Here is a 264,238-nt window from a genome sequence, read left to right as displayed (position 1 = left end):
ACTTATTCTGGCCAGTTGCTTGGCCAGCCCATTGGAATGAGGTTCCCAGTCCTTGTCTTAGCCTTCTTGCCCTCCCTCCCTCCCTTCCTCCTTCCCTCCCTCCCTCCCTCCCTCCCTCCCTTCTTCCTTCCTTCCATTCCTTCTTTCTTTCCTTCTTTCCTTTCTTCCTTTCTCTTTTTTTCCCTCCTGCCCTCTCTCCCTTCTGTCTAAGGCCAGAGCTTTCTCTGAGCTTCTTTAGTACTCTGAAGAAATAGTCTTTTCCTCAAATCCTAAGTCAGCCCTACGGCACAAGGTCAGACCTCCTGACGAGTGAGTTAGCTCCAGGAAAGTTGCCCCTCCTGAGGGCAGTTCCAGGATCATTCACCCAGGAAATCCCTTCTGTTTCTCCTTCCCTCACAGTCTCCAGCCCATGCTTCCCCCTCTGCCTCCCTAAATGCTCCCAGAGACTTAGGTCACCGGCATCTCTTCCTTGTCCCTTGAGTTCCCAGGCAGAGGCGGAAGGAGGACCTTGTGCAGGAATGTTAAGCGTTAGGAGGTTGAGGCAGGACTTAAGCAAGCATCTGATGCTGCTTCCATCTGTCTTTGGCTACAGACTCTCAGGCAGAAGGAGGCAGGAGGGATCCCAAGCCCATGGGAAGCAGTGTCCTCAGGACAGGCAGGCTCCCTGAGCTGGCAGCAACAGCCAGTTGCTCTTGCTTAGAGTCCCACTGTAGTGCCCATTGCTCTTGCTTAGAGTCTGAGCTTTTTTGGCCATAAAGCATGGCTGGCAGAGTTCACTGAAGCCACAGTGATCCTGTGTCTGCTATGTATTTTTTCCCATTTAATAGATGAGGAGACCAAGGCCTTAGGTTAAGAAAAGCTAAGGGAAGCAACCAGTCTCACAGCGGAGAGTACTAGTGCAGGCTCCAAACCTACATCTCTGGATTTTAGGTTCAGTCTCTCTCTGTGAGCTCATGGCAATAGAAAGCATTTTACAGGTGGCACAGAGAAAGGGGTCTCCAAATTTTAGGCAGTCAGGCCTGGGTTTCTATCCCATCCCCTGCTAGTACTGACTGTAAATTGGAGCAAGTTTTTGAACCACAGTTTTCTCTTAAATAAAGTGGATTTGGTCAGTTATGCACTAGCGCTGGCTCACTCTGGCTCCTGAAAGCCAGTGTGCATTTCTTTTCTTTTTTTTTTTTTAAGATTTTTTATTTATTCATTATAGAGGAGAGAGACAGAGAGAGAGAAGGGGGGAGGAGCAGGAAGCATCAACTCCCATATGTGCCTTGACCAGGCAAGCCCAGGGTTTTGAACCGGCAACCTCAGCGTTTCCAGGTTGACGCTTTATCCACTGCGCCACCACAGGCCAGGCCAGTGTGTATTTCTTTTCAACACCACATGCAGTGACTGAGTTTGCTAGCTTGCTATGGGCTGTGGTGGAAGAATTTACACCACAGAAATGAGCGAACCTGACAAGTGTTTTCTTTATTCCATTCAACGAACATGCACAGGTTGCTAGCCTCTGTCAAGCTCCAGCTTGGTGCTAGGGAAGCAAAAATAAACGAGGTAAAGTTTTATCCTAAAGGACTTCACAGAAGGGAAACAGGATATAAACATAAACAAAAGCCACAAAGAATCTGTCCAGGGACAGAGGGGTTCACAGGGCACTGTGAAGGTCAATTGGGGATGAAATGAGGATTAAGAAGGATATTTCTTTGCAAAAGAAGCAACTTATGAAGCACTTTGAGGAGGTTGAAATAGCCTGGAATGTTCTGGAAATTGCAAACATGGGCTTGGGTTTAAAGCCTAAGCTTTGGTTTGGAGTCACAGGCAGAGTTTGGAATGCTGGTTGTCCTGTGCTCTATCTGTATCTGCCTAGATGAATTACTAAACTTTTATAAAGTTGTTTCCTTTGTTTTTACTTATCAAGTGAGAAGCAGGGAGGTAGAGAGACAGACTCTGTTATGTACTCCCACTGGGATCTATTCATCAACCCCTATCTGGGGCTGATGCTTTGCCCATCTAGGGCCACTGCTCCATTGCTTGACAAATGAGCTATTTTTAGTGCCAGAGGTGAAGTCATGGAGCCATCCTTAGTACCTGGGGCCAACTTGCTCATTCAAGCCATGGCTGCAGGAGGAGGAAAGAGAGAGAGAGAGAGAGAGAGAGAGAGAGAGAGAGAGAAAGGTGATGGGGAGGGGTGGAGAAGCAGATGGTCACATCTCCTCTGTGCCCTGACCGGGAATTGAACCTGGGACTTCCACACGCCAGGCCAACGCTCTACTGCTGAGCCAACCAGCTAGGGAAAAATTGTTTTCTTATTTGTAAAATGAGATGATAACATTTATCACACAGTGTCATTAACTGAGATCACTTACTCAGCAAAATATCTTTTGGGCACTTACTATGTGCCAGGCACTGTTCCAGGCATGAGAAGGCACAGTGAATGGAATGGGTCAGGTCCCCATCCTCCTGGAGCTTATATTCTCATGGTAGGGGGCAGACAGTGAACAAATAAAAACATAGTGTGGTGTCAAGTAGCTGTAAGTGGTTGAAAGTAATAAAGCGGGTATTTGGGGTGGGCTGACCAGGAGCAGTTCCTGAGGTGAGGATTTGTTAAATGCTTCCAGGGAGCACTAAAAGAGGAGGAGCAGGCAGGACAGGGAAGAGACCAACCTGAGAAATGGACAAGTCACACAGGGGGCAGCCTCAGCCTCATCCTGAGGGGGTCTGGGGTGTACATTATGCTCAGCAGGGTCCTAGCCTAGACCAGGGAAGAGTCCATGAGTTTGTACGTGGTTAGGATAGAGCCTGGCATATATGTCAACCATAAAATGAATATCCCTCCAGCCTCATCTGTCTCTGTCTCTGCACCACCGCCCCCACCCCTCGTCACCGTGTGACTCAGTGATCCAGAACAACTTGTAGTTTCCCTGAACACTCCATATCCACTCATGCTGGGTATCTGTGCTCCTGTTTCTTCCTGGAATACATTCTTCCCTTTGTTCTCCCTGGAAATTCTTAGTCATTCTTCAAGTCTCAGCTCAAATCTGCTCCACCACCATCTGGGGACTTTCTCCTGCGTAACCACTGAATAGGTATGGGCCATCACCAGGGGAATACATTGCTTTGGAGCTGCTTGTTCACGAACCTGCCTGCCCATTAGCCTGGGAGCACCAGGATGACCACGGACAGATTCTCCTTCAACTTTGGGTCTCCTGAATGTTGGGCTAAAAAATCAGCTCCTAGGAAACATTTACTGAATGAATAAATGGCTTTGAGACTTAGTAGCTTTGTAACTTTGGTGAGTCAATCCCTCAGTTTCCCCATCAGTAATTATAGCTACATGCAAATCATAGCATTTTTAGGATGTCAAATAAGATACTGAACATATACTCTAAAGTGTTAGCCATATATTTAAAAATAAAATAAAAAGGAAGAAGAGAAAAGATACAGTCTGGAGCTCAACAGTGGCTGCAAGGACCCAAATTGCTCCTGAAGAACTTGGGTCAGTCCAGACAACCTCTGGAGAGCATGCTGATAGGAGAGCTCTGAGCAGGTGTCGGGATAGGTCCCTGCCTTCTCTGACACTTCCTCTGCTACCAGTCAGGGCTTGAAACTCTGGTCCTGGGAAGAAGATATAACCCTCATGGATCCTCACTCTCTACTTGAAATAAGTCAGCAGTAACAATACACATCCAGGTCAGTGGTGTTGAGGGGAACTGAGGGAGAAAACTGATGAAGGAAACCTTGCTAACTGGACACAGAACTAATCTGTGTTTCCTGTTACCGGTAAACCTTGCATAGCAATGCCTTGACTCTGTAGACTGTGTTCCAGTCCATATCCAGTCTCTTCCAAGGCTGGTCCTTCTTTTCCTAACTCTCCAAGGAGCCTGTCCTCCATTCCTCGTCCCACCTCATTCTCCAGCAGCATCTGTCAAGCTCTTCCTCAGCTACCCTTGTCTCTAAGGAACCAGAAACTGGATCTTTTCCTCCATTCTCCCCTGATTCCAAGTTCTTTGGAAGCCTCAGTGTTGTTTTGTCTTCAGTTTCATCTGATGTCACTCAGAATTTGGGGGCTTTTTTGGTTACACCAGCACATAGAGATAGCCACCTCATGGGAGAGTTTGTTAGTACAGAGTCCCTTCCTCACCTATATAGTATATAACCTAAAGTGCTTCTTTTTTACATTTAAGATGGTTATTTATCCTTCAATTTATCTTCATCAAACCCTTTCTTAACTCTAGGTGGTCTGGCTTGCATTTCAACTGTTTTGCAAAACTTTCTCACTCTCTCTAAGACCTATGACACCAATAAGCTACTCTTTGCCAAGTTCATTGGCCTCGTATAGCCCTGTGCTTGCAAGCTTTAGGCCCAGTCCCATGCCATTTATCCAGTCTCAAATGCAAATAGGTCCTGGTGAAAGTCCAATATTGTAGAGACATAAATTTTTCCCAAATTAATCTATAAACTTGGTGAAATTCCAATAAAAACTTAATAAGAGTTTAAAAAATGAAACTTTACAAGCTCATTCTAAAAGTCATCTAGGAGAAAAAAATGCACAAGAATAGCCAGAAGAATTTTTATACAGTAAGAACGATGTAGAAGAAACAGCTCTTCCACATATAAGCATTTAGTATAAAGTAGTCAACACAGAGCGATATTGGTATAAGAACAGATAATACAAACAAAGGAATAAGGAAACATATCCATGGAAATCTAGTGTATGCTAAAAGGGCATTTAAAATCACTAGGAAAGGAATGGCGATTCAAGAATGGTTTGGGGAGAATAGATTACCCACTTTGCAAAAAATTAAATTCAATATAATACATTGGTGACGATCTTACTTTCTGAAAAGGGAATTTATTCTAGCTATTTTAATCAGAAGGAAATTTAGGGGAGGATGTATAGCTGTCAGAATTATAGGGAATGTTGGAGAAAGACTTTAAGTTGAGCTTACTAGAACAGTTTATAAAGCCACAGTGCAGAACTGAGCCACCGAAGATGTCATTGCTACAATCTAGAAGCTTCTAGATAGCAAGATGTTTTTGCCATGGATACTGTTCCAAAACCATACCAACTACCAACTTTGCCAGGATCTGTGCTGGTGAAATGAAGGCTCTGCTGCCTTTTTCTCCATATAACTCAAAGCTTCATGTATGTTGTATCTGTTTAGGTCTTCTAGGAAGCAGACACCAACATGGAGTATAAAGGGCAGGGGATTTGTTGGGATAATGCCTATCAAAGATAAAAAAGGAGAAGGAGCAAGAGCAGCAGGGGAAACCTGTGATAAAAGTCTGACACTTATGAAAGTAAAGAGAGAAGGAAGATTAGGTAGAAAAAGCCTCAGACTGTGATATAACTTGAGAAAGTTTTGGCCACTACAAAGATTGCTCATAGAGGAGTCCCTCTATGTGAGAAAAAAAATGGCCACACTTCTTTCCATGCTTAGTCATGGGTTTGGAGCTGTGGCTGATCCTGAAGGCATCCAATCTTTATTACATCTCAAATCCTAGCTTCAAGGAAGTTTCTGAAATATAGGAAGACACACTGGAAGGGCACTGATGTGAATTTTGATTCAGCCGATTTATATTAAATATCTATTTATCACAGATCCCTACCTCACACCATGTATAAAATAAATTTCAGGTTAATTAAATAGGTGCAAGTAAAAAGCAAATATATTGTATATACTTATTTTTTAAAAATAAAGGATATATTTCCATAACCTTGGAATAAGGAAAGCTTTTTTTAAAAAAAATTTAACTAATAGGAAGGCCTTTTTAAGAAAAACATAAAATCTAGAAAACAAAAGGACATATTTAAATTAGTTATTATTTATTTTCATGTTTAAAAGTAATGAACACACCTGACCTGTGGTGGCGCAGTGGGATAAAGCGTTGACCTGGAACACTGAGGTCGCTGATTCGAAACCCTAGGCTTGCCTGGTCAAGGCACATATGGGAGTTGATGCTTCCTGCTCCTCCCTCTTCTCTCTCTCTCTCTTTCTCTCTCTCCTTCCTTCTTTGCCTCTCTTTCTCTCTCTCTCTCTCTCTCACACACACACACACTCTCTCCTCTCTGAAAATTGAATAAATAAAGTCTTTTTAAAAAAAGTAATGAACACTAACATAACTAATGGTGAAAAACTAGATGCTTTTCCTCTAAGATGGAGAACAAGTCCACTCTCACCAGTTCTATTTAACATGGTGTCGAAAGACCTAGCTAATACAATAAGACAAAAAAATAAAAGATATACAGAATGGAAGGAAAAAATAAAACTATCATTATTTTCAGATAACATCATTGTCTATATAGAATATTATAAGAATCAATAAAATCTCCTGGAACTCATAAGTGATTATAGCAAGGTTGCAAGATACAAGGTTAATATACAAAATTAATTACTTTCCTATATACCAGCAATGAATCATTAGAATTTGACATTTAAAAACACAATATTATTTACTTTAGCAAGAAAAAAAAAGAAAGAGAAAGAAAGAAAGAAAGAAAGAAAGAAAGAAAGGAAGGAAGGAAGGAAGAAAGAAAGAAAGAAAGAAAGAAAGAAAGAAAGAAAGAAAGAAAGAAAGAAAGAAAGAGAGAAAGAAGAAAAAAGCCGACAGGTATAAAGAGAAAATATGTGCAGACATATATGAAGTTTACAAAACTTGATGAAAGAAATAAAAGAATATCTAAATAAATAGATAAATATTCCATGTTCATGGATAGGAAAACTCAAAAGTTTTAAGATGTTGGTTCTTTCTAACTTGATATATAGATTCAATGCAACTCCAACCAGAATCCCAGCAGGTTATTTTGTGGATATCAACAAACTGATTCAAAAATTCATATTGAAAGGGAAAAGACCCAGAACAGCCAACACACTCCTGAAGAACAGATTGGAGGACTGATATGACATGACTTAAAGACTTACTTTAAAGCTAAGTGATCAAGATATGGTATTGATAAAAGAATAAATAGATCAGCGGGACAGAATAAAGATATTACAAACAGACCCATACAAATACAGTCAAACAGACCTTGACAAAGGAGCAAAGGCAATACAATGGAGAAAGAATAGTCTTTTCAACAAATGGTGCTGGAACGATCAGATATACACATACAAAAATAATAAATCTGGACAGAGATCTTACACTCTTCACAAAAATTAACTCAAAATGGATCATAGATCTAAGTGAAAAATACAAAATTATAAATTTTCTAGATGATAACATATGAAAAAAATCTAGGTGATCTTGGATTTGGAAATGATTTTTGAAATAAAAGACCAATTAATGAAAAAAAATTGCTAAGTTGGACTTCATTAAAATGAAAAACTTCTGCTCTGTGAATGATACTGTTAAGAGAATGAAAAAACAAGACACAGGCTAGAAGAAAAATCTTTGCAAAAGACATATCTTATAAGTGCCCTGTATCCAAATATACAAAGAACTCTTAAAAATATTTTTTTAAAAAGACTTTATTTATTTATTTATTTTAGAGAAGAGAGAGAAAGAGAGAGAGGGAGAAGAGGGGAGGAGCAGGAAGCACCAACTCCCATATGTGCCTTGACCAGGCAAGCCCAGGGTTTCAAACAGGCAACTTTAGTGTTCCAGGTCGATGCCTTATCCACTGTGCCACCACTGGTTGGGCACAAAGAACTCTTAAAACTCAACAAGAGAACAACCAACCCAGTCAAAAATTGCAAAATAATCTGAACAGATACCTCAACAAAAAATACATACAGATGGCAAATAAGCATATGAGATGATTAAACATCATACATTATCAAGGAATTTTAAATTAAAACAACAAAAAGATAAAACTACACATCTAGTAGAATGACTAAAATTCCAAACACTGACATCAAATGCTGACAAGGATGTGGGGTACAGGAACTCTTCATTGCTGGTAGGAATGCAAATGGTATAGCCACTTTGAAAGACAGTTTGGCAGTTTCTTTAAAAACTATACATAGGCTTACTATACAATCCAGCAATTCTGCTCCTAAGTATTTACCTATGTTGTTTCAGAGCTTGATAGCTCTTTTTTTATCATTGAAAAATATCTGATTGTATGGAGATATCATAATTTCTTTATCCTTCACCTATTGAAAGATATCATAGTTTCTTCCAATTATATATTAACAGTTATGAGAAAAGCTGGAGGAATCTTAAATACATATTGGTAAGTGAAAGAAGTCAGTCTGAAAAGGCTATGTACTATATGATTCCAATTATATAATATTCTGGAATGGGAAATTTAGGAACATTACAAAAAATCATTGGTTGCCATAGATTTTTTGGGGGAAGAGAGGGATAAATGGATGGAACATAGGACACTTTTAGGTCAGTGAAACCCCTCTGTATGATAATATAATTAATGGTGGGTTCATGACATTATGCATTTGTTAAAACTCATAGACCTGTACAGCAGAGAGCCAATGCTAATGTAAGCTATAGATTTTAGTTAATTATAATGTACCAATATTGGTTCATCAATTGTACCAAGTTATCACACTAATGCAGGACGTTAATAATAGGGGAACTTTCTGCTCTGTTTTCCTATAAACATAAAGCTGCTCTAAAAACAAAGTCTATACTTGGTGAAAATTTTGGCAACAGATATAACCAACAATAATATGGTGGACGTCCATATATTCCAGTTTTCTCAGGGCAGTTTTGGTTTATATCTATTATCCTGGTGTGCCATCTGGTTTAGTATTTGTCATTCTCAAAAATGTTTTTGGTATGAATGATAAAGTATATGGTCACCTTATACAAAAGGTTATTATTGATACTATATATCGAACTCTTATAAAACAATAAGAAAAAAGATTTAGGAGAATAATGGGCAATATATATGAATACGAGTATTAATTTGCTAGGGCTGCCATAAGAAAATACCATAGACTGGCTGACTTACACAACAGAAACTTATTTTCTCACAGTTACAGAGGCTAGAATTTCAGGATCAAGGTGTTGACAGGTTTCATTTCTTCTAAGATTTCTTTACTTGTCTTGCAGATGGCTGCCTTCTCACTGTGTCCTCACATGATCCTTCTTCTGTACACACAATTCTGTGTGCTAATCTCCTCTTCTTATAAGGACAAAAGTCACATTGGATTAGAGCCCACTACCTGACCTTATTTTACCTTAATTATTGCTTTAAAGGCCCTATCTCCAAATATAGTCACATCTGAGATCCTAGGGGTTAGGACTTCAACTTATGAATTTGGGGAGGTATAATTCATCCAAAAACAATAGATAATTCACAGAAGTACAAATGGCCAATGAATTTATGTCATAATGTTTAATATTATCAAAAACCAGAGACATGAAAATTAAGAACAATAACTGACAACCTCCCCAATAGAATGACAAAACATAATAAAAGAAGATTGATTTTATGTAAGGTTGGCAAGGATTAAGGAACTGCCATATTTTGGTGGAAAAAACTGATACAGCTTTTTTGGAGGGCAACTTGGCAGACTCCATCAAAGTGAAAAAGTGTTTATCCTTTAACCCAGAAGTTTCACTTCTGAGACTTGATGCTCCAGATATACAGAGTTACAAAGAGGCATGCATAAAGATGTTAACTGCAACATTTTTTGGTAACATTCAAAAATTGAAAAAAATTAAAATTTCTATTGATAATAAGCTATGCTATATCCATACTATGGAATGCTATATTGGGGTTAAAAAGAATGAAGTAGACCTATGATTAAAATAAATACCATATGATATCGTATGAATAAAGTAGACCTATGATAAAATGAAATCATAGAACACATTAGATAACTCAAGAGAAGAGGAAAATGAGAACAAAGAATAGATGATACTTATAAAACACAAATGGCAAAGTGGAAGATTTAAACTTAACCATATCAAAAGTGGCAGATTTAAACTTAATCATATCAATAATCACATTAAATATAAATGATTTAAACACCTCAATTAAAAGGCATAGATTACAAAATTGGATATTTTTAAAAGCAAGATCCAACTATATATTCCTTATAAGAAACTCACTTTAAATATAGTCTTAAACAGGTTAAAAGTGAAAGGTTGGGCAAAGATATACCATACTAATACTAATCAAAAGAAAGCTGGAGCGGCTGTATTTACATTATTCAAAGCAGATTTCAGAGCAAAGACTATTTCCAAAGAAAGCTATTTCATAGTGACAAAGGAATCATTTCATCTAGAGATGAATTCTAATGTATATGCACCTAATAAGAGTGGTAAGAGTCGGGATATGGGTATGGGTTAAAATACATGAAGTGAGACAGAACTGCAAAGAGAAATGGACAAACCCACAATTAGAGTTAGAGATTACAAATCCCCTTGTCCTTATTTCATAATTTCCTACTCTTGTTAAATAGACCTTCCTTTATCTCTTTAAACCTTTAATCAAACTTAAGTTTCTTTTCAGATAATTTTTTAGTCTCCAGTTTCTCTGGTGTGAATGATCCTATTTGTTAGGCCAGTGAGTGTCTGTCTTGGCACTGGACTTCCCGGTATATTTTATCATTTTGGTCTGCGAGTTCATCCTCAGAAGGGTTATTTTTTTCCAACAGTCTCGTAATGGTTCTGAATTATTAAGGACTATTTTGGGGTGATTCACTACTGACTTTTGAAGTTTACTCCTTGACTCTCTATGGGCATAGGTTTCTGTTTCATTTATGGTGCCTAGAATATTTTTGTTCTTGTTTTTGAGCTTAGCTATGCTTTAAAATAAAATTTTAAAGAATTTGCAAAATTTCAGTGTTCAGAGCAGGTTTGGAAAATTTCCATATTCAATTAGTCTTTGGTTTTGATTGGATGTGTCAATAGGTCCCACATGACAAAACTTTGAAATTAGCCTTAACGACCTGTGGTGGCGCAGTGGATAAAGCCTCGACCTGAAAATGCTGAGGTTGCCGGTTCGAAACCCTGGGCTTGCCTGGTCAAGGCACATATGGGAGTTGATGCTTCCAGCTCCTCCTCCCCTTCTTTCTCTCTGTCTCTCATTTCTCTCTCTCTCTCTTGGTCTCTCCCTCTCCTCTCTAAAAAATGAATAAATAAAAAATTTAAAAATATTGTTAAAAAAAAAATGAACCTTTATCCAATTGCTCTCCTTGTTGTCTTTTGTCCTGGAATTAAAAAATTACTCTGTAATGAGTTTATAATAAGTTAGTTTTTCTAAAATGGAAAATAATTCCATTTAGGATTAAAAGCTGTCTGCTTTTTAGGAGGGAGACTAAAACTTGCTTTATGGATGATGTTCCTTTGTTTTGGAATGTTTCACTTGAATTGGCTTTTTCAGCTATGCTAATATAAAACAAAAACTTGCTTATCATTCTTGGTGAGTATGGGAAAGCAGTGCTGGGGCCCTAAACGGGATTTCTTAGTCTGAAATGTTAATACTCTTTAGTAATATACATTGAATGAATTTGTGGAATTCTGCCTCTGAGCATTGTGTTTTTTAGACTGGCCAGGAGGTCAGGTACAGAATTCTGCTTCTGAGCATCTCCTAATTTGTAATGAGACTACCTTACACTTAGAATTGGTGTGTTCTTGCAAAGTGGTGTGAATGTGAGGGCTGGAATGGAGAAGAATGTGGGAGAAAAGCACTCTTTCAGCTTACAATGAAGAAAACAACTGCGCAGATGAACCAGACTGGGCCCGGCTCCGCCCAACCTGGACTTGGGAGTTGGTGTTCCACAGGAGGCTGTCTATGCTTTAGCTCGACCATCTAAACTTTTGAAAGATGTCATATAGGTATTTTTTTTTTATATCCCTCTTGCCAATAATGCATTGTACAGAAAAGGCAAATTCTAGGGCAGGAAAGAGGGGCTTGGGAGGCAGATCTTAGATGTGAACAGGAAAGGAAAACTACTTCCAGGAACTGGGGCTGGGCTCCAAGGAAGGGGAACAGTTGCCAGATGCCAGTGGTGGCAGGAGATTCGTCCCTGACCACATGGAGGCAGCTGGCCAGTGAGCTGGGCAGTGGGCTTGTGAAGAACTTTGAAGTTAGTGTGAATTCTTAGCAGAGCCACTTCTAAACACAATCTAGGGGTGCTTTCTAATATGTACTTCTTATTTTTTTTGCCTTAGGCAATGTTATGAACTAATCATTGGCTGTGGTCTAGAGGATTAGGAGAAAGCCTGGCCCATGATTTGGGTGGAGGGACAGAGGTCTGTCTGGATGCAGCGGTGCTGCGGGTGGAGGAGAGAACTGGGCAGAGCAGTAGGAGGCGAAGCTGACTGGGGAGCTAGGGCCAGTGCGTGGAGGGCTTTGCAAGCCATTCGAAAGAACTGTACTTTATTTGCTAGGCCCTGGGGAGCCGCTGAAGCATATTAAGCAAGGTGGTGATGTAATCAAACTCGCACTATATAGAAATAAAAATAACCCAGACTGTTTAATGAAGCTGTAGGCAGCTGTAGTGGGCATCTGCTATCTTTCTTTGGGTAGCACCTTTTCTATTCTCCTGTGGTAATAGAACTGCTCTATCCTGTGGGCACCTATTCCATGTGATTTGGGTAGAGTTTATTGTAGTCTTCTCAAACCAGGGAGTATGCCTCTGACCCAGGCCTGCCCAACAGGCATACCTGACCTCCTGGCCACAGATATTGTTCAGAGAGGGGTCTGTGCTTCTAATTTGGGCCAGTCAATAGAACCCAGGACTTTCCTGACAGCTGTTAGGAAAGACCATCTCTTTTTGGTGGGGATATCTAAACTGATAAATATGAATATAGAGCTCCTGGAGGCCAAAAAGGCTTCCTGCTATGTGCTGAGAAAATATTTGAGAGATGGCATGAGACAGAGCCCTCAGGCTATAGTTTGAGGCATGGGATCCAGCCATGGGTAATGCTGAGTAGAAAGGTAGCTGGAGGAGAGAGAGAGAGAGAGAAAGAGAGAGAGAGAGAGAGAAGCACAAGGACATTGTTGAGCTACTGGATTCATCCATTCCTGAAGCCTACATAATCAAGCTTCCCTTTTACATTTGCCAATAATCTAATTTGTTGCATTTATCTTACTTACAAGTCAGAATTCTCATTAACAGTTGTGTGTTCTCCCTGGTTTGCTCTTCCCTAGATTCAATATTCTCAATTTATTTGATATGTGAGACAGCTCCTAGGTTTCTCCCACCATGGTCATCCTCTTCTGATATACAGATCCACATTAGAATCCCTAGGAACCCTCTCGCTAAGAGTTGTGTTACAGTAAAGCACATGATGGATTGACTTCTCTCTGAAGAAACCAAGATATAAGGTTGGTACCTGTGGGCCTGGTGCTGGGGAGGCCTTTCGGAGGGACCCCAGTCATGGTAGAATATGATTTGAGGTGTCTATTTCTATAAAAAGTGAAGCGACTTAGCTCTACCACATGAAGTTCTCAGAGGTCAGCACCTTGAACAATTTCAGGTTGTAAGAAGGAAAATAGGAAGAATGAAGTTCTCAGAGATCAGCACCTTGAACAATTTCAGGTTGTGAGAAAGAAAATAGGAAGAACGGTGTCATTTCTGGCCAAAAGGATCCCAGGGCTGCCCTGAAATATAGATGAAATCACTCAGTCATCTTAACTGGTTAGTAATGAGCCGATCCATAATTTAAAGCTGGCTTTAAGAAATAGCAAGAGGAAGTGAGCAGGGAGACACTTGAGCCAGGCCTGTCCTTATCACAATCTGAAGGGGTGTGTATTTACAGAAGGAAACAATGAGCCAACTTCCTTTTATTTATTTATTTATTATTTTATTTTTTGTGAGAGAGACAGAGAAAGGGACAGACAGGGACAGATAGACAGGAAGGGAAAGCAATGAGAAGCATCAATTCTTCACTGCAGCACCTTAGTTGTTCATTGATTGCTTTTTCATATGTGCCTTGACTGGGGGGCTACAGCAGAGCCAGTGATCCCTTGTTCAAGCCAGAGACTTCAGGTTTTGAATCTGGGTCCTCTGCGTCCCAGGCCAACACTCTATCCACTGTGCCACTGTCTGGTCAGGCTTATTTATTTTTAAAGATTTTTTAAAAATTGATTTACAGAGGGGGTGGGAGGAACAAGAAGTATCGACTCATAGTTGCTTTACTTTAGTTGTTTATTGTGTGCTTGTCATACGTGCCCTGACTGGGCAAGGCCAGGGTTTCAAACCGGCAACTTCAGCATTCTAGGTTGACCCTATATCCACTGTGCTACAACAGGCCAGGTGAATTTAAAAAAATTGGGTTTTTTTTTTTATTTTTATTGATTGATTTTTAAAGAGAGAGGAAGGAGAAAAGAGAGAGGTCAATTTGTTGTTCCACTTATTTATGCATTCTTTGGTTGATTCTTGTATATGCCCTGACTGGGGATCTAACCTGCAGCCTTGGCGTGTCAGGACAACGCTCTAACCCACTGAGCTACCCGGCCCAGGACAAGACCACTTCCTTTTAGATCCTATAAGGGGTCTAATATCCATCCCTTTTGTTAAGGTGAGCTGAGGACTTGCCTTCAACAGAACACACCTGGATTTATACTCTTAGATAATGAATCCCCTCAAGTGCCCTTACAGAATGCTCTGAACCTCACATGTCTCCTCTTTCTTCTTCCTGATCACTTAGTAGGTTACAAGATTAAAATCCATACATCTATCATTTTGGGTGTCCTATGGTTTATAGAGTCATTTGACTATTTTTTTCTTTTTTTTTTCTTTTATAGAGACAGAGAGAGAGTCAGAGACAGGGACAGATAGGGACAGACAGGAACAGAGAGAGGTGAGAAGTATCAATCATTAGTTTTTTGTTGCAACACCTTAGTTGTTCATTGATTACTTTCTCATATGTGCCTTGACCATGGGCCTTCAGCAGACTGAGTAACCCCTTGTTCAAGCCAGCAACCTTGGGTCCAAGCTGATGAGCTTTGCTCAAACCAGATGTGCCCGCGCTCAAGTTGGCGACCTCAGGATCTCAAACCTGGGTCTTCCACATCCCAGTCCAACGCTCTATCCACTGCACCACTGCCCAGTCCGGCTAGAGTCATTTGACTTTTAATATCCAAGAGAAAATGGACCAAACACTCAACCCACAAGAGAGGGAAACCCAGGCTTTCCTGTAACTCTTCTTACTCTGTTCCTATTGAATTTATTTCCTTCCTTCCTTCCTTCCTTCCTTCCTTCCTTCCTTCCTTCCTTCCTTCCTCCCTCCCTCCCTCCCTCCCTCCCTCCCTCTCTCCCTCCTTTCTTCCCTCCCTCCATTTCTCCCTCCTTACCTCCTATTCTTCCTTTCCTTCCTTTCTTTTCCTTTTTTCTTTTTGTCCCAAGGCTCTTTCCTTCTCTCTGCCTTGTATCAAGACTAATGTAAAACTCAGATCCTTTTTCTTGATTTCCCCAAAGTAGTCCTAGCATAGGGCACAAGTAACACATTTTTCCAACATATAATTGAGAGAGCTGTATTGAGTTTTAGCACAGAAAGCACCTTAAAGTTGGATATCACAGGTTTCCAGCTGCCTCCCCTCTCCCTACCCCCACCCCAGCCAGCCTCCATAGCATCGATTTCTCCTGTGGAGCTGCTCATCCCCACCCCCTGCCTAAGACTGCCTCTGGGCCAACCTCTGGCTGCTCAGAAAATATTAAGGATTAGCGTTGAAATTATTTTTTTCTTTAACACAATCAAATTATTTGTCTTAACTCGTTCCCTCCCAGTTGTCCCTACAAAGGGCACATAAAGATCCCTCAGCCCTTTGATATAAATTTTGCCCCCTTGGAAGGCAGGGTGCAAAATTAATTATGTTGGTTGTTTATAATGCAGCTTTTTCTTTCCTGCTGCTCAAGTCTAACTACAGTCCAGAGATATTTCCATCACCTTACCTGCCTAATCTGATACATCCTTCCCACTCTGGTCCTATCCCTCCCTTGTCAGTACCTCCTTAACTCTACCCTCTCTCCCAAAGCAAGAACCTTCTGGAAACAGCCTAAGCCTTTATTTCCCAGTTCTTGCTGCCCCCAACCTGGAGCACCAGCCACAAAGTGCCTTGACCTGTAGGCAGGCCTCTTCTTCCTCCTTCAGCAGGGCCTTTAGAGCCCTGCTGCTTGCCTGGGGTCACTGTTTCGGTGTGGCTGAAAGTCTCACAGTGTGTGATTCAAACCCAGGCTTTTTAAACCCTCCATGGTTCCAGAGTGGTGAGCTCTGGCTAGTCCCCGGCACACACAGCTGGTGGGAAGCATCGAGAAATGTTCATCTGTCTAAATCAGAGCCCTACTGCACCCTAGGACCTGCAGGGCAGCAGTCAGACTGGGGGCTAGTCTCCCAAATGCTGCACACACTGCAGACCTGGCCCCTCTCTGCTCCTTGGGTGGCCCCTGGTGGTCCTTCACCAGGTATCCTGGGCAGGAGAAAGGAACACTGGCCTGAGAGTCAAGACACAGGCTTCGGGGCCAGTTCTGCCATAAACTCATTTCAACTGTTGGACAGCCCCTGCTCCTGTGTGGGCATCTTTGTCTCATTGTTTGAAATATGAGGGGGTGGGCTAGATGAGGTTGAGACACATGGAGCCCAGTCCTAGGAAGGGACCATCTTACCTTTAGGTCCCTGGAGCCAGGCCCACCTGCAGGCGCAGAGGCTGTGCAGCTCCGGGCTGGAGGGGAAGAGGCTGAGCCAGCTCCTGGCCTGGGAGGTCCAGGATGCTGCAGTGAGGAGGAACTGAAGGGAGTCCAGTGTGGCTGGGGCACAGTGGCGGAGGGAGGGAGGGTCACTCAGAGTGAGCCTGAGAGACAGGCAGGGCCTTGAGGGTGTAGAGTCAGTATTTTACTCTAAGTCCAGTGAAAATCCACGGAGGAGGTTTTCAGTGGGGCCTTGGCCAGATCACTCTGCCTCTGCAGGGAAAATGGACCAAAGGGAGGGCTGAGGGGAACCAGGGGGACATGCTGGGTCCCGGCAATGGAGGAGCGGGCCTGAGACCAGGGTGCAGCAGGGGAGGTGAACAGGGGAGCATGGGTGCAGGGTATGTTGAGGGCAGAAATGGTCAGTTGTTGTGATAACTATGGTGGTGAGGATGCTGGACAGCCTGGGCCCCTCAGCACCTAGTTTGGGGCTGCTCTCACTAGCACGCAGGTACTTCTTTCTGGCCATTTACACATCGGTGGGCTCAGCCAGCCTCCGGAGGAAGGATGGGCAGGGGGATGGTGGGCTTACCAAACTGCTGCCAGCTTAGAAGGAGACTGAGGTAGGGGCCCCTTGCCTCCCTCGGAATGACACCAGGAAGAGTAAGAACTGGTAGAAACAGAAAGTGAAGGAGCCCGTGGCAAGGGGGTGTGGCTTGGTTTTCTCACAGGATCATCTTAGAGTCAGGACACCCCAAATGTCAGCAGTCTCCAGTCCTTGAACGAGCTTCATTAGCTGCCCATTCTCTGCAACAGTGAGGAACAGCTCCCAGCTGGCCGGCCCATCTGACGTGAGGAACCCTCTCTTCTGAGAGGTGGTCATACACATACTCATGCTCCAACTCCCAGAGGCCTTTGGGTTGGTTTCTGGCAGGTGGGGCAGCCCAATCAAGAGGGTTTGCCTGGCAGGAGATTGGGGGCTCTCTGAGGAACAGAGCTGGAAATGGGGTCACGTGGGACAGGGGAAGAGAGAAAACAGCATCTGAGGGCTCATGGTGAGAGGAGTGGGCTATTTGCTAAATAAAATTTAGGTCCTTGCCATGGTTTCTGCCAAGAAGAGAGACGCGGCTGATAGAAACCATATGTCTCTAAGTAAGTGGAAGGAGGAGCTGTGTGTGTGAGTGTTAGCATGGTCTCCCATGCAATGGAAAAATCTCCATTTTAAAGAATACAATGTTAAGAGGCACTCTGAGATGAACCATGTTTCGCAATTAAGCAGTTTACAAGGTTAGCAGAGGAAGGACAAAATAAACCAGCCGAGAAAGGTCTTGCTCAATAGCAAAATTTGTTTAAAAGTTCAATATTACAATCTGAAACTAATATAGTCTTGTTATACAGTTTTACAAAAATAGCCCAAAAGATGAAACTCTGCAGGGATAGAAAAGCAATTAAAAATGCTTTAAGTACCGGTGTAGATTTTATATTTCCTGATGTTTGAGAAAAGACTAATTTTTAAAAAATGCAAACTGTTGTTTTTTTTCTAAGCTGACCCCGAGGCAAGCTAAACCCAAACAGAGACATAGACACACATAACTACTGTTCACTCTTCGTAGAACAGAACTCCAATTTCTTCTTCCAACATTCAAATTCCAGCATAATGTGCTTCCAACCAGCTTTCCATGAATTTCCTCCGCTGAATGCTGCCATCACTAGCCAGCCCCACCCCCACCCTCATCACTAGCCAGCCCCACGTCCCACCCTCTGTCCTGCTTGCCAGCTGCCACCTGTGGAGGCTGCCACTGGTGGGGCTTCCTGCCTCTGGGTCACCCTTCCACTTGGCTGTTGGAAAAACGCTAACTGTTCTTCAACGATATTAATTTTCAAATTCTATCCATCCCACTATAATTTTCATTTGGTTCTTTTTGCATAGAGATTCTAGTTTCTCTGGTAAAATTCTCATCTTGTCATCTAATTTTTTGGACCATATTAATCATGGTTATTTGAAAGTATCAGATAACGTCAATATCTGCTATTACAGGGATTCTCTTTGGGCTCTGACTGATGCATTTCTCATCCAAGAGGATTTACTCTGGCTTTTTGGAGGGTTGTTCTGGTATCGGAAGGTCATCCGGATCCAGTCTGGAATGGAGGTGCCTTGGTTCTGGCTGTCAGACTTTGTGAGGGCGGTTGTTTCTGGCTCATCCTTCCTTCTCTCCTGGAGTTCTCACTGGATCTGGGTTGTTTTCCAGGGACTGTGCTCTTTGGTGGGTCTTTGATTTCAAGCTTGTTCCCCCCCCCCCCCCATCTGACTTCCAAACCTCTGCTCAGCATCTGGATCTCTCAGCTCTGCTTCCTGCTCAGCCCTTCACTAGTCTGGCGAGTGCTGCTTATGAACCAGCAGATGCCTCAGGGAAAGAGTCTTGGAATTTTCAACGAACCCAATGTGCTTCTTTTCTGCCAGACATCTTGGCCCTCAGGTCTGGCTTGCCTGGGAATTCTGCACTCCAATTTTGTCTCCCACCCCATGAGATTGCCAAAAGCTTCAGCTCAAGTTTTTGGCTTCTAATCCACCACCTTGGCTTGATTCTTAGTCTTTTTGCCCTACGCCACTCACAAATCCATGATGCCATAAGAGGAAGAGTAATACCAACTGTTACCTCCCTGTGCTCTCCATCTTTCTAGGGTCCTGACCTCTCAAATCCTGGCTGCCTGCAAACAGATGGCTTCAGAACTTTGTCGAGCACATTGTGAGTGAGAGGACTGGTCTCCATTGAGCTACTCTGACATGACTGGAGGTGGCATCCTCTATTCGCTCTGTATGTGAGCTCCCTGAAGGCAGGGACCCTGTCTCCATCACCACTGTGATCCCTGGCTGATCTCCTTCACAGCTTTGAATGTCACCTGTGCCTGGGCATTTCCAGGCCAGAGCATTGTTCAGAGCTCTTAGTCTCACATATTCAACCGCCACTTGTCATATCCATGTGACTGTTGCACAAAAACTCAACACATCCAAAATCTTGTTCCTCCGCCCAAATCTGTCCCTCCATCCGGCTGCCAGCTCAGGAAGAGGCATCTCCTCCATCCACCCTGCTGCTTATGTCAGAAACCCAAGCGTCACCAGTGACAGTTTCCTCTCCTCTCTTCCCACATTTGGGGGTGTTGCTGATTTCACCTTAAAATGTCATATGAACTCATCCAGTTCTTTCCTCACCGCCTGGCCCACCAACTGCTCCCCTTCCCTGGGTTGTTCGGTAGTCTCCTCACATTCCTCCCCAAAGCTGGGCTGGCCCCTTTCCAACATGTTCGCTAGCCACCCTATGAGCAGAATGACCCCTGGAAAACAAAACTCTGATTATGTCATTGCTCTGCATAACACCTTCAATGATGTTCCATTGCTATTAAGAAAGCTTTGAAGACAAACCCCCAAGGAGCCCAAGCCCTTCCTACTCTCAGCTTGCCTGACACTTGTCTGTAACACAGAAGCCATTCTTAGGATCTTTTTGGTTTTGCCAACATTTTGAGTTCCTTTTGGCCCCCGGGGCCTCATGAGTGCTCTTCTCCTGCCAGGATTACCCTTCTCCTCTCAAGTGTGCCTCTTTCCTGTTAATTCTTCAGGTCTCAACTAAATGTCCCCTCCTCAGAGGAGCTTCCCTGACCCTCAAACTTGTTTAGGTATCCTGTGGACTCGTCACTGCATCCTGCCCTCTGTTCATAACACTCAGTATGTTGAAATTATATAGCTGATCAAGTGATTATTGAATACATTTCTTCCCTACTAGGCTCTAATCTCCTTGAGGCTAGAAACTGGGTTTGTCTTGGTCACCACTATATCCCCAGAACTAGCAAAGTGCCTGGGACATCTTAGGAGATTTGAATAAGTGAGTGAAAGATCAACAAGGAGCCCAACCAGGCAGTGGTGCAGTGAATAGAATGTCATCCTGTGATGCAGAGGACCCAGGTGTGAAACCCCGAGGTCTCTGGCGTAAGCACAGGCTCACCAGCTTGAGAGCGGGGTTGCTAGCTTGAGTGTGGGATCATAGACGTGACCCCGTGATCGCTGAGTTGAAGCCCAAGGTTGCTTGAGCTTCAAGCTTCACTGGCTCGGCTGGAGGCCCTGGTCAAGGAACATATGAGAAAGCAATCAATGAACTAAGGTGCTACAACTAGAAGTGATGCTTCTCATTTCTCTCCCTTCTTGTCTGTCTGTCCCTATCTGTCGCTTTCTCTGTCTCTATCTCACAAAGAAAGAAAGAAAGAAAGAAAGAAAGAAAGAAAGAAAGAAAGAAAGAAAGAAAGATCAATAAGGATAGCAGCCACCCCTCCCCCCAGCCACCCAGCAGAAAGCAACACAAGGAGTGTGCAGGGAGGTGGCCCCTGGGATAGGTTTTTAGTAAGCAAGTGTCTGAGAGTGTAACTATAAAAACAAGGAATCCTAACTTGCTGTCTAATGTCGTCTTCTTATTGCCGAGTTTAATGCACTGGCCAGGGAGCCAGCAGATCTGGGTTCCAGTCCTAGGTCTGGCACAAATCATGACAAATGACATTTTTATAATGCTTCACAGTTTACAAGGCATTTCCCCAGATAGAAGCTCATTAAACCAGCTCTGTAACCTCCAGCGAGCAGCTTTTAGAGGCCTGTTGGGAGGGAGGAGGCCAGGGAACGGGTGGGGTTCCAGACCCAGCTCTGCCAGTCACCTCCCCACGTGATCTCAGGCAAGCTTCCTCTTGGGCTCACTGCAAAATGTGGGGGTCCAGCGAGATGATCTCTAAGGTTCGTCTGTGGAAATTTAGAACTAAAAACCCAGGACTGCTCCATTCAGAAAATCAAGTCGCCGGGCAGCACCCCAGAGGCTCCTAGCAGAACCACAGGTGCTCCAGCCAGGTGTCACATGAAAGCGGGACAGACACCAGGACTTTTGTGTAGGTGACTTATTTGAGAGCTAGTTGTTCCCAGGGAGCAGGAGTGAGGGGCTGGGGAGAGAGGTGGTGGAAGAGGGGAAGCCCAGGTGGGTGACAGTGTTCAATCATTTCTGTCTGGAGGAACCATGACCTCACCAAGTTCTGCTGAGAAGCCACAGAACCACCCCTAGAGCTGTTGCCCAGAAGTGGGGCTGTGGGAGCCCTTCTCCACCAGCCCGCCCCCACCACCACCCCAGGAGTGCCACCCTGACCTTCTGGGCTATGCTCACTCACAGACTGGGGTGGCTTCTTGGTAGAGAAGTCCTAGGGCAGAAAATGCAGCGAGAATCCTTGAGGCGACACTCTGAGCTGGACCAAGCTCATTTAGACCTGTCCTCACGGCAGCACCTGAAGTCAATGATGGGACCTGGGGCACCAGGGCCTCTGATACAAGTCACAAAGAGGCAGGGGCACCACAATCCAGCACCAAGCAACACGGGTACTGGAGCTTTCCTCCTGCACCCCACCAGTTCTCTGCCCTCTGAGTTTTGAGGCCCTCTACCCACTTTTTATGGAGCTTTTGGGTTTTCCAGGTCATTAGAAATGGCGTGGGGTATCTGTTGACCTGGGCAATTCAGAGGAAGCTTAGCAGTACCATGAGAAACAGACTGTCATTCTGCCGGGCCATCCTTGAGGGAGGATTGGGCTGGATCTGTGATGGAGTGGCCGCCCCACAGTGAGGATGCTGGTTGTACATGTGGCTCCTCCTCCCGGGCACCAGGGCTGCTCCCCCAGAGCTGAACCAGTCTGACTGCAGGCCCAGGCCCCCAGGCCTGGCCGTGGTGGTGCCCCTGCCGGGACACCTTCTCCCCGTCTCTCCGGCAGCAGGGTGCTTCTTTACTGCCTTTTTACAAACTCTGGCTCCTGCTTTCCTCAGCTCTCCCTTTGGATACTCAAAAGTTTAATTTATTTTTTTTTTTAATGAAAAAAGGAACATTGGCAGCTTCTAGCTCTTTTTCTTCTGCTGCAACAATTCTACTCTTCCCCCAAGCAATGTGAATAGGAGACTAAAGAGAGAGAGAGAGAAAATATGAGAAGGTGGAAAAGAACACAAAAGATTTAAATTTTAAGATATTACCTGTCCATGTTTTTCCTCTGGGTGAATATTTTAATCCCCAAATAAATTTCACCCTCGTCTGGAGAGGAAAGAGTCACTTTCTTCTGAAAAGGTTGGATCTAGGTCCGTTCCTCTAACTGTACCCCACTCCACCCCAGATTTCCTAGTGCTGAATAATAAAGAATTTGAGTGGCTTATGTCCCTGGCTCAAGGGAGGTAACCTCTAAATCCTTGGGATTCCCCAAGTGATAGGAGTATCTTTGTTATTCATAGTGGGATGCTCAGACCACGTCTGAGTTCATGCTAATGAGATGACTCAGGATGCAGGCCAACCATATGATTAGAGGGTGGGGGTTTTGAGCCAGATGACATCAACTCAACCTTGGGGGAGGGAAGAGGGCTGGAGATCACATTCAATCACAGGAGCAAGGATTCAGTCAATAATGTTGATATAATGAGACCTCAATAAAAATCCTAGACACCAATACTTGGGTCTAGTGTTATTACACTGATTGGTGGTCTAGGAGGGTGACACATCCTGAGGACAGGGAAGCTTCACATTTGAGACCCTCTGACACCTTGTGCTAGGTGTCTCTTCATTTTGCTGGTCCTGATTTGAATGCTTTATAATAGAACTGTTGTCCTACATGTAGTGCTTTCCTGAGTTCTGTGAGTTGTTCTAGTGAACCTGAGGGGACAGTGGCCACTTGGTCAGAAGTGCAGGTAGCCTGACAACCCCAGAATTTGTGGCTAGTGTCTGAAGTGAGGAGGACTCTGTCCTTAACCTGTGAAGTCTGCACTAACTCTAGATAGTTAGCGTCAGACTTGCTTTTTACCTAGGTGTATCTACCCACTTTCCACCAGTGCCTGGGGAGCCTTGCTCATCTGTCAGGAGACTCAGTCTCTTCCAGACAGAGGCCCATTGCTGTCCTCATGCCAGAAGCCAGGTACAGAGGCAGGAAAGCTACCCTTGTGTTGAGCCTGGGTGGGTCTGGCACATTTGGTAGAAGGTGATGTGTGGCAGGCTGAGCAGCCATCTTGCTTGAAGGCAGTGGTTGGTGTGGGAAGAGCCTGGACAGATTTCCCCCTGTCTGTGTCCGGGCTCAGCCTGCTTGCCTGGCTGGTGAGGTCGCCGGGCCTGCTGGATCAGCCCTCTCTGGCTTCCCTGGCCCCTCTACATACTCTTAGCTCAGCAAGTTTCCCCTGGCCTGGCCATGGAGTCTTTCATTGGTGTGTGCAAAAAAAGAGAGCTTATTCTCTAAAACTTCCTCAGATCTTTCTCTCGAGCTTCCACTCCCTAGACTATATTAAGAAATAATTGATATACCGTGTAATTCAATCTTAAATTGTGTACAACAGAGTTGTACAACCAGCACCACCATCTAATTTTAGAATATTTTCATCACCCCCAAAAGAAGCTCCATATCCATTAGCAGTAACCTCCTAATCTCCCCTCCCCCTGCTCTTGGCCACCACCAGTCTACTTTCTGTCTCTATGAAATTGTCTTCTCTGTACATTTTATATAAATGGAATGATATAAAATGTGATCTTTTTTGACTAACTTTCTTAATTTAGCGTACTGTTTTTAAGCCTCATTCATGTTGTACCATGTCTTAATACTTGTTTATTTTTATAGCAGAAGAATCTTCCATTATATTGGAAATGCCACATGTTATTTATATATTCATTAGTTGATGATCATTTGGGCTGTCTCTGCTTTTCTGGTTAGGAATAATCCAGCTATGAACATTTATGTACAAGTTTTTGTGTGGACAAATATTTTCATTTCTCTTCGATTTATATCCAGGAGTGGAATGCAGGGTCATATGTTTTTTTTTTAAATAAATTCATCTGAATAAATTTTAAGGATCATACTAGCTTTATTCAACAATTCATAAATTGAAAGCATCTAATCTAGCAAATAGAAAGAAATCCCAAGGAGCTGTACAAAATGAAAAGACTTTTATAGGCAGAAGGGAATAGGAACTAGGGAGTTATATTAGCAAAAAATAGCTTGGTTGTGGCAAGGTCACCTTCTTTTAGGGGATGGCAGGGATCTATCAGGCGGATGACATCATAGTGCTAATTAGGTGATTCCTGATTGGCTGGTTAAGATTCCATTTCTGGGAGAGCCAAAACTGTAATTAAGTCTTGGTTTGAAAAAAAAAAGTTTGAAAAAAAAAAAAGTCTTGTTTTGGTGATGTGGGACTTAGCATAAGAGACTCCATTAGGCCTGTTGTCTTATTTTTAACACATCATAACTCTGCTTAACATTTTGAGAAACTGCCAAACTCTTTTCTTTTTCTTTTTTTTTTTTTTTTTCATTTTTCTGAAGCTGGAAACAGAGAGAGACAGTCAGACAGACTCCCGCACGCGCCCGACCGGGATCCACCCGGCACGCCCACCAGGGGGCGACGCTCTGCCCACCAGGGGTGATGCTCTGCCCATCCTGGGCGTCGCCATGTTGCGACTAGAGCCACTCTAGCGCCTGAGGCAGAGGCCACAGAGCCATCCCCAGCGCCCGGGCCATCTTTGCTCCAATGGAGCCTTGGCTGCGGGAGGGGAAGAGAGAGACAGAGAGGAAAGCGCGGCGGAGGGGTGGAGAAGCAAATGGGCGCTTCTCCCGTGTGCCCTGGCCGGGAATCGAACCCGGGTCCTCCGCACGCTAGGCCGACGCTCTACCGCTGAGCCAACCGGCCAGGGCTTGCCAAACTCTCTTCTAAAGTATTTGACACGTCAGACATTCCCACCCGCAGTATGTGAGGGTTCCAATTTGTCTGCACCTTCACCAACACTTAGTGTATTTTTTACTTGGGCCATCCTCGTGGGTGTGCAGGTATCTCACTGTGGTTTTGATCTGCACCTCCTTGATTGCTAATGATGGACGAGCATCTTTTCACGGGCTCATTGGCCATTTGTATATCTTCTTTGGAGAAATGTCTATTCAAATCCTTTGCTCATTTTTCAGTTGGGCTATTTGTCTTTTTAGTGTTGAATTATCGGAGTTCTTTAGATACTCTAGATACAAGGTTTTTCTCCCCACCCTTTTTTTTGTTTGTTTGTTTTTGTTTTTTTGTTTTTTTGCATTTTTCTGAAGCTGGAAACGGGGAGAGACAGTCAGACAGACTCCTGCATGCGCCCGACCGGGATCCACCCGGCAAGCCCACCAGGGGGCGATGCTCTGCCCCTCCGGGGCATCGCTCTGTCGCGACCAGAGCCACTCTAGCGCCTGGGGCAGAGACCAAGGAGCCATCCCCAGCGCCCGGGCCATCTTTGCTCCAATGGAGCCTTGGCTGCGGGAGGGGAAGAGAGAGACAGAGAGGAAGGAGGAGGGGGGTGGAGAAGCAAATGGGCGCTTTTCCTATGTGCCCTGGCCAGGAATCGAACCCGGGTCCCCCGCACGCCAGGCCGACGCTCCACCGCTGAGCCAACCGGCCAGGGCTCCCCACCCCTTTTTGAGAGACATCTAAATCAAGTCTGGAGTAGGGGTTGCCATTGAACAGTTGGTAGAGAACTCTTTCATATGCAAGGTGAAAAAACCTTGCAGAGAGCACATTCCACCCCACGCAAGGGCGCTTTGACGGGGTAGACCCTGAGGAGTAAGGATGAAAATGTTGGGGCAGGCCTGGGCCAGCTGCTTTTCAGTAACATCCCTTCAAAATCCCTGCTGAAGAGGCGTTTGGATGGAGGAGGGAGGGATGTTGGTTGATTAGCATATTGAAGAAAGAACCATGGGGGAGGGGTTTTTTCTTTGTTTTTTTTCTTTTAAGGAGCATAAGCTTTTGTTTCTTGGATAAAGAGATGATACAAAGAAAAGTACTTTGGGATTACAAAGATATATGCAAATGTAAGGTGATATTCTTATTGCTACTACTGTTATTTGTAAGAACCAATGAAAACCCTCTCTAGGATGGAATCACAGAGCCTGTGGGGGGGGGGTTGAGGGGGAGCTGGCAGGAGTTGAGGAGGATGTGGGGGAATGAAACTGAAGGAGAGAGGTAGGGAGCAGAGTTTGCAAACCTTGGTTACCTGCATGCGGTGAGAGAGAGAGAGAGACAGACAGACAGACACGTTTGTGAATTCTGGCATATTCCTTCACCACCTGTACAATTATTTACTTAATATTTTTCTTTATACGGGGTCCTATTTCTTTTCATTAAACAAAAATATTTATAAAGGGAAATTTTATATCACAGTTATAAGTGGCAAAACTGCTGCCTCATTATCAAAATGGAAAAAAGAATATAAACAAATATAGTGAAAACCAAACAATGTTAATAAATTCTACCGGGATGCTGTTACCTTCCGGGCCTGAAAAACTCTTCCGATTTGGCCTGGTTCAGCTCTCCTTGTCCCTCAGTCTCCACTCAGACGGCGCCTCCTCAGGAAGACTCGCCCCTCCCACTCCCCCGCCCCCAGCCTCCTCACCACTTTAGTGCTTCCCTGGCACTGGGGTCTGCTTTCCTCTGTGTGCTGGTCCGTGAGGGCGGGCCTTGACTGTCTCATTCACTCTGTCTCCTCTGCCTACCTCATTAAATAGTTGTTAAATGAAGAGCTAAAAGCTCTGAGCTGCAAGGATGTTCCTCTAGTTTGTATCCATTTAGCGAGTGTCACCCAGGTGATAAAGGCACCTGCCACCTGGGCCACGCTGCCACTTGCACCTCAATGTAACAGCAGGACTGAGCGAGACTTGAGAAGGAAGCAGCCTCTGGGGTGTCATCTGCAGCTCACCTGGCTCCCACCCCACGCTGTGGGAATCCCCAGGCCTGTACCTGCACTCCAGGCCTGGATCCTCCCTTGCCCACTTGCCAGAGGGACCCCACGGCATCATTGAATCTCACCAACTTCCGTCTTCCCCCCAATAGAGAAGCAGCCCCCTGCCGACCTCACAGAGCTCTGTGCACATGACAGAAATCAGCTTATATGGACACAGCTGGCAGAGAAAAGCTGCTCAATAAATGACGGTAAAAGCTCGAAGGACTTAGTGGAAGACGGGATTTGATTGCTGACTTTGCCTGCTAAAATCCTACCCTTTCTTCCAGGTCCCAGTGCAAAGAGTAATAATACATGACATCTTATTTTATCTTTGCATTAATCTTACAAAGTAGAGATGAGGGAACTGAGACTGAGAGTAGTTTTACGACTTGCACAAGGTGATGCAACCAGCCCATATCCTTAACCACATTAAAACAACCACTTAAACGTTACCACCTATACGGCGACTTCCTGCCCAGTGGTCTCACCTCTTCTAAATACTCATAACTGTACTATTATGCCTCTGGTGACATCTGTTCAATCTCATGTGTATGTGTGTGCATTTGTGTGGCAAGTATCCATTTCTTGAGGGCTGAGAACACATTCACTCACCTCTCCCAGGGTCAAGCCGGGACCCTGGCATACTGTAGGTGGCTCACCTGTGTCTGCAAAGTAAATAAGGGATTGAGGGCTCCTGGGTTTCTTCGGCCAGGCTTCCGTTTCTGGGGAGGACAGATGAAGGAAAACAAGCAGTTGATTTACAGAGATATAAATGAGCTCCAACAGAAAGCCTTTGAGGTGTTTACCTAGGAGAACGTGTGGGAGAACCCAGGTAGAACCAGGAAACCCAGACCAGCACAGTGAGGGTGGGTGTGCAAACCACCGTGCAGGCAGGAGCAGGGAGGTGGCTTTGGGAGGCTCCTCCGTCCTGGTACACTAAGGCTGTGCTGGACTTCTCTGTCTTTCCAGATTCACTCCCCACCCTACTCTTTGTCCCTGCCGAAGATAAGAAGAGGCGTGACTGATGCTGGGGTATTGGTTTCATGTGTGTAGGGCCAGGACTGGTAGTGCCTCTGTGGTGATTAACCCCAGGATTCTGCACCATCCTGGGTGGTTTCTCTATACAATGACTTTGCCTTTGTGGAGAGTTCCATAAAGTTCCTTTTTTAGACCCTCTTCATATTATCCTAATTTGAATGTACCCTCTGCTCCTGCAGGGATCCCGGGTGATAGCATGGAATGCCCCTTTTGGTGCTCCATGGGCCATGTCTTGAGGTCAGGGTCTTTGCACACCCATTTTTGTGTCCCCACACCTGGCATAGTGCTTGGGACATGGTTCTAATTGCTAACGTTTATTGAGCACCTATTATGTGCCAGGCATTGTTATCTGTAAAATAATCCACACAATCCCATGATTATCATCCCCATTCAGTAGTTGAGGAAACCAAGACACAGAGAGGTTGAGTAACTCGCCCAAGGTTACATGTCTTGTCAGCATGGGCAGATATGGGATCGGAACCCAGGCAATGTGGCTCCTGAGCCAGCAGGATGGCACCCAGCCCTGCTATTGGGCTGCCTTTCTGTTTGTTATCTAGGAGGTGGTGTCTTTTAGCCTTGGGAGCCAAAAGAACCCATTTTTTTGCCCACTCAGAAGCTCAGGTAGAATGGGCAGAAGGTGGAATGTAGGTCACCATGGCAACCAGATCACCTGGTCACACAAACTGATGAGCCCTTGGGGCAAAGGTTCTACTGGCAGTAGAGAAAAAAGTGCGACTGGCATGGGACAATGCTTGAGGTACCAGATACACTGGGAGGACCTGGAAGAATACCAGGTGGGTAGATCAGGCCAGAGATTCGGGGCAGAGTGGGGACCTTCCTGACGCAGGTGGGGTGAGTGGGAAAACTCTTACCCAAAGCTCTAGCATTTATCTGGCAAAGTAGTGGTGGCCCTTGCTTTGCGAAGGTCCAGCCCAGCCCTACAAGGCTTCCTCCCTTCAGTCTCCTGTTCCAGAGCCTAGTTTTATTTTTTAACTGTAGGGGTCAGTTATTTTTTAAAATTTTATTATAAGAAGGAACAGGAAGCATCATCTCCCATATGTGCCTTGACCAGGCAAGCCCAGGGTTTTGAACTTGCGACCTCAGCATTCCAGGTCGATGCTTTATCCACTGCGCCACCACAGGTCAGGCCAGAGCCCCATTTTAGTCTTGTCTCTGGTTCTGTCTCCAGGTCTGTGCCAACACATTCCTTCCCTGACCATCAGAGACTAGGGAGGCAGTAAGGGCATGGTGTCCTCCTCTGTCACCCCCTCAGCCATCCACTGCTGAGGGCTGGGGTGCCTCCATTTCCCTGGCTGTGGGATTTTAGCATGCGCTGTTCCACCCCAATCCTTGAAGCTCCTTACTCCGCAGGAGGCCAGGGCAGGACTGGACAGCGTGGGCAGGTCACCTCTCTGTGGTTTGTTGTAGGCCCTGACCTTCCTGACCAAAAATGAAATCCTGTGGTGAGTAGAGGAGTCCCCTTTCCCTCCCCCTGAGCTGGAATCTTGTCCTGAGCCCTGAGCTGGGTCCCTCCCTGCTCAGAGCCACAAACCCTGGAGATGAGGCTGCACCGGGCAAGCAGAGAAGGGCCCAGCCCCAGGGGTTTGAGGTCATGATTCCCAGGCCTAACTGCAGTTGAATGAAATGTCAGGCTTTAGGCTGCTATGCGATCCCAGACAGGGTTTCTTCATAGAGTCACAGAGGTGGACAAGGCCTCCTGGGGGATAATGAGGAAAAGGAGGAAGGACTCAGGAAACAGGTCTGAAGCCCATTTGGATCATTCACTGGCTGTGTAATCTTGGTGTGCTAACTGAATCTCTCTTCGCCTTCCTTCCCTCCCCAAGCCTCTCTTCAGTGCCTGGTAGGTGGCAGACACTGTGACGGCCCTGGGGATATAATGGTGAGCAGTGCAGTCCCTGTCACGCAGGTTCAGTGGGGAAGGCTCCAGGCCAAAGACACCCATCACATAACCCCTCATGGAATTGCCGAGGCAGTGGAAGGCATGAGAGATGTGTGCATGCTCACCCCAAGGCAGGTGCCCAACAAAACTTGTTAGGTGATTAATTGAGCTCAGTAAGACATGGGCAGGGTAAGGTTGGAGTGCAGAGACCACTATTAGACCCTCAGGACTGGGACCACTCTCCTCATTATCTCTATGTAGCCTCACTCTCCCTAGCCACGATGTCGAGCCTGAGCACCACGCTTCCCACTCAGAATCCCATACAAGGGCGATGACTTTGCCACAAGCATGAGACTCCCCAGGCACAAATGAGGACTGAGGCATGGCCAGAACACAGGGAGGTACGGAGACCAGGGACCGTCACAAGGCTACATTATTTTCCTTTTAAAATTGAAATTCACTCTTCTTTTTTAATACAGAAAATATGACAAAACTCCAAATGACTCATATCCTACTGCCCTATTGAGATTTTCTAAAAAATAACTCAAGTAAAAATAAAATAGAATTTTAAAACGTAATATGTGAGCATGACTAGAAAATTCAATTAGCATAGCAAGTTCTAAATAAAAAAGTAAATGCTTCCCTCCCATTTTCCCAGACCTTCTCCCCCAAAGTAGCCACTGCCTGGTCAGTTTCTCATTTAGATTTCCAAAAGACTCTTTCATAGACAGAACTACATACCTAGCCTTCAAAAATTGTATCCCGTTGTTACTCTAGCCTCTAGTTTATAGTGTAGCATTCATACTGTTCTGGACCTTTTTTTTAATTTTTTTTTTTTTTTAAGTTTTCATCTTGGCTAGTTTTACTGAAAGCACACGAGATCTGCCTCATTCTTTTTTAAATAGCTTTGGAGCATTCCTTCCTATGGAAGAATCATAATTCATTTTACCAACCTCCTATCATGGGGTTGTTTATGGATGTTGTTTTATGTTTAAGTTGTTTATGATTTTCATTTTTACAACTAGTGTTATATTAAACATTTATGTACAAAGAGCTTATCCAACAAGTGAGAATAAATCCCCAAGAGAAAATTCTAGCCATTGAAATAGAGACCAATTTGAGTCCAATGGCCAGGCCCTGTCCTGGCCATTGACTGCTGGTCTTCCTGGAACACTGGAAGGTCACCAGGTAGAGTGGTGACAGGCTTGCATCCTGGACATCACAGGTCTGGGTTTGAGGCTCAGCTCTGTCACTTTCTAGCTGTGTGACTGTGGGTGAGTTTCTTACCTTCCTTGAGCCTCAGTTTCTATACTTATTAAAAAAAAAGTGCCATATGAGGGTACTGGACCCTATCCTCACATGGCTATTAGGACAATGAGATGATCAAATCTGTGTCACAAAAGTCAGTGCTGAGTATGAGATCATTGTTATTTTCACAGTATTACACTGCTCACAAAAATTAGGGGATCAGGAAATATGCAGATACTCCAGTACTTTCAGCCTTTTGTCTAGTGCATTTTCACCAATGAAATAAAAGTTGGTTTGCATCTCATTTGCATAATCAAACAACTTTCTTTGACTTGTTTGATTTTCTAACGTTCTAGTTTAATAAAAAATTAAATCCTTTTTTTAAATTTTATTTATTTATTTATTTATTTTTTACAGAGACAGAGAGTGAGTCAGAGAGAGGGATAGACAGGGACAGACAGACAGGAACAGAGAGAGATGAGAAGCATCAATCATTAGTTTTTCATTGCACGGTGCAACACCTTAGTTGTTCATTGATTGCTTTCTCATATGTGCCTTGACCGCGGGCCTTCAGCAGACTGAGTAACCCCTTGCTCGAGCCAGCGACCTTGGGTTCAAGCTGGTGGGTTTTTACTCAAACCAGATGAGCCCGCGCTCAAGCTGGTGACCTCGGGGTCTCGAACCTGGGTCTTCCGCATTCCAGTCCGACGCTCTATCCACTGCGCCTCCGCCTAGTCAGGCTAAATCCTTTTTTTTTTAATCACTTCATATTTATTTTGAAATATGTCCTAATTTTTGTGAGCAGAATATTATCCCTTTTTGCAAATGAGGAAGTGGCTGAAGGAAATGATTTGCCCAAGTCACACAGCTTAGAAGTAGCCAATTATGGGACTAAAACACGTTTTCAGGCTAAAGGTAGGGCTATTTATAGAATACCTGCAGGCTGTACCATGGCCAGAGGACTATTGACCCCATGGCCCTGGTCACTGAGCCAAGGATGGGACTAGACCAGTGGAAATCCGCCTGCTCCGGACCTATGTGCTCAGCCCTGCCTGTACCATAGAAACACAGGAGCTTAGAGAGTCTGTCGCTGTCTGGGCCCCCTGCCAGCACTGAACAAAAATCTCCTGGGGTGGACACACATCCTTTCACAAGCTCTCTCACGAGTCTAATGAGGGACCCCGTTGAAAACCACTAAATTAGAGGGCCTCAGAGGGAAGGAACAATGGGATGCCAGAGAGAGGTACAAAAAGAGCCACAGAATGCCTGAACTGGAGGAGGCGGAGGGCGTGTGGCCAGGGGATCACCCAGACTCATCTTACACAGGGGAAGCTGAGGCCAGAGAGGGGATGTGGCAGGTTCAATGTCTCACAGAGCACGAGCAGTGGAGCTGGTTGCCTCCTCTCCGGGCTTCAGACAGCCCCTCCCCACGTCTGGGCTAGGTGTGCAAGGAGCCACAGCCTGGCGGCATGATTTCTGGCAAGCTGAGTGTGTGAGTTTTTTAAATGACTTTGACTTTGAGTCCATTAGTGATTGATTCAGAGCTCCACTTAGAGATGCTGGCTGATCCACACTTGGAGGAGGAGAACATTGTGTGGCAGCTGAGACACGGCCACCTACCCACTCAGCAGCCTCGGAAGGCATGAGTTCTGGGCAGGACCCTCCCCTCCTCACTTCCTCCCCAGATGGCTCTCCAGCGGGCTGGGGCAGTGAGTTCGTCACCTGGGTGAGGACAAACACTTTAGGGGTGGGCGGCACAGCCCAGAGAACCTGGCTTAGGGTTCAGATCCTACTCCATCTCTTCCAAGCTGTCTGATCTTGGGCACACCCCTTAAACTCTCTGCGCCTTGGTTTACCCACGGGTAGAAATGACCACTCCTGTGCCTCTCCCAGGGGTTGCTGGGAAGCTTCAATGAGACAGTAGGCTTGAGTGCACCCAGCACATGGAGCTTGATGAACGAGAAGAGGGTTTCGGGCCAGGAGAGGTTCCCTGTGAGCCGCAGCCATCCCCAAACTGCCCTCCTACAGCTCTGGTTTTCACTCTCTCCACTGGGTGGCCTTAGGCAAGTTATTTTACCTCCGTGAGCCTCAGTTTTCTCATCTGTAAACTAGAGATAATGGCCTGTCTTTGCAAGGCTGTCATGCAGGTGTCACAAAACATGTCCTTGAGAGTTGGCAGCATGCAGCAGGCACTCCCAATGGTGACCCTTGATAGGGGACAGTGGGAGCTCTCTGTCCTGGGCACCAGCCAAATGGGTACATGGCCTCAGAGAATTCTTAAAAATTAAAATGTACTGCAAGTCAGTTTGCTTTTTATTATCACCTCCCACCTGCAACTCTAACAATAACAGAGAAAAAATAGTCCTTCGGGCTGGGACAGATGACTCCCACCGGCTCTCCCCTTGCAGGATGGCTTTCCTCTCCCCCTTGTGGTCCTTCACTTTCCCCCCAGTACTTTCTTGGAGAATGTTTCCCTGTACCCATCCCATATCCTGCTTTTTGTCTCTCTCCCAGACTTGTCAGAGTAACATCTCTGGTGACGGTTCAGGGCCCCTGACGAGACTGATGCAGTCTGTTGTCCATGAACATAAGTGGGAGACCAGAGGATGTGGGTACATCCTCTCTTGACTGGGGCACAGTTCCCTCCTGCCCTTTCTCTCGGCAGTCACACGGCGTCTCACCCCCTGCCTGTCCCTTGTAAGCAAAGTCCCCTGGACCAACGTGGAGGCGCACAGACAGAGACCCGGATTACAGGATCGGTTAGGAGACTTCCCAGTTCCACAGTGTGTGGAACCAGTTTGCTGGGCCGTGTTGTTTGCTGACTGCAGGCAGCTGAGTTCTAATCCTGACTCATCCACACCCACTGAGGGACCTCTTTTCTCTGGACTGGAGATGGGCCTGGGCAGATGCTGGCTTCCCTGAGCAAGGCTGTCAGTGGTTTCGTCATCTGTAAAGGAGGGACTGGACTGAGTGACAACATAGGTCCCTTTTAGCGCTGACTTCCTACGATCGACACTTGCAGAGTGTGTTCCAGCTACAGAGCACGTTCATGCACCTTTCCCCACGCCTGGCTCATCTTTACATCCCCTGGGGTGTGCTGGGCACACGGCAGCCTCAAGGATGTTTCTGGAAGGGTGAAATGATTTATAACTGCCTTTTCTGTGTCAATCAATCCTGAGTCCCTTTCCTCCAAAGAGAGCAGCTAAAGGGCACATAGGGGGCTAGCTGGTCTTTACTCCCCAGCCCATCATGGGGGTCTCTCTTCTCAGCATCCACAACACCTTCCTGAAGCTCTGCCCCCCGGGGAAGTACTACAAGGAGGCGACCCTGACCATGGACCAGGTCAGCTCCCTGCCTGCCCTGAGGGTGAGTCCAGGATGGGGGGGTGGGTTGGGGTAGTGTCTCTGGGACCTGCGGAGCAGCTGAAAGGGCTGGTCTCCGTTTCCTCCCGAATGAAGTGGGTGGAGTGTTTGGGAGGCTGGGAGTTTCCGTGGGCTCCTTCCGGTCCCTGTATTCCACTGGGCTGGGCTGGCCCCTGACCAGTCCGCGCCCCCTGCAATCTTTTAGGGACTCTCTTTCTACCTTTATCCCAGTTGTTAAAGGCCTTGCCCTTCCCCCAGGGCGCCTGGAAGAGCGCAGAGGTGCACAATAAAAGGGCTCTGTAATCACTCCTAAGATTTTAATTAAAATTTGTTCAATGCATAGAGAGGCGATGTCAGGTTAACAAATCATGGTGGTGTCAGGCTTCCTGACTTTTCATTTGGATCTCAGCAGAAAAATGCTTTGACGTTATCATTGTGCAATAGAACCCATCTTCATTTCTGTTTGGAACAAGATGCACTCTGAGAGCTGGGGCACCTCCTGGAACAGGGCTAGCGACCTGGGGGGCGGAGTCCACCTGGGTGGAGGGGACACACATTTGACAAGTGCTACAAAGTGACAGATCTTGTTCTAGGTCAGAGACAGAGAAAGAACCCAGAGCTGGGGCTGACATAGAGGAAGGAAGAGAGAAGACAGAGGAATGAAAAGGGGTGTGGGGATGGTAGAATGGCTGAGGTTTTGGAGAGGAAAGGGGCAGAGTCCTCAAAAAAGTGAAATAATTGGAGAGTGTGCCCGTCCAAAACAGGGTACCTGTCCCTCTAATGCCTCCTACTCACATACACAGCCCTCCATGTCCCCACACCGGCACACGCACACACACACATGTGCTCGCACACACATACACGTGGTGGCTGGGACTTTTCTCAGACCAAGACTCTCCACTCGGGGATCCGAGAGGCAGCCCAGAGAGGCAAGGCCAAACGGGTGGGGGTGATGTCACTGGTCAGGCCCAGAATATCTGAATGTTAAGCCTGGAAAGAAACTTAGAGACCACCCAGTCTACTCATTGTCAAATGATTAGACCCTCCACCCTGGTTTTAACCACTAGATAACTGAGGCCCTAAGAGGGAAACGACTTGCCCAGGGCCACCTGAAGGCAGAGCCTGGACTGTCAGTCAGCTAAGGCTGACCTCCAGGCCGGGCTTTTTCTTCTCCTCTTCCTCTTCCTCCTTTTAAAGATTTTATTTATTGAGTTTAGAGAGAGGAAAATGAGAGAGAGAAGGGGTGGGGAGGGGTGGGAAGCATTAACTCGTAGTGACTTCTCATGTGTACCTTGACAGGGCAATCCGGGAGTCCTGAACCAGTGACCTCAGCATCCCAGGTTGATGCTCTATCCATTGTACCACGACAGGTCAGGCAGGCTCTCCACTGCTAATCAGGGCAGATGGGCAGGAACACGCTGGCAATGACCCCGGGTGGTCTGGGGTCTGCTTGGCTGTGGGCTCACCATTTGGCAGCCAGGTTAGGGTATGATGCAGCAGGAATGTCAGTCAGGCTGCAGTAACGCCCACAAGCTGCTGTGGGGGGGAGGGTCTGTGGGCTGACCACGCCCACAGGGTGGGGCTGGGATCTGGTCCACCTCCTGAGCACCAGACCCCAAGAGCCTATTTGTTAGAAAGTGGCTGAAAACAGACAAGTTCTTGGGGTGAGATAACTTTAATTTTTCTCTTCTTATTTCACCTCTCTAAATGTCGTTACTTTATTTTATCATGCAAACCAAAACCAGCTCATTGTAAATAAACTAGAAAACAGAGAAGAGAAAAAATACAATAAAGTTATCAGGTAGCCCACCTCTAAGGGTGGCTGTCATGACCATTTTACCTTATTTCCTTCTGTAGTTCTTTCTATGCAGGTATGTTTATTGGGATCACATTGACTTTTATTATTATTATTTTTTTTTTTTTGTATTTAAAACGTGTTTTGGTTTCTTTGTTGCTTTTCCAGTTGGTTCTGAACAACCAGAACCCTCTCATGAACTGAGGACACTGAGCCACTGCCACATCTAGAGCAGTAGCGGAGAGGGCCCTGGGCCAGGAGCGGAAGAGCTGAGTTTGAACTCACTTGCTAGCCATGTGACCTTAGGCAGGTCACTTCACAACAGGAATGATTGGTGGTTGGGGAAGCAAAGAGACCCCAACCAAAGAACACTGGGTAGGAGGGGGCAACATGGAGCCTGTTCTGTGGGAGAAAGGCTGTCCCTGAAAGGGGACAGGCTTGGCTCCAGGTCTTCCCAGGCAACACAGGGAAGCACTTCTCAATCAGCAGAACTGTGTGCCGAAGGAATGAGCTCCCTGTCACTGAGGGGAACCAAGTAGGGCCAACCAAGCATTTAGCTGAGGTGTTCTAGCACACACTTAGGTATCAAAAGGGGATTGGTGGCCCTGGCCAGTTGGCTCAGCGGTAGAGCATCGGCCTGGTGTGCGGGGAACCTGGGTTCGATTCCTGGCCAGGGCACATAAGAGAAGCGCCCGTTTGCTTCTCCACCCCCAACCCCTCCTTCCTCTCTGTCTCTCTCTTCCCCTCCCGCAGCCAAGGCTCCATTGGAGCAAAGATGGCCCGGGCGCTGGGGATGGCTCCTTGGCCTCTGCCCCAGGCGGTAGAGTGGCTCTGGTCTCGGCAGAGCGACGCCCCGGAGGGGCAGAGCATCGCCCCTGGTGGGCGTGCCGGGTGGATCCCGGTCGGGCGCATGCGGGAGTCTGTCTGACTGTCTCTCCCTGTTTCCAGCTTCAGAAAAAAAAGGGGGGGGGATTGGATCATGTGCACCGGTGCCCTCCTTACCCTCCTAGTCTGTGGTTCTGAAGCTGGGGCTTGGTCTTACTTTCCTGTTGTGTCATTTACCCCACTGTGTCCCAGACTTTGGACTTTCATGGCCACTGAAATTTCCTCCCCTGTCCCCAATTCTTTTTTTTGGGAGAGGAAAGACTAGCTTGACATATCAACTTTCTAATTTTGCTAAGTAGGAACATTAAAAAAAATGTTAACCACAATCACCATCATTTTATTTTTGAAAAGTGTTCATTTTAGAACAAAAATGTTAAGAAGGATCTAATCCCAGAAGAAAGAACAATTCTTTCCATACACGTCCCTTTTTGTCCTTATTTTCCTCCCTTTGTTACTGGTTGTCAAGAACTTTTTGTCACTGACCATCAGGGATCCTCAGATTAACTTTTGGGGGTTTAGATCTAGGACTAACATTTCCCTCTGTGTCTTTCCAATCTTGGACAAAGTAGAAAACTTGCTTCCCAAAATGAGCAACAAGATGCTGGCTGGGAGGTGGGGGCTCAAGTGTCCTTGTGTCCTCTGAGGCCCCAAGGACAAGAGCTGCGTGACTCACACTGCCCAGAACACATCTCTGGAAAAGGCTTTGAGAATGGGGCCCCAGGGAGCTCCAGGCACTGCTGCAATTGGCTCAGGGTCTTGAGTGGTCTGGGAAGAAAGTTCTGTTTTTCTTAACTTGGTTTCACTCGTGAAAAAAGTGGGTTGGTTAACATAGGGAAGCAGAGAGCCAGGGAGAGAGCGGCAGGGGCAGCAGAGGGTAGTGGGACAAGCCTGCCTACAGTGCCCTGCCTGTTCCACCCAGAAGGTTCTGTTTTCTTTTTGTCTGCTGCTCTGTTTGGTGTATTTAAAAGCGAATTAGCTCAGTGTTTCTGTTCTTGTAAATAACGAAATTGCTTTCTATAAACATGAATGAGTAGTGGTGTGACTGGGGTTTCTGATTTCTGGGGTCAGGACTGTGGGTGGCAGGACCTGCGGGAAGATCTCAGGGTCTCAGCTTGGGTCTGCTGGAAGCTGGCACACTGAAGGGGTCACCACACTCCCCTGGCCTCTTCCCATCTTTCTCTCTGGGGTTCCTACAGGCAAGTGTCTGTGCATGGTCCCACCCTGCTCCATTCTGTCACAGTTTCTTCTGGGAGCCTGCAGGCTCGCTGGGATCAGGGCCTGGTTGCCCGCTGAGCCTGGTGCATGTTGTCATTCTGGGGTCTCCTTTTGTAATCATCCAGCTTCTTTTCACCTCTCCCTCGGATCTTCCATCTCCTGTCTTCCTCTCTCTCTCTCTGTTTACTCCCTTGTTGTGGTGGAGGGCCTGCTCCAGTAGCTTTGAGATAAAGGGTGCATGAGGTAAATGCTTTGACACTTTACATATCTGAAAATGTCTTCTTCCCTCTTAACTGAGGGTTTAAAGGGTATTGAATTACAGGCTGGTGATCAATTTTCTTCAGAATTTGGAAAGCATCACTTTATTGCATTGCAGCTTTTGCTGTTGTTACTGAGAAGTTTTCTAATCTTTTTTGTGTCCTGTTTGGTTTTTTTTCCTGGAAACTTGCAGCCTCTTCGCTTTGACCCCCTACTATTCTGAAATTACCAGCAATGTGTTAGTGTGGGTTCTTTTCTCCATGTACTGGGCACACAGAGGACCCATTTGGTGCAAACTGTCCTTCAGTTCAAGGACATTGCTATGAATTACTTCTTTGATCATTTCTCCCCTCTGTTGTCTTTGTTCTCTCCTTCTGGGACTCTAGTGTCCTGATATTGTACGTCCTGGGCTGGCCCTTTATTTTTCATCATGCTTTTGATTTCCAAAATCTCAATTTTATTCTCTGTTTATTCTTTTTTTTTTTAATAGCGCCCTCTCCTTTTTCCCCAAGGTGGTGTTTTCTCCTATCTTTTCTCCAACGTGCTTTTCCCCACTAGCCGTCTTCCCTGTCCAGCCCTTCCTTGGATATCTGTAACTGTCTGCTCATCATTAGCGTGGTGGTTGCTAAGGAGCTGGTTCAAAGCTCAAGTCCCTTGGAGGGGTTTATCAATTCAAACTGTCCACGAGGGTGAGCTGAAGGGGCCATTTCTTGAGGACACTCTAGACAAGAGTCAAGTCCTGACTGCCAGCATTCTAGAACTGAGTCGGGAAAGAGGGCTGGTGGGACCTCAGACTTCGGTGTGCATATATTTATTTAACCTCCAGTTCTCAGCTGCCCACAGAGCAGAAAGCCTCTGTTATACTCGCCCGGAGAACAGCCCTCCAATCTTCTGCAGGGGGTAGGGAGGGGCGGTCTCCCCACAATGTCCAGTAGTGGAGAGGTCTAGAACTTCAGCTGCTTTTCAAGATTTTCAACCCATCCTCCCTTTTAAGTGACCTTTATTTGCCATGAGACCTGGTGCTTTCCGTTCCTGAGCCTTTAGAGAATTCTGGGAAGCAGAACAGATTGACCCTCCCTTTTCCCCACTGCGGGCTCAGAGGCCGACTCTCCCGTGTCCGCCGGGCCGGTGGCTCTCCCATGTCCGCCGGGTCGGTGGCTCTCCTGTATCTGCTGGGTCAGTGGCTCTCCTGTATCTGCTGGGTCAGTCACCACTTATTCATCTGCTTCTCTAGTGTAACTGCTGCTGTTCTCTTATGTTCTGTTTTCATAGGTCAGGCCTCTGAAAACCCCCTTTACTTCAGTTGTCCTGGTGTCAGAAGGGAACAAAAACAGGCACATGTTCAATCGGTCATCTTTACTGAAGAGTAACAACTGCATTCCTGAGGTTCAGTAAAACGTCTCAGAAACACCCTCCTCATTGCCGCCGTCTCAGAATCTTCCACACAGACAGAGCTGCCCCCGACCATCTCTTGTGCCCCCCCCCAACTTCCCAAACACTCCACTTAGCTGGTGTCCTCAGAGCCTCGCTCCCATGATGACCCATCTCCACACCACACTCCAGCCCATCCAGGCTGATCTGGGGGCCCCTCCGTCCCCAAGGACCCCTAGGAAGTGGCACACTTGTCTGTTGATTATCAGAGGAAAATTCCCATGAATAAGTTTTTTGGAATCTGATGAATAGGGGATCTCACACCTGGTCCTCATTCATTCACCCCATAAGTAGTTACTATGCACTTCCTGTGCCTGTGCACTGATTGAGGCTTTGGGGTTACACAGCCTTTTCTCAGGAAATTCAGGGTTAGGAACAAAAGAGAGAATCACAAACCCTGGGGCTTTACAGAACTGATTCTTGACCCTAGTGCCAAACGCTGGGGCCCAGAGAGGCTCACCCAGGCTACCTGGTGGGCACAGTCCCTCTTAGAGAGACGCAGCCCTAGACACATTGGTCGTGTTCTGTTAGCATCTCCTCCCCACTTTTTAGAATGCTGAGTGGCTTCTGGGTCAGCCAGGCAGGTCTGGGAACAGCACCCTGCCCGAAGGCCCCAGAAGCACCTCCCTCATGTTGTCCTGCAGCTGGGCCAGGCCAGTGCTTGACCATCAGCCACCTATACTAACTCTCCCAGCAGCCCTTGGCTGGCTGAGTTATTACCCGCGTTGACAGCTGGGGAAGCAGAGGGTCAAAAAGGGTAAGCAATCCGTCCAGTAAAAACTCTGTTATTACAAATGACCATCCTGCTTCTGCTTGCAGAGTCCTGGGTTGGAAGGAGTCCCAGAAGCCTTTGGGTTCCTGAGCCTCTTTCCCACAGGTGATGGCATAGGTGGACAGTCTCTGAATCTGCCTGTTCATCTGAGAAGAGGTCATAGCGGGAAGGGAGGCAGTAGCTGGACCCCAGGCATCCTTCTATGCAGTTGTTTGATCAACTTTGTCAGAGCCACCCCCTCATTGCACCTCCCCAAAGTGGACAGGCTTTTACGGATGAAGAAACTGAGACCCAAAGATGGGATGTGACCATACAGAGTCACAGGGCCAATCAGAGGCTGACCCGAGGATGGAACCCAGGCTTCCCTCTGCAGCCCAGGCTGTTTCCACTTCCACCGCACCCTGAACAAACTCTGAGGTTTAATCCCTGGTGAGGAGCTAGTCTGCCCACTCCTAACATTCACCTCGTACTCCCCTAAGCTCAGTGTGGTCGTCTGAGCATGTCGTGTTCAGCCAGTGGGCAAAGAATTGAACATACAGGGAAGGCAGCATGCTAAAAGTGGGTATCTTTGATCACCTATAGCTTGGACTAGGACAGCTGGGCCCAGTAATAATCCTCATGCTGTATTCAGGTCACTGTCTGGGCCCCTCCCTCACTGTCAGATACTTTCCCTGGCTTGCTAAAAATAGAAGCAGATTTCATGGTTATAGCAATTCTACTTTCCAGCCCCAAATGTTCACCACTGCCATCAGTCACATAGTTCTTGGTTATAGGCCCTGTTCCTGCTCCACCTCCCCTGAACTTCACAGCAGCTCTGTAAAGCATGGTGGCATCTCCCCACAACAGATGAGGAAACTGAATCTGGGAAAAGTCAACAGCTCTATGAGAAACCACAGAATTGCAAAATTACATTTCACCCGAGACCTGTTCATGCTTCTCCATACTTCTCCATCTTCTGGGGAAAATGAAATGTCATGAAGCAGGCAACATGTGTGTGCATACCTGCATCCAGAGGTGTACATGTATGCAGCAGAGGCTGGAAGGAGAATAGGGTATGGCCTGGCCAGCTGGTGATTGAGGGGGATGGCTTTTCCCATCTTTAGCTAAGACACCCACTCGAGCCCACCCTCGGCGGCCGATCACATATGTGTGTCTCATGTTCTGGGGATGCCTGCCTGTCCTTACGTCCAGCTCATTTTGGGAAAGTCCCTCTCAGAGCCCAGCCTCTCAAGTTTCTGTGGCAGGCCTGGGAATTGTTCAATTCCCAAGTCCTCAAGCCAGGCCCCACCCTGAGCACCCAGACTCCTGAGTGAGACACATGTTCCACTGAGAAGGAAGAGAGAACGAGGGGAGAGGCCTGCCAGCCCCCCGGCTCCCACGCCAACGCCCCATCTCACAGGACCTGAGGTCACGCTGAGCCTTCCCTTACATCTGGTGACATCCTCCAGGGCTGATGGCCCGGCTACCTCAGTCCATTCAGCGGAGTTTGGTCAGCTGGCCTGGTCCCACCCTGCCAGCCTGCCCTCTCCCTGTGCCATGCCGGGTACTGTGCTGAAATGTCACCTGTACATCATCTCCCTTAATCCTCAAAGTAACCCAGGGAGGAGGGACTTACTAGCCTCATTTACAGCTGGGAAAGCAGAGGATCAAAGGGGTTAAGCGACTCATCCACATCACACAGCTGATGAAATGCAGCAGGGTTGACCTCCAGCCCTCCCCCCCCCCCAGTGGGAGGGTCCCCAAGTCCCTGATGCGGAGTCAGAGCTGGGAGGGCAATTTGGCAGCTGGCTCACTCCCTGCATTTTCAAGCATCATTAGATCTTTTTCTGACAACTTCATCAGTTAGCAGGGCTCAGAATTGGCAAAAATCCTTATTTAGACATTCAGCCAAAGAATTAAGAAGTGGTTGGTTTCAGAAAAAGCTCAGTGATGTAGGACGCGGTCTCCGCTCTGGGCTGAGCAGCCAGCGGCAGAGACGGGGGGCCTGGCCTCCAGCCTGGCTGCGCCACTGGCACCGGCAGCCTCAGGCACAGCCCTGCTCTTCTCGGGGCTCGGTTTCCTCCTCCGCCAGGGCTCTCATGCCTCCCACTACAGGTGGGGAAGAGCTCTGGGTTCTAGTTTTAGCTGGGTGGTCTTGGGCCAATTCCTCCCTTTTTCTTGGCCCCAACTTCCTATCTGGACCCCAGAGCAAGACACAGATGCCCTGTGGCTCTAAGCTGGGGCGATGGGGGCAGGGGGAGTCTGCAGGGATGAGCAGCAGCAGCCCCCTCCTCCAGTGCCCCCTGGGTGGGAGAGTCTGCCCCCTGCCGGCTGCCCGTGTGTGTGTGTGTGTGTGTGTGTGTGTGTGTGTGTGTGTGTGTGTGTTGCCTCTAGAAGTGGGTGATGCATAAGGACTCCCCACCACCTGCCCAGTGCAGTCTGCTCAGCCCATCCCTCGCGTTGTGGTCTGGGGGCAGGACCTGGAGAGGACCCGTTTTCATTTGCACAAAGCTTGAGCGTTCCCTTGCAACCTCACATGTCACGTCTTAATCAGACCCTCTCATCAACTTTGGGAAGTAACTCTGCTATTGACTTCGGTTCACAGAGGGGAACATTCAGACCCAGAGTAACTAAGTGACCTGCCCTCAGTCACCCAGCTGGTACCCATCAAGGGCCAGAATCAAACCAGGACCATCAGCCACAAGTCCAGCTCTCCTTGCTTCGTACCACGTTTCTCGCCTCCTGGGAGGTATTTCTCATCCAGCCAAATCCACGCAGCCCTTGAATTTATTCTGCCAGCGATTCAGGACATCTCTGAAAGCTCCCGAGAGCACGGTGCCTTGCCCTTGCCCGGAGCACCTGAGAGGCGGTTTGGTGTTGTGGAAGGAGAGTGGGCTCTGGAACCAGGTGGGCTCGAGTCCGGATGCTTCTGGGCAGGTCACTCAACTCCTCCGGGCCTCGCCTTCCTTACCCTTAAGATGGGAATGACAAGTCCCCTTTCTGGGGCTGCGCCAGGATTCAGTGAGATGGGTCTTCCCAGCCCTCGAGATGCCCATGTCATCCATTGTTCCTCCTGGGGAGAGAGACCTGATGCAGATGAGAAAATCGGGGCTCTGGCGGATAGATGGACAGTCTGGTGGCAGAGCCCGCAGTGACGGGGCTCAGTCCCCTCAGAGCCCCGGCTCCCCTGGGCTCTGCCCGCCAGGAAACGTCCACATGGCTGAGGTGAGAAGTGAACCCGGGCTTCCTTCCAGAAGTGGAACCTCGCTCCATTGGCTTCAGATGACACTGATGGAATCATTTAAAAGTATTGCTTGCACCCGAATTCCCCAGCGGCTCTGAGGGAACAGGCTGCAGAGGGCTTGGGGACATGCTTGTCCAGCACCCTGGTCCCAGCCCTGTGTTCTCAGAGCACAACACAAACAAACCCCATCTGGGCTTTTCAAGGTCCTGGTCCCAAGGGCTCTTCTCAGAATGATGGCCGGAGGCTTTATTCTACTCACATCTTTCTTGATAACTTCATTTGTGCCCCGCAGAGATTTCAGACTTGTTTAAAAATAGAAAAATAAACAACATTGTTCCTGAAGTGTCCCCTCCCGCCTTTGGGCCTCCTAACGAGGTGCTGGCGGGCTGGTGGGGCTGGCTGGGGCTTGTGTTCCCAGGATTTTCGACCCTCTGCAGGCCTCAGGCATGCCACCACCTCCACAGGGACAGGGACAAGGCATCCTGCAGCCCTGCAGGGATTCCCAGTGGCAGGAACTGCCGGCCGGCCTGGGGGCTGTCAGCCACTGGGGCTCCACACAGCTGGGGTGCAGGGACACATTCACCCAGGCCCAGCACAGGCCCAACCACAGAGTGGCCTGCCAGGGACCCTCCCCTCCCCTTAGCTCTGGCCACAGGCCCCTTCTGTGTGCTGGGCTGGAGGAGGCCTCCAGGATTCAACCGCCTAGGTCTCCCAGGCTCATCAAGCTTGTTGACGGTCCAGGGCTGCAGGCTGCAGTCTGTGTATGACCTGTTTGCCCCACCTGAAAAAAATGAATCTAATGATAGCAGCCCTGCCTGCCTCAGAGGGTTTTTCTGAAGATGGATGGGAATGGATGTGAAAAAGCTAAAATGCTCCAAGCAGGTGGATGGGATTTCGGGCAGCATTCATAGAGGAGTAATCGCCTGTGGCTGTGAACTTAAAAATGGATTTGGAGAGGTCCAGACAGACCATGAGATGAGCTGCGGTCTTCTCCCACTGAACTTCCAGCAGTTCCTGCCAGGCGTGCAGGAGAAGCACAGCCCTCAGCCCCTCACTGAGCCTGGGCTCTAGTCTGGCTCTGCCTGGGGCCCAGGCCTTGGTGTGCAGATTACAAAGCAGAAACTCCGGCTTCCCACCCCCAGGAAAGAAAGCTTGTTTGCTTGCTTGGCAAATTGTTTCTGGAGCGTACTTTCTCCTTTAACTTGCTTTTTATTTATTGTTAAGATAGCGCCTCAGCATTAAAATACATTTTCTAAGAGTAATTCCTTAGCCCCTAAGCACCCTAACTGAAGTTGTCATTTTCTGTTTTCTTTTGCTGCATTTTCCCCCGAGGCATACTTTATTTTACATCACTGAAGACAGAAATATAATTTTATTTTGTGCTTTTTTCCCCCCATTAGGCATAATTGTTTTTTCATGTTGCTACAGTCTGTGTAATTATTATTTTAATGGTTGCATAATTGCATTGAGCTCTGATTTACTAAACCATTCTCTCATTACTGGACATTAACATTGTTTCCAGTTTGGGATTATTATTTTATTGCTACTATGAATAAGTTTGCAATAAACATTCTTATGTATTATTTTCTTCATTAAAAAAAAATTTCCCCCCTAGTTTAGATATCTAGGTTCTCCTTGGAGGCATTTGAAAGATAGGCAGTCCATTCTGGGAATCTGAACTATGTAACCATTAAAATGATAATAATACTGATTATGTAGCAACATGGAAAAACATGTCTCAAGGAGGATAAAAAGCACAAAATTTAAAGCCTGGGCTCTTAAATATCCTTAATCTAAGTCAATGATAAAAGCTAGAGCCCTGGCCGGTTGGCTCAGCGTCGGCCTAGCGTGCGGAGGACCCGGGTTCGATTCCCGGCCAGGGCACACAGGAGAAGTGCCCATTTGCTTCTCCACTCCTCCGCCGCGCTTTCCTGTCTCTCTCTTCACCTCCCGCAGCCAAGGCTCCATTGGAGCAAAGATGGCCCGGGCGCTAGGCATGGCTCTGTGGCCTCTGCCTTAGGCGCTAGAGTGGCTCTGGTTGCAACATGGCGACGCCCAGGATGGGCAGAGCATCGCCCCCTGGTGGGCAGAGCGTCGCCCCTGGTGGACGTGCCGGTGGATCCCGGTCGGGCGCATGCGGGAGTCTGTCTGACTGTCTCTCCCTGTTTCCAGCTTCAGAAAAATGAAAAAAAAAAAAAAAAAAGCTAGAGCTGTGTGACACATTATTAGAGACCTCTCTTCAAGTTGCCTTAGTTGCATAAAAAGTCACTTTGCATGTGGTTTAGCAGTAGACACTTGTGCCTGGGTTGTGGTCCAGTCTATTTTCTCCAGCCCCCATGAGGGTGTTGCTCAAGCATTTCCCCAGATATGCTGTGCGGTGGGGGCAGTCTCTCGGCATCTCCTGCTGACCCTGTGGCCAGCCCCAGCCCCAACCCCAGCCCCAGGTCTCCTCCCGCACTGCTGTCTAGCTGGTGCCACCCTGGACGGAGCTTCTGTGGACCTGGGCGCAGAACTCCGCATCACTCCTGTGATCCAGCATGGGCTCATCCTGCCACCCTCCCTCCCAGATGTCAGGATTTGCAGGACGTTTTTCACTCTGGCTCTGGTCCTCCTCTAGCTAGCATGTGTATCAGTCATCGCATGTTCCTTGGCGTATAGCCTGGACCTGCCTACTGACCCAGGAGCTTGACTCCTCCGTGTGCATTTAAAAATTTTTGTATTTTTTTTTATATGCAGCATCTTCCTGGAGCACACTCCATGCAAAGAGCTCAGGGTTGAAGGTCAGACAGACCTGGGGTCAAGTTCCTGGTCTTTCTCTTACTTGGTTATTCAACCTCACTGCTCATGGCTTTTCTTCATCTATACAGTGAACTCACCAATACCTACCGTTTGGGTTGATGCAAAGAACAAGTAGGCTGACAGGCGTGACCATAGCTGGCGCAGCACTGCATATATAGGAAGTGCTTAAGAAGCGCCCACTTCTCTCCTTCTGCCTGTCCTCATGGGCCCAAGGGAAATTATGAATCAAGTGTGATGCCTGGGGGACAGGGCTGCCAGTCAGTGCTGACAGAATGCCTAGGATGAATCACGGCTGGCCGGTGGGGCCCTTAGCGGTCGAGGGCAGCCCGCGGCAGTTGTGGCAATGTTCCTAGGATACAGGGGGGAAAGAATAGGAGGTTGGGGGTTTTGAAAGTTTAATAGTCTAAAACGTTTGGGACTGAAACACAAAAGGAATTTTGAATTGCTTCATTCAGTGTATAGGGTTTAAAGAGTCACTGGGCATGAGAGAGAGGGCGAGAGAGCGTATTGGTGATGGAGTGGTGGTGTGAGCCCGTTTCAGTTTATATCAGTTGATTCAAAGTGGAGGGTGAGATAGATCAACTGTTGTTGCTGAGATGTGTTGATAAAAGGGAAATTGTTGTTCTCTTGAGGCAAAGATATACATCCTACAGAGTTCACAGGGGAACATGTTCCCAGGGTGCCCTAGAGTGGGTGTCCCCAGACAGCTGCAAAGCAGCCCGGACACCATCTGAGAACCCCTCCTGCTTACAGACAGGAAGGCGGCTTATAAACAGCAGGCCGGAACCAGGAGGGCCCGGCCACCCCGGGAGAAGCAGAGGGGCTCTGTTCGGGGCAGTTCGCTAAGCTGTCCTGTGCCTGGGCTGCCCTGGGTGACCTCGTCACATTAGTCACAGTTTCCTGCTTGGCACAAACTGCCTTTAAAGTACAGGGACAGATTGTGTTTTAACAGGTTTTTATATGGGCTGTTCAGTACGTTGTTTGCATTTTCCACAGAAAAACGTGTCAACTGTTGTTAGGTCCCCAGACTGGGCCAGGAGTAGATGCTGGTCATGGCGCAGCTGCATTAAAATAGGGAAAACAATGCTCACCAGCCCAAGCACCTTCCTGCCCCGGAGACACGGGGCTGGGGGGGGGGGGCGATAATAGCCGTGAACTACCTTCCCTCTGATTCTATGCCCTGTGAGCAAACAAGCCCTCTGCTGTTCACCTGCTCTTTTTTTTTGGGGGGGGGGGCTTACAAGGGACAAGGAAGAGGGGCTCTTATGTCTCCCTTATGTCCCTTATCCTGCACATCTGCTTCACTTCCTATTAAGCCAGACAAAACCCTTGGCCTTTTCACTGATTTCCACAGAAACTTCGTTCATGCCAAGCACTGTGCGAATTTTGGTCAGCACTGCTAAAGGCTGGGGAGGGTTACGTGGGTCTCAGGGAGGGTCCTATCTAGGAGCATTTGCACCCACTGCCTCCTCTCCTCTCCCTCTGCCATCTCTCCTCCAACCCTACCTCCTTGAGGGCCTCCTGGCCCCTACTTCTCCTTGCTCTACTGAGGAGGAAGCTCTTCTCTCTGTCTTGGCAGAGGGGTCTTCCCACATACAGGACTTCCCACTCACGGGACCCACTTCCCCACATGCAATGTTTTTTCTCATTCTCCTAGTCATTCAGTAAAACAACAACGCCATAGGACTGAACCAGAGAGTCGTTCATTCAACAACAGCGCTTTATTTGGTGCTCTGGGAGAAGTGGCTTTCCTCAGAATGGCGATGGTGGTAAATGGGAACTTTTCCTAGACAAATTTGGCAGATATTGGAGGAGGAAAGGGTAAGAGGGGAAACAGTTGGAGGACATGTTCGTAGGAGAGACAGTTTGTCACAGGTGGAAATCTGAGTGTGAGCAAGGAGAGAGAGCATGTGGGTTGGGGGTGATGTGACTTGCCTCTGCAGGGCCTGGCCTCAGCCTGTGGGATTGGGGGGGGGGGCTGGGTGGGGAGGGGAACTAGAAGGAGCTTTGTCAGGTGTCTGTGAGAAACCAACTTTTTCAGGTTGGGCTTTAGCCCTGGGCTGAGGTTAAAGGGTGGTCTGTGCTTGCTGTACACCACTGCGTGCACTGTCCCCGTCCCCACTCATGTCCTTGCTGAGTGGCAGGTTGTGTCCTAGAGAGGTGTGTGTGCATAGCATCTGATGTCATGTTTCTGCCATTTGTTAGCACTGTGACTTAGTGTCATCTAAGAATTGGCTATGTATAAAACACCTGGGCCGCTTGCTAAGGTACAGATTCGTGGGCACCACCCCATAAGGTGCTGCTCAGAAAGTCCAGGCTGGGTTAAGGGATGCGAATTTTGATTACAGCTCCCTATGGGACTCAGACACACAGCAAGTGTGTTAGCTTCTCTGTGATTGGCTCTCCTCAGCTGCAAAATGAGGTTATGTTCTCGCAATGTCAGCCCCTTCTCACCCTCTCCTTGGAGTTTCATGGGAGGTGATGGCCTCTGGCCACAGTCTGCTGCCGACTCTGAGGAAATGCTGGGCCACAGGCATCCAGTGAAGCTAGAACTAATATTTCTGCTGCCCAACGGCAGGCAGGGTGAGCTCCTGGCAACATGTTGGCCCAGGTAACAACTTTACTTTTGGGAGCTCCAAATTTATCGCTCTGCCAGGACCTGGGAGTGCTGGTGATGCTGATGGGAGGACAGTAATTTAGGGTGTGGGACTGCTAACTGCAGCTGTGATTACTGGGGGCCTGCTGTACCAAGTGTTTTGCAAGTAAGATCTCATCTGATCCCCATAACCCCCATGAGCAGTTATGACTGCACGTTTTACAGATGGGAAAAAGGAAAGGCTCAACTATCTGCCCCAGGTCACAGCTTGCTTGGCTGTTACTCCTGTTACTCAGGAACCTGAACACTGTTTAATGTGTTGTCAGACACTAAAGAGTTAGTCTATCTCAAGCTGTTACACGTGGTAAGGTACAAATGTGAATAGACACTTACCTATAGTGTAACTTTAGTTTTTTCTGTAATAGATTTGGTAAACAAGTGAGGAGACAATTGGTCTTTCTGGTTCCTTTTTTCCTTTTTCGTTTTTGCCTGGGCAAGTTGCACTACTGAAAAATTAAGATTGTCTAAACATCAAAAGCTGTAAGATGTCCAAATCTTCTAGCTGTCAAATAAAAACGTATTACACTAACTTTTTAGTGTCAGTCTGACTCCAGAGCCTCTGCTCCTTCCACCCCCACCTCTAGCCTCTGAAGAACAATGCTGGGCCCCTGGGCCGCCCCCAAATCTCAGGCCCGCAGTCCCCGGAGCTCCTCTGGGCTGGCAGGTAGCTCTTCTGGAAGGTTCCTCAGGACAGTGGCAAGTACCTATGGGCCTAGAATTTGGGAAGAGACTGTGCTGCTGGCTCTGAGCCAGGTTCAGGACACGTGCTCCTGTGGCTGTTTAATAATATTTAACATTTTTACTGCCTTTCTCCCCTACTTGTTCCATTAGCTCTCTGCTTCCAGCTGCCGGCAAGACACATCCTCAGCCTGTCCCTGCCAACCCATCTGTCACTAGGAGACAGCTTGCATACGAGCCTCTCTGTTTTTAGGCTTCAGGAAGGCTGACCATCTAAAACACAAGACACTGTTTCTTTTTTATAAACAACTGGCGGGAAGGACTCCTCTGGGGCTCGGACAATAGAGGGAGTGCATCCACCTAAGTGAATTTCTCGTCCTCCACCCGCCCTGTTCCCAATGCCCTGATAGGAAAATGTCAGGCTTCTCTCCACCCGTGACACTCACACAGACCAATCGGGGCCTTTGAGGAGTTTCAGGGTCCAGCTTGAGCCCCACTGTGGCCCTTCCCTACTTCATAATTGTATCTGCCCAGGTGAAACCTGGCCAGCCCAGGAGGGGAGGCGAAAGCTGGCGGGCACGTGAGAAGGGAGGGCACTCGGCTGCCTCAGCTTGTCTCTTAGGCCTGGCCCAGATCGTCTCCCCGGGTCCCACTCCATCTTGCCGCCTGCCTGAACCTGCCCTTGGCTTGACCTTGTCTCTGTCCCCTAGTTGGTTTCTCTTTCCAGGCCCTTAGTCAGTCTTAGCTTCCAGCGATGTTACCCTGACATTTCGCTTTGCTTGTACTTAATTCAGATGCTTCTACCCCGCCTGTTTCTGAAGACACTTCTGTCAGTCAATGCCGGGCCTGAGTCCCATGGAGGACAGAAGTGGTATCTCCATCATTTGGGGCCCCCAGGACTCATTCCGTGTCTGGCACATGGTAACTCACCTTACACATTTGCTACAAGGACTTAAAGTTCAAGTCATGAGCTTTGTGCCTTTCATCGCTAATGGAAGAAGCCACATCCTTCGGCTCTGCTGGTTTGTTCTCTGAACCCCTGGCAGGGGCATGGGTATTGCCTTGAACCCTGACTGCTCTGGGTGTGCAGGGATGTGATTTTGAGACATTTTCTTGGAAAAAAATTAAATACCCAGGGGAGTCAAGCACAGCAATGTAGATACAGCCCTGCGTTAGAAGTCTGAGTCCTTCTCTGGGCTTCAGCTTCCTCTCTTTGTCAAATGGAGCCATACTATCTATCCTGCCACCTGCTGGTGAGATAGTCACAGCCTAACCCAGTGTCTTGCACACAGTAGGTTTTCTCACAGGTTGGGTTGGCCAACTGACTGAACGATTCCAACTCAACACTGCCACCTTCTGGTAGAGTTTCTCTAGTGCTGAAGGGTGACGAGGACCCACAACTAGGAATTCCTCCCTGGCAGTGGGGTTGAAGAGGCATCCTGCTCATCTGCTCTCAGTTTAGCCTAGGAGCTTCCTTCATCCTGGCTTCCAAGCCACTGGCCCTGGTAACAAGTTTTTTCATGTGGCCAGGAGCAGCCCTTTTTAGGAATAAGTAGCTCAAGAGCAAAGGTTAGAAGGGACTCCACCTGCCAGATCTGGAATTCCTGTTCCTCTCTCTTTTCCTTCAGTGACAAACTCCCACCAAAGGGTGAAGGACCTTTTTTTTAAAAAAAAACATTTACCGTAATCCTTTCTTCTCTGATAAAAGCACTTAATGCTGTTCGTTTTCCTGTGTATAGATACACTGCTTTCACTGAACACCACAGATTTTGATATGCTGTGCTTTCATTTTCATTTAGTTCAAATTATTTTCTAATTTCCTTGTGATTGCTTTGACTTTGAGGGTTTTCAAGATATCTTTCTGTAATTGATTTCTTATTTATGAGGTCAGAAAAATTACTTTGTATGATTTAAATCCTCTTAAGTTTATTGAGACCCAGCCGATGGTCTGTCTTGGTACATGTCCCAAGAGTAGCATTTTTTTTGAAAAAAAAAATGTGTATACTACTATGTTGGGTGGAGTGTTCAATAAAATGTCAAGTAGCTCAAGTTGGCTGATAGTCTTTTCAAGCCTTTTACGTCCCTAATAATTTTATGTTCTATGACAGAGGGATGTTGAAATCTCCAGCTATATACGTGGATTTGTCTCTTTGAATTTAAAATGAGAAAAAAGGCCCTGGCCAGTTGGCTCAGTGGTAGAGCGTCGGCCTGGCGTGCAGAGGTCCCAGGTTCGATTCCCGGCCAGGGTACACAGGAGAAGCGCCCATCTGCTTCTTCACTCCTCCCCCTCTCCTTCCTCTCTGTCTCTCTCTTCCCCTCCCACAGCCGAGGCTCCATTGGAGCAAAGATGGCCCGGGCGCTGGGGATGGCTCCTTGGCCTCTGCCCCAGGCGCTGGAGTGGCTCTGGTCGCAACAGAGTGACGCCCCGGAGGGGCAGAGCGTCGCCCCCTGGTGGGCGTGCGGGGTGGATCCCGGTCGGGCGCATGCGGGAGTCTGTCTGTCTTTCCCGGTTTCCAGCTTCAGAAAAATACAAAAAATAAAAATAAAAAATAAAATGAGAAAAAAGTTCTTTCTTTACTCAAATATTTATCATTTTTGGTGTTCTTTACTCCTCGTGCAGATCCAAGTTTCCTTCTCCCTGAAGAAATGCTTTTGATATATTTTTAGCTCCGGTTTGCTGCTTATGAATTCATTCAGCTTTTGTTTGCCAGAAGGAAATAAAAGATCTTTTGCTGTTGGTTTAAAATATATTTTTACTGGGTATAGAACAATGGGATGAGAGCTCTTTTTTTTTGGTTTGGTTTGGTTTCATGGAATGCTTCATTGTCTTTTGACTTGCTTAACTTCTGAAAAAAATAACTAGTGTGATTTTATCCCCCTCCCCTTACTCCTGCAAAATATTTTTCTCCTAAATTTGATCATGCTGTGTGATATTATGGTTTTCTTCAAACTCTTCTACTTGGGTTTTGTTGAGCTTCTTGAATCTATGAGTTTATAGTTTTCTTCATCTTGTTTTTCTCTACTTTCTTAAACATATGTAGCATTTCAATGGTGCCTGCTTATTCTATCATTTGTGTCCTTTTGGGAGTCTGTCTCTATTAATTGATTTTTCTACTGATTGTGGGTCTTGTTTTTGTTTTTTGTTTTTTTTTTGCATGACTGGCAATTTTTTATTGGTTGCTGAACATTGTAAGCTTTATATTATTAGGTACTGGTTTTCGTTGTATTCATTTCAATGTTATTGAGTTTTGTTCTTGGATGTGGTTTTGTTTTTTTTTTGTTTGTTTGTTTTTTTCTTTTTAAAGCTGGAAATGGGGAGAGACAGTCAGACAGACTCCCGCATGCACCCGACCGGGATCCACTCGGCACGCCCACCAGGGGCGACGCTCTGCCCACCAGGGGGCGATGCTCTGCCCCTCCGGGGTGTCGCTCTGCCGCGACCAGAGCCACTCTAGCGCCTGGGGCACAGGCCAAGGAGCCATCCCCAGCGCCCGGGCCATCTTTGCTCCAATGGAGCCCTGGCTGCGGGAGGGGAAGAGAGAGACAGAGAGGAAGGAGGGGGGTGGGTGGAGAAGAAAATGGGCGCTTCTCCTATGTGCCCTGGCCGGGAATCGAACCCAGGTCCCCCGCACGCCAGGCCGACACTCTACCGCTGAGCCAACCGGCCAGGGCCTTGGATGTGGTTTTGTTACTCAAAATGAATTTAATCCTTTTAAGGTGGGCTTTTAAGATTAAGGCAAGTACTGTATATCTATGTAGTTTCAGAATTGCTAATAGACCCCTGTGAGAAATAAAACTGCCAGATAGAGTACATTCTTGGTTTATGGGTCTTTCCGTCTTTAGACTTACAGTACCCAGTTGAAACACTGTTTTCCAAAGTTACTTGGTCAGTTCCTCTTTCCCAATTCCTTACAGTGACATTTGCCATACATTTGTAATATAGTTACTATTATTTGTCATGGTCTGCATCTCATCTTAGGTTTTTTCATTTTTATTTATTTTTGTATTCTGTAAATTCCACCCATGGTGGTGTATAGTTCTGTGGGCTTAAACAAATGTCCTGAGGCATGGGTCTACCACAGCGCACCACCGTACAGAACAGTTCCAGGACCCTAAAAATTTCCTTTCCCTCTCCCAACCACTGGTTACCACCCATCTGTTTTTTATCCTTGTAGTTTTGCATTTTCCAGAATGTCATAGAACTGGGCTCAGACAGTATGTAGTCTTTTGGATCTGACTTCTTTTACTTGGTAAAATACATTAAAGAATCATCCACATTGTTGCATGAATCAATAGTTTATTCCTTTTTATTGCTGAGAAGTATTCTATTGTATGGCTGTTTGTTTATCCATTCACTGGTAGAAATAATTTTATGGATTGTTGTGGCTTGCTTTTTTACTCTCTTATGTCTTTGAACAACATAAATTCTCAATTTTAATATACTCTAATTTGTGATTTACCCCCTCTCTAGTTGGTGCTTTGTATATATTGTTAAAGAATCTTTGCTTCAAGGTCAGAAATACGTTCTATGCTTTCTTCTAAAAACTTTTATTATTGGTTTTCTACATTGAAGCTGTGATCAGTCTGGAACTGATTTTTGTGTATGGTGTGAGGTAGGAATAAAAATCCATTTCCCCCCATATGGATATCTACGAAACATACTACCACCTATTGAAAAGACCCTCCTTTCCCTCACTCTGTGGCCATGTGATCTTTGTCATACATTAAGTAGTGATATATGTGTGGATCTATTTCTGGAATTACTGTCAAAATGGCCATTGATCTATTTGTCTGGCCTTGTACCAATACCACACTGTATTGATTACTAAAGCTTTAACATAGATCTTGATATCTAGTAGTATAAGTATTTCAGCCTATTCCTTTTATCTAGGATTGCCTTGGCTGTTCCTGGCCTCTTATATTTTCATATAAAGTTTAGAATCAGTTTGTCAATTTCCACAAAAATATCAGCTGGAAGACTTTTTTTTTTTTTTTTTTTTTTTTTTTTATTTTTCTGAAGCTGGAAACCGGGAGAGACAGTCAGACAGACTCTCGCATGCACCCGACCGGGATCCACCCAGCACGCCCACTAGGGGGCGATGCTCTGCCCACCAGGGGGCGATGCTCTGCCCCTCCGGGGCGTCGCTCTGTCGAGACCAGAGCCACTCCAGCACCTGGGGCAGAGGCCAAGGAGCCATCCCCAGCGCCCGGGCCATCTTTGCTCCAATGGAGCCTTGGCTGCGGGAGGGGAAGAGAGAGACAGAGAGGAAGGAGAGGGGGAGGGGTGGAGAAGCAGATGGGCGCTTCTCCTGTGTGCCCTGGCCGGGAATCGAACCCGGGACCTCTGCATGCCAGGCCGACGCTCTACCACTGAGCCAACCGGCCAGGGCTAGAAGACTTGAACTAGAATCATATTAACTCTGCAGATCGATTTTGGAAGAATTGACATCTTAATAGTATTGAGCCTTCCAATCCATAAATAGGTATATGTAAGGAAAGTTTTTTTTTAAGCACTAAAACACAAAAGACACGCATCCCCCAGGATACAGGGTCTGCTTATCCAATCTTATACAAAACTGTGAGGGTCTTTCAGACAACCCTCTCCTCAAGTAACCTGAAATCTCTATTCAAGACCAAGGAAGGGCCGGCCTCCTCTGTATGCCCTCCAGCACACACCCCCATCCACTCCTTCTCTTGGCAGGTGCTCTACATCTGTTTTAAGAATTAAACATATAAACATTAATCATATCATTTAAAAAAGTGTTGGTAGCAGATAAAATGAACAAAAATGAAGCATTATTCAAAAATAACACTAAAAATTAAGAAAGCTTCATTAGCGATGAGAAATTTAAAATAATATCATTTGACCTCTTTTTTAAAAAAAACCCCACAAGATCTTAAAAATCTAAGTGCGTCAATGATGTCATTATTGAACCACTAGCGTATTTCTGTGTGAATTTTTTTTTATTTTTATTTATTTATTTTTTACAGAGACAGAGAGTGAGTCAGAGAGAGGGATAGACAGGGACAGACAGACAGGAATGGAGAGAAATGAGAAGCATCAATCATTAGTTTTTCATTGCGCGTTGCAACACCTAGTTGTTCATTGATTGCTTTCTCATATGTGCCTTGACCATGGGCCTTCAGCAGACCGAGTAACCCCTTGCTGGAGCCAGCGACCTTGGGTTCAAGCTGGTGGGCTTTTCCTCAAACCAGATGAACCCGCACTCAAGCTGGCGACCTCGGAGTCTCGAACCTGGGTCCTCTGCATCCCAGTCCGACGCTCCATCCACTGCGCCTGGTCAGGCTCTGTGTGAATTTTTTTCCAGCAACTGTCAAAAGCTCTTTTTGAGTATGCGCTAGTTGGAGAAATGGAAAGGAGATATTTTTAAGCTAAGTCCAAATATTTTCCCTCTGACTTTCATCTTCAAATCAAATCTCTTGTTCAATAACTTGGATAAGATCTTTAAGAAACACTTTCAGTGTTTTGGCAGGTATTGCAATCTGTAGTTTTATTGTCAACAAACTGTAGTTTCTGTTTCCAAAAAGATCCCCAGCATTTGGGGTTTATTTTCACCGTCTTTAGTTTTGTCACGCATGGATGGAAACTGCACTACTGAGTTACCTGTATAAATTTCAATACTGACATGTTTATATTCTCTTGTTCAGAGCACCTTCACATTAGGGTACATGTTATTCTTCAAAGGGAATTGTTGCTTTGTCAATTGTCATCTTCCTTCTCCTCTGGAGGATTGCAGACTTCTCAATGAGTGTGAAATTTAATGCAGACTATCACTTTCTGGCTAAATCCCAAGTTTTATTGGTTCAGATTTCAGATTGTTAAAAGTAATGGCCACAAAAAAGAATCTGGAATACAGTAACCTGGAACTGTGATCACTAATGAGCCTCGCTCGCTCCCTGCCTCTTTCCAGCTGTTCTTCTGTCTGCTGGTGGCTGGGCTGGAGCCCAGGACACGGCTAAGCTGGCACTGGCTCAGGATAGCAGGGCGAGGCATGGAGGTAGCGTCTCTTGGGCCCTTAGAAACTCTCCCTGCAGCACCGCTGGTATCCCTTTGCATGAAGCTGTGTCTGTGCTAAAGACACCTCATCACAGTGGAAGTCTGTGCCCTGGGGTCTCCCTCCCAGAAGTGGGGAAGCACAGAGCCTGGGAGAGAGGGCAGCTGCCATTGTTGAAGAGACGGCCCTGTTCCACCATGGCACAGAGACTGCACCAACCATCCCTTGGCCCCCAGGGCTCAGGGATAGCTCTGGTAACCTGGCCCTACCCCTCTCGGGAACAGGGTCCTCTGCTCCTCACCCTGGTTCCTCCATCATTCCCCAGCCTGTGGCTCCTTGTGGCCTTCTCCTTGTCCTCTTGGCTTCTCCCTCCCATCGCATTTGCTCCTACTCTCCCAGAGCTGCTCACCTTTGTAGGGACAGTCACCACCCACAGACAGAGCTCTCATAGGTGCGGGCCACTCCCTTAACCCCAGTTAAGGCTCTGTTTTTTGTGCTTTGTGTCAAAAATCATTGTTTTTATTAAAGTAAAACTTTGAAGATGGTTCTACCTCTACTTCCTGGTTTTCTACTTTTTAATGGTCACATGATTTGCCTCCATCACCATCTTTTTCTTTGATCTGTATTTGTCAAAAGGCTCCATGGGGCCCTGGCCGGTTGGCTCAGCAGTAGAGCGTCGGCCTAGCGTGCAGAGGACCCGGGTTCGATTCCCGGCCAGGGCACACAGGAGAAGCACCCATTCGCTTCTCCAAACCTCCGCTGCGCCTTCCTCTCTGTCTCTCTCTTCCCCTCCCGCAGCCAAGGCTCCACTGGAGCAAAGATGGCCCGGGCGCTGGGGATGGCTCTGTGGCCTCTGCCTCAGGCGCTAGAGTGGCTCTGGTCGCAACATGGCGACGCCCAGGATGGGCAGAGCATCGCCCCCTGGTGGGCGTGCCGGGTGGATCCCGGTCGGGCGCATGCGGGAGTCTGTCTGTCTCTCCCTGTTTCCAGCTTCAGAAAAATGCAAAAAAAAAAAAAAAAAAAAAAAAAAAAAGGCTCCATGGTGGAAACAATGCCGAGCAGACTCAGGAGCCCAGGGTCTTAGGCTGAGTGACCTTGGGCAAGTCACTCTCCTCCCCCAGGCTGCATTTACAGTCTGTGATGTGAGGGGTTAATCTAGATCAGAGATCTCCAGACATTTTGATCATGCATCCCCAGCAATAAAAAAATGTGAAACATGCACCCATAATATACTATATTCATTTATAAATTATATACCTTTACTATAATACCAATATGTTAACTTAGAAATGCTAAAGATTACATAAAATATTTTAAGATACTTTACATAAATATAATACTACCTAATATACTATAGTTTAAAAATAAATTCTCCTTTATTTTATATAGCAAAATTTCCTCCACCTACAATTTAATTGCTGGCTTATAATTAGTAACAATAGTGTAAGGAAAAGCAATGTGATTGGATGTACTTCATTATACTTTGAAATCTTGCTTTAATACTTTGACACAGAGCCATTCAGAAGTCTGGTTCTAGTTGAGTTTATTTTTAACAGCTGTCATAGCTAATCTAAAAAGAAGAGATGTCTCATTGGCTGTATTAAATTATGGTACTCGTTATCAGTCCTATCCACCAATTAATGGCTTTTTATTGAAATTAAGCTAGCAGATGTCCATTTTCTCTTATGTCAGTCAATGGCTCTTTACAAGCTAAATGGAAAACATTGCATTTCCATATTTTCAACAAATGAACTCAAAATCCACTGACACTCTTCATTTGAGTGGTTTTTAAACAGACTTTAAAAATCTGTTTCTAAAATATATTTTCGGGTATGCAGCTACAAGCGTTTTTGTTGTTGTTGTTTTGTTTTGTTTTTTAGGTTACACCATATGTGTTCACCAATAAAAATCTCATTTTCAAAATATTTTCTTACTCATTGTTAAAACGAGTCACTTTTACCTTAACGACTCGGAAGAATTTGAGTTCATTTTTTAGTGGCTACTGGCTAGGTAGCAAACTGCCTGCCACCACTTGTGATCATAAAATGTTCAGCAAATTTGTAGCAGTTGTCCTTTTGTATAAGAAATGTGGATCACATGATGGCTCTTTGAAGTGTTCTGCCAAGAAATAACCAGGCAGACCTCAGGTGGTTCAAAAGATTTTCAAAGTTGCTTTCCTCTGATTACAAATCGTTGTATACATTTTACTATATTTTAAACTCTTAAAAAAAAACTAACCAGATCAGTGCAGCCTGTAGCACTTTGTGTACCCCCAGGTTTAACTACTGGCTGCGGTATTCTACAGAGAACTAGTTTCATAGTCTCACATCCCTGTGCCCTACCCAGAATCCTTTTCACCATGGAGCAGCCACTCCATCGGTGATTACACTCAGACATCTTCCCCATAAATGGTGTTTTTATTAAAGCAGTCATGTACTGTTCTGCCCATATCACCTCTTTCCTTCAGTGGCTCACAGAGATGTGGTTCTTCATGTATTTCATTATTGAAACAGAATCTAGGGAAACCATGTTAGAAACATCTGTACTTTTTCTTCTACTATTTAGCAAACCTTCCACAGGGGGAAATTTGTTCTGATCCTTATTTCTCAGCATCTTCAGCGATGTTTTCTCTACATCTTCCGACAGCATCTGTGGTCACCATGGTGTGTTCTACCTACTGTTCTTGCTACTGGCAGCCACCACACCAACTGCCCCCTTCCCTATCTGTGTAAGACAAGGGGTGTCTGTGTGTGTGTGTGTGTGTGTGTGTGTGTGTAGATGAGTCACATGACATGGCTCTAAGAGGGAATGGATTGGCTTCCTGGCACTCTTCCCCCCTCCCCTCACTACCAGCAAAGCCTAGCAATGGGGTGGCCCCAGGGAAGGGAAGATTGGTACCGCACTCCCGGATGGCTGTATGCTCAGTGGCTGAGCTTGCTGCTCTGCCTTGCCCCTGTCTGAGAGCAGGACAAGAGAATTGATGCTGTACTTCTGGTTACGTTTGTTTGGATTCCCAGTCATTTCTACCTTGTAGAAAAGAACTTCTATTTTAAGTCCGTGAGGTATCTGCCCTGACATTTTCTTGTTGTTCACTTGCATTTGCATTTCAAGCATTAGCTTCAATTTGCGGGTTCCTTGCAGGAATCTCGTTAAGCCATCTATCCATTTGTGAGAGTTAATTTAGTTAAAATTTGACAAAGTAATCTGTAAAGCCACTTAGCTAGGTACATGTGACCTGGAACACATCGGTGGATGTCTTATTAGCATTCATTTGCGGCAGTCAAACCCAGAGTCCCTGGGGAAGGGGGGGAGGTAGCAGGGGAGGGGGGCCGATTCGGAGGTCCCAGCACGGTCACCAGGGTTCTTCTGGACACTGGCCATTCCTGGAACATATGTACGTACATGTACAGAGGAGATCAACCCTGTCCCCTGGGGAATTAGATTCCTGGGTGCATTAGTTTGCTAAGGCTTTGTAACAAAGTGCCACAACTACGTGACTTAAACAACAGAACTTTATTACCTCACAGTTCTGCAGTCTAGAAGCCTGAGAGCCTAGCATCAGCAGGACTGGTTCTTTCTGAGGCTGTGAGGGAGACTGTCCCTTGCCTCTCTCTTAGCTTCCCATGCTTTGCCGGCCATCTTTGGCATTCCTCGGCAGGTAGAAGCTTCACTCCGTCTCTGCCTCCATCTTCACGCTGTCCTTCCTCCCTGTGTGTCCTGTGTCCAGATTTTACTGTAGGCCTTCTAAAACAGAGCCTCTGAGGCTAGGAGCTTGCAGCTCATGTTTTTTTTTTTGGGGGGGGGGGAGTTGTGACAGAGACAGGGACAGATAGGGACAGACAGACAGAAAGGGAGACTGATGAAAAGCATCAATTCTTCGTTGCAGCTTCCTTAGTTGTTCACGGACTGTTTTCTCATATGTGAAAGCTTGCCTGGGGGGGCTACAGCAGAGCGAGTGACCCCTTGTTCAAGCCAGTGACCTTTGGGCTCAAACCAGCGACCATGGGGTCATGTCTATGATCCCATGCTCATGCCAACAACCCCATCCTCAAGCCGGCAACCTCAGGGTTTCAAACCTTGGTCCTCTGTGTCCCAGTCTGATGCTTTATCCACTGCGCCACTGCCTGGTCAGGCTGCAATTCATGTTTTTAACAGGGGCCTTAGGTTACGTGTATGCTCACTAAATCAGTTTGAGAACTCCATGGCCACCTGAGGTAACACAGAATGTCCTTTCTTCTACCTCAGATATATAGGAATATCAAATAAAATTAAACCATAGATTTTAATATGTAGCTGAGTTCAAGAGAAATGAAAGAGAAATTTTCATGTGCCCAAAATGCAGAAATCAGAACCCGAGAGCTAAGCTTCAGCTGAGGCTGGGGCAATGCTGAGCAGGGTCAGACAGGAGGACACTGGGCCCTCACGTCTGGGAGAGATGTGCTGGGTGTTTTTGCTCAGACCTTGTGGTGCCAGCATCAGAAGGGCCCTCTCGGGCATGACCCAGCTAGGGAAATCAGGGGCTCCTAAAATCACATGACCCTTACTCACATGGGGCTCTAAGTTGAGAAATAGTTTGGTTTAAAAGAGACAATTGTTGATATTTATAGTAGTTAGGTCTAACAGTCATCATTTGTTGAGTGGTATTTACACTCTACAACTTTTTTTTAAAAGCTTTTTAGTTTGATATAGTCCCATTTGTTTATCTTGTCTTTTTTTTTTATTCATTTTTAGAGAGGAGAAAGAGAGGGAGAGAGAGAGACAGAGGAGAGACAGAGAGAGAGAAGGGGGGAGGAGCTGGAAGCATCAACTCCCATATGTGCCTTGACCAGGCAAGCTCAGGGTTTTGAACCGGCGACCTCAGCATTTCCAGGTCGACGCTTTATCCCCTACACCACCACAGGTCAGGCTATCACTCTACAACTTTAAAGCTATTTTTTTTTACTCACAAAATTCAAGTTAGGAAGATATAGTATTATCCCACCTTACTTTGTATATGAGAAAGCTTAGGCTCTGGGAAATTATGTAATTTGTCCCAACTAAGGTCACTTGCTACCAAATAGTAAAGCCAGGGTTCATCCCAGGTCTGCCTGACCTCTACGTCAGTATATTAACAGTGGCTAACGCTGAGGAGTGGATTACAAACAATTTTTATCCCATTCTTCATTAGTTTTTTGGTGTTCTCTAAGTTTTATATATAAAATGGAGAAAAATTTGTAACCTTAAAAAAGAATAACACGGAAACCTCTGGAAGGTCCGTGCAGGAGGAGACAACAGAGGGAAGAGTGATGGTAAGCGTGGCCCTCCGTGCCAGGCGTCCTCACTCGCGGCCAGGGTCCTAGCTCACTGACCTAGCGTCTGCTCCAGTATTTAGGTTGTTGCTATTATTTTCCTCTCAAACTCAGGACACTGTACTTTGGGAAGATAAGCAAGGCCCAGGCAGTTACGAACCTGACTTGATAGAACTCACTTCCCCACTCCCGCCCCCCCACAGGTCAACCCTTTCAGAGACCGAATCTGCAGCGTGTTCTCCCACAACGATGTGTTCTCCTTTGAGGATGTGCTGGGCATGGCGTCCGTGTTCAGTGAGCAGGCCTGCCCCAGCCTGAAGATCGAGTACGCCTTCCGCATCTATGGTGAGTGCTGTGGGTGGCTGAGTGATGGTGGGGAGGTGCTGGAGGGTAAACACCACATCTGGAATCCACCAACATCAGGCCTTGGTGGGATGGTGTTGATTGGGGTTTACTTGGGAATTTAAGGGTATTATGTTTCTCTAGGACTGTAGATTCAAGAAAAACATCAAGAGTTACTATTCCAATGAATTGATACATTCTCCTCGGTATCATCAGAGGCAAATGGAGTCATTGATGTTGATATTTCATGGTTGTGGTGTGGGCAGGCGAGAGATAGAGATAGCAATAGGTAGGTAGATGATAGACAGAGACTACATTATGGATAGAAAGGAGTCATGCTTGTTTTGCAGAAGTTAAGAGATTTGAGCACTAAAACACAGCCATTAAATGGCTGAGCAATCCTGGACAAATCATTTCACTTTTCTAAACAAGGAGAGTTGGGAGAGATCATCTCTGCAGTCCTATGCCATTTCTTGGTCTCTGATCTTTGTCTTGGGCGCCCGTAAGGCTCTGCAAAACTTCTGCTCTTCAGCAGTCCCCTGTCCCCTTAGCACAGCTGGAATGCCTGCAATTCTCAAAAGGAATCAAACGGAAAGAAACAAAGAAATGTTGGGAAGCCTCCAAACAGACCATGTGCAAGGCTTTAAGCTCATTGTGACCGCTCCTCGGCCCCAAAGGACTTGTTCATACATTTTGACAGCTCGCCCACCCTGTATTCCTGCCGGCTCTTCCCCTGTCTCCACAGAGGAGACACCACCTTAGTCCTGCCTCACCCAAGTGGACTTGAGTAGGATGAAGTGGAAGAGTTTTAAGCCAGATGGACCTGCGAGGACTCAGTTTTCTCATCTATGAAAAGGACTTACTGATATTTTTGTATCCTGAGTGACCCCAGGCTCAGGATCCAGTAAACTCAACTGCAGTCACAGATGCCTTACTAAGAAGGGCTGAGTAAGCTCCTATCACACTTTCATTTCCACAGAGAGCAATCATAAACCCTAAATAAAATATAGTAAGTAATTACTTGATGGCACTGGAAAGCTACCAAAAGCAAATAGATACTAGAGGGAGCCGACACTTGAAAGAAGAAAATGGTACTAAATGGTCCTCCTCCCCCCACCTTTTTAAAAAATAAACTTATTTAGCCTGAAGGTGGGTTTCCGTGAGTGACATCAGTCAGGATGGATAGAAACTCTGTACTCTTTCTGAATGAAGAATAAGATCTATCGGAGCACTTTTTCCTTGAGAAATGAAAGAGAAAAAAAAAAGGGGGAGGGGAGGAGAGTCAATGAAAGAAGAAAGCCAGAGCCAGGGAAAGGGTGTCTGAATTTTGTATATGAACTATGCCTAAATCCCTTCCTTCTAAACCACACAGACAGGGGTAGACTCAAAGCAGCTCAGGTAAAGACAGAATGACTGCCCTGAGAGCTGCCGCCGCTTCATTTTAACAAGGAAGGGCCCTATGTGGCAGGGTTAGCAGTTTGAGTCCTGTTTAAAAATTTAGCACTCTTTGAAGGAATATAACAGAATCTAGAATTTTCACAGCAAAGTATTTACAATGCCCAAGACACAACACAAAAGTAGTGAATGTACAAAATTTAAAAAAAAAAAAATTTATGCATTCTCAAAAATGGAGACTGACACTGAAATGACCCAGATGTTGGGATTAGCTGCTAAGTATCTTAAAACAGCCATTATAACCATGCCCAAGGACATAAATGAAAGTATGCTCACAATGAATAAAAATCTAGAAATTCTCAGTAGAGAAATAGAAACTATAAGAAAGAATCAAATGGAAAATAGATAACTAAAAAAATATCTGGCCCTGGCCGGTTGGCTCAGCGGTAGAGCGTCGGCCTAGCGTGCGGAGGACCCGGGTTCGATTCCCGGCCAGGGCACACAGGAGAAGTGCCCATTTGCTTCTCCAACCCTCCGTCGCGCTTTCCCTCTCTGTCTCTCTCTTCCCCTCCCGCAGCCAAGGCTCCATTGGAGCAAAGATGGCCCGGGCGCTGGGGATGGCTCTGTGGCCTCTGCCTCAGGCGCTAGAGTGGCTCTGGTCGCAACATGGCGACGCCCAGGATGCGCAGAGCATCGCCCCCTGGTGGGCAGAGTGTCGCCCCTGGTGGGCGTGCCGGGTGGATCCCGGTCAGGCGCATGCGGGAGTCTGTCTGACTGTCTCTCCCCGTTTCCAGCTTCAGAAAAATGAAAAAATGAAAAAAAAAAAATCTGAAATAAAAATTACTGAATGGCTTAACAGGAGAATCAAAATGACAGAGAAAAGAACCCGAAGACAGATCAATAGAAATATAACCTAATCTGAAGAACAGAGGAAAACACACGAACAGAAAAAAGGAACAGACCACCAGGGACACGTAGGGAAATGGAGTCTCTATTATATATAGAGTCTCAGAAGGCGAGGAAAGAATGAACAGAGAAGAAGAGATATTTGAAGAAATAATGGTCCCAGGTGTCCTAAGTTTGATACTAGACACACATTTACAGTGAACTTCAAGCAAGGTAAGTACAAATGAAGAAACATCCCCAAATTCGCTTGGCTTAATAGTCTCCGGCTCCCATTCACATCCTCCTGCATTATCCCAAGTAGTTCTGGGAGTCCCCAGGAAGTTTTCAATGTATCCAAGGAGTTTCAGTCCACCAGCTGCTGCTATTCTCTGTCAGGCCTTCTGCCACAGAGGACTTGCTGTGATGTGTCTAGTCTCTTTCATCTCCCATCAGTATTCTTCCAGATGGGGCAGCTCTTCAGGACGGAGAATGCTGGCCCAGGCTGGGTGTTCTTGTTTTATCCTAAAATCTTCAGGTGGCAAGTAACAGGAACTTACCTGGTAAAAGCCAAATGATGAAGAACAGCAGACTGCTAGCTTTCCATTGCTGTCTAATAAATTAGCACAAGTTAGTGGCTTTTGATGACACACAACATATTCTCGCAGTTTCTGCGGGTCAGGAGTCCAGGCATGGCTTAGTCGGGTCCTCTTCTGCGGATTCCACAAGGCTGCAGTCAGGGTTCTCACTCGGCTGCATTCTCACCTGGAGAATGCTTGACTTGGGCGGGAATCCACTTACAAGCTCCCTCCGGTTGTTGGCAGAATTTATTTCCTTGTATGTATAGGCTTCTTGCTGGCTCTTGGCTGGAGGCTGCCATCAGTTTCCAGAAGCTGATCTGTGCTCCTTGCCACCTGGGCCTCCCCACCTGGTCACGTGCTTCTTCAAAGACAGCCAAGGAGAGAGCCTCTTGAGCCAGGGTGCCAGCAAGATGGAGTCTCACATAATTTATCACCGTCACAGAAGTGACATCCCATCACTCCTGCCAATCAATTGGTTGGAAGTAAGTCACAGTTCCTGCCCACATCAAAGGGGGGGTGTGGATTATACAAAAGTGTGAACACCAAGAGGGGCAGATCATAGGGGAAAGGGGACTGGAGTTTGTTCAGCACGAGGATCCGGTGCGCACGGCAGACCCACAGCAGGCCTCCTGAGGGCCTAGGATGCAGTTGGCAGGTGGTCAGGAAGTGAGACAGCTACTGTTTCCTTTTCTCTCTACAGCTGCCCAGTCTCGCAGCTCTGCTTCCCTCTGTGCACTTCCTCTTTCTGCAAACCTGATCTTTATGTCTCTGTGCCTATGGGCCAACGATGACTACCCTGGCCCCCCACATGGCTGGTGGGCTTCATTCTGACTAGCTACAAGCACCTCTGTGTTCTCATTTCCATTTTCTCAGGAGACACTGATTGGCTCAGCCAAACCAGTGACCTACCTACCCCTAGGTCAGGTAACCAGCCTTGTCTGATCAACCACAGCCAAAAAGAAGCAGAGTCACAGAAACAAACATGGCTGCAAAGGCCTGCCACAGCGGGTGGGGACACTTCTTCAAGATGGTAAAGTGTAGGCTGGGCAGATGTCCCAAAAGATGTCTGCCTCAGCTTCCTTCCATGGTTTCCAGAGCTAAACAAACAAAACCACCCAAACCTTCAGGGAACTAGAAGAGCAGCAGGTTTTCTTCAGGTTTCAAGGCACAGGAGCTAAACTGTGTTCAGCTCAGAGTGGGGAGAGTGCCCTCACTCCCAAGTGGTCAGGTGGAATGCCTCAAGTCAGACCGGGGAGCAGACACCACCTGTGCCTCAGGCTGTCTTTGCATCTCCCTCCACCCCTCTCTCCAGGTCCCTGGTTTCCTTCCTCCTAGAGCTCAAGCACAAAAACAAAAAGTGCAAAGCCTTTATGCAAATCAGCTCTGCAAATAGATGCCTAGGGACTCATAACTCCAAGGAATCTTTAGCTATCTATACCCAGACAAATCCCAGTTCTCTTTGGGCTCAGATTTGTTACTTTACACAGCTGTCAGCAGGATTAGAGATGGGCCCCATGCATCTCGGGGCCTGAGGCCTGGAGCCTGGCACGTGGTAGCTGCTCAGTAAATTGAGGTGGTGGTGACAGCAGCGAAGGGGAAGAAGAGGGAAAAAATAGAAGAAAAAAGAGAAAGGAGACAAGAAGGAGAAGGTGATGGTAATGAACGTGGTGATCACTCTTAGCCAAAGTCCAAAGACCCAGCTCAGGGCTCCCTTTGTTAATCCGAGGGTGGCACAGGCGCCAGCAACATCAGCACTGCCAGCAAGCTTGTTAGAAGTAGGAGTCTCAGGCCCCAGCCCCCACCTACTGAATCAGGGTTCCTCTCTACCTTACAGCTTAGGAAGCTCTAACACACTGGTTTGCAGACATGTATGAGCTATGCCTGGATCTCTTTCTTACCTCCAAACCACATATACCAGGGTAGGCTCAAAGCAGCTCGGGGAAGGATAAAAGAACTGAACACTGGAATCACCCGGGAAGCATTTAAAACCTACAGATGCTTGGGCCCCTGCTGCAGAGATCTGATGTAATGGTGTTAGGTACGCTCTAGTTGGTGGGCTTTTTAAAAGCTCCCTGGGTGGTTCGAAAGTGGAGCAGAAATTGAGAACTTCTGCTCTGACCTACTATATCAGTTAAGATTGCATTCAGTTATGAGTAAGAGTGTCCATGTTAAAAAAACAAAAGGACAGAAACAAACAAAAAACCCATTCTGGAGTCGAGCAGTCCAGAGCCGGGGAATGGCTCCAGGAAGTAACCACCGGCAGCTCCCTCAAGCCTCCTGATCTGCCACCTTTAGTATGAGATGGTTGTCCTCCCAATACAAGATGGTTGCTGTGCCTACAGGCATCTCATCTTCATTTCAGCAGAAAGAAAAGGGGATGGAAGAAAGGATATGGACACAATGAATATTCAAATGCACCGATCAAGTCCCCTCTCCTTTAGCAAAATTTCTTGGAAGCTCCACCCAGAAACTTTGTATTTCATTGGCCAGAACTATGTCACATGGCTACGTACAACTACACAGGAGACTGGACTGCTGAGTATTTTAAGCTGACCACGATGTTATTCGGAACAAGAATTGTAGTTCTATCATAAGAAGAAGGAATGAATGGCTATTGGTCAAGAATCTGGCCAGCCACGCCTACCTAGGACATACCAGGGCTCCAGTTTCTGCTTTGAGGGACACTCCTGGCCTCCAGCTGGTTGATTCTCTGCCCCCACCCCCAGACCCACCCACCACCTCTGGGGAGATTTCCTACCTATTAGAGACCAACCTCCCAGCACTACCTGCCTGCTCCCATCAGCACGGCTTCCACTAGATGTGAATTATCCTCAGGCAGAGCACCAGGGGAAGATCTTCCCACACCTTGCCAAGATCTGACAGTCATGAGGAATGCTAGTGGATGGGGAGAGGCCAGGGAGGCAACCCCAGTTCTTGGGGGAATAAAATAGTGAAAGTGTACCCTGACTCCATCAAACGGGCTAGTTTTTGTGAAACTACTCTGTGAATTGTAAGGAGTAGCATGACAGAGAGGCTGAAGTGATAATGATAGGAATGTTTTTTGGGGGGAGGATCTGAAGGCTGAACCCTAACCCCACCACTCTCTAATCTCCTGTTACTGGAAAACAGAGAGAGGAAGCCCTCCACCCCTCCGATGGCTCCAGGCTGCGGTCCTGAGGCTGCTGAGGCCCCATGGGCTGGCCAGCGGCCCAGAGCTCCCAGCCCCCGGCCCTTTCCCAGGCTGCTCTTCCTTGGCACCCCCAAAGGAGGGGAACTGGCCAGGACTGCATTTTATTCCAGCAAATGATCTGGTTTCCAGATGGCTTAGGACCAAAGCCATGTCACTTTGATGCAATCTCTGCATATAGGAGCTGGGCCAGCAGGACGCCTGGGGACACTGCGGGGTCTCTGGGAGAGGCTGCAGAGAGCTTCTCACCAGCAGTGCAATGTCACTGCGGTAGCTCACTGCCTCCAGTCCTGGTGACACTCCCTCTGCTCCCTCCACCTGCTCGCAGCCGTTACCCATGTATGATAGCAGAGCTCTGTGAAGAGCCTGCATGAACATCTTGGACCTCAGCCTCCAGTCCCTGAGGCTGGTAAGCACCCAGGCAGGGGAGAGCCACCTGCTCACGGAGGGAGGTGGTCAGTTGTGCCTTCCACATCCATATCCTGCTTTGGGGAACAGAGACAAAAGTCTTGACTCTACCACTGAAGGGTCCTGTGACATCAGCAAACTTACTCCTCCACTCTGGTCCGAGTATAGCTCTAATTCTCATTCTTCAAAGCAGAACATCATACAGTTTCTAAGGTTTGCATTTTTTGTACTCAAGAATTATTAAGTGATAGAGAGTTGAGCCTCTATTATATGTAATAAGCATCTTCTATATTCCAAACCCCATGCCTGTTGACTCCCATGTATTTTCTTATTTAATCTTTACAGCAACTGTGTGGAGGTACTATTACCCATTTTACAGATGAGGAAACTGAGGCTCAGACAATGAATTAGTTAGGATTAAATGTGTTACATCTCCGCACCCAATGCAGGGTGACAGGAGCAGGTACGGGTGCCTCTGTCCTCTGGCTCCAAATGCAGCCTCCCTCCTGCTCGTCCCTGCTGCCCCAGTCCTAGCCACCAAGTGAGTTCTGAGGTCAATGTTTCCGTAGCACAGTGGTTGACATGAGACCAGCCGAGCCGGGTCTGAATCCCTGCTCTTCCACTTACTGGCAATGTGGATAACACCACTGTGCCTCAGTTTCCCTTTGGTGAAGTGAGATGAATAAAAGGTTGGTGGTGAAGATTCAGTGACAAACCAGGTGAAACACTCAGACAAATCTGAACAGGTAGTACACATTCAATGAGTGCTTCTTGTTGATGTTGTTTATATGGTGTTATTAAGCACCACCTTCACCTGCGGCCCGCCCTGCAGCTGTGACCCCCCACCGCTCGGGCCTGCCAGACCTTCCTGAGTGTCAGGTGCTAGGCCCACCTGGGACAGCTGGGTTCCGCGGGGCACCCCACAGGCTGAGGGGAGTCTGTGGGGTCCTGGCTGGCGTCTCCCTTCCCTCAGGCCCCGCCTCCTCTTTGCAGACTTTAATGAGAACGGCTTCATTGATGAGGAGGACCTGCAGAGGATCGTCCTCCGCCTGCTCAACAGCGACGCTGTGTCAGAGGACCTGCTGACGGACCTCACAAGCCACGTGTGTAGCTGGGGCTGCACAGGCTGGGGTGGGACAGGCCCGCACCCAAACCCCGGAAGGCAGGCAGAGAGGTGTCCTGAGGGATGGCCACCTAGCTGAGTCAACTTTCTGCCCCCAATTTCTTGTCCTTCCTCCAGAATCAGGACTTCCTTCGTGACTCCCTTCCAGGGTCCCCAGAGCAGTGTGCCCAAGCCACCACTCCCAGGGTCCCTCTCACCAACACTGCAGGCAGGTGGCCCAACAGCAACTTGGCATCAAATGAATACATCACATCATCGCCTTTCCCACCTTATCCCAGCATAACATAATGGCTAGATGTCCCGGAGTGACCGTCCAAAGTAGCAGGACATGAAGACAGCCTCACGAGCACAACAGGAACAGATCCACTGGTCGTAAGACCATGAGACCCTTCAAGTGCTTTTGGTCTGGATGAGAATTGAAAACAAAGCTAAAACTTTGAAGGCTTATTGCTGCCCCCTCGACTTGACTGGGCCCCTTGCAGTGCAGAGCCTATTAGTGACTGGGTGACAGGAGTGGGTAACGGGGTGTCACCCTATTCACCCTGCGCTCATTCTCAATGCCAGGTTTGTGCTGGAGGCACCAGGAGGGCTCTTCCCATGATAAGACCAGCCCACAAGGTCCTAAACGTCAGTGCACATAACCTCAATTCTCTGCACTCTGTGTCCTTGCCTGGGTGGGGGTGGCGGGGGGGGAGGAGAACCCCTGCCTTACAGGGGTCAGGGGGCTCGGATATGTGTTAGCACCTGGCGGGGAGCCTGTGCATGCAGCATTTCTCGTCCCTCGCAGAGCCTGTGCATGCAGCATTTCTCGTCCCTCGCAGAGCCCCCATCTCGCTCTCTCATACCTGACTCCTCTCTGCTCTCTGCCCCGTGGGCCAGGTCCTGAGCGAGTCGGATCTGGACAATGACAACATGCTGTCCTTCTCCGAGTTTGAACACGCGATGGCCAAGGCTCCAGACTTCATGAAGTAAGGTGTTTCTGGAGTGGGGATGGAGTGGGGTGCGCCCAGCATAACTGGGGACGGGAAGAACCCCTAGTCTCCCCTCAGCCAATGGGGCACCTCTGTCTTCTCAAGGGGTCATGAGTTTCCAGGGCACTTTGCAGATTCTTTCAGAATCAGCAAAACTGGAGCTTCTGAGAAATTAGATAACCTACAGTCAGGGAATAGGGTTTTAAAAGGCTTTGCTAATGACGTGCGTGATCGGAAACTCAGGTGCTGCCCCTCTCCAGCCAACACAGCTGTCTGCAGCTCCCAGAGGCCACTGGGCTCCTGGGGAGCTGCCCTCGCCATGGCTTCTCCTCTCCCCTCCCCCCACAACCTCCGGGGGGGGGCACTAGGAGTTGGGGTTGTGCAGGGGGCGGTGCAGATGCGGTTGGTGGAGCTCTGAGAAGAACTCAAGCATTTCCAAACCTTGTTTCGGGCTTCTCCGGTCCAAACACCCTTGAGATAACTGGCCACCCCCATGTTTCCCTGATGCAGTGAACAGTCCTGCTTGGGGCCTTCCAGTTACAGGAAAGCACCAGCCCTGGCAGCAGCCCTAGAGCACCGCTGCAGTGTCGAACTGGCAGTTTTTGCCTGTGTCTGCACTCCTGGGCCCTGTTCTGCCCTTGGCGTCATTGTTTTATTGATGGCAAGAAAGAATGCCTGATGTAATGCCGGTGGCTGAGGCCAAGCGGGTCCACATTGGATCCGGGCAGACAGTAGAGGAACTGCGGAGCCAGAAAGCAGTGGGCTGTTCCGTTCTCGTTTATTAGAGTCTCCCAACGGGCGGGGGAGCAAACAGGCAGGGAAACCCGCTTCTCATGGCAGCAGGTGAACTAACAGCAGGACGGACCCCTTCTCAGTGGCAGGCAGGAAATCCGTAATCTGCCCTGAGTCAAACCACCTGTGGCCTTACGTAGGCTATGCACACGTAGTTCTGCCACGTGCTCACACACACACTAATTATGCAAAGCGCAAGCAAGCCAGCCTAACACAGCTGTTTTCCCAACACCCACTCAAAACAATTTAACAAGCCAATCAACAAAGAGTAAAGACACCTAGACCTCAGAGAGCACCGTGGGGTAGCACAGTGCCGTCTCTGCCTCTGTCAGCAACTCCATACCTAGATCTACGTGGAAACCAGCAGTCTCTGCTTTGTCAGACACAGGGCCACACATGGCCTCCCCCCAGTGGTCACGTTTACATCTCCTTGGCTTTGAATTACCCTCAGTGACTCCTAAGTAATGTCTTTCAGCTGTGACTCCAAAGTTGCAGAGAGAACCAACTGACCCAGCGTGGGTCAGGCGCTCACCATGCTTCTAACCAGCTGGGTGGAGGCGAGGGCTCTCCATGCCAACGTGGCTGCAGGGGGCTGTGGCTTGGGCAGACTCTCTATAAGAGGGTCTGCATTTGGGACCATCCCAACCAAGGGTAATTCCTCTTCTTCCATAATAACCCAGAATCCTGAGGCCAGAATCCTGTCTTCCTTGAGTTTTTTTTCATCTCTCCCATTTCTTTCCATGGGCTCCAGCAGCACAAGACTCTAACAGCATTTGCAGTCTAGTGATACTAAAAGTTGCTTGGAAGAGCTGCAAACTGGCCATTACTCAGAAAGGGGACATGAGAGGTGGGAAGGGAGGGTGCGGCTAGGGCTTCCATGAGCCCAGGAGTCAGAGGGCGCGTTAGACCTGCAGGCTCGAAGCAGCTCATGGATTCTTTCAGCTCCTTTCGGATCCACTTCTGGGGATGCTGATGTGGCCTCACAAACCTAATCTGGTGACCGCAGGGGACTACTGGAACTTGGAATCCAACCCCTTCCAGGCTCTAGGGGACTCTGATTAGAAGTATGACTTTGTTGCTGTCCCTTACAGAATACTGTTTATTTAATAAAGCAAAAGAAACGCCTTTTCTGTGCCCGTCAATTCATCATTTTTCAAATGCAGGGTCACATAGAAGTTTTTGGGGTTTTTTATTAAGAACTGCTTGTTCCAGGGCTTAAGTTCACCAATGACGCCAAGCAAGCAGGAATGGCCAGTCTTTCCAAGGGCAGGCTTCACATCCCAACCTTTGTCACAGCAGGGACCAGGCCAAGTGGGATGAAGTCCTCTGGGAAAGGATACGCCCTTCCCTCCCTCCACGGAGCCTCCCCCACCTTCCCTCCCAGCTCTCCATCAGCCTGCACAGAGGTGCTCATAGCTGTCATTCCAGCCGGCGCCTGGCTTCCTCGCCCTGGTCGTGGGAGAGGACATCTTGGTCCCCATGACACCCCCAGGCCTTTGGGATGTGATTGTGTGTGACCAGAAATCGAGATTTATTTGCTTTGCTATTTGGCCAAGCCCTGGAAGGAATTTGGCCCCCTTCGGGACCCTTTGGGGTCCAGCTCCTGGGACATAGGAGAAGCCCCTTCTGGGGGTCTCTGAGAGCTGTCAGATGCCTATCAGATAGGGATATGGTTTTCCTTATTTGCACTGTCCTGGTGGGAGGTCAGGGAAGTCAAAATGCTGGCTCACAGGGGAAGGGCTGTTTCACCCGCTGTACTTGAACCCGCAGTGGTCCCCTTCCCTTTGGGTCCTGACTCACTATTCAGGGGCAATAGAGGCCCTGTTGCTGGATGGAGTCCCTTGATCCAATCCAGGAGATGCTGGAATGTTGGCGGACTCCTGAGGTGTGGATACACCATCCCAGAGCCTGTATACAGAGGGGCTGTCACCCTCATCCTGTCCCCTGTCCCAGGCAGGAGGCCTCCGAGGAGGAGGGAAGCAGCAGCCTGGTGAGAGCAGACACTCCCAATCCCGCCCTTCCAGGGATGTGACCCTCCCACTCAGGCATGTGGCCTCGGAACCTCTTCCCAGAGCACACATCTGGCCTAGAGTTTCCCGAAACAAAAAGAGTCTTTGAAGAGTGACTTATCCTGGGTCATTCCCTCATGTCCCCTTCTAGAAACAGTCCTGGGGTAGATGACACACCAGCCTGTCCATGCCATTCTGGGCAGAATACAGGAAAGTGAGCTTCTTCCAGGCACCACAGGGTCCTTTGGGATCCCAAGGGTTGCGTCATCCCTGCCCCGCAGTCTCCACATCGACCACAAGCAGGGTATGTAGAAAAAACCAGGGCTTCAGAGTCAGAAAGACCTGGGTTCAAATCCTGGCTGTGTCATTTCCAAGCTGTGTGAGCTTGGGCAACTTCTCTGAGCCTCAGTATCTCTGTCAATCACATCACTTCTGGTTCAGGTTAGTGTGTGGGCTAAGCAGTGCTGAGCCAGGGCCCAAATGGAAACTGCTCTGCATACAACACCCACTCCCATTCTCAGACATGGGATAATGGGCCTTCCTTGGTTATATCAATGGGAGCAGATGACGAGTAGCTCTGCCACCAAGACTCAGGAGCCATACTGCCCTCAGTTTGACCTCCTTCACCTCAGGGGCAGAGGTGGCTGTGAAGGTCACTGGGCGCTACTTTTTCATGGCTTGAATGCTGTGGCTTGAATGTTCCACAGCCCTTAAGTCATAGTGCTATGTGACCCTCAGATGCTATCCTGTTGTAGCCAATGCTCCTGAGGCTCAGAGGAGAGGAGTATGGGATTGTGGTGGCTAAAGATTTTATTCCAAAAGGCCAACCTGGTCAAGGGTATGGCTCGCAGGCATCAGGCTCTGAACTCAAAGTAGGAGTCTCTCTTCTCCCGCTCCTGTGAGGAGACCCTCTTCCCCGACGGGAACGTCTGGTAGGTCTTCAGGTTCTCGGGGGATACTCTTAAAAGGTGCCACTTCTGCTTTGGGCTCAGAGGAGGCCTGGGGGTGAGGACGGAGTCGATGTTATGCCGTGTTCTGGGGAGAGGGCAGAAAATGCCCACCCACCGCCCTATCTGCCCATTTGCCAACATTGACCCATGTTGACCAAGTCACCCTGCACTTGAAATAACTTGTATTCGCACTACAGTGGAGTGGTTAAGAGCAAGCCATGGATGTCAGACAGACCTAGGATGGATTCTGACCCAACTCCTGCTGGAAGTATACACATATAAAATGAACTGATGTTGGTACCTCCCTCTTACCTTTGTTTTGAGGAGTAAAAGAGGTAATACATAAGAAATACTTAACATAATGCTAGACAAGGAGCAAAAACTCAACAAGTGTTATAAGAAATGGTGATGGTGCTGATGGTGGTTGTGATGTGATGGTGGTGGTGGTGATGGTGATGGTGGTGATGGTGGTGATAGTGACGATGGTGGTTGTGGTGATGTGATGGTGGTGATGGTGATGATGGTGATGGTAGTGATATGATGGTGGTGGTGGTAATGATGTTGGTGATAGTGATGGTGGTGGTGGTGATGTTGGTGATGATGAAGTCAATGATGGTGATGAAACTTGGGGAAGGGCAGGAACTTGCCCCAGGCAATCAAGGAAAGGGCTGGCTGCAGGCACTGACACTCTTACTCCCAACCACCTAGTCGGCCCTCTATACTGGGCATGGTACCATCAGCAGCAGCACAGGCTGCCAGAAAGTTTGGACAAAAAACAAAGTTGGAGTTCCCTGGGTCCCCCACAACTGTGGGAGGAGCAAATCCTACCCAGAGTGGTTTCAAGAGGAGATCTGACCCCAGGAAGTCACACACTGTCCCCAGGTTTTGGACTGACTAAGAGCCACCCAAAGGGGAGAAGATGGCTAACCCAAGGTCCTAGCACTGGCACCAGGAGACCTGGATTCCTCCAGGTTCTACCTCCAACCAGACTTGCCTCCAGACACAAATTTCCAAGGCTATCGCTAAGCCTCCTGTTTATAAAATGGGCTCATCTATCTTGCAGAGAGGAACCTATGGAGGCAGTTAAATCTGTTTCTTTAGAAGTCATTGACTATGGAGAGGGTTGCTGCTTTATCAGCAATGGTGATGGCAAAGCTCAGGGCTTTCGAGGCAAGCAAGGGGTCAGCATGGAGTTGGAAACCTAAGATCTGTCCACTGACCTCCTGATGCCCCCTGCCCCACATGACACCCTGAAGGCATAGAGTTCTGATCCCCCTGCCTGGGTGGGCATCAGGAGGGAAAGTGAGGAGACCATGTGCCTGGGTCATCTTGCAGCCAGAGCTGGCCTTCCCTGGAGGAAAAGAGCTCTCCTGGGTAAAAGCAGTGAGGTGCAGGCATTGAGGAATGTTTATGTTTTGTCAGATGGACAGTTGGACTTTGAAAGCTACTTTCAACTCCCTAGGAGAACATTTTTCAAGTCTGCTAAGGGCTCGGGACACCAATTCCCTGCTCTGTGTAGTGTCCTCTATGTCCACCAGAGGGCAGCAGCTCCCCGCTGCTCAGAGCAGCTGCACCGCGTTTGAGCGAGGGTAGCCGCCAGGCTGCCATGGTGAGGGAAGAAGCCTACAGATTCAGCCTAGCACAAATTATGGGCTTTGCTCCCGAATTTCCAGGGCTTCTAGCCACGAACACACTCTTTCTGGTTCAGCCCATTCAGGTTCCTGGCATCCTGAGGCTTCCAGAACCCCGACCCACTTGCTCTTTTGCTATCAGCCTTTCAGGCAAAGGCTTTTTAGGGCAGGGTCTTAACTCTTTTCTCAGTCTGGGTGCCTGCATGCCTGGCTGAGAGCAGGTGCCCTGTGGACACGTGACTGTTAGGTGTAGGGATGGAGGGAGGGCGGGCACTCACAGGTCGGTGGGGATGGGGTACCGATCCCATTCCCTCACAGGCAGCACGAAGTAAGGGACCTGGGGCACGAGGCCAGTCTTGTCTCGATAGTACTCCCGATGCTGCTGTGCCATCTACAGTCCAACCAAGGAAGAGAGGGCAGGTTGTCAGTGTGCAGAAGTGACCCTGGGCACCTGCAGTACCTGCCTGGCTGTACCCTAGGAAGGGTAGTGCCTGTCTTGCCTAGTGCCCCAGAGGACACCCCAGCTGGGTGACCTCTCTGAGCTTGGCTTCTCACCTGCCTAACGGGAGTAAGGACATGCACCACACCAGCTTTGCTGCGGAGAGTGAATGAGAAAAGTGACCAACAAGAGTAAGCTATGTGAGGCCCAGCTCAGCAGGTGGCCAGGCAAGCTCCGTGTGTGTCTTTCTTCCTGTCCCTCCCTCCGGGACAAAATGTGCCCTGTGTGAGAGCCATGATGGAGAGCAAAGGCCTTCCCAGGCCCACTGAGATGGCCCCACAGCTCCTCGGAGTCTGAGAACATCGACCCGGACCTGCCCTTGGAGCTCCCTGGGCACCCATGTCTTTAATCAGGCGGCAGGGATGTTTGCAAGGGAAGTAAGGGAGAGTGAGGTTTCCAGAAACGAGCAGAGAATGAGCCCTGGCTCCCACTACAGTCGCTGAGCACCTGTGGCCTGCTGAAAAGTGTCTGCACCAGAGCCAGAGGAGCAGGGCAAGAGCACCGGAGTACGGGCAAGTCCCCCTCCGTTTGCCTCTTCCCTTGAGGGCAGTTAGGGTCCAGGCTGGGGCTGAGGTCGACTTGGGGCACATCCTCAGAGGCCTGTGAGCAGGAAGTGTCAGGTGGGCCCCAGGCTCCAGGTGGGCCAGTGCAGCTGGGAGCGATGTGGGGCTGGAGCTGGGTGGGGACTTAGTGGGCCTTTGTGCATGCATGGTTCATCCAGGGGGTAAAGTTTTAGCCTTTGACTCAGGCAGAGGTAAGCAAGGGTCCACAGGGCCCAGAGGACACAGGGCAGAGGAGAGGGCAGGAACATCCCCACCGGCTCTAGCTCCCCGGGCAGTGGGGGAGCAGGGACAAGAGTCACTGGAGTCCCTGGGTGAGGAGAGGCCAGAGAAGCAGAGTCCTGAGCCCTTTCCCTAAGGTCCCTGTTGGCTCAGGGCTCTGTGAAGCAAACAGAGGCGCTGTGGGAGTGAGGGCTCCCTGGCCCCAGCCCACCTGGTAGAAGCAGGCGAGGCCGGCGGAGCGGCCGCTGTCCAGGCTGAAGCGGGTGTAGCAGGGCGTGTGCAACCAGCGGTCCCAGACGCGGGGGCTCAGCGCCAGGTTGGGGTTTGGGGAGAAAATGGTCGGAAAGCGGCCGCCTTTGCTGAAGGGAGTGTAGCTCTTCTCCAGGGCTGCGTGGCGGTGGTCCTGGAAGTACTTGAGGGTGGTGGTGCCGTAGGTAGAGCCAAAGGAGAAGGCCACGCTGGGAACATGGCCTTTGTACCTGTAATGGCGGGGGCGGGGGGGGGGACAGCGAAGGGCTCCAGGACCACCTGCATAGGAGGTCCTTAAAACTCCTGGAAGGAGTTTTGGCATATCTCAAAACACTGGTGAGGCCAGTGGGCTCCACGGGTCACCTCTGAGCCCCGCGAGGCTTCCGAGAGTGCACTGCCCAGCTCAGGTCTCTGGGGGAGGGACAAGTGAGAGACTGCGGACCTCTCCCTCCCCTAGACCTCTAGGGTGGTCACAGCTCCAGACCAGAGGCTTCCACAGGGGCCAGGACACTGGGCTTCCCTCCTGAGCCCGTCAGCAATCTGTAGACAGGTCACTCCTCCTCCATGGCCCACTTCCAAGGCTGGGCTGAAGGTGAGGTGGCCTCCTGAGGCTCCGGGCTTCTCCCATGAGCACAGCTGAGGGTTTCCCTCCGCTCCCCACCCTCGGAAACCTGGTCCTGCCCCTGCGAGGCCACTGAACTGGCCCTTGACAGGGTCACCAGAGGCCTTCCCACAGCACCGGACATGGTCAACCTCTCTCTCCTTAAAGCACCATCTTGGTATTTTTCATGTTCTCTTGTTTTTTCTGTTGGTTTCCACCTACGTCTCTGACCTGTTCCTCCCCAGTCTCCTCCTCCTCATGATGCTCCTCCTCTGCTCCTGTCCTTTGGACCACACAGTCTCCCTGGGGGGGGGGGTGTGACGTGGCCTTAACCTTCACCTGCGTGTGGGTGACCCCTGGTCTACAGCTCCGGTCCAGAAGTTCCCTCCACGCTTCAGACCCCTGTAGACAGTGGCACACTAAACATCTCCCTTGGGTGTTCCCCATCCCCACCTTCCCCAACGGTCTGGTTCTTGTCATTGAAGAGCACCACCCGGATGTCCAAGGTGGGAACGTGGGCCCCCACCTCCCTCAGCGGCCTCCCTCACACCCAGTCAGTCAGCAAGCCCTGCAGCTCCGCCCCCCGCACCTGAGCTCAGGCCACGTCGCCTTGCACGTGGATGTGGCAGCAGCCTCCTAACTGCACTGGTTCCTCTAACCCATTTTCCACACTTCATCCAGGCTAAACTTTCTAAGTCAAGTCCTCAGCATGGCAGTCAAGGCCGTCTGTGGCCTGACTCCTGTCTTCCTCTCCAGCTTCACAGCTCTACCCCCGTGGCCTACAGCACATGGTCGGGGGCCACGTGCAGTTCTCCACATGTAAATGCTTCCCTCCCCACCCCGCCCCTTTCTCTCTCCCCACACTGGATTCTTGCCCTGTGCCTTCTGCCATCAAGAATGTTACACTTGTCCACACCCCCAAGCCCTGCTCCTTGCCTCCCAGCACTAAGTGGTCCCTTATGACCTGCCCAGATATCATACAGATCCAGATTAGTTCATTTCTTCTGCTAATCTGTGTTCTTTATCTCAGCACCTACACAGCACCTGACATGTGACAGGTGTTCAATAGATGTTCGCTGGAGGAGGCAGGAGTCCAGAAACCTGGGAGTACCATGTCCTGGAACATTGTTTGCAAAGGGGCTTGGCTCTGTTGCAAAGCATCCCACCCACAGGGGCATTTGCGCTCCTCCGAGGAAAGTAGCTATAGAAATGTGACGTGTTCTTGTGATTCTTCTCTTCGCCACCCCCAGGCTCTCTACATACTCCTCCTCTGCTCCCTGAGTTTCCACCTTCTCTGAATGCCAAGGTATTTGCATTCCAATAGAATAGGAGCCCTCTCCTCCGCAGTCCTCCCAAAGTTCTTCCTGAACCCGGGTTCTGTTCGGAACTAGCTGCTCAGAGAAGGGCACGTGTGAAAGCTCATGCACAGCGGTCACATGCATTTAGCACTCAGTGGGCACACCTTGGCTACCTAGGTCTGTGTCCCTTGTGTGCACTTGCATTTGTGTACCTTGACCATGACCGTGGGGTTCCACTGGAGAGCTTTCTGAAGGCCCGTTTTGTTGGCTGTGTGGCAGGTCACGGTGGAGAGGAACGGGAGAACGGCAGGTCTCATAACGGGGCCTCTGACCCCTTCAACGCCCCTGTGTTCCTCACCCACCTGCACACCACATAAGCCAGGAGACAGTGGTCGGCCAGCCCGTGGGCACAATCACACGTGCCCAGGTGGTTGCTACGCGGACAGGGAGCTGTCCCTGCCTGCCTCTCCATAGCACTGGTTGGCCCCATAGCTAACATGAAAAGTAATTACCGTGAGCCCTCTAGGATCCCATGAGCAGCCTTATTAACTAATTAACTTGTTACTATTTAGCATGTCCTCATTCCACATGTGCCCTCTGCACAATACTTCCTGCTGAGTACCGTTCTGATCAGATCCTTCCCCTGGGCAATCCTTCCCGGGCTCCCCATTGCCTATGAAACTAAGAACAAGCTGAGAGGCTTGACACAAGCCTCTAGGAAAGGTCCTTTCAGTCTCATCATCCACTTTCATGCCATAGCTTTTCCACTCCAGCCAAACAGGCCATTTCCGCTGTGGACCTACATCCTGCCGGCACCCCACCCCGTGTTTGTTTTCCCCAAACCATCCCTCCTTCCCGAAGACGCCGTTCTACTGCTCTGCTCACGCTGTGATCTTATCCATCTGTCAAGGAGCGTTCCAAATCCCCCCTTTTCATCAGAAGCTCTCTGACCCACCCAGGGGCCATGCCTGTCCCCTCCATGGGACTGTCATTGCTCTCTGTGTCTCTCCCACGTCTTAGTTCACGTCCTGCTGTGTTGTAATGACCTGGCCCTTAGTAAATTCTTCCTTCTGAACCATATACTCCGTGGGGTGAGAGGGCTTCGTTCCATTCATATCTTCATCCCTGGCATGCCTAGCACTCAGCAGGTGGCACTTCGTAAATATTTGTTGAGTTGAACTGACAAATGGAGGCATATTTTTAAGAGCTGATGATTCTTTTGGAGAAAAGGAGGGACCTGTTACAAAGCCCAGGTCTCCAGGGCCCGGGACCCCTGTTTGGAGTAAGGCTGCCCTGTTCCTCAGGGTTGTGTGAGAGGCATCAGTGACCTATCTGGACACACAGGGTCTCCTACATCCCCCTGAGAGCCTTTGTTTCACACCCCAGATGCACCAGGCTGTCTTCAGGTGGCACCTGCAGGGCCAGAGCTGGGCTGGAATGAAATGCAGCCTCCAAACCCGCCCCTCCCCTCAGCTGGCCCGCACCTCTCTCACACTGAGCAGGAGAGCTCAGGCCCGAGCAAGCTGGCAGGATCGGGCAGAGGTGTGCTAGCAGTAGCTTATATCGGCTCACACTGGCTCAAGAGAGCTGATTGCTGAATTTTCAGGACTTTTGCAAACCTGTTGTTAAACAAGCCAGTATTAAATATTAAATTCCATAAAGTTACAATTATAGAGATTATATTAAAAACAAAAGTAATGAGTTCTCAAAACTCAGCACCTCCTAATTATTTTATACATTTCACTATTGTGCGTGTTCTTGAAGTAGCTTCTGTCAATTGTATCTGTACAGTGGGATTTTTGTGTGGTGCCCTGTTGCTGCGTATCTCTTCCCAACTCTGTGCTCAGTGACATCATACTGACAGCTTAAAATCAGCTGTGGCAGAAGTATTTATAGCACAGATAAGTGTGAATGCTACAAATCAAGGCCTTTTCTCTCCAGAGAGCTGATTGTTAAACATTTACCAGTATACCACTGGTCTGCCTGTTGTATAGGGACTCCAGGTAAGGGGGCACAGCCACCTGTGGGACCACCCTCTTGACAATGGCCAGTATAGAATGCACTGATTCATAGTCTGGAGGTCCCTGAGGTCCAGGCCCAGCTCAGTAGCTGATATAGGCAGAGCTGCCAATCTAGGAAGATGGAAGAGGGGCTCAAGTGTGAGTACCCCCGCATGAGCTGTGGGCATCAGGGACAGAAGCAGTTAGGGCATGAATGAATGCATTATGGCAGGTCAAGTGTTTGCACTGAGATCTGGTGAGCTGTGGTGGGAGACAGAGCAAGAGAATGAATGTCACCCAGATCTGACCGGCAGGCAGGAGACACAAGGGTCACTTGGCCAGCTGTATACCTTAAAAGGCTTTACAATCCCAAGGACTCTCACCCAAGGGGTCCCTGCTTACTGCAGGGATGGTGCACAGGCCAGACAGTGGCAAGGTGCTTGAAGGCTGTGCCACCTCGAGCAGCAGCAAGGGATGAGAAGGAGCACCCTAGCCAACTAGTCTGAAGACCAGCATCCTGTTCCCCATGGTAGCTAGAATCAGGCCTTAAACACTGTAGGGATCTAAGTAAGGGTAATAGCTAACAATTGGAGGGATGGGAGAATGGGGGTAAGTCACAAAGACCTGACTGGGCAACTTGCTGAATGACCTGGGGCCAGCTGCTCATTTCTCTTCCAGGTTGTTGTAAAGGATTGTTTTTTAAAGTTTGTGAAGAACCGAACACAGTGCCTGCCACATATTAGGTGCCCATAAACGGTGGTTCATGGTGCTGGTTCCAGCCCAGCATTTCCATCACCAGCCTGGGGTTCAGGAAAGTCCCCCCAGGACCTCAGTGATGGCATCTGAAATAGGAGAGGGTGGGTTACATGATCTCTGAGGTCCTTACCACTGTGGATATTCTCTGTCTCTATGAGTGGAACTGGTAAGAGGGATGATTTGAGTCTCAGAAGAGAATGGCTGCACCAAAAACCCTGTGATTTATGTTTGAAAAGACGCATAAAAATAACTGTCCAAGTGTGGTGGGGACTCTGGGACTCTTTCATTAAGTTAACAAAGCTGCCAATGAGGTAGCATTTGGAAAGATAAGAAGACTCCATTCGCCCCTCATTGATGGGGATCCTGAAGGAGAGCATACTCCTCCCAAGAAGATCCAGCCGAGAAAGCAGCAAGTCCAGGTTCAGCTGCTCAAAATAACGGGCCAGGCTCGGAGCCTTGTTTACGATTCATTTGTTGTCACAATTTCTAGATCATTCACAGGACAGAGTGCTCAAGGGAACTGCAGACAAGTGTGGACAGAAAAGTATCCTGGGATTGCTTTTGAAACAATCACACTCCCCCCACCACACACACACACACAGACACACACACACACCTAAACAGAATAGAAGAACCACAGGGGAGGGCTAAGTTCCAATTGGAGACTGAGAGGCTTAAGGAAAAAACATATTAATGTATAAAATCAAACCTCATGATAAACACCCAGAACCCGGTATAAACACCACGAGCAAAGAAGGATTTGAACTAAACCTTATGGATTTACCCACAACTGGAAGCCCTGCAAGGGCAACTCCCCCCACACACCTTGTTTTTGTCTCAATATAACACCTGGCATATCTCAAGCACGCAACACATCTCTATCAAGTGAATGCCTAAAGAATTAATAGGAGACTGCGCCCTAGTAAATCAGCTTTGTCTGATGGGAACCCAAGTCGCTTTTGAGCTCTCCAAGGTCCTGCCCTCAAATAGGCTGGATTAAACGGGCAGTAACCAACCCCTAGTTACTGCCTATGTGCAGAAATGATTTTAATGCCATTGACCCTTATATGCCTTGCCTGTCCTGCTTCTAAACAACCGAACTTCATACAAAATATATTGCGAGGTCTTGTGTTCATTTTTACACCCTGTTCAGTTCACAAGGGAGAGCATATGGTTTTTTTTTCACCCACATGAAGACCTAACTGCATAACTCTCAAGACATTAATTTCATTCATTCATTCATTCATTCATTCATTCATTTTGCACAGATGTGCTGATACAGTGCAAGCAGCTTCTCAGAATGCAGCTCCTGCCCTCAATACCCTGTTGACTGATAGGAGAGATAAGACAATCTTATACCCTGGAAAGGGGGTTGGCAGTGGACATCTCAGGCACTTTGGGAGAAGGAAAGGAAGGAAACAATCAGACTTGCATCTTAGATGTTTGGAGTTTGAGAACATCAAGAGAAAGAAAAGGCAGGACTGGCCCAGCACCTGGCAGTGCTAAAGGCAAGACAACCCTGGGAGGCTGGGAAGCTTTCAGAGCCAGCCTTCTGTGAGGATGAAGAGAGATCAGTGAGCGAACCGACCACACGCCGTGGATAGTGCACACTACTGATCATGACTGCCTGTCCTGTAGCCGGATTCTTCGAGCCCCATCCCCGAGTGCCCACCAGGTCTCTTTGCTTCTTCAAACGACAAGTTCTAATCCGGCGCGAGTCCTGAGTGCCCCTAAACCGTGCTGGGGGTCGAAGACCCTGCTCACTTGCCGAGGATTCCCCACCTTCTCATTCCTGCCTGGGTGTCTCCAAACACCAACCCCGCACTGTGTCGACCTCTCCAGCCCCCTACTCTGCCCCGATCCACCGGAGGTCCCCTTATCTCAGCCTGGGTGTATTCTGCGCCCGCTAGGGACCGACTTTCTACCTAGGGGGATCTGGAGATCCCCCGGCCAGCGCCCAGCCACTGCTGCCGGGAGCGCGCCCCCGCCCCACCCCCAGGAAGACCGGCGAAAAATTGGCAACTCAGGTTCCTTCACGCCCCAAAGCGGCAGTGGCCGACTTCCGACGGCGGAGGAGGGGTTTTGCGGAGGGGGCAGGGAGGGTGCGGAGGGGGCAGGGAGGGTGCGGCGGGCTCAGCCGGGCGGGCGGCTTACCCGGGCGTGAGGGCGGGCGGCACGTAGGCGGCGTTGAACTCGGTCAGCAGGGTGCCCGCGCTGCGGGAGGCCATGGTGGGAGCGGCGAGCGCGCAGCGAGCCCGCGTCTCGGTGTTCCGCGGGAGGCCCAACAGCTCCGGTCACCCGGCAACCGCGCACCGGGCAACGCCGTGGGCCGGGCTGCCTCAGCGTTCCGGGCTCGCGCCCCTCGAAGGCCCCTTCCTGGAGCAGCTCCCCCAGGGCGCCCCCTGAAAGTGCTCGGTTCTCTGCGTGCCGTCCCGGGCGACCCGCGAGTCGCCGCTCCCACCCAAGCTCCGCTTTCGCCTCTAGGAATGGGCTCATCTCTCGGCCTCGCTGCGCGATGCGGTGACGCTCAGACCCGGGACGGAGTTGGAAACTCGACAAGGAGGCTGGGCTGGACGGGCCCTTGTCCTGCTGTCCACTGCAGGACTCTCGGTGGCCTGGCTTGGAACGCCCTCGCTTTGCAGGAGGCGCAGGAAGCAGCAGCCCCATCGCAGCTCAACTCTGGGGGCTTGAGTGGCCGCCGGACCCCAAGAGTCATCGATTCCCTGGGGGGGTTTTTTCACTTAGCTCTCATCTCTTCGTGGGACTTCTTACCTCGTCCTGCCCCTCAGACTACTCCACAGAGTAGTTTATAAAAAAGCAAATGGTGAAAAGGTCGTGTGTGTGATTTACATCTGTCCCCAATTCCTCAGTTCAGTCTGGCTGAAATCTACAGGGTTGGCATGTTTGCCCAGAGTGCAAACCTTTGGGACGTCCCAGTGAGGGTTCCTTTGCATTAATGACTCCTTCCTGAGACTGTTTAGCACCGCACAGCCGGATTTCTCTGGTGATCTTCACACCAGCCCTGTGGGGGGTAGGGAGAAGCCTTAGGTCTTTAACTGGGGCTGGGTGGGGGGTGAGAGGCCTCTAGAGCATCATGCTCTTTGGGACTTGGACCCAGACTTGCTTTCCTAGGAGAGTCCTGGTATCAATGAAAACGCTCTGCAATTTACCTTTATCCTTCCCAGTCTGATTTCATCCGCCAGATGAGAGGTGTTAACTTCACAGCCTGACTCTGTAAATGGCAGCTGATGAGGACCACGAACACTAATGAGCTCACAGGCCACTGTTGTAACCAGAATTCTCAGGAGGCTTTTTCTGACAGATAACAACGGCATTTGGGGGAAGCCCCGGGCTTCCATGAGGTGCAAGTCACAGGATAACTGAGGTCTGGGGAGGAGAAGGAACTGAAGGGGAATGCGTGGTTGCTAATGAGGTCATAACTACATATTTCTAAATTCTCTGTGCAGAGCCTGGGCTACAAGAAAAACACTTATAAAAGTTGTAAAAGAACAACCCTCAGTTCAGGTGTGCCATACTCCAGGAAGGTGTTTCTAATAGCCCCTCCCCCACTGCACCCCCGGACAAAGTCAGACGTCCACTCTCTTCCCCCAGTCATGGCCTCTGAGCTTACTCTGCCTATGGACCCACCCCCTGTGTCTGCTTGTCTGTGTTCTGGTCCATCTGTCTCTTGTGCTTGAGGCCCAGTGCTGTATCATATTCCTCCCTGAATCCCCAGGGCCTGGTTCAGTACATGGTCATTAAATAAATTTTATATTAAGAGTTACCAAAATGGGTAACAGGAGAGTGGAAATTAAAAGTGGAATCTGGCTCAGATTTCAGAAGGGTCGGCTCACTGAGCTAAAGGATGCTAGGTGTCAGCAAGGCAGAATTGGCAGGTGGGACAGTTGTATAGATATGGAAACCCAGGTTCAGCAGAGCTTAATGCCTTGTCTAGAGCAAGTTCATGGGCTCTTCTCCAAAGATACACAGGTCTATTGGAGGCCTCATGACACTCACCCCATAGGAGAGAACCTCCTGATGGCCTAGGGAGGAGATGGATATTTTCCTACCAAGTACCACCAAGCCTTACAAACAAGGATCACTTGGTGACCTCACGAATGGAACATGCTAACCAAATTAGTTTGTTTTTTTAAAGAGGCATTAAATTTATCTGGTTTTTAAAAAATTTAGACATTCATTTGTATTTGATAAATTCAATATACTAAGATATTCTTTGACTCAATATGGTCAGATAAAAGTGAGAAGTGGGGAAGAGGAAGGAAACAATATAAATAAAGAATATAAGGCAGAGTGGCAAGGAAGCATCTAGAAGGGGCAAAGGAGGCTCTCAGTACATCCTGCAGGTCTTTGGGACTGTAGAGTTTAAAGGGAGTCATTGTTTGTTAGCATGGCTGGGAAAATTTAATATTTCTCTTTTTAAATCTTAAACTCTGTTCCACATATATTACCAAGTTTACTCTCTTATCCTGCCAACATTCACTGGGCATCCATGTGATACCATGGATACCATGCCAGGCCCTGGGGATGCAAAGATACAGTGTCCTGGGGTCTCCCAGTCCACGGGAGAGGCTGGAGGAGCAGCCCAGTGAAGGGGTGAGATGGGAGGGGCAGAGGCCGCACAGAGGACCCTAAGGCAGCCTGGGTGCCAGTGTAGCTATGGAGACACTTCCAGGAATGGGCACCAGTTGAGTGAGTCCATGTGAAAAGGCAGGGTGGGCTGGGGGCATTTCGTGCAGAGCAAACAGTAAGAACAAAGGTGCAGCAGGCCCTGCAAAGGCTCCAGGTTCGAGGATCCCGGTCACCAGGGTCCCTTTCCTCATGAACCCCTCCTCGGGAATGCTGCTGGAAGGATGGAGGGGGCAGTTCTCTTTCGGTCCTTGGAAATTCCCCCTTTACCCTCCAGCAGCTACTCCAGCCCACGTCACCACCCTAGTCTTCTTCATCCCCAGGATGGGGCTAAGTCAGTGCCCTGGACCTTAATTAACCATTGCCCTTAGAAAATGAGCTTCTAAAGCCTTCACAGTCATGCATCTGCAATCATGCTTAGCAGCCCCTCCATCCTCCCAGATCCAGTGATCACAGGGCAAGGGGGTCAGGACCCAGCCTCTTGGGGGCACAATATCTGTGAGAACAGGTAGGAAGTACATTTATTTTTCTCTTAAGGCCCCATGTCTCAGGGACCAGCCACCAAGAACAACTGGATGTTGTCTGGAAGATGCTGATTTTCCCACTGGGGACCCCTGGGTTAGGATTTCAACATGGCACAATTTGACCCACCCAGAGCAGCCAGACCAGACCCCTCAGGGACCCTCAGCCCCTAGGGCACCAGCAGCCCTGGTGGCCAACTTTACTGTGAGGGGAGGTGGCATAGATCACCCCAAAACATCAGTGCAATCTTCCAGCTTCTTGTGCACACAGATCATGAAATTTCTCCTTCCTTGTGGGAGGAGGTACCCCCACCCACATGCCCGCCCCTTTCACATTCATGCCCACTCCCATCTGCTGCTCCTGAGGGCAGAAGAGCTTGCCTAACAGGGTAAGGCAGAGCCCCGCTGAGAGGTGGGCAGGCAGCTGTGCTCCTGGAGCTAGGAGAAGATACCTGAAGCTGGGCAGCGCTTTATCTGGGAGCAGGCAGCTGCTGAATAATGAATTCCGACTCTGTCTGCATTCTCAGGCTGCACGCTGGGTGCACAACGCACACACACACACACACACACACACACACACATACACACACACAGATACACGCTGGGCTGACAACTTGGAGGGGCGGGGGCTGGCAGGGCTGTGAGTCTCCCTGAGTCGAGTCGCTGGAAGGAGCAGCTCACTCGGTTGCCTTGGTCTCTGTGGGCAGCATCGGAGGGGGCTCGGAGGGAGGAGGCAGCCGCAGAGAGGAGGAGCTGGGCTCCCACCTTCCCCAGCTGCTCCTGCCTGGCAGTGCCCGGGCTCTCCACACCAGCATGGCCCTGCTCGTCCACCTCAAGACGGTCTCGGAGCTGCGGGGCAGGGGCGACCGGATCGCCAAAGTGACTTTCCGAGGTAGGGAAGCCCCTGTCTTAGGAGGACCTCAGCTCTGGGATGACAGGAGCAGGGCAGGGTGGGGAGATGGAGGCTAAAAGTTCTCGCAGGGCTGGGCAAGGAGGCTTTTTGTGCGCGGCCATCTGCCCCTGGCCTGACTGGTCATTGTGATTTCTTGAAAATCAGTGGCCCTGTGTTTTCAAGTCTGCATCTGTGTCTGTCTCTCCCTGCACCTGCCAATGTGCCTGTACCAGGTGCCATGCACAGCCCTCTGGCTGCAAGGGATCCTGGGAAAGCAGAGGTGAGGACCCCATTCTTGGGCGCAGGGGGACACAGGGCTGAGGGGCCCAGCTTTGCAGAGCCTTCCCAGACCCCTCTTCCTCTCCTTCTCCCTCCAGAAGGTTAGTTTCCTTGGGCACAGAATGGGGTGGCGTCTGCAGCCTAGAAACCAGCGGGCAGACAAATAAGACAGGTGTGTAATATAACAAGGGTGGGGTCAAGTGCAGGATGCAAGCTACAGAAGCAACATCATGACCAAGGCTAGTGGTCAGGGAAGACTTCCAGGAAGAGATGACACGAAACCCAAGGGACCAACAGGAAGGAGCAAAGTGAGGAAGTGAGAATGGAGCAGGCAGAGGGAACAGGATGCCCACGTCTGGGAGAGGAGCTGAAATGTGGAGACACGCAGGTCCCGTGAGGCTGGAGCTCAGAATGGGTGCAGGAACTAAGGTGGGAAAGACAGAGCCCGGGGGCAAGGCTGCCTTTCCCCTGAGGACAGTGGACAGCTCCCGAAGACAAGGCCAGGCTTACCTCTGCCTTTTACTCACTCCTGCCTCTGCCTGGCCACAGCCCAGCCCTCTGGGCCAGGGGCATCCCAGGCAGCCTTTGACCAAGGCCAGGGTACTCCTCACTAGACATGGCTTTTCCCCACCCAGAGACACATCTGAGGGTGGGGTGTGGATGGGGGAGTCAGGGACGAGCTGAAAGAACACCACCAGATTAAAGAGCACAGTGAGTATCGGCCCCGGACAGTCACGCATCAGCACCTATGTCAGGAGGCAGAGGTGAGAGCACAGGGCAGCCTTCCCCAGAACTCTCTAGCAGCAGCCCTGTGCCCACACCCCCCTCTCAGTCAGGCCATCTCTAGGCAGGGGGCCCTGGGTTGTCTACACTGCAACCGTTTTGTGCCCAGGAACAGGCAGGGGTGGAGGGGAGCCCAGTGTCCCTACTGGCAGGAGGGAGGTGAGGGGCTGGGCCGCCTGCTGCTTCCCACACCAGCCCAGCCACTGCTTTCTCCCCAGATCCACGGTGTGCCGCCTGCTGGCTTAGCTGGCTTTAGCAAAAGCAAGTGTGTCCTTTCATCTGTGAAATGTGTCCCTGTGTTGATAGATGGCACAGTATTTGGCCACTTAGCTACAGGTTGCTATGTTGTTATATCTCTGACAAGATAGTCCCAGGCTGCACAAAGCAGTCCCGTTTACAAGATGAGAAACCAAGGCCGTTGGTAAAGAGATCTGCATGGTATTATTAGATGGGCTGGGGCACAGTGGCCCCAGCTCACAAGACCTCACCCCCAGCCCTGCAAGCCCTCCGTTTCCTCCTCGCCAACTGGGGTGAATGCCCTCTCTACCCGATGCCCACTGTTTTCTTTGAGTGGTGAGGCTGGCCTCTTTGCAATCCATGGACTGAGTGGAGAAATCCACTTCCAAGCAGCAGGTGGCCACAGGCAGGGAGGTTTGTGGAAGGGGGCTGGGCAGCAGGAAGAAGCAGATGGCAAGCAGGTTTCTAGAAAGATTCCTTTATAACAACCAGAGATGCCTCAGCCATTCACCTGCTGCAGCCAGCACTGGTGACAACAACAGACACTCAAAAGACCAACACTAACAATAATTCAGAGGGAACTGACCCACTCTAGAATGCTCTAAGGCTCTTGGCATACACAACTACTGATATCCAGGCAAATATGCTACAGGTAAACATGAGAGAGAAACTGGTGAATAGTCAGAGGTTCTCCTAATCCCATGAGTGAGGGAGCCCTGGGTAGGTTGGGACTACTACTGATGACCCCACAGACCAGGAGAGCTGGTTAAAATAGAGCTTGACTTTTTTTTCTTTCTTTCTTTCCTTTTTTTCGTGTGACAGAGACAGAGAGAGAGAGACAGAGAGAGGAACAGATAGAGACTGGCAGGAAGGGAGAGAGATGAGAAGCATCAATTTTTCGTTGTGGCTCCTTAGTCTCCTTAGTTGATTGATTGCGATTGGTTGCTTTCTCATATGTGCCTTGACTGGGGGGCTGCAGCAGAGTGAGTGACCCCTTGTTCAAGCCAGCGACCCTGGGTGTCAAGCCAGCAACCTTTAGGCTCAAGCCAGCGACCATGGGGTCATGTCTATGATCCCACACTCAAGCTGGTGGGCCTGCGCTCAAGCTGGTGAGCCCATGCTCAAGCCAGCAACCTCGGGGTTTCAAACCTGGGTCCTGCGAGTCCCAGTACAACGCTCTATCCTCTGCACCACTGCCTGGTCAGGCTGCTTGGTTTTCTGTGCTGTGACACCCAGGACACTTAGAAAGGAGCATTATGGGGTTGTGGATAAGAAAGCTCTAGATATAGGGACAGAAGCCTTATGTCCTCCTTGAGTTCTGTCACTTACTTTGCCTCTTGGACCCTCGGTTTCTTCATCTGTGATGTGGGCATGATGATAACACCCATCTCACCAGGTTGCTTCAGTGAAACAGTAAGTAGGAAAGAGTTTGAGGACAGAGCATTAAAATGACTGATGTGACTGTGAGGCAGCCTTTCCAGTTTCTGTTGGGAAAGACTGCTCCTGAGATGCCTGTTCCCATGTGGGCTAGGCCGGCACCAGCATTGTCCCTCGCCACCCCTCTTCTCCCACTGCCCCAGGTCAGTTGGCAACCTCACTCTCATGCTACTCAGCACTCACCACCCAGCTCAGTGTCTAGTTCTTACCTCTGACTGCCCAGCAGCCACTTTTAACCTGGTCTTGCCCTGATTCATTCATTCACTGAACGTGATGATATTTGTGGACAGGTTTAAAACCCTGGGAGTGAAGAACACACAGACCCTAGCCTGCAGGGTCAGATAGGAGACACCAGAAGGCCTGGACCCCAGCTTTGGTAATACACACAGGTCACAGGGCCTCAGGGCTTCTGCTTCCCATGAACAAGATGAGACAATAGTCCCCATTTAACACAAAGGTCTGTAGCCAGATACTATTACAGTCTGTCTGAGAAGAAGCCATTTTGACCACAGATAACTACTCAAAGGAAGGCAGCTTTAGCTTGGGGTCTGTCTGTTTTTCCAAAATAATTCTCAGCACCCATCAGAGCCACAGAACACAAGGTGGGAGGGGCCTCTCATCCAACCTTGCCCCACCCAAACCAGAGGAGCACCCGGATGTCAGGGAACCAGTGGCAGACTGGGCCAGCCCCATGATCTATCTCCCTTTACTCTCCATCCGGGCTTTCTTGGCAAAATACCGGGCTTGGGGACCTGGTGTGTGAGATGGTGCTACCTGGGGGCTGGGTCTGCTCTCGGTGTAATTCACCTGGACTGGTAATTGTCACGAAGGTTGGTTTGGTCAAGGCTTTGCCCTGGACCCAAGCTGCTTTTCCTTCTTGCTCCTCCTCCCACTCCACCTCCTGTGTTCCCACTAGACTGAACTTCCTGCTGTTTCCAACAGATGCCAAGCCCTAGATAGCTCCAGGCCTTGAGATGCTGTATTTCCTTTGCCTGGTATGATCCCTTGACCCCCCGCCTTGAAAAGTCCTATTAATTTTGTTCATCCTTCAAGGGCCAGCTCCTACTCGTACCTCTTCTGCGAAGCCTCCCCCCTCCCCTGCAGTACTGTGTGCATATCCCTCCCAGCTAGGGGCACTTCATGTTTAAGAAATGCCCCAGCTCAGCATCCTGCACTAACATCCAAGTACCTTCAAGACAGGGATCTGCTCTTAGCTATCCTAATGAGCCCCATGCTGAGCAGTGGACCTGCCATTGAATGAACACCAATCGGCCTCTGACTGTGAGGTATTCACTTGCTATTAAGTTTACATTCTTTTTATACGGTGGGTGGTGTGGCACTGGCAAGCTTTGGTTCAGTTTCCCAACTGTGATGCCCCCAGTTCTATCCAGGGGGCACCAGGGACTGAAAGAGGGCTCAAGAGCCAAGAATCAGAACTCTGGCTCATGTGTCTTTTTTTGCCTTCCCAGCCCAAAAGATCTCCCAGAGCCCAGAAGGAGACTAATGTCATCCTCTAGCACACAGAAGTCCAGCTCTGGCCCACAGGTCAGAAGCAAGAGGGGCTGGCTCACGTGGCCCCATCCGGGTGCTGAACGTGCACTTTCTGAGCATTGCTGCGGACAGCTCAGGGTACAGGGGGACTTAAAAGGCAACCCCGGGACTCACAGTGTGATAGGGGAGGAGACACGTGTGCAGACCTAATGGCGAAACATTCCCGGACCCAAAGGGCCAAGGTGTGCTCAGGGGTGGGTCATGCATTGCAGTGTGTTCAGAGGGTGGCGGCTGCCTTCCAGCCCAGATGCCAGGGGCGGGGCTTCATCAGAGGGGCGGAAGAAGGAGGGGGACACATGTAAGCTGGGTTTGGAACGACTGTTGCACACTTGGAGATGCAGGGGTAGGTGAGGAGGGGCTGTCGGGGAGGTGAGGTCATTCTGGGTGAGGGACTGACAGGACCAGAGGCCAGATGAGGAAAATCTCAGAAAAGCACAGTGACTGGGAGGCCACTTGGTTGCCTGGAGCAGAGGCTGCAGGACGTGGGCAGCAGGGAAGAGGAGCTAGGAAAGGAGCGTGGGGCCGGTAGTGATTGTGCAGGGAAGGGCTTGGGACCCTAGCCCAGGCACGAGGGACAAGATTCTCTCCTATTCTTGGCTGCAAGGACCATTTCAGACTCCGATTTAGATTTTTTTTCCCTGCAGTAAAATGGGGGAGCTCTCCCTCCTGAGGCTAATCCAACTTCTATCTGAAGACGTGTCTGCCATCCCTGGTGAAGGAGGCAGAGCATCTCAGTACGCCCAGACCTGAGATGCTCCAGACGTCGGGGCCTGTGGGTGCACTCTGGCCCCACCTAGCGCCAGTCTCCTTGCAGGGAGAGGGGCACTTAGAAAAGCCTCTGCTGCTGTGGACCCAGCTCCATGTTTCTGCTGTTTATCCAAAGGCTGTGCCCCACATTCCTCAGCACACACAGGTCCCTAACCACTGAGGGGCAGGTTCTGAACCCCCCCCCCCCCTCCGTGCTGAACATCCCCCCTCCCGCCCAGAGCAAACAGATTCAGGCCTGGGAAAGCAGGCAGAGCCCCTGAAAATTCTCCAGGTGCCTCCTGCTTTGAGTAGATGCTGTGCTTTTGTGATACGGAAATAACCATATAACTCGTCTGCTACAAAGGTGCTTGGCAAAAATGTGCTGAAGAAAAGACAATAATTTCCATGAATTGCGAAGACTTGGTTATCATATCCACCTTTCCTAAGAACATAAAATCTGCATTCCTCTCACCTACTCCCATCCCTGGATCTCAACCACTTTTTAAAAAAATTATTAACTCTTCCTAATGGAAAACCTCTGATATATATAGGAATAGAAAAAATATTATAATTGCCCCATGTCTTCCCCATACAGTCTTAACAACCATCAAGTCATAGCCAATCTCCTTTCATTGGTACCTCATCCTACTTCCACACCCCTAATTATTTGGAAGTAAATCTCAGCCAGCATACATTATTTATTTATTTATTTATTTACAGAGACAGAGAGAGAGTCAGAGAGAGGGACAAACAGGGACAGACTGACAGGAATGGAGAGATGAGAAGCATCAATCATTAGTTTTTCATTGCGCATTGTGACACCTTAGTTGTTCATTGATTGCTTTCTCATATGTACCTTGACCGCGGGCGTTCAGCAGACTGGGTAACCCCTTGCTCGAGTCAGCGACCTTGGGTCCAAGCTGGTGAGCTTTTGCTCAAACCAGATGAGCCTGTGCTCAAACTGGTGACCTCGGGGTCTCGAACCTGGGTCCTCTGCATCCCAGTCCAACGCTCTATCCACTGCGCCACAGCCTGGTCAGGCACATTTTCATCTGTAAATATTCAGTACATTGTTATAAAAGGCAAAGACTCCAAAACTCAGAATCCACCTATATTACTCCTAAGAAATGATCGATTTTGCTTAATACTGTCAAATATTCAATCAGTGATCAATTTTCTATTGTCTCAAGTTTTACCAATTTATTAAAAGCTACATTTTAATGTGTTTTGTAAATCAAGTATTTAATCATCCATTCACTCACCCTTTTATGCATCCCGGCAATTATATTCATTGAGGAACAGCTAAGTGTCAGGTGTTATTCTAGGCACTGGGTGGCAGCAGTAAATGAAACTGATAAGGTCTCTGTCCTCAAGGGGAAGAGAGTCACTGCCCAAGTCACTGTGAGCGTGATGAGCATCCCGAAAGGGGAGGTGCAGGTACAAAGCAGCATGAGGCAAGGGAAGCACACAGACTAGGAGGTCCAGAAGCTGCCTGAGGGGGTGAGTCAGAGGTTGTTAAGAAGACATGGCAGAAGAGCACATGTGACCAGTGGTGGAGGCTGGCCACAGCCTTGGTGCTGCTTGAAGTCGGCAACCCTGGGGCCAAGCTTAGGTCTGAAGAAATGGGAACCAGAGCTATCGATTCATTACAGAACTTGAGTGAGCACCTGGAGGACATAGAGGTTTGAGCTGAGCTAGAGATGGGGTGCATAATCCCTGCCCTGTTTCTTCCTGCCTCTCTGGTGAGCCCCTGGCCTAAGCCTTAGTTTCTACTGTGTGTACCTGCATGCTAACAGGGTGGGGAATGAGGAAATAGATGACTGGAGGTAGAATGATATTTGAATAAGATTCATGAAAAATAAAGGGTTAGAGGTAGATGGGGCCTCCATCGAGATGAGAAATTGGGGGAATGGCTGAACATGCTGGTGATTTTCAGAGAGCACACTATTTAAGAAACTTAAGAAATAGCTACTTTCCAGGAAAACTCCTTTTGAATTAAATTCTCCATTCTACTATACTGTCGACTGTCATAAAATTGAATATGAGCCTGACCTGTGGTGGCACACTGGATAAAGCGTCAACCTGGAACACTGAGGTCCTGGTTTGAATCCTTGGACTCGCTCGGTCAAGGCACATGTGGGAGTTAATGCTTCCTGCTCCTTCCCCTTCTCTCTCTCTCTCCATCTCTCTCTCAACATGAATAAATTTTAAAAAATTGAATACGAGCTCCTTATCATGGGGAAAAGGTGTTATTATAAGAGACAATCACAAACAACTATACAAGAAAATCATTAGGGAGATAGATGTGACAGCACCATCAACCACCTTGACCTATGTGGCATTTCTAGAACATTACACCCCAAAACTAAAAAATATATATTCTCAAATGCACATGGAGCACTCAAGGCAGACCGTATGCTAATTGAACAAGTCTCAGTACATTTCAAAAGACTGATATACCTGGTCACATTAGAATTCAATTAGAAATTAACAATAGGAGATTTTTTCAATCTCCAAGTATTTGGAAATTAAACAATACCCTTCTAAATAACCTATGGTCAAACAAGAAAACAAACCATAAAATATTTCTAACTTAATGATAATAAAAAATACAACACATCAACATTTATAGATTTAAATACAGCAGGAAAGAAAAAATTCGAAAATCAATAATCTAAGTTTCTGCCTTTAAAAAGCTACTAAAAGGAGAGCAAATGAAACCCAAGTCTTGAAAATATTATGCTAAGTGAAATAAGCTAGACACAAAAGACAACATATTATAGGATTCCATCTCTATGAAGTGTCCAGGACAGACAAATCCATAGAGACAGAAAGTAGACTAGTGGTTGGTAGGGGTGGGGAGGGAGAACGAGGAGTGACTGCTGGGGGGTTCCATTTGGGGAGATGAAAACATTCTGCGATGTTTTAGATAGTGGTGAATTAAGGTTGAATTTTATGATTTGTGAATTATATTTTAATGAATAAAAGTAAATACACAACCTAAAAAAAATTAAATCCAAGGAGAAAAAAAGGAAAGAAATAGAAAGCAGATAAACACCTGGAGAAAACTAACAAAGTCAAAAGTTGGTTCTTTGAAACCAATTCATTAAATAGGTCAACTATAGCAAGTCTGAACAAGATAAAAAAACAAGAAAACACAAATTATTAATATCAAGACTGGAGGGGAGGATCTCGTTACATTAAAATGGAAAATAAGGGAGTATTATGAATAACTTTTTCTCAATGAATTTCAATAATTCAGATGAAACAAATATTCCTTGAAGAACAACTTACCAAAACTAACACAAAAAGGAATGGAAATTCTGAAAACCCAGTATCTATTTAAAAAATCAGAATTTCAATAACAATGATGATAATTATGATGGGTGGTTATAATAAACTGCTTCCCAATAAGTAAAATTTCAGGTCTAAGTAATCTCACTAGCGAATTCTAGAAAACACTTAAGGAAGAAATAATACTAATCTTACGCAAACTTTTAGAAGACAGAAAAGGAAGAATACTTTGTGACTCATTTTATAACACTAAAACTTGACAAATTCTTGCATGAAAAGAAACTTAGGGTCCCAAATCTCTCATGAACAAAGATGTAAAAATCCTTAACGAGTTACTAGTCAATGGAACAGCAACGTGTGAAAGAGGTAACACATCATGACAAGTGAGTTTTATCCTGGGGATGCAAGTTTAGTTTAAAACTGGAAAACCAATCAAAATATTTCCCTATATTAGCATCCTACAAGAGAAAAACCACTACTAGACACAGATAGAACCAACACCCGTTCAGGGTAAGAGCACTCAGCAAACTAAGACTAGAAGAGAGCATCCTCAATCTGTTAAAGGGCAACTACAAAAACATCTGACTAATATTGTTCTTCTTCCTGAGACACTGAAACATTAGGATCACAAGCCAGGCAAGTGTGTCCACTCTTAGCACTTTTACTATTTAACATTGTACGAGAGTTCTAGCCAGTGCAGTAAGGCAAAGGGGAAAAAATGCGTAGAGATTGGAAATAATGAAAATGGCCTTTCTCTCTCTCTCTCTCTCTCTCACACACACACACACATGAGTTACATAGAAAATTCTAAGGAATTTACATAAAAGCTACCACAATCAATCAGTGGATTTAGCAAAGTTTTAGGATATGAGTTTAATATACAAAAAATATATTTCTATAGAAACCAACCAATTGGAGATTAGAAATTTAAAAGCTATTACTTTTATAAGAGCATAAAAAGCATAAAACATCTAGAAATAAATTTTACTAAAGGCATGAAAGACCTTCACACTAAAAAAAAATGCTGAGAGAAATAAAAGAAACTCAAATAAAGGTACATAGAAAATATGTGATGTTGATGGATTAAAAGGCTCAGAATTATTAAAATGTCAGTTCAGCACAAATTGATCTACAGGCTGAACACAGTCTTAATAAAAGCCACATCAGGCTATTTTGTACGAATTGAAAATTATTTTAAAATTTATGTAGACATGTAGAGGATCTAGAATAGCCAAAACAATTTAAAAATGGAGAAGAAAGTTGGAGGAGTCACACTATTTGAATCAATCTGATTGACTAAAAACAATATCTTGATTGTGTGGTGATTACATGGGTATATGCATCTATTGAAATCCACTAAGCCTGACCTGTGGTGGCGCAGTGGATAAAGTGTCGACCTGGAAATGCTGAGGTCGCTGGTTTGAAACCCTGGGTTTGCCTGGTCAAGGCATATATAGGAGTTGATGCTTTCTGCTCCTCTCCCTTCTCTCTCTCTCTCTCTCTCTCTCTCTCTCTCTCTCTCTCATCTCTAAAATAAACAAATAAAAAGTCATAAAAAATTCTTGAAATTCATTGAGTTGTGCACTTAAGATCAGTGAACATAAATTTTACCTAGTTAAAAAAAAAAGAGCTAATCACACTTAAAATACCTAAAACTTGAAAAATATTATGTAAGATGAGGAAGAAAATTGTTCCTGATTATATACTACTAAAAATACACTACAAAATGTGAATCCTAATAGAGGAGACCATTTTTATATTTAAAACATAGCTGAACTATCTAAAGGACTCATTAGTCGAATAATAGCCTTTTCTCATTGGGTGACGAACTATATGCACCAAGTGTATGAGCACTAGCATTTCCTCCACTTTATAGATGAGGTAATGAGGCAAAGGGAGGTTCACTTCTCCCAGGGCTCATGGCCTGCTAGTGGTAGAGCTGGGATTTGAACTTAGGCAATTTGGCTGTTGAGCCTTACCACTACCCAAAAGTCCATGTGCTTATAAGAGATGCTTTACTCAGACTTTCACAGAAGCAGTCTCTTGCTGATTCACACTGTGGTTGCAGAATGTAGGCTGGTCCAGGTGAACTGTCCCAGTTTACAGATGATGACGCTGAGACCCTGAGCAGTTGAATAATCAGCCCACTCCCTCCCGCCCTGACTGCAGCACCGGGGCCCAACACTGCCTAGACCTGGCTCTTTCCCTGCACACAGGGATGCCTAGGCCCTGCTTCCTGGCGCTCATGGGAGTAGCTGGTCTTCCAAGAGAAACGGGCTGATCTGAACTGGGGAGAAGGAAAACGCAGCGGGGCCATGGCTCCTGACTGCTGTGGAGGAGCAGAGGCGAGCAGAGGTGTCCTAGCACTGCAGCTAGGATGGGGTGCTTGCCGAGACAGTCCGTCCCAGCCAATGCTGACAGTCAGGTTTTGCTGATTTTAAATAACGAAAGGGAATAATAGTGACAGGTCTGAGTGACAAGCAGGGTGTTTCACTCCATATCTAGCTCACACTGGGAAAAGAATAATGTCACTGATATGGCCACAACATTAGGTCCTGGGCAGAACCATGACGACCCTGAAATTTGTCCTCAGGACCTTCCTCTTTAAATGCACCACCCCCATGCTCTCTCAGGACCCCAAGACCTCCTGCCCCGGCTCTTCTTTCTGTGGGCTGCTCCCTAAGGGGAGACCCTTTTCATTTTCCCATCTCCATTGGAACTCATGTGTCCTGTGTCCCAATCCACTGTCCTGTGTCACTCTCTGCTCCAAACTTCCAAATTTCGCTCACACTGTTCCCTCTTCCCCAGTCTCTGCATGGCTAGATTCATCAGTCTTCCCGTGTAAGCGCCCATGCCTCTACAACCTTCCTTGATCTGCTAGGTTGAGGGGTTGAGACAATTTCTTTTTTTTCCCCTGTGTTCTTACTTTATTTCAACCTTTTGCATGCCAAGGACCAAATTTTGCCCCATTTAGTAAGTAGCCTTTTATGTGTCTGACCTTTCCCCTTTCTAGATCGTAATAAGCTTCTTCAGGCAGCATCGCCATTCCAATTCTTTGTACAACCCCCACCCCACCTTCCTCCAGAGCCCAACGGCTGTGCTGACACAGCTGGAGTACATGACTCTCTTGCATGTGGGAATGAATGAATGCACGTAACCCAGCCCCTACATGCCTGCCTTTGCTCAAGGTCCAGCTCTACCAAGGTAAATGGTCTGGAAGAGGGAGCTGTTTGGTGCAGATGGAATGTTTTGCCCTTTCAAGCCATGTCCCATCCTGCTAGCACTCCATCCTGCATATGAGACAAGAGCTGAGCTTACCTTCTTTTCGGAGGGTGGCTGCAGTCCAGATATTTGCAAATGGCAAATGACATACAATCGACTTCTGTTAAGCTTTGGACTCTCAAGCTCCTCCATTTGGGTATATCTGGTGTCAAGGCACTTAATTATAGTTGTGAGCATAGTGTCCGCTACCCAAATTCATTTATTGACTCAAAGAATCTATTTCAAACTGAACGGTTCAGCTACCCATGAGCAGCTGCCTCTGCACAAAGAAAGATGCGGTTTAATTTTCCCATCTAATGGCCTCATCTATCCATAGATCCTCTCCTCTGCAGGGAACAGGCTAATTTCTTCCTCTCAAGCCTTATTTTCCGTCTTCTCTGTGGCAAGAAAGGTGATTGGATATTGGGGGTTTTAAGTGGCTTTGTCTGAAAGCCATGTAAAATGGAACTGAAATTTCAACAGGACTGGTGTTGAGTGGTGTAGATGTTAAGTGGAAATGAACTTGAAAAGAAAGACGGGGTTAGCAATCCCCACTGATAACTTGGAAGGGACGGCAGAGGTCCCATCTCTGTCCTGATGAGTGAAAGGACCACTGAAATGATCCCTGCCACTGGAAGTACAAACCCTCCTAGAAAGTGGATTGTTAAAAACGCTTAAGGACATTGTTTTCTTAATAAATTGGCCTTTCCACTGTGTCTGTACAATTGAGTTGGTTTGTTTCAGCAAATCCTTGTTTGGAAAAAACTACCTGCAAGTAAAATTTAACTCATCCTGTTTGACAATATTCACCACATTTAAATCTCTGGAGCCTTAGGCAATGAAGTTTTACTGCATTTCAGAACAGAGCCCTTCTGTATGAATTCTGCAATGGCTAATTTTACCTTACTTCCCATTCTCTCTAACAAGGCTGTAGGAAATATGCGAGCAGGGGAGGCTTTTAGCTTCAGTGACTTCCTGCGCGCATTGGAACCCCGACACCAGCTTGGATGGTCCCCCACTCCCACCCACTGAGTTGCTTAATATTCACTCCGGGAAGCCCTTGAGCACAGCCATATCCAGGCTCATTATGATCTTCTAGGATGAAAAGGCCTTTGATTATTCGGAGTGCAGGTCCTTGGGGAGTCCCCAGTGCACAGACATGCCCAACCGATCTCAGTTTATATTGTATTGCCCGTGGGAAGAATCAAAAGAAGCTCAGGCACCATCTCTCCTGTTTCCCTCTCCTCCCCTGGCTGCCTTGCCGTTTGCTGTTGAGGTTTTTCCTTTTTGGTGTTTTGTTTTGTCCCTGGCTAGTGCTCAGGAGCCGTTCTTTCCCATCTGTCTTCTTCACAGCTACTTTCTGTGCGTGTAGCTTCTGCTTTATAGCTTCTCCCTCATTATCTCAGATGCAACTCCTCCCCACCTGCCCCCACCCTACACACACACACACACACACACACACACACACACACACACACATACCCTTCTTAGTCCAACCACCTGCCTCTGACATGGAACTGCTCTCCTCCTTGTCCTGGGGGTAGAGGGTAGGGAGGGTACACCATAAATTCCACTGAACATTCCTCAGTGACCTAGTGACCTGAACTGGCCCGGGTCTCCACACATCGCCCACCTCCTCCCCTCCCCCCCATACCTGCCCTCATTCTCTCCTCATTCTATGGTTCTTCAAGCAACCCGGGCCAGTTCTGACTGGAGGGGCTAGAGTCAGGCAGCTCTCCTGCTCTAGTGTGTGGAGTGTGAATGTGGGCTGGTGGGGGTTCCGGGAAAATATGTGTCCACAGCACCCTCCCCGTGACCTGCACCAGTGGGCAGGGAGGGGGCGGTGTATGGGAGGAATCACTCACGCTGTGCCCCCTGCAAAGGCTGGCAGAAAACGTAACGAGACAGTGGAAAAGATGAAAGCCCTTGGCTTATGGGGAAGGTCTGGATGTGCCTGGTCGTCCGGCCGGTCTGGGCAGGAGCTCTGGCGTCTGGCTACAGTCACATTCACAGGAGAGGCTGTCATTCGGTAGGGGGCCTACTGCCCACAGGGCCAGGCTTCTGCTCAGGGCAGGGGCAGGCCAGCAAAAGCCAGCAGGCCGAGGAGACCACAGAGAGGCCAAGAAAGCCACTGGGAAGGCAGCGAGGCAGAGGAAGGAGGCCAAGGTTCCACTCTCACATCTACCCTGACCAGCCTTGTGCCTTCTTGTACTTACTGTCCCCATTTGTGACATGTGGCTAGTGGCCTTTGACCTGCCTGCCTCATGAGGCTGCTGAGAGGTCAGATAAGCCCCTGTGGGAACCTGCCCTTCCTGGAGAGTGCTGCCCAAGTCGCAGGTCCCCTGGTTGATAACAAGTGCTCCCGAACCCGATGCTGTCCTGATGACTACCAGGTCAGAGGTCCAACTCCAGGCTTCTGGATGCTAAAATTTCCTCTTTCCCCCTCCCAGGGCAATCCTTCCACTCCCGGGTCCTGGAGAACTGTGAGGATGTGGCTGACTTCGACGAGGTAGGAATCCCTGTGGGGCAGCTGAAGCCCTGAGCCCAGAGGGGAACAAGCACCTCCCTGCCTCCTGGGGGCGCACTGGACCCAAACCCTGGGACGCCGGCTTGCTCAGGGCTCCTCACCTCTGGTTTGCTTTCTGGGAGCGAGCCTCCTTCTGCCCCCCCCACCCAGACCCCTACCAGAGCTTCTGCCCAGGAGAACCCCACGTACAGCACAGCGACTGACACAGAGAGTGGCCGTCCAGGCCCAACACCCCCTTGCTGCCAGGCCGGGGCCTTTTGTTCTCTCTGGAGAAAGGGCCACAGGTGTTGAAGGCCTGAGTGTGAGCCCCCAGCTGAAGGCCCAGCAGGCCTGGAGGAGGGGCTTCCCTCCGGCGTTCCCTGGGTTGCCAGAGAGCACAGGCTAACCCCTCTCCATCTTCCAACAAAGCCAGTCTCACGGAGCTGGGGGTCTCTCCCACTGTCTCCCCAGAAACCATTTTTTCCCCTTTTGAACCTCAGGCTCAAAGGGTTAAGTGTTTCCCTAGTATATGGCACATTATCTCACTGGTCCCTACAAGGCCACACTCTCCTTTCTATGTATGTACATCATACATATGTACGTGTGAACTCTCTTTTATTCCCATATTCTTTCCTTCCATACACAACCATTCTAATGTGTTTAATGTGTTTTCTATGTAGCGTTACAAAATTACTATCGTTTTATGAGCATATAATTTATGTTTACTTAAATGGTGTTGCACTATATATTTTATTTTGTGTCACTGAGCACGATATTTAAGTTCCATCCTTCTTGCTACCTCAACAGTTTTCAGCTGGTGTGACCCAAGAGGCACCCTGGCGTGCTGCCAGAACTTTTAAAACCTGCAGTACCCGACTATTTAGTCAGGGACACTGCCAGTTTTCCTTTAGATTGTCAAATAAAAAAATGACCACAGCCAACACAACAGTAGCTGCCCTGTGTGAATGAATCAAAATTATACCTTTTCTTTTGTCATACTGACAAAAATGTATTTCTTTTTGTGCCACAAAATTTTACTAATTAGTTTATGTGTGCCATGAGATGGAAGAGGTTGAAACTCGCTGTGCTATGCTAACCCACTGTTTCCACCTGCTGCACAGTAGTGCTCCAGGGACCAACCATCCTGGTTTGCCTGCGACACAGACTTTCAGAGCTGAAAGGGAAAAAGCCCTGGTCAAATCAGGATGGGTTGGTCAGCCTCCCCATTTCACCTACACCCTCCCCCAGTGAGAAAGCCCCAGCTTGCCTCTTACTCCCCACCCCCAGAAATGTGATGAATACTCAATGCGTGTCCCCGTTGGACCTGCGTGAACATTTCTCTGGGATATACACTAGGACCTGGGATTGCTGGCTCATAGGGGGCACACACACTTCATTTGATCCCGCACTGCTGTGCCATGGAGTGCACTTCCACCACCAGTGCATTCGGATTCCCGTTCCCCACTTCCTCATCGGAACCTGCTGTTATCTAGCTTTCTGATGTTCACTACTCTAACAGTGACACCTCATTGTTGTTTTAATGATATGTTTAAAGTTTCTTGTTTGTAAATCATCCGTTTATGTTCCCTGCCCCCTTTTGCTATTGGTCTAGCTATCTCTTTTCTTATTGATTTGCAAGAGCTCTTTGTATATTCTACATATCAACGCTTTGTTGGTTTTAGATATTGAAAATATCCTCTCTCACTCTGCCAGCTCTCCATCCACTTTGTCCCCGGTACCCCTCATTGACTAGAATTCCTTAATCCTGGTGTTTTCTAGTTTGGCTGAAGAAGTCTTTACACTCTTCTAGGTTATAAATATGTTTTCCTACATTTTCTGATTTTACGGTTGTATCTTTTACCCTGTATGTGGTTTTAGATAAGGGTCTAGTTTTGCTGTTATCCATACAAGAGTTCACTTTTGCTAACATCAGCTTGTCAAGCAATCTTCTCCCCATTTATTGTTTGTGAAGGTCTATGTCTGAGCCTGCTATTCTATCCCTTTAGTCTATTTCTCTGTTCTTGACCATTACCACATTGCGGTCATTAATATGTTCTTTTGGTATGTCTTAATATTTGCTGAGGCAGTTTCCCTCTCTTTACGCTTTTTTAAAGTTGACCTATTTATAGATCTTTATTCTTCTAGATAAATTTTAAAGTAAGTTTATCAAGTCCTTCCAAAAACTAAAATTTTGATTAAATTTCACTGAATATAATTAATTTAGAAAAGATGTCAATTTTTTAAATTAAATCATCTATTCAAATTACCTATCATCCTAAAATCCTTACTAGGATTTTAAAGATTTTTACATAGAAGTCTTATGCAACCTGACCAGGCAGTGGCGCAGTGGATAGAGCGTCGGACTGGGATGCGGAAGACCCAGGTTCGAGACCCCAAGGTCACCAGCTTGAGCAAGGGCTCATCTGGTTTGAGCAAAAGCTCACCAGCTTGAGCCCAATGTCGCTGGCTCAAGCAAGGGATTACTTGGTCTGCTGAAGGCCCGCGGTCAAGGCACATTAAAAAAAAAAGAAGTCTTATGCATTTTTTATTATTGTCTAGATGTTTTATGGTTTTGTTGTAGTCATGAATGGTATCTTACTTTCATTACATTTCTTAGTTGATTATTGCTGGCATAGAAAAATGCTTTCTTTCCCTTTAAGAGTCCTTTTATCTGGCAAGCTTGCTGAACTTTCTTATTCATTTTTTTTTTAACAGGGACAGAGAGAGAGAGAGAGAGTCAGAGAGAGGGATAGATAGAGACAGACAGGAACGGAGAGAGATGAGAAGCATCAATCATCAGTTTTTCGTTGTGACATCTTAGTTGTTCATTGATTGCTTTCTCATATGTGCCTTGACCGTGGGCCTTCAGCAGACCGAGTAACCCCTTGCTTGAGCCAGCGACCTTGGGTCCAAGCTGATGAGCTTTTTTGCTCAAGCCAGATGAGCCCACGCTCAAGCTGGAGACCTTGGGGTCTTGAACCTGGGTCCTCCGCATCCTAGTCCGACGCTCTATCCACTGTGCCACTGCCTGGTCAGGCTCTCTTATTCATTTTAATAGTTTTTCTATTGATTCTGTTTATTTTATTGTTTTTTTAAGGCATACAATAATATTACCTACAAAAAGAAATATTTTATCTCTTTCTTTCCAATCCTCCTTCCTGGATTCTTTATTTTTCCATAGAGTATTGGCTGTGGTCTCTAGTTCTATGTTAAACAGTAATGGTGAGAGTGGGTATCCTTTCTGAGTTCTTCATATTTTTTAATAATTTTATTTTTAATGGGGCGACATCAATAATTCAGGATACATATATTCAAAGATAACAACTCCAGGTTATCTTGTCGTTCACTTATGTTGCACACCCATCACCCAAAGTCAGATTATCCTCTGTCACCTCCTATCTAGTTTTCTTTGTGCCCCTCCCCATCCCCCTTTCCCTCTCCCTCTCCCCCCTCCCCCCGTAACCACCACACTCTTATCAATGTCTCTTAGTTTCACTTTTATGCCCCACCTACGTATGGAATAATGCAGTTCCTGGTTTTTTCTGATTTACTTATTTCACTTCGTATCATGTTATCAAGATCCCACCATTTTGCTGTAAATGATCCGATGTCAACATTTCTTATGGCTGAGTAGTATTCCATAGTGTATATGTGCCACATCTTCTTTATCCAGTCATCTATTGACGGGCTTTTTGGTTGTTTCCATGTCCTGGCCACTGTGAACAATGCTGCAATGAACATGGGGCTGCATGTGTCTTTATGTATCAATGTTTCTGAGTTTTGGGGGTATATACCCAGTAGAGGGATTGCTGGGTCATAAGGTAGTTCTATTTTCAGTTTTTTGAGGAACCACCATACTTTCTTCCATAATGGTTGTACTACTTTACATTCCCACCAACAGTGTATGAGGGTTCCTTTTTCTCCACAGCCTCTCTAACATTTGCTATTACCTGTCTTGTTAATAATAGCTAATCTATGAGTTCTTCATATTAAAGGAAATATATGCATCTAAAGTGTTGTCATCAAGTATAATTGTTGTAACAGAGTCTTACTAGTTAATCTTGTCTTACTAGTTTACTTTAGTTTACTAAGAGTGTTTATTATAAAAATTTTATTATAAAAAGTTAAAAGGTTGTTGAATTTTATCAAAAGCTTTTTCTGCATTGATTGAGACCATCATAATTTTTTCCTTTAGTATGTTTCACAATATATTATTTTCAATACATAGCAGATTCAATTGACAAATATTTTTATTTAGGATTTTTACAGCTATCTTTATAAAGTTTTTATAATTCCATAATAGATAAAATTTTCTGGAACAACACATAAAATAAAAATTTACTCCTTCTTGACACTAATATAACATTAGTGAATCAAATATTAAAACATCTAAGTCTGGCTCTGGCCAGGTGGCTCAATAGATAGAACATCATCCACGCACACTAAGGTCACTGGTTGGATCCTCCATCAGGGCGCAGACGAGCAGCCATCAATGAGCATCCAACTAAATGGAACAACTAAGTGGAACAAGAAATTGATGCTTCTCTCTCTCTCAAATCAATGGAAAAATTAAAATGAAACAAAAAACCATCTAAGTCTGGAGTTTGGGGAAGAGAGCTCTTCAGCTCCCTTTTCAAATTCTTTATGTCATCTTGCATCGATTTTGGAATTTTATATTTTTCTGGGCATTTTTACATTTCATATAGGTTTTCAAATTTATTTGGATATATTGCTCTTCCAAATTTATTAATTTGTTCTTTATGATTCCTTGTCCTTGTTTCCTTGCTAATATATTTCTTTCCAGTCTGTTTGTTGTAATGGTCCTGCTCCGGTCGGTATGTACTGTGCAGTGCGCTGTGTTTCTTTTACAGGAGAGGTCCTCCCCAGTCTCTTTACTTTGCCCTGTTCAGGTTTCTCCGGCATCAGCTACTGTCTGGTGACAGGTCTTGGGGAAGCTTCAAAGGCTGGCTGTGTCCATTTCTAGGGGTTGGTGGGTGAGCTTGAGCACCAGATGGGCCCCAGGCCCCAGAGGAAGAGTCAGAGTCTCATCTCTGAGCCTTTAAGGAGCAACATGGTTGATGACAGAAGGGAGTCTAGATTTTTAACAAGCCAGCTGTGGGGCCTCACTGAGAGAAGGTGGGAGTCACTGTCTGTCAACACCCATTCTCATCAATTCTCCTCCCAGAGAGGCTGCTGGCACCATTTTATCAGTTCAGGAGAGAGCAGTGATTGCCCAAGGTAATGCCAGGGGAAAAGTCAGAGCGGAAGGTGCAAAGGTTTCCTCTGACCTACTCTCTGCCACCGCTTCCCCCACCCCTGGCCACGCCAGGCAGCCTCCACCCTCCCCACAGTCTCCCTGGGTTGCTCAGATTTGTTTATCTGTCTGTTTGTTTGTTAGTTACTGTATGGAATCCATATTTTCCTCTTGCTTCTGCAATTTCTCCAGGGTTGACTTTGGGGTTAGAACCAACAGTCTTAAGTCACCATCTTGGCACAAAGCGAAAGCTCTTCTGTGACCCCCAGAATACCTTACCCGTTCCTTCTCGGCTTTACCTCTTACGTTGGGCTGTGTTTGACTGGCAAGGGCCTCACGGCAGACTGTTCCCTTTGAGGCTGGCATTTAGTTGAGCAGACACAAACCTAAGGGGCCACCCTGAACCTCTGTCTTCTCCACACCCTGGGCCCATCCCCCAGTCGTGTCCCTAGACTCAGAGCTACAGGCACAGGGGAGCAAGGCTTTGACCTTTTCACGTGGCTCTGGAGCAACCACTGACCATCACAGCCCCCAGGCTATGCCTTCCCCAAGGACAGTTTTGTTCCGGATTTGTCCCCGTCCTGGCTGTGTGAATTTCTACCTCAGTTTCTAAGCCTCAGTACCCACATTTATCAAATGAAGTCTCTTTGTAAAATAATAAACAAAATAAAGGATTATTGTGACAACAAAAACATCGCTGGCTACTAAACCCACCGCCACGGCCTCAGGTGTGCCCCTCTACCACGGTCCGTTCTCTTCCTCTCCTGATTTTCTTGGTCAGGGCCCCGAGAGCGGGGGTTGGGGGTAGGGGGAGGCGGGGGGGTGAAGATGCAGGCAGTCTGGCTCAGTCTCCCACAGCCCTGCCTCCCTGGGCCTCTGCCCCAGTTGGTCCCAGCAAAGCACCTGACCCTCTCCCTCACTAGGTCTCAGGAGACATGTCCATCTGGGCCTCTGGCCAATGAGCAACCTGATACCCTTTCCAAGGATGCTACCACTCCTTCCCATTAACTGCTCCCTGGGACACCTGAGCCACAAGGATACATGACATTCCAAGTTAATCACCGTGTCCTCCCCCCCCCCCCCCCATGCCACCTAGCCTGGGGCAGATGGACAGTTAATCCCTGCTGTCCCCAAGCAGGGGCCCATGTTCTGAGTACCTATTATGTACCAGGCCCTGGGCTAGAGGTGCCCCAGAGAGAGAAACCAACAGCACACACAGACTCGTGCAGGAACAGGGACATGGGGGAGCCTCCGGGTCACCCCCCCTCCCCCAGGAGGGAGGAAGCCAGGAGCGATGAGGAAAAGCACGTGGCAGTATCAGAGAGGAGCCCGGAGGCAGGGAGAAGCGTTTCTCACCTGGGGACAGTTCTGCTTACTCATAGGTGGCCAGGAAAGTTTCAGGCTGTCACAGGGCAAACCCACTGGCCCTCAGTGGAATGGGGCCGAGGGTGCTAAATGACTTGGGGCATGCAGGCCCTCCCACGCTCTGCCTGTGACAGTCCCTTTGGAGAATCGTGACAAGCGTGTCAGCAGCAGTAGCAGCAGCACTCTGTTGCTTCCTGAGCAGGTCCTGTCCCATCTCACTTCCACCTGCAGAGGACGAAACTCAGGCTCAGAGCACACGAATCCTTCCCCAAGTGACAGAGCTGTGAGTGGCAAAGCCAGGGCTCTAAGTTCACTCTTAGACTTGATTCTAAGCCCCTTGGGGTGTGGGAGCATAAAGCTACACCTGGGCCTGACTGCCCTGCAAGGCTGTGCTGGGTGGGGGTCTCTCCACACCCCCTGCCTCCATTTCAACCCCCAGAAGCAGCCCGCAGCCTGGCCACCACTGGTCAGCAGTGTACACTCCACAAAGCATGTGAGGCAACCTGCCCACACCCTGCTCAGGGACAGCTCAGCGGGCTCACCCAAAAGATCCTGGGACTGCACCCGGGCTTGCACCTGTCCCCCCCCCACCCCCAGTCTGCAATGGACAAATCCTAACCTTCCCTGACTGGCTCCAAAGGAACCAGCCTGTCTGTGGTCCCAGAACAAGTCTGGGGAAGGAGCTCCAGCTGCTCTTCATAAAATCTCTAAAGGTCTCTTGGCTCCCCAGAAAAATCTCTTTTCTCAGCCTTACAGTGCCCAGGGCCTTTGGAAACCAGCTCAGCAAGGTACAAAGTGCACTGGCCTGGGATTCGTGAGACCTGGGCTCCAGTCCTTGCCAAGGTGTTAACAAACTCTATGACCTTGGGCTGGCCCTTCAACCTCTCTAGGCCTCGGCTTCCCCTTCTGTAACATGGGTATATATGCCGTGCTCTGCCTGCCTTATGGAACTGTGGCATGGCTGAAAAATGAAAAGACAAGAAAACAAATCTCCCTCCTCTACTCAGACAGGGTGAGAGGGACTGCGCAGGCTGGGCTGAGGAAGCTGAGTGGGGAGGAGGCAGCCATGGAAGAAAAACAATGCTCCGGACAACAATGAGTGGAAACAGAGCCTGGATGCGGTGTCTCCTTTCCCAGGGGCAGGAACCTGAGATCCGGCATTTAACTTCCAACTCTGGAAAAGAGAAAAAAGGGGGAGGGGAGAGGCTTTGGGCCTGGCCAGCAGCCAGCAGAGGCCCTGCTCTGGGGAGACAGAAATTGACACACCAGACCCACCTCAAGACAGTTTGGCCCAGACCCCACAGGAGAGGCTGGAACAACAGTGGTACCTGTAGGGATAGTAAGAAAAGCAGTTGCTCTTTGCTGAGTGCTCAGCCTGTGGCAGGATGGGCTGGGAGCTTTCCATGGGGTTGTAACTCACTGCAACTCCCTGGGCCCATATAGTCCCAGGTGATAAGTAGCCACATCAGCATTTAAACCCAAGTTCATCTGATTCCAGGGCCTACAACCCGTTGCAAAGTTGCAAAGTGGGCAAGGCTCGTTTCTGCTCTCAAAGAGCTCAGTCTAGTGGAGAGATGAATCCAGAACAAACAACAATGGGCAATGGGACTTCTGAGCCCAGAGGAAGGAGAGGTCATTAGCCAGGGAGGGTGGAAGGTCAAAGGAAGTTGATCTCATCTGTCCACTTTGCTTTTACCTAGAAGTCATGGGCTGTGAGCTCCATGGGGCCAGGAATGTACCCTTCTGGCTCATAATGGCTTGGCATCCAACATAGGGCTTAGGGCAGGGGTCCCTAAAATTTTTATACAGGGGGCCAGTTCACTGTCCCTCAGACCGTTGGAGGGCCGGACTATAAAAAAAGCTATGAACAAATCCCTATGCACACTGCACATATCTTATTTTAAAGTAAAAAAACAAGCCCTGGCCGGTTGGCTCAGTGGTAGAGCGTCGACCTGGCGTGCGGAAGTCCCAGGTTCGATTCCCGGCCAGGGCACACAGGAGAAGTACCCATCTGCTTCTCCACCCCTCCCCCTCTCCTTCCTCTCTGTCTCTCTCTTCTCCTCCCGCAGCCGAGGCTCCATTGGAGCAAAGATGGCCCGGGCACTGGGGATGGCTCATGGCCTCTGCCCCAGGTGCTAGAGTGGCTCTGGTCACAACAGAGCGACGCCCCGGAGGGGCAGAGCATTGCCCCCTGGTGGGCAGAGCGTCGCCCCCTGGTGGGCGTGCCGGGTGGATCCCGGTCAGGCGCATGCGGGAGTCTGTCTGACTGTCTGTCCCCGTTTCCGGCTTCAGAAAAATACAGAAAAAAAAAAGTAAAAAAACAAAACGGGAACAAATATAATATTTAAAATAAAGAACAAGTAAATTTAAATCAACAAACTGACCAGTATTTCAATGGGAACTATGGGCCTGCTTTTGGCTAATGAGATGGTCAATGTCCGGTTCCATATTTGTCACTGCTAGCCATAACAAGTGATATAATGCGCTTCCGGAGTCGTGATGCATGCGTCCTGCGTCACCGGAAGTAGTACTGTACATGAGCCATGCTGCGCTTTGCTGTGCCGCCACATACAGTACTCCAGGACCACCAATGAGAGAGGTGCCCCTTCCGGAAGTGTGGCAGGGGTGGATAAATGACCTCAGGGGGCCGCATGCAGCCCGTGGGCCATTGTTTAGGGACCCCTGGCTTAGGGAATATTGCTGAGTGAAAGAATGAATAAAAGAATGAACCCAAGTTGAGTCTTAGGACTTTAAATTCCCAAGACAGTCTCTTTCCATTGTACTCCACACACACACACAAAAAAAATCTAGAAAACTGTCTCTTTAAGGATATTGTCCTGCTGATTTAGGTCAGTTCTCCAGATCCACTCAATGAACCCCAGAATAATTCAGGTCATCCTCCAACTTGCATCAGGGAAACCTTTCCGTGGAGTCCTAGATCGCCGAGGCTGATAGGATTCAGTGCTCTGCTGCCCCGGCCAGCACCAGCCAGGTCACACACAGCCAAGCCTAGAGCTGGCTAACTGGGTCACAGCTCCATGAAGAGGGAAAATAGAGGAAACAGCCAGAGAAAATCCAAACTAAAACAAAGCCCATGACTCTACTTCTAAGCAGGTCAAATGGTAGTAGCAAAGCTCTGGGCCCCAAGTTCTGAACTTAAGTCACTTCCCTTGAGCTAGGAGACTGGTTACAGGTTGCAAAGCCCTGCCTGTTCTAAATCCAGTTGGGAAAAGGTGAGGTAGGATGGAGAGGGGGAGGAGAGGGAGCTGATGCTTGCTTTCCTCAGGAAGGCCTTCTGCTTGAGCAGAGGTCCTCAAATTTGGCCACACATGGAGTCACCTGTGAGCTCTTACTATACTGACACCCAGATCCTGCACAGAGACTTTGGTTCCTCAGTCTCAAATGCAGGTTGGGCCCTGGGATTTTTTTAAACTTTCAGAATTGAGATTGAGTTGCTGATTCTAATTGAGCAACCAGGCTTGAGAACCTCTGCTAGCTGCTGGCCTGGCTCAAAGCCTGCATCTCTCTCTCTCTCTCTCTCTCTCTCTCTGCCTGCCTCTCTCTGAGAGAGAGAGAGAGAGAGAGAGAGAGAGAGAGATAGGAAAATGGGGAGGGGGGAGACAGCTAAACATAGAAAGACTTTGATATAAGATTAAATGGATGGGGTGAGAAGACAGCAGAGAAGCAAACAGGAGAGAAGGAAAATGGAGAAGCCAGGGGAGAGTGAAGTGTAGATGGAAAATACAGAGGCAGAGAAGTGAGGAAAGGGAAGAACACTTAAGAGGGGAGGAGTCAGTGGTAACAGAAGCTTATGGGACTCACTCAGGACCTGCCTCCTCTCATCACGAAGGCCTCTGAGAAGGGCCTTAGTCCCTGGCGTTCACAGTGAACCCGGACCCCAGCCTTGCTCAGGATCGTTCATCCTGAGGCTCCTTCCTGGAAAAATTCCTGAAAGGTCTCTCAGCCTCATACCTAGGTCTGCTTCCTCCGGAGTCTCATCTCCAATCAGGGCTTCCAGGGGCAGCCCCTCCACACCCCTTCCAACCTCCCCTTCTCCCTGCTCAGGAAACGGGGATCCGCTTTTCATTCCTGTGGGCCCTTGGGACCCACACAGACACTGCACGCTCATCACTGGGCAAGTCGATGGTGACAGGCAAACAGAAGTCACAAGAAGTTTCTTCTCTGGGTCTCTTTCCTCAGAATGACTTCTGTTCTTCCTGTGTGTTCACCAAATTAACATCACTTTGCAACACCCCTTTCCTCTAATGTCATCTCCTTGTTCTAATCTTTCTCTCCTTTCAAAGCCAAAATCCCACCCACACACCCTCAAGTGGATCAAACATCACCAAGAAAACAGAAATCGAGGTGGCTCCCGGAGCCCTCTCCCCTCAACTCCGAGCTAATGAGCTTGTTTATTTCCCCACAGCTCAATAACAGCAACGTTCATTAAGAAAACCGCACGCTCGGCTGAGCTGGAGGCATCCGACATCGGGAATTGTTTAATGACATCTGTGGGCCGGGAGGCTGCTTGTAGGCTTCCCTCACCCTGCCCTCCTCCTTCTGACCAAGGCCCGGCTCAGAACCCTCTTCCTTGCCACCCTGCCCACTCCCTTCTCGGCTTCTTCCTCCCATTCCTCCTGCTCCAGCTGAACCAAGGGAGGGGGGGAGGGGTAGTATCAGGAGCCTCTCTGGGACTTGGTCAGTCCTGAAGAAAAAGGACATGAAGGCTAATTTTCTGAAACAGTCTCCACCCACATTGGAAGTGACCTTCCAGACTGACCCCATGTGACCTTCCAAACTGACCCCTACACCCCCAATCCTCCCATGTGACCTTCCAAACTGACCCCTACACCCCCAGTCCCCAGCCTGGGAAAAGGAGGCTTGGTTTTGAAATGGTAGACTTGCAGGCTGGGCCCCCAGGAGGCTCCCCAGGGCCTGCTCAGCACTAATGACCAAGTTCTCCAGGTCCTGTTACTTCTCTGAGCCTGAGTCTCTGTGTCTATGTTACCAGCCTCTTGCATTGGAGTAAAGACTAAATGAATTAATGCATCTAAAGCATTCATGCCCCTGCATAATAAAACATTCTCTGTAAATGCAGCTATTGTTACTATTGCTATCATTATTATGTCTTTCTAGCCTATTGAGCAGTCTGAATTTGGTGGGGTATACAAATGAAACAATCTAAAAGTCACTGCCTTCTACTGCTCTGTCCAAATCTCTCTTGATACCATCTCTCAAGTGGCAGTTTAAGAAGACTTCGGGGCTTTCTGTTATTTTCAGTTATTCAAAGCCAAGGTCAGAAAGGTTTACTTCTCCAACCTGTCATCCTCTTCATGCCTGGCCTTCTCTCATCTCTCAGGCTGGGGCTCAAGACAGAGCCGGACAGGGATGCCTGTTCAGGCCCTCCCCATCTCCTCCCATTCCAGCTGGGGGTGTGGAGGCGGGGCCTGGTTCTTGTTCTCTGCCATGGACGTGGTCCCTCCCAGAAGTGGCAGCTGGTCTGATGCCACTAGCCAGCTCTGGAAGCCATCACTGAGGCAGGCCTGCAAACGCTGGCTGTCTCACAAGATGCCGCGTGGGTGGCTCTGGGGAAGACCTTAGTGGCCTGCCACACCACAGGGATTCCCAACCTAGGAGCTCCGGTTCCAACCCACCCCAGCTCCTGCCTGGGGGCAGATGGCACTGCCACCTCATTCAGGCTCAGGCCCCCTCCCCCGGGAGGCAGGTTGGGTGGAACAGCAGCAGGTGGGCTCGGGCATGATCACCCTTTGCAGCACCCACTTGGCCCACAGGGCGTAAACCATGTACTTGATGTCCCCAACAAGGGCCACATGGCTCCTCCCTGGCTGCTGTCGTGGCCCCAAGGTGCTCGTGGGTCTCCTCTGAGAGGCTCAGGGGACAAACTAGTGAGTCCACAGACTAGGCTGAGGTCCCTGGGAACGTCATGCCTGCCAGCTCTCCCCTGTGGCTCCTCACCCTCTCAGACCTGTTCCCCGGGGGAGAGTGCCACACCAACACAGCGCTGGGCTGGGAGTCTTCCGGCCTTTCCCTTCCCCATCTTCTGTCACTGGCCTGGAAGGAGGCGGGATGGGGTGGGGGTGGGGCTCCAGGGCTTCTCATAGAGCCCTGAGGGAGGTGTCTCACTCTGCTGTCGGCAGCTCTCTTAAGAAGATGGGGTACTTAGCACCTTTGGCTTCTGTTTGGGGCCCTTGATGCCACTTCTAGGGCATCAGGAAAAATCCCACTCAAATTCCTGTTCATAATTAGTATTGATTTAATCATGAAGCCAAGATAGAAGTGGCGAGGGTAAATCTAGAAGCCGTGAGTTAGAGACAGGCTGTCTCTCTTCTGTGGGCCTGACCCTAGTAACACTAAACAGCTAAAACTTGTTCCCCAAAGTTTACATTGCCCGTATGAGGGGTAGTTTTACCTGAGAGGGGAGCCCGACCTCCCGCTCTGAGCAGAGCTTGGGCAGTTAGTGATCCTGACAGGTGAGACAGCGATAACCACGCTCACAGCCCACAATCCTGCTGTTGCCAGAAGCGTTCCCTACCGGTTGCGCCTTCCGCTCATGAGTATACCCCAGAGCTTGGGAGGCCACTACGGGGCAGTGGAAGGAGCACTGGGCTGAGGGTCAGAAGTCTTGGTCAGAGTTAGATTCTTCTAGTTCCCATGACTTCCTCCAGCGCCATCTTTTTTTTTTTTTTTTTTTTTTTTTTTAATTTTATTTTTTACAGAGACAGAGAGTGAGTCAGAGAGAGGGATAGACAGGGACAGACAGACAGGAATGGAGAGAGATGAGAAGCATCAATCATTAGTTTTTCATTGCACGTTGCAACACTTTAGTTGTTCATTGATTGCTTTCTCATATGTGCCTTGACCACTGGCCTTCAGCAGACTGAGTAACCCCTTGCTGGAGCCAGCGACTCTGGGTTCACGCTGGTGGGCTTTTACTCAAGCCAGATGAGCCCGCGCTCAAGCTGGTGACCTCGGGGTCTCGAACCTGGGTCTTCTGCATCCCAGTCCGACGCTCTATCCACTGCGCCACCGCCTGGTCAGGCCAGCGCCATCTTTGAAAGAGGAGTGGGCAACAACACCCGTGCTAGCAGGTGGTGGTTGGAATTAAATGAGATTCCAGGTGTGAACTTTGCCCCTGTGGAGCACTGGGCTGATGTGCGGGGCCAGCTTACCAGGGATTCCCTCCGAGTTCCCACACCCCTTCCTGTGCTTTCCACCCAAAGCCATAGCTGTCCTTCTCTCCTCAGACCTTCCGGTGGCCGGTGGCCAGCAGCATCGACAACAATGAGATACTTGAGATTCAGATCTTCAACTACAGCAAAGTCTTCAGCAACAAGTAAGTGTGGGGGAGGGGTGGAGAGGCAGGCGACGGGCTGGGGCCTGTCCTGCTCCTCAGGCTGCCCTCTCCTTTGGGTATGAAACAGGAGAAGACACTCATAGCCTTCCCTGGACTGATCTGCAAAGACCCCCCCCCTGCTCCCTCATATTGTCCTCAGAGTCCCCCAGCCCTCTCATCCACTGTCAGTCAAGAACACCTCACCCTCCTGTACACTCTCTTCCTGTCCCTTTCTCTAAGCCTTCCCCTTACACCATGCACAAGCCCTATCCACACACAGATGAATCAGTTACCCATCAGAGAAGCTATATAATGGCTGATACTATTCTCCAATAGACCATCTGTAGCCTTGAGGGCAAATGTCTTACCTGTGAAAGACGAGAGCTCTGAGGCAGGTAGTACGACAGTTAGAAGTCAGGCAAGCCTGATCTCAGGTCCCAGCCCAGCCATCTGCTTACTGTGTGACCCTGGGCAGGTTTCATACTCTCTCTGAGGTCAATATACTCATATGTAAAAAGGGTAAGTACTTACATCAAAGGGAAGCTGAAGAATTAAATGAGATAGATGTCGGTTCATTCCCCCAAATGTTTACTAAGTGCCTACTCTATGTCCAGCACAGAACTAGCTGCTGAGGGTAGTGACGCACTGTATGTCCAGCACAGAACTAGCTGCTGAGAGTAGTGAAGCACTGTATGTCCAGCACAGAACTAGCTGCTGAGGGTAGTGACGCACTGTATGTCCAGCACAGAACTAGCTGCTGAGAGTAGTGACGCACTGTATGTCCAGCACAGAACTAGCTGCTGAGGGTAGTGACGCACTGTATGTCCAGCACAGAACTAGCTGCTGAGGGTAGTGAAGCACTGTATGTCCAGCACAGAACTAGCTGCTGAGGGTAGTGACGCACTGTATGTCCAGCACAGAACTAGCTGCTGAGGGTAGTGAAGCACTGTATGTCCAGCACAGAACTAGCTGCTGAGGGTAGTGACGCACTGTATGTCCAGCACAGAACTAGCTGCTGAGGGTAGTGACGCACCGACCCTCCTGAACCTTACATTCTGCAGTGAAACACCTACCATGTGAGCACTGTCACCACTAAAGAATCAGTCAAGGTTCCCATCTTCTCTGGGCAACAAGCAGAATTCAGAATGATTTGAACAGTCTGGAATGGTGGTTAAATATAATAAATGTCAATTCCTGTCTTGGGTTCAAAATCCAATTGTTCTGGAATTACCAACAAGCAAAACTACACCCACTACTTGGGATGGTGCCTGGCACCCAGTAAGCCCCGATGACTTTGTATGCATGAACAAGTAAATGTCTCCGTGGGCTCAAGAGGCAGAGGGTGCAAAGGGTGGGAGGTCTGGGGGTCCTTCTTCTTCGATGATCTCCAGGCACTCCAGGGTGAGAGCCCAGTCACATGGTTGATGCATTTGGGAAACTGAGGCAAAGGAGTCTGGTGTGAGAAATGGAAATGATTTATCCTAGAAGTGGGGGAGGCTTGGAAACTGGCCCCTCACCCAGGGGTTACAGGGACTGCTGGGGCGAGGAAGAAATGCAGAGCGAAAGGAGAAATTATCCTGGTCAGCGACCAGGACCTCCCGCCAAGTCTGCTCAGCCCCACCTTGAATGAAGTCCTCCTTCAGGAAGCTTTGACTTCCCTGTGAGGACAGGGTGTTGGCTCCAGAGGGTCCTGTGCTTCCCTTCTGCCTGTCCAGAACCCGTGGGGGAGGGGGAAATGGCCAGATCCAGGTCCCAGTCTCCTGGGGCTCCTGAATAATTCAGGAGCCAGGACAGCAGTGGAGGCCTGGCCACCTTGGGCACCTGACACCAGCTTCCAGGGGAAAGCAATGAATTATTGACAGGTCCTGGTGCCCGGTTGCAGCACCATTGTGGTCAGTCTGCAGGCTGGTCTGAGCTTGAGCTGTCCCCCACCGCTGCCGCTAATCAACTAGGCATCCCTCTGGGGGCCAGCCCCCTTCTGGGCGGGGGATGCCTTCTCTGTGATGGGTAACCTAGATGGGCCCTATAAGGGAGGTTGTCAGAGGACAGAGGTTAGGGGGAAACTGAGGCCCAGAGGAGGCCCTTGCCCAGAGTCACACAGTAGGGTCAGCACGGAGCCAGGTCTTCAACCCATAATCCTGACCCCAAGGCCAGTGCTCCTTGCCCCAGAATGAAAGGCCTCACACCTGCACTCTCCAGGGAGGGACGCAGCTGGCCAGGGGGCATGTAGCCCACCCTTCCTCAGTTGCCCCGGGCCCCACCCTCCCAGGCAACTGCCCCATGCTGACCCATCCAGAGGAGCAGAGGTAATAGGCAGGCCCCACCGAGGGCAGCTAGGCTCAACAAAGGGCAATCTGGCTGGGAGGGGTTGCCTGGGCGGTCACCATGCACCCCAAAGTCAGGGCTTTCTTTTTGTCTATAGGGGGAGCTAAAAGGCCCTATGTACTTCTTTTGGAAGCAGTAATAAGGATTAAGGACTTACTTGTTTTGAAGTGTGTTTTTATAGAAGGATTGTTCTTACTTAGATGGCACAGCACAGACTTGTAGGAAGAGCAAAGTTTTCTTCATACTTTACATAAATAATATCTATTGTTCATTTCAAAGAATACTATTTTTTTATCTCTGTTTGAGGGAGGCTGGGGGGAACTGTTAGGAGTTCAAGCCCCCAGCCACCCTGTGGGGATGTAAGAAGCTGATTTCTTTGGCCATGCCAGCTCCCCGCATACCAGCCCCACCCTCTGGGCCACAGTTGGGGCTCAGCTCCGTGAGGTTGTGCCTCTGCCCCCAGGGCCCCTCCTGCAAAGGAGACCAGCCCTTCATGAGCCATCCAGACGGCATGCCCCCTGCACATTAAGGAGGGGAGAAGGGGTCGACATCCAAGTGTGCAGTGTTAGAAGACTTTCCCTTGAGTGTTCTTACCATTGCATAGTGAAGCAAGTGGTACCACCTTCTTCGGGGAGATGGGGAAAAGCAAGGTTCAGAGAATTTGGAGAACTGACCAACTTCGCACACCTGTTAGGTGGTGGAACCCTGCTTAGATCCCACTTCTGTCTGACTTCAGAGCTGGGCTCTAGGCTGTTTCCACACCTCCCTGTAGGGATGGTATTTGGTCTGTGTGTGGACAGGCTTGAGCCAGGGCAGGAGGGGGGGTGCTTGCCAGAAGGCGGGCCTGGGCTCACTGTGTGACTGAAGCAGTGGCAGATGAACTAGCTGTGAGAGTAGCCGTGGGGTAGTGAGGTTCCGGGAGGGGCATCAGGCAGCGGCTTCAGAGCCTGTGTCAGGAAGGATGTTTAGGGGATGCCTTCTTAATAAAATGCATGACAAGCCCTCCTCTCAGTCCTCTCCCAAGGCAATTCTGAGACTCAGCACTTGTGGGGGGTATAGTTCTATCCTGCCCCCTGGGGGTATCTTGTCATATTGCAGCATCCTTGCTTGTCCTTAGGCCTCCCTCTGCTGTCTGGAGCATCTGCTGGGGAGGCCGTCCATCAGGTGTTCAATGGGACGGCATTTAGTCTGTGTGTAGACAGGGCTTGAGCCACGGGGAACTGAAACGGCCTGAAGTTCTGGTCAGCGAAGGGCAGTAGAAGAACAGGAACTCTCCCTGTGTTTCCACCCCTCCCCAGCCAGCATCATCAGCATCCCTAGAAACTTGTCAGAAACACACATTCTCTGGCCCCACCCACCTGTGAATCAGATGTCCTGGGGTGGGACGGGTGGTGAGCTGAAGCAAGATCACTCCAACTCCCAAAAGCGGATGTGCTGGGTGCATGTTCCTCCCAGTTTTGAGTTCTGTGATATCGTGGGGGTAGCCTGAAACTGGCCGTGGGGGGAGTATGTACACCATGGAAGGTGCAAGAGCTACAGGTCAGTCCTGCCCTTCCCCTCCCCCAGCCACTCATTCAACATTTGCCAGCGCAACCAAGCATAGGTGGGTCCCAGTCATTTGTGTTTCAACAGGCCCTCCGGATCATTCTGTTCATGCTGAAGTTTGAGTCACTGGTTTAGAACACAAAGCAGTGAAGTTGCAAAAAGGCCAGGGCATGCTCTTGTGCCTATAGTCTATTGTTAGAGGTCCACACAGTACAGACGCTGGGAGCCCACCTCTCATTTTATAGAGACGAAATGGAGATTCGGAGGCAGTCTCCAGGTCCCCGGACCTCCAGGCCAGTGCTTCTCTCTGTGCACTGCCCAAGGTGGGGAGAGGCCAGGACACAGCAAGAGAAGACGATTTAAGGCAGGGCTAGGTCTGAGAAGCTCCTAGAAGCCTCCTCAGGCTATAGAGGGGGGGAATGGTATGAACAGTTCTGCCCTCAGGCAGGGAAGACAGGCTGGCCAGTAGGACTCTGAGATATAGAGGGAAGGATTTCATAGTCACCCAACATGGCTGCTCCCAGCACTTCCTCCCCTCACATGGACTCCATACCTGTTAAGTGGGAATTCACCCAGTACTTCACCTCACCTGGGTCTGCCACTAATTAGTTGTGTTGCATCCTGTTTTCTTGGCCTCACCTTCTTCCTTCATAAATCAAGGGCCGCACCGGACAACCTCATACCCCATCCAGCTCTCACACACTGAGATGCCCTCCTCAGCTTTTGTTCCCTCAACCGGAAATGGTGTGTGTGTGTTAATCTACCCCATGTGGAGTAGCCCATGAGGACCTTTCTGTGTCCCTGTTGTTCTGTTGTCCCAGAACAACAACCTTCACACTGCAGGGTGGGAGGGGGCTTGAGTCAACTCAGTTGGCATTTATTGGGCACCCACTGTTGTTTATTAATTCTGCCAGCAGACACTGAGATCGCCAGTATGCCAGAAATATCAAATAGAGGCTGGAAATAGGAAATAATCCCTGCCCTGGAGGACTCAGAGTGCAGGGCACGCCCTCAATAACGACAGGACTGTTATGTGCTAGGCACTCAGATAAAAACTCAGCACAGAGGATTCCAGTTAGTCCTGTAAACCATAAATAACTCTGTCAAGTAGGGGTTATTAGCTCATCTGCAGAGAGAACTGGGACCGAGAGAGCCTAAGTAAATTTCTCGGGAAGCAGATAACTTGCTGGCAAGTGTCAGAGCTGGGTTTCAGATCCCAGCCTGACTCCAGGTCTGTGCTCTTCACAGCACTGTGCTGCCTCTCCCCTGGGAAAATGGGGATCCCACAATCAGATAGGTCCTCACCTTCAAGGAGCTTGCAGAATGCCAGTGTAGGCATCACTATATGTGGGATGAATGAGCCAGTGGTGTGTGTAGGGGGTGGAGGAGGGAGAGACTTAGGTCATGGTTAGGGCGGTCTAAAGTAGAGGAGCCTCCCGTCCTTCCCCCACAGCCTCCACGCTGGACGCCTGGAAGCTGCCTTGCAGGGACCCCGCTGCACCCCGATTCCACGTAGGCTGCACCCTTCAGCCCTGTTCTGGTCTGTGAACATCCCCCTGGGTGCTCGCTGCCTCTGAGCTCTCCCAGGAAAATGGGTCTCACACACAGTTGCCGGGGGTCACACATCCTCCTGCACGTGCTGCCCGGGCTCCGGGGCCACCTTCCGGCTGGAGCCTGAGCAAGCCCTCGCTCTCTCCAGCCTGCTCATGTCCTTCCCAACCACTCACAGCCTCTTGGGACGTCAGCTCCTCATTCTGGCCTCACTTGAAACTGCCTTGTCCCTCTGCCACTCACAGGCTCATTGGGACCTTCCGCATGGTGCTGCAGAAGGTGGTAGAGGAGAACCATGTGGAGGTGACCGACACGCTGATTGATGACAACAATGCTCTCATCAAGGTAAGCGTGCCCCAGCATTCCTGGACTTGCCCACTGTGGGCTCACCTAAGGGCCTGCTTCACCTCCTCCCCCAGACACATAGCGTGGTCTCAGGGGTACTCCTCACGGATGGAGAGGTGAGACAGGAGGAGGTAACTCAGGTCAAACTCTGCCAAAGCCCCTCCCCCTGGTGGCTGTGGCCATCGCAGCCCTTTCTAGAGTGCAAGAGAGTGGGGATGTGCTTCCTTCTGCACCAAGGGGTCCTCCTTTCATACAAACCCAGCTCAGGAATCACTGAAGGGGTCCTGCTGGTCACCCAAAGGCCAGACTGAGCTCTGCTGGTCACTCAAGGGCATGGCCTTCACTTGGCTCTAAGACTAGCCATTCTGTGAAGACAAGGATCTCACTTCTATTCCACTTGTCACATCCCATCATGAGCGCACATGCACTAACGATGCACAATCTGTAGCACTTAACGCACATTCTAACAAAGCAAGGAAGTAAAGCAGCCTGGCCGCCCAGAGCCCAGGCTCTGCTCTGATGCATCCACCCCCTTGAGTTCATTAGCGTCTGCTCCCAGGCAGTTTGGTATTGTGGTGAGAAACACAGCACCTGGATGCAAACCTTAGTTAGGCCACTCACTAACTGTGACTTGGGCAGGTGACTGTCTTGGGCAAAGTAAGCAAAATTATAGTATCTACTTCACAGGGTTGTTTGAAGGATTGAAAGAACACACAGGAAGTGCTTAGAACATTTAAGCACATAGTGAAGTGTTCAATTAATATATAAAATAATATTGATAGCTATTATTTCTGACCTCAGTTTACCCATGTGTAAAATGGATCTGTACCATGGTTCCTCCCCCCGGGCCTACATAATGTATGGCCCCATGTAGCAGCAGCAGAACAGTCTCAAAAGGCAGAACTCAGCCGCAGACAGCCAGAATGGAAGGAGCCCTCTCTAAAGAGTGTCAGGGTGGGGCAGAAATTCCCATGGTGTCAAGACACTTCCTTGCTGAGAACAAGGAGAGCGTTTGGAGCTAGCCAGGTCATTCTCTCCATAGGCAGGTGCAGGTGGGGGTGGGGGGCTCTTGAAGTCAGGGGGCTGGGGTCTCAGTCGCCCCAGTGAGGAGAGGATGCAGGACAAGCATCATACCAGTGAGAATGGATGACCTAGAGGAGACCACAGATGTCCGGAGGAAGAGAGTGGAGCACAGGAAGACGAGAGAGAGAACCAGGGAAGTGGGCAGGGAGGGGAGCCAGCCAGCCCATGCCCTGTATTTCTAGAATCAGACTTAGGAATTCAGCTGCAGATCATGGATCTGGTGGGCAGATCATGAAGCCCACCCACCACCCACCTACTGCCCATTTTATGATGGTAGCCCTGACATCTTTGGATGGAAAATAGATTTGGTCATGGTCAGACAGCTGATCAACAGCAGAGCCAGCACGGGAACCCAGGGCTTCCAACTTCAGGCCAGCATTTTCCCACCATGTTTATACTTGGGCACAGCAACAGGGCCACATTGGCTCAGTGGGAAAGACATGGGGTGTGGAGTCAGCCAGGCTGGGCTCAAATCCAGCTCCAGCACTTCCTAACAATGTGACTTTGAGCGAGTAACTGAACCTCTCTGATATGGTAGGCAGGGAAGGTTGAAGTGCTGAGAAGATCAAATGAGTTTACATTAAAGCACATCAGCATGCCGTCTAGCGCAGTGAGGGTTCAGAAAATGAGTGCACCTTTTTCTTCCCTTGGGAAATCTAAGCCTGGGCATTCGGAGGCCTACCCATTGACTGAAGGGTGCCCGTGTGGGTCTCAGGAGCAAGTGACCCCCCTGGGGAAGTGACTAGAATGCGTTTTCCCTGTATGCTGGGGAGAAGCAAGAGCTGAAAGGAAGTAAGTGGCCCAAGGATGCAAAGCAAGAAGCCAAATCAGGATTCTTCAGTGCACAGCCTGAGCCCAGGTTTGGGGTTCCGCTATCCCCCAGAGAAAATCCCGGGGCACCCCCAGATCCCTTCCTTTCCAGGGTAAGAGGGTGGGTGTCAGATGAGTGGGGAAAAGTGCTGACTCCACACCTTTGTGAGGTGTCGAGGGCCTGGGCTCCTCTCCTGGAGGGGACACTAGCTCACATCATCACATCCTCAAGGAGCATCAGGGCTGAGGGAGGTCAGCCGACTGCAAGCAGGCCACCCCTCATCTCTGTGGGCAGCCCTGGTTCTGAGGGTGAGGGGTGACCTACTCACTGGGGACACTGAATGATGCTCTTGATTATGTATGCACTGGAGAGTCCATCCCCAATCCAAGTTCAACTCTCCAAGGCAGGCCCCCAACCTTCGGTAACAGGGAAGAATAGAGCCAAGAGCTGGAGCCTGTGAAGTTTACTGACTCTGTGCATGCCTGTCTTTCTCATCTGCAACACAGGAGAGGCGAGGATAATACCCAGCTCCACTGAGTTAAGGGTGGGAAAGCACTTTGCAAACATCACAAAGCAGCAGAGCATGTGGGATATGATTGCTACTGCTGTTCTAGCTGCTCACCACCCATCTCTCCCTCCAGACCAGCCTGTGCGTGGAGGTGCGGTATCAGGCCACAGACGGCACAGTGGGCTCCTGGGATGACGGGGACTTCCTAGGGGATGAGTCCCTTCAAGAGGAAGAGAAGGAGAGCCAGGAGACAGATGGGCTGCTCCCTGGCTCCCGCCCCAGCTCCCGGCCACCAGGCGAGAAGAGCTTCCGGAGGTAACACGCTGGGACTTCTGGCTGCCCACTGCCCCCAAAGATACAGGACAGATGCCTATTCCCCCAGGAAGGTCCCTGAGGCCTAACTGAGCTCAGAGAACAGGGTTGAGTTGCTTGAAAGACATATAAGAGGGAAAAAGTGTTTCTGAGCAACCCCCCTATCAGGCCCCCACTCCAGGGAGCAGGGCCGCTCTGGCCCAGTAAAAGCCCAAACAAGGGGGCCTCTTCCTGCCAGAGTGAAGGCAGAGGTCCCAGTCAGGACCTGGCCTCTCTTCTGTTGAGAACATATCTCAGCACCCTCCGTATCCAGAATTCACACCTGCAAATGTCCTGCTATGCAGATGACAGCAAGCTGTGTCCAGGCCGGTGCTTTCCAAATGCACTATTTTTTACCAGAAAAGGAAACACAACTGTATTACTCTTAGAGCCCAGAGAGACAGAATATGGGCTAGCAAAATGTTGCCCATAGTTCCTAGGTCACTGGGGATAACGTGGAAAATGCAGGTAAGTTGAGGGTACGTCTAGGGATGGGGAGGATTCTGAGAGAAGGAGCTACTCCCCTCCCGCTGCAACTATCCCCCAATGTCCCTCCACCTTCCTTTTCCAATTCAAATTCATTCAGGCCCTGTTCTGAAAAAACACACACTCTAAATTAATGGAATTGAATTGGATACTTTTATAGGACAAATACGGTTTCTTTCTTTGCACATGAACCATTCCCAATACCCACAACCACACACACACACACATACACACACACACACACACACACACACACACGAGCTTAAGGAACCCTGGGAGCCTGCTGGGGAGTAATATTAATGAAGTCAAAGGAACCATGCCCATGGGATATGAGGCTGGACCTTTGACCTCAGGCAGCTGTGGGTGGGGTGACATTGCCCAGGCCAGCTTGGAGCCTGTCCTCCATAGACCTCAGGTTAGGTGGGGTGGGAGGAGCTTGCAAATTGGTCTCAGGAGACCCGGATCTGAATCCCAGCTCTGTCTCTTACTAGCCTTGTGACTCTTGGCCAGTCACATACCCTCTTCACCATCTCTTCTAACCTGTAAAATGGGACCCAGAACAATAAGACGCCCCCCCCCACCTGCTGTTGGGAGAGCCAAAGAGATGATGGAGGGACAGGTTGTAACTGGGGTGCTGAGTGCTGCCCATATAAGGGCCGGGGACAAACAGGTTCTTGGCAGCTGGATAATCAAAGAGTAGGAATTTGACTGCATGTGGTGAGAAGAGGAGCTGGGGACTCAGTGGGAGCCAAGGATGCTGACACAAAAGGTACCACCTGGTCCCCGTCCTCTGTCCCTTGTAGGAAAGCGCTTTGTAGGGGGCTGTCTGAGACAGCAGGTGGACTCTGAGAAAGAACTTTCTGGGGACAAGCTCGGAAGTCATGTAAGGGCCACTAATTGTAGGGAAAATGGTGCTGGCTCTGAATCAGGAGAGCTAAGTTCCATTAAGTCCCATCCTGACTGCCATTGACTAGCTGAGTGACTTTGGGCAAGTCACTAACCCCTCAGGGTCAGTACCAGAAATGGGTTGAGCATCCTGGCTCCCCTCAACTCCGACAGCCTGACAAACCCAGGGATACTCTGGATCCTGGGGGTAGACCCATGGGAAACAACTCTCCGGGAGCTCTGGACAGTTGAGAGCGCTGCCCACGTGAGCAGCTGTGGTCCAGGCAGCGCTGGGCCAGTTCCTCTATCAATCCCATGAGAGTGGGCCAGGGTGTGTGGGAGGACCTTCTTTTCAGCTCTGGCCACCCCACTCCATACTGAGGGCCCTTCAAACAAACAGCGCACAGCTGAGCTTCACAGCGGCCCTGGGTCAGAGCAGGGTCTCCCTTACTCGAAGGGTTCTCCACACCTCCCCCAGCTGTCACTATTGCAGAGAAGCAATGAATCACCACAACCCATGGGCGCTTTGCTCTCAGAAACACAAAATCAGGATTCCGGGTTTTTACATGTCAGTGCACATCCATCTCGGTCTCCGAAGAGAGACTCAGCACTCAGCACACATATGCCCATGCACGCACACACACGTGTACATGTGCTTTCACACACTTACATGCACACACACTCTCCCTCTGTGCGAGGCCAGGGAGCTGCACACATAGCCGGTCTCTGGGCTCTACTGCTGTCACGGCTCTAGGAGCCACACCTTAGGAAGGATGAGGAAAGGAGCCCCAGCTTTTATCTTGCAGCTGCCCTCCAGAGACGTAGGGCTTTCCTGTGCATTCCCTGTATTCTAGACTCTCCTTCTCATTTCCTCCACCTTCCTGGCACTCCTGCCCTCCGTGGTCTCACCTCATTCTGCCCAACTCCCCTTCCTGGTGTCCCTGGGAATGTAGTGGTTCCTGCTAGGCTCCTCCCTGGTGGGTCTCACCTTGGGGGATCAGTTGGGGACACTTTTCTCGTTCTACTTAAGGCTCATTCTTGCACTCTGGTGGAGACCCATGGAGGCCAGGTACCTCCCTCCTAAGCCCGGGGCCAGAGGGCAATGGGGCACATGTGCATGGCTGGGGCTCTGACAGAGATATGCAAGGGTGTGTGCCCTGGGTGTGCACAGGGCTGTGTATAGGGGTCAGCACACCCACCCAGCCTCACCCCCAGAGTGCTGCTTTACCAGTTCCTACGTCCCTCTCATGCCCACCCCCTCATCCCAGCACCAAGCTGAGCTCCAGAGGCGCCGCGGCCCCCAAGCCGCCCGGAGGAGCCACGGTCAGGGCCATGGTGGGAATTTGGAGAGACCCCTCCCAAACCCAGCCTCTTCACCTGAGTTTGGGGTCCCCTCCACTCCCCCACCCAGGGCTGAGTGTCCATCTGAGCCTGGAACCATGAGCAAACCCTAGAGTTCCCCAGTGGGTGCCATACGGATCCTTGGCCCTGTGGTTGCTTTTAACAGTGCGCACGGAGCCATGGGGGTGGGAGCCGAGGCTCGCAGAGAGGGAACGCTGGCGGAGGAGCCCACGTGGGCTCCAGTAGAAAATCTAGGCCTGTCCAGGGCTCCACGGAGAGGTCCCCTAGCAACAAGGACCACCATGAGGTCAATCCTACCCCATGCTTGCAGCTGGGTGGGTGACTGAGGGCAAGCTGAGCCTCAGCTCCTACATCTGGAAAATAGGGTAATAACAACATCTGCCTGTGAGAGGGATGGATTCAATGTGTCCAGGCACGTGAGGTTCTCAGCACAGGGCCCTGCGTATTGTTACTAATGTTAGTTGTAGGCATGACAGTGTCTGCAGTAAAATCATGAGGGTGTTGTTTTTTCACAGAGAGTCCTTTTCGCCTCTGCAGGCCCAGAGGCCCGGAGTGTGCGGAGGGGAGGGGGGTGTGCAGGTGGTGGAGCTGCGTGCGCAGGCTATGGGTACATGCTGTGCCCAGGGGCCGTGCGCCTCAGAAACCCCGCACTGGACCAGCCTGGGCCCCTCTGAGACCTCAGAGCAGACCCCTCAGGGAGAGAGAAAAGGCCTCCCATCTTACCCTCCAGCGACACAAATCCCACCTTCCTGCCCCTCCCCTGCCCACCGCCAGGTAACACATTTCCCCTTTGGTTCCTCTGTCGCAAAGATTTTTTTCAGGTGACACCCTGGGGGCGGAGGTGTCACAGAATTCTCTGAAAATACTAAACAAACAAGCTTCCCTCAAAACCTGGATCAACAATTCAGAGAAAGGTGGCCCTGCTTGGATTAATGTGAGGCGAGGGCCAATCCATCTCCCATTCAGCTCCCGTTCTAGAAAGCTTGGTGGAGCCCCTGCTCCACTGGAGCAAGCCCCGCCGGCTCTCAGGGGTCCCAACGGCGGCCAGCAGCTGGACAGCCAGGCCCAGGGCCAGAGAAGGGCTGCTGAGCTGGTCAGCCGCCCCGCTCCATTCTCTGCTCAGGGGTCTCAGACAATTGTGGCACCTTGAGACCTTTGAAAAGGGGAACAGACTGACTGGCTCGCCTACTGGAAGGATGGATAGCTGGCCGAAGCTGTCCAGGCCTTGGGGCCCTGAGCTGTTGAACAGGAAGTCTTGTTTGCCTGGGCAAGGTCTGTGTCGGGGCAGTATGAGGCGAGAAAGACATTGCTGACTGTTATTCACTTTCTTTTCTTCACCCTCATTGCTACAGTATCAGGGAAGCATTGAGAGAAGATTCCAGAAGGGTTTAGGGAAGCCCCCCTAAAGAGGGAGAAGGGCACCGTTCTTGCCCTGGTCTGCGCCCTGGAGCACTTGCTCACTTACTTTTGCACACCCAGCACCTGCCTGGCCCAGCCTTCTTCTCAGGCCCTCAGGGCCTGGAAGGTCCCCACTCCATTGGAGGGGACCAGGAGAGGAGTAGGGTGGCTCAGGCCTGGAGGGTGGCCTGGCTCCCTGAGGCACCTGTGACCTACATTGAGAAACCACTAGGCCCTGGGGGCAGAGGGAACCAGCTGGTACCCTGAGGCCTCTGCCCTCACCAGGGCTCCAGGTCCCTCTCTCCCCAGACCTATCGGGTCCCTGCCCTGCAGGCTCAGTGTGCTGAAGTGAGAGGCTGTGGGGTGAGGGGACTCTGGGGCAGGGGGGTCACTGGGGAGCATGGCGGTCAGCAGGGCCAGGGGCTAAGTCTGCAAGTGTCTCTGGTCCACACCCTCTCACACACGTCCCCTTGTCTCCTCATTTCTTCTCCCTACTCAGCAAAGGCAGAGAGAAGACCAAGGGAGGCAGAGATGGCGAGCACAAGTAGGTGTCCCCAGCCAGGGCGGAGCCGTGGGGCTCCCAGGGTCCTCACCACAGGGTGCGGATGTTGGGACGGCCCAGAGGGCTTAGTCATGGGCTGTCCTGGTGGAGTGAGCGCCAGGGGATGGCAGGATGAGGGAGGTCTCTGCCCCTGAGCATGGGGATGAGGGACAGGGAGGTGTTGGGGCGGGGGCGGGCAGGTGGCTGGGCCTTCTGGTTTCCACTCCCTCCTCCCTTCTTTCAGTGACTTCATCCCTCTTCCACTTCCGGGTCCAGCCCTCTCTGCTGTGAGTCAGGCCCTTAGGTGATCCTGTGCAGGAGGGTGTGACAGAAGTCAACGGAGCGGGGGGGAAGCCCCGGAAGCCAATAACTGTCTCCCCCGCCCCTACAGAATCTAGGCGAGGCTGGGAAGATGACACATAGACCTGGGGGCCCAAGGAGGGCAAACTCTAGGCTTGAGTGGCAGCGGGGTGATGGCTGGAGCAGGAAGCCCCAGAAAGCTCAGGAGGAATGATCAGTCTCTGTGAGTCCTCACCATCTCCATTCCCTCCCAGGCTTCCTGGGAGAGAGAGATCACATCTGCTCTGGGAGTGGAGAGGAGGAGGGGCTCCAGATGAGAGGGGCAGCCACAGGGGTAGGAAAGGCTCAGGGTCCGGAGGTTGATGAGGGTCTCACAGGCTCCCCCAGAAACCTGTGTCACCTCAAGGACTATCTAGCATCACAGGGAATTTACAAGGCCAGTGGCAGTCAGGGCTAACCGTGCTGAAGGGGGCATCTGGGCCAAGGCCTTTTCTTACAGCTGGCAAGTCTGAGTCCCAGAGAGGGCAAGCATGCCCCAGAACAGGGCAGAGCTGGGACTAAAACACAGGGAGTTAACTTTTGACCAGAGTCTGCAACAGACCCAGGGAGTTCAGAGCGCCTGACGGTACTCTAAGTTAATTTATTTCTCCAAACATAGCAATGAGAGCTGAAAAGCCAGGAATGTGGTCTTCATTTTCCAGATAAGGAAACTGAACCCCTGAAATGTTAAGAGATTTGCTCACAACTGTGATCCAGATAAGTTAAAAATTAGTTGACAGGAGGATATCATGGGGACAGGATTGTGTGTATAGGGACCTGAAATGATCAACGTGGCATGGGCCTGGGGTATCTGCTTGCATTAAGATCGGGGAGGGGGGGGACTCAACCTTATTCATTGCTTTCACAAAAGCATATCGACTTCCAACTCCCGAGTGTTACTTAGGAGCAAAAGCCTGATGACAAGGCAATGGCACCTCAGGGAGAGCTCAGGTCCAGAGACCTGAAGGGTCAAGGGGTTTCCCAAGGTCCAAGCAAGGGAAGACACCTCAGGCACAGCATGGCTCAGGCTTGGAGAGGGAGCTAGGGAGCCATATCCTGGTGGGAAAAGAGAGGGAGATGATAGGAGACATTGAGCTGGGGGTCCTTAGAAAAAGAGTCTAAGGAGCTGGGTTTCTGCAGGGACACTGAGACATAAAAGGCCTATACGAGACAGGAATGACTTGTCTGTCCCCCAGACTCAGTCTGAGAGCAGCATTGCTCTCTAAGGCCCTTGCTGGTTTTTGGCTCCCCAGTCTGTCCTGGGCCAGTGTGTCCTCCAGGATTCAGATTGGCCTGATCCCTTGACTGGCCCCAGATGGACTAAGGTGTCTCGCAGAGTGAGCACCCGGTAGGTCCACTGTAATTGCTGGTTCCCTCACACTGCTCCATTCTAATCTCTTGCCATCTCCAATTGACATTTGAGATAAAGTAAACTGGCATGTTTTATTCTAATTTTAATGTATAGAGGCTTGGGACGATTAAAAGGGTAAAAAAATGGGATTTCTAAGGGAGATTAAATAAGTTGAAACTCTTTATCCTGAGAAGAAAAAGTGTGGGAATTGGTTTTAAATTTCTGGAAGGTTACTCTGTGGCAAAGCTGTTAGTTTCCATCTCCAGTGGGGAGAAATAAGTGGACATATGGGTAAATTGCCGTAGAGGAAACTTAAGAATGGAGCCATGAAGAAACTCTTGCTACCTGTGAGTACATGAGATTCTGAGATAGGCTGGTTTGGGGAGATGGGAAATTTGTTTCCATGATGCTGTTCACTTGGGCCTTGCAAGGGGTTGGGTCACGGGGGAGAGTGAGTAGCCCAGGTCCCCTGGCAAATGTGGAGATACAAGGGCCCCCTGAGCTGTTGGTATGGAAACTAAGAGAAATGAGCCCACAAAGAAGCACTTGGAAAAAGACTTCCCCAAGTTTTGAACATGTGGCCATTTAAACAATCCAGAGAAGACCCCAGACTCTGCTGCTGTTCAGCAGCATTTTGTTTCTCCTGAGGCTGAGCTGATGACACCAGACAGTTCCGAGGGAAGGCAGTCGGAAGGCAGAGCTCTGGGCAGCCACAGCCAGCTGTTCCTGTTCAGTTATAGCCCTCTAAGTCACAGCCTTCAGAATAATACAGAGACCAAACTAGCAAGACCCAGCTCGCTACATTTAGTTGGGCCAATGTTCCCAGTCATTATGAATACCAAACTCTCCCCCAGGGTGCCCAGGACATCACCCAACCACCACAATATCCTTCTAGATCTGAGCCACGAAACCAGCAAAGAAATCATCAGACCTATAAATGCAAAAAGAGTTCACAATGAGTGAACTAACTTTAAAATCCTTTCTCTAGAGAGAAATCGTGGTCTAAACTGACTTTGATGAATCTAGGATTGGGGAAGCCCAAATATGATCATAAGTCCTCAAATGGTCCTAGGGGCCCACCATCCCAGCACCTGCTTCTCCTGCTATCCTGCAGCCATGAATAATAGTTTAGATGAGTATATGTAAAACAGAGGCTCAGAGCCTACAGTAAGAATTCTGGGCATTCACCCTATACATTCTGCATTTGTCATAAAGGGATAATGCCGTTTTAGATATGCTGGGGCACACAGGAGTACCTCCAGTGAACCTGCCCACTTGTGATGGTTAGAATTATGCAGGCTCTCAGAAGAGGGATTTCTCCTTTGAATTGCTTCAGGGTAGGGTAGAGACTAGTTAGATAAGTATAGTGTGTTTGAAGGTTTCAATCTTTGCTTTCAAATATATTTGTTTTAAGGAATAAAGTAACTTTTGAATTCAAGGGCCATAGCTACCCAAGGGAAGTCCAGGCCCTTTTCCACTTGGGTGGGTCTTTGGGACCATCATCAAGAAGCCACAAGTCTCTGCTACTGGCACCCGCTCTGGGCCTCACGCTGCAGGGCCAGATCCCATCCCAGGATCCCCAAAGCCAGTTTCTTCAAGCAGGGACTGTTTCTAATCTAACGCATGGCTTTGATCTACCAAATGAGAGCACTTTCCAGGGGGGCATTAGGTCAGGGGGTGTGGGATGAGGAGCTGTGTGACTGGAACAGCATATAATGGCACCATGTAGGTCACACATGGAGTGGGGCTGGAGACTCTAAGGATGGCACAGCTCAGGAATGGCCAAGAAGCGATTGTACAACATCACGCACAGGGCCTTCCAAGATCACCTGGTTAATCTAGGAAAGAGCAAGGCTAGGAGGAAAGGAATCCCAAACACTGAGACAGGAAGCAGAGTGAGGGCCCACTCTAGGTACACTTCCTGTTGCAGGGTCAAAGTGCAGCTCTACTGAAAGGAAGTGCAATGCCACAGCAGCAAGGATGCAGTGAACTAGGGCTGGCCTCGGAGATAGGAGCTTTGTGCTTCAATCCCAACTTTCTGAGCCTCAGGTTTTTCATGGGTTGAATGAGAGGCATATGTTCCTCCCAGGATTGCTATGAATATGAAATGAACAAACATCTGGAAAGCAATTGGCCCACTGTCATTTGCTCAAGAAAAGTCACATAATTTCTTATTGGCTATTTTATATGTGATATCGCCTTATTAGAAGGGAGAGAAACTTTAAAAAATGATCCCAAAGGCATTCATTTTCCTATTTTAGAGCACCTTTCTTTCCCTCTCCTTCTACTATTACATCCCAGAAAGCACGATGCTGGAGAGTGCAGATAGATCAGTGCCACCCCAGCCTTCTTTCAGCTCCTGGTGCCTTTTTAGGAAATCACGAACATGCCAGTGCTTCCTAACCTGTGAGCTGGTGCCACATTAAAGGTGTGTTTCTTGATTACTCTCTCATTGGACGATGGACACACACCTTTACATGCCTTGCCTGTCAGATAAAGAGTAAAGAAAAGGCCTAGGGCTAGAATAGAGCCAGGTTTGGGGGACTGAGATTGGCTCTCTAACCCTGAGTAGAGAGGCTTGAGGTTTCTAGGCTATCTCTACAAAACAGAATGGTTTCCTTCAGCCTCACATCAACTAGCATAAAGAACAGGGGGTCTTGGGAACCATAAGGTTCCTGAGGGGAATCTCCACAGGGAGATTCATGGCCCAAAGATGGGTGGGCTCTGCTATAGGTAAGCTCAAGGTTGGAGACTTCACCTCACCCCACTTGGGCCTACAGGATGACAGGGCCACACCCAGGAGGAGGGACAATGGGAAGTGCAGGGATTCAGGTATCCAGCTAATGCAATATTAATAGGGTAATGGAATACTGCACTTTACCCCCTGCTGATCCTACTCCTAGTCCTCTGGCACCAAGGATTACAGGCTCGGCTGCAGGGACATCACTGAAAGGACAGTGAGGACCCCTGCCCCTTTCTCTCAGCCCCCCTGACTGCAGGGCCCTTCACCTGAGGGCACAAGGCCACACCAAGCCAGAGGAAGAGGTAGGAACTATGGAGTCTGCCATACGTTCCTGGGTGGTGGTGGAAGGGGGGATTCCACCGTGAGAAGGGACAGGCAGAAGGGGCCTTTTTAAAACCAGGACCAAAGACAAACATGAGAGAGCCTATCTCTTCCTTTTCACTGGGGACCAAGGAGAATCCAAGGGCACGGGGAGATTGGGAGAGAAAGGGCAGGCTTTGAGCACCAGAGCCATCTGAGAACTAAGCAGGTAGTTTCAACTACATCTCCCAGCCCCTCGGCCTCTGTCCCTGAGTCCTGTTCCTGACCTCTGTTCTGATGCTTTGTCTCGGGTTGGCTGGCTTTCTTTTCACCCAGCTGAAGTGGGGTACAGGGACAGGGAAGAGGAGCTTGGTGCACTGGCAGAGTGTGGAGGTCTAAAACTGGACTGAGGGGGCTTAGATCAGTCCAAAATCCCAAGGGGCTCTAATTAAACGGTGCTTTCCAGCTGAAGGGCACCTTCTCTGGTCGCTGGTGCCCCAACCTGTTCCCCATGAAGGCATGGGGAAGGAGAAAGTGGTGGGATTTCGTCCTTCCTAATTCCTCCTCATGGCTCCCAGTTTGGGAAGTTTAGCCCCCAGTATATCTCAGTCCCAGTAGGAGAGGGGTTGGAGGTTGGATGTCCTTTCCCTTACGTGTTCTCTCGGGTTTTGCTCTTCTGTGTTTGTGTGTTCTCCTTGCCTCCATCTCCTTCCACCTCCTCATTCTGGTGGCTCCTCTCACAGAGCCGGGAGGAACGTGTTCTCCGCGATGAAGCTCGGCAAGAGCCGACCCCACAAGGAGGAATCCCAAAGACAAGGTAGGGAAGCGTGCCCCTGCCCAGGGTCCAGCCATCTCTTTGACCCGACAGTGACCAAACCCCTCCCCTCGGCAGGCCGCGCCCCAACAGGCTCTCCTGCAATTGGTCGGCGGAGCCACCTGGGAGGGGCCTGGCCGCCCATTGGCTGGCAGAGGAGCCGTGTCCTGACAGTGGTCCTCAGGCAGGGGTCGCTACGAGGGCGAGGGTGTGACCAGCATCTCTAGTGGTCTAGTCCAGAACAAAGTCCCTTGCCCAGGGGTCCTGCTTACAAAAAGCTCCCATTCCGTTTTCTCCGTGGAGAAACCTAGAGATGTTTAATTAGAGGAGGGAATAACAAGAAACGAAAGTTGTTCAGTCAATTCTTTATTTCTGGGAGAAAACCCGAATCACAAGGATGTTTGCCCAGTGGCAGGATTCACCGCCTCGCTTTTCTCCTCTAACCACGCTGCAAGGGAAGGCCCTAGGGAGAAGAGCATGTGGGCCCTGCAGGTTGGAGTGGCCTGTGGGAAGTTGGGGGCTGGGGAGGGTGTCAAGACTATAAGGAGGACAAGCAGAAAACGGGAGAAATGGAGTGAATAAGGAGATGTGTGGCGCTTTCTGAGCCAGGTCCTGTTGATTACAAACCCTCCCTCAGGGATCCTGGCTGCCCACCCCAGTCTCCACTGAGTGGCCCACTGGCCCTGTAATCTCTCTCCCTCTCTCTTACACCCATGCTAATTCCAGCTGTGCCTTTCTCCTTCTTAGATTGGAGAGGGTAGAGATGCTTGGTTGAAGCCCAAACCATCCACCCTAGGATGGCTTCTTAGAATCATCATTTCTTCATCTCATTTGGTTAATATATATTAGCACAGAGATAGGTTCTGCATTCCATCAGCTATGTTGCATGGATAAGTTTCTTCCTAAGTTTCAGTTTCCTCATCTGTGACAGGACAACAGTGCCTATCTTGGCAGGACATGGCTATGAGGACTAGAGATATGTGTACAAAGTGCCAGGCATTGTGCTTGGCATATTATAGCCACTCAGTATATGGTAGCTACTGTTGTGAGAAGTGCATAAGGATGCATTATTTATTTCCTACCTTCTTCCATGAGAATCTGCAGTACTTAAGTAATGTACAATAAAAGTTACATTCAATTAAAATTTTAAAACAAGACCAGATATAATTAAAATCAAAGATCAAGATTAAATAGGAAACACTGTAGATATAGGGGCCACAACATTCTTAGCAGATGCTACCAAGTAAACCTTCAATTTGACTGCTAGCTTCCCAATACCAAATCAAAAAGGGAAAGACAGTCTCTATCCCATGGTCCAGCACAACTAACCAGCCTTTTTTCTTCCCCAGATGAACCAGCAGTGCTGGAGATGGAGGACCTTGACCGCCTGGCCGTTCGGCTGGGGGATGGGCTGGATCCGGATACCGTGTCTCTAGCCTCTGTCACAGCTCTCACCACGAATGTCTCCAACAAGCGGTGAGTGGGCTGAGCCCCACATCCCCAACTGCCTCCACCCCCAGCAGGCCGGAACATCTGGAATTTGGGTTCATCCTAACCCTACCCCTTTCTTCTTTTCCTGGATGTCTCTCTCACCTCTCTCCCTACAAAAGCAGAGTGCAGTTGTTGTGGGCCTGTTCCCAAGTCACTGAATACCTCCAGGCCCAGGAGAATCACAAAGCCACCCAGCCCGTATTTGAACCTATTGACCTGATGGCTGTCTCCCCTTTAGATCTGGCATTGGTTAGTCCTCTCTGTTGAGGCGTCTGAGAACAACCAATCCCCATTGTGTTTAGCAGTCCTGGGGTGTTTGAAGACCACAACTCTGTCCTTTTGCCCTGCTCCAAAGTCTAGCCAGTGTCAGGGCCCCCTTCCTCCCCTCCAGCAGTCCCTTACACCAGGCCTGACAGGACATTCTCCTCCTCAGATCCAAGCCAGACATTAAGATGGAGCCAAGTGCTGGGCGGCCCATGGATTACCAGGTAGGTGGGGCAACTAGAGGCCTTATGTCTTCCAAACTCTTTTCTGATGGGGTAGAGATAGGGGTCTGGCCAGGTGGGCATTATAGACTCTGTGGAGACAGGTGGGGGGTCATGGACAACCACAACTGAATATAAATCCCCAGAGTAAGCTTGTTCCTGGAAGGCACACAGAGAAGTGTCATAAATAGAGAGGTACACACCCAAAGAGGAGCTTGAAAACTCTGCCTATGCTGGTCAAAGCCCTCTCAGGCTCTATGTCCAGCACGGGACTTCATAAAGCAAGAGACCTGGAAAAAACATAAAGAGACCAAGGAGCCACGCCTTCCAAAAAAAATTTCCAACAGTTAAAGTAAGAGCCTCTGATAAAAGTTTTTTTTGTTTATTTTTTTAAATTGTTGCTTTGTATTATTTTAATGCTGTAAGTAATGTCAATCCTGGTTATCTATAGATAGTGAGAGTGTGGGTGTTTTTTCTTCTCTTCGCTTCCCTGTATTTCCTGAAATTAACACTTAATTTTTGTGTGTGTATGTTTCTAAAATTGGAGACAGAATGGCTGAGCTAGGCAGAGACTTGCAGCTGTAAGGTTGTTAATGAGCCCACAGTGCAGGTAGGATGGGTCATGAGCATGACTGGTGACTGCTATGACAGGGCCATACAGAGTAACTGAACATCAGTGCAGCTTTCCCAGCCTGAGACCTGATCCCCTGCTTTGCAGGACCACACCCTCAATTTTGTCTCTTCTCCCAGAATTGATCAGAAGCTAAAAGGCTGAATTACATGAACATAACTCACAATAGGCTAATGTACAAGCCAGAAGTATCTAGTATCTATAAACTGAAAGCAGGAAGGACCACAGGACCACCTGTTGCTTTAGACCTTCCCTTGGGGGGCTAATGAGACCCACCTTAGGTCAGAAGACTGCTGGGCATTTCCAGCATTGAGTGAGTATGCTGGCTGCTCAAAGGGGACAGAGCCTTCAGGAGACCCCCCCTCTGGCTACCACTACACTTCCTGCCCTTGGTTCCAGCACCAGATGCCAGGATCAGCGTGAGTCCCCTCTCCCAGGTTACAGCTTATCTTTTATGCCTCATTCCCAAAGCCCTTGCACACTGCCCCTGTAAAGAGAGCCCCGCCTCACCACACTCAGGTGATGATGTAATGGACTAGATGGTACTTTTCTTTGTATCAGGTACATCTGGTCATGCTTTCTCTAGACACACCTTGTCTCCCTTAATTTTTACCTCAGTTTGTTTCATCCAGTCCCTGACCATCTTCCCGGGTGCTGGAAATAGTCCTGGACAGTGTCAAGTGGCTCTGCCCCTGTGGTTTCAGACAACCCCAAGCCACTGGATTCCTTAAAGGTTTGGGAGTGGCACCCCCTCAGCTCTCTGCCAAAACCCAAATTTGGATATTCTTGGATATTCTAAGACTTCTAAGGGTTTTTTTAGGGGCCTGGGCTCAGGGCTTACTCCTCCATGTACTGAGAACATGAAAAATTCCAGAGAAAAAAGACCTCATAGCCAGGTATTATTCCCTCCACAAGCCTGCCAGGTAAGGGCAGATGGAAAATGGAGTCGTTGTTGCTGTTAATAAAACTGTATTTTTTGAAGGTTTACTCTATGTCAGACACTATGTCAGGAGCTGTATATATATTTTCCATTTAAGTTAATGTCATTCATACAACCTTCCAAATATAAGTATTACTACATTTCATAGGTGAGACACTGAGACTCAAGGGGGGTGAGCTTGGCCAGGTCACAGTTACTCAAAGCTAGAGCCAGGGTTCAAATCCAAGGGTGTCTGACTATCGCAGTCAGAATGATTAATTTCTCCCTAATTAAGCCTTTTGGACGGTTGCTCCCTCTAGCCCCTGCTCACCTTCAGCTTACTATTTGCTGCTTGTTTTCCAAAACCTTTGCAAACTGCTTCCTGCCAGACACTTTTAGTAAGTAGACCAGACAGTTTTCCTCCAAAGACTTTGTAAATAATCTGAATTGAACAAAACAGTTGTATTCAACCTGGTAGCATGGGATTTCCTGATAGGTTCATTCACGTCTCAATTGCAGGTGTTAACATACTTTGAGAGAGAGCATTGAGAAGGCAAATGTTGAATGATTCTTGCTTCCAGTAAATACAACATAGAAAGCATGAAAAGCTACCAGAAGGCACTTGACTCTCTTGGAGAAATTGGCATTGTTGAGTTAGAAAGAAAGACTTCAGAAAGCAGAGCCAGTTGGTGACAGGAGAGGGACTTAGCTGAACTCAGATCCCAGAAGGACCCTGAGAGCTCAGAACAGTGGGAAGACCATAGCATACTCATACCCCTTGTTTCTTCTGTTTAGAATGTACATAATGTGCAAACCCTTTTCTGATTATAAACATCTCAAAATGGCCCTGGCCGGTTGGCTCAGTGGTAGAGCGTCGGCCTGGCGTGCAGAAGTCCCGGGTTCGATTCCCGGCCAGGGCACATAGGAGAAGCGCCCATCTGCTTCTCCACCCCTCCCCTTCTCCTTCCTCTCTGTCTCTCTCTTCCCCTCCCGCAGCCGAGGCTCCATTGGAGCAAAGATGGCCCGGGCGCTGGGGATGGCTCCTTGGCCTCTGCCCCAGGCGCTGGAGTGGCTCTGGTCGCAACAGAGCGACGCCCCGGAGGGGCAGAGCATCGCCCCCTGGTGCGCAGAGCGTCGCCCCTGGTGGGCGTGCCGGGTAGATCCCGGTCGGGCGCATGCGGGAGTCTGTCTGTCTTTCCCCTTTTCCAGCTTCAGAAAAATACAAAAAATAAAAATAAATCTCAAAATCAAGAAGCCACAGTTTCCTCTCTGCGATCATGCGATTTCCCCATCAGAGCAAGCAAAGCTCAGCACTCAGCAGAAATGTTTCTGGTGGGCCATGAAGTCCTGTGTCTGTCTGTTCCCTACACTCTTCCCAGCACCAAGACCTAATATGTTGTCACCTCCAAACATTTCTTCGGTTTTCACCTCCATGTCATCTTCCTTGCACTGACCCTAAACCCTCAACCTCACCTGTAATATTGCACCCACTTCTCTGGTCCTACTGCCCTCAAATTGCCTCCTCCACTGCTTCCTCTATGATCTCCTCAAGATGCAGATCTTCTCACGTCACCTCTGCCGCCAGGAGTTGTGGGAAAGTCAAGGGCAGTTTAGAAGAGCAGTACTAACGGGCCTGCCACCTGTTCTCTCGGGATCCCAGCTAATGTCCTTACAGCACGATCAGATCACTCAGAAACGGGTCACAATTCACCACGACTCTTGGGTTCTCCCAAGACAAAGGTGTAGATTTACAGTCAGCATTGTTCCTTGCCATGGCTTTCAGGAAGCCGCCTAGGGTTATGTGCCTTATCTTGGAAGGAGAGGATGGAAGAGTCAATTGCTAACAGAGTCTGCTTGGTCAGCTGGTCAGCTGGTCCCTCTATAGCTCTGTTTTCCTCTTTATCTTCCATTCTGGAAGAATCAAATCCTTTGCTGATGACTAGAGGATGGGAGGGAAGGATGGCCATTCCCTTTCCTCAGATTTTTAATTTCAAGTCCAAGTGATGCATCCCTCCCACACACAAAGCCCCAGTTGAAGAAGGAGCAGCAGGGTGGCATTCCTAGAGCATTAATATTTAAATATATGCTGCTTTAAAAATAGCACCATGAGAGGCTATCACCAACACCACGCAGTGATCTCAAACTTGCGCTCTCAGGGTTCCCCTTGGGGCCACCGCTCAGCCAGCAGAGCACCCTCTGGAGCCTCTCTCTCCCTTTACTCCATTCAACCCTCTGCGCCTCTCCTCCTCGCACCTCTGACCTCTCATGTCAGTGCTTCCAACCGGGGCAGTCTGCCGTTATTGGCTCTGCTCAATGGAGGAACATGGAAACTTCGGGTCCTGAGAAAAGGCGGTCATCATGGCCAGGCCTCTGTTTGGAAAACAAAAATACCAACCAGCTGCTCACATTGGGAAGGTTAATCTCCTGATGGTGTATCTTTAGTACCGTATTATGCCAAAACTGTGCCTGTCCAATTCCTAGTCTTGAATTACTGAAAGTCTTTTTAATGGAAAGAAGGAAATGGGATAATTAGTTGTGGGGAAAATGATGAGATTTAAAAATATAAATTTGGTATTAAAAAGTTGCCTCGAGGTCAAAACTCTCTAAACTACTATGCAAAGAACATTCTAGAAGGACTTCTAGTGTCTATGTATGATAATTCCTTTCACAGTAAGCTCTCAGAGTTAAGTTAATAGCTCTATTTCCTTTTTAGCTCCCTGGAGAAATGGTGATTATTGAACTTCTTTACAGCTCCAGATTCTGAGCTCCATTCCCTGGGCACTTCAGATTCCAAATAGAAATGCTTGCGTTCATAGTTCAAGCGCTACTTCAATTAGTAAACGTTCAGTTTCCAGTTCTATATACTTTCTTAGCAACGTTCTCATTGGCATCAGAGTTTCTATTTTTCTTAACCTCTTTCATTTTGATGTATGCAATTTTCTTGGCCTTTAGAATAGTTATGACTCTCACGGGCACAGCAGATGATAATTTTTGTGGTTATTCTTTTTTTACGATAAGGAAATAACGATTCTCTTGAATGAAATCATACTTAGAAGATGCATCAAAGCACAGCAATTAAAATATCAAATCTCCAAGATGAGAAGCATGAAAAGCAGCCCACTTAGAATAATGTGCTGAAGTGAATGCCAATTCTAGCTCAGCAAAGGCTGTTTTGTTAAAATGCAAGTTCAAGAGAATCACCTGAAACAACCGTAAGCACATACGGACCCTATCTACTTGGGAGAGCAACCACGTCACTGAAGGGAGATTTTATTCTGGCAGAACCGGCTCTGGAGCTCACACTTCTTTCCCCCCCGGCCTCCCTCTCTCCTGCCTGCAGGTCAGCATCACGGTGATTGAGGCTCGGCAGCTGGTGGGCCTGAACATGGACCCCGTGGTGTGTGTGGAGGTGGGCGACGACAAGAAGTACACATCCATGAAGGAGTCCACTAACTGCCCCTACTATAATGAGGTCAGTGCCGCGGCCCTAGGTAGGAAAAGAGGCCCGATAGGAGCATCTGGAAGTCAAGGGGCACAAAGGGCTACCAGCAGGGGTGACCTTGACCCACCCTATTACAACTCCTAGAACACTGACATGCAGTGCCACAGACTCTAACCCTGAGTCTAGATCCCTGCCTGGTCCAGCCAGGGGCCACCCTTTGAAAGGACCTCTGCCCCAGACAGTCCTGTGCAGCCCTCAGCAGTATCTTGGTGAACCTCACGCTCTGTAAGGTCTGGGCCCAGCTGTTTCCCAGGCCAGAGCCCTGGGGCAGTGTTCCCTCATTCCAGCCCCTGCCAGTGGTGGTATTAGCACATTAATGAGCACTTGCTATGTGCCAGGCACTCTTAAATGTTTTAGGTTTATCACTTCTTCTGACTCTCATGACAACTGTCAGAGGTTGTCACCATTAACCCCATTCTACACCAGGCGACACTGAGGCCCCTGAAGAAAGACCTTGCCCAGGTGCTAAGTGCCGGAGTTGGGTTCCACAGGCTCACCCTTCTGCTAGGTTGCCTTCTTGGTCCCTGAGCCCCGGGGGTGTCCTTCCAGAGCACTGACCTGGCATCCTGGGGTGTCAGAGAGAAAAAGCCAGGTACTCACTCCTGTTCTTTACAGCCATTTGAGGGCACATCAAGGTCATAGGACCTCAGGGACCTTCTAGTTCAATCTCCCCATTTCACAGAAAAGGAGACTGGGGCCTCACTATGGGAAGAGCCAAGATTACAAAGAGTACTGTTGATGGAGAAGGGCCTGGCCTGCCCAGTCCATTCCTAGCACTCTGTCTGCCACCCTGAGCAGTCACCCCAGACATATCATCTTTACTCTGGGCTGTAGGGGGAGCCCATCTTAATCAGCTTTGGTGAGGATGACCAAGTCTCCCACAGATGCCTGAACACTCATCAAACTCACTCAGAAGCCACTGGCCTGGGGTCCTTGGCCCTCCCTTTCTGGAGGGGCATCTAGTCTCCTTTTCCCTGTGGCTCCAGGCAGTGTGGGCTGCCAGACTGGCCCCAGTAAGGTATCTGTGTCCTGTGTCTCAGCATCTGTCCTGAGGAGTGGTGGGGGCTGAGGGTGCCATCTGTCACTGGTGGGAGGCATCTCTTGCAAAGCTGTGGGAGCCCCCAAGCTGTGCATCTCCAGTTAGAAAACCTGAGCACATTCCTGCCCTTCATAGGGACCCAGGCCAAAGTGAAGGTCTGACTGAAGTCTCCTGTGTGGCCACAGGCGGGCCCTGTCCTTACAGCTGCTCTCCCACAGGCCCACGAGGGCTAGAACATTAGTGCTCAGAAACATTCCTGTCCAACGTAGCAAGTTTCCCAGGAGTCAGGAAATTCGGGTCCGACATCTCTGACCTTAGGTCAGGACACATCTCTAACTGGAAAAGCCTCTAGCCTAGATAAGGGTTACTTTCTCCTAACAGATCTGGAGACAGTGCCCATGGCCTCCCATGGTTTATTTGATAAGGGCACAGACACATTTGGCTGACTTGAGGGCTCACCTTGCACTAGGCCCATGCACTTCATGTTTCATTTATATTGCTTCCTCCTTCCCAAGGAAATAGCTCCTGTCCCCACCCTGTGGTTCCCTGGCAAACTCCTATTCACCCTGCAGGGCCCAGCTCAAATATCCTTGCACTCTCTGGGTCAGAGTCAGCACACTGCTCTCTTTGTGACAGTAATGTCCCTGAACTGTGCTTGGTCCTTCATGTCTCTGTGTCCCTGGTGGACTGGAGCCCCCTGTCTTCTGCATCGCTGTGGCTCAGCCCAGAGCCTGGCATGTACCTGGAGGGGTTGGTAACACTTTGCTGAATGGATACTTACCCAAACAAAGAAACAAACATTTGCTGAGCATCTGCTGTAGACCAGGCCCGTGCCTGCCAATACAGGGACTGCAAAGTCAACAGTTTCTGCCCTAACAGGCCACCTCCTAGTTCTAGCCTGAAAAAAACTCTATATCCATTTACACTATTCATTTCACTCAAACGAATCTTCAATTTGTTCTCAGTCACATTTCTGTTCTTTTTCACAAACTCAAGTAGCTCTGATTTGTTCACTTTCTGTTTCCTCTAAAAAACTTTCTGTTTTTTAGAGGAAACAGCACTAAACTTCTAAACAGCACTAAACTTCTAAACCAGTGTTTCTTAAACTCAGCACTATGCTTATTTTGGACCAGGTAACTTTTGGTGTAAGGGACTGTCCTGTGCAGTGTAGGATGGTAAGCAGCATCACTGACTTCCACCTACTAGATGCCGACAGCAATCTCCTACCCAGCTGTAGCAACCGAAAATGCTTCCAGATATTGCCAAATGTCCGCTGGGAGCCTCAGTGTCTGCCCCCTCAATAAGAACCACCACCTTACTCTACCTTCCCACGACTCCTTCTAGCCCCAAGGCTGAACTTTCTTTCCTTTTTCTTCTCTTCCTATGCCACGTTCCTCTTCATTGAAAAACATTCTTTTGGTCCCAGGGGGTGTGCGGCTTCTGGCTAATTCTGGGTTAAGGGGAACCTTCCCTTGGCTCCACAAACGCAAGAGGGAGGTGAGAACAATCAATAGGACTTTAGCAGATTTCTAAGTGATTACAAAAGGGAAATATGCTCAGCAACTGCAGGGAATATGACCACGGACAGCTCAGAGAGTGCAAAATTCTGGTTGTAGCTGAGCTAGCTCACTCTCCCAGAGCTGACACGGCTCTGGGGCACTGGCCTGGCCTTGGCCTTCCGGCCCGAGTCTGCAACTGTCTTTGCGTGAAGGAAGGCTCACAACCATTGAGCCAGAACCTGACCAAGCCAAGGCCTCTTCTCCATAGCACTGCAACTGTCCATCCTTAAATGCACCAAGGACCTTGCTGTCCCTAAGTTCAATGTCCACTGTCACCCCCTCTCCCTTGACTGCCTAGCTTGTTTCAGTCACTTGCTGGTCCCTCCCCTGGGAACCTCTGGGCCCCGCCCCTGCTTTCCCCAGCTCCTCCCTCCCTGCTTTTCTTGGCCTAGCTCGCTCTGCCCACTGCTGATACGCTCTGCGTCTTGGAACCCTGCCCTCGGCCTGCTTCCCTTCTACACGCCCCTTAGGCATCTCCCCCAGCCCCAAGGTGTCAGCTGCCATGTGCTTGTCTAGATCTCCACCTGTCTCTCCAGAACTTCCATCCCCCGGCCAGCTTCGGGGTGTCCCCACCTGGACCCTAGTGCTGCCATGCACAGCAGTTGGTGTTTGTTGTACACTGACCATGTGCACACCTGCTTGACAGAGGTCATTTCACTGAGACTTCACACCACCCCGCCCAGCGCCCTCCACCATGAATGCTGCCCCAACATGGCAGCCCTGGATCATTCTCCCCACATCACAGAGGGGTAAACTGAGGCTCAGAAAAGGGAGTGATTGGTTCAACAGTCTGGCTCTAAAGCCAGCACTAATACCCACAGTGGTCTGTGTGAACCCCCAGCAGCCAGGAGCAGATTCCCCTGAGACGTTTCACCTCAATACATTGGCAACAGTTCTTCCTTCTCCCTGCCCCCGAGGTCCCCAAAGCCGGGCGCCTCCGCTCACTGCCCCACACCCTCATCCCCAGCGCCTGCACAGCTTGAGTGAACAGTTCTCACCCGCAGCATTTTCTGTTTGAGCGGGTTAAGTGCCTTTGCACGCCAGGGCTCCTCAGTCTAAGGCTCACCTTACTTTACATTTTACCATCTGAAATCAGGCTGCATCTTCTAGCAGCAGAGCACCGTGGTTTCATGGCAAATGTTTATGTAGCTTATATAACCACAGCGTGCCTTCCAGCCACAACAAGACTCCAAGGTGGGTGTCATTGTCCTCATTTTACAGCTTAGGAAGCTGAGGGTCAGAAAATCTGTTGCTCAGGACCATGCAGCTGGAAAGGGGCGAAACCAGGACTAGAGCCCAGTCTCCCAGCCCCCAGCCCAGGGCTGGCCAGTCGACTGCTCCCACCTCCTGCCCCTCCCCACACTAGTTGGCACTGGCCTTGCCTAGGGGTTGGGGTCCTGCCCTCCCATTGGGGGCCTCTCCTCCCACCTGCCCCGGGCTCAGGGAGGACCAGTGATTGCCACTGCTGCTCATCTGAACTTCGAGGTTCAGGGGAAATGGCCGGGGTGCAGACAGGCACTGCCAGGAGGAAGGGGTCCAGCACTGCCCCAGACCGTGAGCTGCTGCCCCCCAGGTGACAGCAGGTCTGGGTCCTTCCCCCCTCCAGTACTTCGTCTTCGACTTCCACGTCTCTCCTGACGTCATGTTCGACAAGATCATCAAGATTTCGGTGAGTGGGGCAGCCCCTGGCAGGCAGGGCCCTTAGCTCACACAGCACCTTTGTGCAGACTTGAAAAAGGCACACCCTCTGGACGAACCAACCGTAAAGAGGCAGCCCTGCACCCACACACACAGCTGGGCCAGCGGGCACAGGCTGGGTCTGAGCCCCTCACACCCCGTTAGCCGGGTGACTTTGTACAACCTGCTCACCTGCACCTGGTTGCTCTGAAAACAGGCAAGGGTGGGCATGGGGGCTGCAGGCCACCCCTGCCCTGCCAAACATGCTCCTGCCTCCCCGAGGGGCTTGGGTCCCCAGAAAGACAGACACAGTGCCACCATCAGTCAGCCCCACCCCTGCCCCACGAAAGCCTCAGCCCTGCCCTCCTGACTGGTGCCTGGTGGTTCTGCCCGGAAGGTGATTCACTCCAAGAACCTGCTACGCAGCGGCACCCTGGTGGGGTCCTTCAAAATGGATGTGGGGACCGTGTACTCCCAGCCTGGTGAGTAGCTGCACGGGCCCATCAGCATCGGTGCACACGGCTTGGGGAGCATGGTGCACACCGTCCTTCCCACCCTGGACCCAGCTTTGTGGGGCTATGAATACACACAGCCACCAGGTGTGCAGAGCGAGGGCGTCCTCAGTTGTACACAAATGCAGTGACTACCTGCACTCTGTCTGATGGCGTCCTGGGAAGCCCCAGAGCTGCAGACTGACCCTCTGCTAGGATCTGTGACATCGCCCCTTTTACATTTGAGGGCCCTGGGGTTCTGAGAAGTGCCAGGACTTCCCCAGGCACCCATTCGGCCTCATCACTCCCATTTCACAATAAGGAAACTGAGGCTCAGCAAGATTACATAGCAGGCTCAGGGCTGCACTGCAAGTCAGTAGCAGAAATACAACATGAAGTCAGGTCTGTTTGGTTTCTCCTGAGGCAGTGCACCCCAAAATTAGCTGCTCCTGCTGAATCTGCCCCTGAGCCTGGTACTCTATGGCAGTGATTTTCAACCTTTGTTTCTCATGCACTCATAAACTAATTACTAAAGACAAAGGGGCTCTGACCTCTTCTTCCTTAGTAACTAATTGATTTGTGCCATGAGATGAAAATGGTTGTATTTAGTCAGGGGCACAGACCTTAGTAATTAGTGTGTGTTTGTGCCATGAAAAAAAAAAAGGTTGAAAATCACTGCTCTATGGGAACCAGAAGTCACACAGCCACAGCAATTGGTGCACACCTGTGGTCTCCAGTCTGGCCTGAACTTCCTGATGAGTCCTGGTTCCTGACCTAGCGAGGGCGTTGCTAGGCAGTGTGCTGCCAGGACATAGGACTCCTGAGTGCTGCTGAGAGCCAGGGTGATGTCAGTACCGTGTGGAGCCAGAAAGGGTTGCTGGAAGACCAGAGTCTGCTCTCACCCTGGCAGGACCACATTTGCACCATCAGATGCAACAGCAGGAAACTGCTCACTCATCGCAACATTTTTCTGGCAATAAGGAGGAGTCATACAGAGCTCCACCCATCCTCTTGTAAATCACAGAGGAGGTGTGGGATGCTAGCAACCTCCTCAGCCCAAACAGCCTTTCCTGGCAGGGGGCAGAACCAGACCCGAGGCAAAGAAATTATGTTTCAAGCTGGTTCCTATAGCTCAGAGCTTCATGTTGACTTGTAGCTCTGGCCCTTTGACAGTGGCAAGACAGTGTCACCGAGACCACACAGTGTTGTGACTGGAACAGCCTCAGAGGTCATCAGTCCAGTGTTCACCAGCATAGGGACGATCAGATGGCATCCCTGATTGGTCACCTGGTCTCTACTTAGACCTCCCAGAGATGGGGCACTCACCATTTCCTCTTTTAGATACCCCGTTTGTTTACATCCACCCAAAATCTGTCACCCTTTAATCTTCACCCATGTTCGCAGGTCTGCCTTAGAAGGACAGAAAAATAAACTTATTTTCTCTTCAAGTAGCCTTTAAATTTGAAGGCAAATTTCATGTCCCTCCTGAGCCTTATTCTTTTCCTGCTAAACATCCCCAATTCATTTAACCATGCACATGTCCGTCCATCTACCCATATATCCACTTGTCTACTCACTGCATCTACAAATTCACCCACTCACCCATGTACCCATCCACCTGTCTGTCCATATATTAACCCATCCTTCTATCCATTCACCGTCTATTCATCCATCCATCCACCCACCTTAGTGCCAGCCAATGAGCCCTCTACACATCCTCTGTGCATCTCCCCACCCAGCCATCTAACTATCTGTTCACGTATCCGCCCCACAAATATCTGCTTGGACAAGATCCTGAGGCTCTGAGGCAGCAGAGGACATGGTCCCCCCTCCTGAGGTGTTCCAGTTCAGCTGGCAGCTTCCAGCGGGTCCTCACCACACAGCTTCTTCCATCTCACCGTCCTGGTCTCTCTCTCTAGTCTAGACCCTACTATGCATTATCTCTCCCGAGATACAGTAGGGCTGGCCTATACCCAGATGGGGGGGAGGGAGTCTTGTGAGGAACAGATCTGAGCTATGGTAGATAGGGGAAGGGGAGAGAGGGGAGGGGGAAGGGCTGAGCCCCTGGAGATTTCAGTACCCACACCAAACCAGAGAAAGACAATGTGCCCTTCAGGCAGCAAGGCCAGGGCCTCTGCTCACAAATGGCTTTAAAGTAAACCTTAAAGGCAGACCCATCCTAGAATGGCCTCTTCCCCTGACATCTGTCCTTTCCTCCACACTGTCCTAGATCCTGGGGATACTAAGGTGATACTACCCTGCCTTTAGGAGGCTTTCAGTCTAAAATTGGAGACTGACAATAGTTAATCACAGTGACAGTGAGATAGGAGGTGTGCATATGGAATAGAACACCGAGAACACTAAAAGAGCCAGGCTCAGCAATTCTGGGAAGTCAGGGAAGGCTGCATGGAAGAGGAGACACTTGAGCAAAAGGAATAGAAATTTGAACAGGGAGGAGAAGGATGGGAGCAGAAAGAGAGTAGGGATGAGAGCATTCCAAGCTCAAAGACCAGCAGCCACAAAGGCATGAAGGTATGGAATAGCGAGTGAGTTGTGCAGAGAAGGGTAAACAGCTTTGGCTAGCAGGAGTGCAGGGTGGGGTGGGGTGAGCAGAGAGAGCTGGGGGAGCTGTATGAGAAGGCCCCACAGACCAAGCTGAAGTCTGTAGTCTTTACCCTGAGCACCAGGGAGCCCTAGAGAAGAGAGAGGGAGATTCTGTGAGGGCTGTCAGCTGCGTGCAGGGGCGCAGGAGCTCAGGGAGGAGGGCTGCAGGCAATTTGTGTGTGAGTGTATGTGTATTTGTTCGGAGGCAATTAGGAGGCAAAGCACCACCTGGATACAAGACCTTGGCCCTGCTGCCCCCACTCAGGGAACTCTGCCTGCCTGGCCCAGAGGCAGGCAGAGCAGTGACCCCTGAAGGCCTGAGCTCTAGGGGCCCCAAAGGCCCTCCGCTCTGCAGCTTTGCGGCCTGCCCTGAGGGCGGGGTGCCCCTGGGGTGGGGCAGCAGGTGGAGGCCCTGCTCCTCATCACTGCAGAGCATCAGTTCCACCACAAGTGGGCCATCCTGTCTGACCCCGATGACATCTCTGCCGGACTGAAGGGCTATGTGAAGTGTGACGTTGCAGTGGTGGGCAAGGGGGACAACATCAAGACACCCCACAAGGCCAATGAGACGGAAGAAGAAGACATTGAAGGGTGAGGCTCCCATCCTCCTCAGCCCTTGCTTTGCCCCAGAGAGCCCATGGGCTGGGCTAGGCCCAGAGGTTGTACCTTCCACCCTCCTTACCCCCAGCTCCCTCTGCTCACCCCACCCCGCCCCTGTTCTCACCCACCACCAGGCATCCCAGCTCTTCCTGGAAAGACCTTGGCCAGGGCTGGGGCAGCCTAGGCTGACCTCGGCATCTGCACACTCCTTCTGATGGGAGAGAAAGGGCCGAGGCAGACCAGGGTTCGCAGAGCTTGTCCTAGGCCCCAGGAGTGTGCAGGTGCTAGGGCAGGATTTGGGGTGCCCAGGCCTAGAGCCCTAGCTGTATGTGATGGCAGGAACTTGCTGCTCCCCGAGGGCGTACCTGCCCAACGCCAATGGGCTCGGTTCTACGTGAAGATCTACCGAGCAGAGGGGCTGCCCCGTATGAACACAAGCCTCATGGCCAACATGAAGAAGGCTTTTATTGGGGAGAACAAGGACCTGGTCGACCCCTATGTGCAAGTCTTCTTTGCCGGCCAGAAGGTACTGGGGTACAGGGTTCAGAGGCCGAGGCTTGGGGTGACAGACATCAGATGGGTGTGGGCACTGGGGGGGAGACATAAGGCAAAATCAGAAACCAGGAGACTGGCCTGTGATTGCTCTGGTGTGTTCACCTATAAGGGGAGGAGAGTGAGAGGAGGGAGCTCCAGCTGAACAGGGATAGGGGTGAGGCCGGGCTGGGAACTGTCTCAGCATGGACAGGCCTAAAGGAATCCTTCCTGCCTCTGAGTCCTAGAGACCAAGAATGGAAGGGGAGTCTGAGAGGCTGGGGTGGGGAAGAGTGGAGGAGATAAGTGCACACATAGCACATACATACACATGCACTCATACCACACATATGTACACAGACACACAAACATGCATATATACACACGAGTAAACAAATACACATACACTCACACACAAACCCTAACGCTCACTCCCTCCCACCAGGGCAGGACTTCAGTGCAGAAAAGCAGCTACGAGCCACTGTGGAATGAGCAGGTCGTTTTTACAGACCTGTTCCCCCCACTCTGCAAACGCATGAAGGTGCAGATCCGGGACTCCGACAAGGTCAACGATGTGGCCATCGGCACCCACTTCATTGACCTGCGCAAGATTTCCAACGATGGAGACAAAGGTCAGCAGTAGGAGACCGAGTTGGGGGGTCCTGAAAGGGAGTAGTAAATGAATGCAGTCCCCCGTTCCCACCGCCACCACCATCCTGCACCTCAGCTGGAGAGGCGCTGGGCATGGGGAGGGCGTGCCAGCTGCTCCCACCTCAAGGGAGAGTTGGAAAGTCATGGCTCAGGTCTGCACAGAGCTGACTGGGTCAGCCAGAGCCAGGCTGCCTGGATTTGAACCGCAGCTATAACAATGAGTAGCTGTGTGAACTTTGTACCTATTTTCCCATCTGTAAAATGAGATAGTAATTATATATGTGTGTATATGCATACATATGACATGCATATGCGTACTGCAGCCATGGCTCCAATCCGTAGGCTTGTTGTGGGGATGGAGCTCTCCCAGGACCCAGGCAGTATGCTGGGTACCAGGGATACAGAGCGAGAGAAGAGCCCGTTCCTGTCCTCACGATGCTCGCTGGGGACAGGGAGACGGGTGTGCTACCGAATGCTCCAAACTGAAGGCAGAGGCAAAAAGGACCATACATCATATGATTCCGTTTATCTAAAACATCCAGAATAGGTGAATCCATAGAAACAGAAAGTAAATTAATGGTTGCAGAGGAGGAGGTGGGGAGCAGAAATTGGGACTAACTGCTAACAGATACAGGCTTTCTCTTTAAGGGGATGGAAACGTTCTGGGATTAGGTGATGACTGCACAACATAGTAAAATACACCACTAAAACACACACTGAAAGTGGTGAATTTTATCTTATCTAAAGTATATCTTAATTTCTAAAATGCTATATATTTTTTAAAAACTAGGAAGAATAGAAAGCAAACAAAACACATCAGGCAGAATTGGGCCCCTGCTACATATGAGACACAACAAATCCCCACGATGGGAGAAGTTAGTCGGAACTAGGGAGTGCGAGGCTCTCATGAAGGAAGAGCGTTGAACAGGTCAAGACAGAGGGAGGACATGTGGAGAAGCAGAGAGGGGTCCGCATAAGCAGGCTGTGCACATGCATGTCTACACAAGATGGCGAAGGGCTGGAAGGCCATGCTGAGGAGTTTGGGAGGAGCTGGCATCTGTCTTTCAAATAGATTGTAGGCAGCCCCTGCTCCAGGCACAAGGGCGGAAAACCCAAGAAAGTGCCCCAAACCTGCCCGCAGACAGCAGAGACGAGGTCTCCCCACAGCCTCCTGTGAGCCACATGCTGCCCCGCAGGTCTTCTCTGCCTCAGATGTTTCCCGGAACCAGGGATGGGGTCATCAGCTCAGCAACAGGAGGTGTAGGCTAGGAGCCCCCAGGAGAGGACTCTCTAACCCACCTGGGCCCTGGGGTGTGACACGGGCCACTGCTCTCTCTCCACTGGCTCACAGGCTTCCTGCCCACGCTGGGCCCAGCCTGGGTGAACATGTACGGCTCCACACGGAACTACACACTGCTGGACGAGCACCAGGACCTGAACGAGGGCCTGGGGGAAGGCGTGTCCTTCCGTGCCCGCCTCATGCTGGGTCTGGCCGTGGAGATCCTGGACACCTCCAACCCTGAGCTCACCAGCTCCACTGAGGTGCGGGTGGAGCAGGCCACGCCTGTCTCGGAGGTGAGGCCCCAGGAGGCTGTGCAGTCTTCTCGAGCCCCCAGCTCAACCCCCTTCCCACAGTGGCAGTCTGGGCCTGGGCTCTGCCTGGGCACGCAGAATTGGGTCTCAGTCCTTCAGGGTGCCCAGCTTCATAGCTGGGTGGGATGTCCCTACCATCAGCCCAAACCACCTACAAGTGGAGGCCTGACCCAGGCCCAACATTTCCTGAAGGTTTAGAGAGGGCTGCAACCATTTTCCCACAGAGCTGTGCGGGGAAAATAGAAGAATTCTTTCTGTTTGGCGCCTTCCTGGAATCCTCAATGATCGACCGGAAAAACGGAGAAAAGCCAATTACCTTTGAGGTCACCATAGGTGAGTGCTGGGTTCACAGAGGGGTCTTCAAGCCCCAGGGCTGCTGGGTGGTCACTGCTAAGCCCTGCACCACAGCCCTGGTGGGAGGAATCTTTCAGCGCTTTCCTCTGCGTGTCCACAAGCATGCACGATGCACACTGCGCATGCCCGCGGCGCACGCATGTCCACGGCGCAGACCTGAGCTCCACCTACAACACTAGGCTGTGTTTGGGACGTGGGGGAGAAAGAAGCCATCCCTGCAGAAGGGAAAGAGGACCTCATCCTCACAGGGCTGGAGAGGAGAGAGTGGGAATATGGGCCACGTCCTGAGCTGGACCTTGAGCTCAGGGGTCATCAGATCTCTTTGCGAGATCTTTGCAGGCATGGAGGGCATGGGGACCATTCTCTGGTGAGTGTTCTATCACATCTGAGCTGGCACAAACCCTCAGCACCTTCCCCATTCCCTGACCCCCCCCCCACACACACACACACACAAACCCAAGGCAACTCCTGGATTGGAGGGTGGTGTGGGTCCTGGTGGGGAAAGGACTTTATATGCCCCCTCTTGCTCCAGGCAACTATGGTAACGAGATCGACGGCCAGTCCCGACCCCCGCGGCGTCGACCTCGGAAGGAGCCCGGGGATGAGGAGGAAGTAGATCTGATCCAGAACTCCAGTGACGATGAGACGGAAGAGGGTGGGGACCTGGCCTCAGTCTCCTCCACCCCACCCATGCGGCCCCAGATCACTGACAGGTGAGCTAGGTGGTACAGAGGTCCTGGGAAGGCCTGCCTGCTGCCTCCCATCATCTCAAGACCTGCCATCCCACCTCCCTGGGCCCCCAGGCCTCAACCTCCCACCTCTCCCTGCCCCAGGAACTACTACTATCTTCCCTACCTGGAGCGCAAGCCCTGCATCTACATCAAGAGCTGGTGGCCAGACCAGCGCCGCCGCCTCTACAATGCCAACATCATGGACCACATTGCAGACAAGCTGGTCAGTGCCGGGCGCTGGTGGGAAGGGCCAGGGGAGGTGGGGAGGTGATGCATCAGAAGGCCTGGCCCCACTTAGAAGTCTCCTCTGCACCACACAAGGCCTGTTTGCTCAGCAGCTTGATGAGAAGGGGCAGGTCAGGGGGAGGGACTGCTGGAATGGGCCCGGAAGGACCTATTCTGTCCCTGCCCCCAGGTCCCAGAAGTAGGCGAAGGGCCTAAGGGTTACCTGTAGTGGAGCCTGGGTCCAGCCGGTCTTGGGGTTCCCTGAAGGCCAACCCCTCTGCCTCTGGCCTGCTCCTTCCCTTCTAGGCCTGAGTTCTGTCCACCCCTGTGAGTCCAGCAAGACCACAGACTCAGAGCCCAAAAGTGGCATCTTCCTTCAGGAAGTAAAGGCCCCCAGATTCTGAAAACAGAACCTGGGAAATTGGTGGTTTCCTGATGAGAGTGAGACACTGGAGGGTGGTGTTAGGTCTGGGTCACTAGCCCCTCATTCCCCCTAATGAATAGGGAGAGCTTTGGGGAGGCTGTGGGAGGGGCTGTGGCTCAGCTGCACCCTCTTCCTCCTGATTCTCAGGAAGAAGGCCTGAACGATGTGCAGGAGATGATCAAAACGGAGAAGTCCTATCCCGAGCGTCGGCTGCGGGGCGTCCTGGAGGAGCTCAGCTGTGGCTGCCAGTGAGAGGGAGGGGCCGTGGTGTGGGGGCTCAAAGTGGGGGGACCGGCAAGGGAAGGAGGAGTTTGCAGGTCTCCTGCTGGCAGGTGGGCTCTGCTAAGCCCTGCTCCCCTCACCCCCCAGCCGTTTCCTCTCCCTCGCTGACAAAGACCAGAGTCACTCGTCCCGTACCAGGCTCGACCGAGAGCGCCTCAAATCGTGCATGCGGGAACTGGTGAGGACACACGGGTCCCCGATGCTGGACCAACAGGGGATGGAGGGAGGGTCTGGAGGTAAAAAGAGGAAACTGAGGTGGGAGGACTTATGTCTGAGGCCACAGCCCCCCAGGCCAGCCTCCTCCTTCACACACCATGGCTGGAGCTCTACTTACCCCACACACCCCTATAGGAGAACATGGGGCTGCAGGCAAAGACCATGCGGGCTCAGGTGAAGCGCCACACGGTGCGGGACAAGCTGAGGCTGTGCCAGAACTTCCTGCAGAAGCTGCGCTTCCTGGCTGATGAGGTATGCCCCTGCCGGTGTGCACAGAGGGGTGCTGGCCCCCAAGCAGTGGCCGGAAGGGAGGAGGACTGCACAGGAAGGGGTTGGGTTGGACCACCCAGGAGGCCTCTCCTGCACTGATACCTGTTGTGGGACTGGAATGAACAGTCTTTCATCCTGCTGTGTGTTCTTCCTGCCCCTGTCGTGGGAGGCAAAGAAAGAGCAGCATCTGGGGTCCTTCCTCTGCAGGCCCAGGCTTGGCCCTCTGGGCTGTGAGGCAAAGACTGTGGTGGTCAGTGAGGCTCAGGGGACCCCAGCCAAGAGGTGGGTCCCCGTCAATCATGGGCTCCCCTCCCCGCCCCCACCACAGCCCCAGCACAGCATCCCCGACGTCTTCATCTGGATGATGAGCAACAACAAGCGCATTGCATACGCACGGGTGTCCTCCAAGGACCTGCTCTTCTCCATTGTGGATGAGGAGCTGGGCAAGGACTGTGCCAAGGTCAAGACGCTCTTCCTCAAGGTGCCAGGAGGGAGCCCAACTGCGGGTGGTGGGTGGGGTGGGGGTGGGTGGCTGGGGCTCAAGGTTTGCATCTGGCTTCTTCGAAGGGTCTGTCTCCCCATGGAGGGAGCAGCGCCTCAAGGGGCATGTGCTCAGAGACGAAAGAGCTGGAGAGAAAGTAGGAAGGGGGAGAACAGCACGGTCCCACCCTGCCCACCTCTCTCTGTGCTAACCCCCATGCTCACCCCCAGCTGCCCGGGAAGCGGGGTGTCGGCTCAGTGGGCTGGACGGTACAGGCCAAGCTGGAGCTCTACCTGTGGCTGGGACTCAGCAAGCAGCGCAAGGACTTCCTGGGCGGCCTGCCGTGCGGCTTTGAGGAGGTTAAGGCGGCCCAGGGCCTGGGCCTGCACTCCTTCCCACCCATCAGCCTTGTTTACACCAGTGAGTGGGGACCACTGGCTCCCAGCCCTCACCTGGGGAGGGCACTGGGGGGCCGTCCCCAAGCCTCAGCCTGCCCTTCCCCACAGAGAAGCAGGTGTTCCAGCTCAGGGCCCACATGTACCAGGCTCGCAGCCTCTTTGCCGCTGACAGCAGTGGTCTCTCAGACCCTTTTGCCCGTGTCTTCTTCATCAACCAGAGTCAGTGCACAGAGGTGAGGGCCTGGGGAGGAGGGAGTGGCTCGGGCTTTGAGAGCATGGGGGGGCGGGGGGGGGCTGTGAGCTTGTGGGACCTAGAGAAACAGACTGGCCAGCACCCCAGCTCCTTAGCGGGAAGCCTTGCGGATAACTGCATGCCCAGACCACACTGGTGAAGGCTTCTGTTGTGGTTCTGTTCAACACAGGAATGACATAGGCAAAAGGGGTGGGAGCAGACCTCACATTAGCCTTCACTTTAAGATTCCCAAAAGAGTCAGGGAACATGACATTCCTGCCCCCATACCCCCTGGAAGCCACAGTGACTGGGGGTGGCTTCTGCTTGGATGTCTATTCATCCACCACCACTTACTACCTGTCTCACCCGGCCCTGCCCCATACTGCAGGTACTGAATGAGACCCTGTGCCCCACCTGGGACCAAATGCTGGTGTTTGACAACCTGGAGCTTTATGGTGAAGCTCATGAGTTGCGGGATGATCCCCCCATCATTGTCATTGAAATCTACGACCAGGACACCATGGTATGGCTGGGCTCTGGCACCAGGGACATACCTACCTCTTCTTCACTGCATTCCACATCCGTTGATGGCCACCTCCCCAGACCCAAGGTGCTTGTTGGAAAAATGGGAGTCTGGGCCGCTGACCAGCCCCTCCAAGCAACTCCAGGTGGCTCCTGCCCAATCTCTGCAGCCTGACCCTTTCTTGACAGTCGGCCTCTGGGATCTCAGGGATAGATGGGTCAGGGTGTCCCTACTTCCGGGCAGAGACAGACTGACTCAGACCCAGTCTTTGGGAGATGTGTCAGCAAGTCCTGCTGTCTTCAGCCTTCCCCCATCCTAAAGGGACTCCGACCCCCTGCCCATACCTATCAATCAGTAACAGCTTTCCAGCTCTTCATGTGAGTGCTGGAGTGGGGAAGTGAAAGACTAGGGCGACCCTTCTGAAGCCGGGGAGCCACTTATGATAAGCCACGTCAGCCACTGGGGTCCCTGAAAAAGCCCTAGACTAAATGCAAGAGGGCTTTATTTCTAGTCCTGAGGCCTGAGTCTGCCATTCATGGCCAGCCTGGCCTTGAGCAAGTCTGCGGTGAGACTTGTTTTCCCCATTGGTGAAATGGGGTGTCACACCTAACCCCTTGCTTCCCAGGGCCGTGGTAAGCAAGTAAGAGCCCCAGCTTGAGTTTACCCATACTTAGTAAACTCGGGCACCAAGAGACCACTTTGGTTGTTTGTCACATCAGGGCAAAAGCGACTTCATAGGCCGAACCTTTGCCAAGCCCGTGGTGAAGATGGCGGATGAGGAGTACTGCCCACCTCGCTTCCCGCCCCAGCTCGAGTACTACCAGATTTACCGAGGCAACGCCACGGCCGGAGACCTGCTGGCCGCCTTCGAGCTGCTGCAGGTAGGGCCCCTCTCCTCTGATCCTGCTGAGAGGCCAGTCTGGCTGTGGCTTGAGAGTGTGGTTCTTGGGGGCCTGGGCTCTTGGGCCTTCCCTGTCTCCCCAGATCACACAGCATATACCTCCTAGGAAGGGAGAATCCACTCTCTGGGCTATGAACGGTGTGTGACCCCATGAACCCCCACTCCTCAGATAGGGCCAGCAGGAAAGGCCGACCTGCCACCCATCAACGGCCCAGTGGACGCGGATCGAGGTCCCATCATGCCTGTGCCTGTGGGCATCCGGCCTGTGCTCAGCAAGTACCGAATCGAGGTGCGTGAGCGCTCCACCCGCCCCCTCCTCCCTCCCTCCCTTGCCCTGAACAGGCCCCGCTATGCTCTCTCTTCTTCGCCCCTCACTCTCTTACTCCATCAAGGGTCATAGCACATATCACACTACTGACATCAAACTCCAGGGGTCTTCAGCAATCTCAAGCCACTCCTCATTTTTCAGACAAAGAGACTGAAGGACAAGAAGGGAAACTGCCCCTACCAGCCCAGGGTCTGCCCAGTCTGCACTGAGTTATCCTGCCACCTTCTGGGACCTCTCCCAGCCCCCCACACCCACCCTCACCCTACAGCCCATAGGAACACCACGCCCCTTGTCAGTTCTCCTGGCCCTGCTCCTATGGACTCATTGTCCCCTCCACTGCCCAGTTCCTTCTCAGGTGGCCCAGGCCACCCACAGCTGGCTCCCTGACTGAGGGGGCTCTCCTCTCCCCCCTCCCCCCTCCCAGGTGCTGTTCTGGGGCCTGCGGGACTTGAAGCGGGTGAACTTGGCCCAGGTGGACCGGCCACGGGTGGACATCGAGTGTGCTGGAAAGGGAGTACAGTCATCCCCGATCCACAATTACAAGAAGAACCCCAACTTTGGCACCCTTGTCAAGTGGTTTGAAGTGGTGGGTGTGGCCTGGGTGTAGGCTGGCAGAGGTGGGTGCGGCTGGTGTGCCTGGGCTTGGCCGGGTGCCTCTGCTCCCCTTCCTGAGCTCCAGTGACCAACACCCCAGGACCTCCCGGAGAACGAGCTACTGCATCCGCCCTTGAACATCCGCGTGGTGGACTGCCGGGCCTTCGGCCGCTACACCCTGGTGGGCTCCCACGCCGTTAGCTCCCTTCGGCGCTTCATCTACCGGCCCCCAGACCACTCGGCCTCCAACTGGAACACCACCGGTATGGCCACACCCCAAAGCGCAGGCCTGTGTCCACTCAGTCCATGGGAGGGGCTCCAGCTCACAGTCCAGCCCACGCAGCCACAGTTTGCTCCTCCAGGGCATCCCCGAGTGAGTACCGGGGAGGCTGCAGGGAGGTCCTATCCTAGGAGCCAAAGCTGCCCAAGGCTGCCCCTCACCCTAGCCAGAAAGAGCCAGAGCTGGAGATATCCTCAGAGGGCCTGAGGGCAGACGGCTTCCTTGGCTGGTTCTTTTTTTTTTTTTTTGCATTTTTCCAAAGTGAGAAACAGGAGGGTAGCGGGGGGCACAGAGACAGACTCCCGCATGTGCCCAACCAGGATCCACCCGGCATGCCCACCAGGGGGGCAATGCTCTTCCCATCTGGGGCATTGCTCCATTGTAACCAGAGCCATTCTAGCGCCTGAGGCAGAGGCCATGGAGCCATCCTCAGCTCCCAGGCCAACTTTGCTTCAATGGAGCCTTGGCTGCGGGAGGGGAAGAGAGAGACAGAGAGGAAGGAGAGGGGGAGGGGTGGAGCAGCAGATGGGCGTTTCTCCTGTGTGCCCTGGCCGGGAATCGAACCCAGGACTTCCACACGCCAGGCCAATGCTCTACTGCTGAGCCAACTAGCCAGGACCGCCTTGGTTGGTTCTTGGAGAAGACCCAGGCCTCCCTTCCGACCTCCCTCCTGGCCACCCTCCCGGCCCAGCCTCCACTGTTTCCTTCAGCTGCAGCAGCTCTTCCTTCCCTCTGGCTCGCCTCCTTCTCTCTTCATGCCCATCCTTTCTCCCTCAACTGCTCCGGCCCTCCCTCTTTCCTCAGAAAGCTCCAAATCAGCTTTAGACCTCAGGTCTTTCTGGTCACCCAGACTTTCACTGTTACTTCTGCTCTTCCCTGTCTGTCTGTCCATCTCTCTGTCCAGTAAGACTCCTCCGGGGCCGCCGTGTGCTGTGCAATGGGGGCCCCACCTGTCACCCCACAGGGGAGGTCGTGGTGAACATGGAGCCAGAGGTGCCCGTCAAGAAGATGGAGACCATGGTGAAGCTGGACGCGGTAAGGTGCATGTGGTTAGTGCCACCCTGGCTGGAAGTGTGCAACTGCATGTGACACTCCCTGTGAGCCTGGCCATTGCCTTCAGTGTGTCCAGGGCTAACCCTGACTACAGGTGCAGACAGTTCCACCCTAGACTGTGTGTGTAAGTGTGTGTGTGCACATGCACAAGCATGTGGTGTGCATGTCTGAGAGACAGAAAGAGCAGTAACCATTTGAGGTAACAACCTGCAATTATTTTTACTCCAACAAATGATACTATAAGTGGTAGATTCCTTATGGGAATGCCAGTGCTCTTTCCAGAGGGTTCCTGGTTTTCCATCCCAGCCATTCACGAAGGAAGGATTCCCAGTGGGAAGCTCCCTACTTCCCCTGGCCTTAGTCTAAGGCCATACTTCTGCCACAGTGGACCGGTCACCGGGGGTGCGGATGCGGAGAGGGCACATTCAGGGGAGGCTAGACTGGAGGCCAGCCTGGGACAGGCTGTCCTGAGTCCAGACAGCTGCCGGGCTGGAAGTGGGCTCCTCCCCATCACTTTCTCCAGATCTCCTTTGTAACCTGCCCACTTTAGACAAGCTGGATTGTCTCCCAGCTTCTGAGGTCTGAACTTGGGCACCCCCACATCAGGCCCACCTTCTCTTGGCCCATAATCCTTGGTCCCAGAGGGTCCTGCCCAGCAACTGAGTTAGAAGTGGGCATGACTCTCGGGAAAGGGGAGCAGACGAGGTCCAATGCCTGGCCCACAGCCCGGGGATGGCACTGCCAGGCTCTGGGGCTACACCTGGAGACCCCCAACCCCACAGCTCCCAGCATCCTGAGCTCTTCCCTGAGGGGTGCTGGGTAGCCTCCTACTTTCAGGCCTTCAGCAAGCAAGACAGAGGATAGTACCCTAGTGTCCCTATCATCCCATGGGCCATGGGCTCTGGTAGGGTGTTTTCACAGCATCCTCTTTAGCTATGCAATTGTGTGTGTGTGTGTGTGTGTGTGTGTGTGCGCGCGCGCGCGCGCGCGTGTGTGTGTGTGTGTGTGTGTGTGTACGTACACTTAATATTTAAGGCATCTGACCTGGTAAGAGAGGAAAAGTGGAGTTGAAGTTGACTCCATCTAGTTAACATCACTGAACTCCTGCATGCGGCCAGCCTCCTCCCCTCCTCACCCTGACCTTCCATGGAACTCATCTGGGGAGCCCACAGCTGTCTCAGGGCTGAGAACCATTGCCCTAGAAAGTCTGAGGAAACATCTGCTGAGCAGAACTTTTGCTCTGCACCAGCAGTGTGCTTGTGTTAGTGCAGAGTTGGCCCTGAGAGCACAGGGACCCAGAGCACACAGCAGACATCGCTGCATGGGCTCCTTCTCCACGCTCCCGGGCTGGGCTGCTGTCCCCACTCCAGGCCTCAGGAGGCTAATTCTGTCCCTGTCACTTTGGCTCCCCTTTGCAGACTTCTGATGCTGTCATCAAGGTGGATGTGGTGAGTGTGAGGACTGTTTGGAGGCCTCTGTGGAAGAGGACCCTACACTGACATTGGGTGTCTGGCCAAAGGGCCTGGCATCAGGCACTGAGCTGCCCCGGGGCCCCTGGATGCTTCTGCCTGCAAACCCTCCAAAGGGCAGAGGGAGAGAGCTGCTTGGGCAGCAGGGCTCCTGAGTGCCTACCCTGCTTTGGCCAGTGGCTCATGTTGGCAAGTCATGACCTCTCCAGCCTAGGCATCCTCCTACACAAAACAAAGCCCTGTCCCTTTGACAGTGGTGGCCCCACAGAGCTTCATGGAGCTCAGGACTTCCCAGGATCAAAAGGGATGGGGGACCCCCTTATTGTCCAGGGCCCTGGGAATGGCCAGGGTTCAGGGACATACGCACGACTCTGGACCTGGCCAACCCTCCAGGCTGAAGAGGAGAAAGAGAAGAAGAAGAAGAAGAAGAAGGGCAGCTCGGAGGAGCCGGAGGAAGAGGAGCCAGACGAGAGCATGCTGGACTGGTGGTCCAAGTACTTTGCCTCTATTGAAACCATGAAGGAGGTGAGGCCCAGGGCCTGGGCAGGGGCTGAGGAGGAACTGGGCTAGCGGAGGGGACACCAGCTCCACATCAGGCCCTTCTGTCCAGCTTCTCTCCTGCTCCCCACCAGAGCTGGCTCCTCCCCTCCGTTAGCATGAGTTCGGAACAAGTCTTACAGCCTTGAAGTTCTAGCTCAGGACTCACTTTTCTCAGCATGGCAGTTCAGTCTGCCTTCTCTGGCTTGCTTTTCTCTTGTCCTCATTCATTTATTTCACAAACACCTCTTGAATATATATGAGTCAGGCACCATCCTAGGTGCTATGGGAGACAGAAGATGAGATGACATACCTGCCCTGAGGAACCCTCTGTTTACTGGGCAAAAAGGACATGTGAACAGACACAGTCCAGTGTGATAACAAAAGCAATTAGGGCCTGTGGGAGTCAGGGAAGGCTTCACAGAAGAGGTGACATTGGAGGAAGAGGAGAAACATGCTCAGAGGATGAAAGGCAAAAACAACTTTCCAGTAGTACTTGCCCATCTTCATACTGTTTTATTTTACACGTCTGGGTCACTGTGGCTGTGACATGTTCTTCCCCTGTTGTGTGCCGTGGGTTTTGTCTGCTGAGCCAGATTGCAAGTTACAGAAAGTGCTTTTCCCCTCTTTTTCACTTGTCTCGTCTCCACACCGCCTCCTAGCTCAGGACATCCCTGACTGGCTGGCTGACCTGCAGGGCCATGTGCCTGCAGTTGTGTTTCTCCAGCTGGGCCGATCCAGCCACACTCTGCGCCAGTCCTTACTGTGGCCCAGGCTGTGTGCGATGTTCACCACCCACACCGCCCAGAGCACAGGCTAGCTGCTGTAGCAGGCTAGATCAGTGTGAACAAGAAAAAGGCTGGTACGGTGACTCGACGGTGTCAAGGACCAAGAGCCTAACACCTTATTACTGGCATCTGTATAATTAGAGATGGCTTGCCATCCTGTCCTGATACCAGTGCACAGGAATGGGTAAAGTGAAAAGAGGAGTCATTCTCCTTTCCTTTTCAGGGTTCAACCCAGAAGTTGCACATATTGGCCAGAATCTAGTCCAATAGCCACACTTAGCTACAAGGGAGGCTGGGAAATGTAATCTTTAGCTAAGTTAAGAATAGGAGAGGCCCTGGCCGGTTGGCTCAGCGGTAGAGTGTTGGCCTGGCGTGCAGGGGACCCGGGTTCGATTCCCGGCCAGGGCACATAGGAGAAGCGCCCATTTGCTTCTCCACCCACCCCCCCTCCTTCCTCTCTGTCTCTCTCTTCCCCTCCCGCAGCCAAGGCTCCATTGGAGCAAAGATGGCCCGGGCGCTGGGGATGGCTCCTTGGCCTCTGCCCCAGGCGCTAAAGTGGCTCTGGTCGCGGCAGAGCGACACCCCGGAGGGGCAGAGCATCGCCCCCTGGTGGGCGTGCCAGGTGGATCCTGGTTGGGCGCATGCGGGAGTCTGTCTGACTGTCTCTCCCTGTTTCCAGCTTCAGAAAAATACAAAAAAAAAAAACCTTCATAAAAAAAAAAAAGAACAGGAGAGTAGATAATCTGGGGAACACTGAATGGTGTCCCCTCCCACCGTCACCTCCTGGATCAGGTTGGCCAGGCTGGAGCTCCAAGAGGCTACCTGTCACCTCCTCATCTCTCCCCCTGTCATTTGTATGGGCTGCCACCTGTGGACAGCAGGGCCTTGGTTGAAACCTACTGGCTTAGTCTCCAGTCGCTGGGGGTATACTGAGTGAAGAAACTAAAGCAGATTTTTCTGTTATGCTTCTCTACATTAAAAAATAATAATATGACAAGCAACATTAAAGGACACTATATTTTTAATGATGCACAATTTAAAGAATCATAACTCCCTTAGTAGTCATATTGTACAACCCATAAAATTTTTTTAAGCGGAGCACATGATGGGTTTGTAACCCAGTAGGAAAGAGTTTCTGTTTCTAGGGCACTTAAGCCTGATGTGAGACCACAGTGGGGGGTCAATAGACCCCTCCCCAGGAAGCCCACTTTCCCTCCTCACCTCATCTTTTGGCAGCAACTTCGACAGCAAGATGCCTCAGGAATGGACTTGGAGGAGAAGGAGGAGGTGGACAATACTGAGGGTGAGCCCTCGAACCCTGGATCTCTGCCTGTTCCTCCCCTGCCCCCAGTTGGCTGGCTCCCCTGCCTGCTGCACCAGCTTCTCCCCTACCCCCTCCTCGGCCCACGGCTGCAGCCGCCAAAGGCGGGTAGCATCAGGCATCCCTGGGCACTAGCCAGCAGGCTTAAGCCCTTATCCGTGGTGGCTTTTACTCTGACCCGTTGAGCAACCACAGTGATGGACAGATATTTAGATCCACAGAACGTGAGAGCTGGAAGGGCTTCACAGCCATCTTACCCAGTATTTTCCAGACCTTTTTCATGGAACAATATTAATGGGTATTCTGGAGGGAAAAGAGGGTTCTGTGGTCCAATGCAAAAGAAATAGGTCTTTTGGTGCAAGATTTCTCAGTGCCCTTAATATACAAATGGTATACATCTCCAAAAGGAAGACATAATATAAAATATCCCCTCAACATATTTGACCATGATACCCTTTTTTTCTAAAGTGTTGCAAGAACACCTACCCCGGGTGTCCCACTGAGTGCAGTTCGGGCAGTGCTGGTCTAGGACAACCCTCTTAATAGTACAGACAAGCAGACTGAGGCCGGAGAGGACAGTGAGCACCTCCCATGCCCTACTGTGGCTAAGGGCACGACCACAGTCTGTGTACACACTCCCAGCATGACCCTAGGGGGCACCTGTGCCCCTGTGAGGCGGGGATGCAAGGGGAACTAACTGTCTGAAGTTTACGGACATGCACACAGAGACCGACCAAGCGAAACAGCAAAGAAATTAGCAGCGAGCTGGCTCTCAGCCCAGACTGCCCTGCTCCATCGTTTCTGCCCCGAACTGACTGGGCCTCCTTTTCCATTTCGGACCAGGCCTGAAGGGGCCACTGAAGGGCAAGGAGAAGGCCAAGGCTGCGAAGGAGGAGAAGAAGAAGAGAACCCAGAGTCCCGGCCCCGGCCAGGGGTCTGAGGCCCCTGAGAAGAAGAGGCCCAAGATTGAGGAGCTCAAGGTGAAGGCCTGGGACAAACCCTGCCAGGGGTGTGTGGTCACACCTGGGGCACGAGGTGGCAGATGGAACAAGGGGGAGGCCAGGGAACAGGCCACGTCCCTCTGACGGCACGGCCTGGCTCAGGTGTACCCCAAGGAGCTGGAGTCCGAGTTCGACAACTTTGAGGACTGGCTGCACACCTTCAACCTGCTTCGGGGCAAGACGGGGGATGACGAGGATGGCTCCACCGAGGAGGAGCGCACCGTGGGCCGGTTCAAGGTCAGGCAAGGGGTGGGACTTAGCCTCTAAGCCCCAGACCCTGAACCCTGGGCCCTGGGCCACCTCGACCCCCCTACCCTTGCATGCCAGCCTGAGCCCAGGACTGACAGTCACAGGGAACTGTCAGATGCACTGGTTGGTAAAATATGAAAATAATTCCATGCTAATTGATAAAGAGCATCTGCCCTCAGGGCCTCACCAAGTTCCCCCCACCCACCCACCGCCACTTCCTGGCCACTTCCCCCAGGACCCCTGGACCTCCCCATGATCCAGCAACCAAAGAGTTCAGGCCCTGCCACCACAGGGTGCAGACTCTCGGCTTTCTGAGTCCCCCCCCCCCCACCTGTGTTCATAGAAACCTATACCCTGACCCACGCTCGCCTTGCCCCAGGGCTCCCTCTGTGTGTACAAGGTGCCACTCCCAGAGGATGTGGCCCGGGAAGCGGGATTCGACCCCACCCATGGCATGTTCCAGGGCATCCCCAGCAACGACCCTATCAACGTGCTGGTCCGAGTCTACGTGGTCCGGGTGAGACTCCCCTCACTTCCCCTCCCGCTTCGCCCAGTCCTCCTGCACGGGAGGGGATCTGCTCACTGACAGCCTCTGCTGGGAGGCACCTGAAGGTCGTCTGGTCTAGTTCCCACCTTTTATGGAGGAGGAAGCTGAGACCCAGAACGGGCACACAGCAAGTCTCCTGCCTCCAGTCCAGTGCTTCTGCCCTTCACCATCATGGGACTATCAGGGAGCAGGGCAGGGGCACTGGAAGGTGAGGGGTTGTGGGGAGCCTGCTCAGGAACACCCCTCCCCCATCTCAGGCCACAGACCTGCACCCCGCGGACATCAATGGCAAAGCTGACCCTTACATTGCCATCCGGCTGGGCAAGACTGACATCCGGGACAAGGAGAACTACATCTCCAAGCAGCTCAACCCTGTCTTTGGAAAGTAAGGCCTCCTGGTGGCCTCTCACCCCCACCCCAACTTCCAGCCCAGAACCCCCCTCACCCTACCCCACCCTCATCCCTTCTCCCAACCTCTGCACCTCCAGGTCCTTTGACATCGAGGCTTCCTTCCCCATGGAATCCATGCTGACGGTGGCCGTGTACGACTGGGACCTGGTCGGCACCGATGACCTCATTGGGGAAACCAAGATTGACCTGGAGAACCGTTTCTACAGCAAGCACCGCGCCACCTGCGGCATCACCCAGTCCTACTCCATGTGCGTGGGGTGGGGCGGGCCCACCTGCTGCAAACTTGACTCTGAAAATGAGATCCAGAGCATGTCGCTTGGGAAAGTAGACATATTCCAGTTTCTGTTCCAAGCCAGGCCGGCACCCTCGCAGGCTCTGGGCATAGCCTCCAGGGGCCAGGACAGAGTCTGAGACAAGGAGAGAGCCACCAGGGGGCTCCAGGACAGAGGAGGAGGGCAAAGAGAGAAAAGTGGGCAGGGAGGAGAGGCGGTACTGTGCCCTAGGAAGAGCCCACGGGGGATCTAGCCAGTCTCTGCCCCTGACAGGCTGTGTAACCCTGGAAACGGCCCTTTCCAAGAGGAAACTGCCTGGCTATCAGTTTCCTCGTGAGGGTCTTTGAGGTTTCAGAGAAATGGGAACCATGGGGGCACGGAGGAGGCTGCACTGGAGGAGACTGGTCACTCATCCTTGTGACCTGGCACCTGGGGCCAGAGCCCAGGGCAGGAGCAATCAGCCTCCAGGAGCCCTGGCAGCTCAGCTGAGCCTGGAGCCCAGGGCAGGCCCACTTGCCGATGTAGAGCAACAGCAGATGTTAGGACAACTTAAGAGAATTGGCCATAACCAGCTTCCACCTGGGAATGAGTGGCACAGCCCCACCATCCCTGTGTGCCCCTCCCACAGACATGGCTACAACATCTGGCGGGACCCCATGACACCCAGCCAGATCCTGACCCGCCTCTGCAAGGAGGGCAAAGTGGACGGCCCCCACTTTGGGCCCCCTGGGAGAGTGAAGGTGTCCAACCGAGTCTTCACTGGGCCCTCCGAGATCGAGGATGAGAATGGTAATGGGGTACTGGATGCAGCCACAGGGGTGTCAGAGGCCAAGAAGGGACCCACATGTAACAATACCTCAAGGCCTAGCCCAGGGTCTCCCCAGCCTGAGCCCAGTCACCCTCTGCACAGCAGCCCAGGGTCTGCTCCTGCCTGCCTGGCCTCTGCCCAGACACTCCATGCTGCACAGCACTGCCCGCGTGTTCCTTCTCTCTCCTCAGCATTGCTGGGCCCTAGGCAGGGTCTCCCCAGTCTATAGATGAGGAAACTGAGACCCACAGAGTTTAGGGACTTGTCCAAGGTCATGTGGCTCCAAGGCTGCACCCCTTCGCCCATGTGGCCCTTCCCAGAGAACCAGGACCTGTGTGAGGAACTTGTGCTGACCACCTTCAGGACGCTAAGACTAAAGTGGATTCGTGCCCTCCCTGACCTCACAGTCCTCAGGATTCTTTGGTCAAGTTCCCTAGGCAGAGGAAACCCAAGGCCAGAGACCACTTCTCCCCTGTGCCTCAGTTTCCCCAACAGTAAAATGGAGATGGGCAGACCAGTGATGGCTCAGGGCCCTCTTTGTGCCTGAGTCCCTGGCCAAGAACAGGTCTTGTTCTGCTGAGCTCATGTGCACAGCTGACGCACTGGCACCCACAGGTCAGAGGAGACCCACAGATGAGCACGTGGCGCTGAGCGCCTTGCGGCACTGGGAGGACATCCCCCGAGTGGGCTGCTGCCTGGTGCCAGAACACGTGGAGACTCGGCCACTGCTCAACCCTGACAAGCCGGGCATTGAGCAGGTGACTCCCCCGAGGTTCTTCAGTATTTGGGATCAGGGAGTCCCAGGCTGGGTCTGTAGAACAGATCTTCATGCTGTTGGCTGCATTCCCAAAGCCTGGCAGCACCTCCCCACCATGGCCCTTCCCAGTAACTCCAGTGGCACATGTCTTTGCCTAGAGTGAGAACCACATCAGCTCGGGTGCAGACCTGGGCTGTCTCCCTCAGAAGCTGTGATTGGCTGTTGATGATGTCATAGGAATTTCTCGCATCCAAGGATGAAAATTGATGAACTGGATTGATGAACTGGGTTAGGATAGAACAAAGGTTGGGAGGGAGAGGAGAGCAGTGGGGGACTGTGGAGAGACCTGCCACGCCCCCCTCTTTCTCAGGGCCGCCTGGAGCTGTGGGTGGATATGTTCCCCATGGACATGCCGGCCCCGGGGACGCCTCTGGACATCTCGCCCCGGAAGCCCAAGAAGTGAGCTGGGGGGCCCAGCACCTCTCCTTCCTTGCCCCTACCCCTCGCTGCTCCCCCCACAGCCTGGACCACTTTGGTCGGGCGGCATTCCCATGTGGCCCTGTGATGGGAACAGACCAGCCCATCAAGAATGTTGTGGGGTCTGCTTTTGGCAGGCCACCTTTGCTGAAGCAGGGACACGACCCTCACTATGCGGTCAGTGAGGGCCATGAGTACACATCAGCACCCTCTGGTGAACTTTCACCAAAATGTGGGTTCCCACACACATGTGACACACACTCACACACAAGATGCAGAGCCTGAGAGCCCGCAGGCTGTCAGGGCTTGGCCGGGGCTTATATAAAGCACCTGCCGGGAGAAGCAGGAGCAGGTGGGGTGCAAAGAGCCCTGGACCAGGAGCCAAGCCAGTTGCCTCTCCTAATTGACCCTGGCCAGGCCACTTTGCTTCCCTTGCCCTCAGTTTTCCCATCTGTAAAGCGGCAGGATCAAGTCACTGCCAGCTGTGCCATCCCCGGGGCCCGAACAAAGCCAGCTTTGTGGGTGCACGGACTCACAAAAGGGCCCACGCGGAGGAGTCCCACCCTTACTGCACCCTGACAATCTTGAAATTCTTAATGATATTTTAACAAGGAGCCTGTATTTCCATTTTGCAAGCAATTCCGCCTCCCACTCTGAGGTCACGAGTGTGCTGTTCCAGGACCTACCATTAGGGAGCACCCCAATCCATTGTATCCCTGGGACCTGCAGTCCAGGGCATAACTTCAAGAGCCACTCTCCAATTAATTTGTAGTGGGTGACTCAACCTCACTCTTGAGGATTGAAATGTAACTACCTCATTTATAATGACAATTATACTTCAAAGGGAAAATCCTCTTTGGGGACAGGGACATAGAGGAAACTAGATTCCATAAGCTTCCACTGCCAGCTGCTGGGCTTAAACATAGATCTGTTAGAACTGGAATGGAGCTTTTGGCCTGTGGAGACAGGGGACTTGCCCCTGACTCTCTGAGCTTCTATACAGCCACCCCCAGCAGCGGGGCGGTGTCCCTCCCTGCCCTGAGCCAGCCTCCCTGCCCAGGAGCGTGCTCTGGGTCCTGGTGTACCGGCCAGACGGGCTTTTCCCAGGGCTCTCCTCACCACAGCCATTCTGGCTAGCTGAGCCTCTCCCACACCCAGGAATCCAACACCCCTCCTTCTCCCCTGCTCTCTCTGCCCCAACCTGTCCAGGCCCCATGCTCACCCCAAAGTCCCCAGGACTTCTCTCGGCCATCCCTGCCCATCCTAACCTCAAGATCCCGGGGTAACCCACAGCCCCCAGACCTGCTGATCGGCCTCTCCCCCTGCCCAGGTACGAGTTACGGGTCATCGTGTGGAACACTGACGAGGTGGTCCTGGAGGACGACGACTTCTTCACTGGGGAGAAGTCCAGTGACATCTTTGTGCGGGGGTGGGTGAGAGGTCCCTGGCTGGGAGGGTGCTGGGCGGAGTGGGCCCACCTTCCTGATGGGCAGAAGAGGAGGGCGAGGACAAAGGGAGCTGTAGGGGCGGGAGGCCCCCCCGGTGTGACGGTGTGGCTGCAGGTCTGCAGTGGGTGGCTCCCTGCAGGTGGCTGAAGGGCCAGCAGGAGGACAAGCAGGACACGGACGTCCACTACCACTCCCTGACCGGTGAGGGCAACTTCAACTGGCGCTACATCTTCCCCTTTGACTACCTGGCGGCCGAGGAAAAGATCGTCATCTCCAAAAAGGAGTCCATGTTTTCCTGGGATGAGACTGAATACAAGATCCCAGCACGGCTCACCCTGCAGATCTGGGATGCCGACCACTTCTCCGCCGACGACTTCCTGGGTGCAGGGCTGGGCTGGGCTCAGGGACTGGGAGTCAGAACAGAGAGGGCAGGGGCGGGGGAGGCAGGGACAGGGAGAGCCCTCCCCGGGGGTGCGTGAGGTGTCATTCCCACTGGTCTGACTCTGAGGTTGCCACAGGGGCCATCGAGTTGGACCTGAACCGGTTCCCACGGGGCGCAAAGACAGCCAAGCAGTGCAGCATGGAGATGGCCACAGGGGAAATGGAGGTGCCCTTGGTTTCCATCTTCAAGCAGAAGCGTGTCAAAGGCTGGTGGCCCCTCCTGGCCCGCAATGAGAATGACGAGTTTGAGCTCACGGTGGGCAGCACCACTGCTCGGGTGGTGGGCAGGACTGAGCCAGTGCTGCAGGCCTGGCGTCTGGCCCGAGTGCTGGAACGGTTCTTTTCCTCTCTGCAGGGCAAGGTGGAGGCAGAATTGCATCTACTGACAGCTGAGGAGGCAGAGAAGAATCCAGTGGGCCTTGCCCGCAATGAACCTGACCCCCTAGAGAAACCAAAGTGAGTGTCCTGACAGCTCAGAACCCCTGCCACACTGGTCCCTGGGGGCACTGGAATGGAAGGAGGGGCCAGAACTTTCCAGTTTTCTTGCCCCCACTCTGCAGGCACCTCTCCTTTCTTATCCCCTTCCTGGGAACTACTCAGCCCAGGGGGGCCCCCCTGGGCCAGGGCCCCGGGCCCTTCCCTGAGCCTTCACCCTCTGCGTCCTTCCTCCGTGCTCCCTCTGCTCTTGCTGCTCCAGCCGGCCCGACACGAGCTTCGTCTGGTTCTTGAACCCTCTCAAGTCTGCCCGCTACTTCCTGTGGCACACATATCGCTGGCTGCTCCTCAAACTGCTGCTGCTCGCGCTGCTGCTGCTCCTCCTCGCTCTTTTCCTCTACTCTATGCCTGGCTACCTGGTCAAGAAGATCCTTGGGGCCTGAGCCCGGCCTCCTCCTGGGTCTGGTACTCCTCCCTTCTTCCTCTGGACCTAGGGCTCGTGAGCTTGACGGCATGTGGAACACACACATGCACACATCCAGCACACACACATGCACACATCCAGCACACACACACAATTGCGCACACACAGAGGAACTCCAAAGCTTTCACATGGCTTCACTGAAGCTTTCCCGGCCCTCAGAACTGGAAATGACGATGTTACATGATTCCATGTTAGACCCAAGAGGTGAAGTAACTTGCCCAACGTCCCCTAGCAAGTTAGGGTAGACCTAGGACTCAGCCTCAGTTTCCAAGTTGCCAACTGGCATTCTTCAGACGACACCACCTCCTCTCCCAGCAACATTCCTGACAGCCTAGCCCAGTTCCATTGGCAGACAGAAGCTGAGCTATGGACAGGGAAAGGGGCAAGGGTCTGGGTAGGCTTAGCCAGCAAGTCCTGATTAATTCCTCAGCACCCACCTGGCAACCCACAGCCGTTTTCTGCCCTGCAGGACAGTAAGTCGCTTCGTCCAATTCTAACATGTTAGTAGCCAGCATCCGCAGAGCACCCACTCGGTGCCAGGCATTGTGCTGACAGCCTCACTTTCACTATCTCACTTCACCCCGTCACCAACCCTAGCGGGAGGGCCACTGTTAGCCCATCGTATAAGTGACGAAACTGAGGCTCACAGAGGTGCTCCCTTGCCTGTCCCAGCAGGGATTGGAAACCGGGTGCCCTGCGCCATGCCCCACTCTGCAGCCCCACCTGTGCTGAGTGCAGCTCGAGGGGGTGCGGTCTAAGTCCTCCAGGAGTTGGCGGGGCATATTCAATACTTCAATTTTATATCTTGACATTTTGTGGAACCTATTGTTTTGTAACACAAACAACAGAATGTAGACCTCGACAAGCACTTCTTGGCTTGGAGGCCATCCAAAAGGCCAAATGACGATCATACCCTGGCACTGGGCAGGTTGGAGAGAGTGGCATGCACCCCCGGGGCTCCTCAGATCCTTGGCTGAGGTTTACATTCATCAGAAAGGGGAAGCGGTTGAGAAACACCGATCGCACTGATCGCACTAAGAGAGAACAGGGGGCAGCACCGGCCCCTACACAATGAACTAACTGCTAAATAGAGGAACTTCCTAATAACCAGAACTGCCCTGGGGGCTGCGGCTGCCTCTCCAAGCAGGGCGCTGCCCTGGCTGCAAGTGCTCAGGGCTGCCCCATGGCCAGAAATGCGTCTAGACCGTGGGCGGAGGTTGGGACATCAGAGGATCCTGCAAATGGGAATGTAAGCAGCAAACCTAGTGCCTAGAAATGGGTTCAAATCCTGTGTCCAGCACTCACTACTTCTGGGACTGAGGCCATGACAGGGTATCTCGGGGTCTAGAAGGGCTGAGAGGATGGGGTACCCCAGAAGGTGCCCACAGCCTGACCGCAGCTCCTCTTCCCCCAGCCGGCCCGACACCGCCTTCGTCTGGTTCCTCAACCCCCTCAAGTCCATCAAGTACCTCATCTGCACGCGGTACAAGTGGCTCATCATCAAGATCGTGCTGGCACTGCTGGCTCTGCTCATGCTGGGCCTCTTCCTCTACAGCCTCCCCGGCTACATGGTCAAGAAGCTCCTGGGGGCATGAAGTCCCCACAAACTCCCTGAAGCTCCTTCCTGGGCTTGTGTGTTTGCCTCTTCCCAGGCATTGACTTTCCAGGCTCCCTGGGGAGCCTGAGGAGCCCATGTCCACCCTCAGGCCTTGGCTCCCAGGAGCCTGTCTCCTGCTTGCTGGGCTGATGACATCCCACCGCTGTCCTCTCCTCCCTCAAGCCTGCTGCTCACCCAGTCTTGCCCCTCTGGTCCCTGCCTGTGCTGTGGGTGGGGAGTTCGGCCCCACCTTGCTGAGGCCCCACCCTTCTTGCCGCTCTGGCTCCAGAGGAAGTCACCCTACTCCCTCTCCCAAGCCTTTCAGTGAAGAACAAAAGCATTAATGAAATCAACTGAGAATCATGCATGTCATGGGCCAATGCCCAGGACTTTGAAAAAAATGAGCAAAAAGCATCACCCTCCCTTACCTCGGAAATAATCCTGTGAGGGTAGGGACACCACCAGTCTTCCTTTTGCAGAGGAGGGCCAGACCCTTCCTCCTAATCCTGTGGGTGGCGGCTTCTGCCCCCTGCACACTCTACGGGGCTCCTCCTCCTGCCCAGGCAGCCCCCAGTCCCTGCCCACCTGTGGGTTTTCATGGACACCCAGCACTTCCTCTGCCCAGCCTCGTGCAGCAAGCCTGGCCAGGGGGCAGTGAGAGTGAACCCCAGTGCTGTCATCCCCCCCCCAAGGAAACCGCTGCCCTCCCCACCCCTGCACAATTGGCCCTTCCAGTCCCTCCAGTCAGGAGTTTGTACTTGAAGTGCTGCCCCCTGCTGGCGTGAGCTGGGTTTCTCTTGGCTGGTTTTCCTTTCTTGAGTGGTGATTTTTCTCTTAATAAAAGAAATCAAACACTGAGCTGACAAAGCTGCTCAAGGTGTGTGTGTGGGAGGGTGCTGGTGTGGGCTCAGGGTTGGTGGGCACTCTGAGGTTGGCAAACTCAGTACTAGCTGGACCCTCTGGCTTTTCCTTCAGGTGGCCTCATGGCCCAGGGTTCAAGGCAGGCCTAAGGCACAGGGCTGCCTTTCCAGGCTGCCCATGGGAGGAGCCTCACCCACAGCCCAGGGGCACAGCAGGGTACATCCCAGGGCCCCCAAAGCTCAAGGGCCCTGCAGGCCCAAGGACAGTCTGAAAACTTAAGACCCCACAAGCTGCCCAAAAGCTCCAGCTTCCATGTATAGACACCAACCGCCCCCCAAAACAAGGGAGGCTCCTGCCACTGGCCTGCACCTCATCTCAAGCAAGGTGCCTGCTCTCATGGCACAAGCTGAGACTTCGTCCCCTCATGACACAGAGGTAGAGGGAGGGGGTCCATGTCTCACTGGACCTGACTTCTTTAAAAAGATTCAGCCATTGCCTGACTAGTGGTGGTGCAGTAGCTAGAGCATTGACCTGGGATGCTGAGGTCCCAGGTTCAAAACCCCAAGGTCAACGGCTTGAGTGTGGGATAACTGACATGATCCTATGGTTGCTGGCTGGAGCCCAAGGTTGCTGGCTTGAGCAAGGGGTCACTGGCTCGGATGGAGCCCCCCCCCCCAATCCCCGTCAAGGCACATATGAGAAGCAATTAGTGAACAACTAGGTATCACAACTACAAGTTGATGCTTCTCATCTCTCTCCCTTTCCTTTTCTCTCTGTCTCTCTCACCAAAGAAAAAAAAAAAACCCAGCCACTTTTTAAAGACTTTAATCATGACTGCAGGGTAACTCCTCTTGTGACCTTCCAATGGCAGCTTTGGGAAATGCAGACGGCGCCCTGCAGCTGCCCCGATTCCATGTGCGCTCAGGCACCAAGGTCAACACCACTGTCCGCTCCAGCACAGCACTCGTTTCAGGTCTGCTTCGACTTTGTGGGGATCCGTAACACCTGAGTCGGAGGAACTTGCAGTTCAGAGTTTATCTGGAAAAGAGGGAGTGAGGGTCATTACGTTCCCCAGGGCCCTCCTCCTTCATGACCTCTAGGGGCTGGGTGCATGCGTCCCCTCTCCTCCAGCCCTCTGAATGTCTACATGCATTCCCTCCTCAAATGCTTCCAGATGTCTGGGAAAGCCCACATCTGCCTTCCTTCAAAAGACAAGTTCCAGGGCCTCTGTTTGGCTCCTGCTGCAGCCGGCTAACCTCTGGGGATTTTCTTACCTTCCACTCTGAACAGCCCCTCCAATTCTCTCCCCGTCTTCACTTGCCATTCTGTCCCCAGTCTGGCTGGGCTTCCCTCCTCCTCCCCATCCTCTTGTACACAGTGACATTGATGGAAGATTAAACCACATCATCCCCTAATATCAGAATTTTGTCACAAGCCAAGAGATCATCATGACACCCTATTCAGGTAGAGCCTCAGCATCATGTGAAGGACATCCCACCAGCAAATCAGAGCCAGCAACTAAGTATGTTACAATTCGAAGGAGCAGACAGTGAGATTCCTCCTCTTGTCAGGCCATGGGGAAGCTGCCCAACATTCCTAGAGTATGAGTATGAGTGGGAGCAGGGAATATGTGACCATGTCACATCCCAGGCCAGACAATCTGGGCTGGCAGAGCAGAAAGAGCCCGTGCTCTGGGCAAGTCAAAGTCTCCAGGTTTTGAGTCTCCATTTTGTGAAAGAGGTCAAGTCATTTCTGTCCTCCCTTCCTCACAGAGGTGGAGGTAGGGGGCCCATGTCCCCTGGTTAGGACCAAAGAAGACTCATCAGGAAGGCTCAGCCAGTGGTGACACCTCACTGGCTCTGGCACTGCCTCTAAGAGTGATCCAATGAGCAGCTGGGGCCCAGAACCACAGACATCACAGGAACACCGTGAAAACCCACATTTCAAAGCTTGCCTCTGGTGGGGGAGGGGGATCCTCAGTTCTTAATATCAGCTCCAGTGACCCGACCTCGGTCCCAGCCCCGGCCTCTCTCCCACCCCCCTCGAATGCCCCGACGCCCACCTTGGAGTTCAGGTACCGCTGCAGCAACACCTGGAGCTCCGTGTTCTGCTGCTCCACAGCACGGTTTTCTATCAGCAGCCTGGCCCTCTGGGTCAGGACGAGGCTTTGGGCAGAAAAGCCAGTGAGACGTCCATGGTCTCCTCCTTCCCCTGTCAAGGATCTCTATTTCTGTTCTGGCTAGAGGTGGAAGAGGGCCCCGGGAGCTGCACCCACCAGAGCAGCCCTCCTGCCGGGAAAGAGCCAGGCTGGCAGGAACAGAACAGGGGAAGCAGGGCCAGGGGGCCCAGCACCAGCACTGCACAACCCCCAGCAGGAGTCGCCAAAGGCAGTTTCTCTCTAAGAGTTCAGGGACAGGAAGGTGGCAAATGTGGCCGCTCCAAGCGGAATCCTTACCCACTTCCACCAGCTTTTACCTCCTGGTCCCTGACACACACACTCACTGGTATTTCTCCAGGGCTGTGTACAGACCATCCCAGAGGTTCTGTGTGGTGTGAGGGACAGCCGTGGCCAGGGCCTTCCAGTACTCAGAGTCCTTGGAGTTATCCTGCACATCCTTCTGCAACTCCACTGGTGACCGCAAGTCCCTGCAGGTCGAGAGCACAGGTGCCACCAAGCCTGCCTGGTACTACCCAAGTCCCCAAGCACTGCCAGTCACAGTGCCTGTCCCTCACAGACTGACTGCTGCTCCACCTGTCACCTTGCCAGTCAATTATATAAGCTTATCAGGTGATGGGAGATTCTCGAAGGGACTTATGCTTATCATCACTGCTCCTGATTCTCGGTGCCACTGTCACCTTTTATCCACCCTTTCCCTCTCAATCAGTTTACCTCACTTACTTGAAAACTCATTACTATGCCCATTTCTCTCACTGATGCATCCAAAACAGCTCTCAAAATTTGTCAGCGCCTCCACATACACTCTAGGGCAGTGGTCCCCAACCTTTTTTGGGCCACGGACCAGTTTAATGTCAGAAAATATTTTCATGACTGGCCTTTAGGGTGGGATGGATAAATGTATCACGTGACCGAGACAAGCATCAAGAGTGAGTCTTAGATGGATGTAACAGAGGGAATCTGGTCATTTTTTAAAAATAAAACATTGTTCAGACTTAAATACAAATAAAACGGAAATAATGTCAGTTATTTATTCTTTCTCTGCGGACCGGTATCGGTCCATGGCCCGGGGGTTGGGGACCACTGCTCTAGGGTCCCTTGATCCAGGATATACCTCCCAATGGGACAAACCTTCCCATTGCTCTCCTTGAATCCAGCACTGCCTCCCTTCCTGTCATCAAAATGACCTGCTAAAATGCAAGTCTAATCTCAGCTCACCTGCTACGTAAGATCCTTTTCTGGTTCCGGTTCACGAAAGGGTGAAGACCAAGACCTGGGCACATTATGCAAGGGTCTCCAAGATTCTACCTGATTCTCTTACCCAGCAGTTCCAGTTCCCATACCCCTGACACCCTAGCCATACCTCTGTCATTGTTCTTGAATACACCAGGCCTTTCCCCGTGCTCTGACAGCCTGAAGTGCCCTTTCCTCCACTTTACCCACCTAGGAAAACCAAGTCCTGGTGCCACCCTCTCTGAAAGCCCTCTCTGACATGCCAAATGGAGCTGAGTACTTCCTCCTCTGAGCAACGTGACACTTTGTATATGCTTTGGCCATTGTTCTGATCACAAGGTGTTATTCCTATGAGGCCTACACCTAGCAGACCCCAATATATGTTCACTGGATAAATGGATGAATGAATGATGAACAAAACCACTTCCACACCCCATTTCTTTCATTATAATGTCCACTGATTCCTCAGCACTCCTTCTGGATGTCCCTTCACTCACTGCCCCACGTTCTTGCTCAGCAGCCTCTCCTCCACTCCCTGGCCCCTGCTTGGCCCCATCCCACCCAGCTTCCCTGGTCCCCAGGTGAGCCCCTGCACCACAGCGCACTTGGGCTGCTTCAGGCCCCTGACAAAGGCCCCATCCCACCCAGCTTCCCTGGTCCCCAGGCGAGCCCCTGCACCACAGCGCACTTGGGCTGCTTCAGGCCCCTGCTTAGCCCCATCCCACCCAGCTTCCCGGGTCCCCAGGAGAGCCCCTGCACCACAGCGCACTTGGGCTGCTTCAGGCCCCTGACAAAGGCCCCATCCCACCCAGCTTCCCGGGTCCCCAGGCGAGCCCCTGCACCACAGCTCACTTGGGCTGCTTCAGGCCCCTAACAAAGGCCTCCAGAATCTTCAGGACATCGTTGGGGTGGATGAGCCTGGGAGAAGCGGGGGCCTCCTCCTCCTTCACAAGACTTTCTGGCTCCCCTTCCGCAGGGCTTCCTGGCTCCTCTCCCTTTAGGGCTAGCTGCTCCGCTGGCTCCAGTGCTGGTATCGCACTTGTCTGCTCCTGCAGGAGGTGACAGATTCCAGGGGTTGATCTAAGAAAGCTCCCAGGGGTAAGTATGGGTTCGGGGTACACAGGCATGAGCGTATAAAGACAAACAGGAAGAGGGGGGAAAAGGAAAACATATAAGAAGTGACAGAAAAGATCAAAGGGAGGAATTTACACAAGAAAAGAAATAGGAGGGTGGAAAAAAGGGGGATGGGACCAGGGAATCTAGGGCTTCAAAACAGTGATAATGCTCTATTTCTAAATGTGGGTTGACAGGGGCTCATTTAATTGATACTCATAAAGCTTACATGATATATACGTCCCTCTGAATCATAATACAAAACACATCTTATTTTAATTTTTAAATTTCAAAAAGCTCTGCTCCTACTCCTACCTCTCAGTTCATTCAGTTTACTTCCCATGAACTAATGCTGTCAGTTTCTTATGGATCCTTCCAAAGACATGTTATGTCCATAAAGCACACACATTTTTCCATCCCATTTTTATGTTAATGACACTACCCAACATACATGATTCTACACCTTGCCTTTTCACATACCAATAAATCTTAATGATCTTTCTGAACAAATATACAAAACTTTTTGTTCCTTTTCACAACTGCATAGTGTTCCATTGTGTGTAGATGCACCATAGACTATTGAATCAAGTCTTTAATGATGGAAATTTAGGTTGTCTCCAACCTTCTGCTATTTCAAACAATGCTGCAATGAATAAGCTACAATAAACATATTTCACATATTTATACATACATCCTAGAAGAGGAACTGCAGTGTAAGATATGCAGAGTGTTGTATTTGATGCTGCCAACTGCCTTCTTTAGAGGCTGCAACAATTTACACCTCCACTAGCAACTTGTGAGTGTGCATTTCCTACACCTCAGCCATCACTATATGTTTTCAAACTTGCAGATTTTTGCCAACCTGACAGGTGAAAACAAATTCTGACAGTTTTACTTTGCGTTTCTCTGATTACTAGAGAGCCTCGTTATCTTTTCATTGGTTAAAAGTTATTCATATTGCCTCTGCTAGGAGGTGCTGGTTCAGGTCCTTTGTCTACTCCATCAAGTTGTTGGTCTTTTTCTTATTGGTTTATGTGAATTCTTTATATATTAAGAAAATTAGTTCTTTAATGGCTTAATGAGTTAAAAATATTTTTTCCCAGCTGTCATATGTATCTTAACTTTACTTATAGGGATTTTCACTCTACAGAATTTTTTAAATAGGGTCAAATATATCCTTTTTTTTCTTTATGGCTTCTGGCTTTTGTCCATACCACCAATTCTTTTTATGGATACTCACTCTGGAGTTAGCAATACTAAAAATATTTTTTAAATTAAAGATTTTTAAATTAACATCTTGTATTTTTATCATGATGACTTCCTCCGAATAGCTGATTACAAACAAGACAGGCATTATAAACGGCTCAGCTTTGCAGGAAAGTATTATGGATCAAATATTGAGCATTACTGGTTGCTTCCTGTATGTGCCCTGACCTGGGATTGAACCTATCACCTTGGTGTTTCAGGATGATGCTCTAAACGACTGAGCTAACTGGCCAGGACGGATCAAATACTGATAACTTGGTGGGCCCATGTCTCACCTGAAGACCTGACTGTGAGGGAGCACCCAGGAAAAAGCCCCTTGGGTCTCAGCAGGAGTACAGCCTCTCATCCCCAGCCAGTCTTCCCTTCATAAACAGAAAAAGCAATACTAACGAAGGAAATGCTAACTTAGCTGTCCCTGCCATAAATGCTCTGCTTCTCTAGAAACATCATTCCGCGGTAGCAATGCCTTCCGGGGGCTTCCAGGATTCAAAATGCTCTCTTTTCAATTGCACTGCACCTCACCTGGCTGGATGGTAAATGATGAGCTTGGTATTTGAGGAAGAAGTTCACCAGTTTATACAAGTCATCCTCACTTTCAATCCCGAGGGCCTGAGGAAAAACAGAATGACTATTCAAACACATCAGGAGTTCCCCTGCTGCAGGAATTGACAGACCCTCAGCTCCTGGGTGCAAGAGGCTTGGCTTGCTCCCCTCAACATCCCTGGCACCTGGCATGGGCCACAGCAGAGGCCATTCAACATGGTGCAGTGAGTTGGGGGCGCATCATCAGAACAGAATCAAGGCTCAGAGTCAGGACCTGTCCCATACAGGCCTGGTGGGTACAAGAATACTAAAGGGGGCTGGGCACACAGAGTCTGGGCGTGTGGGGGAGAATCTACAGTCTGAGAGCTGGGCCACGAGAGAGAAGCTAGCAGAGGAAACACCTAAATGACTCTGAGTGTACTTGTTGCACACAGAGTAAAGGGAGGGGTGGGACAGTGAGCCCGGGGAAGCCCTGGGAACCCACATCTACTCCCAGAGCTCAGGCAATGTCAGGAAGACATAGGAGGCTGATCTGAATGAGGCCCCAACCCCAGCCCACTCAGTCCAGTGGGACTCACTGAGAATATGGCATCCAACCTCAGCAGATAGCATTCGCTCTTCTCCAGGGGAAGGAGAAGGCTCAGCAGCTTGCTCTCTATGAGGAAACCCTGAGGAGAAGGAAGACGACATCTCCAGTCAGAGACGGTATTCAGGAGCGAGTCCCGGGGTCTGCTGCCCTCTCTGTATAACCAGTCGGGAGAACTCCTCAGAGCAGAGTCCAGGGACGAGCCACTGGGCGGCAGGATCCTCAGTGGAAGGCCTTCCTGGGATGCCACAAGCCCTTCCCAGGAACAGAGCCAGTCCCCATCACAGATTCAGTCCCCTACCACAGCAGGTGCCAACTCACCTCACCCACAGGTCCCTGGGTGTACACCTGAGTTGCCCATAGCAGCCCAGACCTGATCCGATCACAGGCTCCCACCCACCAATGTCACTTCACTCATGTGTGAGTCCCTAAATATCTACAGATCATAGCAGCATACAACGAAAGGCTGAAAGCAGGCAGCGGAAAGGCGGCCGCTGGCAGCGAGCGTGCAGATGGAGGGGGAGCACCTGCCATTTGCCTCCCGCAGCAGGAGCTGCCCTCGGTCACAGGAACCAACCTTTGGACCAAAGGAAACTCTCCCAACTGTCCCAAGGGACTTAGAAGCTGCTGAACCTTGCTCCACCTCTTTCACTATCTCATAACTATAAAATCCAAACAAACACCCACCATGTTTGGTAACTACCCAACTTCCAGCCGAACCAGCTCTGATGCAGCCCTTACCCTAAATCTAGTGGGTCTTGTTAATACGCAGTGCAGACAGCCAAAGCCTACTATATTCGGAGTGATGGCCAACGGAGCTCCCAGAGAAAGGCCGTGTCACTGTGGCCACATTACTTGGCAGGTGGGTTCACAGAGGCGACCCTGGTGCCCCTTCTCTTGCAGAATGAGTATTTTTTTAATTCGTAGGAGGCCGTTGGCCATCCCTGGACCACACCAGGCTGACCCAGTAAGGGAGAACCCTGTGCCAGCTGAGCCAGCTCTGAGGCGTGGCCAGTCTGCGAATGTCCTCCAGCAGTAGTCCTGAGCGCTCGGCCGCTCCTGCTCCAGTCCACACTGGGCCTGGGCTGAGTCATCAGAAGCAGCACACAAGAAGCAACAGCAGTAAGTTGAGCAGGCCACCCACCAGGGGCTCCTCTGCCGCGGCCCCTTACCGACTCGTCACACAGGAGCATCAGGATCTTTCTGGTAGTTTTTGCTGAAACCTGATTTGGCAGGTCCAGGTAAGACTCTGGTTCCAAGCCGGCCTCTTCCGCCCCATCCTCTTCTGCAGATGGGGCATCGAGAGAAGAGAGAGGGGAAGAAAAAGATCATTGCTTGGCCTGCTTGACTTTGAGAAACAGTCAAACACCTCCCCTTGAGAGAATTACCTCTTAAAAGGCCTCTTTAAGGCACTATCAAGTCTCTTTTGCTGAAGAAAGCCTGTTATGTAGGAAAACCAGAACAGAATAAACCATTCCTGGACAGCCTTATAATGGTCATTAGTGACCTTTGAAAAATGCTAGAAACCCAGCCCATTTATTTTGCAAACTGGTACACAGAGAAAGAATAAGCATCCATCCTGCTTTTCCTGCACAAACTGTCTCAGAGTAGCAAACAGCTGATGAGAGGAAGATTCTTCTTTCAGAAGTGTCCCAACTAATAAATGAAAACATCACGATAAAAGTTAGACTATCACAAGCCTGGCCATTTGGCTCAGTGGTAGAGCATTGGCCCGGCCTGTGGAAGTCCCAGGTTCAATTCCCAGCCAGGGCACACAGCAGAAGTGCCCATCTTCCCCTCCCGCAGCCAAGGCTCCATTGGAGCAAAGTTGGCCCAGGTGCTGAGCACAGCTCTGTGACCTCTGCCTCAGGCACTAGAATAGCTCCAGCAGCAACAGAGCGATGCCCCAGATGGGCAGAGCATCATCCCATGGTGGGCATACTGGGTGGATCCCAGTCAGGCACATGCGGAGTCTGTCTGACTGCCTCCCCGCTTCTAACTTCGGAAAAATACAAAAAAACAAAAAGTTAGACTATCATCATTTTGCAATCCCTGATGCAGTTAATGGATCTTACACAATGATTATCAATGGTTGCTAACATCACAACCAAAGAGAGACAATCTGACCTTAGTTTACCTCAATGGAAGCATACAACACTGTACTTAGCAAAAATAAATTGACCCTGATGCTGTTATCAACTTTCTAGATCTAACTTCCAGTTTATAATACAGGGGAAGAGGGTAAGGCTATAAATAAGAGACTCAGGAGCCATGTCAACAAATCATACTCGACAGACCTCTTAGCTGTGAGACCTCTTGCCATTCTCTAGACTGGTTTCCCTATTCGCAAAATGAATGGGTTGGCCTGATGTTCTCAGAGGGCCCCTCTAGCGCTAAGACACTAGGACTCTGTTCCAGTCACCTGTTTGCATCAGCACTTCTTCTAATACTTGTGTGGCCGACTTCCGCTGCTGCTGCTGAGAGACAGGCCCCACGTTCTTCAGGAACCAGAAGTCAGGCGCTGTCCAGGGGAGCCCCAGATGATGGGTATGGATGATCTTGTCTATATCAAAGGCTCTGCTTATCAGGTCCTTTGCTTCCTCTTCATTCATCAGCCAAATCTCCCGAAACTTCTCGTCATCAATAAGAGCAAAGTGTCTGTGAAGGAGAGCTCCTGAGCATGCTCAGCGGACCCCAGGGCCTGGCTCAGGTGGGTCCCTTCAATTAGCAGGAGAGCAAGAACTGAGACAGAACTGTGGTGAAGACTGGACCTGGCCCAATCCGTGGGCCACTGACCTGCACCTATGACAACTGAAAGCCATCCCAGTAAGTCCCAAGAAAAGGTAGGTGACGTGCCAATGAAGGAACAGGAGAGAAAGCACAAAGGACTCGTTCATGCCCTGGTCCAGCTCCAAAAAAGCTGCTGATACCAAAGTCTAATGAAATCCCAAGCACCACCAACTCTACCCCTGCAACCTCTCCTCTGGGACCCAAGACCCTAAAATACCTCATGGCTTTCTGCACCTCCTTGAACTGTATCACAAGGCGTTTGTAGTCTGAGGTTAGTGACTGGTTCTCCTCCCGAAACTGCTTTATCTGCTTGGCGTATTTTGATCTCAGATTGTTAAGTATATCATTCAGGCTGGGTTGAAGAGGAAAAAAAGTCAGTCTGCTGCCGAGTAAAGGGTGTGATGTTCTGTTCATCTACTTTGCTCCGTTCTACAGAACACAGGATCAGATGTGTGGGAGGGCAGAAAACCTTCCAACACATCCCCAAACAGCTCCAGTTGTGACTGAGGAAAGGAAGGCAACAGGAGGCCAGAAGATTGTCCAGAACTGAATGCATTTAAGACAGCCCAGAAGCCCAAACCACCAAGAGGCCGTCTTCTTTTCAAGGGTGCGACTGACACTTCCTCAATACACCATCTGTCAGCATCCCTCTCTAGTACCAACCTCACACATTTCAATCACCTATCTCAACCTCTGCACTTTTGAAAAAAGATAGATATAAAGGGAAAAATTAAAACTGCACATCACAAACCTATGACATATGAGACCTTCATTCTCAAAGAGCTGACGCTGTTAACAAGGCCAATAACTCATTCATTCATTTACTCATTCACTTACTCATTAATTCATCAAACATGAAAGATCTCTTTTGTGCCAAAGATATGTTTCAACACAAAGATAAATAAAAGGATATCAGTGCAGTCAGAGGCAGAGACGAACAGTAGTTACAGTATAGTGTGAAAAATGCTCTAGGAGAGTTTTACACACCCCAGAGGGGAGGTATCTAACTTACCCCACCCTGCAGGGGAGGGGAGTGGCCAAAGGTTCCAGCACAGTGACAGTTAAAACCTGGCCGATAGCACTGAATGCAGACATGCCCCGGCTCTTCACCTCGATAAGTGGAGTTCTGTGCATGGAAACTTGTCCCATGAAATATGCATGGCAGACACAGCCTGGTGACCCAGGACCATACTTCAGACTTCAAACTACTGAAGAGGTGTCTTGTGTCAGTGCCCCATTTACACGGCAACAGAGAGGCTGAGGGCATACATACTTGAACTTTGAAAACTCTAAAAATAAAATTTTCACTCTTAAGCATTATTTTGAAATAATCAGAAGGTCTCTAAACACAGATAATTCATATATCTTTTCATACTCAATAATGTGAAAATTAGTTAACTTAGTCTCGGAGAAAAAGAAATACCTAATTCATTTTTTTTTTTTTTTTTTGGAAAGGAGAGAGAGAGAGAGAGAGAGAGAGAGAGAGAAAAGGGGAGGAGCAAGAAGCATCCACTCCCATATGTGTCTTGACCAGGCAAGCCCAGGGTTTCAAACTGGTGACCTCAGCATTCCAGGTTGATGCTTTATCCACTGCACCACCACAGGTCAGGTTCATTTTCTTAATTATAGTCTAGGAGACTTTCCATATATAGAAATGAAAAAATATTTTTTTTAGCCATCCCAAAGTGTTTTTTTCAACGTCATTTAGTAAAGGAATTCCTTTGTGCCATCTAATTCTAGAAGCTAATGAAACAAAGATAAACACCAGTTACCCATGGAGGGTGTGAGCAAGGGAGAGAGAAGGGAGTGGACAGGAAAGAATGGCTGCAGCAGGCAGCTCTCCTGGAGGTCAAGCTGTCCGTGACTGGCTGGGAGCCAGAGATGGGGGGGGGAGGGGGAGGGACTGGGCCTGGGAAGGCAGCAAGGCTGGTTCCAGAAATCGTACACTGGAAATGACAGTGACTCTCCCGAGTTGAAACATCTGTTGGCAGTTCCAGAAAAAGGAAGGAGGGGAGGTCGAGAATAGGAATATGAAGTTAGTAGTCATCAACAAAGAGGCGATATTTAAAGCCATGAGACTGATGTTCAGGGCAATGAAACAAACAAAAAAGCCAAGGGGTAAAATGCTTTCTAGAATATCTTGTCAGGCAAGAAAAGGCAGAACCACCCAAGCAGACAAATTAGGAATAAATTAAGAAGAACAAATCTTTTAAAATCATGAAAACCAAAGGAGAAAAATCTCTGGGATTGATATCTGATAATAACAGGAGGAGGCCCTAGGAAACGCACTTGCTTGGCTAGAATGGATCATTGGTATCCTACAGAGGAAAGTTTTTGTCCAATTATGGGTCATAGGTCAAATTTTGAATGTTGGAGAAGTGGAAAGGAGCAAGTGATGAGAAAAAGAAAATGGCCATAGGAGCAAGAAGAGGAAAAAGGACAGTGTGCTCGAGGAACAGCAGGGTCAAGTAGAGGAGTTTTTCACGACAAGGGAAACCATGTAAGTTAAAGTCAGAAGGAAGACAGGATGGGGGGGATGATGCGGCTCATGGTCCTGCCATGGGGACCAAACCCTGGCTCTGCCCCCTGCACCTCCTCCCTCCTGGCGGACCCAGCTCCCTCCCCCCATTGCACCACCTCTTCCCCAAACATAACTAGATTCCTCCTTTGTCCCAGCACCTGCCACATCCCCATATTCCTGGCCCACTTTTTGTTGTATCCTCTTTTCTAGGAGGAAGTGGGGAGAGTAGAACCAGTTGGATGTATTACCTTTTCTAAACAACTCTTTTACTAAGAGTCATATATATTTTTGACAGTTCGTGCTCCGGCAGAGGAGGGCATACAAGCCCATCCCTGCTGTCTGCACAGAAGGCCCCGGAAGGAAGCTGCCGCGCATGCTCCTCACCGATTGAGCTTCCTCTTCTGCTGGGACTTAATCACTGTGCTCTCTTCATCTCTCTTCTTCAGCACCTGGAAGTTGTACTCTAACTTCTCCTGGTTTAGCTGATAAACTGCTTTCATTTGCTGAAGTTGTTGTTCAAGAACCTAAAATTAAAAGTTTAAAAAAGTAATACTGACGATAATATACCACTATCATAAAACTGGTATAATTGGTTATACACAAGGGTTCCTAATAGTATATTCTGGAGTCACATCAGAGGAACCTTAATTAAGGACAAGTGTACCAACTGAATCTTTAGAAAATCTATCATTAGGGGCGAATTAAAGGCCACCCAGAAAAAAACATAAATGATCAACTGCAAGCTAAAGCACAGGTACCTGAAGCCACAGAGGGTGACAGCCAGAGCTTTCGAGTCCGGCTCCCTCTGGCCTCCGCTCCAGACCCTTTGGAGATCTAAGGAGCCCCGCTAGAAATACCATAAAAGTTGATATTGCCACAGAAACCTGCAGTGTTCCCATTCTGACCTTCTGGCTGGCAGTGTTAAGAGTTTAGTAAACTATGGCCATTTTAAAGGACAGATATGACCATTTTTTACTTTGGGGGTTTTCATTAGCTATACTCATGCATTCAGTAAATATTTATTGAGTGCCTAATATACAAGGAGGGGCAAAAGTAGGTTTACTGTTGTTCATATGGAAAATAATACAGTGATTAATAAATAATACAAGAATAAACTGTTTCATGTACTCACAACTGTAAACCTACTTTTGCCCAGCCCTGAAGGTCAGACACTTTACTAGGTGCTGGTGGGACAACACTGGGGTAAAAGGCACAGCCCTGCCCTGTCTAGGAGAGGGACAGGCAACAAGTACTGCTGGTAGGTGAGAGGGGTAAGCACAGGGCGGTATGAGACCAATGAGAGGGGCACTTTAGAGGCCAGAGCAGGCATCCCTGAAAAGATGGCATGCCTAACTAAGACCCAGAGAATGGGTAGGAGTTATACAGGTGGACACTTGAGAGCAGAAAGTTCCAGAGAGAGGTGCTGTGGGTAAACCCTGAGCAGCACTGTAAGATGTGAGGCATGAGGCAGGGGAGGGTCGGAAGTAAGGCTGACAAAGCAGCAGGGCCTGGGCAGACTAGGAATTGAAGGCTTTACTCAGGGGTCGGGAACCTATGGCTCGCAAGCGAGATGTGGCTCTTTTGATGGCTGCATCTGGCCTGCAGACAAATCTTTAATAAAAATAAAATAATGTTAAAAATATAAAACATTCTCATGTACTACAATCCATTCATTTCCTAACGCTCATGTTCATGGTTGCGGTGGCTGGAGCCAATCACAGCTGTCCTCCGGGACAACACCAAATTTTTATTGGATAATGCATAACGTACACAAGTCGTTGTATGTCTCTCACAAAATTACATTTTAAAATATGTGGCATTCATGGCTCTCTCAGCCAAAAAGGTTCCTGACCCCTGCTTTAGCCTGAAGGCAATGAAGGGCCACTGCAGATGCTAAGCAGGAAAGTAGAGTGATCGGCCCAGGCAGTGTACAAAGATCAATGACAGCTGGTAAAAAAAAGATCAACGAGGGGCAGAGCTAGAGGCGGGGTAGATACAGACAGGCTTGCTTGTGCATTTCCTGAATGGAATTGGGAACAAGGATGCAACAAAGTAGTATATCTGGATCTTGATAAAACAGCTACGCACTCTCTCAAGGCTCCCTCCCAATTCCCTCCATGAGGCCACAGACTTTTGGCAAGGAATCACCAGAGGAAGGGATTCCAGGCAGCTATCACTACGCTCTGTGAGTCATCCTTTGGAGGGTAAATGACCAGGAGGTGATGCCGGAGGAGAATAAAGGCACTGACACATTATCAGAGGGTGAGTCATTTCCACTTTCCATGTGGAATCAGGTGGCTCCCCACACTATAACTGAAGGAATTAGTCAACAGGGTCCTACTGTTAGGAACAAGGGTTCAAATGTCTCCTCCAGAACAAAAGCCTGCAATATCTACTCTCTAACAAGTGGTCCCTGAAGAATCATATTGGTCACTGGGATGATAACTGATTGTACTTCTCAATTTCTCTACTTGTTTAGTCAAATTTCTATTTACTTTTACTAGTTATATCATTTTCTTTGCAATAACTTTTCATGATTGTGAAACTTATATATGTGCATTGTAGAAAATTCAGAAAATACAGTAAGGAAAAAGAAGAAGACAGGAAAAGGGGGAAGAAAAATTACACATGATTCCACTTCCAATATGTTTCCTTCCAGTGTCCTTTACATAGTTAAGGTCAAGCTATAAGTACAATTTGTATTCATAGCTATTTTTCTCCCTTAATTTAACAACATAATAATTTTCAATGTTAGTAAAGATTTATAAACATAATTTTAATGGTACATAATAGTTTATATAATTATTTATCATATATAAAGTATGTATGGTATATTCATTATATATCATATTTTACCATTTCCCTACAGTTGTACATTTATATAGTTTTGATAATTTTCAATATTATAACATAATTCTGAGAACTATATATAAAACCTTTTGGGTATTTTTTTTTTATTTCCTTAAGGTAGATTCTCAGAGAAGTGAAATTACTAGGTCAAAGGCTCTCAATAAATTGCTTTCCAAAGGGCAATTTGTGGTTCACACTCCCACTGGCCATGTGTGCAGGTGCTCACTTCCCCACCCCCCATCAGCACTGAGGGTGGCACAGGGCAGGCTATGAGGTTCGAAGTGCAGGCCCAGCCCTTGGCTGGGGTGCCTAGGGTGGGGCAGGGAGCTGCCCGGAGCTGCACCTGACTCTTCTTGAGCATGACTAAATTTAATTTCGAAATTTCTGACTTGAACAACATCCCAAAGGGCGTAGGGAAGGTGCTGACAGTGCAGTCTCTTTTCAAGTGCAATTATCCTGGCTGGCCCCAGACTGAGTAGTTTTCAGCCCTGTACCCCTTTAGGGATGGCCAAGGACATCCTAGGGAAAGGGACACTGAGCAGCTCTTCCTGCCAAGTTGCAATGATTTATGCCCCCATGCTCCAAATGAAACCAACCTTGTTGCTGCTAATGCAACCAGCCCCCAACATAGGAGAGGTTGTTGGTCTATGACACACAAAGTCCAAAAGAAAAGCTCCATGTTGGATGGTGAACATTCACAGAGAAGGAGGGTCTCTAGAGCCACTCCAGATTTAGAATGACAATGAGTGGCTGTTGCAGTCTTCCCTCTGATCATCTGGAGCCCTGAGACCCAGAAAGCCTGGACGTCTGCTCTGATAAAATGGCCACAGACTTCCTCTTCCTCTTAGCTTTGCAATAGCCCTTATCACTAAGACAGCACTTCCCAAGCTTATTTGAACACAGAACAGTTTCTGTATTTGTAACACAGTGAGAGCAGGAGTTATAAATGCAAGCTCTATCCTGTGAACCTTCATGTAAATTTCATTCTTCAAGGCAGATTATTACATAACAATAACTACCTAAATATCGCAATGCATTTTTCCTACATAATACATCTTGAAAGGGAAAAAAATATCACTGGCATCACTTTTTTGTTGGTTTTGTTTAAACACTAGTATTTCACCTAGCTGAACACAATTTACGAAACTCCAAACTAAAGTAATTAAGTCATGTCTTTTTCTTTGTGACCTGAGAGAACTTAAATCTGTGCTGATTTTATAGGCTAAAAGCAATAATAGCCTGTCACCTGATTATTTGAATTTACATTGCTTTGCTTGTGTGTGCAGCTGAATATTTATTTTCTCTCCTGGAAAACGTTTGCTCCTGCCCTTCATGTTCTTAGAGGACTGATGCCTGGAGACACTAACTAGCAATGTGACATGCTCCTCTGCTTACCAGACCACAGGCCAGTGCTCCTTCACTTCAGCTCTGTCCCAAGACAACCTCTGGGGGCTATGAATTATTGCTGGTGCTGTCACTGAACGTACAGATCTAATCATAGTCCTGTGCCTCCTACAGTACAGCCTGCAGCAGGCAATCACATGGATTGCACTACTCATATTTGTTTGCAATACCTATGCTCACCATAATTTTAGTACCGGTGACTCTACTGCTAATTATCTCAGGTTTTAGTCTCAAATATACAGCCATTCATGATTGTCACACATTGACTATAGTTTTATATTTTAAAATAATGATCAATTTTGTTAAATGTCTCCACTTATTCTTCAATTATCCAAAGATATTTTGCAAAGTTGTATTTTATGTTTCCAAGACTAATGGCAAAACATCACATTTGTTTCTCGTGACTAAAGAGTGCGTTCCAACCTGCCACCAAGCCCTCAGAGTTACTGGTACTGCAGGAGCGGATGCCCCCTTCCCTCTTGTGGGCCAGTCGGGCTCCTCCACAGCCGCTTTCAGAAAACCACTGCCATCCACGCACTCGGAAAATGGAAACTTAAAATAGCCTTTCCCTCTGGCCTTCCCAACTGACTCCAGACACCCCACTGGGCCTCTTCACCCCCAATCTCAATCCTGGGGCGGGACTTGGATTCCATTTGGAACCAGAGACTAACAGTTTCAATCCAGCTGACAGGCTTTCCGACCCTTTCCTTCACCGCGACTCATGCTTCTGTACTATTGACAAGGTTCTCTCACCCTCTCTCTGTAACTTTCCTCCTTACTCCTGAGATAATGAATTCATTGAGGGCGGGGACTGGGTCTTATCATTGTGCTTTGCACAATGTAAATTCAAAATAGTTGTTCAATAAATAACTCACTTAATTTTTGTGATTAATACTTTGGAATTAAAGGTAATAAAGTTGAACTAAACCATTTTACAAGTTTAAATGAGCACGTAAGCCTCTTTTAAAAAATACTTCCTGTGTCAAAATTTCTATTTCTAGCAGTGTTATTTTGGGGTGGTGGGCAGAGGTGGTAAAACCCCTCTGAGTGCAGAATGTTCAAAGGCTTCTCTTTGCTCATTAATAATGCGACCTTAACGGCAGTAAGCACTTGAAAAGTATACTTTTTTTTTTCACTTCTTCTACTTGACCCATCAGACAAAATCTATGTGTACTGGAGTTTATTTTGTCATTTACAAAAACTTCAGTTCCATATTTCAGAACCGATACAGTGTTACAAATTAGTGAGGAACAGCAAACTTGATGTTGAGCTGCATGCCATGGCTACTTGGCAAAACTCCACGCTACTTGACTTTACTGCCCAGTGAAAGCATAGCTAAGAAGCGCTACAATCAAGTCCAATCTACTAAAATATTATTGCACATGCTGCAGTATGAGAAGTCCCTGCCTCGGTTATCTTTTCCCAGTTAAAGGGCATAATGTGGTACAGTGCACTCTTGTTTTCCATTCTAACTCAGGACAAAACTTGTTTTGCAGAGGAACAGCCCACCCTTTCCTACTCTGAATATCTCCGCCAGTCTGCCTCCCACATACCCACCGTTAGTTCTTCCAGACAGGGAGCCCGGCCAGCCAGGTCTCCCAGCTCACTGCCTCTGTCCCTCCCTCACCTCCTCAGTCTGACCTCATCTCTAAAACCCCATCATCTCCCCATGTCTCAGAATTTTTCAATTTTGTTCAAGCATTTGAAAATTTAGATTAAGCACATGAGGTTCGACTCCCACAACTCAATATCAAAAAGATAAATTACACAATTAGAAAATGGGCAAAGGACCTGAATAAACTTTTCCCAAAAAAGACACACAGGCCCTGGCCGGTTGGCTCAGTGGTAGAGCGTCAGCCTGGTGTGTAAGAGTCCCGGGTTCGATTCCCAGCCAGGGCACACAGGAGAAGTACCCATCTGCTTCTCCACCCCTCCCCCTCTCTTTCCTCTCTGCCTCTCTCTTCCCCTCCCGCAGCCAAGGCTCCATTGGAGCAAAGTTGGCCCGGGCACTGAGGATGGCTCCTTGGCCTCTGCCTCAGGCGCTAGAATGGCTCTGGTTGCAACAGAGCGGCGCCCCAGATGGGCAGAGCATCACCCCCTGGTGGGCATGCCGGGTGGATCCTGGTCAGGCGCATGCGGGAGTCTGTCTGACTGCCTCCCCGTTTCCAACTTCAGAAAATACAAAAAAAAAACAAAAACACACAAATGGCCAATAAGTATATGAAACAGTGCTCAACATCACTAATCGTCAGGAAAATTAAAATCACACTGTTAGGATGGCTATTTAAAAACAACAACACAGGACAGCCTTGGCTGGGTAGCTCAGTAGGTTAGAGCATTGTTCCAATACATCAAGGTTGCCAGTGAGATCCCATCAGGGCACATGCAAGAATCAACAAATGAATGCATAAATAAGTTGGTACAACAAATCGATGTCTCTTTCTCTTTCTCCCCGTTTTTCTTTCTCTTAAATCAATAAATAAAAATTAAAATTAAAAGAAACAAAGAGCAGTGTTGGAGAAAAGAAAACCCTGTATACTGTTGGTAAGAATGTAAATTGGTACAGCCACTATGGAAACAATATGGGAGCTCCTGAAAAAAATTAAAAATAGAATTATCACTTGATCCAGTAGTCCCAGTTCTGGGTATAGTGTCCAAAGGAATTGAAATCTGGATCTTGAAGAGCTATCTGCACTCCCATGTTCATTACAGCATTACTCACAACAGTAAAGATATAGAAACAACCTAAACGTCCAGCAATGGACTAATAGGTAAGAAAATGTGGTATATACATACTGTACAATGGAATGTTACTCAGCCTTCAAAAAGGAAATTCTGCCATTTGCAACAACATGGGCAGACCTGGAGAAGGTTACAATAAGTGAAATAAGCCAGGCACTGAAAGGTCTGTGTGATCTCACTTATACGTGGGATCTAAAATAGTCAAACTCATAAAAGCAGAGAGTAGGATTTGCTACCAGGGTTGCCAGGGGTTGGGGGTGGAAGAAATGGAGAGGTGTTGGTGGTCAAAGGTACAAACTTGCGGTTACACAACACAGGATAAGTTCCAGAGATTTACTGTCCAACAGAGGGCCTGTGATTCACACCACCACATGGTATGTTTAAAATTTTGCTAATTTTTCTAACCACAGAAGAAAAAAACAAAACAACAACAAAAAGAACACCAAGTTCCATTATTTCACTGTCTGAGGCCAACAGTGTGCACTTTTGTCACATAAATTATCAGAGAACCAAGATAACTTCAGAAAGCTTAACAATAGCCATTTTCATTAAAAATATAATGTACGCAGCCCACACAAGGAGTACTGCTCCATTACAAACTCTACTGTTCTTTGTCAGTAAGTCTCATTTGCATTACATTCATGTAAGAAAAGCCAATGAAAACTCTCAAGACTGGTAAAAATATTTGTAATCTAATAGAGTTTTTTATTTAGCCTTTCTATGTAAAATGACAAGAGGAATAAGCACTAAAATTCTCCGGATAGAGATTGAAATGAACAGATTGAGCTTGAATACTAAAATGCAATTGTGTTACATCTAAATGTAATGACAGATGTACTTTTAAAAACTGATGTTGAAACACAGAATCCTAGACTTGGAAAGAACTATAGAAACTAGAAAGTCTAACCTCCTTCCCACTACAGGAATCCTTTAGCACTGAAGACAGACAGTCATTCAGTCTTTGAAAACTTCATGAGATAAAGGACTCTCTGTTTTGAGGGATAACCTCTTCTATATTGGACAGTTCTGACTATAAAAAGGTGCTCTCTGATGGTTTGTCAGAATCTGCCGCACAGCCATGTCCCACCATCAGTCAGGGGGCTGTTTGGAATAATGGTAAAGATACAGGCTGCAGAGGCAGACAGAACAGTGTTTGAATCCAGGGTTTACCATTTACTAGATAAGTAGCCTTGTCTCTAAGTCTCAGTTTGCTGGCACAGAAAATGCTGTTAGCGATTTCTCCCTTTGATATTAGTGTGAGGATTAGAGAAACTGTGTGTTAAGGGCCTGGAATATGGCAGACACTCATTAGATGGCGGCTGTCCTAGTTTTGGCCCTCTGACACAGCTAACATGTCCTGGGGACATTTTCCCTCTGCGGCTAAAGTACACAATTCTCTCAACAATTCCTCGTGTATCTTAGTTTCCAGATCCCTTTAGGCATCTTGGCAGTTCTCCCCATTTATGGAAGAAAGTATTCCTCCACGTGTGTCTGGTACATGAGCTCCTTCAGATATGGCCATTTCAAAGAAAGCAGATCAGAAATATTTGTTGAATGCACCCACTCTAGAATGTTACTGGTGGGTGCCAAGGATGAAACTTCCACAGGTGCTCTCCGCCTGTTCGGCTCAGGAGCAAGTCCTACCTGCACATCCTGCTCCAGCTTGATCTTAATCATGTTGTACTCTTCGATATCCCAGATCCTCTGCTTGTTCAGCTGCTTCTCATCCTCCTCTACTTTCTTCATGCGGTTCATCAGATACTCCAGCTGAAGGCACAGGAAGACATGGGGAAGTCAAGCCCCATCCCAGGGCCAACTCAGCCCTTTGGGTAGCCTGACAAGTGTGACATGGGGGACATTTGAAGGTGTCAAGACTCTCAAGGGAGTCAGTCTGTCAGCACTCAGAAGCCCCCATACCCCAAGTCTTTGAATGGCTTAAAGTCTTTATTTCAGAAACTTCAAGAGGAATGCGCCAGTAAGAAATTAAGCACACAACGATGTAAAGTAGAGCATAAGGAATAATCGGTCATCTTGTAATGACTAATGTGTGGTGGCCCTGGCCAATTAGCTCAATGGTAGAGTATTGGCCCAGCGTGTGGAAGTCCCAGGTTCGATTTCTGGTCAGGGCACACAGAAGAAACAACCATCTGCTTCCCCACCGCTCCCCCCCTTTTCTTTCTCTCTCTCTCTCTCTCTCTCTCTCTCTCTCTCTCTCTCTCTCTCTCTCTCCTTCCCAGTCTTGGTTCATTCAAGCAAGTCAGCTCTGGGCACTGAGGATGGCACCATGGCCTCACCTTAGGCCAGGGGACTCAAACTCGCGGCCTGCCGAACAATTTTGTGCGGCCCGCAGACTAATCCACGAAGTTCAAAATATTTTGGATAAAATTAAGTAAGCCCGTGGATTAGTCTGTGGGCCGCACAAAATTGTTTGGCGGGCCACATGCGGCCCGTGGGCCGCGAGTTTGAGACCCCTGCCTTAGGCGCTAAATAGCTCATCTGCGAAGCAACAGCCCCAGATTGGCAAAGCCCTGCCCCATAGAGGGGCTTGCCAGGTGGATTCAGTTGGGGTAATGCAGGAGTTTGTCTCTCTGTCTCCTTGCCTCTCACTTAATAATAAAAGAAAATAAAACTAATGTATGGTTCCAGGGGAGTGCCGGACTTATTGGGGTGATCACTTCATAAGGTACATAAATGTCTAATCACTATGCTGTACACTGAAACTAACACAATATTGTATGTCAACTGTAATTGAAAATAAAATTAAGCTCAGACCCTGCAGTCAGCTGTTTGTATTTCTTTAAAAAAAAAAGCCATTGAATCTGGGAGTCATTTCTTTGCTTTTTACTGCTCTGAAATACAGTGATAACCCCACACCCTTTAAAATGTATCTTAAAGCACTTTCTTGGGTGATAAAAGTCCATGGCTGAGGTAGATGCCCAGCAAACAAAGGAGAAAGTGGCAGGACCATGGAAACCACAGTGAGCCCTGGCCAATGGCACAGTGGCTAGAGTGTCATCCCAGAGCAGAGAGGTTGCCAGTTTGAGCCCCGTCAGGGCACATATGAGAGAACCAATCAATGGCTGTACAACTGAATAGAATAATGAGTTGATGCTTCTCTCTCTCTCTCTCTCAAAAAAACAACAAAACACAGCAAGCTACAAAGGCTGCACTCACCACGACCAGAGGTAATGCCATCTGCAAGGCCACACTGAAGATCTATGAAGAGCAGTCATAAATGCCTGCCATGGCAATCCTCCCCAAGATAAAAGAATGCCAGCTTATTCAGGCACAGTAGAAATGACCCAGACTCCATGGTGCACCCTTGACACACCCACCCCCGTCCCCAACCTACCTCTTTGGTGTTGTGAGCCTGCAGCGCCCGCTCCCATTTCTTCTTATTACTGGTCAGGAGCTCCTGCCGCTCCACCTCAAAGGCTTTCTACAACCAAGAAGGAAAAGGACTCTGTGTCGGTCTGTTCTGATTCGGCAGGCCCCGCAGTATCAAAGAGCCCATAGCTAACAGTCAAGTGCCAGCCATGTCACCAACCACACAAAGTGCCAATGCAGACATCCCAAGTTTCACGTGCCCAAATGACTTTGGAAGGAGCCGAATGAAAACTAGGGTTAGGAAGTGTACACTTCACACAAGTTTAGAAAGGAAATGTGCCAACTGTCCTGTGGCTTAGTCAATATCTGAGGTGGGGAGCTGGAGGCAGGCCAATGTCCCGGCTGGCAGTCGCAGGGCAAACCCTGGCATATAATTCAACCATGACGAGGGCTGATGCACCGCTGAGGTTGCGGTTCCCGTGATGCGAAGGCAGCACAGAGCTCACGTAGGGGAGGCCTGGGACGCAGAAATGAGTCTATGATAACCCAAAGAGAGAGGTGCCCTTCCTCTAGGCTCTCTTTCATTTTGGAAAGATCTAAGTCTCGGTTGCAATTTAATATTTCATTCAAACTCCAAGTACTGATTCCTGAATCCTGTTTGGCATTCCCCTTTCCTATCCCCCACTCCTGACATCATAAATTAACCAGATAAACGATGGTTATGCAACACTCGTCTCCCCACTCCAATCCTCTTCCCCTTACCCAGTTTTATTTTCTTCTGAAGCACTTATCACCACTGTCAAATTGTACATTTAATAATTTATCCGTTTGTTGTCTAAGCTGTCTCCTACTAGAACACAGGCTTCACCGGAGACTTGGTTTTGTTCACGGCTGTATTTCCAGCCCCAGGTACAGTGCCTGGCAATAGACACTTGACGAATATTTGTTGAATGAGTAAATAAACTAATGAAACCCCAGCGCAGAGACAGAAAGCAGAGGATCAAGACCTCTGGGACCCTCCTCAGATGGTTCGGACAGACCCAGCCCTCCTGCCAGAAAAGAGAGCAGGTCGCTCACACCATTACCTCAATGTGACGGAGCTCCTCACGGAAGATCTTCATTAGATTCTTCACTTGTTCCTCCATCCTCTCCAGAAGCAGGATGATGTCATCTGACTGCTTCTTCAAATCCTTCACATACTGGTCATCCTTTATTTTTAACTCCTAGAAAAGTCACAAACTGAGACAGCGGCCCACGCCTCCTGGACCCCTCTCATCAGCATCTGCGACCACTAGGAATTAAGAGTGGTACAAGGAGGAAGTGGGTGCGGGAGTCTGAGAAGGCGGGGAGACCGCGCAGGTGGATGGTGCGCAGTGCTCGGTGTGCAGGGCAAAGCCCCAAGGAGCAGCGCAGGATCAGAGCCTGGGTTCCTGCCTGCTGCGACTTCCCCGCAAGCTTCCAGGAAGCCCAGGGTGTGCCAACACCAGCACATACCTGCTGCAGACTGAGTCCATTCCTTACTAACACACAAAATCTGACATTTGCTATGAAAGTAATGTTTCTATTAGGAAGCAAATCATTCTAAAATCACTACAAAGATTTTTCTTCTGGTTCAAAGTTGATTGCCTGAGTTGTGCAGCATTCTGAGGCCGGAAGTAAGACCTCCACATTTCTCCATTCAGGAAAAGCAAACCAATCACCCAGTTAAACGCCCCCCTGCCCCTAGCCAGATCCCACCAGGCTGGGATTGAATGACCCGGGTCTCTTGCCTGCTGTAACTCGCTGATAAGCTTGTTCTTGTCTTCTATCAGCCCAGCACAGTGCACCTGCTGGGTGCTGAGTATTTCCCACAGTTCCTGGGGAATTTTCTTCCGTTTGCCCTCATCCCACCTGGTCGTAATTTCATCAAACTTGTCCTGACTGGTCTTGACTTCATTCTCCAGTTTTTCAAGCCTGTAAATACAAACATGGGGTCTATGCCAGCATGGGTTCCGAGGCTGCTTTCCAACGGAGCGGGCCAGCCCTCCAGAGTCTCTAACACAGCCCCAGGTACCAGTGCTGCTTCACCTGCCCAAAACCAAGCCAGATTCTGAGAAATTTTCTTTCAGTTTAATGCTTGACTATAAAGGAACTGAGCCCGAATAAACAAAGTGGCACATAACAAAAACAGTCCAACAGGAAAGCCACACACACACACACACACACATGGAGGGATTTGGTCACATACTTCTGAGTAAGATGGTGACACACAGTAGTTAAATACTTGGTCACTGGAGTTACATAGCTCGTATTCAAGTCCTGACTTTGCTACCAACTGACCTCAAGTGTAGACAAGTTACTGAACCTCAGCCAGCGCCCTTTACCTCTCCCATAAAATGGGATAGGATGAAAGTATCCACCTTCACATGGCTGTCATGGGGATTCAACAAGATGAGGCCCAGCACAGAAGTCACTTAACAAATGCTACTCACATGGTTAACCATCATCATCAACATGAACTCAAGTGTCTGGCCATTCCTCTCCCAAAGCATCAATAAATTCCTGGTGGAATGTACAAATAGGAAAATCCACCATCAGTGATGGAAAATAGGGGTGGTTTTTCCAGAAATTCCAAAGACACTGTGTGATGCAGTGTGCTGGGGACGGGCCTGGATGGAAGGAAGGCCTTAGGGCTGCGACGAAAGCCCCCTTCTGAGAACAGGGACAGGACATATGCCAGAGACTCTGTCTCTATGCTGACAGACTGCACTTCCATGAGACTATCTCCAAACAAGTGTGCAAACCCCCTTAGGGACAGGAATCACAACTGAATCACCCTGTGTCCCCTTCTCCTTCCCATCCTCCAAACTAGTACATGTTACATTTCAACTGACTTTTTTTTCTTCAAAAAATGAGAAATAGCCATCAGTCATCTTTCTAAAATCCACATTTACCTTGCCACTCCACCCCTTAATCCTTCCAATTTCTCCTCAATGGCTCCAGGACAAAGCCTGAGTTCTTGGCCTGGCACTCTGGGCCTTTCACAAGCTGAGCCTGCTGGGGATCAACCAATTCAGATCCTGGCACAGCCCATGCCAGTCTGTGCGAAGTTACAAGAATAAAGTCACCAATTATATACTGAAAAAGGCTAGTAAAGTTGCCATTGGGGGAACTACTTATGCTGAACAACTAAAAAGATTGTTGTTAAAATCCTACTGTAGCCCTGGCCGGTTGGCTCAGCGGTAGAGCATCGGCCTAGCGTGCGGAGGACTCGGGTTCGATTCCCGGCCAGGGCACACAGGAGAAGCGCCCATTTGCTTCTCCACCCCTCTGCCACGCTTTCTTCTCTGTCTCTCTCTTCCCCTCCCACAGCCAAGGCTCCATTGGAGCAAAGATGGCCCGGGCGCTGGGGATGGCTCTGTGGCCTCTGCCTCAGGCGCTAGAGTGGCTCTGGTCGCAACATGGCAATGCCCAGGATGGGCAGAGCATCACCCCCTGGTGGGCAGAGCTTCGCCCCATGGTGGGCGTGCCAGGTGGATCCCGGTCGGGCGCATGCGGGAGTCTGTCTGACTGTCTCTCCCTGTTTCCAGCTTCAGAAAAATGAAAAAAAAAAAATCGTACTGTATGGCTACGCTGAGGCGGGCTGAAACGGTCAATTGGGTTGCTCTTCTGATTGAACCAGAGCTTGTTGGGCAACCTGAGACCTGGGAAGATGGATGTGCACAAGGCCTTCCTGCTGAGGACTGGAGCTGAAGGTCTGCCGTGGGCTCCCATGATCCCTGACCCTCCCAGCTTCAAACGGGGAGTCTTTACTATTCTTTAATGCCTGCTACATTGTACATAACACTGAGTTCATGGGCCTAGTCATTCTCATTAACTTACACCCAGGACAATGCAACCAACCTTCCTAGCCTCATCTCTCCCCCCGTGAACCAGTGGCTCATACACCCTTCACAGGGAGCCATTCCCAAACATATCTTGTGATCCGGGCCTCTGCACAAGCTGCTCCCTCTGCCTAAAATGCCCACTCCTCAAATCCGACTCATCTTTTATAGACCAACTCAAATGTCACTTTGCCTGAAGAGTTTCTTCTGTGATCTTTCAGAGAGAATTAAAGGCCTCCTCATATATGTTTCCACAACTCTACACATAACCTTCATTTCAACACAAATCAGTCGGGTATTTCCACGTCTATCTTGACTAGATTGTGAACATCAAAACCAGAGGCTGTGTTTACTCCTTTTTGTATCCACACAGCTTGGCACATTGTCAGGATTGTAATACTTGGAAAGGGAGGAGGAAGAGAGAGAAGCTGGGAGGAAAGCCAGGAGGGAGGAAAGGAAAGAAGGAGGGAGAAAGGATTCATAAGGGCAAACAAAGATTTACTAGACTGCTTGACAAAGCCACTTTCCAATGACAGGGGGGGGGGGGACGGGGGGGGACTTAGGGACCCATAGGGGAGATATCTACACATGCACCAGGCTTCAAAGCAGGGGTGCCTCACCTCTGACGCTTCACCTCCTTTTCTTCAACTCTCCTGTGGATCTCTCTGATATCTGTAGCCACCTGGATATTTGTCACCAACTCGGTGCCATAGAGCAGCAGTTTAGCCAATTTCTGAAAACAAAGAATTAAGAAGGTAGGTTAGAATACTTCATAAAGAATTTATATACTTGGCCCTGGCCGGTTGGCTTAGTGGTAGAGCGTCAGCCTGGCGTGCTGGAGTCCTGGGTTCGATTCCTGGCCAGGGCACACAGGAAAAGCGCCCATCTGCTTCTCCACCCCTGCCCCTCTCCTTCCTCTCTGTCTCTCTCTTCCCCTCCCGCAGCCGAGGCTTCATTGGAGCAAAGTTGGCCTGGGCGCTGAGGATGGCTCCATGGCCTCTGCCTCAGGTGCTAGAATGGCTCTGGTTGCAACAGAGCAATGCCCCAAATGGGCAGAGCATCGCCCCCTGGTGGGCGTGCCGGGTGGATCCCAGTCGGGTGCATGCGGGAGTCTGTCTGACTGCCTCCCGGTTTCCAGCTTCAGAAAAATACAAAAAAAAAAAAAAAAAGAATTTATATACTTATAAAATTTATAAAACTGTTTAAATAAAAAATTTAAAAATGAGCCCTACCTTTATACCACACACTAAAATCAATTCCAGATAGATTATTGACCAAAGTATAAACAGTACAATAATTGCAGGTAGATTATAGATCCAAATGTAAACAGTAGAACAGTTTTATTCTTCCAGTAGGAGAAACATGGAAGCATATCTTCAGAAACTTGGAAAAGATGAAGATTAAACAGGAAACAAAAAGAATCACCCCTAAAAAATGTTTGATAAAGTACAAGGCCACAGGCAGGGGCCCCCGCTGCCCAGGTCTTAGGGCAGAACTGGTAACTAATAGCTCGACACTGAGGAAGGTAGCATGTTTTGTACACCTTTCTCCTTGATGCCAAGGCATTTCAGACTTCAGTCCTAAGTGACAGGAACCTTGAAAAGCTACTAATGAAAACAATATTATCCTTTTGGTTTTATATTACACTCAAAAAGTACTCAGGATGGAGTGTATATCAGTATTTTCAAGATTATATATAATGTCCTTTTTATCCTACACAGAAGTGCTGAGATCACTGACCCTTTAGATGAAGAGATCTAGGTACAAAGAAGTGACATGCCTCTTGTACTTCACACTAAACAACACATCTTATTGCTGAGAAACCATAGCAGTAAAATATCCTTGACACAGCACAGTACAGGTTATTCCATGAGCTCTATACATATCTATTCTCTATAATAATATTTCAGTGATGGCCCTGGCTGGTGGCTCAGTGGACAGAGCATCGGCCTAGAGTATGAACACCCAGGTTTGATTCCCAGTGAGGGAACACAGGAGAAGCTACCATCTGCTTCTCCCTCCATCCCCCTTTCCCTCCCCCTCTTCTTCTTCCCCTCCTTTAGTCAGTGGCTCCAATGGTTTAAGCATGGCCCAGGGCATTGCGGATAGCTTGTTGGAACACATCAACCTCAGGCACTAAAAATAGCTTAGTACTGGAGCATCAGCCCAAGATGGGGTTCCCAGGTGGATCTTGGTTGTGACACATGCAGGAGTCTGCCTCAATACCTCCCCTCCTCTCACCTAAAAAATAATAATAATAGTATTTCAGTGGCTTGAATATTTTTCTCCCACTAAATACACTTTAATATCTGCCAGAAATGAGCTCTCTCTTCTCTACTTTTATCAATCCCACCTATTTTTCTAAGACCTAGCTCAGATTCCACTTCTTCCCCATAACTTCCCTGAACAGGCCAGCTTAGTGAGCAATTTTCCTATCTCAGTTCCTAAAGTATCCCTCTGTCTTTGTATTTCATTTCACAGTTAATTAAATGTGGCACTTTGCTAGGTCTGACTTGGTGTTTTGAACTGGTGTTTTTATTCTTCCAGTAGCTCTTGTTCCAAGTCCTTTATTAAATATCCCAGGAGTCCTGTCATTGCCATGGAAGAGCAAATGATGACTTTTTTAGTGTTTATTAAGTATAAGCTATGTGCTACTCCATAGGTACCCAAGAGGCTCTCACTGCCAATGAGCTTACCATTTCATTGGGGACAGACACTGCATGCACACACATTTGAGAGTTCTTATGGACCAATGTCACCCCATTAAGTTTAATTTCTAAATTATAAACATTTTTTAAATTAAAAAACGAGTCATAATAGACAGAAAACTATCCAAAATGAAATGAATTCTACAGACAAGGAAGTGGATAATGTATGAATTTAAGGAGTTCAGCCTGGGTTGCGGAGGAACTCACGGAAGGGTTGGGGCTTAGACCGGGTCTTAAAGTATGGGAAGGTAATCTAAAGACAGCAGGGGAGAAACAGGAGAGGAGAGGAAGGAGAAGAGGAGAGGGGAGGAGTTTGGCTTTCCAGGCAGTCCAAGGCACAGAGCAGAAAGAACAACGCCACTGGAGGTGAGCAAGTATATCAGCCAAGCCAGAGCGGAACAACAATTAGGTAACAGTGGGAGAGAAATTGGAAAGTTAAGATGGGAACCGACTACAAAAGCTCTTGAATGACAGGCTAAATTATTTGGACATTATCCTATGAATAGCAAATGTCGTTATAAGTGTATGAGCAAAGAAGAGGCAGCATCAATACAGAAATTATAATATGAAAGCTCACTCCTAGGGAGCTCTCAAAATGGGAAAGATCCAAATTCTCATCTGCCTAAAGACAGAAAATAGAATTTCTGTTGAGATTTCATCTCTATTGAGTCTCTCCTAGTCTAAATACAAAAACCATGACATCGCACCAGCTCTCCAGTCTCACAGGCCTGTCAGGGCCCATTTGCCACCCGGTTCATACCAGTCTGCTTTCTTCTTTCTGTTTATAGCTCTTGCTCTGATCTTCCTCACTCTCCTTCTTCCGATCTACATATTCTCCAAGAGCTTCCCTGTGAAGGAAATGAGGAAACAGAAGTTATTTCTAGTATTTAAATTCTATACTTAGAGGTTCCATGGAACTTCACACCAAATACAAAAATACATTCCATATGGTTAAAAAATTAGATATTAAAAAACACAATCATAAAACACTAGAAATAAATACAGGAGAGAGAATGTGACCGTTAGAAAAAAAAAAAGATTGAAAAGATTTTAATTCCTTAAATTTTATCCCTTGAAAGTCAAGGGATAAAGTGGTAAAAGATATTTGACAAAATTTTGGTCTCTATAAAATAGAAAAACCTCTTTCAAATCAACACACCAAAAAAATAAAAATAAAATAAAAAAGACAAAATACCAAATAGAAAAATTGGCAAAGAATGTGAACAGGCAATTCACAAGAGAAGTACAAATGGCAAGTGGACATTTGAAAATATGTTCCACTTCAATATAACCAGAGAAATGAAATTGGAAATCCTGTGAGATATCATTACTCTCCCATCAGACTAGAAAAAATTTAAAAGGTTGACAATAATCTATACTCGCACTCACAGGGCAATGTTAATCCTCTGTCAAAATGTAGTCTGAATAGATCAGGAACGTCTGGATACCCCACAGAACATCACATCAATTCATCACATCAGGGTTGGCAAACTATAGCCTGTGGGATAAATCTGACCCACCTGTTTTTGTATGGCTCACAAGCAAAGAATAATATATATATATTATTCTTTAATATATATATTTATATTTATATTTAAGATGGGTGAGTAGGAAGAGCACAGAGAATTTTTAGGCAGTGAAGCCACTCTGCAATACTTATATGGTGGATACATGTCATTATATATTGATAGTTGTCAAAATCCACAGAACATTAAGTGAATTATAATGTAAACTGTGGACTTTTACTGACAATGATGTGTCAATGAGGTTCGCCAACTGTGACAAATGCCCTCCTCTGGTGGGGATGTCCTAGTGGGAGAGGTTATGCGTGTGTGGAGGCAGGAGATATATGGAAAAACACTGTACTTTTCATTTGATTTTTCTGTAAACCTAAAACTGCTCTAAAAGAAATGAAGTTTATTAATTTAGGGGGGAAAAGATCAATATGTGAAGAAAATTTTGTGACACACATGATATGAAATTCACATTTTGGTGCTCATAACTAAAGTCTTGTTGGAACACAGCCAGCGGACAAGAAGGGAGTGACCCTGACCAGCAGGACGGACAAGGTGCTATGCTGTTACACAGTGAGGGCATCAGGAATTCAGGGAATCACACAGGTGCCTCTTGTGCCCTTAGGATAGTTCCCTTTGTCTCTGAATGAACAGGTGCAGCAACCCTGGCCTGAAAGGCATAAGGTTGTCAGTTTGGGACACTTCAGGAATGAGGGCGTGTGACAGACAGAGAAGCTACTGCGATCAGCAGACTGGAGAAATACTTGAGGAAAAAAGGCAGTCTGGGAGGGAAGGAGAGGTAGGCCTCTGAGGGCAGGCCATGGTCGCCTGCGTTTCAGCATGTTGCCCACAGTGCCCGGTGCCCCTGGCTCCCAGTGAAAGTGGTGAACGGATTATTATTCCCGCCTTTTGACTATACTAGTGCGTAGTGTGTTGAATGTTTCAATATCCCATACTTTGCTTGAGCCTTCTGGAAGAAATGCTTTCTATCTCATCAAGAAACAAGGCCCTCTCTGGCCCCTCACTGCAGGGGCTCTCGCCCAGGCAGCCGCCCCCTCAACCCCCGCACTGCCTGCGGAGCACCCCTGGCGCTCCGCGCCGGCCCGCCCAGCCCCCGCTCACCGCCTCCGGGCATCCAGGCGCGCCGCGATGCGGAGGCGCCGGGCCTGGATCCGCTCCTGAGGGTTATTGGAATGGATGGAGGGCCCAAGAATCTGAGTGGTTAACTGTTCCTCATCCTTTTCCTCCAGGACCCCCAGGGGTCCCGGCGGATTCATGGCGAGTGCCTCCCCTAGACGGCGCCGGCCTCATTACCGCCAGACCTGCGCCGGGTTGCTAACAACAAGTCGTTGCCAGGGAAAAGTGGTCACCTGACCCGTTGCTGGCGCGGTTGCGGCGTGCGGCTCAAACCCCGCCACCACCATTCAGAGTGTGGAATCGCAGTTTTGGACTTGACTTCACTCTCCTGCAGTTAGGTTGCGCTGTCTAGCGCTCCGCTGAACTGAGCCAAGTTGTAGTTCATCGCTTACTGATCCTGATGACTAGTTCGTCATTTATTCATCAAATGAATATTCCTCAAAATCGTATCAATCTAATATTATGGAACTATGGCAAGCACTGTGCTAAAAGTAGGGGCATTGCCTTTTCCTCAGGGTACAGAATAATAGGTCCGCTTTGAATTTACTGACTTTTTGGAAAGTTTGAAGTATATATATTGCATCCATACATTCATCATCCATTCATTTTTGAGCTCCTACATTGTGGATGCCCCAGGCCGTGCCTCCCTGCCCCGTCTCCTCTAGATTGTGAAACCCTTTGCTATCAATATCTTTTATCCAGCAAGAGATTCTTGTCTGTAGCAGAGGCGGATTTAAGGGCGGGCGCACCGGCGCGCGCCCTGGGCCCCGACTACCGAAGGGCCGGACAAAACCCCAACTTTACACTTTTTTCTAATAATGTAAGGGGCCCAATATTTTCTTCTGCGCCCAGGGCCTCAACCGACCTTAATCCGCCTCTGTTCTGTAGCTATTTTCAGTAGGGCTAAAACCTGGAACAATCCCACAGATTGTTCTTCTTACAGAAAGAAGGGGAAGAGGAAAATATCACGGGAGGGTGGGCAGGGGGTATAGAAAGGAATTTAGTTAAGGATACAGAAGCACAATTAGACTCTCAAGGAAGCACCGTCCCTTGAAAAAGTACTATTTACCAGATGTTTTTGTGTGTCAATGTCAATGAAAGTGTTCTTATTGAGAATTAAAACCCTTTAAAATGCAAACTGCATAACATTTGACAGGCCCATGGGAAACTCAGGAAGGGGCACTGGAGCAGTGAGAAAATGCAGCCTTTTAACCTTGGATAAGTCACAACTACTTGAGGACCCTTTTCTCAACTGCTGTTTTATGTTACTGTCTCTGCCTATTCAACTCACAGGCAATTGTGAGGTCAAAGAAAACAAGTCCTTTGTGAATAAGACCTACCCAGAGACAAATGGAGTTTGGAGGGTGTTAAGAATTTTATCCAAGTCTGCAAGTGGTAGAGAGATTCAGGAGTTCCAAAATCTTGGAGCAGCCAAGAGTCCCAGTAGCTGCCTGGATCCTTGTTCCACATCTGAGGGTTAGGGGTGGGATGCAGGAGATGGAGTGGGAGGTGGGTAGTATGTTTGCTTTTAAGTTTCAGGGCCCTCTGCCAAATCTCTGTCTCATTTGATTGTAACCTCAAGTGGTAAACTTCCCTAGGGGCCCCAGAATCCGAGGTGGTGTTCTGACCACCAACTCTTCCAGGTCCTGGTCCATGTTTCCATCTCTGTGAGAAGAGAAACAAGTGCGAGCATGTCTATAGCTGGGAGTAGGCTGCACGAGAAAGGCAGTAGGAATCAGCTATTACACAAGAGACAGTTACCATGAAAACCCATGAAGATAGATCAATATTATACTTGACCCTAAAGCATCTTTGGATATCATCATTCTGCACAGTTAAGGAATCTACCTTTTTTGCTGTTTGATTGATGACAGCTTTTAAGCCTCATTCTTCTTTCCCTGTTCCACATCTGGACAGCCGACTTAAAAAAAAAAAAAAGAGCAAGTTTCCAGTGTGAGCTGGGTACCCTCATCCCAGTCCCACCCTGACCACAATAAAAGCCTGAAGCTAGTCTTCTTTCCTGGCTCTCTCTAACCATCTTCCAATGGCTGGAAGGTGGTCTTCCTTGAGCAGTCACAGACGGCCTGTTATGTAAATAAGCCTTATTTAAAAAAAGCTCATTGGCTCTGGAAAGGCACCTTTTAGAACAGTTTGCCAAAATCTGTTAATAGTTTGAGTAAGTTCATGCATTGACTAGGCACTTCCACTTAAAAGAATTATTCTGGAAATAATAATGAGTCTAGGCTACAGCTCTGTGGGGTCAAATTCACATTAGTTTTATTTAGCACTGTCATTTAGCAATTAGCATAACACTTACATAGTGAATGCTCAACAAATGTTTTTCGAATGGGAGAAATGTACATAGATGTATCTGTATGCTCACTGTAGTTATTTGTAATATTAACTGGATATGACCCAAAATCCACCAATAGGTGAACCAATCAAGCCTTCACAGAATGAAAAACAACACAGCCACTAAGAATGAATCTAACCTAGAAAGACACCAAGATAAGAGGAAGGGAACGCAGCACAGTAAGTAAAGGATGATCCCCGTTTTCATTTTGTAACAGGTAGTATATACACAAGAAAAATGAGCACTTGGTATGGTACCTCTGGGGGTTAGGTCTATGGGTGATTTTCATTCTGTACTCTAAAACAACTTACAAAGAACACATCGCTTTTGATGTGATAAAAAATAAAGTTTATTGGCCCTGGCCGGTTGGCTCAGCGGTAGAGCGTCGGCCTAGCGTGCGGAGGACCCGGGTTCGATTCCTGGCCAGGGCACACAGGAGAAGCGCCCATTTGCTTCTCCACCCCTCCGCCGCGCCTTCCTCTCTGTCTCTCTCTTCCCCTCCCACAGCCAAGGCTCCATTGGAGCAAAGATGGCCCGGGCGCTGGGGATGGCTCTGTGGCCTCCGCCCCAGGCGCTAGAGTGGCTCTGGTCGCAACATGGCGACGCCCAGGATGGGCAGAGCATCGCCCCCTGGTGGGCAGAGCGTCGCCCCATGGTGGGCGTGCCGGGTGGATCCCGGTCGGGCGCATGCGGGAGTCTGTCTGACTGTCTCTCCCTGTTTCCAGCTTCAGAAATATAAAAAAAAAAATAAAAAAATAAAAAAAAACAAAAAAATAAAAAATAAAGTTTATTCACTTTTCTAAAGAGTGGTGACAGATTCTGAACAGACGACAGCAGACAAGAGTAGGGGGATGAAAGGTTGGGGGGAGGGATGTAGACGATGTCCACCTGGATAATTCACTAGCCTTCAGAGTCTGGTCTTCAGTTGGTAGCCAGTATTCCAAAAGCAGATTTACACTAATAAGACCTCGAAAGAGAAATATATAGAGAATACACTAATTTGAGCAAGAAACTATAACTGGCACACAGCACATGTGTGTGTTTATGACTTGTGACCAGCACATCGCTGTGGCTGATCTACAAAGGAATCAAACTATAATTAGGAAGTTTCTTGATGATGTACAATTGGCTATAATGAACTCAGAGGCCCACAAAAACTAAACACACAGGTTGAGTCCGTGGGGCAAGGCAACCCCACCCCTGGGTAAGTTTTGGGTGATAAAGGAGAACCTTCCGCTCTACGGCTTCCTCTGCTGTGCTACAGGCTGGCCGTCCACCTTCAGCTTATAGACTTCTTCCAGAACAAGAATATATTGATCCTACACTTAATTCTACATCCCTAAGTTTACACCAAGTCAACCTAATTGGAGCTTGGGTATGCATCAACCATTTACATAATTTTTTGGTTTATTTATATCTCCTGGTTGGTTTGAATTTTACTAATAGCTTCTCAGAAGGCAATATTGTCTTATTCATCTCTAGTAATATTATTATGCCTCACTATAATATTCCTGCATTGTGTAAGGTATGGAGGAAATAGAGAAGGGAAAAGTTCAAAGGTAAAAATTGAGAACTAGATCTTAGTAGAAACCAAGCACCTACCTTATACCACTTACTGTGCTAAACATACTACATGAGTTATTCATAACATATAACACAATTGTGGTAATATTAATAAACCCATTTGTATAAAAAGAAACTGAAGATTAGAAAAAAGTAAGTAATTTACCTGGGTCAAAGCTTACAAAGTTGAACATGACTAAGGAACAGTCATTGTATTAAAAGTTTGGGAGGTCCTGAGAAATTTTCAGTAGGAAAGCAAGAAGAAAAATGGAAAGCATAGTTACAAAGTTTCCTTCCAGGAAGTTAGTGAGCAGAGGGGAAAAATTGAGAGAGAGCAGGAAACGGAGCAAGATACTTTGGGGACATTGGGTCTTTTTAAATTTCGATAGACCCGCCCTGGCCGGTTGGCTCAGCGGTAGAGCGTCGGCCTAGTGTGCGGAGGACCCGGGTTCGATTCCCGGCCAGGGCACACAGGAGAAGCGCCCATTTGCTTCTCCACCCCTCCGCCGCGCTTTCCTCTCTGTCTCTCTCTTCCCCTCCCGCAGCCAAGGCCCCATTGGAGCAAAGATGGCCCGGGCGCTGGAGTGGCTCTGGTCGCAACATGGCGACGCCCAGGATGGGCAGAGCATCGCCCCCTGGTGGGCAGAGCGTCGCCCCTGGTGGGCGTGCCGGGTGGATCCCGGTCGGGCGCATGCATGCGGGAGTCTGTCTGTCTCTCCCTGTTTCCAGCTTCAGAAAAAATGAAGAAAAAAAAAAAATTCGATAGACCCAAGTGTGGTTACCTAGCACATACCTGCTCTGTGTCAGGTACTGGCTAGGCAGTGGAGATCTGCAGACAGGACGAGTAACCGCTAGGGTCACCAAGAAGTTGAGAGGGCAGGGGATTAAAAGCACACAGCTGGACAATTAGCTTGGGTGAAAATATGGGACATTTCTTCTTTCACTGTCTTCAAATATTTTTAAATACCCACTGTCAGAACTGGGAGATCATAGTGTACAGATGTGTTATTGAACTGTGCTCCTGAAACCTGTAAAATTTTGTTAACCAGCGTCACCCCAATATATTCAATTTAAATTAATTAATTTAAAAAGAAAGAACTGAGAGAACAATTCTGATGTAAAATATAGGAAATAATTCTCCTCAGAAACAATGTTAGAAATCAGAGGTTTTATAAGAACTTATGGTTTATAAACTATAGTTTGGGAGTACTAAGTATGGGTGGGTTATTAGGTTCTTGTGGGATTAGCCTAGAAAATTAGCAGCATACATGAACATTCTTTCTATGGGAACATGTTTTTGAGTATAAAACCATCTTATACACTAATTCCAGTGGGAGCCAGTTATTATTTATGTATCACCCAAATCCCCAGTTCTGGGGGGCGGGGGCAAAAACAGTACATTAAGATAGTTGTTACTAAGCTCTTTTAACAAAAACAAAAACAGCCTGACCAGGCGGTGGTGCAGTAGGTAGAGCGTCGGGCTGGGATGCAGAGGACCCAGGTTCAAAACCCCGAGGTCACCAGCTTGAGCGTGGGCTCACCAGCTTAAGCACAGGGTTGCTGGCTTGAGCCCAATGGGATCCTAGACATGACCCCATGGTCGCTGGCTTGAGCCCAATGGTCACCAGTTTGAAGCCCAAGGTCGCTGGCTTTAGCAAGGGGTCACTAGCTCTGCTGTAGCCCCCTAGTCAAGGCACATATGAGAAAACAATCAATGAACAACTAAGGAGACAAAGCACAACAAAAAGTTGATGCTTCTCATCTCTCTTCCTTCCTGTCTGTCTCTATCTTTCCCTCTCTCTCTATCTCTGTCACACACACACACACACACACACACACACAACACCCATAAAAAATCCTTTTAACGCCCTGGCCGGTTGGCTCAGCGGTAGAGCGTCGGCCTAGCGTGCGGAGGACCCGGGTTCGATTCCCGGCCAGGGCACACAGGAGAAGCGCCCATTTGCTTCTCCACCCCTCCGCCGCGCTTTCCTCTCTGTCTCTCTCTTCCCCTCCCGCAGCCAAGGCTCCATTGGAGCAAAGATGGCCCGGGCGCTGGGGATGGCTCTGTGGCCTCTGCCTCAGGCGCTAGAGTGGCTCTGGTCGCCAACATGGCGACGCCCCAGAGGGGCAGAGCATCGCCCCCTGGTGGGCAGAGCGTCGCCCCATGGTGGGCGTGCCGGGTGGATCCCGGTCGGGCGCATGCGGGAGTCTGTCTGACTGTCTCTCCCTGTTTCCAGCTTCAGAAAAATGAAAAAAAAAAAAAAAAATCCTTTTAACCTTTTGCTCTAAAACAATGATTATCTGAAACAAGGGGCAGGACATTCATTTTCTCCCCATTGCTCCCTCCCATTTTGCACCTACCAAGGAAAAACAAATAAGACAGTCTGAAAACAATTGAAAGGATTTAAAAATTATTTATTCTTTACTTTTATTACAATAAATATTTATCAATAGAATCAAACAATTTTAAATTAAAACCTACTGCATTACTTTTGGGTTTCACAGTAGCAGAAATAAACATAAATCCAGTTGGAAGGACAAGGCTTCAAGAATCCAGTGGCAAGAAACAGTCAGGTCTTGATTATCTGGGCTAGCAATAGGGAACAGCAATACCGATGACAGGAAAATATTGGTAAAATACACGGTTGTACTCTACTTGTACATCAAAGACTTATCTAAGATTTCACAACATTTTAGCTAAGGAATCTAAGCAAGCTGTGAAGCCCTACTTCTGCAGGAGCTAGATTCCCTCCCTTCATCAAAACCCAGGAGCATAGCTGCTCCCAGAGCTGCCTTCTGGCCAGGAATGGGCCCCCATCACCTTCCAACCCAGAAGCCTCAACCTGGTGGAAGCAGCCATCTTTCTGACTCACACAATTCCTGGTAAAAGGGAAATGGAAAGTGATGTATTTCAAGGGCCTTTCCTGGGGATTGAGATGAACTCGAAGGAGGAAGGACTGTGGCTCCAGATGAGGAGGAAGCTTCACAGTTATGGGACACATGCAGATGAAGCCAACATGAAGAAAGTGCAATGAGGCCTCACCACTTCGCTGATAATCAAGAGTAGACTGCATGTATATACGAATGCCTCTTACATATATATATATATATATATATATATATATATATGCACAGAGAATACAAGTGTACATATTAAATATGTATACAAACACATACAACCACACATAACCAGGCAAAATAAATGCTACATTATTTCCTAGGAACAGAGCAAGTCCTAGGCAGACAGATTACTATGTTCAATTCAACTAGTTGAAAGGGAAAACTAGATTTTGTGCTCTTCTTCATCTTCTCTAATAGATCCTACTTGTAGCAAATATACTCCAGTTGCTTGAGTGGTATTGTTTCTAGGTACCTGAGAAGAGATGGATGTCCTCTTGTTTCAGAATACTACAGAAAGCAAACCGCAACAGGAACAACTCAATAATTGATTCGGCCATGATTCCTGCCACCTATTCTTAGTCACAGGGCTAATGGAACCTTACTTAGAGACGTATCCAATTCTTCTTCTACAATTAGCTACAAATTTAATTACATTATGTAGGAGGGGAAGGGGAGAAGAGGCAGCAGGGAGTTTACACCTCCACATCTGGGCAATTCTTCACTGCCTTCCCCTTTACCCAGAGGAAATGCACTTTTAAAAAAAGGTTGAAATTTGGAGTTTAATGATAAATTCTGCTTTCTTGGCACATTTTAGAATAAGCAAATAATACATTAACTGAGTCTTTGTCTCCTGAATGGATACACTAATGGAGTAAGTTATCTAAACAAAATAACCTACAAAAAAGTGTTAATATTGTGGGTAGTCTTAAGTAGTAGTTATTAAACTCAAAGTCTGATACTAAATGATACCAGTATTTTAAACAGATTTATAATGTAGCATTCATAGACCTTATAAAATTAAAACAGGCTCCTGGTTAATAACATCAAGTACTAACTAAACATGTTCCTAGTCAAGAACTTACATGTCAGATAATAAAAAGTGCTTGTAAGAATACCAGAATCTCTGTTTAAAAAAAGAAGAGGAAAAGAATACCAGAATCTAGAATTCATGGAGAACTGTGTATGCTTTAATTTTAAAAAATTAATTTTAATTGTTACATAAAAACTGCTCAAGCCAAAGAGCCATAAGGCACCCACAGCATTTAGCCACTCCTTGTGTCTTCAAACCCGTCTCTAATTTCAATGTAGCATTTGGTACTCTATGGCCATGATCCAATTCACATGCGTTAAAAACAGCACCACTCTGATTTCGCCTGGCTTTCTAAGAATGAGTCTGTGAAGAGTAAGGCAATGTGAATGGTCTGTGGAAGACCAGACACTCCTGTTGTGTCTAAACGGACTTTCCTAAGGAAATAAGCCCTTACTAAAATATTCAAACGTCAGACCCCATGCCGCTTTCCTATTCTGGGAACCTGGACTTTCTGACCAATTGCAACACAGCCCCACCCCCCCCAGAATACTTGTGAGAGGGCTACGAATAACAAAACTGCTTTTGCTATCCTTAATATTAGCTTATTTAAGATCTATCAATATAAAGAGCAATTCCCTGCTTAAAAACACAAAAAATGTCAGCCAGATTTACTATCTCTTGCATATTTGTTTACTAAAAAGCAAAGCATATTACTAGCATGCAGGTTAAAAAGTAAGGTTACATTTATTTTGCACTGTAGAAAACACTGGAAATGAATCAGCCAATAAATCCAATTCCCATGTCTCCACACAAGGAAGTAAACACATCACCACTTTCTCTGGAAAAATTAAACGACCATGATTTACCATATACCCTAAAAGTAGCTGCCTGCTGATATGTTGGTTATTTGTACCACTGTCAAAGACGGAAAGTAAAATAGACAAATCACATGGGTTTCGTAAGTAAGGGCAATCAAAATTTGCTCAAGCTTCCAAGAATGCAGAGCATCACACTTTCATGTTTCACAGTGATTAATTTAACACCATTTTATTGTTAAAACTTTAAACAGTGCTTCAAATGCAGCATACTAGTTAAAATTCCTGGAAGGTTCTAGTACTGGCAGCTAACTAAATAAGGTTATTCACCCACAGGGTGTTCAAGAAAGAGCATACTGCCTTACAAAGAAATCTCATAGGACAAATAAATTCTAGTCTGATTTCACAAATTTCCTATAGAACGCTCAATCAAGTCCAGAACTGAGGTCAAGATAAAGGCCACTCTGAACACAGGAATTAACACAACCAAAAATGTCTGTATCTGTTTTTGGCTTATTTGGGAACCCAAAGTCAAAAGTTCTACACCATCAGTTTTAAGCTGTTCCTTCCAGTGAGTTTCCCATCCTTGACTAGACAAGATAACTAAGGCAATCAAGGAAGTTTGAATGAGGCAAAACAGAAAATGGGCATCTTTGTCCTAGCCAGGGACTACGTATAATGAAACCCAGGTGAAGACCGCAGAGGGAGGGTTACAAACAGACTTCTAGTTAAAATATGTATAAGGTAGAAAGTAGTCTTTGATTCAAACACCTTCGGATTATCTTTTTATTCTCCATGGGTTATAGAATCAAAGTCTCCTTTGGACAGCAAGGTACATTCCAAATGCTTAATGACTGGCTGACTACAAAATAAACGAATTCTTTGAAAATGAAACACTTAGGAAACTTTCAAATTCACATTTGAATTTGAAATTAGTGGAGGAATAATGAGCTAAATTGTGACAATTTTAAACTGTATGTTACATTTAAATCATTGGACCCTGAAGGCTTCAGCATCAAAGTGATCTCTTCTTCCCATTTAGGTAGGAATCATGCATGCTTTTTCCTTTGCATAAGGAATTGCCTGCCCTAATGCCCAGGCTCCAGGTCATAATCAATATACTCTTTTGATATCTAATTTAGAAGCTGGGCAACTCTACATATACCTCCTCTTCCCAATAGCTCTATATTAAAATAAATGACATGTTGGTAGTAGTACTGTAACATTCTAGATCATAATTGGTATTTCACTTTCTTTTTAAATTACAATTAAAAGTATGTTAACCACAATATTATTAAATATCAATCAAGGCAGACTATTTTGATTTTTATTTGGAAGTCATGCACTCTATTACCCTGAAGACTAAAACTATAAACTATATTATGTATTAGTGGAGGAATAACAATTTAAATTTGAACAGTTTTAAACTGTGCATTGCACTAAGATCATGTTATTAAAGGATCACAAAAGGAAGCATTAATATACTCTACCCAGTTATTTTCAGATTCTCCATGCCCCCCTCAAATATAGGGAAATTATTTTCTGACAAGCAAGAAAGGACATTCTTCATACCATAACCTGAAAAGAAACTTGTCTTACAGGTCTAGGTAACTTTGGTCGGCAGAAACACAACGCAAACCTCTGGCCTGGCTAAGGCACTCTATTCTGAAATGTACAGAAAACATGTATGGATGACCAACCATCCCAGTGCTCCCCCAAAAGGCAGCTCAGTGTATGCTGGGAGAAAGGCTGAGGTGTGAACTCACCCCCAAAAATCATGCATAAGCCTGAAGTATCTTTTATACTTTGGAAATGTTACGATAATTGGCATGACATAAATGTACAGAGCTATTTGTAATTACGTTCTGCTTCCAGCACCCCATCACTACATAACAAATGGGGGCTTTCAAGCTGCTTCAGGATGGCAGACTAAACCAAGAACAAGAGTCAGCAGTCCACTGCAGACGCGCAAGTTCACAGTCGTCTGAAACAGTCATTCACTCAGGTTCACTTTCACCTTGACGACGGCCACCTTTCTTTCACCTACGGATGTCAATAAAACCGACTATGGCATACATAATTCCTTACCACCATTGGGAAACAAGTCATAAAGTACAGGCACAAAACAATTTTCAAATAAACTGGATGCAACAGAAAGAGAGAAGAAACACACTTTGAGGTAAAAGCCCCAAACTTATAGGACATGACCCCACACCCAATGGAAGAGGTATTTTCTGACTACACTATAAAAGGTGAAGAAAGCCTGTGGTCCATATTTGTCATTTTATAAATATTTATCAGTTCCTTTCTTATATGTTACAAATTAATCTCATTTTTGTGTATAAGGTCAACAAAACAGTAAAATGATTAGCTTAGAAACCTTAAGACAAAGCTCTGCTCCCAGCCTAAATGAACACTTTATCCAGTTCAATCTTAGAGGTAATACAGAACAAGGTATACAAAAAACAGCATCGTCTTCATTTCACTGATTCATTCTCTGACCTCTAGGATGCCAACTTACCAACAAACTACCCAGTTTCCAGCATCAATTTCTCACCTATTTTCTGTGTTCATTGTTGTCTCAGAGAAACTCACTGAATATACCCAACCCTTATAAATACTTTTAAAAATAAGTACGGAACCATAAGTTAGCTCTTTGACTCCTCATTTCTAATAACCTAGATGGTAATTATTAGAATTTACACATTTAAAAATTGAAACACCCATTACATAGTTATTTTTACAAAGCAGCAGACAGAAATTCAACAAAGGATTATACTATTATTATATTTTAAAATGGTCACATTCATAGATAAATAAAAGGTTAAGAATTTAATTACATATCAATACAGTGGTGCCTTTTTTATCCAAGTGCAATCCATCCAAAAAAAGGGTTTAAGATACATCTTCATTCAAGCACAAACTTCATTCAGTGGAAAATAAAAGAAAATCAGGAAGTAAATTTCATCACCACCAAAGTAAATGGAGAATATTCACATTCATGAAAAGTTGTGATTTATAAAACAACCACATGAAAGTCAAAGAGATTTTGATGTTTGTCAGTAAACCTCAAAAATTACTCCAAGTTATATCAAAGAGAGTATGTACTCAGTAAGGCATATATATATTAAAATTTTTCTTCAAGTGGGGAGGTGGGCAAGTTGGAGAAGAGAGCATTTCTCCCTACTTCTTTATCCTGAATGAAATAAAACACAGAGCACTCTCTCCTCCACAAAAAGAGACAGGGAGAGAAAGGAAGAAAGCAAGGAAGGGCAAATTGAATCAGAAAACTAATTTTGTAGTGAGGTTCACAGTAATTTTAGAGTGAGGTTCATGAGATTCCTGACTCCAAAGTTAATTTTTCTAATAAGGAAATTTATCTGTGTTCCTCACAAGTAATTATCGTAAGATTCATAATGTCACATGCATTCATTTAATCATAGTTCACAGGCACCAAATCTCAGCAACTTACAGCTGAGGGGGAAATGCCACATTTAAACAATGAACCAGGCCCTGGCCGGTTGGCTCAGTGGTAGAGCATCGGCCTGGCGTGCAGAAGTCCCGGGTTCGATTCCCGGCCAGGGCACACAGGAGAAGCGCCCATCTGCTTCTCCACCCTTCCCCCTCTCCTTCCTCTCTTGTCTCTCTCTTCCCCTCCCGCAGCGAGGCTCCATTGGAGCAAAGATGGCCTGGGCGCTGGGGATGGCTCCTTGGCCTCTGACAGAGCGATGCCCCGGAGGGGCAGAGCGTCGCCCCCTGGTGGGCGTGCCGGGTGGATCCCGGTCGGGCGCATGCGGGAGTCTGTCTGACTGTCTCACCCCGTTTCCAGCTTCAGAAAAATACAAAAAAAAACAATGAACCATGCCAATGGTGAGCTACAATTATAATCCATTCTCAATTAGGTCTCAATAGAATATTTTTCTTCAAAAGAAAATTAATTTACAAAGAACACTAGAGGACCTAAATAAATATATATATTAGCTCTCCTAGCACAAGGACAAAGGCATTTCCATGGGAAAGAGAAACTAGTATTTGGCAAACCTGTACTATATTGTTCTGTAATCATTTGGCATCTCTTGAAGGTGACTTGCTCTTACCTTTTCCCTACATTAGATGTGGACTACCGATAGCTTCCACACCTAACAACTCACTACTCAGTACCAAATATGAAAACATATTGTGGTTTTCTGAATGTCACCAGTGTTCTAAATCAATTTTGGGGTTTTAAAATAATAAAAATAACGCATCTTTAACTCTGTATGAACCAAAATATTATGGACACATGAAGCTAAAATCACTAGAAACATTTTGCTAGTCTAATGTATATTACGCTTAACCAAAACATCACGTGGTTTTATAAAAAATAAAATAAAATAAACTGGTTGTTGGTAGGCTCAAAATTCCACATTTCAGATTATATATGTCATTCCTACTGTACAAGTACCACATACAGAGTTCCCATGTCTGTTAAGCAGATCAGTTTAGTTCAATGGTGATGGATGAAATATTTACAAGCATCTTATTTACAGTACTTCTTTCTGTAGATTACAGGCCAATACTCTTTTCTTCCATTCCTAGTCAATCCGAGTTTGGTTTCCTCAATGAGAAGGGGTAAATCTGAAAATGGTTGCTCAGCTGCTTTACCTATAGAAAACCAGGACAGAAGGCAGTGACACAATACATACCAGTTATTTTCTTAAAGCACACAGAATTCACTCTCTGGAGACAATAGACGAACAGAGCAAAAATCACCAGAAATAAGGAAGGTTTTTCTGGGTTAGAACAGCTATCGAGCTAGATGGCTAAATCAGAGTACTACGACTACCCTGGGAACGGTAGACTTAGACCTGGGTCTGCCCAACTCCATCGTTCTAGTCTCCCCAGGGCCCTCCGGACCACACAGGCTCACATCAGGTCTACTGACGAATTATAGGGTTAGTTGATTGAGACTATCTAGTCAATAAAACAGGTCTATATATAGACTCAATAGCGGCTTTTTATAACATTTCTGGGTAATTATTCCTAATCCTGATGACACAAGCAGTTTTAAGACTAGAACTGTAAATTTGGGAGGTTTAGGCCATATTAGTTAGGGATACACAAGAGCTTGGTCATGTGCCAGTTAGTAAACAGCCTCTGTTTGGAATTTCTTATTTCTATTCTTATTTCTATCATTTATATTTCAATAGTTCGAGTGAATGTTTTGTATGACTTAGCAAATTTCACCTGTGGTCAGAAGTTGTAGAAGTGGTGAGAGCACAAAGACAGACAAAAAAGTTGTTCCTAAAATTTCTTTCAGTTAGCTTGCATGTATTTTCCATACTCTTAAAGAAAATGTAGTGCTTTGGTAATTTCAAGAAAAATGTGTTTTGGTTTGGTTTGGTGTATGTATGATTTTCAGAAGATACGCTTCTGAAGGTTTATAAAAAATTAAAACAATTACGAAAGACATTGGCAATTGTGTTCCACTTCATGCATATAACTGATGAAATTATCAGGATAAAAACCCTGAGTGTTGCTATATAGCATATAATGTTAAATTTGCACAAAAAAAAACATTAAAAAAATTATGTCTTCGTATCATAATTCATAAACTTATCATAATTTTTTTTCCAAAACAATTTCACCGATTTTTTTCCCAACAAATGTAGGCTACTTTGGGGAGAAATGTAAGGGAAGAAATCCCAAGTTTAGAATATATGCAAAGTATAAAATTGTCATCAAGCATGACAGGTGTCCCCCATTTTATAAATATGAACGATATATAATTGTTTCTTGAAATCATTCACAGCGAGGTTCCTTTCAAAACAAGCATACCAAATATAAGTATTTTAAGAGACATAAAAATGTGACTAGAGTTCTACAGAATCCCACTGCTATGAAATTATCCTCAGAAAATAAAGCACATGAAAGAAAAAAATATTATTCTGGATTGTTCACTCCAACATTATTTATAATAGTAAACATTTTGAAACAACCTAAATGATTTAAAAATTGGATCATGATTAAGTAAGTTGGGTTATTACTAAGGAATCTCCGTGACAGAATATACTGTGCCGTTTAAAAATAATTATGAGGCCATGCTAAAATATGTAAAATAATTAGAAAAGAATGTCAAAGTGTGATGAAAATATACTGCACGGTTTGATTTTTATTATATCTACCTTATTTCATCTGTCCTGAAATTAAGTCTCTTATTTTAGAAGAGAGTATTAGGTTTGCATAATACCTCTTAAATCCTTTCTCTTCTATATTTCCCCTTTCTCCTGATGAGAACTCAGGAATAGCCTAAAACCTCAAATAATGAAAAGCCTTCCTTGATTCTGCAGTTCTGACCTTCCTTACCACATTGTTTAGAAAACTTGGCAGGGGAAGGGTGGGAGGCAGTACTATGTAACCAATTTCAGTTTCTTTCCAAATTATGTTAACAAACAACAGAAATGCCCTTAAAACTAAAGAAGCACACGTATAATCAACAAATGGAATTATCTAGTCCTATATAATTAAGAGTACAAGAGATTACAATTCACCAAGAAAACGGTCATTTCTATTGACTTAAAAAAACAAGAACTAATTCTTATAATAATTATCCAGCTTTTAAATTATTTGTAATTATAACATATTCATTAGAGAAATACTTAAAATTACATACATAGATATGATCCAAAATTTAGAAAATATACCAAAATTCTTTCAGCTACTATAATAAGCAAACTTTCTTTTGAAATTTTCCCTCACCTTTTCCCCACTATTTCTAAGAATCAAATGGAAGCAATTTCTTCCAAATTACTCACCACTCGTACTCCATAATGGATGTGGGCCAGAGTGAAAGCAGTTGTTAATGTATACAGAAGAATGCTCTCAATGTAAGCAGCCACTCCTAAGTTTACCACGAGGACGACCAAGAAGAGAGGAACCAGAAACCAGTTCAAAGTTGGACACCTGGTACTGCTCATTTGACAAACAATCAGCTGACACTTGAAGTTGGTAAAAAAAACAAACAATAAAAATTTAATTAGCAAACCACTTCCAGAACTTGTCACTCCAACATTTAAAAAGCATTCAAGCCCTGGCCAGTTGGCTCAGCGGTAGAGCGTTGGCCAGCATGTGGAAGTCCTAAGTTCGATTCTCGGTCAGGGCACACAGGAGAAGCACCCATCTGCTTCTCCACCCTTCCCCCTCTCCTTCCTCTCTGTCTCTCTTCCCCTCCTGCAGCCAAGGCTCCATTGGAGCAAAGCTGGCCTGGGAGCTGAGGATGGCTCCATGGCCTCTGCCTCAGGCACTGGAATGGCTCCAGCCACAATAGAGCAATGGCCCAGATGGACAGAGCATTGGCCCCCCTTGGGCATGCCGGGTGGATCCTGGTCAGGTGCATGTGGGAGTCTGTCTGACTGCCTCCCCACTTCTAACTTCAGAAAAATACCCCCAAAAAAGCATTCAAGTCCTTGAGCCAAAACATTCACATTACATAAAGTTCAGCAGTCTCAACTGCTCAGGACCTCTGCCCCACCCTCAAACCTCTGGACCCTCAGACCACCTGTGTATCGAAAGAGTCAGTAAGATAATTTAGTAAGGATGCTGTAGAAGGCATTCGTCCACTGGATAACAGTTTGGGTGAAAAAAATTTCTCCCAATTTTAAGGTTCTATGTTATCTTAAACAGTTTCAAAACAGCCTGCCACATCCCCACACAACTTAACTTTTTCACAGACATGAGATGCTACCTCCAATTCAGTCGTATTACCATATTAATACCTCAAAACCTCATTGTTAAAAACAAACAAACAAAAACCCCTTTGCTCCCCTTACTTTCAACATCTTTCTCAAATATAGTTTTACTCTTTCATAAATACTTTTTATACTTGGAAACATAAGCTCAGTGGCTAAGTAAGAAAATAAACTTAGTAAGGACTTCATTTGAGTGATTTTTAAAAATATATGTTGCAGTTATTCTAGTTTATAATTCCATGTTCTAAATCAAAAAATCATTTGATTAAAGATGTATGTATGATGTGTTTTTTCTCTCAAAAAACTCTTTCCAGACTTCTAAACTAATCATTAGATCTGCAGCCATTTCCACAACACTGTTAATAATATTCACAGTCTGAAAGGAATCTATAAATTATCCCATGAATTCTTCAGGAGGCAACCAAAACAAAAAATTCAAGTATGTCATGGTTCCAGAATACTACTGCAGTCCCTAAATCCTACTGGTTTCAAAGGGAAAAATAAAAACAATTTCAGCATGTTCTGTCTTTGAGATTATTATTTTTTCAAATTTTAGATAAAAAATCTTTACATTAAAACCTGCTTAGCCTGACTAGGCAGTGGCACAGTGGATAGAGCATCGGACTGGGATGCGGAAGGACCCAGGTTTGAAACCCCGAGGTCGCCAGCTTGAGTGCGGCTCATCTGGTTTGAGCAATAGCTCACCAGCTTGGACCTGAGGTCTCTGGCTTGAGCAAGGGGTTATTCGGTCTGCTGAAGGCCCGTGGTCAAGGTACATATGAGATCAGGCCCTGGCCAGTTGGCTCAGTGGTAGAGCGACGGCCTGGCATGCAGGAGTCCCGAGTTCGATTCCCGGTCAGGGCACACAGGAGAAACGCCCATCTGCTTCTCCACCCCTCCCCCTCTCCTTCCTCTTTCTCTCTCTTCCCCTCTCACAGCCAAGGCTCCATTGGAGCAAAGTTGGTCCGGGCGCTAAGGGTGGCTCCATGGCCTCTGCCTCAGGCACTAGAATGGCTCTGGTTGCAACAGAGCAACACCCCAGATGGGCAGAGCATCGCCCCTGGTGGGCATGCTGGGTGGATCCGGGAGTCTGTCTGACTGCCTCCCCGTTTCCAACTTCAGAAAAATACACAAAAAAAAAAAGAGAGAGAGAAAGCAATCAATGAATAACTAAGGTGTTGCAACATGCAACAAAAAACTAATGACTGATGCTTCTCATCTCTCCATTCCTGTCTGTCTGTCCCTGTCTATCCCTCTCTCTGTCTCTGTAAAACAACAACAACAACAACAAAAAGACAACCTGCTTATTCTAATACTATATAAGCTTTCTCAAATTTTATCAAATTCTGCCAAGTATTCCTTATATACATTAGGGTTTTCCTTGTTTTTTAATTTTGTTATTTATTCTTTTTTTTTTTTTAGAGAGGGGGGAGAGAGAGAGAGAAGGAGGGGAGGAACAGGGAGCATCAATTTCCATATGTGCCTTGACCAGGCAAGCCAGGGGTTTTGAATCGATGACCTCAGTGTCCCAGGTCAACACCCTATCCACTGTGCCACCACAGGTCAGACTATACATTAGGTTTTTAAAAGAAAAATCTAGTCCTGGCCGGTTTGCTCAGTGGATAGTGTCAGCCCCACATCCAGACGTCTCAGGTTCAATTCTCAGTCAGGGCACATATGAGAAGCGACCATCTGCTTCTCTTCATCCCCCTTTCCCTCTTCTCTATCTTCCTCTCTCACAGCTAGTAGCTTGACTGGTTCTAGTGTCAGCCCCCAGATGGCAGTTGCCAGGTAGATCCTGGTTGAGGTGCATGCAGCAGTCTATCTCCCTTCCTCTCACTTAAAAAAAAAAAAAAAAAGGAAAAGGAAGAAAAAAAAACCTTACTGTGATGTTGGCAAAGGCTGTTCCAACCATAAAGTAGAACACTCTAGGATGTAGCTCTAGAATGTCTGAAGGTGACTGGAGGATCCATGCTGTAGACAAAATGAATAGCAAACATGGAGAAAAGAAGGGAACCATAGCTTCATAGACTGAATTGTGTTTCAAGGTGTTATTTTTATAGCTTCTGGAAAAAAAATCAAGTAACAGAAAAATATTATTACATATAAAACATATTATACTTGTATTTTATTGTTTTCAAAGTACTTTCACACTTATCCTCTTATTTTATACTCACCACAATCCTATGGCATAGGTAAGAATCAACATTAACCCCACTTTAACAGACAAGTTAACTAAGAATATGAGAATTTAAATGTACTTATTACATAATTTGCTACCAAGTGGCAGGGGCAGGACTGGAACTAAAGTTCTCTGACTCAGTCCTATTTTTCCCCCTGGAATGTAAAAGTAAGTAAAACTTGGTCTTTGCTCTATGAGATTATATCTTAATAGGGAAAATAAACTGGAACACAAAACAATACTAGAAGAGGACCTCACAGGGCTACTATATATTGTATAAGTGATACAGAACATACAAGATGAGAAATAATTCCCATTAAAGATTCTGAAATGAAACTGCTGAGAGCACTCTAGTGTCTCCAGGCATGTTTGCTCATCTGAACAAAGCCCCCAATTCTGGCCCTGGTTCTGCCCCTGACTACATGCCCTTGGCCAAGATGTTGCCCATGCAGGACCTCATTTTTAGAAGATGAGGAGGAAATGATTTAAATAATCTCTACAGCCTTCAAAGCTTTAAATTTTATGGTGTCTATGAATGACTGCCAACTGTAATAAACAGGGAAGATTCCTAGAGCTTGGCTTGACACAAATAGGATTCTGCAAGACAGATCTGAGAGCTGAAGGATGAAGTAGGGAATACAAGAAAGCTTTTCACAAGAAACAGTGGGAGCAAAAATACTGAGGGAGGAAAGACCAGAATATATTCATGTCACATACAAAAAAAAAATTCAGTGTGACTGGTCAAAAGTGGGTACATGCATAGATCAGAAAAACAAAACTCCACCTGGCAGCTCCCCTCCCCAAACCCCACCCAACCTACTTGCCAAACAGGAATTTCTCAAATAGCCAGCATAGGTCTAGTTTGGGCCTAAACCATGCAAGTTCAGAAGGTCTTTTTTTTTTAATGATCATGCTAAGTAAACTTAGAGATAACCCTATTTATACATAAAATAGAATATAAGTGTATCAATATTCAACAGGAAGATCCTCCTTCCTGTGGGTAGACTCACTCATAAAAAATGACAAATCAGAAGACTAGTGAGCCAAAAACTGTAACAAAAGGCCTAACCAGGCGGTGACGCAGTGGATAGAGTGTCAGACTGGGATGCGGAAGACCCAGGTTCGAGACCCTGAGGTCGCCAGCTTGAGCACTGGCTCATCTGGTTTGAGCAAAGCTCACCATCTTGGACCCAAGGTTGCTGGCTTGAGTAAGGGGTCACTCGGTCTACTGAAGGCCCACAGTCAAGGCACATATGAGATAGCAATCAATGAACAAATAAGGTGTCGCAATAAAAAAACTGATGATTGATGCTTCTCATCTCTCTTCGTTCCTGTCTGTCCCTATCTATCCCTCTCTCTGACTCTGTCTCTGTAAAAAAAAACAAAAACAAAAAAAAAACCTGTAACAAAAGAACAAGTAGTTTTATGCTGTGGTTGAAATTTTATGCTATGGTTGAGGTGACTACACAAGCCACCATTATATATAGAATATATAGATATCCAAATTATCTAACCTTATTCTAGATTCAGAATACAGGTTTCACAACCTTTTCACAATGTCCAGATTCCAAAAGGAAAAGAGATCCTAAAATTCACCTAAATAATAATTTCTAAAGCCTTACCAGGTGGTGGCATAGGGGATAAAACAGGGGTCCCCAAACTTTTTACACAGGGGGCCAGTTCACTGTCCCTCAGACCGTTGGAGGGCCAGACTATAAAAAAAACTATGAACAAATCCCTATGTACACTGCACATATCTTATTTTAAAGTAAAAAAACAAAACGGGAACAAATACAATATTTAAAATAAAGAACAAGTAAATTTAAATCAACAAACTGACCAGACCAGTATTCCAATGGGAACTATGGGCCTGCTTTTGGCTAATGAGATGGTCAATGTGCTCCTCTCACTGACCACCAATGAAAGAGGTTCCTCTTCCGGAAGTGCGGCGAGGGCCGGATAAATGGCCTCAGGGGGCCGCATGTGGCCCGCGGGCCGTAGTTTGGGGACCCCTGGGATAGAGTGTCAGACTGGGACACGGAGGACCCGGGTTCGAAACCCCAAGGTTTCCAGCTTGAGTGTGGGCTCATCTGGTTTGAGCAAAGCTCACCAGCTTGAGCCCAAGGTTGCTGGCTTGAGGAAGGGGTCAGTCACTCTGTTGTAGCCCCCCAGTCAAGGCACATATGAGAAAGCAATCAATGAGCAACTACAATGCCACAATGAAGAGTTGATGCTTCTCCTCTCTCTCCGTTTCTGTCTGTCCCTATCTGTCCCTCTCTCTGTCACACACAAAAATAAATAAATAATTTCTAAAGATTTTCTTATTTCTTACTCAATTAAAAAAATAAAATATTTACCTGAAAAAGTTTAATAAACTCATTGGAAGAGTCACACATGATGCACAACCTAAAAGAAAGAATATTTAAATTATCATGATTATTATTCAAGTGAGTTTTGTAACAATCAAAACATACAAAATATGTACTATTTTAGAACCAATTAATTTTCAGGTTCCGGTTTACTTCTGTAATAAAATAAAGTACTTCTCTGAACAACATTTACAACTGAAAGAGTGGCAGTCCAGTTTGCTGATTCAGAGCAGACTTCAAGGAGCCAGACTAAATTTGAATCTCAGTTGTGCCACCAACTAGTTATATGACTTCAAGTCAGTTAACCTACCTCAGTTTCCTCCTTTATAAAACAGAGATAATAGTCGTACAGACCACATAGTTTTGAGAAGTAAATGAGTTACTACATAGAAAGACACCTAGAATAAGGCTACTGGAAGAGGGAATGGCTAGTACATCCTCCTGCTTCCCAGTTACATTTATTTTTACCTCCCTAGCATTCAACTTCTTTTTCCACCCCACACACTAGTTCTTTTCCCTCAAACCTAAGAACAAGAATGGCCTTCCCAAGAAACCTACATCATTGCTTCTGCCCTCACGACCAACTATTTCCTATGCCCCCAAATTTCATTACCTGTCGCCTTAACTCCTCAGCACCCTTGTTCATTCTGCCTCCCACTCTGCAGCAACTGTACTCCCAAAACTTACCATGTTCTCCTAATGACCAAATCCAGTACCCTTTCTTTTTTCCTGACTCCTAGGTAAGATGACTCCATTGACTGTCCACTAACTGCAATTCTTTCTTCCCTTTGCCTTTGTGACGCCATTCTCCCAACATCCCTGCTAACCATACAACCATTACATTTGGTCTCCTGGTGGGAACTCGACCTCCTCCATCTTCCCAACTGGGCATTCTACTGTGCTTCCAGTCTCCCCCAGAAAATCTTTTTTCACAGCTTTAATTATAAGCTTCCTTCCTGCAGATGACTCCAAAATCTACTTATGTTCTCTTGGGCAAATACAACAATCTCTCTGAGCTTCAGACTCCTCAGCTGTACAAGAATGGGTTAAACGATTTTTTAGTATCCCTGCATCTTTAAAATTCTCTGATTCAATCATCTATTTCAAACTACAAATCAATACATGTGGCACTTTCTGCACACTTCATTTGGATATTTCACTGTCACTCAACATATTAGCCCTAGTTTATCCACTCTGGATTCCCAGTGACTATACTTGGCTTGGGAGGGTGAAGGTGGGGGTGTCAATGCAGCTATGATTGTAAAGCTCAAAGGTAGAAAAGCATCCTTTCAAAACAATTTCTAAGACATTTTGCTAAAACAGACGAAAAGACTGGAATCCACAACACAGAAATGTCATCTCAAAAGGTAAACTGCTCCGCTATTTCCAAATCCAGCTGGAACAAAGTTTCCAAAGTTAAGATTTTAGAGGGAAACAAAGGAGAAGATATGCCGTGTCCTCAAAGTCCACAGAAATTCTCAGCAGCTCATTTGAAAGGAAGCCAAGACTAAATGAATTAACACTAAAACTTGTTGTAACTCTGTTGGAAACAGGCTGATAGAAACTTGCAAAGTATTTGCTAACAAGAGTATCTGGTAGCTTAAAACATTTTGAGATAGGTTTATCTTAAGTTCAGTAAGCATGTAGAAGAGCCTGCATCTACTATTTCTTTTCCAACTAGCACTTCATGTATATTCTGTAAAGAGTACACAATTGTTACTTTAAATATTTATTAAACTCTTTATAGTAATAGTGATAAAACTCACACACATGCAGATCTGCTTTCCATATTGCCCTAGAGAAGCCCAGACTTCAAAATATAGAAAACTTAATAGCTACAGAAAAATTAGAGTAAAATTCATTAAAAAAAAAAAAGAACTGAATAGAATGAGATATACTCCAAGGAAAACATGGTCATATAAATTATTTTGGTTCCCCACATTTCCTGACTGATTTATTAAAATAAACAGGAACTTCAATTAAAACTACTAAGACAAGCACTGGCCGGATAGCTCAGTTGGTTAGGGCATTGTCTCGAAGTACAGAGATTGCCAGTTTGATCCCAGGTCAGGACACATATAGGAACAGATTGATGTTCCTCTCTCTCTCTCTCTCTCTTTCTCTCTCTCTCTCTTTCTCTCTCTAATATCAATTTAAAATAAAAAACTACCAAGACAAAAGTACCTTAAGGAAAGTAAAAAAGAATGAGGGAATTGTAATTTTATCAAAAGAAAAGATCAATATACCTAATATACGAAAAGCTCCTAAAAACAAAGAAAATGGTTAACAATCATATAGCAGAAATTGGCTAGATATATAAGGTATACAGAAAAAACGGCTACAAATGGCTTTTAAACACTAAAAAAGTCCATTCACAAAATAAAAGAAATACAAATTACAACTACAGATATGTCATTTCTTACCTATCAAATTGACAAAAATCCAAAAGTTTGGCAATATGCTATGTTAGTGAATCTATAAATAAATAAGCACTTTCACAGAGAGCTGGTGGGAATTTGAACTCATACGGAATGTTTAGTGAAACTGCACACATTTCTTCTTTACTAGCAATTCTACATCTAGGGATCTTTTCCAAAATACCCAAGGAAAAACATGAAAAGCTATATATATGTACAAGACTATTCACTGCAGCAATCTGTGTAACAGCAAAAGACTGGAAATAACCCAAATATCCACCAGTAGGAGGCTGGCTGAACAACCTATGGTACATCCACACAATAAAGCACCAGGCAGCTGGAAGAAGAAATGAAGATGATCCTTATATAGCACTATACAGGAATATCTAGGATATGCTAATAAGAGGGAAAAAAAAAACCCACAAGTGCAGTAAAAAAATGTACAGTATGCTACCACTTATCTATAAAAAGGTGATAAAACCATATGTTCACACACACATTTACTTATACAAGAAACAATATAAAAGTAAGGTCTTTAGTGTCACTCCTGATGCTCCCATGTAATCTAGATTCCTCTTTCTTTGTGCCTCTTTCCAGAGAAAACACTCTCCCCTACTTAAGCATCGTGTAGATATTCCCTTCAGCTAAAATCACAAGGGAAACATTACCATGATTAAATCTTTCCCTAGCATTCGGTGCATAAGGAGGAGGGTACCTGAGATGAACAGAAGCTCAATTTTTGGAGATGTATTATAAACTAATCTCTAGTCCAGGGGTCCCCAAACTACGGCCCGTGGGCCACATGTGACCCCCTGAGGCCATTTATCCGGCCCCCCGCCGCACTTCCAGAAGGGGCACCTCTTTCATTGGTGGTCAGTGAGAGGAGCATAGTTCCCATTGAAATACTGGTCAGTTGGTTGATTTAAATTTATTTTAAATATTGTATTTGTTCCCGTTTTGGTTTTTTTTTACTTTAAAATAAGATCTGTGCAGTGTGCATAGGGATTTGTTCATAGTTTTTTTTTTATAGTCTGGCCCTCCAATGGTCTGAGGGACAGTGAACTGGCCCCCTGTGTAAAAAGTTTGGGGACCCCTGCTCTAGTCTATTTCCTACAAACTAATAATCTTCAACTTTGAGATAATAGAAAATTTGTACCAAATGTCAACTCTATGTGGATCCTCCAATACAATCCAGATTAATGGGAATAGTTTACAAGGTTTGTATGCTCTATATTGGTATTTTCTTCTCATAAAAATAACTTGATGCTGAACAACAACAATGAAAACACAAAGAAACCTTATTTCCTTAATGATTAGGTTGAAATCCTAGAGGGCTGTAGAGCTGTCTGCTTGCTGGAGTATGTTGGGAAGGGGAAAGGGTGCTGCTGCTTGTTATAATCAAACACTGGCTTTGATAACAAACTGATGTTAAAACAGGCTTCAACATGGAGCTTCTTACCAATAATCATTGCAGTGAATAGGTCTCTATATAAGAAATTAAACAGGAAAGGTTCATACCAGGCCTCAACTCCCACAATCGCAGTCACTATGTAGACAAAAGAAATAGTCTGGCAGGAAAATGCAGACAAAAGCATACAGGGGCATTAACAGCTGGAAAGATCAGGGGGTCAATAATGCTTTATGCTGCATAAGTCTAGTCTAACAGTTTTAGTAAAAGCAAGAAGTATGCTTAAATTTGATATTGTGGTAAGTCTTCTTGCCTTTAAAAATTTTTTTTTTCAGCCAACAATGCCATAAAATAACTAACTTTTAAACCAGTGGTTTTCAACCACTGGTCTGCCGGCTGGTGATCTGCCAGAAATTTCATACTGGTCCACAGGAGTTAACCACCCTGATGTTGTATGAAGATTATAGACCCAATGATTTATAGATGCTATCATCTTCATACAACATCGGGTGGTTAACTCTTCCATGGACTGTTCCATGGGCTATTCTAGACAATGCAAGCAACCAGCCCTCATTTGGAACACATTAAGGCACCTCTTAAGTTGGTTAAGCCATAAGATGATCCAACCAAACACCTTCATCAAAAACATTCCAAATTCTGGTTCTTTAGTGGAGCCTTAGGTGCAAATGGGCAAAATGGCAACACAAAAAGCTGGGATTCATAGGCAGGGAGAGTTAATAGCAAGCCTACTACATAAAAGAAAACAAATCTTACTACTCACTGAAAAGTTGGCAACATGGACAAAAAGCCAACATTATGTGCATATCTTTACTTTTTTTTTTTTACAAAGTCAATACAGTGGTACCTTGACACATGAGCACTTTAAATCATGAGCAATATGAAAGAGGAGCAGTCACTCATGGGATTTTTTCCTTTAAGTCATGAGCAGATATTTTAATCACAAGTGTTGGGCAAATGAGTTTGTAAAATTTGTGTTTTATTAGTTTGCTCACTTTTATTGTTAAAAATGGCACTGGGCAGCCACCCTGTGTGCTTGCCCTCAGAGTAGGGCAGCTGATTGCAAATTGCGGATTAACTTCCTGCTTGAGAGGGGCCATTGTTATGCTAATGTCTCCTCCCCTTCCACCAGCATCTTCACCTGACCTTGAAGGTAAATACACTTCATAAACCAATTTATTTCTTTACATTCTCTCTTATTATATGCATATATATGTATTTGTTATTTATAAAGTACATTTTCTTGTTTAAAAGCATATAAAACAAAAAATTTCTGTGATTAATTGCATTCCCATTAATTTAAATGGGGAAATTCAATTTGACACACAAGCAAATTATGTCACGAGCTCAGTCATGAAATAAATTTAACTCGTGTGTCAAGGTACCTCTGTAGTTAAAATGAAAATTTATTAACATTAAGAAAATGTTCATTTATTGGTGGAATAATAGCACTGTGTTTATGTTTTATAAAAAGAGCTCTTACCATGAAGAGATATACAGTAAAATATCACATAATTTCAGAAATTCCCTTTAAATTAATTTGGCAGGGGAGAGGGTGAGAAAAGGTATTCATGAAATTGGATTGGCCATGTGCTGATAACTGCTGAAGCTAAGGAACAGGTACATAAGGGTTCACTATCCTCTCTCCTTTTGTATATGTTTGAAGTTTTCCACAAATAAGTAAAAATAATATAAAAGAATTTTTTAAAGTACACATCAGTTCTGATCAAAAAAGCATAAGGGCAATAAAGAAAAAAATGACAAAAACTTCCCTCCTATCTATACAATGTTGAAAATTTAAGTGAAAACACGTACTTACCACTTGGCTAATGTCATATCCCCATGGCAGGAAAAGAATCCCTGTGTTATACTTTTCCCAGTGGGACAGGATGAAAGAAAACAAAACGACCCACAGCAGCAGATAAAGAACAAAAACACTGACACCAGATGATCCTCGTCCAAAGATGGAATACACAGTTACAACAAAGTAAACGCATGACCAACTATCCAGGCCATGGTCAAAAAGCTCTCCTAAGGGGGTGCTCGAGTTGGTTCTGCGAGCTTGCTTTCCATCCACACCATCTGCAACAAAAAACACATTGCCACGGGAAAAGGTCAAATATGTACCAGTACAGAGAAAGTCTTCTTTAATAAAGTGGAGAAAACAAATCAGCTTATCACAGGAATGTTAATTAACTAAAATACAGACAGTATTATAAAAATCTAACCTTTAATTCCTACAACTCAAAGATTTCAGAAATAAAATCGGTCATTTCTCTAAGTTTAATCTAAAATTAAAATGGTATATTATATGAATGGTGTCAACTTTCAATCCAAGGAAGAAGCATTCTAGCTGGACTCTGAATTTCTCCAAAACTGCCTAACAACTGAATTCTTACATTAGCCACAAATTCTCAAGCTTCTAGAGAACATCCAACAGTTACTCATTACATTTTTTATCTCACCACTCCTTGCTCTAGGAACCAAAAATACCCTGTACTTACTTCAGTTATAACACCCACTTCGTCTTGTTTGATATTACAATCACTTCTTTAAAGCTCTACCACCTCTACAATTTTAAGTGCTTTCAGAAAATGTTTTGTACATAGTAAGTTTCAATAAATGAAAGAATTTATTGAATCTATGCAATACACTATTCTCGATTTTGTAAAGATTACGAGGATCTTAGAATAAACTAAGATTGTGCCCTCATAGTTTTTACAATTGAAAAAGGAACAAAAACAGGATAATTAAAGACGGTGTCTCACAAACCATGGAAGAGTACAGAAAAGGGACAGGTTCTCTTCAGGCTAAGAAAATCTAGAATGGCTTTGCCAATGAGATGAAATCTGAGTGGGGACATAAAGAATGAGTTGGATTTCAGAAGATAAGAGATAAAGGAGTATGTCATTTCAAGAGGACGGAGTGCTATCAGCAAAAACACTGAGATGGAAAAGCACGTGCCTGTTCAGAGAAAGCCAAGTAGTTTAGTTTGACTAGAAACCCGTATGTGAAAAAGGCTGTCTAAAGAGGCCAGAGGGAAGTTTGAGCTGATTTAAAAGCTTTAGGGAGCATGAGGGGCTAGTAAAAGAATCTGAGTGGGGAGTGACAAGAATGAGAACAATGAGGGCTGCAGGCAGACTCCCCCAACATCAGTGTGAATGACAAGCTGGAAGAGGAACACTGATTAGCAACTAACACTGAGCTGGCATGAAGCATGAGAAGCGGGAGGCAGGTGGCATAATAAGTAAGTAAAAATGACAAGGTAGCGACAGATGAGGCAAGGCCAAAGGATAAGAAGACCATCTCTAAAGCTTCCAGTCTAGGTGACGCTACCCAGAAATAAAGAAGTCAGCAGAAGGATCAAGACTGACAGAAAAGATGCTGAGGACAATTTCAGAAACTGAAATTAAGTGTTAGCAGGAGATCCATCCACTTGGTGATGTCAAGCAATTCAACCCAAGGGTACTTACTAGTAACTCAGAAGATAAGTAACAGCTAGCTATAAACAAGGGAGTCATCTCAGTAGTGTTAAGAATCAGGATTACCAAGGGAATTAGGAGAAAGGGACAGTTAAGGATACAGTATAGTGGAAGATCTTCATTTAGGGGCAGAAACAGAGGAACCTGAGGGAAAGGAATGAAGGAGGAGGTGAAAAGAGGGGGAGGGGGAAGAAGGAAGGGAGGAAGAAAAAGAGAGAAAATGGTCAAACCTAGTTTAAAAGGAAAAGTCTGCATTATAAAAATTTCTCCTCCAAAGAAATACCGGTAGTTTTGTCAACTAAGTACATTACAATGAGACTAACTGGAAAGATTCAGATTTAAGAAATTAGAAATTCCTTGTAATTATTCTGTCTCTTGTTCATCACAGTATTTATCTTGCTCACCATAGTATTATCTCAGTGCCTAGCTCAGTTTGTGACAAGAGGGCTTTCAAAAATATTGTTAAAGGAATATATGGAAGATGAATGCCAAACTCCTGCCCAAAGACTGAAAATCTCTCTTATATAATAAGGTCTTTCTGCCCTTCCACAGCTAAAAATCTCCTAAGTCTTTTCTCATTATTTGCTGGCTCAATTTCCTATTTTCAGTGCAACTCTTACACAGCTGTAATAAATACTGAATTCATGAATTACATATTAATTAGGTTTTATGCATTTTCACACTGAACCTATTCTAGCTCCACAAGTCCAAGGTCTGGATACGTTTCAGATTTTTTTTTTTTAAGAAATGTAATTCAGGGAATATGCCGTATATTGTGAAAAACTGCCAGTAAGACCTAGCATCATACCCTGTGATCAAACAGCGTAAATGTAAGAATAGTTACAACAGTATAAAACAATAAAGAATGTAAATTGCCTCATGTTAGTTCAAGACAGTTATTGCAACAAATAATTCATGTTAGGTCAGGATTTTAGCCAGACTCCTGGACCTGAAACAGGTAGATTATATAGTACATCATAAAGCTCTTATAAATGTTAAAAGAGCCCATAGGCTGCCCTCACCTTTCCTCTATTCCTCCTCCAGTCCTTGGCAACCAGAAAGAATTTAAAACCCTCTCATCTATAATAATAATTGCACAAAAGCCTCTACCTAAATATGTAATTAAGCTTTGCTCTAATTCTTCTAGACCATCTTCGTTCCCCAATTCTTGTAGCTCTGGTCATCCACTATGTCAGCATTTAATCATGTACCAGATTATACTCATTTTATGAGTGTAAGTCATTTTCATCTGAAGAGATCTAAGCAATCTGAAGTCAGGGTTTGATATTATTTCACATATTTTTTAAAACTATATACTAAGTTCCTACTATGTTTGAAGCTCTGAACACAGCAATGAACAAACAAAGTACGACCCTCAAGAAACATATTTTAGAGCAGATAGACAACAAACAGGTAAGCAAGTAAACAGATACTAGGTCACATGATTTTAAGTGCTACAGAGAAAAACAAAGCAGGAAAGAATACAAAGAGAATGCAGGACAAGCCATTCAGATAATTCAATGAAAAGCATTTTGGGGCAGAACAGACAATATGGCCTGGTAGACTTTCCTGACCACTCCTTCCACCAAATAAGAACTGAGCAATTCCTTATTTGTTTTCCCACTGTGCTCCAGACAGTATCTCTCTCAGTATTCTGCAATTATTTGGTATGTCAATATTGCTTCCAAAACTTAAGGCAAAAATAATGTTTTATTCCATAAGCTAGCATATGTTTTTTGTAAAGAGCCAGATATTCTGTTTAGTTTAGATATTCTGGGCCATACAATCTCTGTCAGCAACTACTTAACTCTGTCTTTGGTGCAAGAAAGCAGTTATACACAATATGTAAAGGAATGAGCATATAGCTGTGTTCCAGTAAAGATTTACTTACAAAAATAGGCAACAGGCAAGTCTGGCCCGCAAGTGGTAGTTTGCTAATTCTTATTTTATCCTTTAAATCCCTAGCAATATATGACAGCATTTTTCATAGAGAAACTGAAAAACATCAAACTGAACAGTATATTAATAAACCATAGTTTAAATGAATCAACCACAGGAGAAAATATTAATTTAGTGGGTGGTATATCCTTGTTGACAGATTGACCAACCATTGACTAAAGTGAGTATTTGCCACTTTCTTACCTAGAGTGTACGCTACGAAGTTGAGGATGCCCACTACAATCCAAACCCAGTCAGGTACGTGCTTGTGACCTGGTGCTGCAAAGGAAAGCAACTCAGAGTTTAATATGATCTAAGTATCGTCGCTGTTACCACAGTCTATATGGCCAGTGAAAAAAGTTTCTACTTATTAAATAGAAGTTCCAGTACTTTACAATATGTTTTGAACGCAGAACTAGGTAAACATTAAAATATATTAGTAAATTTTGATAAGAAAAATAAAGTAACTGTCCAACCCTTCATAAATAATAGGGATTTTGTTGGGCTTTAATTGTAACTTAAGACTGATTATTCATCTTTACTTAAAAATTACTTACATAGAATGAGAAAATGTTTTTGGAATTTAAAAAATGCTTGTATTTAATAGAATCCTCATTGTTTATGATTATACTACAAACATATTGAGACTTCAACCTATACTCTCTTACTACATTAACTACCTTAACAAAAAACTTATCTTTTTTCAAGTTCATGTCAGAAGGGTAACGTGCCAGGTAATGTGCCGTAACAAGAGCTGAGGGAGGCAAATCGCACAAAAGATGTGTGGTACTTTATGATCTTCAGTTACCATTTCATTACATGTACACCCAATCATCACACTTATGCACTACAAAAGGATCAACAAAGAACTTTCCGATTTGGGTATAGATAACCTCAACTGGATGGTTCTGGCATCAGAATCAAAATGAAATGTCAGGACCTCATTCTTTCCCACTAAGAAAGAGCAGCTAAGAATCAGGAGGACTGGTTCTAGTCCTGACTCTGTAATCAATGAGCACTGGGACCTGAATGTATCATTTAACCTCTCCTGTCTTCCATTTCCCAAATATACTGGGACTAGATGGTTGTTCTGGTCCTTCAGTTCTGTGATTTGGGAAAATATATACCTGTAAAATATTTACATAATTTAGTTCTTGTAATAACTAAGTAAATATTCTTATTTAATCAGAGAAAATATTTCTAGTTAGAAAATAAACTTTTGAGGTTGTACTGAGGATTAATATACAAATTAACACAACATCCAAACCATGTTTAATGAAATTTAATCTTACTTATTATTCCTACGGTACACTTTATGATCTTCAATTACCACTTTATTACATGTACAGAAGCTATAGCTAAAAGTTTCAGTTTATAAAATTAGGTATATACATCTAGAATTCCTATAACAGCAAAACTGCTAAGTGTTTAAAACTCCAAATTTTCCTACAAAAACAATGTTCTCGGTGATTGTTAATTTCTCCAGGTTAAGAGGGCCCTGGCTGGTTAGCTCAGTTGGTCAGAGCATCACCGAAAACACCAAGGTTGCAGGTTCAATCCCCTGTCTGGACATACATGGGAAGCAACCAATAAATGCATAACCAAGTGGAATAACAAATGAATGATTCCCTTTCTCTCTCCCTCCCTCTGTCAGTCTGTCTAAAATCAATCAATCAATCAAAAAAAAAAATTCTCCAGGTTAGTCTACAAAAATCTGCTGATTCCAGAGCATAGATAAATTATAATACTAAAACTCCTGACTACATCATTTATAAGTATTCATATTGGAAAATATATTCTCTAACTATCCACCCCCATCCCAAATACACAGATTCGCTCGTATTGCTTGGGGCAGCAGCTGGAAGACTATAAAGATAGGAATAGGTGTGAAAGAAGACATTGGAGTCCCCCATGGGAACAGGTTGAAAACAGCCTCCCCAAAAGTGATTTTTTTCCTATCTTCCCCAGTAAAGACCTGTCAATAGACACTTAGAGGTCTAAGTAATTTTTAGAGGAAATTGGGAATTACTAGAAGTAAGGAAGCTGAGAAGAAGGAAAATACATTACATTCCCTTTAGAAAATGGGACTTTTCTCCCATAACTAGAAAAAAAGGAACAGGTATTTCTGGAATTGGTAGGTAGACTGGGCTCTACTTACATTCATTATCAGTCCTAATTCTCTATTTTCTCATAAATCTAGTTATTTTTTATTTACAAAAACCTTATGCTTTTGGACAGCATATCGAAATTAAATAGCCAAGTTAGTTAGCTTCTAGGACTTAACAGACACATATACAGAGACTCTGAAAATACATCTTAACTTTTATACCCAACTCTGACATTTCATATACCCTTATAATGCCTGAAACTTTTCAGAAAATATTGATATAAGCATCTTAATAAAACCAAAAAATAACCATTATCATTTTCTCTATTTAAACACTTTAAATTTTATATTAAAACTAATAATCTTAAAAAAAAAAGTAGTAATCTTACCTGAAGCATAAAAGTCAGGATCAAAGTATGCCATAAGTAGGAAATTGAATACAACCAGCAGAAAGCCAGAAAAGGTTATCAGATTTGGAGCCAGCCAAGTAGGAAATACCTATTTTTTTTCAAAATAATTACAATATAATTAAAGGAGAGAAATAATTCTGCCCACACACACCATAATATGCAATCTATTATAATAAAAGCTGTAATTTAAAAGATCACATGCAGGAGTTAATATAAACCATAATCTCCAGTTGATAAAAAAGAAATACTTCTTTCTTTTTCTATTGTTTTAAATAATTCTATAATCAACAAACTCCTGTAATCATAACCTTACATTTATTTTAGAAAATTTTACAAAATTATCAATTTCAAAGTATAAACTGAGATTTCAACAATGAGATAAATCAAAAGGTATGTGACTAAGGGAAAGGAGATAGGAGGGGTAGTTTCTCTAGATACCTTATTAATAACTGACAGTTGCATCAGTAACACTCTATAAAACAGTTTAAAATATTTAAAACACATTAAAACATAAGTACAAGCCTATTAATCATCTTACCTTTACTATAGCGTTCCAAAAGGGATGCATGATATAGAGAGAGAGTGGATTTGTATCCACAGCACTGTACTGTTAAAAGTGAAAGAAAATATTCAGAGGTTAATCCTTATACATTAGTAAACAGAATAATTTCTTAACTGAAAATAGTAGTACAAAAGCTACTGATGTTATCATCCGAATAATGAAATTGGAGGAGCAATATAAATGAGGCAAAAACTGTCAAGCAAGCACAGCCAGATATCTTTTTAATCAACCTTTATATTATTATGTTTCAGTAGAAAAATCTATATTGTTTACAAGTTCTCAGTTACTGTACAGGATCAGTAACAAGCACACTGTGCGCATTCAAACATGACCATACGCCTTCTCAACCTCTTTCATCCCTCTCAACTTATAGGAATCTAGTTTTACCTCTTTTTTTTTTTTTTTAGTTTTACCTCTTGATACTATGATTAATACATTTACTAGCTGTGTGATCTTGAGCAAGTTACTTAACCTCTCTGCCTCAGTTTCTTCACCTGTAAGACAGGGATGACAGCCTCTACCTCAAAGGATTGCCATAAGGATTAGAAAAGCTTATAATGCCTGACTTGCAGTGGATAAGGCATTGACCTGGAATGCTGAGGTCACCAGTTCAAAACCTTGGGCTGACCTGACCAGGCGGTGGCACAGTGGATAGAGCATCGGACTGGGATGTGGAGGACCCAGGTTCGAGACCCTGAGGTTGCCAGCATGAGCGCAAGGTCATCTGGTTTGAGCAAGGCTCACCAGCTTGAGCCCAAGGTTGCTAGCTCAAGCAAGGGGTCACTCGGTCTGCTGTAGCCCCCTGGTCAAGGCACATATGAGTAATCAATCAATGAACAACTAAGAAGCCACAACGAAGAATTGATGTTTCTCATCTCTCTCCCTTCCTGTCTGTCCCTATCTGTCCCTCTCTCTGATTCTCTCTGTCTCTGCCACCAAAAAAACAAAACAAAACAAAAAATAACAAACCCCAGGGCTTGCCCAGTCAAGGTACATACAAGCAATCAATGAACCCCAAGTGAAGCAACTATGAGTTGATACTTCTCGCTTCCCCTACCCCCTTTCTTCTCTCTGTAAAATAAATAAAATCTTTAAAATAATAATAATAAGCTAAAGAACTTATAGTAGTACCTAGTCCAGAGTGTCATGCAAGTGTTAGATATCATTATCATCAAATGTGTTTTGAGAACCAAAGGAATGACAGATGCCTTTACAGCAAGGAAATGACTTGCATAAATAAGCAAAGGAAAATAACAAGTTAGGGTTCTCTGGTAATCAAGTTTAAAAATTCATTTTTAAATTTTATTCATTTTTTTAGAGAGTGGAGAGAGCGAAAGAGAGAGAGAAAGAGGGGAAGCAGGAAGCATCAATTCCCATATGTGCCTGGACCAGGCAAGCCCAGGGTTTTCAAACCAGCAACCTCACCTTTCCAGGTCGACACTTTATCCACTGCGCCACCACAGGCCAAGCTGATAATCAAGTTTATTCCCAAATTATTGAGCTATTTAGTAAAAAAAAAAAAAAAAAAAAAAAAAAACCTGCAAAGGAAAATTTAACAAATACCTGCATATAAATATATAAAACTTCAAGAGTGATGCTGATGACTTGCTCACCAGACACACACACTAGAGCAGTGATCCCCAACCTTTTTTGGGCCACGGACTGGTTTAATGTCAGAAAATATTTTCACGGGTTGGCCTTTAGGGTGGAACGAATAAATGTATCACGTGACCGAGACAAGTGTCAAGAGTGAGTCTTAGACGGATGTAACAGAGGGAATCTGGTCATTTTAAAAAAATAAAACATCATTCAGACTTAAATATAAACAAAACGGAAATAATGTAAGTTATTTATTCTTTCTCTGCAGACCGGTACCAAATGGCCTACGGACCAGTACTGGTCCGTGGCCCCGGGGGTTGGGGACCCCTGCACTAGAGGACCTGGAAGCTCTCCACTAGGTATGGGGAAGAAGAGACACAAAATTGGAAAGGGATAATTCCTACCCTTACCTAATGTATCCAGCCAACATTTAAACAATGTCATACCACTCAAATGTTTGAAAAAAAAGTTTGTTTTGTATTTATGCTTAGTATGTATATAAAGTAAGAAGCATTTGAGTATCTAACTTTTAAAAAATCATAATTAAAGATCAAAATTTTTTCCTGAGTGTTTTATGAAAATGCAGGGAATATTTAATTGTCAGCATTTCAAGACTTAGAAGCATGATAGAACCAAAAAGTAAATAGAAATATTTTTAAATACTGCAATCAAAGAGAGTCAACTTTTTACTCAACAGATTCCATGTCTGAGTGCCTCCATTTCTCCATCCTGTTCTGACTGAAATGGGGCAATATAGCAAAAGATCTGAGATAAATCGTAGGAAGAAAATGGTGATGGAGAACACAGTTTGCCTCACTGGCCAAAGTCAGAAGCTATGCAGTTGCAGCCAGACTCTCAGCAGGAACCTACTTAAACTAGTATTATACTGTTCTTACCAAACCCACTTCTACTTGCATGGTTTTCTACAGTCTACCAAGCTTTTCACATATTAGATACCACTATATCTCAACTTCTGCAGAATGAAGTTCTCTACTGACACAATGCCAGAATTTAGTCTTCAGACCTGAGGACACGGAACCAGTATGAATCCCTAAGGGCTGCCGATGACAGGGTGGGAAGGCCCTGGCCTCCTCCACTTCACAAACTGCACATGCTGTAACCAGCAGGTCAGATAAACTAGAAAATCACATATTTCAAGTCCACCACCTAGGGCAAAGTACTAAAATGGAAAAGAAGTCCAAATCGGAAGAATAGCTAATCACACAAATAGCTAATATGATACATCAAGTACAATGCTCTGAATTCAAATGTTTGCTGAATGAGCAGCTTTCCATTACTTGACTTAGATCTAAAAGAAGGTCCTTAACTGATGGTATTTTGATGTGAAAAGCTACTCTTTTAAATTCTGAAGGTTTAACTCCAAATCTCTATATTTCAGGAGACCAGGACAAGTATGAAAAGAATGTAAGAACTAAATACAAAGTCAGTTTGCCTAAATGAATTTTTTACATTTAATAATAAGCTCATAAACTTAATTAAGTGTAACAAGAAAGATTAAGATGAGATTACAAAAGACAGCAAACAATAAAACCTAAAAGGACACCCCGTGCTTTAGCCTTATACACCTGAGTACTTTTTAGGGTTACTTACACTTGGTATAAACAAAGAAACTTGAAACCATCTTGGGAGTCAACAGGAGGAATCTTCCACATGCATTAAAAAAAAAGTAAAATATAAGCTTTTAAAGGTGTTAAACTAGATCTAGGTTATTTAGCAATGCTTGCTAAGTATATTTTTCTTTTCCATTGAAATGATGTTTTTATCCACATGAAAACACCTAACCAGGAAGATATTCCATTGCCAAGGCCTACCGTTACTTGCTCGGCTCTACAATCTGCTGGGCCAGACTAAGCTCATGCCTTGGAGAAAGGCTGGAGGGCCACAGCCTGAGTTTGAGAGAATCGTTCCAAGGCAAAATCTCAGAACCTTACAAAGTTAAGCTAACGAGGGTCTAATTTTTTTTGTCCAAATAATAGTTCTTCAAATATATATATAATATATATATATATTATATATATTACTTCTTCAAATATTTGAAGACAGATTTCCCTGTCACACCTAAATCTCTTCACCTGGTTAAACATCCCCTGTTCCTTTTGCTGCTCCTGTTTGCCATGGTTTCAAGCTCCTTTATCACGTAGGTCTAATTCCCTAGAACAGTGGTTGAAAAGCATATTCTGTAAAGGGCCAGATTATAAATATTTTCAGTTTTGCAGGCCATAGGGTCTCTGTAATAAACACTGCCGCTGAAGCAGAAAAGCAGTCATAGAAAATACGTAAACAAGTGAGCATGGCTGTGTTCAAAGAAAACTTTATGCACAAAACAGGTGGTGGGGAGAGGGGGAGGTGTTAAGTTTGACAATTTGTGCTCCAGACAATCCAATATGTTGTTAAACACAAACCAACACAAAGGTGTGATCCAGGGCAAAAGGAGCATTTCAAGTGGTACACTGAGTGAGGACTAGGTTCATAACAACTTTCCAGACATATCTAAAATGAAAGAAACATATATCAAGAAAGGAAATGTCAAATCTCTTTCTCTTTTCTGCCCTGCACAATGAAGCGAAGTGTCTGGTAAGGTATTGGTGAAGTCAGGAGGTCAGTCCCTTTCAGAAATGTCCCAACTCAAACACGTCTAGGTTTCAAGTCTTTACAGGGGCAGAATCTATTGTGGCCAACACTTGCTCTACCGTTCCTGGAGCAGAGCTCTAGCAATGGCATTACAACCCTCCATGCAAGTCACTTAAGCACAAAACATTAAACAGGGCTCCCAATTATTAAAATTTGTTCTTCACTAAACAATTATTCAGAGCTGCCTTTCGCAGACAAATGTGGGACTCACTGAGCATTGAGACAGAGACAGTTAAGAGAAGAGAGAAAGCTTCACAACCTGACACTTTCTGCTTCTGGCCCACCCTAGACTGAGCCCAATAAACAAATCTGAAAGTTTGCACCCATGAATGAATAAATGTATGACTACTGTGCATGTCTGTTTAAGCAGTAGTAGTATAGAATTAATCTATCAGCGATGATAAGTGTTACCCCTTCACCAAATCTATTTCCCCCCAAAACTGGACCACAGCAATTTTTAACTTCACAAGAGGAAGTTCCTCTTCATCCTCCTCTATTAATAATACCATGTTTACATTTGTATCATGCTTTATAGTTTCCAAAGGACAATTATATCTGTTCTCTTATTTGATATTTTAAGATATAAAAGGTAGATTATTCCTATTTTACAGAAGAAGAGAAATAAAGTTCAAAGAACAGCACAGCACTTGGTAAAGCATTGACCTGGAATGCTGAGGTTGCTGGTTTGAAACCCCAGGCTTGCCTGGTCAAGGCACATATGGGAGTTGATGCTTCTTGCTCCTCCCTCTGTTCTATCTCTTTCCTTTCTCTCTCTCCTCTCTCTCTATTAAAAATGAATAAAAATAAATAAATTAAATTAAAAAAAAAAGAACAGCACAGCTAATAAATAGGAAGATCTAAACTGTAAATCCTTCCTGCATCATCTTGGAACATTTCTGTGAAATTGATCGCTTTGTTTTAAACCAGACTACCCTTTCCTAGCTCACATTCAATCATGGGCTAACTAGATCCAATGTACTGAAATCATTATTCCCGTAATCTCCTCCAATACACATTTTTCTGTCTTTCAATTTGTGGCAGATACATGCATGCTAAGGCAGGAGTTGGGAACCTATGGCTCGCGAGCCAGATGTGGCTCTTTTGATGGCTGCATCTGGCTCGCAGACAAATCTTTAATAAAAATAATAATAATGTTAAAAATATAAAACATTCTCATGTACTACAATCCATTTATTTCCTACCACTCATGTTCATGGTTGCGGTGGCTGGAACCAATCACAGCTGTCCTCCGGGACAACACCAAATTTTTATTGGATAATGCCTAACGTACATGGGTCGTTGTATGGCTCTCAAGGAATTACATTTTAATATATGTGGCGTTCATGGCTCTCTCAGCCAAAAAGGTTCCCGACTCCTGTGCTAAGGTAATTCCCAATGAGTCAAGCCTTTGTATCAATCCCCTTCCCTTAATGGTTCATTCCACTACTTGAGGGTAGAACCTGTGACTTGCCTCTAACAGGCAGAATATAGCGAAGATGAAGGATGGCACTACCTTGATTAGGATAACATTATAGGGCAAAGGTGAAGAGATGCCACTTTCATGATACATTTTGTATGTAAAACTCCATCTCAGCAGTTTAAAGAAGAGTCTACAGCTGACCCTGAAACAGCAATTGATGTGAACTGCTACGGTGAAAAATGGGCAACCTCTAGGAGCCAAGAGCCTCAGCCCTACAATTGGAAAGAACTGAATTCTGTCAATAACCACAGGAAACTGGATGAGGAACTCCAAGATCTGGATGAGAACATTGCCCTGCTGACATCTTAAGTGAGAACACAGCCCTTCTGACACCTTAAGTGAAACCATGAGCAGAGGAGCCACCTAACCAGTGCCCAAACTCCTGACTCACAGAAACTGAGATAATAAATGTGTTGTTTCATGCCACCAAGTTTGTGGTAATGTTACCCAGCGACAGAAAACTAATACACAAGTCTAAAAGCACTGCATCGTTCTTTTTCATAATAAAAGATATCCTGAGGTTCCTAACCACAAAAAGTAAAACTATCTGAGGCTTGAAAGCTAACTTATGAACATCAAAGTAATAGTTTCTTATTCCTTTACGCTTGTTTCCTGGTTTTATTAACTACTCTCCTGACTGCAATACAAATGAACACTTCTTTGAGGAGGTGGTTCTCAAAATGTGGTCTTGAGCCCTCACCCAGAAGTCCAGAATCATACACTCTGGGGAGGGGCCCCAGCACAATCTGTCTTTTAACAAACCCACCAGGTGATTCTGATACACTCAACTTTTTTTTTTCTTTTGGCTGAATTTATTGGGGTGACACTGGTTAACAAAATTATACAGGTTTCAGGTGCATAATTCTACAACACATCTCTGTACACCGTATTGTGTGTTCACCACCCCAAGTCAAGTCTCCATCCATAATCATTTATCCCCCTATACCCTCCTCCTTCTCCCCCCACCCTCTCTCTTCCCCACCACAACCACTACACTGTTGTCCATGTCCGTGAGTTTTTTTCTTTCTCTTCTTTTCCTTTTTGCTCAATCCCTCTACCCCCCCCCCTCCACAGGCCACCCCTACCCTGACAGCTGTCTGCCTGCTATCCATGAGTCTGTCTCTATTTTGCTTATTAGTTCATTTTCTTGATCAGATTTCATATATGAGTGAAATTACATGGTACTTGTCTTTCTCAAATCTACAAACAAGTGCTGGCAAGGATGTGAAGAAAAGGGAACCCTCATGCACTGTTGGTATAGCCACTGTGGAAAGTAGTATGGAGTTACTTCAAAAAATTTAAAATGAAGCCTGACCAGGCAGTGGCGCAGTGGATGGAGCATTGGACTGGGATACAGAGGACCCAGGTTCAAGATCCCAAGGTCGCCAGCTTAAGCACAGGCTCATCTGGTTTGAGCAAAGCTCACCAGCTTGGACCCAAGGTCTCCGGCTCGAGCAAGGGGTTACTCGGTCTGCTGAAGGCCCACGGTCAAGGCACATATGAGAGAGCAATGAACAACCAGTGTCACAACGAAAAACTGATGATTGATGCTTCTCATCTCTCTCCATTCCTGTCTGTCCCTATCTATCTATCTCTCTGTCTCTGTAAAAATAACAACAACAAAAAAAAATTTAAAATGAACTCAACCACCTTACGACCCAGAGATTCCACCTCTAGGAATTTATCCAAAGAAACCTGAAACACTAATTTGAAAGACTATCTATATCATCCCTATGTTCATTGTGGCATCATTTACAATAGCCAAGATTTGAAAGCAGTCCAAGAGTCCATCAGTAGATAGATGAGTGGATAAAAAAACCGTGGTACATTTACACAATGGAATACCACTCTGAAATTTAAGGACCGTTGCTCTGCTGAAAACATTATAGACACTCCCCTCATTCCTCAGCAGAAGGATAGCCACAGCATAGTTTAGTGGTCAACACCTATAACCTCCACATGATGACTTCAAACACTATATTTCCAGTGAGAGAAGTATAATAAAATTCAGTAAGTACTCCCTAATACTTCCTAAATGCAAGGCATTGTACCAAGAACAATCTATCATGATATAAAAACACCAAATCTAAGCTTAAATTGAAAAAAGAGACAGAAATAAAAAGTTTCTTAAAGTACTTATTAATACATGACTTTAAGAACTACACACACAGAGAACATGACTCAGTGGGCAATAAGAACTCATGTCACTGAACATTATCACTTATATCTGCTAAGAAATCAGAGAGAAAATGATGAGGAGAGAAGACTGGAGAAGAGTTAGAACAATGAAACAAGAACAAGCAACTCATGAGGACAAACAGGTTTGCTCACTAGACTTAATTTATACTTAGCTCTAAAAAGAGATTTAGAAGATAAAACAGAAGTAGTAGTAGTATCTCGGTGAAGGAACTTGAAAGCCTGGCTTCTGAGGAATTTGGATAGTAAACTTATGGTAAACATGTGGATGGCACTGTGGATTCTTAAATAGAAGAGTGGTATTTGAAAAAATTCACTTACTCTGCCTGTTGTACTATATTACACATGATTAAACAGAGGAAGAAATCTAAAGTCAAAGACTACCTGTGGGACCCAAGCTAGACACAGACTTCTCAGTTACTCTTTCCATCTCTCTATTAAGCTGCCACCCTTAACTTCCTTTCCTAATATACTTTTTCTTAGTATTACTTCCTAGAGTATGGTTACATGAGTCTATGTTACATGCCATGTTCAAAAGCAGGGAAACACAAATGTCCAGTGTTAACACATACATGTTAAGTACTATGTGCCAGGCACTTTATAAATATTAACTCATTCAATTTTGATAATGATCCTCTGAGGTAAATACTACCCCATTTCACAGATGACGAAACCTGGTTTAGAGAGACTATTACCTGCTCAAGATCACAGAGCTATTAGTATGTGGGTTCTTTTTAACTTTAGTCCCAAAGTTAATTATTTAATCAAAAGCCTTTTATCTCTATCAGTTAATAGCAAATGAGATGTTCTCAACGCTCAACTAAATGTAAGACTAGTGCATACAAGCCCACTTGCCCCTACTAATTTAAAACTGGGGGAAGAAAAATCAAAATCAAGTATTTCTTTGCCACTGTACGTGTTCCTTATCTGCAAACATTACACACAAATTCAATTCAGCGTGACACTGAAGGTCTTTATTCTATTGTTTATATATCTTATACAATACACTCAGTAACTACAAGGCAGAATTTACATTTCATTCTTAGATTTGAGAAGCAGCATAGCATGAAGACCATGGACTCAGGACCAAGACTGCCTGGGTTCAAATCTCAGCTCTCGGTACCCTGAACAAGTTACTTAAACTCTGTGTCTCAGCAAAATGGAGAAAAGAATAACCTCTACCTCACAAGGCACTTGTGGACATTAATTGAGATAACAGATGTAAAGCCTGGCACATTGTAAATGGTACATACATGTTTGCCGTTATTATTGCTATTCAGTATTTAAGACGGTATTGTTCTTGCCATTGCAACCACCCTTCACTGGGTTCACTAGGCTCGGCCTGGTCCCTCACATTTCCTTGAGCCTCTAACTTACCATGGCTTTCCTGATCTTTGTGCCTTAGTTCCCATCAGTCTCTCTGATTGAAACATCTTTCCCCAACCTTCCTTATGCACTGGACAAATTGTTTTTCAGCAAAGAAATTTTTAACATTTAAGCATTACAGCAGTTTAAAAAACGAGCCATTATCAGTGAACTGATTTTTTAGAAAGTAGTAAAAGAACCAATTCAAGATGTTTCCTACAAGAGCACCTAAAAATGTAGTAACCGTCTCCCTACCATTTAATCTCTCTCTGTTGCCAAAGTTTCCTATCCATCCTTCTTTCACTCCTTCTGAAAGACTCCTGTCTGTGCCAACTATAAAAATAATTCTATGAGACATTTGTAAATCTATATCTAAGACAACAAAAAGGCGTTTCAAGCCTTACTAATGTACTTACAGGTAAGAGAAGCCACTTCCTCAAATCTATTCAAGGAGATCAAAGCACAACTAAAGAGATGTTATGCTTGAATTAACATGACATATCTAGGTAGTGCCATATAAACATACGATATTGGATATTGTCGTCAGGTTGCAATCACAGTAAGTAAAAATCAGAAGATCAAGAATTTCTCATGTTTCTACTGTGATTCAGGAGCAGGAGGAAAGCATTCTAATCTTTTCAACCATTACAGAAATATTCTTCTAATGGAGAGCAATTTATCCACAAGTGATTATTTCTTCAGAACATTAAGTTTTTGTCCTGCCCACGTAGCTCAGTTGGTTAAGAGCAACATCACGATACACCAAGGTTGTAGGTTGATCCCCAGTGGGCGCACATACAAGAATCAACCAATGAATGCATAAATAAGTAGAACAAATTGATGTTTCTCTCTCTCTCTCTCTCCCTTACTTCCTCTCTAAAAATAATAATAGTAAATTTTTAAAGAGAACATTAAGTTTTTTATTTTAATTCCAAGTCCATAAACCACACCTTCAAGTGGCCCTGTCCAGAGAAGTGCCTCATGCAAAAGATTACTGTTATCCTGCAAGATTCAGCATCATTTATCATTTAAATTATAACTGTTGCTTCTGTAAGGATCGGACTCTCATTAGTTTGGTTATTCTCACTGGGTTATCAAGAAAATTAAATTCTTTTTTTAATTCTTTTATTTTTATTTTTTATTTTTGTATTTTTCCGAAGTTCGAAGTTGGAGGCAGTCAGACAGACTCCCTCATGCACCCAACCGGGATCCACCCAGCATGATCACCAGGGGGCAATGTCCAGCCCATCTTGGGTGTTGCTTCATTGGGGCTGGAGCCATTCCAGCACCTGAGGTGGAGGCCATGGAGCCGTCCTCAGCGCCCGGGTCAACTTTGCTCCAATAGAGCCTTGGCTGCAGGAGGGGAAGAGAGAGATAGAGAGGAAGGAGAGGGGGAAGGGTGGAGAAGCAGATGGGTGCTTCTCCTGTGTGCCCTGACAGGTAATCAAACCCAGGATTTCCACACACCAGGCCAACACTCTACCGCTAAGCCAACCAGCCAGGGCCAAGAGAATTAAATTCTTGACTCAACAACGTTAGGTCCTATTGTTACCAAGGGTACCTTTTCAGAGTTAATGCTTTATAAAATCTTTACCTCTAATCTGACTGCCACCTCTATCCTAGTCATGGCACCAGAACCTAAGTCATCCCAGACTCCTCCCCATCCTTCATCCCCTGGCCCCCACACCACCACCTTCAGCTAGTCAATTTAAAATCTTTAAAATTACATACTCAAATGAGATAAAAACTGAACAAAAGACCTGGATGAGCCTACGCACTGGTAGGGAAATGGCAAACTAGAGAACAAACACCCTTTTTAAAGGGGCCAAGCACCAGTCAGCTCAAGAGATTCTTGCCAAGAAATTCAGGGCCAATGTTGCCCAACATTCTGGCTTATCAAGAGAAACATAGATATGGGTCAAATTAAACATATCTGCTGGGCCAAATAGAGTAAGTAGGCAAGTTAACCAGCCAAATACAATGGGCAGGAAAACCAGCAGTGACCTCTACCCTTGGAATCCCCAACTCCCTTCGATCCTTGTTGCTTAGATTCAGGCCCTCCTCATTTCTATTTTATGCAGGAGGAGCTAAGAGGTCTGTCTCCAGATCACCCTTACCTCCACCACCACACATTCATTTTTTACAAGCTGCCAAGGTGAGCCTCCTAATATTAAAATCTGATCCTGTTCAAATTTCTTAAGGGATCCCCCAAACCTACACTACAATGTATCCAAAACACCTGAGGTATTTTTTTTTTCCTTCTTTTTTTTTCTTCTGAAGCTGGAAACAGGGAGAGACAGCCAGACAGACTCCCGCATGTGCCCGACCGGGATCCACCCGGCACGCCCACCAGGGGGCGATGCTCTGCCCACCAGGGGGCGATGCTCTGCCCATCCTGGGCGTCGCCATGTTGCGACCCTCCTGGGCGTCGCCATGTTGCGACCAGAGCCACTCTAGCGCCTGGGGCAGAGGCCACAGAGCCATCCCCAGCGCCCGGGCCATCTTTGCTCCAATGGAGCCTTGGCTGCGGGAGGGGAAGAGAGAGACAGAGAGGAAGGCGCGGCGGAGGGGTGGAGAAGCAAATGGGCGCTTCTCCTATGTGCCCTGGCCGGGAATCGAACCCGGGTCCTCCGCACGCTAGGCCGACGCTCTACCGCTGAGCCAACCGGCCAGGGCCTAAAACACCTGAGGTATTTGTTTACATGCAAATCTATCAAATCTATCTAATCTGAATCTCCCAAAGTGGGCCTAGGAATCTCCTATCAAAACACATTCGCCATGGGATTCTGACACTATCAGTCCTTGGACCATAGGAACACTGATCACAGGGTAAAATCCAGAAGTCCTTTACATCCTCCTCCTCCTCCTCTGACAGTACCCATCTCCTTCTCCAGTCTCATCTCCTGCCACTCCACTATTAAGCCACATCTAACCTCTGGTGGTTTCCAGGAAATAATCTCTCAGGACTCCACGCCTTTGCACTCCATTACTGTCCTGTTCTGTGAGGGCTTTTCGCCCCTCTTTACCTAGTATTACTGGGGTCTACTCAGCCTTCACCTTTCGAGGCTGAGCTCTGTGTTACCTGTCATGGCTTCTCTGAAGCCTTTCTCAGCTCCAACTCTCACTCCCAGGAGCTGCTTCTCCTCTCCTATAGCACCCTGGACTTACCTAACTTCACTTATTAATTATTCAAAACTATTTACTTGTCTATATGCCACCAAACCGGGTTCCTTAAAGGCAGGAATTTTAGTCTAGCTTAATTTTTGCAGCTCCAATGCTATGCCTGACACAGAATTAGCCCTCAATATATGCTTATTAAATAAACAAAATTGAAGAGTATGAATCAGTAAGGGTGAAGGTTAGATACTAGTTCTTTAGCATTACTATCAGATGCAGTCTTTCTTTACAACCTTAATTGTAATAATCATTCACAATGATCACCATTCCTATACTCAGGTTGCTATTGACAGCCAAGTTAACTAACTACCATAATAGCACAAACAACTCATTCCATTATATTCCTGAAACCAAATAAGGTATTTCACAGAACACTTCCTCTCTGAAGCAAAATGATACAATTTGAAACTAGCTGCTACACTATCAATTAAAACTATGCCTTCCCTAGGTCAGATAAGGAAAGTCACAATGGAAGTTTCACTCTTAGATAAGTGGGAAAATCCTTCAACTCTAACAGTGGTCCCCAACCTTTTTTGGGCCACAGACCGGTTTAATGTCAGAAAATATTTTCATGGACTGGCCTTTAGGGTGGGATGGATAAATAAATGTACCACGTGACCAAGACAAGTGTCAAAAGTGAGTCTTAGATGGATGTAACAGAGGGAATCTGGTTATTTTTAAAAAATAAAACATTGTTCAGACTTAAATATAAATAAAATGGAAATAATGTAAGTTATTTATTCTTTCTCTGCAAACCGGTACTAAATGGCCCACAGACCGCTACTGGTACGCGGCCCAGGGGTTGGGGACCACTGAACTATAAGACCTGTCCAAAGAAAGGATAGGTAGACAAGAGGAATGATAAGCATCATGAAGGTGAAATTCCTCAACATCACTGTCTGAAGATACATTTGTAAGTAATAGAGAACAATGTAGTTAAATGCTGGCCCTGGCCAGATAGCTCAGTTGGTTGGAGGTTTGATCCAAGGCACAGAGGTTGCTGGTTTGATCCCCAGTCAGGGCACATACAGGAGCAGATCGATGTTCCTGTCTCTCTCCCTCACTCACTCTTTCTCTCTCTCTCAAATCAATACAATAAGCATTTAAAAGTAAATAAATCAATACAATAAACATTTAAAAGTAAATAAAATAAAATAAAATAAAATAAAATAAAATAAAAAATAAACCCGACAGCTTAATATTCAAAATACAAAAGTATCCTTCCAACTGACACCCAGGAGAGATGCACAGCTCCCTTTACCATACTTCCAAAATTGTTTCTATTCTTTTATATTTTCATTCCTTCAATAAATATGTTGAGCACCTACTCTGTTCAAGTGCTAGACCTTACTCATGTTGAACAAGGCAGCAATACAGCTCTGCCCTCCTAGAACTCAGATCCTAAAAGAGAAGGCAGATACTAATTTAACTGCTTAATAAAATCGTGGCAACACAACAGAAAACACAAGTGTTAAGAGAGTATATCACAGGCCCGGGCTGGTTGGCTCAGTGGTAGAGCATCAGCCTGGAGTATGGAAGTCCCGGGTTCAATTCCCAGCCAGGGCACACAGGAGAAGCGCCCATCTGCTTCTCTACCCTTCTCCCTCTCTTTTCTCTCTATCTCTCTCTTCCCCTCCCGCAGCCAAGGTTCCACTGGAGCAAACTTGGCATGGGCACTGAGGATGGCTCCATGGCCTCCACCTCAGGCGCTAGAATGGCTCCAGTTGCAACAGAACAACACGCCAGAGGGGCAGAGCATCGCCCCCTGGTGGGCATGCCGGTTGGATCTCAGTCGGGCACATGCAGGAGTCTGTCTCTCTGCCTCCCTGCTTCTCACTTGAGCAAAATACAAAAAAAAGGGGGGGAGGGTGAGTATATAGCAGAATCCATCCATGCTTTCTTCTGTACTGAAAATAAGTTGTCTTACAGTTTCTTATGACAAGCCTATGACCACTCTACGTGTGCACCCCTCTGAGCAGTTATCCTGAATAGCTGCCAGGTTTCCAACTGTAGCTTCTCAGATGTACCTCCAGGGAAGACAAATTAAACTAGTTTAAAAGTAATTTTTCTACCAGCTGCTTTTATAGTATCCATTTTTCTCTACATCTCTTTACTCTAACATACAGGGTCACATCAGGGAATAAAAATCTCTTTTGAGTATTTTAAGTCTTTACCCATTTATGGATCAAGCTGTTTTAGTTCAGGAAGTACTCATAAAGGACTTACTGACATAGACAGTAGTCTTTGACACAATGGGAACATGTCATCCTCTAAGTGTGATTCACAGTGCAGTAAAACTGAACACACAGATTTTTCCTTTGGACACCTTAGGATTCATACTTTTTTTTTTTTACAGAGACAGAGAGAGAGTCAGAGAGAGGAATAGACAGGGACAGACAGACAGGAACGGGAAGATGAGAAGCATCAATCATTGTTCATTGATTGCTTTCTCATATGTGCCTTGACCACAGGCCTTCAGCAGACCGAGTAACCCGTTGCTCAAGCCAGCGACCTTGGGTCCAAGCCGGTGAGCTTTTGCTCAAACCAGATGAGCCCGCACTCAAGCTGGCGACCTCAAGGTCTCAAACCTGGGTCCTCGGCATCCTAGTCCGAAGCTCTATCCACTGTGCCACCACCTGGTCAGGCTGGATTCATACTTTTTTTTTTTTTAATTTTTTTTTTTTTTTTGTATTTTTCTGAAGCTAGAAACGGGGAGAGACAGTCAGACAGACTCCCGCATGGGCCCGACCGGGATCCACCCGGCACGCCCACCACGGGGCAATGCTCTGCCCACCAGGGGGCGATGCTCTGCCCCTCTGGGGCGTCGGTCTGCCGCGACCAGAGCCACTCTAGTGCCTGGGGCAGAGGCCAAGGAGCCATCCTCAGCACCTGGGCCATCTTTGCTCCAATGGAGCCTCGGCTGCGGGAGGGGAAGAGAGAGACAGAGAGGAAGGAGAGGGGGAGGGGTGGAGAAGCAGATGGGTGCCTCTCCTGTGTGCCCTGGCTGGGAATCGAACCCGGGACTTCCGCACGCCAGGCCGACACTCTACCACTGAGCCAACCAGCCAGGGCTTGGATTCATACTTTTTAATATGAACACAGCACACGTCAACCTGGCATGCTAAGGTCGCCAGTTTGAAACTCTGGGCTTGCCTAGTCAAGGCACATTTGGGAGTTGATGCTTCCAACTCCTCCCTTCCTTCTCTTTCTTTCTCTCCTCTTTAAAATGAATAAATTAAAAAATAAATAATAATATGAATACAGTACAGAGTAAAGAAGCCTCCTCTAAAAGAAATAAAAATTTGTGCCCTCCCCCCTTTTAAAAAAGAAGACTTGCCTGACCAGGCGGTAGCACAGTGGGAAGAGCGTCGGCCTAGGATGCAGAGAAGCCAGGTTCCAAACCCCGGGGTTGCCAACGTGAGCGCAGGCTTGTCTGCTTGAGTGCGGGCTCACCAGCTTGAGTATGGGATCAGACACATGTCCCCATGGTTGCTGGCTTGAGCCCAAAGTCACTGGCTTGAGCAAGGGGTCACTGGCTCAGCTGTGCCCCTCCCATCAAGGCACATATGAGAAAGCAATTATGAACAACTAAGGTGCTGCAACGAAGAATTGATGCTTCTCATCTCTCTCCCTTCCTGTCTGTCTGTCCCTATCTCACCCTTCTCTGTCTCTCTCCTTAAAAAAAGGGGAAAAAAGCTCATTATAATTAAAATAACATTGACAAACTACGCTTTAGTAAACACTGAATGTTGCTTAATTGACCTTTGCTTTCTAGGATGATAAGAAATCTATCAGACACAGGAATTGAGTCAGATAAGAAGGGGGGATAATAGGAAGAGAAAAGCACACTAAAATTTCCTATAAATTAGGATCCCTGTCTAGTTGGAAATATCAATCTAGAGAAGACTGCTTATAAGAAAGAGTAGATTCCCTATAACAGACACTGCTGCAAATTAAACAGCTATTCTCTGGGCACTTACCCAGAAAGACAGATCCTAGATAAGAAGTTTTATATGTCAATATTTACAGCACAAAATAGATAACAGAAAGGGACTAGAGCTTAAAGCAAAACAGGAGGTTACATGGGTTAATAAACTCCTTTAATTAAAGTTATAAAGCCCTAGGCTGGGTTACCATAGCTGTGGAACAGTTTTCTGCCTAAAATTTTAAAACAAGTCAGCAGCACCTCAATTCAAAATGACATGACACATTATCACTTAAGAGCAGAGGACCATACTATGTCACTTTCTAAGGTCCCATATAGTTCTTCCAATTCCAGTTAGACACAATCCACTATGACCTTTTCATTATTCACTCTATAAATGTTTATTAGATACCTAGTATGCCGATTAGCACACTGTTTCAGGCTATGGTGGTCCCTAAGACAAGTCTAACCACTTAGGTATTACATTCTAATGAGAAGACACACTAAAGAACTAATTTCATAAAGAAGCACAGGGTACTATGAGAGCACAGTTTAGGGGAAAGCAAGTTAGGGAATGCTTCTCTGAGAAATTAGCATATAAGACGTAAAGATGAACATAAATGGGGAAGGAAGCTACATTCCTATAGATATAATCATATTGAAGACCGAGGTAAGGGGGATGCAAGGGAAGATGGCTACTAAGGCTGCGAGGTGCAGACAGTGAGTGGCATGGCCAGATCATTCTGAGATCATGTTATAAATTTCTGTACTTCATTCCAAGAGTGATGGGAAGACAGTGGAGGGTTTTAAGCAAAGAAGTGCTGTGACCAGATGCTGATTTTTTAAAGGATCACTATGAAACACAGAAAAACCATTGAAAGGGCAAAAGTGATGTGGGGTGAGCAACAAAATAAAGGACCATAAGATTATAACCCAAGCCTGACCAGGTGGTGGTGCAGTGGATAGAGCGTCAGACTGGGATGCTGAGGACCCAGGTTCTAGACCCTGAGGTCGCCAGCTTGAGCGTGGGCTCATCTGGTTTGATCAAAATTCACCAGCTTGGACCCAAGGTCGCTGGCTCGAGCAAGAGCTTACTCAGTCTGCTGAAGGCCCACAGTCAAGGCACATATGAGAAAGCAATCAATGAACACGCAGGGGTCCTCAAACTTTTTACACAGGGGACCAGTTCACTGTCCCTCAGACCACTGGAGGGCCGCCACATACAGTGCTCCTCTCACTGACCACCAATGAAAGAGGTGCCCCTTCCGGAAGTGCGGCGGGGGGCCAGATAAATGGCCTCAGGGGGCCGCATGTGGCCCATGGGCTGTAGTTTGGGGATGCCTGAAAGGTGTCACAACGAAAAACTGATGATTGATGCTTCTCATCTCTCTCCGTTCCTGTCGGTCTGTCCTTATCTATCCCTCTCTCTGACTCTCTCTCTGTCTCTGTAAAAAATAAATAAATTCCTTTAAGAAAAAAAAAGATTATAACTCAAAGTATAAATTATCCATGACCTCTTATTAATATAAATAAATGACTGAATAAATACACACTGGGAAAAGACAAATCTTCCATGCACAATTCCAAATAGATTATGTCTATAATTTGCCCTTAAGGTGGTAGAATACAACTGCCCATTCCATAAGTATGGGCTGTGCACAGTGTCTTCCTCCCAAAGACAGTAGCTTTACAAAGAGAAACCTAACAAACATTACCTCAGCCAGGTGATCAAAGTCAACAGTAACAGAAATATGTTGACAGCATGTATTCTTCACATGACACAATGAGAAGGGCACTTCCCCTTTGTAGCTTTCCTCCCAAAAATCCATAACCCTCATCTAACCATGAGAAAAATGTCAATGAAATCCCAAGTGAGGAACAGTCTACAAAACACCTGACCCAAACTCCTCAAAATTATCAAGGTTATCAAAAACAGAAGTGAGAAATTGTCACAGCCAAGAGGAACCTAGAGAGATATGACCTTAAATGTAATGTGATGTTATAGATGAGCTCCTGAAACAGAAAAAAGAACATCAGGTTAAAAACTAAGTAAATGTGAATAAGGATGGACTTCAGTTACTAATGCATAAATATTGGTTCATTAATTACAACAAATGTGCCATACTAATGTTAAGATTTAAAAATGTAATAATAGGGGAAACTGGGTCCTGAATGAATAGCTCAGTTGGAGCATCGTCTTGATATATCGAGGTTGCTGGTTCAATCCTGCATCCGGGCACATACAAGAATCAACCAAGGAATGCATCAATAAGTGGAAAACAAATCGATGTTTCTCTCTCTCCCTTTCTCTCTCTAAAAACCCATAAATAAATTCCTTTTAAATTAAAAAAAATAATATACTAGGAGAAATTGGGAACTCTGTACCATCTTGATAATTTCTTGAAAATCTATACTAAAATATTCTAAAATAAAAAGATTCCAGTGTATTTGGGAGTGTGACAATGGAACCAGTCTTCTTGTTTAGGCTAAAAACGACAGAACATACAGCATCTGGTGATTCACTGGCTGGTGGGCGGGGCAGAGGAATCAGGATATGAAACATTACAACCCAGATTTCAGGCTTGGACAACAAGATGGATAGAGAGAGGGGTCATTAACTGATGAAGGTGCAATTACGATGAACCAGAGTTGGAGGGAAATTCAAGCATTTACGGGAAGCCCATTATGTGCCAGGCGCTTCTCAAATTCTTATAATCATTTTGCACGGTAGACACTATTATTTGGCCCAAAGCCAAATGAAGACATCAGATTTCGGTATCAGGTTCGGTTTCAGGTTAATATGTACTCCGAAGCCCGCGCGCTCTTTCCACTACACAGTTCCTCCCTGTGTACATTTACTTCATCTGGCAGCCCCTGCGCCACCAGCCACTGCTGAGGAAGCCGCTTTGCTGGGAGAAGTGGAGCGCATCAGCAGTACGGCCTCAGCAGTCACTCCCTCTCCCGGGGCCTCATCTGCCCAATGACCATCTCCATCTCTGAAGTTATATACAAGAGAGGCGGGTAGAAACTTCCTTAAAATGAAGGCAGTCAAGAGACCACAGACGGGAATGCACCTCTCAGGAGAGCTAAAAGACAATAATGATGATCAAGTAAAGAAGCGAAGAGAATTCTGTTGCTCTACACTCGTCGAGCGGTCTCCGAAGGAAAGGCGGATCCCCGGGGGGATGCGGAGTCGGGGCGGCGAGCCTAAAGAGCTCTCACGCCGCCGGATCTCAGGACTCGGCAAGACCCCCGGAGAAACGCCCGCCAGCCCGCCCTGAGCCACGCGGCACAAGGTGACACGGACCGTGCCGGCTCCTCAGCCTCCTGGGAGGCCGAGAAGAGGAGAAACAGGGGCGTCCGCGGGGCTCACGCTACCTTGTACTTATCAAAGCCAGCCAGTTGCTCCGGGCTCACATATTCGTAACCAGCCATGACGACCCGAACACCGAGTGGCCACTCGGCAGCGACTCTCCACAACACAGCGCAGGAACACCAGCCCTACCCAGGTAAAGGATAGGAAGAACTGGGCTGATAACATTGGTAAAAGAACCGAGCTCCGCCCACCACGCATGCGTATCCGCCTCGGCCGCGCTTCCATCTCCCGGCGCGCAAGCGCAGCCCTCATTTCTCCCCGCCCACCGAGGGAGGGTCGCTAGCCCGCTCACGCGGTCCGCCCCTCACGCCGTCGCAGTCCAATAAGCACGGACAGAGCAACACTAAGTGCCGCCTACCGGATCTCCTCGTCGTTTCATTCGCTGGCGTCAAAATTGGTGAGCTGAGGTGAGGAGAGAGGGGAGGGAGGTGAAAGGTCAGCTTCCCAAGGGGCTTTGCCCCTCGCCTGGTTAAGGGCGGCGAATATTTGGTACCCTGTCCTGTTGAGCGATTTGGGCTACCCTTTTAACCTTGGAGATAGAGTGCTTGCATGAGAACCAGTTCAGCAGTATCTCAGGAAAGAGCTTACTTAGTTCCCTCAAGTGGTAAAAGAGTAGAAGTAGAAAAAGGGTCTGTGCTCAGGCCACTTTCCAGCTGCTGGCATGGGGAGTGCTGCACGCAGTAGGAGCTTACTACACGTGACTTTACTGGAAGAGCCGGCTGGAGGCTCTTTGCAGTCGCTATAAGGGTGTGAAAGAGCACTGGAAACAAACCTCAGGTCGGAGTTGTGGACCTTGAACCGCCTTGCCACTCTCTGTCGGATCAAAGTGCTCCAAGTTCAGATAGCTAGTGTCTTCCAACCAGATGAAAACACTAGTCTCTAAATCTCTAGGGGTCCTTAAAGACGTTTGAAAGTAGTGCGTTTACAGAACTGGAGCCAGTTAACTGTAGAAAGAAAACTAAACGGATGGCTAATGTAACCATCTAATAATAAAGTTTAGTCATAGAAATAAAATTCAGATTACCTAACCAGAGTTATTACAAGTGTCCTCCACTTTTCAAAAGTTCAAATTGGTACACTTCATTTTTAAGAAAGACCTACATTAGTACAGCATGTCCTCAAATAATATCGTTTTCATTCATCATGGTTAATAACAACTGGATGAAACTTGACAAGCTTATGGGAGGCCTGCATGGCAGGCCTTACAAACTCAGAAAGAAACCACATGGATGGTCTGAATACTGAACTTCCAAACTAAAAGTAGGTCATGGTGGGTAGTTACATCCTAGGCCTGTAGCTTCCTTGACAAGGGTCAATCTTTACCTTAAGTGAGTCTCCTATTGACTTTTTGCTTCTAAGATAACACCTTTGAAATGTGAAAGCTATGCCCTTTTCCAGACCTTCCAGCGCACACCCACTGCACCAGAGCAAGAGATGACAGAACCCCGCATTGTTATGTTGTTCCCCAATGACCATCTTAATATGCTATACAGTAAATGGTAATTACTGTCCTGTGCTCACCAATGTAAAATAAGTATGTGTCTCTCCATTTTACCTTTTATCCAATCCCAGAGGTTTCTCTACTTTGCTTTCTCCCATTGCCTCAATCTAACACCAATAGATTTTTCTATATAGATTAATAGTGATTGGTTTTTCCTTTGTATCATTTTGTCTTATGAAATTCATGTTTTCATGTAAATACTCTACTTTCAGATAATGGGGAAAACTTGTAATTCCACAGCTCTGAAGTGGTAACCAGCACGAAATGAGGCATCGAAAGCCACCACCTCTGGATCTCTCTGGGTTTCTGGCAGAAAGAATATGTGCATGCTACTTTGCCTAGAGTAGTATTTCAGAGAAACTTGAGAGAAGAGTTCAGGAAAATTACCCCATTGAGTTTTATGAACTCCCGAGATCATCTCCCAGTTGTACATGCATGGATCTCACCCTAAATAGCATACCATAGACTTAGAACTGCCCTAAGAGATAGATGATCACCCAGGTCCCAGACTGGCCACTGGGTGGCACATACTATGTATACAGTGGATCTGAATAGCACTGCAAAGACTTTGAAAAGGGAACCAGTGTTGAAAACACAGTCCACAATAGTTATGACCTGAACCAAACCAGGTCAATTGCCTACTAACACAAAAATATCAACATTTTCCCACAGGGTTTAAACAAGATTCATTGTCTCATAACATTCAGATGTCCTGTACACAATCTAAAATTACTTGACATGTGAAGAATCAGTAAATCTCAACTTACATGTGGGAAAAAAAATCTACACCAATGCTTAAATGCCACAGATGTTGGAAGTATCAGAAAAAGATATTAAAGCAACTATTCTAAAAATGTCATGGATTAGCATGAGCACTCTTGAAATTAATGTAAAGATGAAAAGTCTCAGTGAAGAAATAGAAAATATAAAGAACCAAATGGAAATATTAGAACTCTTAAGCCCAAGGTCACTGACTAGAGCAAGGGGTCACTGGCTCAGCTGGAGCCCCCCCCCCCCCATCTAGGCATGTATTTGAAAGCGGTCAATGAACAACTAAGGTGCCACAACTATGAGTTGATGCTTCTCATCTCTCTCCCTTCTTGTCTGTCTGTCCCTCTTTCCCTCTCTCTTTAGCTAAAAAATAAATATAAAAATAAATCAGGCAGGTGCCTGGCATAGAGAATTTGAAATTATTTATCTTTAGAAGCAAAAATTCTGACCCCTGGCTGGGTAGCTTACTTGGTTAGAACATCATCTCAATACACCAAGTTTGTGGTTCCATCCCCAGTTAGGGCACATACAAGAATAAACCAATGAATGCATAAATAAGTGGAACAACAGTTTGGTTCCTTTCTCTAAAATCAGTAAATAAAATTTTTTTTTTAAATAAAGAAGAACAAGATCCTGTTCTACTGTAAAGTCCTGGTCTTCCCACATCTTGTAGGAATCAAAGATAACAGCAGAAATTCCATGAGTTTCTTTACCTTCTCTAAGTTGTACTTTTGAGCAAATACTTTAACTTAACTGCTGGTTCAGGATTTTCTGTACTATTCCAGAAAGCAAGTATGGGATCTCATTCTAGGATACAGAGTTAGATACTTAAGTCATATGAGATCTGAAATTCTCACCACTCTTTCTGAATCACTTTATACCACTTCTTTTCTATATTAGGACTTTCTACCTCATCCACTAATTAGCTGATTCCCAATTTTCATCTCTCCTTTCCCTATTTAGATGTCATTCATGCTGTTAAAAGAGAGAGAAATATATATTCATAAAAGATATGGTGCTCATTTCCATCCATGAAGGATATGCTAAAAGTGTTTAATAAATTGTAATTATTTTATGTACAGCTCTATACGGTTACGCTGGGGAACAAAATTTTTGTTGCATCCACAAAAACACTTGTTCTTACCTAATTCGAGTGTGCTGATCTCAAATATACATTAGTTTTTCTCTATAAGCTACAGTTTTTTTGCAACTCAAGATTTTAGGTTTTGCCTGACCAGGTGGTGGTGCAGTGGATAGAGCATCAGACTGGGATGCGGAAGACCCAGGTTCAAGACCCTAAGGTTGCCAGTTTGAGCGCGGGCTCATATGGCTTGAGCAAAAAGCTCGCCAGCTTGGACCCAAGGTCGCTGGCTCGAGCAAGGGGCTACTCGATCTGCTGAAGGCCCGTGGTCAACGCACATATGAGAAAGCAATCAATGAACAACTAAGGTGTCACAATGTGCAACGAAAAACTAATGATTGATGCTTCTCATCTCTCCGTTCCTGTCTGTCTGTCCCTGTCTATCCCTCACTCTGACACTCTCTCTGTCTCGAAAAAAAAAAAAAAAAGATTTTAGGTTTCCATCTTATTGTAAAATTTTCAACATTTAGTTTAACATAATGAAGTAGAATGTCTTCTTGGGCATCATCTTTGTGAAAATATAATAATTTATATAATGCAGTAAATATACTAATACACTAAAAAATATGATTGTGTCAGAATTTGTCTACAATTTCGAAATAGAGCATATTAAAACACTTATTTTAATCATAAAATTTGCGCAAAACTTATTTAAATTCTATTTAGGCAAAAATTTGTGTTTGTAGCTCTTGTGTTTGTGTACTTGTTGAGAACAATCTTGTTTGATTCTCCAGCAGTAGTCTGCTCATCACTAACAGCTCCAAGATTTTTCGGGAAACTTATCAAGGTGACTATTCAGGAAGTGAATTCTTAACGCTCATGTTACATTCAAT

General features: G+C 47.6%; 4 protein-coding genes, 1 non-coding gene and 1 pseudogene across 7 annotated transcripts; 2 read left to right on the top strand and 4 right to left on the bottom strand.

The window, feature by feature from the left end:
* Positions 1-75,250: 75,250 nt before the first annotated feature.
* CIMIP2C (ciliary microtubule inner protein 2C) lies at positions 75,251-85,587 on the bottom strand. Its single transcript, XM_066264711.1, has 4 exons — positions 85,488-85,587; positions 78,641-78,908; positions 77,427-77,539; positions 75,251-75,566 (listed from the first exon to the last, which is right to left on the bottom strand). The coding sequence occupies exons 1-4, from the start codon at positions 85,559-85,561 to the stop codon at positions 75,422-75,424; spliced, it is 600 nt and encodes a 199-aa protein (XP_066120808.1). The 5' UTR covers positions 85,562-85,587; the 3' UTR covers positions 75,251-75,421.
* A 3,727-nt stretch (positions 85,588-89,314) lies between these two features.
* On the top strand, positions 89,315-174,451 carry OTOF (otoferlin). 2 transcript variants are annotated; one of them, XM_066264710.1, is made up of 47 exons: positions 89,315-89,393; positions 103,433-103,491; positions 117,373-117,461; positions 123,128-123,227; positions 125,763-125,944; positions 130,611-130,655; positions 136,129-136,202; positions 137,549-137,675; positions 138,124-138,178; positions 143,066-143,197; positions 147,432-147,494; positions 147,900-147,984; positions 151,029-151,188; positions 151,537-151,723; positions 152,174-152,360; positions 153,731-153,954; positions 154,197-154,305; positions 154,859-155,039; positions 155,160-155,280; positions 155,854-155,954; positions 156,076-156,166; positions 156,340-156,456; positions 156,803-156,955; positions 157,186-157,375; positions 157,462-157,586; positions 157,974-158,108; positions 158,828-158,989; positions 159,179-159,298; positions 159,762-159,923; positions 160,032-160,194; positions 161,176-161,246; positions 162,683-162,712; positions 163,127-163,258; positions 165,295-165,361; positions 166,223-166,359; positions 166,483-166,617; positions 167,009-167,146; positions 167,434-167,561; positions 167,665-167,835; positions 168,488-168,648; positions 169,283-169,425; positions 169,795-169,883; positions 171,232-171,330; positions 171,489-171,730; positions 171,868-172,046; positions 172,146-172,246; positions 174,124-174,451. In XM_066264710.1, the coding sequence occupies exons 1-47, from the start codon at positions 89,315-89,317 to the stop codon at positions 174,302-174,304; spliced, it is 5,982 nt and encodes a 1,993-aa protein (XP_066120807.1). In that variant the 3' UTR covers positions 174,305-174,451. The 2 variants fall into 2 exon arrangements, with proteins under 2 accessions (XP_066120807.1, XP_066120804.1); XM_066264707.1 differs by lacking the exon at positions 130,611-130,655 and having other exon boundaries at positions 161,116-161,246.
* A 1,532-nt stretch (positions 174,452-175,983) lies between these two features.
* Positions 175,984-207,102, bottom strand: DRC1 (dynein regulatory complex subunit 1). Of its 2 annotated transcripts, none has more exons than XM_066266710.1 (17): positions 206,926-207,102; positions 205,050-205,137; positions 202,202-202,314; positions 199,488-199,671; positions 198,804-198,941; positions 197,744-197,830; positions 196,036-196,158; positions 187,780-187,919; positions 185,092-185,226; positions 184,507-184,742; positions 183,257-183,369; positions 182,077-182,166; positions 181,478-181,564; positions 179,429-179,625; positions 177,670-177,813; positions 177,230-177,332; positions 175,984-176,205 (listed from the first exon to the last, which is right to left on the bottom strand). In XM_066266710.1, exons 1-17 carry the CDS (start codon positions 207,078-207,080, stop codon positions 176,137-176,139), a joined length of 2,202 nt encoding a protein of 733 aa, XP_066122807.1. In that variant the 5' UTR covers positions 207,081-207,102; the 3' UTR covers positions 175,984-176,136. The 2 variants fall into 2 exon arrangements, with proteins under 2 accessions (XP_066122807.1, XP_066122808.1); XM_066266711.1 differs by having other exon boundaries at positions 175,985-176,205; positions 177,230-177,378.
* A 4,147-nt stretch (positions 207,103-211,249) lies between these two features.
* On the top strand, positions 211,250-211,325 carry TRNAT-AGU (transfer RNA threonine (anticodon AGU)). The gene has a single exon. It is a non-coding gene; the product is annotated as a tRNA-Thr (tRNA).
* A 1,925-nt stretch (positions 211,326-213,250) lies between these two features.
* SELENOI (selenoprotein I) lies at positions 213,251-260,147 on the bottom strand. Its single transcript, XM_066266709.1, has 10 exons — positions 259,995-260,147; positions 240,199-240,267; positions 239,640-239,748; positions 237,348-237,422; positions 233,543-233,805; positions 231,757-231,865; positions 227,869-227,917; positions 225,215-225,395; positions 222,397-222,579; positions 213,251-220,246 (listed from the first exon to the last, which is right to left on the bottom strand). The coding sequence occupies exons 1-10, from the start codon at positions 260,049-260,051 to the stop codon at positions 220,148-220,150; spliced, it is 1,194 nt and encodes a 397-aa protein (XP_066122806.1). The 5' UTR covers positions 260,052-260,147; the 3' UTR covers positions 213,251-220,147.
* Positions 237,856-238,002, bottom strand: LOC136332459 (small nucleolar RNA U13; annotated as a pseudogene).
* Positions 260,148-264,238: the final 4,091 nt, after the last annotated feature.

This window comes from Saccopteryx bilineata, chromosome 3 (genome assembly GCF_036850765.1).
Source record: "Saccopteryx bilineata isolate mSacBil1 chromosome 3, mSacBil1_pri_phased_curated, whole genome shotgun sequence".
Classification (NCBI taxonomy): Eukaryota; Metazoa; Chordata; class Mammalia; order Chiroptera; family Emballonuridae; genus Saccopteryx; species Saccopteryx bilineata.
The sequence above is the reverse complement of the archived record's forward strand: the minus strand, read 5'-3'. Positions and strand labels throughout refer to the sequence as shown.

Excerpts from the sequence above, each read along its gene's own strand:
- DRC1 (XM_066266710.1), bottom strand. The coding sequence starts at position 207,080 with ATGAATCCGCCGGGACCCCTGGGGGTCCTGGAGGAAAAGGATGAGGAA. Across the intron at positions 199,672-202,201 it reads AAGGAGGTGAAGCGTCAGAG|GCTTGAAAAACTGGAGAATG; the intron begins GTGAGGCACCCC and ends TTGTATTTACAG. Across the intron at positions 196,159-197,743 it reads AGGCTCACAACACCAAAGAG|CTGGAGTATCTGATGAACCG; the intron begins GTAGGTTGGGGA and ends CTGTGCCTTCAG.
- CIMIP2C (XM_066264711.1), bottom strand. The coding sequence starts at position 85,561 with ATGGCCTCCCGCAGCGCGGGCACCCTGCTGACCGAGTTCAACGCCGCC. Across the intron at positions 78,909-85,487 it reads CCGCCCGCCCTCACGCCCGG|GTACAAAGGCCATGTTCCCA; the intron begins GTAAGCCGCCCG and ends CCGCCATTACAG. Across the intron at positions 75,567-77,426 it reads TACCCCATCCCCACCGACCT|GCCTCCTCTGAGCCCAAAGC; the intron begins GTGAGTGCCCGC and ends CCTCACCCCCAG.
- OTOF (XM_066264707.1), top strand. The coding sequence starts at position 89,315 with ATGGCCCTGCTCGTCCACCTCAAGACGGTCTCGGAGCTGCGGGGCAGG. Across the intron at positions 147,495-147,899 it reads ACAAGATCATCAAGATTTCG|GTGATTCACTCCAAGAACCT; the intron begins GTGAGTGGGGCA and ends TCTGCCCGGAAG. Across the intron at positions 166,618-167,008 it reads GCACCGTGGGCCGGTTCAAG|GGCTCCCTCTGTGTGTACAA; the intron begins GTCAGGCAAGGG and ends GCCTTGCCCCAG.